Source organism: Bufo gargarizans, chromosome 4, assembly GCF_014858855.1.
Source record: "Bufo gargarizans isolate SCDJY-AF-19 chromosome 4, ASM1485885v1, whole genome shotgun sequence".
Classification (NCBI taxonomy): Eukaryota; Metazoa; Chordata; class Amphibia; order Anura; family Bufonidae; genus Bufo; species Bufo gargarizans.
The window spans coordinates 323,727,160-323,971,535 of NC_058083.1; the positions used below are offsets into that span (position 1 = coordinate 323,727,160).

General features: G+C 42.7%; 2 protein-coding genes across 5 annotated transcripts; one reads left to right on the forward strand and one right to left on the reverse strand.

The window, feature by feature from the left end:
* The first annotated feature begins 10,229 nt into the window (after positions 1-10,229).
* LOC122936251 (vacuolar protein 8-like) lies at positions 10,230-75,432 on the forward strand. The gene is made up of 14 exons (XM_044292367.1): positions 10,230-10,651; positions 24,901-25,020; positions 26,801-26,920; positions 28,920-29,039; positions 29,118-29,240; positions 30,860-30,942; positions 40,431-40,556; positions 41,554-41,599; positions 41,888-42,021; positions 42,681-42,809; positions 45,224-45,338; positions 54,172-54,306; positions 55,977-56,102; positions 73,803-75,432. Exons 1-14 carry the CDS (start codon positions 10,426-10,428, stop codon positions 73,937-73,939), a joined length of 1,740 nt encoding a protein of 579 aa, XP_044148302.1. The 5' UTR covers positions 10,230-10,425; the 3' UTR covers positions 73,940-75,432.
* A 301-nt stretch (positions 75,433-75,733) lies between these two features.
* Positions 75,734-220,793, reverse strand: MAP7 (microtubule associated protein 7). 4 transcript variants are annotated; one of them, XM_044290819.1, is made up of 18 exons: positions 184,069-184,613; positions 130,028-130,111; positions 126,300-126,377; positions 119,832-119,995; positions 118,719-118,836; positions 116,510-116,620; positions 113,162-113,275; positions 110,436-110,569; positions 108,598-108,722; positions 102,721-102,995; positions 101,292-101,451; positions 100,957-101,149; positions 99,545-99,625; positions 88,110-88,160; positions 87,959-88,007; positions 86,778-86,901; positions 86,419-86,615; positions 75,734-77,077 (listed from the first exon to the last, which is right to left on the reverse strand). In XM_044290819.1, the coding sequence occupies exons 1-18, from the start codon at positions 184,247-184,249 to the stop codon at positions 77,067-77,069; spliced, it is 2,250 nt and encodes a 749-aa protein (XP_044146754.1). In that variant the 5' UTR covers positions 184,250-184,613; the 3' UTR covers positions 75,734-77,066. The 4 variants fall into 4 exon arrangements, with proteins under 4 accessions (XP_044146754.1, XP_044146755.1, XP_044146753.1 ...); XM_044290820.1 differs by lacking the exon at positions 184,069-184,613 and adding an exon at positions 220,683-220,793 and having other exon boundaries at positions 75,735-77,077; positions 87,959-88,010; XM_044290818.1 differs by having other exon boundaries at positions 75,735-77,077; positions 87,959-88,010.
* Between the last annotated feature and the right edge of the window lie 23,583 nt (positions 220,794-244,376).

Consider the following 244,376-nt stretch of genomic DNA (forward strand, 5'->3'; position numbering starts at 1 on the left):
CGTTGACACAACATGGCTCAATTTCAAACTGATCCGTCCCCCATTGACTTTCAATGTAAAGTCTGGACGGATCCGTCTGACTAACAATTAGACTTAGACTTTTTTCTGAAATATAATGCAGACGGATCAGTTCTGAACGGATACCATCGTTTGCATTATAGGAGCGGATCCGTCTGTGCAGATACCAGATGGATCCGCTCCGAATGCAAGTGTGAAAGTAGCCTAAATTTTTCAAGCTACTAGAAGTTTCATAAGTTTCTTCTGAGACTGGAGAAAATGGTTGGCACGGCAGAACATTACAATAGCTTTATATGCAGATAGAGTGCTCCAATATATTTGCAATTGCGCTAATCGGCAGTGATTAGAATATTTTTTCGCACTACTTGTAATTTCACATTTTAGCAGGTCTGACTACAGATTACTGATTGGTGCACTAAATATTGTTGTGAACTTGACATTGCTTCCTTCTCATTGGCCCACAAGCAAGAAGCAGGGAGGAATCATGTGTTCAGATGTAAGAAAATGCAGAATATTCGATATAACGAATATATAGCACTATATTCTAAATATTTGCGAATTCTCGAAGTGGTGATATTCGTGATAAAAATTCGCTATTCGAATATTCGTGCTCAACACTAATAGCAATATAAACACCTGTATACTTAACTTATCTGTACATAATCTGTACATAACTATTCCTACTTTCTACACTATCCTTATCTGTATATAACTTGTTTTATTGCACTGCTGCCCTTTGCACCCTGATTAGAAGCAAACTGTATTTCGTTACCCTGTATTTACATGTGTAATGATAATAAAGTTGAATCAAATCAAAGTCACATGTCAGATTTGCAAAAAATGGCCTGGTCCTTAGGTCCCTTTCACGCAGGCGAGTTTTCCACGCGGGTGCAATGCGTGAGGTGAACGCATTGCACCCGCACTAAATTCGAACCCATTCATTTCTATAGGGCTGTGCACATGAGGGGTGATTTTCACGGATCACTTGTGCGTTGCGTGAAAATCGCAGCATGCTCTATATCTGCGTTTTTCACGCAACGCAGGCCCCATAGAAGTGAATGGGGCTGCGTGAAAATCGTAAGCATCCACAAGCAAATGCGGATGCGGTGCGATTTTCACGAATGGTTGCTAGGTGATGATCGGGATGGGGACCCGATCATTATTATTTTCCCTTATAACATGGTTTAGTGACGTCACTAAAGGTCCTTTTCGCCCAGGTCATCAAAGAAGAAGAAAGAAGACGAGCTGGGCAGCGAGAACAAGTGGATGAGGTGAGTTTAATTAATTATATATTTTTTTTAACCCCTCTATCCCTAATTTAGTAAGCATTCTGTATTAAGAATGCAATTATTTTCCCTTATAACCATGTTATAAGGGAAAATAATATAATCTACACAACTCCTAACCCAAACCCGAACTTCTGTGAAGAAGTCTCGGTTCTGGTCTGGGTACCAAACATGCCGATTTTTCTCACGGCCGTGCAAAACGCATTAAAACGCTTTGCACTCGCAATGAAAAATCGTGCATTTTCCCGCGACGCACCCGCATCCTATCTGGCCCTCACACGCGACGCTCCGTGTAAAAGAGACCTTAAGGTGAAAACTAGCAGGGTCCTGAAGGGGTTAATTAAGACCTGGTATTCCTGTTGTGTTATAAGCAGAAGTCAAACATTTGTATATCGCTATGACTAAGAACGCATGTAGCGTTTGAAACACATTTTTATTGGTGTTTAGTAGTGAATTGTGTTACTGTATCTTTTAATCTTTTTTTGCAAATAAAGAGAAGAATCAGTTCACAAGTATGCTGGATTGCCGTTCTTTTTAATTGTTTAGTTTATTAATCAGGCTGCTAGATAGTGACGTCTCAATCAGGGTCGTATTCACAATTAGGCACAGTTAGACACCAAGAAGTTGGGGGGCAGCAGACAGCCTTGAGCCTGAACACTGGGAGCACTAGGTACTTATGTATTCGGCTGGCGTCTACAAGTCCCACTGTATCCCAGGGAACTGGTGGATATCTGTCCTGCCATTCACTCTCATAGGTCTCAGGCCTATGAGACAGTAAATACTGGGATGAGGTGCAGTGATGCCAGCACTACTGACCACCTGCATGCAAGCATCCCAGGCCAGGCAAACCAAATACCACAATGTAGCACAATATACTGCCGGAGCAGAACCAAATACCACAATGTAGCACAATATACTGCCGCAGCAGAACCAAATACCACAATGTAGCACAATATACTGCCGGAGCAGAACCAAATACCACAATGTAGCACAATATACTGCCGCAGCAGAACCAAATACCACAATGTAGCACAATATACTGCCGCAGCAGAACCAAATACCACAATGTAGCACAATATACTGCCGCAGCAGAACCAAATACCACAATGTAGCACAATATACTGCCGCAGCAGAACCAAATACCACAATGTAGCACAATATACTGCCGCAGCAGAACCAGTTACCACAGTGCAACAAGAAGTTCTGCTGGGGCAGTATATTGTGCTGCATTGTGGTATTTGGTTCTGCTGGGGCAGTATATTGTATCGCACTGTGGTATTTGGTTCTGCTGGGGCAGTATATTGTATCGCACTGTGGTATTTAGTTCTGCTAAGGCAGTATATTGTGCTGCAATGTGGTATTTGGCTCTGCTGGGACAGTTGTAACATCCCAGAGTATGTCACTAAACTCTGTCTCCCTGCTACAACATGTCAAGTGTATTTTTATTGTCATCTTGTGTAATCTAACTTTGCATTTTCCTGTTTCATATATCATGCTGTAATTTCCCTGTAGACCAGCAGGTGGCAGCAATAGGTCATTCCTGCCTAGTCTCCCCTGTCTGAGCAGAAGTGGGCTGTTCCCATGTCCTGTCTCATGAGGAGGAGAACGAAGTTAAGTTAGTGTAACAGCCATCCCGGCTAGGGGAAGGCTGTGTTAGTAGGAGCTCCCAGAAACAGGGATCCCAAGACAGGATCGAGCCTCGGCTGAGGCCAAGGATCACTCTTCCCAGCCTGAGTCATCTACCTCAGCTGGTGACAACCAAGCAACACCTCCAGAACTACAGATCTACAGGAAGCATCATTCCCTGCGAGCAGTACTGTGAGTACATATCCAGGAGAAGCCAAATTCCTCCTCAGCTAGTCAGGCCCATTACAAGCAGAAGACAGACAGAGCAGAAGATAGATACCTGCCCGATTCACTAGGCATATGACAAGAAGCAGAACATATATAAATTCCTGCCCCATATTGCCAATACCTGCTGGGACCCAAGACTATTGCTGTAACTCGTATGGATATCTTTTGCTATACAGTAAAGACAAGTTGGATTATATCTCCTGTCTGGATCTCAATCATTCCTTCATTACTCCTATTAACAACACTCAATTTATTGCAAGTGAGCCAGGATCCAGGAGTCCAGCCGTACCAAGGTAGGAGACACCGTTGACACTACATAGAGACATTATCCCCCTCTGGCATTCCTCACCTGGTACGTGAGCTATAACCTGCGCACATTGCAATTGGCGTCACAAACTAAAAATTATTAATTTTGCGCCAGTGTGCATTAGTCCCAATCCGGCTTACTGCACAGTATTTGTGCTGCACTATGGTATTTGGTCCTGCTAGGGCAGTATATTCTGCTGTACTGTGGTATTTGGTTCTGCTGGGGCAGTATAGTGTGCTGCACTGTGGTATCTGTAGGGCAGTATACTGTGCTGCACAGTGGTATTTCGTGTTGCTGGTCTAGTATATTTTGCTGTACTGTGGTATTTGGTTCTGCTGGAGAAGTATTCTGTGCTGCACTGTGGCATTTGGTTATGCTGGGACAGTATATTGTGCTGCACTATGGTATTTTGTGCTGCTAGTCCAGTATATTGTGCTGTACTGTGGTAATTGGTTGTGGTGGGGCAGTATACTATGCTGTACTGTGGTATTTGGTTATGCTGGAGCAGTATATTGTACTGTACTGTGGTAATTGGTTGTGCTGGGGCAGTATATTGTGCTGTACTGTGGTAATTGGTTCTGCTAGGGCAGTATATTGCTCTGAACCAGTGGCGTACCGCCCATATAGACAGACCACGCAGCTGCTATGGGGCCCGTGGCAGGGGGAAGCCCAGAGCGCATGGAAGGCCCCGTCCCTACATCTGTATTATAGTTATATCGGGCATTGAGGCGGCCCACTTGTCTTCCTTCCCGGGCCCTGCTTTCCCTCTGTTCAGGTAGGTTTACAGGCCCCTTTTCCTCCTCCCTCCCCTGAGGGGTTAAAAATAATCACCTCATCCACTTGATCATGCAGCCAGCATCCTCTTCTTTCTTCTTTCTGCAGGACCTGCAAAAGGAACACTGGGAGCACTAGGTCCTGCTGAATAAAGATAGAAAGTCCTTTGGCAGGTCCTGAAAGATGAAGAAAGAAGAAGATGCCGGCTGGATGAGGCGAGTTAATGTTTTTAATTTTTTGACCCCTAAAGCCACATTTTACTAAGCATTCTGTATTAGGAATGCTATTATTTTCCCTTACAACCATATAACCATGGCGCGATAAAAACTGAACACAGGAACTGCAATTGCGTACATACTCGCATGATTTTCCCTCGCTAACGCAACGCATCCGGACACGCTCGTCTGCAAGGGGCCTTTCCCTTACAATTGAGTGATGAATTGGATGGCAGGTGGAACCAACCACAGTGTCAGTGTGATATCCTTGTATGCAGTTTGCACTATTCTTTATTCTGTTTGTTTAAGATAAGTTGTGTATTCATCATCTGCAGGCGTTTGGATTAGCCAGAGCCAGGTGTTTCAGCAGGTGGCAGTATGGGCAAATACTGCTCCTTCACTGTGCAGTGTATTACTGAAATAAAGTGTCTAAGGGCGCCTTCACATGCAGCAGATTTCGTGGGAAAAGATTTTCTGCAACTAAAAATTTAATCCAGGCTTCTGAATAGGGCTTGCAGAAATCCATGTGCTTCCTGCCAAAACAACCCCATTCAAATGAATGGAATTGATTTTAAGTCGGAGAAACGTTCCTGGAACAAAATTTGCCACGTGTGAAGGCACCCTAAGGGCCCCTTCATATGGTGGGGTTTACCATGGAATTTTAGTGCAGACAGCACCTAAATGTCACCGACATTGACAATATAATTGGTTGTAGTTTTAGAGAGAGAATCTATGGAGTATTGTTAAGAGGCAGATGAGAGACACCTGACCCATCATCGGAACCTGGGCTTCCATATAACCTCAGCCTCCATGTCACAACACATTGATGCAATAATTCATGCAAAAAGAGCCCTGAACAAGTATCAAGTACATATACTGTACATACTTTTCAGTAGGCCAACATTTCTATATTAAACATTTTTTTTTTTTAAATTGGTCTTTTATACCATATTTTTTGCTTTAGATGCACCGGACTATAAGACGAACCCCAGGTTTAGACAACAGAAAATTTAAAAAAATATTTTCTAGTTCCTCTTTGTAGGGAATGTGGTTTACTGAAGTGCAGGGGTAAAGGTCACTAAGGCCTCATGCACACGACCATTGTGGGCATCCGTGACCGTTGTGCCGTTTTCCGTTTTTTTTCGCGGACCCATTGACTTTCAATGGGTCTGTGGAAAAATCGGAAAATGCACCGTTTTGCAGTCGCATCCGTGATCCGGGAGCTCCTCCTACTGGTAAGTGGAAGGTCTGTGCTATAAGCAATGCGCCGCACAGACCTGTCACTTACCAGTAGGAGGAGCGCCCGGCCGTCACAGACATCGCAGCTCGAAGGTAAGTATAATGCTTCTAAAAATTGCTAAGTAACCATGGCAACCAGGACTGCAGTAGCATCCTGGTTGCCATGGTTACCGATCGGAGCCCCAGCGATTAAACTGGGACTCCGATCGGTACTCTCCGCTGCCACCAATGATAGGGGGGGAGATTTTAATGGGGGGGAGATTTTAATGAGGGGGAGGGAGGGGGGGAGATTTTAATGAGGGGGAGGGAGGGGGGCCCACTGGCCACCAATAAATCTACAGTACTACAGGGGAGGGAGGGGGGGCCGGCCGCACTGGCCACCAATGTGTTAACTACAGGGGAGGGAGGGGGGGCAGGCCGCACTGGCCACCAATGTGCTAACTACAGGGGAGGGAGGGGGGGCAGGCCGCACTGGCCACCAATGTGTTAACTACAGAGGAGGGAGGGGGGGCCGGTCGCACTGGCCACCAATGTGTTAACTACAGGGGAGGGAGGGGGGCCGCACTGGCCACCAATGAGTTAAATACAGGGGGCAGTCATGTACACAGTTCTTTTAGTATATTCTAACTTGAAGCGTCCCCATCACCATGGGAACGCCTCTGTGTTAGAATATACTGTCGGATCTGAGTTTCACGATCTAACTCAAATCCGATGGTATATTCTAACATAGAGACGTTCCCATGGTGATGGGGACGCTTCAAGTTAAAATATACCATCGGATTGGAGAAAACTCTGATCCGATGGTATAAAAGGGACTCCTGACTTTACATTGAAAGTCAATGGGGGACAGATCCGTTTGCAATTGCACCATATTGTGTCAACGTCAAACGGATCCATGCCCATTGACTTGCATTGTAATTCAGAACGGATCCGTTTGGCTCCGCACGGCCAGGCGGACACCAAAACGACTTTTTTTTCATGTGGATCCTCCAAAAATCAAGGAAGACTCACGGACGAAAAAAAGGTCACGGATCACGGACCTACGGACCCCGTTTTTGCGGACCTTAAAAAAAAACGGTTGTGTGCATGAGGCCTAACTCTATGGTGTAGTGAAGGGGGAAATAGTTTTGGTCAGCTCCTGTTACTCTTAGGCTGGTTTCACACGGGCGTTGCGGGAAAATGTGCGGGTGCGTTGTGGGAACACGCGCGATTTTTCCACGCGAGTGCAAAACATTGTAATGCGTGTTGCACTCGCGTGAGAAAAATCACGCATTTTTGGTACCCAAACCCGAACTTCTTCACAGAAGTTCGGGCTTGGGTTAGGTGTTCTGTAGATTGTATTATTTTCCTTTATAACATGGTTATAAGGGAAAATAATAGCATTCTTAATACAGAATGCATAGCAAAATAGCGCTGGAGGGGTTAAAAAAAAAATGTAACTCACCTTAATCCACTTGATCGCACAGCCCGGCATCTCTTCTGTCTTCTTTTTTGCTGTGCACAAGAATAGGACCTTTGATGATGTCACTGTGCTCATCACATGGTCCAATCACATGGTTCATCACCATGGTGAGGGATCATGTGATGTGACATCACCACAGGTCCTTATCTGGCAGCTCAACATTACAGAAGAAGACAGAGATCCGCAACTACGCGATCAAGTGGACTCAGTGAGTTAATTTTTTTTATTTTTAACCCCTCCAACCCTATTTTACGTAGCATACAACAGAATGCTATTAAGGCATTTTCAAGACTGATTAGGATCCTGATCAGTCTTACTAATGCCATCAGTTGGCATACGATCAGTTGGCGATGGAACTGCTTGCCGGATCACTCTGCCGCAAGTGTGAAAGTAGCCTTAGGCTACTTTCACACTAGCGTTCGATCGGATCCGTTCTGAACGGATCCGATCATATTAATGCAGACGGTGGCTCCGTTCAGAACGGATCCGTCTGCATTATATTGGGAAAAAAAAGCTAAGTGTGAAATTAGCCTGAGCGGATCCGTCCAGACTTTTACATTGAAAGTCAATGGGGGACGGATCCGTTTGAAGATTGAGCCAAATTGTGGCATCTTCAAACGGATCCGTCCCCATTGACTTACATTGTAAGTCTGGACGGATCCGCACGGCCAGGCGGACACCCGAACGCTGCAAGCAGCGTTCAGGTGTCCGCCTGCTGAGCGGAGCGGAGGCTGAACGCCGCCAGACTGATGCAGTCTGAGCGGATCCGCATCCATTCAGACTGCATCAGGGCTGGACGGAAGCGTTCGGGTCCGCTCGTGAGCCCCTTCAAACGGAGCTCACGAGCGGACAGCCGAACGCTAGTGTGAAACTAGCCTTAGTATAGCTGTAGGACCTTACTCCCCATGCACTCTCCTGCTGCTGCTGATCACACAGATAGGTGTCAGCAGGGAGAGAGAGGTGAGTGCAGAGCTCTCTCACTGATCAGGCAAAGCGCTGAATGGGGTCTGGCCATGCTGGATCTCTCTGACTGCCATATATAAGATGCAGACACTTTTTTTATAAGATTTTTTTCTTGCTAAGAAGTGCGTCTTAGGGTACTTTAACACTTGTGGCAGAGGATTCCAGCAGGCAGTTCCGGCGACGGAACTGCCTGCCGGATGCGGCAGTCCGGACGCAAATGGATGCATTTGTGGGACAGATCCGGATGCGGATCCGTCTCACAAATGCATTGCAATACCGTATCCGTATTTCCAGTTGTCATCCGGAAAAACTGATCCGGTATTTTTTTATTTTATCATTTTTAAAGGTCTGCTCATGCGCAGACCGCAAAACCGGATCAGTTTTGCTGGAACACTTGGGGCCGGATCCGGCTTTAATGCATTTCAATGGAAATTAATGCCGGATTCGGCATTCCGGCAAGTGTTAAGGATTTTTGGCCGGAGAGAAAACTGTAGCATGCTGCAGTATTTTCTCCGGCCAAAAAACGTAAGAGGGACTGATGCACACTGAACGGGATGCTCTCCATTCAGAATGCATTAGGATAAAACTGATCAGTTTTTTTCCGGTATAGAGCCCCGAGGACGGAACTCAATACCGGAAAACAAAAACGCTAGTGTGAAAATACCCTTATGAAGCGAACAATATGGTAATATTCTCATTTTCTGAGATACTGACTTTTGGGTTTTCATTAGCTGTAAGCCTTAATCATCAACATTAAAAAAATAAATGTTTGAAATAGATCACTCTGTGTGCAATGAATCTATATAATCTAACGTTTTGAATTAAGTTACTGAAATAAATTAACTTTTCGATGATATTTTATTTTAGTGAGATGCACCTGTTCATGCACTTTTATCAGGAATCAATGATCGAGCACTTGTTTACGATATGCCTTATGTAAATGTGCCGCCGCTCACCTGATATACTAGCACAATGCTAATTTGACGGGCAATTTGTCATTTATGCAGCACCTAAAATTGGAAGCACTATGGCCTGTGTAAACATGGGGATGAATGATCACAGTAACAATTGTTTATGCCCATACAGAGGGGATGACTGCTGCATGAAGAAGCTGGCAGTGATTGGGACCAAACGGTTTGCTCCTGATGATTGCCTTGTGTTTCGGTCTGTGTAAATGGGCCCCAATAGAAGAAGATGCTTTAAAGGGAACCTGTCACCGGGATTATGGGTATAGAGCTGAGGACATGGGTAGCTAGATGGCCACTAGCAGATCTGCAATACCCAGTCCCCATAGCTCTGTGTGCTTTTATTGTGTTAAAAAACTGATTTGATACATATGCAAATTAACCTGAGAGGAGTTCAGTGTGAAGGAGCCCAGCACCGCCCCGCATCCTCAGAATCTCCTCCTTGTTTCCCGACATCAGAAAGCTAGAGCGCCGTAATCTCGTGATGCGCGAGCTAACGCATGCACAGTGTCTTCATAGTGTTCCTTCCCTGTGCTGGCATCAGCCTCAGGGAAGGAACTGCGCATGCACTAGCTTGCGCATCTCGAGATTATGGTGCTCTAGCTTTCTGACGTCGGGGAGCAAGGAGGAGATTCTGAGGAGTGGTGCTGGGCTCCTTCACGCTGGACTCATCTCATGTACAGGACTCATCTCAGGTTAATTTGCATATGTATCAAACTGTTTGTTTTTTATACAATAAAAGCACACAGAGCTATGGGGACTGGGTATTGCGGATGTGCTAGCGGCCATCTAGCAGCCCATGTCCTCAGCTCTATACCCAAAATCCTGGTGACAGGTTCCCTTTAAAGTGACAGTGGCCCCCCTGTGCACTTCTGCTCCCATGTATTGACTAGGTATAATAAATGGAAGAACTTTTAGCTCTATATCTGCTGTAATGCTGTATGTTAGACATATTGATGTTTACAGTCTTAGCATATGTCAGCTCCTTTGTTCATGGTGGAACAGGAATATCCAGTTCTGCTGTGCTGAGCCTGGTGTCCCACAGACCAATTAGAATGGAGAAGCCTACTGGGGGAGTGCCAGAGCATTACATCACTGTGTGATTTTGCAGTTGTCCTGTAGAGGGGTCTGGTGACTTCACTCTTCTTTGTCTGCTGCCTCCATAGAGCTGATCCCTCTGCAGATGCAGCTGGAGATCATGTGAAGTACATGCACAGCAGTGACTGGTGCTGGCCAGCTAATGTAGGCAATGGCTTTCTGAGCAGTGCATTAGCAGCAAGCAGCATAGTGTAGCCACCACAAGGTCATTTCCACTATAGTGGTGTCCAGCATCAGACCAAGGATGGGTCGCCTGTGTGAGAGATGTGCTCAGCTGGTGCAGGATTTTGTGAACTTTGTCAGGAGACTGGCTTCTAGGGTAGTGGAGCACATCAAGGAATGTGTAGCTCTCCTTGGTGAGTGCTGCTGTCTGAATCCCAGGGGCTCCAAAGTGAAGCAGCTGTATGAGCCTGTTCTTCAGAACCATGAGAAGCAAGCTGCCCAGGAGTTCCTCAACCACATGGAGACAGGTAATTGATGACCATTGTGTGGAAGGCATGAGTGCTTCTGAGAAAACTACAGCTATAAGTGCTGTTTGTTTAGTGGTCCCAGTCTAACTGCATTATTGACATGTTGGAGGATATACATCCTGGAGACCATAGGGGGATGGGCTTGCCATGTTTCCCCCTCTGTTTCTACACGTGCACTTCCCTTTGCTCAGAGACATCATTGCTTAAAATAGTACCCGACAGTATAGTGGAGGTGACTAAATATCCTACATGGGGGGAGGGCACTGACGAAAATATACGGAAAACCTGTCCTTGTCTTGTGTGTGTGACAGTTTGAGTCTCCTGACTAAATAGTGCTGCATATCTCAAGCAAGATCCTGACAGTTACATTGTTGCTAAGGAGCCGTCAATATTTGTCTTTTAGCGTCACTATGCACTTATTTGATGTTGTTGTCATGGGGACATTTGTCTGTAAATAGATAAAATATAACTATATTGAGGCTATTTTGGAAACATGAAAATATTTTACAGAGGCTTTTGGATGTGCCTAATTACATATGAAGCTGGGGGTCAATTAAAGATGGCTGGCTCCTCATTTACATGACAAGGATTGGAGGCTGTCACAGCCATTTTACCAGCATTTACATGCATGTTTTCTATTGGAAACGCTTTGTCTTTTTATTTGTACGGATTAGTTACATGCTGGTAGATTTTTATTTTTTGGGGTGAGAAATTGGTTACAAACCTGGTTAGAGCAGACCCCATGACGTAACCACCACTAATCCTCTATGCTCAAAGTCATTGAAACCGTGAGGTCACGGATGCAGTGCAAGCACAGGCTGCCCATGGCATGAATATATGAGACAGATGACTTTTACATAACCTTCTTTTCTATGATGTTGTCATAGACGGTATATCTTATATTCAGGGGCGTAGCTATAGTGGGGGCAGAGGTAGCAGCCCAGGAGCCTGAGGGGCCCCAAAGACCCTTGTACCACATGAGAAGACATCTGTTTTATAGAAGGTGCATGCTGGTCAAGTTACACCTCTGGCTGGAGGGAAGGTGTTAGGTCAAGAATTTGGCATGGTGGGGGTGCAGTTAAAATTTTTGCCTCAGGCAGCAGGAAGGCTATATGCTTCCCTGCCCCTGGCTACAAAGCAATGATGGAAGGGGGCCCAAGCTGAACTCTTGCACCAGGGCCCATAAAGCTTTAGCTACGCCCTTGCTTATATTCTTTATACAATTTGGAATATTATTGATGTCGGCATATTGAGGTTTGATGACAATGCTCTGACTTACAGGAGCACTGTAAAAACTGACATGAATATATGCTATTTGGGGAACCTAGGTATCTGTAGAACATGGCACAGTTATTCAGCTGTTAGGCCTGTCACCTCCATTTCTAGGTGCGTGTTGTATTCCTCTTTATATGTACATTGTAGTAAATTCAGATCTGGCTATGCTTTTGTTACAGACTTCACATTACTGCTTGCTCACCCAGCAGTGTCGGTTTATTTGGAATCGTTCAGAATGCCTTGAAGTAGTTTTTTTTTTTGTAGACAAAACATATAATCATGTATTAAAAAGTCCTGCAACTGTCCAATAAATTGTGTATTCGTTCCATCCTGGATCAAGAGGATCTGCGACTATTTCACCTGCACCTCTCAGTGTCCCCTATTGGTAGGTGAGAAGAGTAACTCTTGGGCCAGTGCTCCTTTGACATGTTTGTGAATGTTGCAAAGTCTTTGAGATGCTGAGCCCTTCACCCATAAGAAATAGGGGTGCATCCACAGTGGGCATTTATCTCCTATTCACTGGATTGCTGATAAATGTCTGACTAATGGAACTTCCAGTGACAACTAGAAAGGGGGACCTGAGTCCCCAGTCCCGCAGTGGTCGAGCATGCATCCAGCAGCATTCAGTGTTAATCAGGCCAGCAGGATTGGTAAGGCTCCAAGCCCTATTCTGAAGCACAATACCTTTAACAAAGTTGTCTATGATTATAATTCATTTATATATTTAGTTTGACTGTAGTGTAAAGCCTGGAATCTATTAAAATAGAACCCCAGGCGTTACGCTGCAGTGAAACAGCACAAACCTTTGCAGGTTAACTACTTTGAGTGGATCAGCGAATAAACACATTTATATGTTTAAAGTGATTTTCTGAAATGGTGATATTGATGAACTATCCACAAGGTAGGTCTGTGGGGGTCCGACACCTGGGACACCCACCAATCAGCTGCCTGAAGAGACAGTGGTGTTCCGGTGAGCATTGAGACCTCCTCACAGCTTACCAAGCACAGTGTCATCTATTGTGTAGCAGCCATGCTTGGTATTGTAGCTCAGCCCCATTCACTTGAATAGGCCACACATCGGAGCACCAGTGAATGGGGGCTACGGAAACAGCGCTGGGCCAATCAACTGTTTTTGTAAGCCCGGCCATCTTGGGCCAGTGCAAAGTCCCTTTATCTCTCTGGCCTATTATTTTTATTTTTTTACTCACTTACAGAACGCTGACATATTCCACAGCATTTTACAGACATTATCGGAAGCACGCAAATAATTCATGTGCTTTCAACATCCGTATGTCCGTTCTGCAAAAAGATAGACCATGTCCTATACCTAACTGCAGACCCATTGACTTAATAAATGCGGATGATTGCATCCTAATTTTGGAGATCTGTGATTTGTGGACCAGAAAATAGACACTACCGTGTGTATGAGACTGAATTACACAGACGAGCAAAAGGGTAACAATGCTTTGAACTTTTGACTTTCATGCAGATTCTTGTGATGTAACTGCATTGTTACTGTTTTGCTCCTAAAATTCTAAAAAAAAAAATATATATTTTATTAGTATTTTGTAAATCCACCTTTGGCTTTCAACACATGCTCTCAGTCAGATTCAAGCATGTCTCAACCAAAATCTGTTCCCAGGTCTCTTCTACACGTTGCCAATGTTGGTGCATACCGGTCAGCTTAACTTGGGTACGAATACAGCTTTTTCTTCGACTCTACCCACAAGTGTTCGATTGATTTGAGGTCTGGGGACTGTGGGGGTTAATCCAGCACCTCTACTTCATTAAACCATTTTTTTGCCAATCTCGACGTATGCTTTGGGTTATTGTCCTGCTCGAACACTATGTCGTCCTTTTCATACCCATAGTACTCGAGTGTACGAGGTAACTCATCTTGTAGGATACTCACATGTAGCTCAGCATTGAGACCACCATCGATCCTGGTCAAGTATCCAACTCCTTTGGCTGTGAAACAACCCCATATCATCAGGCTTCCTCCACCGAACTTAACAGTTCCTTCAATTTCCTGATCCATTAGCCCCCTTTTCCCTTGTTTCTTCTAGACCATTTGCATACATCAGAGACCAGTTTATTGACTTTCGTCTCATCTCCCCAAATCACTTATTTCCAATCTTCTGCTGTCCACTGTTCCTACTTTTTTTTGCAAACTCGAGCCAACGCTTCTTATAAAGATATTGAAGTCGAGGCTTCTTCACCTTTTTTCAGGCCACCATTCCAGACTTGTGTAATGCATGCCTCATGGTGCTTGCATTGATGTCTGTGTTCTGACTATTACAACGCATATGAGACACCTCCACTGCCGTGTTTGTCAGGCCAGAACTGATAGACCTTGTGATGAGCCGACTTGTTGACTACAATATTTTGCCTTGACATCTACCTAGTGGCTTTGCAATGGATGGACAGACTTCATTTCATATTCTTCCAACTGTCATGGCACTCTCATGAGGCAGTTTGGCAATTTTTTGGCCGAGATACCACTATCAATGAGCTGGATGATGCTCTCTTTTCTTGGGAAATCTTCATGGCTGCAACACGATTCGAACCAGTGACCAGTGCTTGGGAATTAACCTAATAACACACTGAACTGTTAGAGAATGTGAGAACACATTGTAATGTGTAGTATACAAAAGGAAAAAGATTGTTCCATCACCAGGAGCAAAACAGTAACGATGCAGTTATAGAATCTGCATAACTAATCATATGCTAAGTAGTAGTCCAATGTATGTATGAGATAGCCAAGATGATTGTCTGTAAAATGATGGTAGTCTCACGTTCAAGCTGTAGTGGATGGTGAGATGTGGAGACTGAAAGTCAAAAGTTCAAAACATTGTTACCCTTTAGCTCGTCAGTGTATATTATACAGGTCCTTCTCAAAAGATTAGCATATTGTGATAAAGTTCATTATTTTCTGTAATGTACTGATAAACATTAGACTTTCATATATTTTAGATTCATTACACACCAACTGAAGTAGTTCAAGCCTTTTATTGTTTTAATATTGATGATTTTGGCATACAGCTAATGAAAACCCAAAATTGCTATCTCAAAAAATTAGCATATCATGAAAAGGTTCTCTAAACGAGCTATTAACCTAATCATCTGAATCAACTAATTAACTCTAAACACCTGCAAAAGATTCCTGAGGCTTTTAAAAACTCCCAGCCTGGTTCATTACTTAAAACGGCAATCATGGGTAAGACTGCCGACCTGACTGCTGTCCAGAAGGCCATCATTGACACCCTCAAGCAAGAGGGTAAGACACAGAAAGAAATTTCTGAACGAATAGGCGGTTCCCAGAGTGCTGTATCAAGGCACCTCAGTGGGAAGTCTGTGGGGAAAAAAAAGTGTGGCAGAAAACGCTGCACAACGAGAAGAGGTGCCCGGACCCTGAGGAAGATTGTGGAGAAGGACCGATTCCAGACCTTGGGGGAGCTGCGGAAGCAGTGGACTGAGTCTGGAGTAGAAACATCCAGAGCCACCGTGTACAGGCGTGTGCAGGAAATGGGTTACAGGTGCCGCATTCCCCAGGTCAAGCCACTTTTGAACCAGAAACAGCGGCAGAAGCGCCTGACCTGGGCTACAGAGAAGCAGCACTGGACTGTTGCTCAGTGGTCCAAAGTACTTTTTTCGGATGAAAGCAAATTTTGCATGTCATTCGGAAATCAAGGTGCCAGAGTCTGGAGGAAGACTGGGGAGAGGGAAATGCCAAAATGCCTGAAGTCCAGTGTCAAGTACCCACAGTCAGTGATGGTCTGGGGTGCCATGTCAGCTGCTGGTGTTGGTCCACTGTGTTTTATCAAGGGCAGGGTCAATGCAGCTAGCTATCAGGAGATTTTGGAGCACTTCATGCTTCTATCTGCTGAAAAGCTTTATAGAGATGAAGATTTCATTTTTCAGCACGACCTGGCACCTGCTCACAGTGCCAAAACCACTGGTAAATGGTTTACTGACCATGGTATTACTGTGCTCAGTTGGGCTGCCAACTCTCCTGACCTGAACCCCATAGAGAATCTGTGGGATATTGGGAAGAGAAAGTTGAGAGACGCAAGACCCAACACTCTGGATGAGCTTAAGGCCGCTATCGAAGCATCCTGGGCCTCCATAACACCTCAGCAGTGCCACAGGCTGATTGTCTCCATGCCACGCCGCATTGAAGCAGTCATTTCTGCAAAAGGATTCCCGACCAAGTATTGAGTGCATAACTGAACATAATTATTTGAAGGTTGACTTTTTTTTGTATTAAAAACACTTTTCTTTTATTGGTCGGATGAAATATGCTAATTTTTTTAGATAGGAATTTGGGGTTTTCATGAGCTGTATGCCAAAATCATCAATATTAAAACAATAAAAGGCTTGAACTACTTCAGTTGTGTGTAATGAATCTAAAATATATGAAAGTCTAATGTTTATCAGTACATTACAGAAAATAATGAACTTTATCACAATATGCTAATTTTTTGAGAAGGACCTGTATATGGCAAGACTTCCTCTTCTGTACAGTTCACTCTTCAGCAGCCTTATTACAGGTAGCATTACAGTGAGGGCATTTTCACATCAGCACTATTATTTCAATTGTTTTGCTCCTTTATAGAAGCAGAACAATGAAAATAATGGAAGTGCTGGGTTTGACGCATAACTGACAGGAACTGAACCGAACAGATCCCCTTGACTTTAATGGAGTATGTTTGGTTTTGGCTCAGGAGAACATTTTACTTGTTGTTAGTAGAGAAAAATGTCCTGCATGCATAATATTTTTCTCTTCTATTTTTGACTAACTCTGGAGCCACCAACGGAGATGTGAAGATGCCCTTACAGCTATACTATATGGACAAAAATATTGATACACCTAGACATATAATTTAAAAGAGCTTTTTTGGTGTCCCATGTTACATCCATTGGCATTATTATGGGCTTGCCACCATCTTTCCCCTCCTTAAAAACAGCTTCCACTATACTGGAAAGGCTTTCTCCAAGATTTTGGAGTGTGTCTGTGGGAAGTTTTTCCTTCTCATCCAGAAGAGTATTTTATTTTATTTGTAGAGAGTGACGTTGGATAAGAAGGCTTGGCTTGCAGTCTCCGTTCTAGTTAATCCTAAAGGTCGATGGCAAGGTTATGTGTGGGCAAGTCAAGTTCTTCCATACCAAACTCACCCAACCATGTCTCTGTGGATCTTGCGTTGAGCAGTGGGGCAAAGTGGGACTCAAAAGGGCCTTTCTCAAACTACCCACTAGGGCTGAAATGATTACTCGATTGAATAGAGTAATTCGACGTAAGCGTGCACTATGACCTGACGCTGTGTGACGTCAGGACAGTGCAGCTTGCAGAGAAGATGATGAGGAGCTGTGGAGCGGTGCCCCTACAGAAAATATAAGTGCTGGCTCTGGGGACATGGCTAGGAGGGGGAGATGGTGGCACTGGGGGGCAAGCTGGTGGTACTGGGGGCAGCTGTTGGCACTGGGGGACAGCTGATGGCACTGGTGAGGAAGCTGATGGCTCTAAGGGGACAGCAGATGGCACTGAGGGGACAGCTGAAGGCATTAGGGGGCAGTTGATGGTGCTGGGAGGAAGCTGATGGCACTGAGGGGGCAGCTGATGGCACTGGGAATCAGCTGATGGCACTGAGGGGGCAGCTGATGGCACTGGGGGGCAGCTGATGGCACTAGGAGGAGACTGATGGCACTGACGAGGCAGCTGATGGCATGGGAGGGGGCTGATGAGTTTTATAAAGAAAAATGTTCTTTTAATTTGTTTTCTGTTATTAGAGTACTCGATTAATCATTGGATTAATCAATAGAATACTCGATTACAAAAATAGTCGATAGTTGCAGCCCTACTACCCAAAAAGTTGGAAGGATGCAATTATCCAAAATGTTTTTGTATGCTTAATCATTAAGCTTTCTCTTCACTGGAACAAAGGGGCCTTGATCAACCACTGAAAAATAACCTCATGCAATTATCCCTCCTCCGCCAAACCTTATAGTTGGCACAATGCATTCTGCTTGGTGATGGAACCCAATGTCATGAAGCTCCCAGGAGAGATTTTGTGCTGATGGTAATGCCAGACAAGGTTTGGAACTTAGCAGAGTGTTGGTGACTTTTATACACTCTGTGATCTTGCTTTCTAACTTTCTGTGGTCTGCCACTTTATGGCTGTGTTGCTAAACATTTCCACTTTGTAATAATGCCACTCAGTGGATTGTGTGTAACATATTAGGGCTAGTGGTTAGTGCATAAACTGCACAGTTTTAGTTTAGTTTTTTAATGTAGATTGAAAATGTTAAAAACACAAACCTTCTGATAAAGCCAAACATTTGTAAGGCAGCACTAGAGTTGTCCTATAGTTTTATGACTTGTTAACCAGCCATTCTTAATTCAAATTGCTGGTGGTCTGACTGGTTAAATCCCAGTTGCCAACCAAACCCTCCTATTAAACATCATTTAGGCAGAAAAAACAGAAAAGCGCCCATAGGGTGAATATGTAAACACACTTGAGAAAGGATGTAACGATAAAAAGAGTCTCGCCTTCTGAGGTTGTGCTAAATTAGGCACAGCACTAATGAAAGCTTATTGTTGTTAATACATCAGCTGCTGTGTCCTGGTGCCCTGTATACAATTGCCAACCATCTCTGGACAGGAATTTCGGGTGATGAAAGCTCATGACACAAAAGTCGCAGGCTGTATCAATTCTCGACCTTGTAGGCGCAGGAATGGTGAATGTAATACTCAAGGGATTATAAATTACTGTGTAATCCGTTAATTAGTAAAATTCTCTAAAAAAAAAAAAAAAAGCATTTCTGGGCTCTAGGGCCCCTTCCTCAGGTTACAGAAGAAACAAGTACATGCTTGTTTCTTCTTTGACTTGAGAAAGAAAAAAATATTTTACTCATTAAACTGATTATGACTTATAATTCCTTGTGTCACAAGCTTTCTTCACCCCATCATTTGTCAGCATATTAAAGGCAGTCTTTCACCTAAAATCACCATTATAGAACACTAACATCAGGATCTCCATTACATTCCCTATATTAGAATGCTACCTTCCATATTGCTGTCCATTGCCGACTTTCTCAGAAAAACACTTTTATTCAATATGTTAATTTGCTTCTGAAGGTGCCCAGGGGCGGCGTTCATGCCACCAGTGCCCAGGGCCCTCGGTGATTTTTTATACGAAACCCCTCTGGCCCGCCCTAGGTTCTTCTGATTACATCCTCCTCTTAGTGAGAAATCCAGCGCCATCACCGTTCAACAGATTCCCCGCGCCTGCACATTTCATTCCCCATTATGCGCAGGTGCAGTGAATCTGTTGAATCCTGCGCTGGATTTCTCACTAAGGATGTAATCAGAAGAACCTAGGGCGGGCCAGAGGGATGAAAAGGGAGGGGTTTCGTATGAAAAGCGCAGAGGGCCCTGGGCACCAGCCGCATGAACGCCGCCCCCGGGCACCTTCAGAAGCTAATTAACATATTGAATAAAAGTGTTTTTCTGAGAAAATCGTCAATGGACAGCAATATGGAAGGTAGCATTCTAATATGGGGAATGTAATGGAGATCCTGAGGTTAATGTTCTATAATAGTGATTTTAGGTGAAAGACTCCCTTTAAACCAGCCATATTGCCTGGTAGGATAGATCATGCTGATTAAAGTAATACCTTAGTTATCTTTGTATGAGATATCTGCATTTTTTAATTTATATGCAAAGAGCTCTTTCAACCACCAAGATGTCGGTCACAAGCCTTGGAGCACCACTATTGTAACTCCCTTCTCTGTGCACTCTCTCCTCCCCTATGATTGACGAGGTTAGATATCTTGTCTAGCCCTGTATTCTCACGCCATGGCTCAGTAGCCTGCACACCCGATCTGCTGCTGGTCTCCAAAAAAAATTGTGGGTCAAATTATGGTGTTGCAAAGATGTTTTTTTTCAAAGGTTTTTAGCTATTTAAAAGTAATGACAAATTTATATAGTTTTGTTTTTAAACATAATTTTACTGATATGCAGAATAAGGTCCTCCTGACAATTGCAGGGTTTTTTCGATTTCACCCCACAAACAAAAAATGGTTTTCCTGTTTTGCCATACATTATATGATAAATTAAATGGTACATTGTTTTTCCTTTTTTGCAATACATGATATGGTAAAAATACAACTTAGCCCACAAACAAACAAGCCCCCATATGGCTATGTGAACGGAAACGTAACAAAAAAGGGAGGAAAAAAACTGAAACAAGAAAATGTTCTACATCCTTAAATGGGTCCTCCAATCTCAACCATTGATACACCAGGACTACTCTAACAGCCAATATTGATAGCTATCAAAAAGTACCTATGTAAGGTACTTATTTGTCTCCAGCTTAGATATAATTTTCTTAAATTTTTGTGGACACGTTCTGTTCCTACATAGAATCCTGTAATGTTAGACACGTACCCTGTATATAGAAGGCGCAGCCATTGGGTCAGCGCAGGAAATTCTGTGGATTTGCAGGCCATAATTACTGTTTTACAGGCACATAAAAAACAATGAATCGGAAAGATAATCTGTCACAAGTACCTTTTTATTATGCTATCAGTAATTCCAAGAAGACTCTCCTGCTATTTCAGGTGCAATCAAAATTCTCATGTAGTAACTGAAGTACCCCTGACCAGATATGTTTTAGATGCCAGGCTGATGTGACATCCTGCTCAAAGCAAGTACCTATCAGAAGAGGAGGGTCCTATACGATCCAGCCCAGCTGGGGTGTATAAAATTTCATTTTCAGTAGAAAGTCTAAGCCCTCACTACTGACAAAAAAAGGAGATCTTTAACTCCTTCTAATCTTTATGAGACAGATCATGGAGATCTGATGCTCATTTTCAAGTGTGGTCCTTTAAGTTGCATATATCTGGGTGGGTAGCTTAGCCAAGTCTGTAGCTTGGAAGAGAAATGGAGAGCATGCCAAATTGAGCCCTAGGGCATGTTGGAGCATTTCTTCAAAATCAGGAAATACATGGGTCAGAAGCTTTACACCCTTTCCTCCCCAGAACATCACCCCAGGAAGATCACAGAAGCCCACTGTTCTCATCTGCCTTGATAACCTCCGTGTTCCTATCTTTATAGAATTTAGAGGGTCTGCATATGTAGTGTACCCTTTCACGCCCTTGTGATAATTTGGCATTAGCGGTTTGTGCTGTTCTGTGTCAGGGTAGTAGAGATAACTGATCTCTGTATATATATATCACCCTTGTTCAGGCCATTAAGGACATTTCTGATGGAAGTATTCTGGCGTTTACAGAGGACCTTTAATCTTGCCTGACATTTCTGTTATATTACTTAATTATATGCATCTCCTATTTAATAATAATTCTGGAGCATATATTCTTATTACTCTGCTATTCCTTTATTATCTCTGATAAAATGTCTAAATTAATTGCCTAGCAGTTTGCAAAGATGGGTACAGATGGGTGTTACCATTTGGAGGGGGGGGGGGTGTCCCTGTGCGGCCTGACACTGTGCTTCCAGTGTTAGACTGTGCAGGGACCACCACCCCCCCCCCCCCCCCCCCCCCCAATTGGTAACACCTATATGGACCTTTATTGCAAACTGCTAGCAATTCATTCATAACTTCTAGCAGGAATAATAAGGGAGTGGCACAACTTATAATCATAGGAATAGTTCCAGAATTGTTATTACATTGAAATAACGAGTAGTAGTAGTCCTCTTTTGAGTAGTATTTAAATCCATTTTTTATTACAGAGATATGATAAAGATATATAAACAACTTTGATGGGGTTTTTATTATTTATGTGACTATCCAAAAAAAAAAAAAAAACTCTTTAAATGTTGTCTGTCTTCTCACTGGCCACTAGAGTAGTCACCATAAGCTGGTAATTCATGTTCTTTAAAGCTCATCACAGCATCCCTGTATATAAAGGCAAAGGATATGAAATACATATCTCATTATCATTTGAGGGTGGGCAACATAACAACTGCTCCATTATACTGCTGGAAGTCTAGATAATGTAGGATCGCAGTACTACACTGACAGATAAGGCTCCTTATGCAGCTCCTCTGACTAGTGATGTTACATCCTAAATCGCTTAGTTCATAACATAGGATTAATACTGTACAGAGATTTGTCTCCGTACAGTATTAGAATGTATGGGCTCCGATTAGCCAAAGTTAGTTATTCGTGAAGTTGCATGTGATTTTGTTGATTCATTTCAGTTACCGATTTTTAAAGTGGAAAACCACTTTAAAGTTTAAAACCGAACTCTGGTTCGGTTCCGAGGTACCGAATAGTCTTCTAAATCTATCAATGTAAGACCTCTTGCACACGACCATATGGCTTCTTCAGTATTTTGCGATCCTCAAAAAACGGATCCGCAAAAAATACGGATGACGTCCATGTGCATCCCGTTTTTTGCGGAATGGAACAGCTGGCACCTGATAGAACAGTACTATCCCTGTCCATTATACGGACAATAATAGAACATGTTCCATCTTTGAACGGAACGGAAATACTGAAACGGAAGGCATACAGAGTACCTTCAGTTTTTTTTGCGACTCTATTGAAATGAATGGTTCCATATATAGAACACAAAAAACTGAAGAAAAAAAAACTGAAAAAAAAAAAACTTTGTGTGCAAGAGGCCTAAAGGGAGGGGCCTTAAATGGGTTTTCCAGGATTTTAGTATTGATGACTTATTCTCAGGACCTGCAGAGGTCTGACACCCGGCACCCCCGCTGATCAGCTGGTTGAAGAGAAGGACAGCTTGTAATTACACCTGGTCACCACTGCAATGTCAATGGCAAGCAGGTAAACAATGAAGGGAAGGCTGCTCTCGCATGGAGCATGGCCTTCTCTTCAACCAGCTGGCTCCCCCGCCGATCAGATATTGAGGACTTATCCTAAGGATAGGTCATCAATATTTAAATCCTTGAAAACCCCTTTAATGTACATACCCTGCTTCACTGACTGTACAGGTATGGCTAAGTGCACATCTGCAGTGAAGGTTTCCGGCAGCAGTCTCCATTGCAGATTCTGGCAAAAATAAAAAGGAACAAAATACTGCTGCATGCAGTGGTATGTCGTCTGGCAAAATGTCGGTATTCATGTTGGAACTCAATAGGTCCCGTTACAGTGAATGGATGCCGGCAGTGTCCGTCACATCTGACAATTCCAGTATTCTATTCCTGTGCTAGAACAGAATTGTAGCCCAGATGTGAACCTAGCCTAAGAAGTATGTGCCTCCAATATGGCCGCTCTAGGGAAGGGTATATAAAGGAAAAATAGCTACAAAGTAAAGAAGACCAAACACAATATTTATTGTCTATATATTTTAAGAGGACCTGTCGTTTCACTTTGTTTTTATAGTGTACGGACAGAAATAGTAAATATTTTTAAATTAGTTTAATCATGAACCCATTTAAATTGACTTAAAGGATAACTGTCACATTTAGACCCTAATTTCAATTTTCATATATATAGTTACTAATAACATGATATTCCAGAATCAGTTACTATTAGGGTCCATTCACACGTCCGTTTTTTCTTTCCTGATCTGTTCCGTTTTTTCAGGAACAGATCAGGACCAGATCTGGACCCATTCATTTTCAATGGGTCCTGGAAAAAATCGGACAGCACAATGTGTGCTGTCCGTTTCCGTTGTTCCGTTCCGCATGTCCGTTTAAATATAAAACATGTCCTATTCTTGTCCTGAAAAATCGGATCCTGGTACAATACAAAGTCAATGGATCCGCAAAAAACGGATGACATTCGGATGTCATTCCGTATATCATCCGTTTTTTGCGGATTCCGTTCCTGGAAACACATAACAAATTTTTTTTTATTTTTTTTTTTCAATTTTTTTTCAAAGAAATCCAAACAACTTTATTTGATTATTGAACTTTATACATGTTTCCGTTTTTTGTGGATCCGCAAAAAACGGATGACATACGGAAACATTTTCAGGAACAACGGATCCGCAAAAAACGGACCGTTTTTCAGGATGAAAAAAAACAGGACGTGTGAATGGACCCTTAGACTGACTTACCCCATATTTAATAAGATTCAGCCCTTAGCAACCAGTCTGCATAAAACTGCAATTTCACTATTCAGTTAAGATGGCCGCCACTGCCCTCACCCTGAGGCTAATCCCGCCTGCCCTCACTAGCCAGTAACAATAGCCCCCCAAAAGTGTCAGTAACCAGAGCCCTCCCCTTAAAGGGTTAATCTCCTGCAGCACAAAGGTCCTCTTACCACATGTTGCTTTCATTTATACACTGAGCAGATGGCAGATCTCCCTTCCCTGCTCTGCGCTGCTTTGACTCTGCTTTCTCCAGCTCTGCTGAGTGAGGGAGCGTCTGTCAAGCGCAGGGACAGGGAGAAGTGCACACAGCCCGGGCTCTGTTATCAGCTGCTGGGGAGGACCTGGCTTTAATCACTTACTTACAGTCCCTGGCTGTCTGTAATCTGACCTGCACGCTGCGTGCTCCGTATATCACCAGATAGACGGAACATGCCTAGCAACCTGATTTTAAGCACAGGTAAAAGTAGGCAGTACAGGGAACAAAACAGTGGAATTAAGGGGTAATTGAATACACAGTGAAAAGTTGAAATAGGGCCACCAAGGAGATATTAATCACCACAATCCAATACAAAAATATATATATATATGACAGTTATACTTTAAAGATTGCCACATGAACTAAAACACAAGTGTGAAATAATGTCGTCCACTCTCACCTCCATAAAGAACACAGAGACTTTGCTGAATCCAAAAAGGTTGTGAGGTGTGTTGTCTCCAGTTACTCCCAATAGGACCCAGTAAAAAGATGGAGCAGCGGCTTTTTTCTCATTAGCTGAGACCTGGGTGATGAAATATTTATAGTGCTTCTTTATGAAAGTTCTTTTACTGTGATTGCTAAGTGGTTTTTGAGACAATGCTTACATTTTTGCATTTATTTTATATTGAAGGACTTAATGAATCACCAATTGGAAAAGAGACCCTGGATGCATTGATGATCTTGGCATTTTCCGAAAATGCAGACCTCCAACATTCGGCTGCGTTGTATTACTTGCATATGAGCCAGCACAGTGAGTATTCAAGAACAGTTTATATTTCTTCAGTGTTCGATATGTTTCATATATCATCAAATACGTTATATTATGTTTTAAAGTGATATTATTTTCTCTGGGGAAATCCGATAAGTCCCCACTTTTGTTGTGTGATTAGGAGGTGATGGAAAAGTAGCATGTCAATAGGATCAACTCTGTTAAACCAGTCTGTCTGGTAGGGTTGATCCTGCTGATTAAACCAATACCTGCCTTGTGAATATCGGTTGCAGCGTTCTTGAAAAAAAAAAAAGGCTGTTATTCCTTATGCAAATTTTTATAAAGAATATTTTATTTATTTTTTCTTGGAAACACCACAACCCATTCTCCCAAGACAGGTATCGTTTTAATCAGCATGATCAACCCTACCCTAGGGTTGACCCTGGGGACCAGTGCTCTTTAAATACCTTTGCAGTATCTCCTATGTACAAGTTTAGGGTACACATTTCATTAAGTGCTATTATACAAGCTCTGTATGTAGTAAGAGAAAGTGCCCCCTCCTAAATTAAAGGGAATCTGTCACCTGGATTTTGTGTATAGAGCTGAGGACATGGGCTGCTAGATGACCACTAGCACATAGGTAATACCCAGTCCCTATAGCTCTGTGTGCTTTTATTGTGTAAAAAAACCGATTTGATACATATGCAAATTATCCTGAGATGAGTCCTGTATGTGAGATGAGTTAGGGACAGGACTCATCTCAGGTTAATTTGCATATGTATCAAATCGGTTTTTGACACAATAAAAGCACACAGAGCTATGAGGACTGGGTACTGTGGATGTGCTAGCGGCCATCTAGCAACCCATGTCCTCAGCTCTATACCCAAAATCCTAGTGACAGGTTCCCTTTAAATAAAAAGTGAAACTCAGGGAAACAATCTGTTACAAAGCAGGACGTTCTGTTTAGCATTGGCCCTCACAAGCATAATGCTTGACGGTGTCTCTGAGCTTTCTTCTACAATGGTAGTTACATATGGTTTGGCGTTTTTTGTAACCGTGCTTTTGGAGTAGGAACACGTGTGATGCCCGCACGTTTTTGCAGGTTTACCCATAAAACTGCACAGCCTTTAATGATAATGAACAATTGATTATTAGCGACTCAGTAGAAAATGGCGGCATGTTCACGCGATTTCTGAATGCGTGTTGACTACTTGCCAACCATCTTTTAGTGCTTGTTTCACTAAGGGCTCATGCACACGTCTGTTGGATGTTTTGCAGTCCATAAATTGCAGATCCACAAAACCCAGATACCAGTTGTGTGCATTCCGTATTTTGTGGAACGGAACAGCTCACTCCTAATAGAACAGTCCTATCCCTGTCCATAATGCAGACAATAATAGGACGTTCTATTTTGTTGCGGTAAGGACATACAGAAACGTAAGTCATTTCCGTTTTTTGCGGCTCCCTTTAAGCGAATAGTTCCACATACGGGCTGCCAAAAAAAACCATAAGGGACACGGAAAAAAAAATATGTTAGTGTGCCTGAGCCCTAAAATATGGGGTAAGTATTCCTGGTGCCTCCCTCTGATTTTATCCAAGAGCAGCAGGAAGAAAGAAATGAAGGGATTCCTCGTACTGCAGTAACTAGCATTGGCTTCAGCGAGAGGAACCTGCAATATTAGACAGAGATATAAAAATAAGGGAAACATTTTTAAGTTGCTTAAAAATGATGACTGTGATGTCGATTTCAGAAATTGTAGCTGACGCACTGGAAAATTGTTGTTTTCAAACATAATTTTTTTTCCAACAATTATATCCATAGTGAATACACAGCTGCCACCAGAGTTCCTGGAGCCGTACCAGCCATTGCTTCAGTCCAGTGATTTGGAGATTCAGCAGATGTCTTCTTTATCTCTTGTAAACTTTCTGCTTGAAGGAAATTGTAAGTCTTGAATGAAGTACGCACACTATATGAAAGTGCCAAAAATGCATAAAATGCATTCTTCATTACAATTAAATTAAAGAGATATTCATATATGAAAAATGTATGGCATATCTACAGGATAGGCGAGGTCCACATGTTAGTTATCATTGTCTTATGCTCACATGTGTACATATTTAGTTCTTTTTTTTACATAAATATATTTAGAATGACGTTACGTTAACATGGTCCAAAAACAACACAAAATTGGACCCAATTTACTTAATAGGGCATAGTTGTGGACATTTCCATGAGCAAACAATAGTGTCCACCTGACGCCCCTTCTAGAAATAGACAATCAGGGAACAAAGAGTAGCCCTAGCCCAGTGTAGCTGTTTTCAGTGAGAGTTTGGTGGAAGCATGGTATGTATTGCTAGATGAAAGTTTAGACCCATAGAGTAAATCACATATACAACACGGAACTTATAAAAATTGGGCGGAAAGAGAAAAATAGAGGGGGAGGAAAGGAAAATATGACTGCAGAGACCTTGCCTGGAAACTGTTCTGACATAGGCCAGAAATATAGCCAAGTCACAGTCTAAGGCCCCATGCACACGGGAGTTGTTTTGGTCCGCATGCTGGGAGTTGTAGTTTTGCAACAGCTGGAGAGCCTCAGGTTGGCCATCCCTGATATAGTGCATAAAAGTCATAGAAGTAAAGGGAAGTCTTAATGCTTCGGTTCACCAAGACATTTTGGACAATTGTATGCATCCAACTTTATGGGAGAAGTTTGGAGAAGGCTTTTCTGTTCCAGCATACCTTTGCCCCAGTCCACACAGCAGGATCTATAAAGGCATGGTTGGTTTGGTGTGTAAGAAGTTGACTAGTCCTCACAGAGCCCTGACCTCAATACCATTAGACACTTTTGGGATGAACTAGAATGGAGATTGTGAACCAGGCTCTCTCCTGAAACAGTGATGTGTCATGTTGGAAGTTTTCATCTGTTAATGGCTGAAACTAGATGTACTATACAGTATGTGACATGGTCAGCCAATTGCAACCTTTTGCTCTTCACTTTGAGCAAGCGCATTAGACTTTTTTGATTTACCAGTTTAGTCTGGCATGTTAATGGTCGGATAGTTTATATGAACCATCTGACACACAACTGATCAGTTCAGCTGCATTCTGGCTGATCCTACTTTGAAAGGAGTTCTTGGGAATGATGTAAAATGGCCTCCAGCAACTTGTCCCAGAATGTAAGCAGGACTGGTTCCCTCCACTTGCAGAGCTGCCTAGGGGGGTGGGGGGTGAGGGGACGGGGCCTTACTACACATTGGTGAGTGTTCCTGTCAGGCTCCTCAGCCATGGTGGCATATCATAGGCAGGATCACCTCATTACCATCCATTGTAGAGCAGTGTAGTGTGTACTGAGGAACCCACTCCCTTATCCACCTAGGCAGCTCTGCAACTGGAGACAACCAGTCCTGCTCACATTCTAGGACAGGTTGCTGGTGGACATTTTAAGTAATTCCCATAGGACCCTTTTAAGCTTCATTTATATATCATCAGCAAATAAATATCTTATGTCTATGGCTAGCTTAACAGCCAAAAGAACCCAGGATGAAGGAATCAGATTTGTCTTACAGTGACTTATCGAGCGCCCCTATCTTTACATTATCGATTGTGTGTACCCATGGCGTCTAGTACTGTGGTGTGGCAGATTTCCAGTAAGCTGGGACACAGGACATTACAGTATTCGTGAGATGCTTGACAAGTGATACCTGATATGTCTGTTAGGAAGGTGCAGAAGGTATATAGCTGAAAAACTGGTCAACTCTATATGGAGGGCCCTACAGTGCAATGCACTCCATTTAAGAAACTAGTCAAATGGGGGCAGTCCCAGAATAGAAGACATATGGTACCCTCAGCTAAAATACTTGGATTTAATATTGTTCTTTTCGCACATTTAATATATTTAGTTTCAAAACTACAGATGACGAGCTGTAATCTCTGTTTTCAGTGAATAAGGAGCTCGTTGTCCAGGTGGGATTACTTGAGCCGATATTAGAGCTGCTGGAGTCTGGCGATTCGGCAGTACAGTGTAATTCCTGTGCATGCATCATGACTTTGGCTATATCAGGTGAGGATTGAAATCATTGCTATGTTATTTTAGGTATTCTTTTTTCTTTTTAACTAATGAATATTCTCTACTTTCCAGAATCCAATCGTGAGGCCATTGGTATTGCTGGAGGAATTCTACCTCTGCTCACACTAGCAAAATCCTATGATCCCAGGGTTCAGCAAAACGCTGTTGGAGCTATTCTGAACTTGACTAGATCAGGTTATTGTACAATTATTTATGTACTTTACATTTATATAAATCCCTTTTTCTGACAACCCAATGTAGAAGAACCATTATTACCAAACTTACAAGATGCCTTCAGCAGCCACGCTAGGTAAAGCTGAAGATTGTCATGCATCATGGCTATAAGGACTTTCCATAAAGGGAACCTGTCACATTGAACATGGTGCTTTAGCTGCAGGCAGCATGTTATAGAGCAGGAGGAGCTGAGCAGATTGATGTATAGTTTTGTGTGAAAAGATTCAGTATAAGTTGTAATATTCATTTAAACTCCTGCTCATTCTGGGCTTTGAAGTCCAGGAGGCGGTCCTATCAGTGACTGACAGCTTTCCCTCTATGACTGTGTATATAGAGATAGCTGTCAATCACTGATAAGACCGCCTCCTTGACTTCATAGCCCAGAATGAGCATAAATGTAAATGAATGAAACACAGGTTATACTAAATGTTTTCCCACAATACTATATATCAATCTGCTTGGCTTCTTCTGCTCTATAACATGCTGTCTGAAGCTTACATTGCATTTTCATGGTGACAGGTGCTTTTAAGGGGTTGCCTCACTTCAGCACATGGCATCTATCATGTAGAAAAAGTTAATGCAAGGCACTTACTAATGTATTGTCTCCTTTCCTTGCTGGCTTCATTTTTCCATCACATTCTACACTGCTTGTTTCCATGGTTACGACCACCCTGCAATTCCAGCAGTGCTGGCCGTACTTGCACAGTATAGGAAAAAGCGTCGGCCTTTGTGCACTCACGTGTTATCGGCCACCGGAGTGGCTGCTGCCTTTTCCTATAGTTGTACAAGCGATTAACTTTATCTACATGATGAATGCCATTTGCTGAAGTGAGACAACCCCTTTAAGGCTCATTCACATGAGTTTGTATATCATCTCAATACTTCTGTTGCTGATGAATTCTTTGCCTAATGAAGTCTTCTATTGTGTCATACTAATGTGCTGCAATAGTAAACTATCTGGGGCATCAGATATTATGGGTCATCCATTATTTACCCCTATGTTTGGTTTACTGTAAGCCAGTGAAATTTTTTGTTAAAGTTAAAAATGAAGACACTATGCAGCTAATCGTATTTCTTCTACTTAAAGAGTTATTTACTTTGTCATTACATTTTTACATTCTTGGATGAAAATATACAGAGTAAATGAGATTTATTTTTGTCTTTTATGAAGACAAACCCTTTTTGAATGGAAGATGGGTTATGTTCTGCTGTTATCATTGGTTATCCACAGGCTTTGAGTGTGCTTTCTCTACGCCCTGGTGATCGGTTGTGGTCTGTGGGGGTAGTCGCTTTTGGAAAGTCATTTCCCCTCAATGACTGCCCGTGTAATTCATGGCTTGGCTGGGACCTCTGGAGCAGAAGCCAGTCTTCGAGAGTGTCTCTGTTCTGGCATATAGTGTAGAGGCGGTTCCAAACGTTGACGTCCCACTATGACCACCACATAGCCTAGGTTATATGGACCGGCTTGTCCCGATGAGACAGCACTTAGTAGATAGCAGCAATATAAAATATTTAGCAGATGTAAATGATAATGTTTTTGTTCAACCTCTTAATTACAAATGTATGTTGTATGATTCTAGAGAGGATCAAAAGTATCCTGTGCCGAGAGGGAGCCCTGCCAGTTCTCACCTTGCTTCTGCAGTCAGCAGACTCAGAAATCCAGGTATAAAACAGTAATATATTGTGATGAAGAAACATGTATATAAATCTAGCTCTAGGGTTAAAATTCTACAACCCTCCAGGTTCTTATTATTTTTACAAGACATTTTGTATGTAAAATTTCTATGAATAATTGGTTATCTAGCTAAACTAATTTGTCTGTAAAATTGCCTCAATTGGCATAAATTACATTCAGGTCATCAGGAAGCTTGTTTATTGGTGATCGCATCGTTCATGCAAAACCTTATAACTTTTCATGAGGGCACATTACCCTGTCTACCCAGGGGATGTGCTTTCAACAATATACAACGAGAATGAAGGACAAACAATCGTAATAATGATTGTTTGTTCCCCGGGTATTTTGCATCAGACTGCATGAAAGGCCCTTTAAATGAGCGCCATTCGACTTGTATATTGTTCATTGCAGCTAGTTATTGGCCCAGCATTGGCCTGCTTAAGCGGACCCTTTACACTGGCCATTGGAACCCTTGTTAGCGATAATCTGGCGGTGTAAAGGTGCCGGGAATTACTCAATGAATGATCCTTTGTGCGGTCACCTAAATCATTGTTTGCCAGCAGCAGATCGTGCCATCTAAACAGCCAATGCTGCCTGCAAACAATGATTCTGTATGACGAGCGATGGCATTAGTGATCGCTCCTCCCCACACTGTGGAGGATATCGCTACATGTAATAGCAGCGGTCTCCTCCGCTGACAAGTAGGCGATTGCTGGGAAGGAACACTTCTCTTCCTACAATTCTCTGCTAAATCTTTCATTGTAAATGGACCTTAAAGGGGTTCTGCACACCTGGGACCCCCGCCGATCAGCTGTTTGAGAAGGCAGCGGCGCTCCAGCAGCACTGCGGCTTTCTCACTGTTTACCGCAGGCCCAGTGACATCACAACCAGTATCACTGACCTGGGTGCGGCTAAGCTTTGTTACCTTGAATGGAGCTTAGCCCCGCCCAGGCCAGTTGATACAAGTCGTGACGTCACTCGGCCTGTGGTAAACAGTGAGAAGGCCACGGCACTGCTGGAGCGCCGCTGCCTTCTCAAACAGCTGATCGGCGGGGGTCCCGGGTGTCGGACCCCCGCCGATCAGATGCTGATGATCTATCCAGAGGATAGATCATCAGTTTAAACAAAGTGCAGAACCCCTTTAAGTCTCTCTTGGTAAGTTTCATCTGAATTCAGAATACAACTACTTTAAATCTCAAAATAGTATTCATGTGAAGGTGCACATACAACTTCAATAGTTGTCGCCAAAAGCTTGTTTGGCCAACAGCTGCCTCGCTTGAGCCCCCCCCATACGCCCTCGGCTGAGCCTATGTTTGGTTTTAGTGGGGATAAAGGAGAAAGCCACTGCCAACACCTCTGTCAGCAGCAGCTTCTCTCCTGGCAGAATCAAAGGATCAGACGTTGAAATTCAGTCCAGTGAGTTCGTCCCACAAGTCAAATGTGTATGGAGGCCCTAAGCTCCTGTGTCCCATGATCCAGAATTTGTTATTTTTTCATGCCATAGATTTCTCTTACAACACCATTTACGGTTTACATATAGATACAATCTACCAGAAAAATGAAGAAGCATTCCAAAGATGTTGCTTCACTTTTGAACTGTCCTTGAGATACTGCAATATTGTGACCCATTCTCAGCTACAGTTTCAGTCACGTTGTTCAGAACTTCAGAATTCCTAACATGCCCTGATTATTTGGGAGAAGGATCATGCTGGTTTCTGAAACGACACATCTTTACCGCTCTGTACAGTCATTCAGTATACGAAAAAGGAACGCCCCCAGAATTCTCTGCAGCAGAAAGTGTTGCTTTATAGAAGCTTAGCTAAAAGCCATTGTCAGATACTTGTGCATTCCAGTAGAAGTCTTTGGGGGTCATTTATTAATACCGGCATTTTAGACACCGGTCTTTATAACCCCTATATCTGGTGGTGGGTCCGCCGAAGTTATGAAGAGGTCCGGCCTGTACATAACTTAAGCGTATCCAGCGCCAGTTCTAAATGTAAGACAGCTTCCTTGATGACTTATATTTAGACCATTTTCTACGCCAGGCATAGAAAATGATGGATGAGATGGGCCTGCCGGTCCTTCTCCGTCCGCGCTACACCCACTTTTTTTTTTAGACCTGGCGCGAGCGGATAAAAGTCGCAGATTGTGGCACAAATGACCTTTGCACCGCAATCTGCACCAGAAAAACACCTAATATAGGCATATTTCTGGATAATAAATGACCCCTTTCTGCAGTCTCGGAATAAAACATATGCATTAACTGAGAATCCATACTGGATGAGTAAATCAATGTAATAGTCACGTACTCAGCTTTTTATGTGGATTCAATTTGATATAAAATGGTATTCATGTGCTGTATATATATATATAAAAAAAAAATCAAATCCAGTCCTTTGCAACTGTGGAACACAAGTCATAGAGATATCAATTTCAGTAAAGAAATCATTTACACTCTGGTCTGTCAAGGTGCTGAATGTCAGATGGCGTATTTCTAGATTAATTACTACTAAAGTGTTTATTTAAATTCTAAGACGACAGCCATTCATTTAGAAAATCCTGAGATTATATCAGTAAGCTGCACCTGTAGCCTCCTAATGTTTAACCCCGACTTAGATTATACATGGACCCCAGCCCCGGAGATAAGTCACTTCATGTATGTAGGCCAGTATCTAGGCACATTGCTATCAGCATCGCCCTTTATGTTGACGAGAAGCTCCTATTGATCAATAGTTTGCTGTTTGCTTGATAAATGAAATCCTTCATCAAATATGGAGTGGATGGACTTTATCCTGTTATATATAGCAACTAGTGTCCGGCATATACATCTGTGCTGTAGATAAAAAAAAAAAAATTATAAAGCAAATCTTGCAGATCACATAATTGTAAACTTTCTTATATTACGAAACTGAAAACAAATTGGTAGCTGCATAAGGCCAAAAAGAACAAGCCAATGCTCCTTGGTGATATCCCTTGTTGCCCCCAGGGGCGTAACTTCCATAGCGGCAGATCATGCAACTGCTATGGGGCCAAGGGCAAGAGGGGGCCCAGTCTTAGTTGGGATTATCTCCTCTTCTACTGAAGGTGAAAACTTGGTCAGGACTCTACTCTCTAAAAGAGCAACTTTTAGTAAATGAGGCAGAGGAAAAATGACCCAAGGGTCATTGAAAATGGTTTAGGCGGAAACCCTTCTGTCCTGTGTGGGAAGCCTGGTTTGATGCTTGCTATGGGGCCCTTACTTCTCTATGTACACCATTGGCTGCCCCGATAGTCCTATGGTCTCTCACTGGCCTCTTTACATAGTTGTACTAATGTCATACAGGGGAATTTAATAGGTCAGAGTGGGCTTTTTTTAGTTATGTTATCACAATATGCAGATGCCATTTTTTTGACAGTCATTTTTCCCAGAATGAAAGCTTATCACATACTCACAAGAGAAGGGATAAATGTTTGATTGTTGAGATCCCACCCCTTGGACTCCCACCAATCACAAGAACAGGTGGCTTGTGTTCCCCCGTTTGAATGGTCAAGCATACATGTTGCTGCATAATTCAAAGTCTTTGGAACTGATAAAGAAACTTGAACGCTGTTCAGATAGCGACTCATTTCCTAACTCAGGTTCTGACTGTAGACCAGTGGTCACATAAAGTAAAAATATAGGGCTATGCCCAGCCATACCAATCCTTCTGCTTGCTTTGCTTTGATGGGGAGGGATGGAGACTTTTTGATGTTAGCGCATTTCCTAAGAAACACTTCAACTCTATTTTTATTTTTTTTAAGAACAGAGGGAACATTTATCAAATCTGGTACTCCTGTTTTGTGGCGTAAAAATGTCATAAGTAATATTTTGTGCAAAATTTTTAGACTTTTGGTGAGCTGCACCTTCCTATGCTGGAAGGTACTGAAATGCCCACAGTAATATTTGTCCGGCTGAATCCCAGCATTTTTGGCAGGGAGCTGCCAAATCTCTGCCAGGCCCCATTATATACATTGGGACCCAGGGGCATTTCTGTACCCCCTGGCAATGCCGAATTCAGAGAGCTCCGGCAGGCTGTTCTCTGTCGGAACCCTTGGCAGCCGTGTGAAAAAAGCCTTAGCATAGCAATTCCAGTCTTAAAACCCACTTCACATACACCTACGATGATAAATTCCACCAGAATGTATAGGTGGAGAACCTCATTTTCTTTTTCTTTTTTTCACACCCATATTTGTAATTAATGTTAAACACGAACAAGTGCTGAACATGACTTGTCTATAAATGATTTGCATTGCAACTAAAATCCTGGTTGCTCTTTGTACTTTGCATGTTGTGAAAGAATTAAGGTGTGACCACAACAAACGGAGGATTACCAAACCTCTAAAGATTGCAATTTAAGGTGTATTTGTGAAGGATCTATAAGGCTTTTTAGGTGCACCTCACCTGTGATTATCAGTGTTCATCTTTCTTTCATCCATGTGTTTTCCAGCTGGGTGGAAATAGAACATCCTGTTGCCGATAAGATTATCAGAACACTAAGGGCCAGACACACACACGAACGAGTTGAATGTGAGGAACTATCAGCGTGTGTCAGTGAGATTTCCCATTCTGACCTCGCTCCTCTGACAGGATCGCACAGCATTATACTGATTTATAATTATGTGAAATCTATTGTCTCACACTGACAGCATTATGTCAGTGTGGTTCAGTAGATTGCAGGTCTCATAGGGACACACAGCCTTATAAATTATTATAGTGCTGTGTGACCCTGTCAGAGGAGTGGAGGCCAGAACGGGATCTCTCACTGCCACACGCTGAGAGTTCCTCACATTCTACTCGCTTGTGTGTGTCTGGCCTAACAGAAGCTGGTATCAGGGCTCAATGGTATGGCATTAGGTAGTGATTACATTGCATTCACGACCTGAGGGATCCACAGGACCATTGCTGTATTGCCTAAGAGAGGCACAATGATGTAGTTCTCTTATACTGAGCTATATTTTGTATAAGTGAATTATTTTTATACTATGTCTATAACCTCTGCAGGATGATGGCAGAATATGAGAAATTTTTATTGACGCTAATAAAACATTCTTTGAAAGAGGACTACAAGTCTGTGTATGCAACATCGGCAATTAAAAGGGGTTGGCCACTTTCTGGCTACCTGTGACCAATGTGTAGGTAAAGTGACTATATAGCACTAACTAGTATAACCTTTGTTCGTATGCTGTGGTGTTTGCTGTATTTCATAAATAATGTCCCCTTGTTGGGCAAATCTGTGCTGTACACATAGAGGTCCTGTCCATAAGATGGCTGCTGATGACCAGACACATCACTCAGTCTCCTCCATTCAAACACACTGACCCTGCTCTAAACTCCCAACACTGCAGGTGCAGAACCTGCTCTAAACTCCCAACACTGCAGGTGCAGAACCTGCTCTAAACTCCCAACACTGCAGGTGCAGAACCTGCTCTAAACTCCCAACACTGCAGGTGCAGAACCTGCTCTAAACTCCCAACACTGGAATATTTAAAAGGTGAATGATTTGCCTGGTCACATGACCCTCCATCAGCAGCCATTTTATGGACAGGACCTCTGTGCGGACAGCACAAAGGAACTTGCCATCAAAGGGGCATGGCTTCTGAAATATAGAAAATTGTGCAGAATTATTATTTATTAGGTGCTATATACTCATCTTACATATAAGATTGGTTAACAGTAGCCAAAAAGTGGCCAACCCCTTTAATCTGTTTAAAGTTGCAGTACATGGCTAGCATGTTTAAGCACCTAAAACGTGATAGCATGTTTGCTTATCTTCTCTTGTTATTATATATAGTGCATTCAGCAGCAACCTCTGTATTGAAGGGCTCATTCAGATGAGCAGGGTTCACATCCAGGTACTGTCTGTGTCTAGAACGGACAGCACCCAGAGTAAACCCTGATCCATTAAAGTCAGTGTAGGAGAGTTATCAAAACTGGTGTAAAGGAAAACTGGCTTGGTTGCTCATAGCAACCAATCAGATTCTACCTTTCATTTTCCAAAGGAGCTCTGAAAAAAGAAAGGTGGAATCTGATTGATTGCTATGGGCAACTAAGCCAGTTTTCCTTTACACCAGTTTTGATAAGTATCCCCTAATGAGTCAATTCACATTTTCCTCACAAACCATTGCTGTGTGCCAAGAAAATAGCAGCATGCACCAGCCAAGACTCAAATGAACAGGTCAGCGGGAAAAACAGACAGCACATGGACGCCTTCCATGCAGTCTATTTAAAGGGGTTGTCGGAGTTCAGAGCTGTACCCTGACATACCCATAATTTCACCCAGGCAGCCCCCCTGATGTTAGCATACTCCGATGCTCTCCCTGCGCAGGATAGAGCAGGGCAAGGACTCTTATTTACAATAACACACTGCCGGGTGGAGGCTTCCGCCCAGCAGTGTGTTTGGGGACGTCACCGGCTCTGATGGGCGGGCTTTAGCGCTGCCCTAGCCATTTTACAGGCTAGGGCAGCGCTAAAGCCCACCCATCAGTGCCGGTGATGTCACCGGGCTCACTACTGGGTTGAAGCCTCCGCCTGGCAGCAATAAGGAGAGCCCGATTTGTCACCGGAACTCCAGAAAATGCCTTTTCCCCGCACGATTTAGTGCAGGGCAAAGGAGAGCATCGGAGCTTGAACTGCTCCGTTGCTCAAGCCAGGGGGGCAGCCTGGGTGATAATGGGGATATGTCTGGGTTCAGCTCTGAACCCGTACAACCCCTTTAAAGACTTGTCTGTGTTTCCCAGCTGGAACACAGACATGTTTAATGTCGCTTGTCTTAAAGGGCCCTAAAATAAATTTAGCCAAATCCTCTACTCAAATCTTTCTTCCAGTGAAAATAGGACAATGACAGTGACAATATCTCTCATATTGTGGAGACCACATGCCTGCATGTGAACATTGTTAATAGGAACATGGCTATGCAGATTAAGTAATACACATAAGGTATTGAGAATCTGTGCAATGATAATTAGGTAAGCACAGCTCCACAATAATTCTTTTGAAAGCTCTCCCTGAACAAGCTTACTGATCTGCCTCCAAACCATAGAGAAACAGCTGGGAAACAGGATGCAGTCATACCTCCTTTTCATGGCTCACAAATGACCTCAACTGCTCTACCAAAGTTTAGAAGGTCCTAACGGCTAGGTGGACCTTTGGGATATGTTAACAGGCTGTACCATAAAACTAGTAATGTCAAATTAAGTGCAAAATAATGGTCCGGAAGAAGAGATGAATAGTGTTTTTTATGTAATTAAGGAGGGGCTACACTGTGTGGCAGTAGGCCCCAAGTGAGGTTATAGTATGGCACTGATTATCTGTGCTCTAAACCCACCATATGGATGCTGTATGGCACTCTACTACTTGGACAGCATGTTGACTATTTATCCAAGAAGTTCATAGCATCATGGAAGTATATTTTATGTGTGTGTTAATGGTTATGTGTGTGTTATAGTTATGGTTGTTGCTGCCATGAAACCAAAGTCTGAAAATGCTTGGCCCTTTTTTCTTTAAAAAAATTTAAGGAGCATGCCATACTTGAGCATAGACAACTATGCGACTGCCACTTATATATGGCTTTAATTCTCCCCCCCCCCCCCCCCCCATTCTTTACAAATGTCTACATACACCTTTGTCCAAAACCATATACTGCCTGCTATAATCTTGCTAGGATCACTACCTATCCCCTTCTAGTTCTTCAAACTGTGTGCTCTAACATATAGGTTCATTGGACCTGCTCCTCAGGCTATATAATTAACTGTATCCACCAGAAATTCAGTGATATATTACCAGGCAGGTTATACATACTGGTCTGTTCAGAGTTTCCCTGTCAATAAACTTTAGGGCTGCCTATTATGCCATTTTATTGTCTTGGAATGTGATCAGCAGCAATCCAGTGGTGGCACTGGGCCAAGTGCAACTTCAGTTCCTTCTGCAAGAAATAAGCCTCTGCACAAATCAGGCGACTGTAGGAAAGGTTATTTAGGGCTTTCGGCAATGATTTACTACTTTTGTGGCCCGGGCAAAACCTATCAAGCTCCAAAATGTAGGAAACTCGAACAATGCTCCATAGGACTTGGTCGATGCAGGCACAATTGATGGACAAAAAAAATGTTCATCAGTTCTTCTGCAACTGGGGATTTTTAGATCTGGACTAATTCAACACTTGAGGTTATGACCTCTGCAACCCCATTAGTTAAAGTACTGTCTTGAGAATGATCTAGATGCGACAGGATTTCCAGCATTGGCACCTCTGTTCTTCTAGAATGTTTACTCGCTTGAGAAGGAACCATATCTATCATTAAAGGGAGTCTTTTACCTAAACTGACCATTATAGAACACTAACACCATGATCTGCATTATAGTCCCCATATTGGAATGCTACTTACCGTATAGCTGTCCGTCGCTTGTTTTCGCTAGGTCGCTTGTCCGCCCTAGGTTCTTTAGAAATCCAGCTCCAGCGCCGTTCACAAGATTCGCCACGCCTGCGCACTTCCTTCCCCATTATGGGCAGAGGCACAAGGCCGGCTAGATGTACGGGCCGGCACATGCGCATTAAAGGCTCTTGTGCCTCTGCCAATAATGGGGAATGAAGTGCGCAGGCGTGGCGAATCTTGTGAACGGCGCTGGATTTCTGAAAAACCTAAGGCGGGCCAGAGGGGTGAAAGGGGAGGGGTTTTTATATGAAAATAGACAAGGGGCCTGGGCACTGGCAGCTTGAACACCGCCCTCTGGCACCTTCAGAACCTAATTACCATATCGAATAAAAGTGTTTTTTAGCAAAAATAAGTGACGGACAGCTATACGGTAAGTAGCATTCCAATATGGGGACTATAATGCAGATCATGGTGTTAGTGTTCTATAATGGTCAGTATAGGTGAAAGACTCCCTTTAAATACTGGTATTGCTGCGTGTTTTTTTGGGGTGGTGATGTGTGCAGGATGTGAACAATGTTTGCATGGTAAGTCATCAACTATTGTTTCTTATAAAAGGGCATGTGTAAAACCAAGGTGTGACTGAGAAATAATTAGGTCTCTGGTATGCTTGTTTCACCAGGTTTTGTGTGTTTTGTCTGCTGTAGGTAGCACAACTGTCTGCTACATAAATTCATGACACATCAGAAGATCTTATGGACTGGATTCCCGTCATTACTAATTAAATGCTTGACTGTCAATAAATCCTAATTATTTCCCTTGATATACAAAAGCCGGTTGATGTGTACATCTGTATGTTGATGGAACAGTGACTATGATTGATAGCTAAAGCAGCGTACACAACTTGGCCGTGTATATGTGCTTTTGCACAGATAGCTTGCACACAGGATACTGCAGGTGACATGTAACCATAGCTCAAGGGCTTACTATGAGACACTTGTTGGCTTACATTTAAATGACTATGGAGCTTCAGATGTTCTTGATGTTTGTCTTTGTGTTAGACTCATGTTAAGCCGGTCACTTGCTTTTTGCAGTACTACAGCTGTGCTTCTTTGGGTAACATTGCTGCTAATCCAGAGCACCATAAAGCCATGCTTGCCATCGGGGACAAGTTCTTGCTTCGAATGCTGGTCTCTCTAATGTCTTCCTCGGTGCAGAAGGTAAAGTCCCTCACATAAGCAAATGTATCGCTGGATATGGTGTGCATGTAACTGTTCCAAGGGGTAGATTTCACTAGTAGCTAAATCCAGAACAAGGAAAGCTGCATTTACACGAGCCAATAAGGGTCCAGAAAATCAGTATGAGGACGAGGGATCCCGACAGAATCGTCCCATGTAAATCCACCTTAATATTATATACAGCTTTAGGGTATGTTAAATGTGTTCTCATGATAAGGCCTAGACAAAACTCTTCCAGATCTTTGAGCTAGCTAAAAGTGGCCATGCACCTTAGATAGTTGACGCTTGTTTAACCGACAGCTATTCTTGCCAACCACTCCCCTAATCCACTGCTACCATCATATAAATGCAAGTTTGGCTTAGATCTCTAAGGAAAAGGGAATAAGCCCCTACTAGACACCTGTAGCAGCAGGTGATTTTTCATGAGAAAAAAAGAATCAGGCATGTTGAAATTAAACATGCTTAGTCTTTTTTCCCGCTGACATCTGTCATCGGGGGAGAGGCAAGACACCTCCATATACCTTAGATGGATGTATGTCTAATGTGCATATGGACACCATGTTGTATTCACTGTGTATGGTGTAATGTGATCACATACAGTAGAATGATACAGCCAGTTAAAATTGTAGTCCAAAACCTTTAGAGGCTATGGACAACTTCGGAGGCAGTTTTTTATTATTATTGCAATGTTCTCATTTTGGGCCAATTTTTTTTACAATTGGGCTTTATGAAAACATTTCAGCAAATCTGCAAATACATATAACAGACAGCTCTACAGGAAAATGGCTGAAAGTTTTTAATAAAGACTAATTGAATAAATGATTTTTAGCCCAAAATCTGGAGAATGCAATAAAAAAAAAATGCCACCAAATGTGCTTATAGCCTTTAACCTACTCCCTCTGGTAGTAGAATGTTTGGTGTAAACCGGTTTGTCTCTTATTTTCTTCCTACTCAAATTGTACGTTTTATTTTTTATCAGGTCTCCAGTCAGGCATGTCTTTGTTTGAATAACCTGGCTTCAAGTGGTAAGGGATTTTATGTATTTTGTTTTATGAGCAAGAAGTTGTTTTATGCTCCACCTTGCAAAATTTGCAGTTCCATTTGCAAGTTGTTGGTTGTCTTTTTTTTGTATTTCTTTGTATTTTGTCTTCTTTTTGTGGTTAATGTACTATATATAAACCTGCTGTTTTGCTGCTGGCTTTATGTTTTCCACTATATTTCTTACAAAATAGTTTTGATCTATATGCTGTTGTAGTGATTATTATTTTATATTTTTTTAATCATTACTTCTGGAATCTTGTTGAACTTCAAAGCTGAAGTTCGGGCTCACCTTCTCAGTATGGACATCATGCCTTTAGTCCTTTCCCTGCTGAATTCTAGCAATAAAGATGTCCGACAAGCTTCCATTACTCTTCTGTGCACCATGTCTCATCCTCCAGGAAATATGGTAACTATATATGTGCTGTATATGGTGTTTTGTTATGTCTGTACTGTATTGCTTTTAGGTTTTCCTATAACACAAACATTCAGTTCCTAATTAAGGTAATATCCAAAATATAGTAAATGACATAGAATTAAAACTTCACTAGAAGAAAAAGGGCTCAGGAAGCTGCCATGTGGGGGCAAATGAAGTCCGTATGTGTCTTATGAGCGGTTGGTATTTCATGTGCCACAATATAGTGCCCTAGTAAGGCATTAGTATTCTCCCCAAGAAGCGTTGCAGATACACATAACTTTTTTTTCTCATGGATTTATATGAAATTCCTCTGTGTCTCCGGTTTGGGGCCATACTGATTTTCTGCAGTCTACAGACTTACAGATTCTCACAACACAAATGTATTCCTTTTTACTGCTTTCACTGAGGGTTTAACATATACGGTATACCTGAGAAAATGAAATTCTCTAATTTAGTCACCAGAAGTCAGAATAGCATGGAGAAGATAACAAGCTGAGGTGGAGCTCTAGGTTTTTGCCTAGTGAAGACTGATGCTGTTGTTATCTTAACCTTCCTGCATGTCTCGGATGTACTGTATCTTAGCCTTTAGCCTTTGCCTTGTATCTTAGACTGTGCTTCTAACCATCCCCTGTTTTATCTGTTGTGCTCAGGATGCATTGTTGTGTGAAGAAATGCTTCAACATTTAGCTATGCTGATGCAGATGGAGAGAGCGAACCCTGTGGTTGTTATACACGCATCCTGCACAATCCAGAACCTAAGCCAACCAGAGAACATTGAGGTATGCATCAGAAATGCAATTTTTATCACCTATTGGAGGCACTATTCTATGAAAGACCACAAGGTAGTGGGGTAAGTCAAGGACATTGGAGGAGATTTATCAAAGCTGATGTAAAGTAGAACTAGCTTAGTTGCCCATAGCAACCAATTTTTTATATTGTATCATTTTCAATTGTTATATACACTGCCTGTCCAAAAAAAAAGCCGCCACCTGGATTTAACTAAGTAAATAGTTATGAGCCTCCTATTGGATAATTACTGCATGGGCGATTATCTTTCAGCTGGCAATAAGTTTTTTAACCCCAACTGGTGCAATAAGCTGCTTCTTATTTCTTAAACAACGATGTCGAAAGACACCTCTCGTGGTCGTGGAAAGATGTTAGTCTGTTTGAGAAGGGTCAAATCATTGGCATGCATCAAGCAGAGAAAACATCTAAGGAGATTGCAGAAACTACTAAAATTGGGTTAAGAACTGTCCAACACATTATTAATAACTGGAAGGATAGTGGGGATCCACTGGATGAAATGTGTCGGGAAATAAATCCTGAATGATCGTGATCGGCGATCACTTAAACATTTGGTGAAATCAAATCGAAGAAAAACAGTAGTAGAACTCAGGGCTATGTTAAATAGTAAAAGTAAGAGAATTTCCACACACACAATGCGCAGGGAACTCAAGGGATTGGGACTGAACAGCTGTGTAGCCATAAGAACACCACTAATCAGTTAGGCAAACCAGAAAAAAAGGCTTTAATTTGCTAGGTAGCATAAAGATTGGACTCTGGAGCAATGGAAGAAGGTCATGTGGTCTGATGAGTCCAGATTTACCCTGTTCCAGAGTGATGGGTGCATCAGGGTAAGAAGAAAGGCAGATGAAGTGATGCACCCATCATGCCTAGTGCCTACTGTACAAGCCTGTGGGGGCAGTGCTATGATCTGGGGTTGCTGCAGTTGGTCAGGTCTAGGTTCAGCAACAGTATGTGCTCCAAGAATGAGGTCAGCTGACTACCTGAACATACTGAATGACCAGGTTATTACATCTATGGATTTGTTCTTCCCTGATGACACGGGCATATTCCAAGATGACAATGCCAGGATTCATCGGACTAAAATTGTGAGAGAGTGGTTCAGGGACCATGAGACATCATTTTCACACATGGATTGGCCACCACAGAGTCCAGACCTTAACCCCATTGAGAATCTTTTTTTTTTGACAGGCAATGTAGTATGCAACTGTTTATTATAATTGATATTTTGGGTGGAATTTGCTTCTGGCAGTGTAGGGATTTAAACTGACCATACACATCAGATCTGTGTCAGACAAACATACCAATTTCATCTGATCCTCTTGATTGTCGCCCAATGGCTGATGTCAGAGGAGATAAGGAGCGGGCATGTTGGATTTCGACACCTGAACCTTTTGTTCTTGAAGGCAAACTTTCTCCCTATACACACACATACCAAGCATGCATATGTTTGGAAGGAATGGGAGATATAGCTGTGGCCAAACAGGTCTCTTGTGTGTATGGCCAGCGTTATTTACCTTCAGCACCTGTGAGTGACCAGTTTCCTTTTCCACAACTTGGTCAGTCCGCTCCGCTCAGTTACGTATTTTAAGTTTCTGAATTTCAGCATGTTCTACCATTTAGATTTACAAAACATATATTCACTACTGCACCATAGAAATTGATTGCAGTTCACAAGCTAGTGAAACTTGAGGGAGATTAAGCAAATTTTACCCAAATATTACTCTTTTTTGGGGGGGGGGGGGGGTTTACTTTTCAAGCAAGATAAAGCGATCCAGCACACTATCTTGTGGCACAACACTGCATGTCTGACCAACTCATTTCAAACCCTCTGGTTCTTAATAATGTCCCCTGGCCATGATTAACCCCTTAGTGACCACCAATACACCTTTTTACTATACAGTATACAGTAATCGTACAGACCCAGAGAATAAAGTTATCATGTTATTTATGCTGAAAGATGAATACCGTAAAAACTCAGCGGCAGTTTTGTTGTTCCCCCCTTCCCCGCAGAAAGTAATAAAAGTTAATCAGTAAGTTATAGGCACACTAAAATGCTGCCTTTAAAAACGACAACTTGTCCCGCAAAAAAAAGCCCTCATACGGCCACATTGATGAAAAACTAAATAAGTTATAGTTCTTGGAAAGTGATGATGAAAAAAAAAAATTGCTTGGTCACAAAGGGGTAAAGAACCACAGGGTTTGAAACGCGTAGAAAAGACATGTGGTATTGTGCTACATGGTGTCAAAGCCTGTTGATTTTATCAAGAAGCTTAGGAGTGCTGGATCACTCCAGATTTTCTATGCACCTAGCAGGTGTTGATGCTGTCATCCATTTTAAGAACGGAACCTTTTTTTTTTTTTTTTTTTTTGCTATTTTGTCTGCCAGGTTATTGTAAGGAGCCAGTGCTTTGAAGAATTACTGCTTTCACTTCTTGATCCGAACAATGAAGAGGAATCACTGCAGTATGTTGCATCCTGCCTTGCAGAGCTAGCTACCAGTGGTAGGTTTTTACAATTTCTGTTGCACAATAAAAGTCATACCTAATGTTGCAGGATGAGAATGATAGTGTGTGTAATATATACAGTCGTGGCCAAAAGTTTTGAGAATTACATAAATATTGGAAATTGGAAAAGTTGCTGCTTAAGTTTTTATAATGGCAATTTGCATATACTCCAGAATGTTATGAAGAGTGATCAGATGAATTGCATAGTCCTTCTTTGCCATGAAAATTAACTTAATCCAAAAAAAAACTTTCCACTGCATTTCATTGCTGTCATTAAAGGACCTGCTGAGATAATTTCAGTAATCGTCTTGTTAACTCAGGTGAGAATGTTGACGAGCACAAGGCTAGAGATCATTATGTCAGGCTGATTGGATTAAAATGACAGACTTGACCTGTTAAAAGGAGAGTGATGCTTGAAATCATTGTTCTTCCATTGTTAACCATGGTGACCTGCAAAGAAACACATGCAGCCATCATTGCGTTGCATAAAAATGGCTTCAAAGGCAAGGATATTGTGGCTACTAAGATTGCACCTCAATCAACAATTTATAGGATCATTAAGAACTTCAAGGAAAGAGGTTCAATTCTTGTTAAGAAGGCTTCAGGGCATCCAAGAAAGTCCAGCAAGCGCCAGGATCGTCTCCTAAAGAGGATTCAGCTGCGGGACCGGAGTGCCACCAGTGCAGAGCTTGCTCAGGAATGGCAGCAGGCAGGTGTGAGCGCATCTGCACGCACAGTGAGGCGAAGACTTTTGGAAGATGGCCTGGTGTCAAGAAGGGCAGCAAAGAAGCCACTTCTCTCCAAAAAAAACATCAGGGACAGATTGATCTTCTGCAGAAAATATGGTGAATGGACTGCTGAGGACTGGGGCAAAGTCATATTCTCCGATTAAGCCTCTTTCCGATTGTTTGGGGCATCAGGAAAAAGGCTTGTCCGGAGCGCTACCATCAGTCCTGTGTCATGCCAACAGTAAAGCATCCTGAGACCATTCATGTGTGGGGTTGCTTCTCATCCAAGGGAGTGGGCTCACTCACAATTTTGCCCAAAAACACAGCCATGAATAAAGAATAGTACCAAAACACCCTCCAACAGCAACTTCTTCCAGCAACAGTTTGGTGAAGAACAATGCATTTTCCAGCACGATGGAGCACCGTGCCATAAGGCAAAAGTGATAACTAAGTGGCTCGGGGACCAAAACTTTGACATTTTGGGTCCATGGCCTGGAAACTCCCCAGATCTTAATCCCATTGAGAACTTGTGGTCAATCCTCAAGAGGAGGGTGGACAAACAAAAACCCACTAATTCTGACAAACTCCAAGAAGTGATTATGAAAGAATGGGTTGCTATCAGTCAGGAATTGTCCCAGAAGTGGATTGAGAGCATGCCCAGTCGAATTTCAGAGGTCCTGAAAAAGAAGGGCCCACACTGCAAATACTGACTCTTCGCATAAATGTCATGTAATTGTCGATAAAAGCCTTTGAAACGTATGAAGTGCGTGTAATTATATTTCACTACATCACAGAAACAACTGAAACAAAAGATCTAAAAGTAGTTTAGCAGCAAACTTTGTGAAAACTAATATTTGTGTCATTCTCAAAACTTTTTGCCACGACTGTGGCATGTTCAAGGCCCCATTCACATGAGCGAGTTTTCCATGCAGTGCAATGAATCTCCAGTTGGATAGGGAGGAAGGAGGGAACTGTGGGGCTGTGATCTCATTCGATGCTGCCAAAGCTTTTGATAGCGTCAAGTGGGATTATCTTTGGGCAGTTTTGTCCAAAATGGGATTTTCATAAACTGGGTACAACTGCTCTATAACCAACCTACAGCTAGAATTAGAGTAAATGGAGGGATTTCTCCAGCGCTGGAACTAGAAAGGGGGACAAGGCAGGGCTGCCCACTGTCGCCTCTCTTATTTGCTATAGTGATAGAACCGTTGGCTTGCCTCCTTAGAGCCAGGGCCGTCTTTGCCGCAGGGCAAAAGGGGCAGCTGCCCCGGGCCAGCTGCTCCTGGGGGCCCAAGGGAGCTCCGTTTCCCGATTCACTATGCAGTCTTCTTCAGAACAACTTACAAGCAAGCACTCACCTTACACAGGCAGACCTGCCACTGCCGCGCCAGGAGGAGGAGGTAGGTAGAGGCTAGAGCTGCACGCATATTGACTTTATTTATATTAGAAATTTAGACCGGTCAGGTCACCGAATTATTAATTAACCCTTACCCCATTCATAAATTAGTGGGGGATTATTATAGAGACGGCCCCAGCCCCAGGAGACTTACGGGGTTGGGTTCTCTCTGTCTGCTGCTGAACTGTGGCCTGGGGCCACCCGGCCACATTTGCTAATCTTTTCTCAGGGCAGGGGGGCCCTCATGCTGTGGTGTGGACTGCACATTTTCACTAAGGAATATAGTTTAACCATTTATGTGCAAAAGAGAAAATAAGAAGTCAGCTCCAATCAGATATCTCTGCACATAGACCAAGAGTCTTGGTCTATGTGCAGATATCTGATTGGAGCTGACTTCTTATTTTCTCTTTTGCACATAAATGGTTAAACTATATTCCTTAGTAAAAATGACCCCTCCACACCACACCATGAGGGCCCCCCTGAGCAAAGGGTGACACCAGCCATAGCAACGCCACTGCCTCTATCTGTAAGTCGCTGGAGTGCACGGCAAGCTTGCTTTTCTGAAGGAAGTGGAACTGTGAACTGTCTGAACTCTGAATGGCTGTACAGTCAGTAGTGGCATGTGACACATGTGGCAATAATAATGTGTCTGCTGGCCTGCAGCCTGGTAAAGACCTGTGTCATGTCATGTGTGATGTGCATCCCAATTATGCCATACATACGTGTGCAGATACTGGTCCTGTACTCCTGTGAGGCTGCAAGGCAGTGGTGTGGCCCACTCCTGAGACTGCATGTGCTTAGGCCTCATGCACACGGCCGTTGTTTGGGTCCACATCCGAGCCGCCTTTTTTGCTGCTCGGATGCAGACCCATTCACTGTGTGTTGTGGTGGAGGGAGTGATTGCATGCTAGGGTGTGTGAAGGCGAGATCCGTGAGGCCCAAGTAAATTCTTGCCCAGGGTCCAATCAATATTAAAGACGGCCCTGCTTAGAGCCACATCGATTTTCCGGGGCCTTAAAAGTATATAGCTATATGCAGAGGATATGCTGCTATATGTAGGTGACCTGATCTCTTCCGAAGACCCTATTATCTCACTTATCTCTGAATTTGGCAGGCAGTCTGGACGGCTTATCGACCAGAATAAGTCTGTGATACTCCCATTGTCCCCGGTCCCGGAAAATTTCTGTCTTGATCATACTAAACCCAGGGTAGTATCCTCATTTAAGTATCCCCATAGATACATACCAGATAATTTACTGCCTCTAAGTTTAAAACTAAGGCTGCCCTGTGGCATAAACTGCCCATATCCCTAGTGGGTAGGGGTAACCTAATTAAAATGGTGCTGATGCCGCAACTCTTATATGTGCTCCATAATGCTCCACTATGGATCCCTACACATTATTTTTACAAACTACAGCAAATATTTTGGTTCCTGTTGGGAAAAGATAAGAGAAGTAGAATTAAATATGAAACTCTACAGAGGGCCAAGGATGCGGGTGGTTTGGCGCTGCCTTACCCCTTATTATACTTCCTTTTAGCTCAGCTGCAACACTTATAAGGATGGAATACGGCGGGGGGGGAGTGGGGTGAGGAGGTAGGCTAGTTGCATAGGCGTCTGGTTGTTATTCGCCACTAGCAGTCCTGGAGGGGGATGTAGACCCTAGGTTTAAATCTGCTCCAATTCTGAGGCTTATGAGGAGGGTGTAGACTAAGGCTAGAGAGATCTTGGGTATCTCAGGACTGTTGAATATTTCTCCCATCTGGAATAATCCTCTTTTACCTGAATTATCCCAATTTACAGAGTACTCCCAATGGCGAATGAATGGAATTTGGAATATTGGCCAGTTATACTCCCAATTATACTATAAGCAGTTTCAGAAGCTGTGCTCTTAGTTTGGACTCCCCTCCACACATTTCTATAAATACCTGCAGCTGAGGCACGCATTGGATGCGCAATCCAGGCTTTCCTCACTACAGTACACGACTAATCAGACGCTTGATGCCGTGGTGGCAACAGGATCAGTAAAGGAGGCTAAATTCAAAAGTCTATTTTTCATTGCATGAGGACTACTTGAAAAAATTCCAGACTCAGATTAAAGCAAAATGGGAAAAGGATGTGGGAACAATTGCTGACACCCAGTGGGAAGAAGTGCTCGCATTAACCCAAAATGTATCCCTTTGTGAAGCAGCTAGGCTATCGCAGCTGTTTATGCTATATAGAGTATATAAAACCCTGGTATTTCTCTATAAAATTGGATATAGAACTGATTCCTGCTGTCCGAAGTGTGGGGAGGCAGGGGCTGACTTATTTCACATGTTGTGGAGCTGTGATAACCTGAAAGTATACTGGCATGACGTTGTACAACTAATAAATAAAACACACAGTGCAAACTTTTCCCCTGATCCTAAAATGTGTCTGCTTGGTATCTTTGATGCGGACAGCTTACAGCCACCTACAGTGGATATAAAATGTCTACACACCCCTGTTAAAATGTCAGGGTTCTGTGCTGTAAAAACATGAGACTAAGATAAATGATTTCAGAACTTTTTCCACCTTTAATGTGACCTATAAACTGTACAACTCAATTGAAAAACAAACTGAAATCTTTTAGGTGGAGGTAAGAAAAAAAAAAACAACTAAAATAATGTGGTTGCATAAGTGTTCACACCCTGTTATAACTGGGGATGTAGCTGTGTTCAGAATTAAGCAATCACATTTAAAATCATGTTAAATAGGAGTCACCTGCCATCTTTTAAAGTAAAGTTCAGCTGCTCTAGTTGGTCTTTCCTGAAATTTTCTTAGTCGCATCCTACAGCAAAAGCCATGGTCCACAGAGAGCTTCCAAAGCATCAGAGGGATATCATTGTTAAAAGGTATCAGTCAGGAGAAGGGTACAAAATTTCCAAGGCATTAGATATACCATGGAACACAGTGAAGACAGTCATCATCAAGTGGCGCAACAGTGACATTACCAAGAACTGGACGTTCCTCCAAAATTGATGAAACAACAAGATGAAAACTGGTCTGGGAGGCTACCAGGAGGCCTACAGCAACATTAAAGGAGCTGCAGGAATATCTGGCAAGTACTGGCTGTGTGGTACATGTGGCAACAATCTCCCGTATTCTTCATATATATGGGCTATGGGGTAGAGTGGCAAGACGAAAGCCTTTTCTTGCAAAGAAAAACATCCAAGCCAGGCTACATTTTGCCAAAAACACATCTGAAGTCTCCCAAAAGCATGTGGGAAAAGGTGTTATGGTCTGATGAAACCAAGGTTGAACTTTTTGGCCATAATTCCAAAAGATATGTTTGGCGCAAAAACAACACTGCACATCACCAAAAGAACACCATACCCACAGTGAAGCATGGTGGTGGCAGCATCATGCTTTGGGGCTGTTTTTCTTCAGCTGGAACTGGGGCCTTAGTTAAGCTAGAGGGAATTATGGACAGTTCCAAATACCAGTCAATATTGGCACAAAACATTCAGGCTTCTGCTAGAAAGCTGAACATGAAGAGGAACTTCATCTTTCAGCATGACAACAACCCAAAGCATACATCCAAATCAACAAAGGAATGGCTTCACCAGAAGAAGATTAAGGCTAGGTCTACACGATGACATTTGTTGCGCAACATTTTGTTGCACCAATGTCACGTGACAATTTTTATAATGGCAGTCTATGGTGTCGCACTGCAACATGCAACTGCTACGACTGCGACGCGACAGTCGCAGAAATCCATTTGAGATGGATTTTTCAGCGACTGTCGCGTTGCAGTCGCAGCATGTCGCATGTTGCAGTGCGACACCATAGACTGCCATTATAAAAATTGTTGCGCGACATTGGTGCAACAAAATGTTGTGCAACAAATGTTGTGTAGACCTAGCCTAAAGTTTTGGAATGGCCCAGCCAGAGCCCAGACCTGAATCCGATTGCAAATCTGTGGGGTGATCTGAAGAGGGCTGTGCACAGGAGATGCCCTCGCAATCTGACAGATTTGGAGTGTTTTTACAAAAAGGAGTGGGCAAATCATCTTGCAAAGTCAAAATGTGCCATGCTGATAGACTCATACCCAAAAAGACTGAGTGCTGTAATAAAATCAAAAGGTGCTTCAACAAAGTATTAGTTTAAGGGTGTGCACACTTATGCAACTATATAATTTTATGTTTATATTTTTCTTCCCTCTACCTAAAAGATTTCAGTTTGTTTTTCAATTGAGTTGTACAGTTTATAGGTCACATTAAAGGTGGAAAAAGTTCTGAAATGATTTATCTTTGTCTCATTTTTTTTACATCACAGAAACCTGACATTTTAACGGGTGTGTAGACTTTTTATATCCACTGTATTATTATAGGTATTAATAGAATGCTATACCAAGCACGTAAAACACCTGCAGCAAAGTGGATTCAGCTGCTTCCTCCAGTTATAGCAGAGTTTATTGCTAGGTTAAATGTAGGGATTCTATTGGAAAGGGGGGTATATCTCAAACAAAATTGCCTTTTTTAGAGTATTTGGGGTCTCTGGATAGACAGATCCGGAGTAAGTGGTCCTTGGCTGGCTCTTAAAAGAGGCATAGTACGCATTATGGGATAACATTGCTCAATGTGTTAGGTGAGTGGAGGCTATTGATGGAATGCTGCCGCTGCCCCTGGGGGGTGCCACCGCCCGTGTTTTCTCATTAACTGACAAAGAAATGTATGCTATTCTAGCCTGCTGCTATTTATGTACGGGTTATATTGGCTAAAGACTGGTATGTTTTCTGTCTCAGGGGGAGGGATTTGTTGTTGTTGTGGGATTGCACTCACGGTTTATTCTTTGACTAATTATGATTGAATTGTCTACTTGTATCTTGTGATCTGAAGTGCACTTGTTTTGTACATGTTTTATAAAAACGAAAATCTTTTAATCAATAAAAATTATCTGATAAAAAAAATAATAATAATAATAATGTGCAGTGATAGCTCTTACAAGGGTGCTGCCACACCTGTTGTGATTGATTCTATGCCTTTACATATCTTTCACACAAGTTCTTGGATATATATAGTGTACTGGTCACAATAAGACTTTTCACTGTTGTGCATGTACCTTTGAGCCGGATTAGGATTATTCTGGATGGGCTGTGGCCACAGTTTTTAATAGATACCGGTATATTTTTTGTTTTCTTTTAGCGTTCAATTCAGGCTTGGTTATATTTCAGTACATACTAGGAACGTATACCTCTAATAACTTAATTGTCGTGTGTGCCCCATGTTATAGTTCCCTTTAAAAAAAGTTTTCATTTATAAATATAAATATATATATATATATATATATATATATATATATATATATAAAAATATAAAAATTCAAATAAAAAAATAAAAAAACATTAATAAACAAAATACACATCATGGGCATTGCTGCATGAAAAACACCCGTACTATTAAAATATAAAAATATTTATCCATACAGAAAACAGCAAATCATAAAAATAGTCAAAATGATCACCTTTTTTGGTCTCCTTCTCCCACAAAAAAATTAAGTAAAAAGTGATCAAAAAGTCGTAGACACCCCAAAATGGTATCAATGAAACGTACAGATTTCCCCACAAAAAATTTGTTCTCTGAAACATGGGCATGATGACCATTTGGTCGTGTGAATGAACCTTAAGGGGAGTGAGGCGTTTTTAACAATGGAATTGTCTGTATTGAGCACCAGGGGCATCACTGGAGTGGAGCTTAAACCTCAAAAGCCCACCTCCTCCTGGTGCTTCAGTGCCTCAGTTGGATAAAAATAAAAGTACAAATTTCTCCAAACGCCTGCCCCTACAAATACAAGTATCGTTAACCTCTGCAGGATCAACCCTACCAGGCCATATGCCTGGTTTGATCCTGGTGACAGAGCTGCTTTAAAGACTATTACAATGGGGATACAGTCATAGTGGAGAATTGTTCTGTAGGGAGAAGGTACATAAGAAAAGCCTTGGTTTAATGGTTTATGAATGTACCAATAAGATTTGACAATTTCATTTGTGTCCGTTCTGCCATATTACATTAGCCTGTATGAAAAACATGTCCTATGCTTAAAGGGGTTTTCCCATCTCAGACAATGGGGGCATATTGCTAGGGACCCGCACCTACAATGAGAACGGAGGGCGCACTGCGCATGCGCAGCCACCCTCCATTAATTTCTATGGGGCCGCCTAACATAGCCGAGCGCTGGCTCGGCTATTGCAGTTTACCCCATAGAAATGAATGGGAGAGCATGGGCTGCGCATGCGCGGTGCGCTCCCATTCACTTCTATGGGAGCAGCGCTTGGTGGTGGACAGACCCCGGGGTCCTCCAGCCACAGCGCTCCCCACTTCGTTCTAGTTGTAGGTCCCACCGGTGGGACCCGCACCTATCAGACAATGGGGGCATATCATAGCAATATGCCCTCATTGTATGCAATGGGAATACCCCTTTAATGTTAAAGCCTGCATCTTATAAGCTGTGTCCATGCTGTAACATGTAGATTAAGCAGAAATACATTAAATATTTAGAGGGCCACAATGGTGGAGTCCTGATACCTTGGGTCCCAAGAAGTTCCTCTACATTGCACTTGAGAATAAGAAATGTGAATCATTCATGATGGAGATCCTGGGGTCCCAGATGCTAGAACACACTGGCTGTGTAGAATAGGACTATACAAGTATTATACAACTAGTCGGTGGACTCTTTATTTTCCAGACTTCACACGGGAGCAGCTGATTAAGAGGAAGAATGAAGCACTCATCAGGTGCCTGGTGAGGTTGGCAGCGTTCTTGGAACACAAAGAACTCTCCTTTCAAGCGGCCACAGTTATCAAACAGCTGTCACATGGCGGTAATGTACCTAGAACTGTATCCAACATAAAACAATGTTATCCTTCCCATGAATATGTCACCTTCCAGGGAGCAGAAAACCTAGAAAGCAGCTGCATGCAAGTTATTGCTAGTGGAAAGGCAAGGTGACTGATTTGTGCACAGTGGCCCAGATTTACTGTCGTCTGACCAAAACAGTGTTAGTGCATCTAGGGTTTCTATACATTTTGCAACTGTTAGCAAGCTTACAGGAAAGCAGGTGGAGCGTCACATTAAAGGGTGGAGTCTAAGATGTCCCATTTTGCGCCAAAAGTCCAGCGCAATTCTGGCATAAAAATCTGTCTTAACGTAAGCCAACCAGTAGTTTTATAGAGTCTGTGAAAAGTGCCTGTCCCTGCATCACATTTATCATCCAGCCTGAGCTCCTGTGATAACTGTGGTGCCGGTTTAGACAGTCGGTATATAAGCTCACGCCATCCTTGTAAATCTGGGTCAGTGTGTATACTAGCCAAGTACATAACTGTATGCTCCCAGTGTCCTTACAAGGCATGTGACCACTAGGGATCTAACAGACATAAGAAACACCATACTTCATTTTAAATTCATTTAGATTACCTAAACATTTATTTTCCCCTCCCCCCATGTTCTTAAAGTGCTACTCCTAATAAAGCTAAACATTACAAGAAGAGCGGAGCACGGTCACATGTCCGTATAGGCGGATTATCCATGCATGCTTTACATATCCAATCCATGCATCAGTGCAAATTGGTTTTGAAGGGTAGTGCAAAGCATTAGATACATCTTGTGTTGCCTACTGTCCACTATCCAGAAACATTAAAATTAGAAAGTTCCAGTTCCCTCTGATTAAACCCATGTTCAACCCAACCAATGATACTAAGGAAAGCATTGGGCCCTTTAAATAAATGTGAAAAGCTCGTACTTTCTACTTCCAAGAGCACTGCACTGGCAGAAACCAGCAGTCTGTTCATCCAGTTCACTGAAAATATGGAATGAATGTTCACCTAAACACAACATACAGTTTTCTGAATATAAGTGGCCATATTGAATGTGTTAATATCCCTGTATTAAAGGGGTTGTCCCATGAAAAATATTCTACAGTTTTCAAACCAGCACCTGGATCTGAATACTTGTAATAAAAAATTTACAGAGACAGAGTTATTCAATGAAATCTGTCTGTATAGCGCCACCTGCTTTTTTTTTTTTTTTTCTTATTTCTTTGTCCCGCTGACTGACAAGGCCGCACATGCTCAGTCTCATCCTTCTACTGCCTCCTGAGCTGTGATAGGGAGGACACACCTCCTGAGCTGTAATAGGGAGAAGGACACGCCTTCTGAGCTGTGATAGGAAGAAGGACACGCCCCCTGAGCTGTCAGCTAGATATAAATCTAGCAGAGCAATGAACGGGGAGATCTTTGGATACATGTGAGGTACAGGGCTGGTTCTAGCTTTGTAGTGTCATGTAGTATATGATGTCTGATTATTATTATTTTTTTACATTAATCATGGGATAACCCCTTTAAGTAATTCCTCCCTTTACTAGACGACCAAACCCCTTTGGTAGGTAGGGTATAGACCTCTACTCTTAGTACCTTTTAATGAGAGAGGGTTAGCAGCAAATAACAAATACAGTATTTAAAAGTATAATAATCTCATTTGATTTTTTTACTATAGGAAAAATTGCAGCAGATTTAAAACCAGTAATGAAAGAAGTCCAAGCCTACCTCATGAGTTTCCTCAGTCACTCAGAGCTGAGATTTCAGCAGATGGGAATCGCCACCCTATGCTCTTTAAGTGAAGGTATGCTTGGTTTTGCTTCGTCTTTCTCTGTGCTGTCTAGTTGAATGCAGTCTCTTGAGTATAAGCAATGCTACCGTACGCTCTTCATAGTTATTACAGAGAAAAGGTCCAGGAAAAATGCCTGCCCACCTCTCTAATCACTACTTACCTTCAGAAATCGTTACATAAATGCCTGTCAGTGATAGTACCAGCACTTATAAACTCAGACAAAAGTAAGAAATGCAGCTAATAAATTGCTTATCAATTTCTTTAAAGAAGACCTGTCTGCTGTTTTAGTAACAACTTGAATTCTCCACATAATCTTTTTATATAACTAAGTTGTGCCATTCCTCTATTATCCCTACTAGAAGTTTATGAATGAATTGCCAGCAATCTGCAATAAAGGTCCAGATGCATAGTGTCAGACTGGGCAGGGACATCCCCCAACTGGTAACACCCAGATGGGCCTGTATTGCAGATTTCTGCCATTTTGTTCATTCATTAACTTCTAGTAAGAAGTTAATACGTATTCTGCTGTCTGCAAATTGCGGATCTGTAAAATACCGATGACGTCCGTGTTTTTGGAAGATCCATTGACTTCAATGCTTTCAGCATCTGTATGTCAGTTCCAAAATGCAGACCACAGACTTATTAAAGTTAATGGATCTGCAAAAAAATAAATACATATGCAACATGTGAATGCACCCTAAGAATAGTAAAAGAGCTACAGTTGTGTTCAAAATAATAGCAGTCAGACATCACTAACCTGATCAATCACTGTTTTTGGTAGAAATGATATTTCTACATGGCAAATAATTTACCAGCAGGTGTAGTGGAGTAATAGAAACCCAACAGTCATGACATGCATGCTGCTGATTCACTGTAATTCAATCACTTATTGAAAGGGGCATGTTCAAAATAATAGCAGTGTGGAGTTCAATTAGTGAGGTCATTCATTCTTTGAAAAACAGGTGCCAATTATTGCCCTTATTTAAGGAAGGAAGGCAGCAAATGTTGTACATGCTGGTTACAGTGCATTTCTCTCTGAAATTCTGAGGAAAATGGGTCGTTCCAGACATTGTTCAGAAGAACAGCGTACCTTGATTAAAAAGTTGATTGGAGAGGGGAACACATATAAAGAAGTGCAGAAAATGATTGCAAATGCTTTAAGGCTACTTTCACACTAGCGTTCGGGCGGATCCGTTCTGAACGGATCCGCTCATAATAATGCAGACGGAGGCTCCGTTCAGAACGGATCCGTCTGCATTATTTTTAGCATAGAACAGCTAAGTGTGAAAATAGCCTAGTACGGATCCGTCCAGACTTTCAATGTAAAGTCAATGGGGGACGGATCCGCTTGAAGATTGAGCCACATTGTGGCATCTTCAAACGGATCCGTCCCCATTGACTTACATTGAAAGTCTGGACGGATCCGCACGGATCCGCACGCCTCCGAACGGCCAGGCGGACACCCGAACGCTGCAAGCAGCGTTCAGCTGTCCGCCTGTCCGTGCGGAGGCGAGCGGAGCGGAGGCTGAACGCCGCCAGACTGATGCAGTCTGAGCGGATCCGCCTCCATTCAGACTGCATCAGGGCTGGACGGCTGCGTTCGGGTCCGCTCGTGAGCTCCTTCAAACGGAGCTCACGAGCGGACCAGCGAACGCTAGTGTGAAAGCAGCCTAAAATGGCAACCAAAACCTAAAAGACATGGAAGAAAACGAAAAACTACCATTTAAATGGATAGAAGAATAGCCAAAATGGCAAGGACTCAGCCAACAATTAGCTCCAGGAAGATCAAAGAAGGTCTAAAGTTAGGGTCCATTCACACGTCCGTATTTTTCCTTTCCAGATATAAGTTTTGTTTTTTGCGGATCCGTATTTCCGCAAATACCTTCTGTTTTTTTTTTTTACAAATGTGCATCTGAATCCCTCCCGTGTTTCCACCAAAAAACGGTAGGAGGAATATATGGTGCTAGGGTATAAAAAAAAAAAAAATAAGATGTTAAAAGCCTCTTGCACGTGGTCCGCAATGCAAGGGTACCGATCCACGATCCGCATCCGATTGTCCATTCTGCCAAAAAATAATTACTTTAGGGACTCGCAAGAGAATGAGGACCCTTGACGTGGGCTAGCGGGCTGAGGTATTTTGTAAAATCCAAATGTTTATAATAGTTTGGTGTAAATACCTTCTAATACCTCATTTCTAATTACATCTTAAAAAAATATATCATTTTAATGTTAATTAAAATTGGTGTCTGGGTTCACAGTTAAACACAAACTAGTTCCATAAAAAAATAAAATAATAATGGGATATATCTGGGTTCAGCTTTGAACAAGAAAACCACCAGACGTAATCAGGCCCGCAATCCACAAAGAATAAACTTCTTTGCAGACAAGGTAAGTATATAACTTTAGCATAACCAGCCGTTTTGCGACAGTTCCGTGCATTGGGGAACGCAATTTGAGTTCCCCAATGCACGGTGAACAGCCATGCGGCAACCGGGACGGATCGAGACCCATTCAACTTGAATGGGTACATGATCCGTCTGCACCATTAAAGGGGTTGTCTGGGTTTAGAGCTGAACCCAGGCATACCCATAATTTCACCCAGGCAGCCCCCCTGATGTTAGCATCAGAGCATCTCATGCTCTAATGCGCTCTCTTGCCCTGCGCTAGATCGCTCAGGGCAAGGGCTCTTTTGTTTACAATAACACACTGCCGGGGGGAAGCTTCCACCCAGCAGTGTGTTCGGTGATGTCATCGACTCCGATGGGTGGGCTTTAGCGCTGCCCTAGCCGTTAGGGCCCTAACAGGCTAGGGCAGTGCTAAAGCCCGCCCATCAGTGCCAGTGACACCACCGGGCTTCCTGGCAGCCCCATGGAGAGCCCGATTTGTCACTAGAACTCCGGAAAATGCCTTTGCCCTTCGTGATTTAGCGCAGGGCAATGGAGAGCATCGGAGCATGAACTGCTCCGATGCTCAAGTCAGGGGGGGCTGCCTGGAGTTATGTCCGGGTTCAGCTCTGAACCCGGACAAACCCTTTAAAAAATAGAACTAGTTTGAAATTTTTTGCGGTGCGGAGGCACTAACAGAAACACTACGGAAGCACTTGTTCCTCTCTCTACTGTGGAGGAGCTGCAGAAGATTGGTGCAATGTAAATGCACCTGTCTCCTCCTCTAGTGATCAGCAGATTTTTGGGAAGAAATGCTACCATTCCTTCCCAAAAATCTGCTAATCACTAGAGGAGGAGACAGGTGCATTTACATTGCACCAATCTTCTCCAGCTAATATATATATTACTCAGAGACATTTATATAGAAACATATAGCAGTTTACTTAAAAAAACAAAAAACAAAAAAAACAATTTACAAATCATAATTCCCTGGTAAATGGGCCAGGGGAGCTGGGTCTTTGACCAACGGTTTGACTGGGACCACAATATTCACTCAAATACCGTTGGACAATGGGTGGCTTGTGAGAAGCAAAACATAGCAGTACATAACATAGTAACATAGTATAAGGCCGAAAAAAGACATTTGTCCATCCAGTTCGGCCTGTCATCCTGCAAGTTGATCCAGAGGAAGGCAAAAAAAAAAAACCTGTGAGGTAGAAGCCAATGTTCCTCACTTTAGGGGAATAAAAAATTCCTTCCTGACTCCAATCAGGCAATCAGAATAACTCCCTGGATCAACGACCCCTCTCTAGTAGCTATGGCCTGTAATATTATTACGCTCCAGAAATACATCCAGGCCCCTCTTGAATTCCTTTATTGTACTCACCATCACCACCTCCTCAGGCAGAGAGTTCCATAGTCTCACTGCTCTTACCGTAAAGAATCCTCTTCTATGTTTGTGTACAAACCTTCTTTCCTCCAGACGCAGAGGATGTCCCCTCGTCACAGTCACCGTCCTGGGAATGAATAGATGATGGGATAGATCTCTGTACTGACCCCTGATATATTTATACATAGTAATTAGATCTCCCCTCAGTCGTCTTTTTTCTAAAGTGAATAACCCTAATTTTGATAATCTTTCAGGGTACTGTAGTTGCCCCATTCCAGTTATTACTTTAGTTGCCCTCCTCTGGACCCTTTCCAGCTCTGCTATGTCTGCCTTGTTCACTGGAGCCCAGAACTGTACACAGTACTCCATGTGTGGTCTGACTAATGATTTGTAAAGTGGTAGGACTATGTTCACATCACGGGCATCTATGCCCCTTTTGATGCAACCCATTATCTTATTGGCCTTGGCAGCAGCTGCCTGACACTGGTTTTTGCAGCTTAGTTTGCGGTTTATTAAAATTCCTAGATCCTTTTCCTTGTCAGTGTTACCGAGTGTTTTACCATTTAGTATGTACGGGTTACTTGCATTATTCCTTCCCATGTGCATAACTTTACATTTGTCAGTGTTAAACCTCATCTGCCACTTATCTGCCCAAGCCTCCAATCTATCCAGATCGCTCTGTAGTAGTATACTGTCCTCTTCAGTGTTAATTACTTTACACAGTTTAGTGTCATCTGCGAAAATTGATACATTACTATGCAAACCTTCTACAAGATCATTAATAAATATATTGAAGAGAATAGGGCCCAATACTGACCCCTGAGGTACTCCACTAGTGACAGTGACCCAATCTGAGTATGTACCGTTAATAACCACCCTCTGTTTTCTATCATTGAGACAGTTATTTACCCACTTACAGACGTTTTCTCCCTGTCCGAGCATTCTCATTTTATATACTAACCTTTTATGTGGTACAGTGTCAAACGCTTTGGAGAAGTCCAGATACACGACATCCATTGATTCGCCGCTGTCAAGTCTAGAACTTACCTCCTCATAGAAACTGATTAAATTAGTTTGACATGACCGATCCCTCACGAAGCCATGCTGATATGGCGTTATTTGCTTATTTCCGTTAAGATGCTCTAACATAGCATCCCTCAGAAAACCTTCAAACAGTTTACCCACAACAGATGTTAAACTTACCGGCCTATAGTTTCCAGGCTCTGTTTTTGGACCCTTTTTGAATATTGGCACCACATTTGCTATGCGCCAATCCTGTGGGACATTCCCTGTCAGTATAGAATCTGCAAATATCAGAAATAAGGGTCTGGCTATGACATTACTTAATTCCCTTAGGATACGGGGGTGTATGCCATCCGGTCCTGGCGATTTGTCTATTTTAATCTTTTTAAGTCGCTGTTGTACTTCTTCCTGGGTCAGACAGGACACTTTTAATGGGGAATTTATTTCAACATTCAGCATTTCATCTGACCTTTTTTTCTCCAATGTATTCACTGAGGAAAATAAACTAACAGCTTTGGTTTCTCCTCGTCGCTCTCTGCGACTCCCCCCTCATTACTCTTTAAAGGGTCGACACCTTCAGAGTTATACTTTTTAACATTTATATAATTGAAAAACATTTTAGGGTTAGTTTTACTCTCTTTGGCAATTAATCTCTCGGTCTCTAGTTTGGCTGCTTTTATTTGTTTTTTGCATGTTCTATTTTTTTCCTTATAGTTTTTCAGTGCTTCCGTGCTACCCTCCTGTTTTAGTGTTTTATATGCTTTCTTTTTGTCATTTATTGCTTTCTTTACAGTTCTGTTTATCCACATTGGTTTCTTTTTGTTCCTTAACCTTTTATTCCCATACGGTATGTACCTCTCACAATGAGATTTTAGGATGCTTTTAAAGATATCCCATTTTGTGGCTGTATTTTTATTTGTGAGGACTTTATCCCATTTAGTTAGGCCTATGGCCACTCTTAGTTGGCTAAATTTAGCTTTTTTGAAGTTTGGTATTTTTGTTCCTCCCTGTAGAAACGCTCTTTTAAATGATAATTGGAAGGTTATTACTTTATGGTCACTAGCCGGAGGAAGATATGGCACCCAATTTAACATCAGATCTCTTGCTCTATCTATACTATGCACAACCTTTTGAGGCTCTTCAGGCCCAGCAAATAAATCAATCAGTGTTGCCACATTTGAAATGCATTGTGTTTTTCGTTCCACAGGCACGCGGTTTAAGTAAGGAGGCAAGCTTTTTAAAGCAGTTTCCTCCCATACTTAAAGCATGAATTTGATTTCGATTTAAATATTTGAGCACACCATTGTGCACATCTATGTGTGCTCAAAAATCTAGATCGGAATCTGACGGCAACTGACGGTGCCTCCTTCGTGTGCCTGAAGAACATCTCTCTGGTTCAACAGAAACAGGGGCGCGCTCAGCAGATATTTCTGGTTGTTCCTCCTCTATTGTCTGCAATCCTATATCCTCCTGGGTCTGATCTGAAGGATCTTGAGGTTGCCTCAGAAACTTGTTCCAATATAGGAACTTGTGGATTTTGCTGTATTTCTGGTGGTCTTGATTCAGAATCGCCACTTTCTGAGAGATTGTCCACTGTGCTGTAAATATAAATAAAAATATTAAATTTTTATACCATTTTAAATGTATGGTGGGCAAATTTGCAATTACATCATATCTGTATTTTTATTTAATTTTGTATTTACTATATTTAAACATTTAAAATCAAATTAATAGACTCAGAACCACTTGGTTCTTGAAGATCCAGTGGGTCTGATGGTTCTACAGCAGGAGAGTGGAGGGCTGTAGTGGGGAATGCTGCCACCGCCAGACATCCTGAACAGGGAGGTGGGTGGTGGGGGCTATATATATATATATATATATATATATATATTTTTTTTTTTACAGATTACAAGGTTCTGTTTACCACTGTCACAAACTTGACTTAAGGTCTCTTTCACATGACCAGATGCTGTGCGGGTAATCCGCTGCGTGAAAGAGTGCCAGGCCCTGTTCCGGACATGATTGATAATGTTTTTTGCCTCTCTGTGACCTTTTTACTACAAATCACAGTGACAACTTTATCTCACTGTGATTTTGTAGTAAAAATATCACAGAGAGGCAAAGAGCATTATCAATCATGTTAATGCTCCGTGTCTCTGCTGTCCAGAGCGGGGCTTGGCACTCTTTCACGCAGCGGATTTCATGCACGGCATCCGCTCGTGTGAAAGAGCCCTAAGGGGTTTAATATAAATAAAATTTACTTAGGATCGCAAATCCATGATAGGCTTCAAAAATTTAAGCTGAGATGTGTACAATTATGTTTTTTTCACAAGAGATCCATCACCACTCCGTTGTCTTTGGTTGAGCTCTCTTCTAAACTGGTCCCGACATGAATACCATGGCTTTTTAATGGCTTTTAATGAAGAAAAAAAATTATAGAATTACTACATATAAGTTTTTTTTATATACAAACATACATTTACATATAATAGCCATTTCACAGGAGCGTGTCCCTAGTGGGAATAACACTCCGTGCGAGAGAGGGATAGTGCATTCAGGAATGATAATGTAAGGTAAAAAGTACATACAGATGCAGCTGCACTGAGCTCCGTTGCTATGCAACAGGTAGCAAAATGCATTGCAGGAGGGGGTAAATTCAAAGTATGCAATGCAAGAAGTACATACAGATGCACTGAGCAGTGAATGCTATCATTTGCAAAGAGGGGTTGATTTAAGTTAGGAATTAAGTTAGAGAATTGAGAGATCCGCTCACCTCTGTTCCCTCAGGGTAGGTGCACCAACCAAAATTTGAGACACCCCTTAAAATTGGATTTAAATGTGGAAAAAATATGGATGGGCACTCATATATGGAAATATAGGACACGATTTATTCATAAAACTTATAATAAAATCACAATAAGATCACAATATAAAAAATGGCAATAATAAAAGACAATGAAGTAAAACACAATTGAAGAAATTGATGGATATACCGTTTTGGGCAGAGGCTGATAACTCAAAAAATCCTCACTCTAAATTCCCCAGCATGGATCTGTTGGATCCTAAAGGTAGGATTTGGTTTGGGGGGGAGGATAAATAACGTAGTCAGCCTTTGCTTACTTTGGTAATACTGCTCCTACAAATTTCATAGATATATGATTATCACACATCAATCTTTAAAAGCACACCATTTATGGTGGTATACTCGGTCCTATACTTGAATAAAAGGCGCACAAGTGTGCTTAAATGCCGAGTGTCCTGTATCAATGCAACATATAGCCGAGGGTAGCGCTCCACATATGTAATACTTCCTCTGCGCTTGACACTCTTTACAAAATGTATCCATTCTCTCTTATATCTGCAGTATACTGTTGCAATTCAGAGTTTAACTCTGATAAATTGCAACAGTATACTGCAGATATAAGAGAGACTGGATACATTTTGTAAAGAGTGTCAAGCGCAGAGGAAGTATATTGTGATCTTATTGTGATTTTATTATAAGTTTTAGGAATAAATAGTGTCCTATATTTCCATATATGAGTGCCCATCCATATCTTTTCCACATAGGAATTAAGTTAGCATATACTGTGTGCTGTGCGCATTGGGCTACCCGCTGTACTGCTATCCTGTACTCATTTGATCATATTAGTACAGGACAGTAGTACTGCGGATGGTCCAACATGCTACAGGACATATAGGCCCGCTTCCAGTCCATATTTCTTGGGAGGCATACATGAGGATTTGTGGGTAAAAATATAATGTAAATGTCATTACTCACTGATGTTTTCTCTCTTCTTTGAGTCCCCTGATGTCCATGCAGTAGGGCACAGCTCCTTCCCAATCTCTTTCCATGACCAATACTTCTGGATTGCTCTTTTTGGGTCTAGTGGGCGGAGACAGTTTGTCATACGACCCCCAAACACTGAATTCAAGCCACAGTACATTGTGAAGACAGTGAAGCATGGTGATGCAAGTATCATGATATGGGGATATTCTCATACTACGGTGTTGGGCCTATTTATCGCATACCAGGGATCATGGATCAGTTTGAATACATCAGAATACTTGAAGAGGTCATGCTGCCTTATGCTGAAGAGGAAATGCCCTTGAAATGGGTGCTCCAACAATGACCCCAAACACACCAGTAAACGTACAGCATCTTGGTTCCAGACCAACAAGATTGACGTTATAGAGTTGTCAGCCCAATCCCCGGATCTTAATCCAATAGAAAACTTGTGGGGTGACATAAAAAAATGCAGTTTGAGGCAAAACCAAGAAATAGAGAAGAACTGTGGAATGTAGTCCAATCATCCTGGGCTGGAATACCTGTCCACAGGTGTCAGAAGTTGGTTGACTCCATGCAACACAGATGTACAGCAGTTCTCAGAAACAGTGGTTATACAACTAATTATTAGTTAAGTGATTTAAAGGAAAACTAAATCTTCAAACATTTTTCAGTTTATATAGTGAATGTTTGAGTTTGTAAAGAAGAATACAAACACTGCTATTTTTTTGAACAGTCTAATATTCACTTTTTCTTAAAATTTTTTTTAGAGGAACAACACAAATTTGATATATTTTTATTCATATTTTGATTTGGAATAGAATGTGTAGTGTTCCCAATGCATTTGTGTGTATGGAAATAGAAGCTATTAGAAGGATTTTGAGCTTTATTCACTTTTTTAAACACACTGCTATAATTTTGAACACAACTGTATATGAAGAGATGCTCCAGGATTGTTATTACATGGAGAAAGCTAGTAGTTACTAAAACAAATGTCAGGAGAGGTGACAGGTCCTCTTTAAATATGTTGTCTTGTGACATATGACATATTGCGGTTATACAGGGAATATCTTGGAGGGGGAGTGGGCTAAAAAACTATAAAAAGACTCAGTGTGTATGACACTGACGAATGAATGACTGGCATTTAGTGCTGCAGAATGATAACTCCTAATTGCTGGGTGGTTGGTCGGATTTACAGCAAAAAATGCTATGTAAAAATTGCATTCTTTTATGCTGTAAAGCCTCATTCACACGTCTGTGTTCGTGCTCAAATCATTGAGAAGGTGGTCAGTGATCAGGGGCGGATTAAGTGCATGATAGGCCCGGGGCTGTCTACCCAACTTGGGCCCCTCCCTCCATTTTAGTTTAAAATTTAGGGGTTTTTTTTCTGTATGAAGAGACTGCGGAGCTTCGTGAGCGCCACAGTCTCTTCCTTTTTGTTGCTAAATTTAAAATACATACGATTATAATAAAAAAGACTTAAGGGAGAAGATGAGACGCAGGTCACAGTAGTCAGCCAGCTCTACATATAGGAGAATACAGCACCACATACCTCTTACTTCCAGTGACATCTCCTGTCATTTAGATCTTCTCTTTCCTCTTCTCCTCAGTTTGACTCAGACTGCAATGACAAATTCTTTCAGCCACATATCGTCTCTACAGAGTTTGTTACACAGACATTAGATTTCTCATAATCGGGGTCATTTATCAAACTGGTGTAAAGTAGAACTGGCGTAGGTGCCCATAGCTACCAATCAGATTCCACCTTTCATTTTCCAAAGGAGCTGTCAAAAATTAAAGGTGGAATCTGTTGCTATGGGCTACTAAGCCAGTTCTACTTTACACCAGTTTGATAAATTATCCCAAAGATCCCTATGGTGTCTATAGCAGTTATAATGTCCCCTAAAGTGCCCCCCGTAACGCCCTATATTTTGCTCCAGGTAATAATGCCTGTATAGTGTCCCCAAAAAATGTCCCCTAATATAAACGCCACCACACTGCCCCATACAGTAATTTCCCCCACACTGTCCCTATATAGTAATTTCCCCCAACCTACCCCCATATAGCAATTTCCTCAGTTACCATGGCAGCCAGGACGCTACTAAAGCCCTGGCTGCCATGGTAAGCTCCCTGCTGCCGTGTGCACAAAGCACATGGCAGCAGGGAGAGTGTGAAGTCCTATTCACCCTAATAGAGCTCTATCAGGGTGAATAGGACAAGGGATGAAAAGATCCCAGGTTCTAGCCCCTAAGGGGGAAATAGTTATTAAATAAAAAGTAAAAAAAAAAATGTTAAAAAAACCCACCAAAATATTAAGTATAAATCACCCCCAAATTTTTTCGCGTGGTATCGATTATCGCAATACTTTTTTATGGTATCGAAATAACCCTAGTCATCACACACACCTACGCCAGGATTATACTACCACATAGGCCTCAGGCCTATTAGTCCTGAAGCCTATGGCAGGGATCGGTGGCGGGGCAGGGAACTATGTGCTCCCATGCCACGCCGCAGTATGTGGGCATCCGGGTCGGCGTTGGGCCCCCCCAGCGATACCGGGCCCAGGGCTGCCGAACTCCCCAATTTTAATCCGCCACTGTCAGTGATGCATCTGTGAAGCTGTCTATGAAGGATCCGTGTTGGGTCCGCGTGCCATCTGTTTCACTGATACTGCACAGCTGAAAAATTATTTTCCAAGCATCTCTTCCGAATGATCCGTAAAACACAGATGGCATCCATGGTTTTCATGGACCCATAGATTATAATGGGCGTGAAGGATCACGGACAAAATAGAGCATGCATCCGTGCTAAAAACACGGACCCACAGATCGTGCTAAAACACAGATGTGTGAATACACACATTAAAATGAATGGGGACGTGTGCTGTCCATGGAGAACACATACAGCACACGTCCGTGAAACACGGATGTGTGAATGAGGCTTAATTGCCATAGTTTTGCTAATTGTCTGTGAAGTTCTTACAAGTGAAGTAAAACCAAGGGTATTGCCAGTTCACACAGTTAGTTTTCCAAGGTTTTTCTCAGTTTTCTGGTACGGTTTGTCAATATGAATGCCATGGATCCACCCACAGTTTAGCCCCATTGAATGGCACTAAAGCACAAGCATACACCTAGCATATTTCCAGCGGTGTCTGTTTAGACGCCACTCCAAAGAAAGGACAGGTCCAGAATCCACACCAAAAGCTGCATTTGCCCACTTTCACATTTTTCATTATCCATTATCCATTTTTGTCTGTTACACTCCTGGTTGTAGCTTAGGAATACTGATGAAAAAAACTGAACAAGTACTGACTGTGAAAACTGGATTTTTGTACTTACCGTAAAATCTGTTTCTCTTCCGTTCATTATGCAGCGGACCAGACCACAGGGGCAATCTGTGAGCTATGGTGGGCCGATGGGGGTAGTAGTAGTTTTACTCACTGTTAGCAGAGCCTCCCTGGGCTGGCGTGCAGTGTATGGAAGGACAGCACCTGTTTCTTCGGGGCACTCTGTCCAGGGATCACCAGTCAGATGGTAGTTGAGGTGCCCTTGATGGTATAGGTGTTTAGGGACTGGGAGCCCGGTTGTTCGTGACGCCAGCACAGTTAGGTGCAAGGGCTGGTGGTGGAAGAGATGAAGAGTCGGTTGTAGTAAAACAGTTGAACTTTTACTTAAATCACTTGTCTCCAGGTAGTCAGTACAGTTCATTTAAATGGCATAATGATATGACTCAGATATTGGTTTAGCTGTAATCCTTGTAACAGGCTGGACAGTTGTCAGTTAAGGAGTTTTCTTAAGACTTTTACTTTAACAGGCAAGAAAAAGGCTCTTTCTTATATAAGTCCATTCTCTAGCACTCTGGTACAGAATATAATAAACTTCTTACTGGTCAGTAGTAATCCACAGGGCGGCTCCCTAACGGCAGGCATCAGTCTTCTACTCCATTCTTTGGAATGTATGCTCACTGAAGAATTACGGTCCACTATATCCATAGAGGCATGCGGTCAAGGATAATTTTGCACACTAATCATCCGTCTGTGTCCAGGTACTTTTAGGTTCCTCATGGTCACTGTTGCTTGTGAAGTCCATTGGCTAATTTAGCTCCAACCTCCACTAGACTTTCTCTATATCCAGACGTAGACTCACTAGTCTGTGCTGCTGTAATACTGTTCTCTATACTCCCTTAGCCTGGCCAGAGCCAAGGGGCTAAACTAGCAGCTACATTGTGGACTAGGCCTGTTCTGCTCCTCCATTAACTTCCTACCTTCTCTGTTCTCCTCTCAACAACCAACTTTATTAGCAAACCCCAGAATATATATATGTGATGCCAGCACCACCAAGGGGTGACTAGTTGTAATGACACTGTTATCTACAACAGCCTGTTATAAGGAATTTACAGGAATATACACAAAAACATTAGATAGGAATATACAAGTTTGAAGTGCCCACGACCATCACCGAGTGGGACACTCCAATTGCGGGACACAGGCTTGACCATGGGTATAGCTGTTGCCTCTAGGAGAACACTAAGCGCACAAAGTGTAAGCTCCTCCCCTTCAGCTATAACCTTCCTACAGGGACTAAGCTAAATCAGTTTGTGCAAAAGCAGTAGAACTAACAAAAAATAAAAAATATGTACTGTACCAACCCAGAACCACACAGGCCTGAAAAGGCCCCTAAACAAAAGAATGGGTGGGAGCTGTGTCCCCCAATGAACGGAAGAGAAACAGATTTTACGTTAAGTACAAAAATCTAGTTTTCTCATCCGTATCCTTGGGGGACACAGGCTTGACCATGGGACGTTACAGAGCAGTCCCCAAGGGTGGGCATTACAAGCAACCCTCCCGTCAATCAGAGAACCGCCGTCTGCAAAACTCTACTTCCTAGAGAAGCATCAGCAGACGCAAAGGTGTGCACTTTATAAAACTTGGACAAAGTATGCAAAGACGACCAGGTAGCCGCCTTGCACACCTGAAGGGCCGAAGCCCTGTGATGCACCGCCTAAGAGGCCCCCACTGCCCAAGCCGAACGAGCAGTCACCCGGAAGGGTGGGGCCCGGTCATTAATGTGGTACGCTTCCACAATGGGCAAACAAATTTATCGGGAAATGGAAGTCTTCAACGCTGCCAGCCCTTGTCCCGCCCCCTCTGGAATCACGAACAGGGAATCCGTCCGCCAGAAAGATGACGTCTGGGACAGATAGACTTGAACGGCTCGTACCAAATCCAGGGTATGGAGCGACTGGTCCCAAGGATGAGACGGCCCCGGACAAAATGAAGGGAGAATCATTTAATTTAGATGGAATGCAGACACCACCTTCGGCAGGAAGGACTGCACCGGGCGAAGGACCACCTTATCCTGATGGAGGATCTGGAAGGGCGAACAACATGAAAGAGCTGCGAGTTCAGACACCCTACGGATGGCTAAAACTCATTTAGCTTAGTCCCTGCAGGAAGGGTATAGCTGAAGGGGAGGAGCTTACACTTTGTGTGATTAGGGTCCGCCTCCTAGCGACAATAGCTATACCCATGGTCAAGCCTGTGTCCCCCAATGATACGGATGAGAAAGTGACCTTTTACTGGGTCACCAACTGACTGCTTGTGTAGTTGTTCAGGGGAAGGTACCTATATTGTGATTTCTTGTGAGTGTATATTTACCATTTCATAAATCAATACAGTATAAAATGATGGCAATAGCTAAAAAACAGCCTTGTTCCCCCACTAAGGGGATTCATAACACTTACCTGGCAGTACAGCCTATCCTCAGCCTCCACTGCTGTCCACATAGGTGCTGGCTCCTCCACACCACTGAGAACCACTCCTCTAATGGCTCAGTGCCTAAGCTGCGGTCCGCAATACACGGGCACTAGCCGTATGCACTCTGTTTGCAGATGTAGACCCATTGACTTGATCTTGCAAGACAACACTCTAAGGATACTATGGCCAAGTGGCCAGAATTTGGTAATGTACACAGTTTGAATTTGGTGAACTAGTGACAGACCTCTTTAATATGTGCCTACAGGTAAAACCCTGTGTAGTCTAATTCTGCGGTCATACTCCCTCCTGTACCCGACTTATCGCTAACATATGAATATAAATTTCCCGCAGATGTATGTTACATGATGCACCACAAATTTCATGTCCTGCATTAATTTAAATCTGCAAGCAAGTCTTACTTATGCTTGAGATTTGATCCACTTTGCTGCTACTGTTATACACTCCAGATCTGCTGAATGCAAATCCACAGTGACTGTACCTGTCCAGCATGGACGTACCCCAAGGTTGGACAAGTAAGCAGTTTTTGAAGCCAAAACCAGATGTGGCTCATAAAAACAGAGAAAGTACAGATACTCTTAATTTCTGGTTTTGGCTTAAAAAGTGCATAAAAAACAGTGAACAAAATCTGCAGGTCCGCTAGGAATTTAAACATCTCTCTCCCAAGATAAAATACAAAGAAAATACTATAAGGGCAGACTAGACGGACTACATTGTCTTTTTCTGCCATCATTTACTCATTCATTCTAAGAACGGCTTCACGCATTTATAATTTTTATTTTTTTTTTTCAGAAAACCACCGCATTTTCTTTGCAGTAAAAAAAATACTATGGCCAGATATTAGTTCTAGATCAGTAGAGAATAAAAATGCACTAAAAAGGTTTTTAGATTTAGGGCTTTTTGATGCTTTTGTTCCATTTTTGTGTTTAAACACTGCATGTAGGTATGGCATTTATTGTTTGTTTTCAGACTTAGAAAAAGAATGTAAGTTTAAAATGGGTGACCAAAAAAAAAAAAAAAACACCATGGGGAAAAAAATAAACTGTGAAGTAAGTAAGTAAGTAAGTGAGTGAACAGCAGGGATACATTTTCATTGTATACTCACTACTCCTTTTTTTGGCGTAACAAAGTCACACAGGCTCGTTATGCAACTTTTTAAAAGCCCATACGCCTTTTTTCATCATCCTTGCACTGAGGAGTGGTGGGGAGGGTCCATCAGCCCCAGTGAATTCAGTAACATTTACACCAAAAAAATGATGACTGAAATCTACTCCAGTCCTGACTGGGGGAGATTACAATCTAGGTGCATGGACTGGCAGAGGATGTACCTAATTTATGACGTGGTACGTACCCGGTTATAAATTAGGTGTATTCTCTGGCAGCGCTGGAAGGTATCAGTGACCTGCGCAGAATGATCTTTGATAAATGATCCCCATTGTAGCAATGTAATGGCTGCAAAGGTGGACAATCAAAAACAACCTAAGGTTCATCGTTGTAAAAGTGAAGGTCTAATAAAACCTGCTCATCAGTCATATAGCAACTGAATTCGGTCTACTTTTCATACCCTCAACACAATAAACCCATTGGAGGTCACTTACTGTACTCCAGTTTTCTGGCACAGAAAAGTCGCAAATTTAGTTGCAAATGCAACTTTTTGACAAAATTTTTGACTTTTGAGCTTTTGACAACATCCTCTGCATTTTTCCCCAAAAAGTGGTCAGGAGGAGGTGGGTCTTCGTGGGAACTCTGCGGCCTGACTCATTTAACAACATGTGCGCCAGAAAAATGGTGCACATTATGACAGAAATCTACTTCAGCTCCTGGCTGTAGTGGATGTCAATTCTGGTGCACATACAGATGCAACAAATTAAAAGGGTTGCCTTCTCTTCATCATTTACCTGCTCGCTGTCGCCACCAAAGTGGTGAGCAGATGTAATCTGGAGAAGGGGGTTGCCGGGAGTCGTATTGATGACCTATCTTGAGGATAGGTCATGAATATAAAGCAGAAACCCTTTAATTAAATGGCATGCCTTTCTTCAGCTGGGTGTGAAGTCCTTCGTAAATGACCCCCATTGAGACACATTTATAAAACAAAAAGTGCAGCACTGTGAATTGGAAAAATAGCGTATTTTGCTACAATGTGTGTAATACATTCCGGAGTGTGTCATGATAACATGCAGTTGTTGTACCAAATTATCCCCATAAAATGGTAAAAAGAAGAGAGGTGCGTCTACAGTATGTTGTGAGCAAAATCTTGATAAATTTGGTACAATATGTTTTACAGAGAGTTACATTGTTTCCCCTTTTAAAGGGATTCTGTCACCAGGTTTCACCCCCTCCAGATAAAAATATGGTTATGTTCAGGGAGCTTTAACCATTCCTAATGTGGTCTTACAAATGTAATCTGTAGGCTAATTTTGCTAAAAATACGCTATTACTAACCTGTCATTCATAAAAATAAGGTGCCCAAGGGGATGTAAATGGCTCCAAGCTGCCGCCCGCACCTGCTGCCATTCGTGCCCAGCGCCGCCTCATAATCTTCTGTGACGCCTCCTGCTCTCCCTCCCTCCCCCCTCCTCCTGCTGTGACGTCTCCTACTCTCCCTCCCTCCCCCCTCCTCCTGCTGAAAGATTGCTGTGACGTCTCTTGCTCTCCCTCCCTCCCCCTCCTCCTGCTGTGACGTCTCCTGCTCTCCCTCCCCTCCTCCTGCTGTGACGCCTCCTGCTGTAACATCGCAATGTTACAGCAGGAGGAGGGGGGAGGGAGGGAGAGCAGGAGACGTCACAGCAATCTTACAGCAGGAGGAGGGGGGAGGGAGAGAGAGCAGGAGACGTCACAGCAGGAGGAGGGGGGAGGGAGAGAGAGCAGGAGACGTCACAGCAGGAGGAGGGGGGAGGGAGGGAGAGCAGGAGGTGTCACAGCAGGAGGAGGGAGGAGGGAGGAGGGAGGGAGAGCAGGAGGCGTCACAGAAGATTATGAGGCGGCACTGGGCACGAACGGCAGAAGGTGCGGGCGGCAGCTTGGAGCCATTTACATCCCCTTGGGCACCTTATTTTTATGAATGACAGGTTAGTAATAGCGTATTTTTAGCAAAATTAGCCTACAGATTACATTTATAAGACCACATTAGGAATGGTTAAAGCTCCCTGAACATAACCATATTTTTATCTGGAGGGGGTGAAACCTGGTGACAGAATCCCTTTAAATATTTGCCTTAGGCGTCAAATAATCAGAAAATAAAGCTGGTTACACATAAGTAACCAAGGTCAATCATTTTTTTTCCCCATAAACGGCACTGGGGAAAAAATAAGATGGTACCTGATCTACCTGTAGATAACTGTTTTCATCTTCTTTCCAGATCCTGAATTTTCTGTGGCCATTAGTCAGAGTCGACTAAAAGAACAGCTTGAGCAAGTCCGTCAGCAGACAGAGGAGACTCGGGCACTACTCAAACTGGCCATTAGTCAAACAGACAGCTTAAACCTGAAGGAGTAATTGGTGACCACTCCCTATAACATGTTTACATAGTTCTGGCTTGTGGTGCGGGCAGCAGTGAGCCCCACTGACTGTTCCTTGTAGTGTTTTATTTTTCCTAATAGGGAAGATATTTTGTGATGTGGACCTTGAGTGTTGGTGCATCCTCCTAACAATAAGCATTGGTATCTGCAGAAAACAAGCCCTCCACTTTCACAGCACATTCCTTCAGGAGGATACTTAAATCCACTTTAAAAAGGTACAACTGCACTCAGAATGAATGCGTTGTCCAAGATTAGATACCAGGGTCAGCTTCTCTCTTGTCCATAGGTTGAGTCTGAGTCTATGGTATTGTACTGTCAAGTGAATGGATCTTAGACTCTCTTCACATCACGTTTATGGCCTCCATTTAATAAATATGCTAGGACTTATACATTTAACTAATGCCTCTGAGTGGCATTACATAACCCATAGGGTCTTGCTGTTTTTATTTTTTTTTAAAGCATTCATCATATTTTTTCTTCTTATCACTGGATACCACTGTACCATATAAACACATAGTCTACAATGCTATTCCATACTGGAACCACGTGGACACATTTATTGTGTATGTTGGGAAATTTCCCATACACTAAGTTTACAAACATGATAAGAACATAGCCTTAGCTAATACCATAAACAGTCACTGGACAAGAGCAGGAATGTTTCTTGGAGATAAACAGCCCTTTCAAATTCTAGGTAACCCCTTTAATATTTTCCGCTTGAATATTGGGGACTATCTAGGAAATGATTAACTATTGAAACAAACTGGCTAAAGGGGGCATTTTCTGAGTGGGTTTCCACCACAAGGATACGGCTACCGCACCACACAAAAGGGTATGGCACCATTTCATAAAGTGTATTTCAATACTGTTATAAAGCGACATGCTGCGATAATTCCCAAAAAACACAGACTGGTGTCCATTGTTTGCGACTGCCACATTGCAGCATATCGATACCATTGAAACACATTATAATAAATGTTGTGTGCCGTGTAGCCGTAACCCTTAAGGGGTTGTCCAGGATATTGATCGTGATGGCCTCACACTCCCACCTTGTAGTTCCGATGCTGTCCTTTGTGTAGTGGATGGAGCTGGTAACTGCAGCGCTGCTACCATTCACTTTTCACTTCTCTGGAAGCAATGTTGCACTTACTACCTCCATCCACTACACAATGGACGCAGCTGTGTAGCTCCAGCACCGGAAGGTAATAGCCGATTGGTGGGAGCGTGAGGTGTCAGACCTCTTCTGGTGTCCTGTTCTAGACAACTCCTTTACCAACATCTTCCAAACACATTACATTCTACCTTTTTATTTATTGCACACTTTATTGTACTTCTCTTTTAGAATAGATTTTATATGTTGTACCTTTGTGTTTTATACCTGTTTAATTACTTTGCATTTATTCCTAATGTACTGTAACATTAAATATTGATATGGTCATACTGTGAACCTGTGAAAATTTTAATGAGTGATTAAATATTAAACTGGAAAGCGGTCTCTTTTCCTTACTCTAGTGCAGAGATCAGCACTCTAGCTGTTCTGAAAACTACAACTCCCAGAATCCTCCTTTCACTTCTATGTGAGTTACAAGCACAGCTAAGTACGTATGCATGCTTGGAGTTGTAGTTTCACAGCAGCTGGAGTGCGGAAGGTTTCTGATCGCTGTTCTAGCAATTACTTTATTCTCATTGTGAAACCCAAAATATGATGTGGTACGGACCACAGAGAAATGAAAACACATGGAAAATCCATTAACTAATTACTTCAAACAGATTTATTAATTAATGACATGCTATATAGCGTAAAACAAATAAAAACGACATGATTTAGGCATTAAATATAATGTCTATGTACATGAAGAAAAGGACAAACAAAAGCCAAACCAAATTCAGTGTATGACGTTGTGTATAAAAAGTGGGCCCAATCATCTTTACATCATTACATCATTGTGACATTACCCCAATTTCAGGTTTCCAATAGTGTACAGACCCTATAGCTAAAACTGTGTTCTAGCTCATGATACCCATCTCTGGTGGTCAGGTTTCAGGGTCTGAGAACTCAGACCCCTGATCTCTCTGTGACCACCAGAAATAGGGACCTCTGGGCTAGAATTTTAGAATAGTTTACCGGGTCATATGTGAATAATTGCCGTGAGTTTTTCCTTTTGTTTAAAAAGTGCACATTTATAGACCTTTAGCAAACAGACAAAACAGCAACAATCATATGAAAATGTGTTTGAAGAATGTGACACCATAACCAACAAATAAAAATAAAGATAAATTATCAATAGTTCTATATTCTCTCTTGCTCTGAAACGAGCAAAGTTATACTAATTACTTCTTTCTTTCAACCCATAAATGTATAGAATCTTCCATGTGTATAAGAATTTAGTAAGGCAAAGAAACATCTATAGTCAAGCGGACATTACAATATAGATACTTTTTTCTTTTAAACTTTAGTTATTGTACAACAAATATTCAAGTATGATAAAATTAGGTATAATTTACTTTCTGGACAGTGGGTCAATAAACTATAAAAACAGATAAAATCATAGTAACTACTAAATTTGTAATTATTAATCAGATTAAGATCCTGTCAATTACTTTCAAAGAAACCAACCTATGAGATGATTACTTTACATGTTCGAGAACCTGATACAGTAGCCTATACATTAAAGCCCCTTTAAATGGAGTTCTCAGCAATAATATTTAAACCAAATGGTTTAAATGACACCGCTCCCTAGCCCTACACGTAGAGCTATGAGGGTATTTTCAAGTATTAAACATATACAGCGTAAAAGATTATCAGGTTAAACAATTACATTTAAAACCGGACAGTCCCAAAATAGTCCCACAATCCACCTCGATGCTTCCATGCTTTTCTTCCTTTCAGGTAGGTAAAAACTTCATCATACAATATGCGTGCAAAAAGCAGCATTTTAAGGAAAACGCTGTTTAATGCAGCCAGTCTGTTAGCTGGTAATAGTAAAAGGTGTCCTTCAGAGAAAAAAAAATCCCAAAAATTCGAAAGAAAAAAAAATCCTTTTAAATTTTCAAATGAATCCCTGGGGCTTTAAGGGTGATTTCTAAACCTCAGTTCTGGGTGTTCAGATGACCTCTGGGGATAACAACAGAACATTACTTTACGTGTGAAGAAATCACATTAAGAAATGCTTCAGAGTAGACTCGCTATTTTCAGTGTCAAGCTACTTGTGATCCACTCAGGACTAAGCAAGATCATTTTTCCCTCTTTCTACTGGCTCCAGTGAAAGTTTTTGTAGCACTACAGAATTGCATCTGTCAGCAGGGTCATCTCTATCAAAACAGCTTTAATGCCTGGTCGGGCTGACCCAATTGATTAAAACCTTGCCCAGAGGACGAGTTCTAGCCACTTGTGTCCATAGCTCCTCTGCTCTGCCCTCCACTTGACTGACAGGGTCAGATGTCTGATTCGTCATCTCCCCTGGCCCTGCAATCCCATGCATGTGCTGTTCACTTCAACTTGATAAAAACCTAAACATTCAGGGGCACCTTTAAGGCTGATTCACATGACTGTGTTCAGTCCGGGAACGCGAACTGACTGCATCATAGTAATTTATGATAGTCATTATGTGATCATGTAGGAACTGACTCATCAGTTCAGTCCGGGAGATATGGCCAACATATGGACCATGTTTCCCGGACCAAGCACGGTGGTGTGAATCAGCCATTAGAGACTTATTTTGTCTTCTAGATATCTATATCTATCTATCTCTATATATCTATATCTATATATATATATATCTATGTCTATATATCTCTATCTATACATATATATATATATATATATATATACATATATACACACACACACAGTGGCAAGAAAAAGTATGTGAACCCTTTGGAATTATATGGATTTCTGCACCAATTGGTCATAAAATGTGATCTAATCTTAATCCAAGTCACAACAATAGTCAATCACAGGTAATTTGGAAGAAGGTCTCAGATTCAAGTAGGGTCCATGTTAAAATCGCTTCTTTATTTGGACATCATACAGACATGACAGACTGCCACACAGTACAACAGATTGGCGTTGACGCGTTTCGGGTACTGAGACCCTTAGTCGTAACGTTGTTGCACAGTGAGATACCCCAATATAAAGGGAAAAGATAGCCATTCCCCCCTACAATCCATGGGAGGCAGCATTGATCCCATTGGTCGTCTCACTGTGCATCACACCTTAGTTGCCACCCATTCATTACCAAGTTGATGCATTGCAGACTGTGCTGGGACTTAACAAAAGTTAACCCTTGAGGACTCTGGTCCAAATTCTGTGAACATTCACTAAAAAAAAAAAAAAAAAAAAAAAAAAAAGGGGGGGGGAGGGGAAACAGGTGAAAGTCCCCAAAAAAACGCACAGTATGAACACACCAACTTGTGTAACATATAAAAACATATATTGTACAAAACCAAAACAGCCTTCACATTAATAACAGTATTATTGACAGTATTATTTCTGCTTAGGACATTGTTACCACGCTTGGTAATCTTGTTATGCAGGAGAAAACCACTAATAATGATAATGGCACCAAGAACTGGGGACCAAATGGACAGACACAAGAAAAGGAATGGGGGGGGAAGGGGAGACAGTGAGAAAGAATAGACACGCAGGAATGATGCACATAAATGCACATGTTTATATATAAATGAACATATTTGTTATTGGTATATGTACATCAATTCCTTTTTCAGGTTAAGGCCATATGGAACTCTAGTGTTCAGCCTGAAGATCCAAAACGCCTCCCGTAGGAGGAGTTTCTTGCGGTGGTCACCACCTCTCTTGGGGGCAAATACCCTCTCTATCGCAAAGGCTTTAAAGCCCCTTACTTGACGATCATGTATTTGTATAAAATGTCTAGCTACATTCGAAATATTAAGTGCATTAGGGTTGCTTATATAATTTAAATGTTCCAGAAGGCGATTCCTGAATCTTCGGATCGTACTTCCAACATACATTAGGTCGCAATCCTTGCACTGTATAATGTATACCACTCCTGCAGTGTTGCAATTAATATAGCTTTGTATTGGAAAGCTGCAGGAGTGGTCAGATCTGTCAAAGGACTTAGAGGGGGTGGCATAGATGCAAGTCTTGCAGGGATTGCCCCCGCATTTGGAAAAGCCCTTGTATCTAAGCCAACTAGGCTTCATGCTGGCTCCCATCCTATTGGCCGTGAAGAGGGATGGGGACAGCGAGCAGGACAATGTAGTGGCTTTTCTGGAAACAATTTTGAGACCTGATTTCAGGGCATTATATAATATTTCGTCATCATACAGAATAGGCAGACATCCCTTAATGATGGAGCTGATTTTATTGAACTCCTTGCTATATGCCAGCGATAACGTTGGTACATTGTCCTGGTCACTGTTCCCATACCTCTCCATCCTCCTGGATGGGGTATCCCGTTTGCCTCCTGCTGCTATTTTGCCAAAAAGCATTTCCCCTCTATTTTTTCTCCGTGCAATAGCTCTGCCCCTCTCTAGCATCCAGGTAGGGTAATTTCTGGCTTTTAATCTGACATCTACCTTATTAAATTCCTCGTCCAGAAGTGCAGGGAGACTGCAGTTCCTGGCTGCTCGTATGTATTCCCCAACGGGGATCGCCCTGATGGTGTGTAAGGGATGATGGCTCCTAGCATTCAGGATGGAATTTCCGGCCACCTCTTTTCTATATGTTCGGGTGTGCACCACTTCACCTGGGCAACCTCGGAGCGTCAGGTCTAAGAAATTGATAGTGGTCTCACCAAAGGCACATGTGAAACGTAGGTTATAGTTATTCGCATTAAGATACATCTGGAGGTCTGGGACGGCAGATACACCGCCCGCCCAAATCATGAGCAGGTCATCGATGTATCTGCCGTACCAGACCAATCCAACCCCAAAAGGGTTGTCCACATTATATATGAATTTTTCTTCCCAGTATGCCATGGTTAAATTCGCCAGCGAGGGCGAAAATTTCGCCCCCATTGACACTCCGCGTGTCTGTAAGTAATGCACACCGTCGAACATAAAATAATTGTGAATGAGCAAGAAGGCTGTGACCTCACACACATAATCAATGTAGTTGGGGCCACATCCCGTATACCTATGGAGATGGTATTCCATGGTCATCAGGGCGACCCCGTGGGGGATGGAGGGGTACAGAGCTATAACATCCGCCGTGATCCATATATAGTTGGCTACTATATATGGATCGACGGTGTGCATTACTTACAGACACGCGGAGTGTCAATGGGGGCGAAATTTTCGCCCTCGCTGGCGAATTTAACCATGGCATACTGGGAAGAAAAATTCATATATAATGTGGACAACCCTTTTGGGGTTGGATTGGTCTGGTACGGCAGATACATCGATGACCTGCTCATGATTTTTCGCCCTCGCTGGCGAATTTAACCATGGCATACTGGGAAGAAAAATTCATATATAATGTGGACAACCCTTTTGGGGTTGGATTGGTCTGGTACGGCAGATACATCGATGACCTGCTCATGATTTGGGCGGGCGGTGTATCTGCCGTCCCAGACCTCCAGATGTATCTTAATGCGAATAACTATAACCTACGTTTCACATGTGCCTTTGGTGAGACCACTATCAATTTCTTAGACCTGACGCTCCGAGGTTGCCCAGGTGAAGTGGTGCACACCCGAACATATAGAAAAGAGGTGGCCGGAAATTCCATCCTGAATGCTAGGAGCCATCATCCCTTACACACCATCAGGGCGATCCCCGTTGGGGAATACATACGAGCAGCCAGGAACTGCAGTCTCCCTGCACTTCTGGACGAGGAATTTAATAAGGTAGATGTCAGATTAAAAGCCAGAAATTACCCTACCTGGATGCTAGAGAGGGGCAGAGCTATTGCACGGAGAAAAAATAGAGGGGAAATGCTTTTTGGCAAAATAGCAGCAGGAGGCAAACGGGATACCCCATCCAGGAGGATGGAGAGGTATGGGAACAGTGACCAGGACAATGTACCAACGTTATCGCTGGCATATAGCAAGGAGTTCAATAAAATCAGCTCCATCATTAAGGGATGTCTGCCTATTCTGTATGATGACGAAATATTATATAATGCCCTGAAATCAGGTCTCAAAATTGTTTCCAGAAAAGCCACTACATTGTCCTGCTCGCTGTCCCCATCCCTCTTCACGGCCAATAGGATGGGAGCCAGCATGAAGCCTAGTTGGCTTAGATACAAGGGCTTTTCCAAATGCGGGGGCAATCCCTGCAAGACTTGCATCTATGCCACCCCCTCTAAGTCCTTTGACAGATCTGACCACTCCTGCAGCTTTCCAATACAAAGCTATATTAATTGCAACACTGCAGGAGTGGTATACATTATACAGTGCAAGGATTGCAACCTAATGTATGTTGGAAGTACGATCCGAAGATTCAGGAATCGCCTTCTGGAACATTTAAATTATATAAGCAACCCTAATGCACTTAATATTTCGAATGTAGCTAGACATTTTATACAAATACATGATCGTCAAGTAAGGGGCTTTAAAGCCTTTGCGATAGAGAGGGTATTTGCCCCCAAGAGAGGTGGTGACCACCGCAAGAAACTCCTCCTACGGGAGGCGTTTTGGATCTTCAGGCTGAACACTAGAGTTCCATATGGCCTTAACCTGAAAAAGGAATTGATGTACATATACCAATAACAAATATGTTCATTTATATATAAACATGTGCATTTATGTGCATCATTCCTGCGTGTCTATTCTTTCTCACTGTCTCCCCTTCCCCCCCCATTCCTTTTCTTGTGTCTGTCCATTTGGTCCCCAGTTCTTGGTGCCATTATCATTATTAGTGGTTTTCTCCTGCATAACAAGATTACCAAGCGTGGTAACAATGTCCTAAGCAGAAATAATACTGTCAATAATACTGTTATTAATGTGAAGGCTGTTTTGGTTTTGTACAATATATGTTTTTATATGTTACACAAGTTGGTGTGTTCATACTGTGCGTTTTTTTGGGGACTTTCACCTGTTTCCCCTCCCCCCCCTTTTTTTTTTTTTTTTTTTTAGTGAATGTTCACAGAATTTGGACCAGAGTCCTCAAGGGTTAACTTTTGTTAAGTCCCAGCACAGTCTGCAATGCATCAACTTGGTAATGAATGGGTGGCAACTAAGGTGTGATGCACAGTGAGACGACCAATGGGATCAATGCTGCCTCCCATGGATTGTAGGGGGGAATGGCTATCTTTTCCCTTTATATTGGGGTATCTCACTGTGCAACAACGTTACGACTAAGGGTCTCAGTACCCGAAACGCGTCAACGCCAATCTGTTGTACTGTGTGGCAGTCTGTCATGTCTGTATGATGTCCAAATAAAGAAGCGATTTTAACATGGACCCTACTTGAATCTGAGACCTTCTTCCAAATTACCTGCAGCCTGCGACGGGGTCACTCCCCTAGGGTTTCAGAATCGGGATCATACTAACTGGGAGGTGAGCTGGATTTAAGTTTTTCTCTCAATAGTCAATCACAGTCTGCTTAAACTAATAACACACAAAGAATTAAATGTTACCATGTTTTTATTGAACACACCATGTAAACATTCATAATGCAGGTGGAAAAAGTATGTGAACCCCTAGAATAATGACATCTCCAAGAGCTAATTGGAGTAAGGTGTCAGCCAACTGGAGTCCAATCAATGAGATGAGATTGGAGGTGTTGGTTAAAGCTCCCTGCCCTATAAAAAACACACACACCAGTTTTGGGTTTGCTTTTCACAAGAAGCATTGCCTGATGTGAATGATGCCTCGCACAAAAGAGCTTTCAGAAGACCTACAATTAAGAATTGTTGACTTGCATAAAGCTGGAAAGGGTTATAAAAGTATTTCCAAAAGCCTTGCTGTTCATCAGTCCACGGTAAGACAAATTGTCTATAAATGGAGAAAGTTCAGCACTGCTGCTACTCTCCCTAGGAGTGGCCGTCCTGTAAAGATGACTGCAAGAGCACAGAGCAGACTGCTCAATGAGGTGAAGAAGAATCCTAGAGTGTCAGCTAAAGACTTACAAAAGTCTCTGGCATATGCTAACATCCCTGTCAACGAATCTACGATACGTAAAACATTAAACAAGAATTGATTTCATGGGATGATACCACAGAGGAAGCCACTGCTGTCCAAAAAAAACGTTGCTGCACGTTTACAGTTTGCACAAGAGCACCTACATGTTCCACAGCAGTACTGGCAAAATATTCTGTGGACAGATGAAACTGAAGTTGAGTTGTTTGGAAGAAACACACAACACGATGTGTGGAGAAAAAGAGGCACAGCACACCAACATCAAAACCTGATCCCAACTGTGAAGTATGTTGGTGGGGGCATCATGGTTTGGGGCTGCTTTGCTGCGTCAGGGCCTGGACGGATTGCTATCGTCAAAGGAAAAATCTATTCCCAAGTTTATCAATACATTTTGCAGGAGAACTTAAGGCCATCTGTCCACCAGCTGAAGCTCAACAGAAGATGGGTGTTGCAACAGGACAACGACCCAAAGCATAGAAGTAAATCAACAACAGAATGGCTTAAACAGAAGAAAATACGCCTTCTGGAGTGACCCAGTCAGAGTCCTGACCTCAACCCGATTGAGATGCTGTGGCATGACCTCAAGAAAGCGATTCACACCAGACATCCCAAGAATATTGCTGAACTGAAACAGTTCTGTAAAGAGGAATGGTCAAGAATTATTCCTGACCATTGTGCACGTCTGATCTGCAACTACAGGAAATGTTTGGTTGAAGTTATTGCTGCCAAAGGAGGTTCAACCAGTTATTAAATCCAAGGGTTCACATACTTTTTCCACCTGCACTGTGAATGTTTACATGGTGTGTTCAATAAAAACATGGTAACATTTAATTATTTGTGTGTTATTAGTTTAAGCACACTGTGATTGTCTATTGTTGTGACTTAAATAAAGATCAGATCACATTTTATGACCAATTTGTGCAGAAATCCATATAATTCCAAAGGGTTCACATACTTTTTCTTGCAACTGTGTGTATATATATATATATATATATATATATATATATATATATATATATATATGTGTCTATCTATCTCTATATAAATATCTCTATATCTATCTATATATATATATATATATATATATATATATATATATATATCTATATATATATATATATCTACAGTAGAGACCAAAGGTTTGGACACACCTTCTCATTCAAAGAGTTTTATTTATTTTCAGTGTGAAACAACTGAAAATATGTCATATTCTAGGTTCTTCAAAGTAGCCACCTTTTTCTTTGATTACTGCTTTGCACACTCTTGGCATTCTCTTGATGAGCTTCAAGAGGTAGTCACCTGAAATGGTTTTCACTTCACAAGTGTGCCCTGTCAGGTTTAATAAGTGGGATTTCTTGCCTTATAAATGGGGTTGGGACCATCAGTTACGTTGTGGAGAAGTCAGGTGGATACACAGCTGATAGTCCTACTGAATAGACTGTTAGAATTTGTATTATGGCAAGAAAAAAGCAGCTAAGTAAAGAAAAACGAGTGGCCATCATTACTTTAAGAAATGAAGGTCAGTCAGTCCGAAAAATTGGGAAAACTTTGAAAGTGTCCCCAAGTGCAGTCACAAAAACCATCAAGCACTACAAAGAAACTGGCTCACATGCGGACCGCCCCAGGAAAGGAAGACCAAGAGTCACCTCTGCTGCGGAGGATAAGTTCATCCGAGTCACCAGCCTCAGAAATCGCAGGTTAACAGCAGCTCAGAGTAGAGACCAGGTCAATGCCACACAGAGTTCTAGCAGCAGACACATCTCTAGAACAACTGTTAAGAGGAGACTTTGTGAATCAGGCCTTCATGGTAGAATATCTGCTAGGAAACCACTGCTAAGGACAGGCAACAAGCAGAAGAGACTTGTTTGGGCTAAAGAACACAAGGAATGGACATTAGACCAGTGGAAATCTGTGCTTTGGCCGAGTCCAAATTTGAGATCTTTGGCTCCAACCACCGTGTCTTTGTGCAATGCAGAAAAGGTGAATGGATGGACTCTACATGCCTGGTTCCCACCGTGAAGCATGGAGGAGGAGGTGTGATGCTGTGGGGGTGCTTTGCTGGTGACACTGTTGGGGATTTATTCAAAATTGAAGGCATACTGAACCAGCATGGCTACCACAGCATCTTGCAGCGGCATGCTATTCCATCCGGTTTGCGTTTAGTTGGACCATCATTTATTTTTCAACAGGATAATGACCCCAAACACACCTCCAAGCTGTGTAAGGGCTATTTGACCATGAAGGAGAGTGATGGGGTGCTACGCCAGATGGCCTGGCCTCCACAGTCACCGGACCTGAACCCAATCGAGATGGTTTGGGGTGAGCTGGACCGCAGAGTGAAGGCAAAAGGGCCAACAAGTGCTAAGCATCTCTGGGAACTCCTTCAAGACTGTTGGAAGACCATTTCAGGTGACTACCTCTTGAAGCTCATCAAGAGAATGCCAAGAGTGTGCAAAGCAGTAACCAAAGCAAACGGTGGCTACTTTGAAGAACCTAGAATATGACATATTTTCAGTTGTTTCACACTTTTTTGTTATGTATATAATTCCACATGTGTTAATTCATAGTTTTGATGCCTTCAGTGTGAATCTACAATTTTCATAGTCATGAAAATAAAGAAAACCCTTTGAATGAGAAGGTGTGTCCAAACTTTTGGTCTGTACTGTGTGTGTGTATATATATATATATATATATATATATATATATATATATATATATATATATATAAAACACTGCCTGAAGGGACACTAAAAGCAAAATAATCAACTTTATTGAAAAATCAACATAAAAGTGAATTGACACCCATTCTAGGCTTATTCAACTGCTCGTCTCCTCAAAGCAACAGTAGCCCATAGAGCTATATTTCCTTATAAATGTCTCTGCAGGGGAACAACCACGGAGTGGATTCCCAAATGGAGGTGAATATACCCCCACAGAAAGCTCCTTGGCATCCGTTGTGTCTGCAAGCCATCTCCCCTTTTACACTGAAATACCATATGCGTTTGATTGAGCCAAACGTGCATATTAATGTGTGAATCAGGGTTCATAACTACTGGCCAAATTAACGTTTCTACCTATGACCAGTTTAGAAAAAGTGATGTTTTAGCCAAAGACCTTAATATCTAAAGGTGTCCATTGTGACTTTATCTTGCACTTATATGTTACAAATATCCTAAACTCACAGTTTCTCATTATCTTCACTAATGAGCCATGGTAACTGCCCAGCATTTCCATCTATGACTATGTATAATGGGATTCTCCCAGCACGGATACATGTTTGAGGTACTACTTTTATCACGTTTAGTTCCAGATTACTGGTCAGTTAGTGCTGTAAAGACTACACTACAAAATAGGGAAGGCTCTTTATTTGGCGTTTACCATCATTATTTTACCTGCTCTTTGTGGTGTTTGCACATTATCAACTTCAAAAGCGATAAGTGGATTCAGAGGTGGAAGGTCCTCGATGCTGCTCCCTTCATTGTTTAGAGAATCAAGTTTCATTGGTTTCGATCCAACTGGTAAATTTATGATCTCTTCAAAATTGTTGTTTGTTGTTCGTAAACCATTTTCATTTGGTTGTTTCTCTGTGCTTAAAGCCATAAAAGGACACATTAAGTCAACTAAAGGAAAAATTGCCGCAAACTATAGAAGCACATTCCAATAGCTATAGAGTTACAGTATATATTAACCTTACCAAAATGTCACACAATCATCAGCAAAGTAAAAATCATTCATGAACATTTTCATTTACCTGTCTTGGGAAAAAGTAACAATCCTTGGCGATGTGGCCACCGATTTTCCATTTCGAATGGTTTCTGCATCGCCCGGGAGAAATACCGATGTCTGCTCCTCTTTTAAGGGGGTGGGTGTAATGGCTAGGGAGAGAAGGCACACATTACTAGAACATTAAGTATATACATTATATATGAATTGTACATTTTTACTATACTTTTTGGAACTTTCACTAAACTTTTTCAGTACTTTTAATTTTATAGAGATGTTCATAAAAATAAAGGTCCTTTTACACAGGCCGATAATCAGGCTGATTATTGGGGATGTTTGTGTAAACTGTCCTTCCTGATACCTGGCCTGTGTAAAAGGTATTGGCGATTAAGCAGGCAAGCTTATCGTGTCTTTCAGCTGGCACCTAAAATCATTATTTCTGTGCAGCACATTGTGCTGTCTAAACAGCGATCTGCTGCCCAGGAACAATGATTTGCTGTGGGACAAGCCCTCATCTCTGCTGATGATCAGGGAATTATCTGGAATGTCTGGTTTGTTCCTGATAATTGCCTGACACATCGGTTCATGTAATAGGACCCTAAGGCTAGGGTTACATGGAAACTTTGAGTGATCACTGTAGTACATAAGTCTGCATACAACTCAATATATTGCTTTGCACTGCAGCTGAAGCTTGTTAAATCAAACAGTAGCACTTCTAAATTTCTTGGGGTATGACCGGACAGTGAGGCTGGCCACATGCAGCCAAATTACATCCACTTGCTGCAGCCAGTAACAATTACCACAAATCAAAAGGTCACTGGCTGCATGCAACCAACTATACACCATCATTTTGAACCCTTAGGCTACCTGCACATGGGTCTTGCAGAAATTCTGCAAGAATCTCTGTGCAGATTTCTGTGTATCTGCACTGAAAATCACATGACTTACTTGTGATTTTTGATGCAGATTTGATGAGGTTTTGCCCCAAATCCTTAGCCTTGCATTGAACAGGGTGATAACCACACAAAAAATGGACAGGCTGTAGGTTATAAAACCCGCACGGCAGGTCAATTTTTGCATGGAACGAAAAAGCAAAGGGTACATGAGATTTGTCCAATCATACACTTTTCTGTAATATAGAACATGTGCAGGTCGCCTTAGTGTAGCTCAGGGCTAAATAAGAAAATGTCTCCTTAAACTACTACATACCTGTGTTTTCAACCGTTTTAGGAACCTCTCCATTTTTCTGAACATTGGGCTGCTGAAAAGAAATTACATTTTCAACTTCAAACTTCCTGAACAGTTTTAGAGACTGATTTGAGACATAGGGTTTGTCTTAATTAACAGTTTATATGAATACCTTATCCCCCGCTTCACTGCGTCTTGTCCTCTTCATGATCTCTTCCAGCCTCTGCATAGAAGAGAATTCTGTATTAGTGTGTCTTTTAGATCTTCATAACCCAACTGTTATCATGAGGCGACAGCCAATGGATTTTCTCTCATTTAAGTTGGCCATAGATGAAATGTTGATTATTAATGTGTTAATGATAAAGCACCATTGTAATGCTCGGCCATTAGACAATAAAATACAGGTGCAGGCTGCACATGAACAATATCTGCAAGGAACAATTTACCTCCTCTGTATAAAAAAATGTCAGTCTAAATCTTCTTTTAAAGAGAACTTCTCTTGACATGTCTATTTTAGTAACTACACTTCATGTGTCATTCCTCCAAGAAGTTAATGAATGAATTGCCAGCAGTCTGCAATAAAGATCCACCTGCGCTTTACTAGTTGGGAGCATCTGCCTGCATAGTCTGACACTAGCAGCACTGACTGGTTAATGTCAGACTGTGCAGGGACACCCCCCCCCCCCCCCCAACTGGCAACACCCAGTTGTACCGTTATTGCAACAATATAGTTACATGAAAAAATGCTTCAAAATTGTTAATAGATGGGGAAACGTCATCTTAGGCTACTTTCACACCAGCGGTTTTTGCTAGATTCGTCATGAACATTGAAAGCTAATTGGGATGGATCCGTTCTCTCTGACACAATAGAAAACGGATCTCTCCCCCATTCGCTTTCAATGTTGGTCATGACTATTTTAAAGATAATACAACTGGATCCATTTATAACTGAGGCAATCGGTTGTATTATCAGAACGGAAGCATTTTTGGTGATCCCCATTGACTTACATTGTGTGTCAGGACTGATCTGTCTTGCTCTGCACCACATTGCGGACAGGAAAACACTGCTTGCAGCGTTATTCTGTCCACGATGGGGACGCAACCAAACAGAACGGAATGCATTCTGGTGCATTTCGTTCCCTTCAGTTCAGTTTTGTGGGGACAAAATGGAAGCGTTTCCCCCCTGCTATTGAGATCCTATGAGGGATCTCTACAGCAGAAAGGGAAAGCGCAAATGTGAAAGTAGCCTTAAAATAAGATGTTGTCAGTTTCATGATGCTGATGACGTATCCTCAAGATAGGTCATTAACGCCTTAAGGACCCCACCAGGCCATTTTTTTTTTTAATCTGACCAGTGTCACTTTGTGTGGTGATAACTTTAAAACGCTTTGACTTATCCAGGCCATACTGAGATTGTTTTTTTTGTCACATATTGTACTTCATGACACTGGTAAAATAAAGTCAAAAAAATAATTTTTTTTGCACAAAAAAATACCTAATTTACCAAAAATTTGGAAAAATTTGCAAATTTCAAAGTTTCAGTTTCTCTACTTATGTAATACATCGTAATACCCCCAAAAATTGTGATGACTTTACATTCCCCATATGTCTACTTCATGTTTGAATTATTTTGGGAATGATATTTTATTTTTTGGGGATGTTACAAGGCTTAGAAGTTTAGAAGCAAAACCCAATTTTTAGGGACCAGTTCAGGTCTGAAGTCACTTTGTGATGCTTACATAATAGAAACCACCCAAAAGTGACCCCATCCTAGAAACTACACCCCTCAAGGTATTCAAAACTGATTTTGCAAACATCATTAACCCTTTAGATGTTCCACAAGAATTGATAGCAAATGGAGATAAAATTTCAGAATTACAATTTTTTGCCAAATTTTCAATTTTTAATCCATTTTTTCTACTAACAAAGCAAGGTTTAACAGCCAAACAAAACTCTATATTTATTTCCCTGACTCTGCGGTTTACAGAAACACCCCATATGTGGTCGTACACCACTGTAAGGCCCCACGTCAGGGTGTAGAGGGAAAGGAGCGCTGTGTGGTTTTTGGAAGTCAGATTTTGCTGGACTGTTTTTTTTACACCATGTCCCATTTGAAGCCCCCCTGATGCACCCCTATAGTAGAAACTCCCTAAAAGTGACCCCATCTAAGAAACTACACCCCTCAAGGTATTCAAAACTGATTTTACAAGCTTTATTAACCCTTTAGGTGTTCCATAAGATTTAATGGAAAATGAAGATATAATTTCAGAATTTCACTTATTTGGAAGATTTTCCATTTTAATAATTTCTTTCCAGTAACAAAGCAAGGGTTAACAGCCAAGCAAAACTCAATATTTATTGCCCTGATTCTGTAGTTTGCAGAAACGCCCCATATGTGGTCGTAAACGACTGTACAGGCACACGACAGGGCGTAGAGGGAAAGGAGCGCCGTGTGGTTTTTGGAAGGCAGATTTCGCTGGACTGGTTTATTTACATAATTTCCCATTTGAAGCCCCCTGATGCACCCCTAGAGTAGAAACTCCAAAAAAGTGACACCATTTTGGAAACTATGGGATAAGGTGACAGTTTTTTTTGGTACTATTTTAGGGTACATATGATTTTTGGTTGCTCGATATTATACTTTTTGTGAAGCAAAGTAACAAAAAATAGAAATTCGGAAATTTTATCTCCATTTGCCACTTAAAGGGTTAACAAAGTTTGTACAATCAGTTTTGAATACCTTGAGGGGTGTAGTTTCTTAAATGGGGTAACTTTTTTGAGTTTCTACTCTAGGGGTGCATCAGGGGGTCTTCAAATGGGACATGGTGTCAAAAAACAAGTCCAGCAAAAACTGCCTTCCAAAATCCATATGGCATTCCTTTCCTTCTGCGCCCTGCCGTGTGGCCATACAGCAGTTTCTGACCACATATGGGGTGTTTCTGTAAACTTAAAAATCAGGGCAATAAATATTGAGTTTTGTTTGGCTGTTAACCCTTGCTTTGTTACAGGGAAAAATTGATTAAAATGGAAAATTTGCCCAAAAATACCTGTTTTGGCACCGTTTTTATTATTTACAACGTTCATCTGACAGATTAGATCATATGCTATTTTTATAGAGCAGGTTGTTACGGATGCAGGGATACCCAATATGTTTACTTTTTCAAATGTATTTAAGTTTTACACAATAATATCCTTTTTGAAACAAAAAAAAAAATCATTTTCGTGTCTCCATAGTCAGAGAGCCATAGTTTTTTTTTTTTTGGGGCGATTGTCTTAGTTAGGGTCTCATTTTTTGCAGGATGAGATGACTGTTTTAATGGTATGCTTTTGGGGTGCGTATACCTTTTTGATCGCTTGCTATTACACTTTTTTTGATGTAAGGTGACAAAATTATGGCTTTTTTAACACCATTTTTATTTTTTATGTTTACGTTCATCCGAGGGGTTAGATCATGTGATATTTTTATAGAGCAGGTTCTTACGGACACGGAAATACCTAATATGTATACTGTAGGAGAGTCCCCGAATAATAATGGACGGACGATACGTGCCACCAGAGGTCCTGGCCTCGGTGGAGTAAGAACCGGATCATTGCGGTTACAGCGGCGAATGCTGCTGGCGCAGCGTGTCCGGGCCGGTTCTTACTGGGAACAGGTAAAGAGTGGGGGGGTGCCTGTTCCCCACGGCCAGCCCAGGTTTTTGGTGGAGCTGGGCCTTTAAGAACCCAGCCTGCTGATGATGGGGGGGGGGGGGGGGGGGGTCTTGCTGTGCTGGAGATTTCCACAGACAGAGTGAGTGCTGATGAAGGAGAGTCTGGGCGCAGCACACATTGAAGGATAGCCCTGGGACCTGTGGTGCTACAAGCCAAAGGGGCTCTGGCCTGAGGGAGACAAAGGCAGATAGCCTAGAAGCCTGCAGAACTGCTGTGGTCTGTCCAAAAGAAGGTGACTCAAACCTGCTGTTTATTTTCTATGGAAGGACTTTTGTTCTATGCACTATGTGGATATGCACCTGTGTGGTCTGCACATTGCCTGTTATGCCGTTGGTGTGAATAAAGTCACAGTGTATCACAAAGACTGTCTATGATTGCCTCAATACTGCCGCCGCTACCGTAGCCTACCACGAGCACATCCCCACAATTGGTGGCTTGGAGCGGGCATTCCTGCAGTGAGGCAGGCCTGAGGCAAAAGTTGTGTTGGACTGCATGTCATATATCAGGCCTGCAAGTTTTATGGTTCCTGACAAGATGGAGGAGGCCATTAAGCACCTGATTCAGAGTAATGTACAGCAGCAACAGGCATTGCAGGCTCAGAGGGAAAGTAATGAGCTACAGCAAAAAAGACATGAGGAGGCTATGTGTGCACAGCAGCAAACAAACACTCTCCTAATGCAGCAGCTGGTAGCCATGCAAGAGTCGGTGCGAACATCCCTGCAAGGAGTTTTAACTGCGACAACCCCGACTGTGTCTACCGCCAGGGACAAAGTCCGATCCGCCCTGAGGAAAATGGGTCCGGGAGATGATATAGAGGCATTCCTGATGGTATTCGAAAGAACCGCGGAGCAAGAGAGGCTGCCGTTGGAGCAGTGGGCCGAGGTGGTGGCGCCTTTTCTGGTGGGGGACGCACAAAAGGCCTATATTGACCTCAGCTGCGATGAGGCCAAGGACTATGAGAGGCTAAAAGCTGAGGTGTTGGCCAGGTTGGGGGTAAACACCTATGTGCGAGCGCACAGGGTGTATCAGTGGGTGTTTGCCGAGTCCCGACCCGCCCGGTCACAAGCCTATGACTTACTTCACCTAGTAAAAAAATGGCTTCAGCCTGAGATATTGAGCCCTTCTCAGATGGTTGAAAGGGTCGTGGTCGACAGGTTCGTGCGTACCCTCCCGAGAGCCATACAGCGCTGGGTGGGACAAGGCGATCCAGGCAACCTGGAACAACTGGTTAGCCTGGTGGAGAGGTATATGGCCACTCAGGATTTGGGGCGGGACTCAGCGGTACTACCGAAGTCACGTCAGCCCCCGCTGCCGACCTGGGATCCTGAAAAAGGGATCCCACCACATAAGGAGGGGAGTGGATCTCCAGTCCGTGGGAGGAATACCCTGGGGAGGAGGGAGGCTGCGAGGATCAGATGTTGGCATTGTCAGGACTGGGGACATGTGGCATCCAACTGCCCTAGGGCATCCGAACCCATGGACTGCGGGTTCGCTCGCCGGTCCTCTTTTTATGCCCAACCGGTGTATATAGCTGACCCCCTGCTGGCGGCGGACAACCCTCCGGTGTGTGATGTCGTTGTTAATGGACACTCCGTGCAGGCCCTGCTGGACTCTGGGAGCCTGGTAACTCTGGTCCATGAGTCGCTGGTAACGGAAAAACTCCCAGAAAGGCGAACCCTTACCATTGTCTGTATACATGGGGATCGCAGGGAGTATCCCACCACTAAGGTTACCCTGGCAGTGTGTGGAAAGGAGGTACCACATGTCGTCGGGGTGGGGAGACGGCTCCCTTATGCCGCAATATTGGGGAGGGACTTTCCCCTGTTCTGGACTTTGTGGAGGAACGGGTTGCCTACCTATGGGGAAGGAAAATGTCCAGGTCCCGAGCCCGAGGACCCCGAGGCAGGGACCCCAGCTGTAGGGGTCACCGTAGAGGAGGTAGAGTGTAACCCTGACCGGTTTCCCCTAGAAGTATTGGCGGGTGAGACAGTAGAAAGTTCGTCCATCCTGGATCTGGAGGTACCCCGAGAAACCTTCGGGACCGCACAGCTCCAGGATTCAACGTTATTGCGGGCTAGAGAAGGTGTGTCGGTGGTTAATGGTGTTGCCCAGCGTCCCGGTGCCGATACCGTATTTCCTCACCTGGCCTATAACCAGGACCTGTTATATAGGGTAGACAAGGTGAGGCAGGAGGTGGTGGAACAACTGGTGGTGCCCCAGCCTTACCGGCGAATGGTCTTGGATTTAGCGCATGCGCATGTGTTGGGTGGTCATCTGGGGGTTAAGAAAACGCTGGAGCGAATTCTACAACGGTTCTATTGGCCTGGGATATATGAGGAAGTCCGGAGGTTCTGTCAGTCCTGTCCAGTGTGTCAGCTGACTAGCCCCCAACCTCACTATCGCAGTCCACTGGTACCTATGCCCATTATAGAGGTGCCCTTCGAAAGGATCGCCATGGATCTGGTAGGCCCCATTATTAAGTCAGCCCGAGGTCACCAACACATCCTGGTAGTGTTAGACTATGCCACTCGCTATCCGGAGGCGGTCCCATTGCGCCATACGTCGGCCAAGGTAATAGCTAAAGAGCTCATGAGTATGTTTGCCCGGGTGGGGATACCAAAGGAGATTCTGACGGACCAGGGGACACCCTTTATGTCCAAAATAACAAAGGAATTGTGTAAGCTATTAAATATTAAACACCTGCACACGTCCGTCTACCATCCCCAAACCGATGGGTTAGTAGAACGGTTTAATAAGACCCTGAAGTCCATGCTAAAAAGAGTCGTGGCTAAGGACGGGAGGGATTGGGACTTACTGTTGCCCTATGTTTTGTTTGCGGTACGGGAGGTGCCCCAGGCGTCCACGGGGTTCTCGCCCTTTGAGTTGTTATATGGGCGACATCCCCGTGGGCTACTGGATATCGCTAAGGAAGCATGGGAGCAACAGCCTACGCCTCATAAAAGTGTGATAGAGCACATAGGAAAAATGCAGGACCGAATAGGGGTCGTGTTGCCGATCGTCCGTGAGCACATGGAAGCGGCACAACTGGCCCAGAGTCGGGTATATAACGAACCGCCCGGGTAAGGACATTTCACCCGGGGGACCGAGTTCTTGTACTCGTGCCCACGGTCGAGAGTAAATTCTTGGCCCGGTGGCAAGGACCCTATGAAGTTAAGGAGAAGGTGGGCCCAGTTGATTACAGGATATACCAGCCAGGGAGGCGGAAGCCCGAACAGGTATATCATGTGAATCTACTAAAACCTTGGAGAGACAGAGAGAATTTGTTTGCAGACAGCCCGCCCTCTGTCGGGACGTCAGGGAGTGACCCGGGGTCACCAGGTGTTCCGGAGAACGCCGCTGGGGTGACGATAGGGGATGGACTGTCGACCAAACAAGCACAAGAGGTGAAAGAATTTGTTAGTCGGAATAGGGACGTATTCTCTGACCTTCCTGGACGTACCACCTTGATCGAGCATGACATTGTCACCGAGCCCCGGGTGAAAGTCCGCCTAAGACCATACCGAGTACCGGAGGCTCGGCGACAGGCCATTTCGCAGGAGGTAAGATCGATGCTACGTCTAGGGGTCATAGAAGAGTCAAAGAGCGAGTGGGCTAGCCCGATTGTCCTTATTCCCAAACCGGATGGTTTATTACGGTTCTGTAATGATTTTAGGAAATTGAATGAGGTATCAAAATTTGACGCCTATCCCATGCCTCGGGTAGATGAGTTGATAGAGCGGCTGGGAAAAGCCCGGTATTTTTCGATCCTAGATCTCACGAAGGGCTACTGGCAGGTACCTCTGACGGAGGCGGCAAAGGAGAAGACAGCCTTTGTCACCCCGGAGGGGCTTTTTCAGTATAGGGTGTTGCCTTTTGGGTTGCATGGCGCTCCGGCTACGTTCCAGCGTCTGATGGATGTCGTCCTCAAGCCCCATCACCAGTATACCTCCGCGTATCTGGATGATATAGTCGTGTTTAGCCCAGACTGGGAGGGTCATTTGTCAAAACTTCAGGCAGTGATAGAGTCTCTAAGGAAGGCGGGGTTAACTGCCAACCCAAAAAAATGCTCGGTGGGACTAGAGGAAGCTCGCTATTTGGGGTATGTGATTGGACGCGGAGTCATTAGGCCCCAAGTAAATAAAATTGAAGCAATCCGGAATTGGCCCAGGCCTCGTACGTCCAAGCAAGTACGGTCATTTTTGGGCCTGATTGGGTACTACATGAGGTTCATTCCCCATTTTGCCACCTTGGCAGCCCCGTTAACCGGCCTCTTGAAGGGTAGAAAGTCGGTGATGGTTCGCTGGGGGGAGAAGGAGGAGGAGGCGTTCTCCCGTTTGAAGTCGGCCCTATGTGAGTCCCCAGTTCTGGTGACGCCCGACTTCAAGCGGGAGTTTGTAGTTCAAACAGATGCCTCGGGAGTAGGACTAGGGGCTGTGCTTTCCCAGGAGCTCAACGGGGAAGAGCACCCCGTGGTTTTTCTAAGCCGCAAGCTTACCCCAGCAGAAACCCGGTATAGCATTGTGGAGAGAGAGTGCCTCGCCATCAAGTGGGCACTCGAGTCTCTCAGATATTACCTTCTGGGGAGAAGGTTCCGTCTGGTGACCGACCACTCCCCTCTCCAGTGGATGAGTCGGGCTAAGGAGGGGAGCGCTCGGGTTACCAGGTGGTTCTTGTCCCTCCAGAACTTTAAGTTCACTGTTGAGCACAGGGCCGGCCGCTTACAGGGGAACGCAGATGCCCTGTCCCGGGTACACTGCTGTGCATGTGTTCACCCCCTCAGGCTCGAACAGTATGTTCAAGCCCTCAGGGGTGAACAAAGGGGGGGGATATGTAGGAGAGTCCCCGGAATAATAATGGACGGACGATACGTGCCACCAGAGGTCCTGGCCTCGGTGGAGTAAGAACCGGATCATTGCGGTTACAGCGGCGAATGCTGCTGGCGCAGCGTGTCCGGGCCGGTTCTTACTGGGAACAGGTAAAGAGTGGGGGGGTGCCTGTTCCCCACGGCCAGCCCATGTTTTTGGTGGAGCTGGGCCTTTAAGAACCCAGCCTGCTGATGATGGGGGGGGGGGGGGGGGTGTGTCTTGCTGTGCTGGAGATTTCCACAGACAGAGTGAGTGCTGATGAAGGAGAGTCTGGGCGCAGCACACATTGAAGGATAGCCCTGGGACCTGTGGTGCTACAAGCCAAAGGGGCTCTGGCCTGAGGGAGACAAAGGCAGATAGCCTAGAAGCCTGCAGAACTGCTGTGGTCTGTCCAAAACAAGGTGACTCAAACCTGCTGTTTATTTTCTATGGAAGGACTTTTGTTCTATGCACTATGTGGATATGCACCTGTGTGGTCTGCACATTGCCTGTTATGCCGTTGGTGTGAATAAAGTCACAGTGTATCACAAAGACTGTCTATGATTGCCTCAATACTGCCGCCGCTACCGTAGCCTACCACGAGCACATCCCCACAATACCTTTTTTTATTTATTAAGGTTTTACACAATAATGTCATTTTTGAAACAAAAAAAAATTGTTTTAGTGTCTCCATAGTCGGAGAGTCATAGTTTTTTCAGTTTTTAGGCAATTTTCTCAGGTTGGGTACCATTTTTGCGGGATGAGATGATTGGCACTATTTTGGGGAGCATACGACTTTTTGATTGCTTGCTATTACATTTTTTGTAATGTAAGGTGACAAAAAAAAATCGCTTTTTTGACACCGTTTTTATTTTTACGGTGTTTACCTCAGGGTTTAGGTCATGTGGTATATTTTTTTTTTTAAATATAATCTTTATTAACTTTTATCAATTTTCATATCACAAGCAAAAGCAAGGTACAGAATCATGAAGAATGGACAAAGTTAGGCAGAAAGATACAATAAAGTTATCTCATGTCGCAAGATTCTTCATATAAATCAAGTTCGCCTCTAGCATAGCCTGATATATAATGACCTCACAATCAAACATGTGGTATTTTTATAGAGCAGGGTCTATCAGACGCGGCGATTCCTAATGTCTACTTTCTTTTATTTTTTTTACGTTTAACATAAAAAAAATCCTTTTTGAAACAAAAAAGAAAATCATGTTTCAGTCAGAGCCATAGTTTATTTTTTATTTTTTGGGCCATTGTCTCATGTAGGGGCTCATTTTTTGTGGGATGAGGCGACTGTTTGAATGGTACTATTTTGGCGTACATATGACTTTTTTGATCACTTTTACTACCTTTTTTGGGAAGTAAGGTGGGCAAAATTTCAATTTCATCATTTTTTTTATTTAATTTTTAATGGCGTTCACCATGCGGGGAATGTAACATGACCGTTTTATAGATCAGGTCGTTGGGGCGTGGTGATATATAACATGTGTAGGGAATAAAAAAAAATTGAATCAGGGATAAACTTTTTTAACATTTTTTTTTTTACTCAGACCCACTTGGTTCTGGGTCACGGACCGCAGGGATCAGAAACTTGCATTGACCTGCGGTTTGTAGCGATCCGCAATGCAGGAAGGGGGGTCACAGGACCCCCCTAGGCATTGTCACAGGGTGCCTGCTGAACGATTTTAGCAGGCACCCCATTCTGATCACTGCCGGCCGTGCGGCAGTGATCAGAACTACACAGGACGTACAGGTATGCCCTGTGTCCTTAAGTACCGGGACATCAGGGCGTACCTGTACGCCCTGTGTCCTTAAGGGGTTAAAGGGGTTGTCCGGGTTCAGAGCTGAACCAGGACATACCTCCATTTTCACCCAGGCTGCCCCCCTGACTTGAGTATCAGAGCAGTTTATGCTCCAATGCTCTCCCTTGCCCTGCGCTAAATCGCGCAGGGTAAAGGCATTTTTAGGAGTTCCAGTGAAGTACTGGGGCTCTCCATGGGGCTGCCAGGAAGCCCGGTGACATCACCGGCACTGGTGGGTGGGCTTTAGCGCTGCCCTAGCCAGTAAAACGGCTAGGGCAGCACTAAAGCCCACCCATCAGAGCCAGTGACGTCACTGAACACACTTCCGGGCGGAAGTTTCCACCCGGCAGTGTGTTATGATAAACAAAAGAGCCAGTGCCCTGCGCGATCTAGCACAGGGCAAGGGAGCGCATCGGAGCATGAGATGCTCCGATGCTAGCCTCAGGGAGGCTGCCTGGGTGAAAATAAAAGTATGTCCGGGTTCAGCTCTTAACCCGGACAACCCCTTTAATGTTAGGCCTGTGGAAGTCGGACTCCCGGAATCCCCACCAATCAGCTTAAGGGGCCACAGCATTCATGCGAGGACTGCATCCTCTTCAATGTTTATCTGCACGGCGTGTTAGTTGAACCTGTAGTTATTACAGCTTTCTATCCCCATTGAAAAGGATGCAAGGCTTTCACAAGTGCCACAACCACTTCAAACAGCTGCTTGGTGAGGGTGCTGGGGGTTGGCCCCCCACCAATCTAATATTATTGACCTATCCCGAGGATAGTTCATCAGTTTATCATGAATTGGACAGCCACTTTAAAGATGGTATATATAAAATGGGGGGATTACTAAACGAAATGCACCAGCATTCTGACTTAATTTGTGGCTAAAAACTAACTTGCATGCCTAGACAATTTTTGTGCCTTATTCAATATGGAGACATGGCTTAGTGGAAAAGGGGTGTGACATTTTTCGATGCACCAACACGCCTCAAAGATTTGACACTAAATTAACTATCTAGCTTGAGCCACTGTGATATGTTTGCCATTTCTTTAGCATGCTTGTCTAAACATTAGGATTTGTAAATGTGCCTCACTGTGTACTAATTCAGTTCTTTCTTCCTATGGCAAGCCAGTTTACAATTACTGGAAAATCCCTCTAAGAAATACAGAACTGGAATAACAATTTAACAAAATGTAACATGAGAGTTGGTAGCTGTGACGGATGTAGTAAAGTAAACGGTTACCTTTTTCCTCTCTGAACGCTCCTGCTCCTCTTTTTGGAAATGTTTTTCCCGCTCTGACCTAATACGGTCATCATCTTCTTTCTAGATAGTATATGATAAAAACTATTCTTATTTCCAAGTTTTCAGGCACATAATCAAATCACTGTGCCAATGCTATGACAGATGAGGCCACTATCCTAAAAAAATGTGAACCCAGCTTAAAGTCACAAAATATTTATTTATTTTTAAAGGTCTTTCAATGCTATAACTTTATTTTAATATCTACACAGTCAAATCAGATTATTATGACCACTTCTTACTTCCAAAAGACAGCAGCTCGAAGTTCATGAAGTAAGTCACTTGTCAAGAGCTGGCTTGGTGGGTATATAAGGTGTGTGATAGGCTTTCTGCACACATATCCCTAATTGTTGTCATGGATAAAAGGGGCGATTTATCAGAGTTGCAAAAAGGGATGATTATTGGCTTTCAGGCCAAGGGTGGCGGTATTTCCAAAACTGTGCAGTTTGCGTGCTGCTGTGGTACGATTGTGAATAAATTACATTGAAACTGCAGAGCACCACATGCCATTGATGTGAGAGTTGAATGTCGGTTACGAAGGTGCATGAGAGTGGACTGACAAGCTACAGTGGAGCAGATCACCACCAAAATGAACCAGGGGGCTACCAGACGTGTCTCTAAAACAGTTCAGTGAACTTTACTGCATATGGGGCTATGAAGCAGATGGATGGTCACTGCATCTCTGCTAATGAAGTTACGTTTGCAGAAAAGGCTTACATTTTTGTGGCAGTATCAGAATTGGACCTCTGCTGATTGGCAAATAGTTGCCTTATCAGATGAGTCACATTTTCTACATCATCAAAAGGATAGACGTTGGCATGTCAGGCAAGAAACATCAGATAACAAACACCCTGCAACCATTGCTGCAAGAACACAAGCAGGTGGAGGTGTTAGTCTGGTAAATGTTTTCATGGCATTCTCTGGGCATGAACAAGACTTCCAAGTATTACCCTGGCCCCCTAATTTCCCTGACTTGAACTCAATTGAGCATCTGTGGGACCACCTTGATCGTGGTGTTCGCTCTATGGATCCTCCCTCATGCACCCTCCAGCAGATGTGGGATGCACTGTAGTCAGCATGGCTCCAGATACATGTGACAACCTACCAAGACCTTGTTGAGTTTCTCCCAGCCAGTCTAGCTGCTGTCTGTGCCACACATGGTGGTTTCTCTGGATATTAGCTGGTGGTCATAATAATGTGACTCAACTGTGTATACAGATATATGCCACCAAGTAACAGAACACTGGCATATACTTGAGATAAACATGTTCTTCCTAACCAGCAAACAGGTAAAGACAGTGCTGTAGATGTCAGGTGAACCTATGACAATGTCCCTCAACTGCCTGGGAACATACTTGTTTCTGAAGACGTTCTGCTTCCTCGCGCTCCCTCTGCTCCTTTTCCTCTGCTTGCTGTTTCTGCAACCTTTCCTTCTCCTGGCGCTCCTTTTCCTCCTTCTCTTTTCGTTCTGCCTCCTGCTGTTTTGCCTCCTCCTCTCGACGAGATCTTTCCATGGCTTGTCTTTGAGCGATCTCCTCTTTTTTTCTCCTGCAATGTCGTCATTATTTATATTATGCCAGTATATTACATACAGTACATTTCCACATTCTACCAAATCCAGGACTATAGAGTATAAAAAGCTGCCACGAACTTTGTTCCCATCACCCTAAAATGTGTCTTGATATTTTACCGTTCTTCCTCCTCTCGTTCTCTCTTCTCTTCCTCTTCCCGCTCTCTTTGTTCTCGAGCGAGCCTCCTCTTTTCAGCAAGAATTCTAGTGGCTTCCCCTGGGTCAGTTGTTCTGGCAAATGGCTTGCTTGTCACAGTAGGTGATGCTAGAACAGGTGGCCCTTTCATAGGATTAAAAAAAAAAGAAAATAAATATAAACACAAAGAGACTGACTAGTGCGCCCATCCTATAACTCAACAAGCTTTGCTATCATTAGGCATTCATATTTGGTTTGTTCTCTTGTCTTGCTTTAGTATAGTATGTTTGGTTGGAGTTTGTGCAGATTGTATAAAAGCCCTGTCTTTATCAAGTCTGAAGGGTAAAACAATCTGACAAGTGGGAAACCGCAGCCAATATCAGACGAAGCTCAAGTGGGAGATTCTATAGTTGCATAAAGAGATGGCAATGGAGTCCATAACAGCCCATGGTTGCACTCATCTTATCTGGGCATTTGGCCCATTATGGCATCAATCTATTAGCTTTAAATCCAGAGTTTGACTGCAAAGGCAACCTGTAACCACCCATGAAAAAAAATGATAATTTCCCTGGCAAAATGTGCTTGGCCACCAGTTATCACCTCTTGGATACATGTTTGACTTTGCTGAACATAAATGTTCCCTTCTGAGGAGGAGTTGGAAGAGAAACTGGTTGGATCTTTGGATTCAACCAAAAATGATGTGTAGAATGATCTGCAGAAACAAATCTACTGCCTATAGGTTCATGCCCAGCAACAAGTTCAATAAGGTTTCTGCGTATAGAACTGTACATAACAATTGCTTTGTAAAGGTAGACTGACAAAGTATGTAAAATGGTTGTCCTCATAAATTTCAACAATCCGTAGAGGTCCCTATGCTGATCACCTTTACATTTCCAGTGTATAATATAATATTTGTGTCAGTCACATCTAATACAGTATAACTGACCCAATCAAGAGATAAAGATAAGCCACTCTTACAACAACCTCTAAGATGGTAGACTGACAGCACTCATCCCACCAACTGTATGCCAATATGGATATGAATAGGAGGATGGAAGAGTCATAGCAAAGATTAAAAAATAGGCCCCTTCTATCTGCGTTATAACAATACCATATTTTGAACCACAAAGAGGCCCTAGTTTCATATTCATGAATCTATTTTACACTACACTTCCCAAAACTGCAGTACCTGTGGAGGTCACATCCATGTGTGACTTCTCATCAACTATTGAAATGAGGACAGCGCCAACCTGATAAGGCCCACTCTCTTTAGGGACCCCATAGCAGCCACGCCACATGGGCTGCCTCTATAGAGAATGTGTAATTCAAACACCAAAGTATCTAAAAAACAAAACTTCATACTGTACGTTTTTATTCAGTTACATAGACTGAGCCAAGCAAACATCTGCGTACCTTGCATAGCTTCAGTAGTGACGGGACTTGGAGTATGAGGCTTTTCCTCACCAGAGCCTTCTGCATTTGCTGCTGGTGGATCTTTTACCTCTATACGCTCCATTTCAGTGGAATTAGGTGGTACTTCTTCCTGTTTCTTTTTGGAATCTTCCTTGCTGTCTTTTTTGACTGGTCGAACATTTCCTGGTGATAGTGGACGTTGAGGGGTAGTGGTCAACTTGATGGAACTATTAACAGGAGCTACTACTGGCCTAGGTGAGGATTTATGTAAAGGCCTGAAAACCACATAAATGCTTGGGTTAACAATAAAATCAATAACCCCATGTACTTTTAGAAGACTCATAAAAAAAGGTCTGACTTTACAGGCAATAAATTATCAATTTGCATTTTCTCTTCACAACAGACATGTAATAAGTGTAAAATAAAAAAATGGGGCAGAGTTTTACTTAGAGGTTGTGCAGCTAATGCATATTGATGAACTATGCTTAGGATAGGTCATCAATATCTGATCGGTGGGTGTCCGGCTCCCAACACTCCCATTGATTAGCAGTTTGAAGATGAGGCGGTGCTCGGAATTACAAGTGCTTGTTCTATTCACAAGAATGGAACAAGCACTTGCAATGACACTGCCCCGCCACTGCAAGCGAGACGTACAAGAGCCGCTTACTCTTCAAACAGCTGACTGGTGGGGGGGTCGGACCGATCAGATATTGATGATCTATCCTGAGGACAGTATGTATTGGCTGCACACCTCCTTTAAAGGGGTTGTCTCACAAATAATATTCTACAGTTTTCAAACGAGCACCTGATACAACTACTTTTGTAATTACATGTATAATATATTATAGATACTGAGGTATTCACTGAAATCTATCTGTATTTGATCATTTCTTTGTCCTGCTCACTGACATGAAAGCCTATGTTCAGTTCTATCCTTCAACTGCCACTAGCTGCAGCATATATAGGGAACACAATCTAAAAAAGGACATGCCCCCTAAGCTGCCAACTTGAAATAAATCTAGCACAGGGATCAGCAACCTTCAGCACTCCAGTTGCTTTGAAACTACAACTCCCAGCATGCACACTTGTTCAGCTGCACTTGTAACTCCTATAGAAGTGAAAGGAGGATTCTGGGAGTTGTCGTTTCAGAACAGCTGGAGTGCCGAAGGTTGCTGATCCCTGATGTAGCAGAACAATTGTAGCAATGAATAGGGAGATGTCTGGATCCATGTGAGGTACAGGGCTGGTTCTAGCTTTGTTAGAAAGGGGTTGTCCTGTACTAGACTATGTATGATTTTAATATTTTACATTAACCATGGGATAATGCCTTTAACATATATATGTGCTGTACAATGTATATATGTATATTAAAGAGTATTTGTCGGCTCCTGGCACGTCTGCTTCTGTAAATTCTAGCAACAATTCTGAAGCATCTTTTCTAGTTAAAGGGGATGACCAAGTTATTTTTTTGTCCTTTGTATGTATCTAACTAATCAAATGTAAAGGCTTTACCATGCACTTACTGCATCTGTAGCTCCTTTCTCAGAGGTCACATGATCTGTGATGTCAGCCTCTCTCCCTGCTCTGATTATGTTTCATGCACAAGCCTGAGAGAGCAGACATGTGTCTGTACACGAGACGTCACTGTGCTGGCCACGCCCCCCTGCACTGCTGTCTACTCTCTCCCTGAATTCTTCAGGGAAAACTTTAACCACTTCAGCAGCTCAGGGCTGAAGGCTTTACTTAATAGCTGCAGGCAGTAAGGAGACAAATGCTCGGCACAGGAGCCAAAAATAATCAAAAATTCGCAATATTCAAAATTTCAATTTTTCTGCTTTTAAAACAGAAAGTAATACCTCAAACTATTTATTACTTAACATTCCCCATATGTCTACTTTATGTTGGCATAATTTTGGAAATGTCATTTTATTTTTTTAGGACGTTAGAAGGCTTAGAATTTTAGAAGCAATTCTTAAAATTTTTAAGAAAAATTTCCAAAACCTACTTTTTAAGGACCAGTTCAGGTCTGAAGTCACTTTGTGAGGCTTACATAGTGAAACCCCCCATAAATGACCTCATTGTAGAAACTACAGCCCTCAAGCTACTCAAAACTGATTTTTCTAACTTTGTTAACCCTTTAGGTGTTCTACGGAATTAAAGGAAAATACAGATGAAATTATACTTTTTTTCTTTAACACATCGAGTGTTACAACATTCATCTGACAGGGTAGATCATGAGCTATTTATATAGAGCAGGTTGCTACAGACGCAGTGATATCAAATATGTCTACTTTGTTTGTTTGTTGCAGTTTTACATAATAAAGCATTTTTTTTTAGCAAAGTATGTTTTTGTCTCTCCATTTTCTGAAATCTATATTTTTTTAATTTTTCTGCCAATCGTCTTGCGCAGGAGCTCTTTTTTTGCAGGAATAGTTGACATTTTTATTGATTTTTTGATCATTCATTATTACACTTTATAGGGCAAGGTGACAAAAAAATTGGTAATTTTGGCACAGTTTTTATTTATTCATTTTTCTAGCATTCACCTGAGGAGTTAGGTCATCTGTCATTTTTGAAGAGCAGATCGTTTAAGTATTACACAATATTAGCATTTGTGAAACCAAAACAATGATGTTTTAGTGTATTCATATAGTCTGAGAGCCATAGCTTTTTTTTTTTTTGACCGATTGTCTTAGGTAGGGTCTCCTTTTTTGCGGGATAAGTTGACTGTTTAAATGGTACTATTTTGGGGGGGGCATACGCCTTTTTGATCGCTTGGTGTTGCAATTTTTCTGATGTAAGGTGACAAAAAAATTGCTGTTTTGGCACCGTTTTTATATTTTTTTTTTTTTACTGTGTTCACCTGAGAGGTCAGGTCATGTGGTATTTTTATAGAGCAGGTTGTTACAGACACAGCAATAACTAATATGTCTACTTTTTTATTTTATTTATTTCATTTTAGCACAATAATAGCACTTGAAGCAAAAAAAATAATCATATTTTAGTGTCTCCATTGTCTGAGAGCGATAGCTTTTTTATTTTTTGACAGATTGTCTTGGTTAGGGTCTAATTTTTTTGCGGGATAAGGCGATGGTTTGATTGGTAATTTTTTTTGGGGGGGAGCATATGCCTTTTTGATCGCTTGGTGTTGCAATTTTTGTGATGTAAGGTGACAAAAATTGCTTTTTTTGACAGTTTTTTATTTTATTTTCTGGTGTTTATTGGACGGGGTGGATCATGTGATATATTTATAGAACTGGTCGTTACGGTCGTTTCAATTTTTTATCATAAAATCAGGGGAAAAGGGGCAATTCTTTTTTCACTTAAACTTTTTTTTATTAAAAACTGTTTTTTACTTTATTTCTGACAAACTTTTGGGGGTCTTATCCCCTCTGCAATGCATTACAATACATCTGTATTGTAATGCATTGCTGTTTAGTGTATTACACAGAGTAATACACTAATAAGTTGCCCAGGAGACGAAGTCTGAGGTTGGATCTCCTGAGCACCCGTAGAAGGCAGGTCACGATGCCTTGCAAGGCATTGGGCAGCCTCTGCACGGCATCGGGGTGCCTTCTCACCCATCGGGGCCCCGCCACAGCAGCACAGGGACCCAATGGGCTCCCTCACCCGCAGCAAACCCCTTCTATGTCAGAGTCAGCGCTGGCCGTGGCATAGAAGGGGTTAATGCGCCGGCATCTGTGTTTTTACCAATGCTTGCGCATACAACAGGAGTCTGGCTGATCCCGCCCAATCAACACGCTGTAACAGTACTGCGCTGGGCAGCAAGTCACGTCCCGCTGCGCAGTACTATTGCGGGAAGGGGTTAACAGAGCAGGTGGAGGGCCAGAGATTGTTGTTATTGCAGAACAGAACCAGGGAAATGAGGAAATAGAATTTCTTTTTTGCCTAAAACTTGCTTAGCTTAGTTATATATTGCTGCCCATCAGATTTACAGTGCTATATATTTTTTTTTACAACTAGGACATCTCCTTTAAGCCTAAAGCTTCAAGCACATGGCCATGTCTGTATTCCAGTCCTCAAAATAACTGATCTGCAAAACAGATACCTTCAATGTACATTCCATATTTTTCTCTTCCCATCAATGGAAAAGGCTATTTTCATCTTCAATATGGACAAGATTAGGACCAGCTCTATAACCTGTGCAATGGCCACATGGATCAGCAAAACATACGGATGTGTGCATGGCCCCACAGAAATAAATGGCTCAGGGAGCTAAACACAAAAATGTGGGGCGCACACAAATAAAAAAATATGATAGTGTGCAAGTGGGCCACTTTTTTTTAACACACATAAAAAACGGAAGACACACAGAGAGCAAAAAACAAACACTCAAAACAAAAAGACGCGTCACGGATGAAAGCCCTTTTTTTGAAGTCAGAATAGTTAATAAGGCCTAATTCTGCATTGTGTCATTCCTTTCAGAAATTTATGAATAAATGAACAGCTGGGTGTTACTATTCACCTTGTCAAAGTGGCAAATGCTGTCAGCACTGACTGAACCATGTCAGGTCTGTAGGCAAATGCTCCCAGATTTAAAAGCTTCCAGACGGAATAACAGAGCAACATTGCAATGTAGAGTTTCCTGATGCTCCAGAATGGTTGTTTTTATATTGACTATATATTATGCATTGTGCTCATGAGATTTTAAAAGAAAAACACATTTTAAACAAATAGTTGCGCTGTGAAACTGGACCAAGCAACATGGTGCATAGGACTGCGGAGAGTGAATGTGACACATCAGTATACTTCTAACACCCCAGAGTTGTGTTACGAAACTCTTTTACCCCGCTACAATCTGTTGTATTTGTCTTGTCATCTTGTGTAATTTCACATAATATTCTCTCAAATGTGCATTGAAAGCCTTGTTAAATATATATTGCTGTAATTTCTATGTACACCAGCAGGTGGCAGCAATGTGTTAGCAAGGCCTTAGTTGCAGTTTAGTGCTCCTAGGCTGGAATAGTACATTCCAGTTCAGCTCCCCCCTCTATGAGCAAAGTGGGCTGCGCCCATATCCTGCATCATGGTGAGGGAAGGAAGTTAGAGTCAGTGTGCCAGCCACCCCTGCTAGCGGAAGGCTGTGCGTGTAGGAGCTCCCAGATATAGGGATCCAAAGCCACAGCTTTGCAGCCTCAGCTGGAAGAAGCAAGCAGACCACTCCACTTCCAGGAAGAAGCATACCCTGTGAATCTAACTGAGTCAAAATCCAGAGACCCCAGGAGAAGCTATACCCTACTCAGCTAGTCAGTCCCCACACACAGCAGAAGATAAACAGTGCAGAAGCCAAATTCCTGCCACAGTATAGAGCTACAAAGCAGATGTCCTTTCCTGCAAGCTCCAGGTTGTTAGAGCAGAAGATAAATTCCTGCCAACCATTGCCAATACCTGCTGGGACCAAAGACTAAAGCTGTATCTTGCTTGGATGAAAGTTACTATCAGTAAAGCCAAGTTTGAACTTCACCCCAAGGTCTGGATCTCAATTTCTGCTGCAAATCCCTCTATTACTCCTACTAGCACCACACTAATTTTATTGCAAGTGAGCCAGGAGTCCAGCTGTACCCAGGTAGGAGTCATCATTGACACTATTACCACTACCATACAGAGACATTACACCACTCTCACATTCCTAACCTGGGGCGTGAGTTATAATATCCTTAAAAGGGCCCTGTGACAGTACCCTGCGCACGCTGCAATTGGCTTCACGAACAAAACTATAGACTATTATACCCATATTCTGACCCACTGCATAATTTAGCGTCCGTGTAACTTTACCCACGGTCCGGCTCATTGCATACTTACCTGCAGAGTCAGCAACAATACAGTCTGTCACAATACCAACTGTATCACACTTACCAACCAGAGGTAGGCGCTGATGATTTTGGTTTAGGTACACTAGGAGACATTGCCCTCTTTATAGTAGATGTAGGCGTTAACGATACATTCTCCCTATCTGTCTCACGTTTTTCTTTTTTCTCTACCTAATAAAAGAAAATTAAAATGTTAGCACCTTCAGCTCCTTTTCCATCACACACAGGAGATCCACTCTTCTATGTGTCGTTATCTATGTATACACACACAGGGAATGCTATCAATCACTGATAACACCTCCCTCGAGTACAACTGAAAGAGCAGCTATATAAATGTATACATTATACGTTTTACTGAATCTTTCTCCCCAAAACTGAAGATCAATCTGCTCAGATTCTCCTTCTCCTAACATGCCACCTAGGGCCAGTTTCAGACAAATATGCTCTGTATGGCAATCATGCTCCGCGTGTAAGAGTGATCCATGGTACGGACACAGCATGATTTATAATGCTGTGTGTCTCTGCCTGACTTGTATATACTGAATTATTCTGACATAAAATGACAATTCTGGCATTGCTTTTTTCTTTTTTCTCTTTTTTTTTCCCAGTGTTCACCATGCTGGTTAAATAATGGATGACTGCATTCGTGGGGTGGCGATCGAAGGGCAGAAGGAGCTTCCTCCCTTTGTCTACACTCTCAGATGCTGATCTCTATTGACCGCATCGTCTGAGGAATTTAACTAGGATTGGAGTCGTCTCTCTGAGTGAGAGCCGGGTGTCAGCTGTATGATACACCTGGTACCCACAAATGATGGTGCGGGTCCAGCTGCTCCTAATACAGCACAGTGTTAACTACCAGCGCTCTGTGATGTCACTAAGTTGGAAGTAGTTAAAAGGCTTCTTAAAGCCGAAATACACAGGCCACTGCCAAATGAAATCTTATTTTTTTTTTATTATTAAGACCACTTGTATTGTCATATTCTTTACCATTGACAGTTTTGGCACTGTTAAATAAAAAAGGTTTAGAAAGGTGGTGGACTAGAGCAACATCATATAACTAATTTATACAAAAAAGATGTTTCAAGCTCAGAATGCTGGAAAACAATGAGGAGGATGCACCAGAACTGTCTCTTCATTTGCACCAAAATCTTCAGCGTTTTTCTCCATATTTATTATGTTTCAAACACTTTGTTCCTCGCTTGACAAGGGGTCATGGAAAGGGATACACCAGTGTGCAGCAAAAATCGCACCTAAATTTCAGAACACGGTATTGTCACATAGTGTGCCAACCAATAGATGGTGTTTACTCAGGAAAGTTTAAACTAATTTATCATCCAGCCACTTTGAGAAAGTTTACACTTTCTAAATATTAGACCTGATTAGTAAATCTGCTCCAAAGGCCTACATGACCTAATCCGGGCTAATTTGTAGATGGAAAAAAATAGACAGACAGTCTGTCCCAATAAACAAAAATTCTGTCTCAAAACCAAAATTGTGCCCCAATGTGCCAAAATTCTCTCTCTAGCCAAAAATCTGTAATCAAAAACTTTAGACCACCTCTAAATTGGTCTAATCTGCTCCACTTTTACATGCCACAATCGTGAATTTCAGCTTCATAAATGTATCTAAAAACGTGGACAAAAGCTGGTCATGTCCACTTTCTAGTTTAAAACGAGAAGGTAAATAATGTGTGTCTAAAATGGGTGCACCAGAATTTTGGTGCAAGCAATGGCAAGAAACTGGAGCACTTATAGTAAATATGGGCCAATATGGTTAAAAGCGTTTTAGGTTCAGTGACTAATAACTAAACTCTCATGTACCATGTTTAAATAAAGTACTGAGCTCTACCAGTTTTGAATACTCTGCATAATATAGTATACTTACACTGCTGGTTCCTCCAAAGTGTGTGGTCCTTCGCCTTGCTATTGCCTCTGGTGTGCTGAAAAAATGTCTCGCCTTCTCTGAACTTTTGCTGATTGGGGTCTTGGAAAGCTGGGGACTTATGGGGCTGCAAGATGCTGAACGAGGACAAATGGGGATAACTAGGGCATTTTTTTAAAGAAAAAATGTAGTTGGAGGTGCGAATAGGAAAATGCCAGAAGCAATGGAAGAAAAAAAAAAGAAGAGAAGAAAAGTAGCCCATTAATACCAGCAAGGGATAAGTCCACACCAAAACCATCGCTGTAGGCTCTAAATAGAGTGCTGCAGTTTTTGAGAAATCTACATCCAACAGAACCAAAGCCATACTTGATCTGTGTGTTTCCTTGGATCACTCCCCTGAACATCAGCAAATTCTGGGGAGTGAAAAAGTACTAGTATTATGTTAGCCAGTGATGGTTTTGGAGTTGTCTAAAGCAGAAATCCTATAATCCCATATTGATTTTGGAATAACAAGAGACACAATTTTAGAATTTCATGCATAAAGAAAAACTTCTACAGGCCCATGCACCATAAAGCAAATAAGCCACAAAGGCAGAATAATTCAGAAGAGATATCTACAAGCAAAGCTTGGGCAAGAAGAAAGGGTTAGAAAATAAGAAGACAATAGTTATATATACTATTAGATAAACTAATTGTTTCAAATATGTTTATATAGGAGTCAAATGTGTACAGGTAAAGTAATATTTATAATGGACGGGCATAAGAGGTAATAATACGCCACAGTCTTATTATATTACAAGTAGATATAGCAATATACAAGAGCCAGTCAACACTTGTAGCAGAGAAACCAGGGAAGAAGTTCTCCCGTGTAAAGTTAAAAGCTAAACTTGTTATTTGATACATGGTTAAAGAGACACTGGGTGAATATCCAAATATACCAAAAATAAGTGTTTTCAGCTATTACAATCCTTATTCATTGGGTTGTGAATAAGGACTGTAATAGGCACAAACACAAAAGCATTATTTTTAATATGGATGCACACCTCAATATCCTTTACCCATGTATCATACAAAAGGTTAGTTTTAACTAATTCGTAGTTAAAGGGGTTGTCTCACCTCAATAATCACCCTTTAATCACTCACTTGGGGACCTAGGAAGGCTTCTCTAATGTAGATCAATTATCATTATGCCTTTGTCTCCCTGATTGTTTCTAGGGGTTACAGCCACTGCTGCAATGTTCTGAGTGGCGGCCGCGTAGGCGCACACATATACCATCCTCTGGCTGTGTTACATAGGAGCAAGCACACCCGACCTCAGCCACCTTGTCTGATCTTCCATACAAGCTGGCAGGATCCATAGCACAGCTACAGGGCATTCGCTACAGCACTGTAGCTGTGCCAATAGTAGATACAGACATGGACATGATTACTGTGGGAGAGGGAAATACATTGATATGCCATGAGGTTTTGGGATGGCATCGATACTTTTTTCACATAAGGGTACTTTCACACTAGCGTTTTTCTTTTGCAGCATTGAGTTCAGTCACAGGGGCTCAATACCAGAAAAAAACTGATCAGTTTTATCCTCATGCATTCTGAATGGAGAGCATTCCGTTCAGGATGCATCAGTTCAGTCCATCTTATTTTTTTGGGCCAGAGAAAATACCACAGCATGCTGCAGTTTTCTCTCCGGCCAAAAATCCTGAACACTTGCCAGAATGCTGGATCAGGCATTAATTTCCATTTAAATGCATTAATGCCGGTCTCGGCCCCAAGTGCTCCGGCTTGCGCAGACCTTGAAAGATGCAAAAAATAAATAAAAATACCGGATCCGTTTTTCCAGATGACACCGGAGAGACGAATCTGGTATTTCAATGCTGATAAATGCCATCCATTTTCGTCCGGATTGCCGGAACTGCCTGCCGGAATCCTCTGCCTCAAGTGTGAAAGTACCCTTACACAGAGCAGATCGTGAAAAACAACTTACCATTGGAAGTCACAATCTGCTCTGCAAAACCTGAGGCTGCTAATGATTCTACTACACTAGCAGCCTCGGGAGCCAGCACGCTGTTCCCTGTCCTGCCGGCTGAGCTTTCAGTCTCATATTTCAGCTCCGTCCCCAGCAAGCAGGGAAAAGAGACTCAGAGAAGTCAAATGAAACTCCTTTCTGACAGATGGATCCAATAAGATTTTACGTGTCCATAGAGTATGGTATTACACTAAATAGAGTTGTCTGCAGCATTATTCTTCACTGTAAAATTCTAGGAAACCCATTAAAGGTCAGAGGGGCCAGTCAAGATTTGTTTGGATCTACTGGAAAATTAAACCATCAACAGTGGTTATGGCTCGGATATAGAAACAGACACTAGTATGAAGCATTTTCTTTTGGTTCTAAGCCCTAGATCTCATTCATGTGAGTCTTGGAGGCAGGATTATGAGGTGTTCACAATGGATAAACCTTTTAGCTGTTCCTGCAAAAATGTAAATTGAAAGCTATGGGAAGGAGCTTAAGGGAAGGAATTCCATACAGTTGGGCAGGCAAAGGGACAGCCAATCAAGTAACCAGATATTAAAAGCTTGAATCCTTACAAACCATTCCCAATCATTAGACATGCAAGAGTTGTTACATAAGTAGACATGTCAACCTCCTAAATAATGGGGAACGCACAACCACAAACTAGATGCATACTTACAGCGCACTTACAGTCCTGATGGGTTTAACAAATTACCTGCATCTCCCGACAGAGCAGCTGTGCTTTTACTTCTAGCCAAGTAAGAGTGTGTAGGCGTTAGTAGTCGGGACACTACAGTGGACTCCCATGGACTAAGTAGCGGTCGTCGGCCTAGTTGTAATAACACAATATTAGACACATATAGTTCCAGCAACTTGTCTGGGTAGAAGGCATATTGAGTGTTACTTGTGACCTATATCAGATGTCTCATTAGGAAAAGTTAGTTAATAACGTCAGCAGAACATTTAGGTAACATAATTGGTGTGATATTTAAAATTAATGCATTTTCTAATAATAAGCCCTCAGGACAATGTAGCCTAGTTACAGTGTCCTCACACTCCCTAACATACTTTATAGTCAAGTTCCTTTCTTTTATTTATTACTGTACTTGTGGATCTACTAGACCACAAAAATATCATTTTCAGCCACTTCTTATGATGTTATATGCCCTATGCTGTATTCATGCAATACCTGCAGGAGTCTAGGATGCTGTTCACAAATGACTCCTTCAGGTTCCCCCGGCATACAATTTGGAAATTGACTAAAGTGTCAAAAGTAAAGAAATAATTTACTCTTATCCATTGCCAACATCATTCCAGACTCCTGCAAGTCAGATATTGGTCTTGGCAACACATGCACCTACATTTTAACCCATTAGCTTCATAAACAATTTTTAGTTTTTACATTTTAGTTTTTTTCTACCTTCCATGATCCATTTTGAGGGACTTTTTTTAAAGGCTTGTTTGTAGCAGGACAAGTTTTAATTTTTAATGGCGTCATTTCATTTACTATATCATGTAAAAAACCTTTGTGGTCTGAAACTGAAAAAGAAACAACTCTACTACTGGTTTTTGAGTTTGCTTTTATGGAGCTCTCCGTGTGCTAAAACTAACATACTTTTATTGTGTGGGTCAGAACCTTTACAATGATACCAAATTTATATGGTTTTACTTATGCTTTACGGGAAAAAAAATTATCGCTTTGTGTCACAATATTTCTAGCTACAGATCTGTGTGAGCGCTCATTTTCTGCTGGGGGAGCTGTTGTTTTTATTGGTAACATTCTGGGAAACATGCAGATTTTTGAATTTTTTTGTCAGGGAGCAAGACTATCAATAAATGACAAACACCATGCAGGATAAAAAACATTTATTTCAATAGTTTGATGCGGGGGTGATCAGATGACAGAGGGAGCCCCCTCCCTCAGACTAACCACTCAGATGCAGTAGTCACTATTGACTGTGGCATCTGAGGAGTTAAATGACCGTGAACAGAATTATCTACAATCCCGGTCACTGCAGGTGGTGTCAGCTACATAAACCGGCAGCTGCCGCAAATGGAGTAGACTCAGCTCATAAGCCCACTAGCCTTCCACCATTATGCTGTAAATGTACAGCAAATGCCACAAGGGTGTTGAAGGAGATTCATGCTGCCTGATTCACTTTCAACATTAAATCCCACAGACTCCTTCATTACAGGCAGCTAGGTTTTAAAAATGAACTGAAAATGAAGAGATGAGTCATGTCGCCTGGGTCTGGCAGATGGATAAATCGCTTCCTCTTCATGTATAGGTAGAGACTAGACGATCAAGAAAGGCGAAGAGAACGTGGCAGTGAGATACTCGGGAGGCTATCCTCTCTGTTCCATAGTTTTTAAAACTATGTGTTCTCTGCAATGGCATAATATTGTTTTCAGGATAAAACATAGCTGTCTGTAATGAGTTAACTAGTCAGGATCGGTGCTGCCCGTGGATCAGGTAGCATGAATCACCGATGTGTAGGAGTGGGGAGCTCGTTCAGTGACAGTCGGTCACATTAGGAAGGCAGAGCTTTTTTTTTTTTTTTTTTACCTGCCTCCATCAGTTTATACACAGCACTCTTGGCGCTGCTTCCTGCTCCAGTCCTAGTGATCATGATCTCTGGGGGGTCCAGGTGACTGCACAAGCTGCTGAGTCTTAGCACTCCCAGATTAGCTCTGCAGTGAGGCTCAACAACTTTGAAGCTGCAATATGTCTGATTAAAGAAGATTAAATTCCCAATTTTTGAACTGGTTAACAATGTGAGTGGGGAGTACACAACAATGGTGTTTTTTCATATATTTTTTTAAAGGCTATGTACACCTTTTGGGAAAATTATTTTTTATTACTACATTGTACTCATCATGAGTTAAAATCAATTTTTCAATTGTTCTTTATTAAAATATGGAGTCCTTTTCTCTGTACAGAGCTTAGATGCTCTACTAGGCAGGATCTGAATTTTCTCTCTGCTCCATCAGGCAGTGAGCTGATGGACTCCTTATAACTGCTCTCTGACCTCGAAGGTGTACAAAGCCTTTAAGAACTAAGTAAAGGGGTTGGTCCATGTAAAATACGTTGACATTCTGCACTTATAACCACCATAACCAAAAATATGTAGGATCACTTTATAAGATAGGATCCTTGGCAGTTTTGATCGAGAAATTTCTGCAACTGTTCCTTCCATTTTAATGAGGTCGTGTCTGCTGCATGTGCATAGATTTCTGCAAACCCCATTCAGATAAATATTACAGTTGCAGGAATTTCTGCATTAAATTCCCCATATGCGCGCATATGCTGCCAAAAAAACTACTCAGAAAATGTTACTCCACCCTAGCAAAGAGAGTATTCTATTTGTATCATTTATACAGGCTGATAAAATGCAGTAATAGTAGTAGTATTCAATGTACTGTAAATCCCACAAACAAGCCAGCAAAACTAAAGAGGACAGGCAGACACACTGATCTCAGAAATATGTATGGTAGCATCCATAGATATTAGCACAATAAGCAAACTGTCATAAACATGCATGCCAGATTAGGGAATGTACATGTAATGACAAATTTGCTTCCACAAATGAGAACACAAAATAATATTTAGTTGGCAGATGAAAGCAAGGTACAAAATGACAATGACGATTCACATCACACAACAAGTCATATATTCACAGAAGCTGTATATCAGAATCTGAATTTGTTTTTAGGAATTTCTGTTGTGTCCTCTACACTGTGCGACCATGCCGGGGTGTGGGGCCTGATTGCATCACTGACCCCGATTAAAAGTGGGCGTCATCAGGTATCTAGGATTTGTACTACTGTGGAAGTTAAGTCATTTGGGACACTGCTAGCAATGAAATTTAGGTACGGTATGGCATCCATGTATTGTTTGGCCATTATAAGGTAAGGGGTGGTATCAAGCACACAAGACACCTTCCAACAAAAAGGCTGGCCCCGTGTGTTAGTATTTATACATCAATACATATTGAACTCAGTCATTTTACAGGGTATTAAGAACACACATCAATATGTCTTTATATTCGTTGTAACACTGTACCTCTGTCTGGAGTATTAAGTAATGTCGCAGATGATGTGGAGAGTCGCTTGTTAATAACTGGATCAACATGTTTCGAAAGGTTCATTGTTGATACTGACCTCCTGTCAGGATCTAAAACAAATGGAGATATTGCTAATTGGCAGCACACCCATACAAAGTATTAGTATCCGTACACTGGCAGGTGAACCCAAGACATGGTTGCTGCCTTTCAGCATGTAGAGCTCCAGTCACACCAGGATCTGCAGGGAGGACTAGAAAAATATGGGCACTCCTGCTCCAACAACATGGCATTGAAACACACCACAGAAAACACACGGCACACCTAGGCTAGGAACAATAATGTGATGCCTACTCAGTGCTATAACTATACTGGTGCCATGTGGGGTTATTACATCAAAAAGTACAGCCTATGGATAGCCGGCAGCATTGCACCATCATTTTCTCTCCTGTCAACTTGCAGATTGGGGCATATTTGCCAATATACGTGGAAACATCCGTTCTGACAGAATAGCTATGCACATGTACAACAGGCTACTGGGAAAAGAAATTGAGCTGAGTTTTATAAAAAAACGCTGTAGACCAAGTGTCATCACAAAACAAAACAAGTCAATTGTTGGGCTAATTATTGGGAACGAATGTTAGTACGAACGCTTGTTCCTAATAATCTGCCGGTGTAAAAGTGCTGTCAATCCTTCGATGAACGAGAGAAAGACTGGTTCATCGGGTAACTTGTTGTGTATGCAGCACATTATAACTCATGCTGTGTGAACATCTATCTGGTGCCCCGAAAACAATGAATTTGTATAAGGACGAACAACTTTAGTAGGCATCACTTGTCTCCATACAGTACAGGGGATTGCTGCATGTAATTGCAGCTCTCACCTCAACTGATGAGCAGGCAGTTATCGGGAAGGAACCATTACTTCCCAGTAATTGCCTGCTCAGTTGGCACATGTAATTATGTCTTTAAAGGTTCCTACTATAAAAGCTTAGGTGTGTCTTATAAAGCGAAAAATACAGTAACTTCTAACTGTCATGAAATACAATCAAGGACATAGTACAATCTAAACTGCTCTGTAATATGTCAGTGCTGGGACTTTGCACAGAAGGTACTTTCGGCAACCAGTGCAATATGCAGAATCCTTTCATACTCTTGCTCTTATACTGGATAAGACAAATACACAGACAACACACAAGATACTGAACACTAATACAAAGGAGAGGAGAAAACAAATAGTTGCAACATGTCATATAAGGATTCAATGCACAGTGCTGCCATGTTGTCTAATTAGAAGTTTGCCAGTGGATGCTACAGTTTTTTATGAATCTGCTGACAATATAGGTTTTATGGTGGATGCTAGGCAGTCTCCTCCTAATGAAAGCAGGGACTGGACAGGTTGAAGCGGTTAATAATGGCTACGGTTAGATACTGATAAGCAGCAAAGAACAAAAAACTATGAGTTTTGGTCCTCTCAGCAGACATTTAACCAGATTTAGACAGACATGTAGACCTGCTACCATTCTTTCTGAAAACAGCTAAAATGTCTACACATTAACACCACATTATGGGTAAGAAGACTCTGGGGTTGTTAGCTAACACGTTCTACGTCACTCAGGTTAGATCACAAAGGCAGAGACTAAAGGAACAATCACATAACACAGTGGTTTAAGTACCACCTCTTCTGACACGACCCTTGGCTTGAAAATGGTATGCCAGGTCAGATAAATCGACATTGAATGACGAGTCAAAAAAGTAACCTAAGGAACAGAACATGCAAAAGTGATGTAAAAAAAAGAAACAAAAAAAGAAAGGATGCAAAAAAGATGGATTAAGAACTTCATGAATTTACAGTACCAAACATGTATTTTCACATACTTTTTTTTAACTTCGTAAAGTCTACCATGAAGAAAGGAACCCTAACAGGCTGGTGAAGAAGACTAAGATGGACGTCAAACCAACAGAAGTCCTGGATTTTGTAAAGATGAAGTGCACATCTACATGGCAAGTAGCTCACTGAAATTTGGCACTCCTGACAACATTTTGATGTGATCCCTGAATAATCATCTCTGTCCTGTGACTAAATAATTCTATATCCATAAGATTGAACGTGCTGGAGAGTATAACGGATACCAAACTACCAAGTTTGCTGTGCCCTGTCTCAAAGCAGCACATAATTACATGAAAAGATCTTTCACCATTTTGTTTTACCTGAACTGCCTATACTTGTATTGCTCTGTAGAGCACCACCCCAAGACCATCTGTTATTTTTCCGCTTTGGTTTCTTACTTCTTTCCATTGCACGTTTTACCACTGCCTCATGTCGCTCCTTTAAAAGGAAAACAAAGGAGAGCATTAAAGGGGAATTTCAGTTAAATAGAGGATAACTATTAGATTGGTGGTTATCGTACTGCTATGACCCCCACTGATCATGAGAACTGGGAGGCCCCGTAACCCACAGAGCGGCCAGTTGGGCATGCACGTGGCTTCTCCATTCATTTATATGGGAGTTCCTAAGATAACCAACCACTGAACTCGGCCATCTCCAAAACTCATAGAAATAAATGGAGAGGCCGTGTGCAGGCCTGACCAACTCTGTTCATTTTGGAGGCTCCAAGGGGTATGGTACCCCTGTTAATGGGATCGTTTGGGGGCCCAGCGGTAGGACCCCCACCAATCTAATAGTCCTGTGGATATGGGATAACTTTATATAACTGAATATCCCATTGAAGGGGTTATGCAGGTTTAGAAAAACAGGTCTGCTTTTCTTTCAGCAAAAACGCAAGAGCACCTGTCCATTGGAAGTGTCTGGTTCTGCAGGTCTCCTCCATTACTGTAATATCAGACATAATTCATTTTTCTTATCTTGTATAGCCTATTTAAAAAGGTGTACAGAGAAGAAAAAAAATAACTGACAGCAAGTGTGAGAAGGGCTTAAAAACATAAAATACGCTCATCTCCGCTGCTCCCTCGCTGCTGTCATTACAATGCCCAAAGTCTCCACTTCCAACAATTCCATCTTGATGGAAAATCCTGCAAGATGGCCTTTCAGCCAATCACTGTCTAAGGGGGATGTTTAGCTGAGCCTGAAGTTTACAGCAGTGGGCACCCAGGCAGCATCAGCATGGCAGTGGTGGGAGATGAGAGAGTATATGTTTTTATACCCCTCTTACCCTGCCGCCAACTATTTGTGCTTAGCTGGAACACCCATTTAATGTTTCATCAAATACTGATCTTGTATTTTAATATTATTTCTCTGCACAAACATGACAAATATTGCACCCCTTGAAGAAGTCAACCTGAATGGGAAGCAAGGTGACCTACTTTTTCTTCTTCCAGTTTCTGCCTCCGCTTCTCATCCACGGCAGATCGCCTCCTTTCCTCTTTGACCCTCTGTTCTTCTAGTTTCTTCTTGCGTTCTTCCAAGTGTTTCTCATAATGCTGCCTTGCTCTCATTTCTTTCTCTAACCACAGAGATTCTCTTGCAGCTGACAATGAAAGAGAACATGAAAAGAGGAGGATGTTCGTCTACGTTACATTTGCTTGTAACACATTATGTAACATTACAAATGTTCCTCGCTAAAACTGGTGTCATTATGTATGGTTCACCTGACTGATACTGAATAAGCTGCTTATTGAAACTGACAGAAATGCCTCCTCACAACAAAATGCTCCAAGGACTTCAGCTCTGTTTATTGCTGGGCAATGGCTAAAAGGGATGATGTAGATGTTGTTGGTTGGAACATAGCCATAGGCCTACAAGATCCTTTCTGCCATCTCTAGGCCATACTATGACATCAGTAGTGTAAGTTACAGCATGTTTTCAGAGCTGTACTCAGTTTCACACTGGACATCAGCTCAGTAGGTCAAATATTACAATCTTAGCATTTTCTTTACTACTGTTGGAGAAGAATACATGTGAAGCAGTACCAATATACAGTGATCCCTCAGGATACAATGGCCTCAGGATACAAATTTCAACATACAATGGTCTTTTCTGATCCATCATATGTTGAAACTAGACTCAGCACTCAATGCCTCAGACTCAGATCCAACCAATCCAGGCCCCTTCTCTGGTTAAATAGCGGTATTAGTTACTACTGTAGTTAGCAGCTATTCCTGACTGTTATATGTAAGAACTTGTTTTATCGGTCTTAGTTATCTGCTTATTTTTCTTAAATCTTCATTTTCTCTGATCTTGGATGATATTTTGGGGCTGTGGAACCACTCAACTTACAATGATTTCAACATACAATGGTCATCCTGGAACCAATTAATGTGTTATCTTGAGGGACCACTGTATAATATTTCCCATGACTGAAATGGTATTCTATGTGAAAAAACATGGAAGATACACTAAATGCTCAAGCTAGCACATATCTTTTTCTGATGTATGTCAACTGCAAAAAACAAGTCATTGGTATAAACAATGTCATATAACCATTTGAGTGGACAGACAGAGAAAATAATTAGCTAAAAAGAACTGCAAGACCAACTTGTCCCAGTTAACAGTACTTAGTTTATATCTCTCTGGCTACCAAGCATACTCTCTAAAATATTTTTTCAAGGGGCATAACTGATGACTAGGAAGCTGACACCTTTACTTAACACTTTTGTCTAGTGATGTTACTCCAGTTTTTTAGGTCATGTCACCAATATTAATCCAAATCTGCTAGCTACACCCCCATTAGATGACGGCTGTAAAATGACAATAATCCAAACATCAAACTATAAATCACACGGAGGAAGACATCATGATTTATCTCCTTGTTTTCTCTACATGGAGTACACTACAGAGAGATGCTATGCCTAGAGAGATGCAATGCCTAGACACATTAAACCATGGCTGTCAAGGTCACTTGGAGTCATATTCTCCCTGGAGCTTAACAGGCAGAGCTTAGTGCCTCAGAAGATTCTGAGGAATCCTTGAGCTGCTGCTCACATTTACCTCACATGCTACCCATGAGCTGTGTTCATGAATGCGTGTCCGTGCCAATAAAGACTGGTTTATTAAGAATAAGTAGATTTTTTAAACCAATGAATTTTACTGGGACATTATTTTATAAAAAAAAAGGTAGCAGGCACACTCGTATTTGGGATTGGATAAAATAGCTTTATTCTAAATATTTGTATAAAATCTTGTATGTATGGTTACAAGTATGACGTTGAGAAAATAATAAATAGGCGAGACCTCCGGACACCAGAATTGTGTACCGGATGAGGTAAAAAGGAAGAATGTGATGTATGATATAGTAGCTGGTACCAGACTTTAGTGAAAAAAAAACTTGTGGCTTAAGTCCGTGTACATTATTTTGTGTTTTTACCGACAAAAGCTCAAATAAACTTATGTACACAGTAAAGATGAGTGAACCTTTCACAATTTGGTTCAATTCATTAGTATGCATAATGTGTGTGCAGAGTACTGTAGGCCATGCAGTGCCCCTCTAGGTTTCTGGGAAATTTACTCCAATTAGCTTTATTCAGTCCATCTGATGCTATCAGATGTAAGATGTGATAATTTTCATATATTTTCAGTGGAATGTTGCCTAGCCTACAATAGTCAATAAGTACCGTATTTTTCACCCCATAAGAAACCCCCCCCCCCCCCCAAAGTGGGGAGAAAATGCCACTGCGTCTTATGGGGCGAATATTAATGAAGTGCTTCCATTATAGAAGCGCTTCATTAGTACCGGAGGACCGGGAAGCGGTGAAGGCTCTGTACTCACCACTGTCTAGTCCTCGGCTTTGCTATCGGCTGTGCAGGGCTGTGCACAGCGTGAGGGCGCTCTGTGACCTCACAGTGTGCGCCGCGATACACAGCCGACAGCAAGATGAAGAGGATCGTGTTGGTGAGGAGCGTCGGCGTCCAGGAGCAGAAGAGGTAAGCGAGTTTTTCAATTTTATTTGCGCTAGGGGCTGATGGCTGACTATATGGGGGCTGATAGATGGCTGACATACGGGGGCTGATTAACATTGGGGGTCTGATTGCTGGTCTGACCTGAGGCGTAATGGAAAATATTTTTTTCTTATTGTTATCCTCTAAAACCTAGGTGCATCTTATGGGGCGAAAAATATGGGTATATAAACTGGGTCTATATAATAGAAATAGTACCCACCCAGAGGTCCCTCGGGACTATTTAAGTAGAAAAGCTGATTCTTCAGACAGCTTTACGAAAGTTTTTGGGAAAGATTCACTCTTCCTTAGTACACAGAAATACATATAAACTTGCAAGTAAAATGCAATGCAATGTGTCAAAAGTCCACAAGGAGGACTTGGGGAAACAAAACACTAGAAAAACTAGAACAACAACAACAACAACAACAACAACAAAAAGTCACCCCGTGGATCTGTTCAAGATAATTCCCAGGAAGGTATGAAAAAAATGCTCAGAAAGTGTAAAAAAAATAAAATAATAATCATTACTTATTCTCAATGGTTCCCTATCACTGGGGTTTCAACACTGCTTTATCCTAGCTGCTCTGCACTTTCTGGTCTTGCCTCGACACAATGTGGTCTTAGCAGCATGTCTTTTCTTATGTGTTGAGATGGGACCAGGAAATGGAGACCTTTACAAAAATTACTTTAGTACTCTGCCCTAGAGGACACTTTACAGTTTATTAGCATACAGTTGCAAGAAAAAGTATGTGAACCCTTTGGAATGATATGGGTTTCTGCACAAATTGGTCATAAAAAGTGATCTGATCTTCATCTCACAACAATAGACCATCACAGTCTGCTTAAACTAATAACACACAAAGAATACATTTTTACCATGTTTTTATTGAACACACCATGTAAACATTAACAGTGCAGGTGGAAAAAGTATGTGAACCCCTAGACTAATGACATCTCCAAGAGCTAATTGGAGTGAGGTGTCAACCAGCTGGAGTCCAATCAATGAGATGAGATTGGAGGTGTTGGTTACAGCTGCCCTGTCCTATAAAAAACACACACCAGTTCTGGGTTTGCTTTTCACAAGAAGCATTGCCTGATGTGAATGATGCCTCACACAAAAGAGCTCTCAGAAGACCTACGATTAAGAATTGTTGACTTGCATAAAGCTGGAAAGGGTTATAAAAGTATCTCCAAAAGCCTTGCTGTTCATCAGTCCACAATAAGACAAATTGTCTATAAATGGAGAAAGTTCAGCACTGCTGCTACTCTCCCTAGGAGTGGCCGTCCTGTAAAGATGACTGCAAGAGCACAGCCAGACTGCTCAATGAGGTGAACAAAAATCCTAGAGTGTCAGCAAAAGACTTACAGAAGTCTCTGGCATATGCTAACATCCCTGTTAGCGAATCTAAGATAGGTAAAACACTAAACAAGAATGGATTTCATGAGAGGATACCACAGAGGAAGCCACTGTTGTCCAAAAGTTTGCACAAGAGCACCTGGATGTTCCACATCAGTAAAGTCAAAATATTCTGTTGCCAGATGAAACCAAAGTTGAGTTGTTTGGAAGAAACACACAACACTATATGTGGAGAAAAAGAGGCACAGCACACCAACATCAAAACCTCATCCCAACTGTGAAGTATGGTGGTGGGGGCATCATGGTTTGGAGCTGCTTTGCTGTGTCAGGGCCTGGGCGGATTGCTATCATCGAAGGAAAAATCAATTCCCAAGTTTATCAAGACATTTTGCAGGAGAACTTAAGGCCATCTGTCCATCAGCTGAAGCTCAACAGAAGATGGGTGTTGCAACAGGACAACGACCCAAAACATAGAAGTAAATCAACAACAGAATGGCTTAAACAGAAGAAAATACGCCTTCTGGAGTGGCCCAGTCAGAGTCCTGACCTCAACCCGATTGAGATGCTGTGGCATGACCTCAAGAAAGCAATTCACACCAGACATCCCAAGAATATTGATGAACTGAAACAGTTCTGTAAAAGAGGAATGGTCAAGAATTACTCCTGACCATTGTGCACGTCTGATCTGCAACTACAGGAAACGTTTGGTTTAAGTTATTGCTGCCAAAGGAGGTTCAACCAGTTATTAAATCCAAGGGTTCACATACTTTTTCCACCTGCACTGTGCATGTTTACATGGTGTGTTCAATAAAAACATGGTAACATTTAATTATTTGTGTGTTATTAGTTTAAGCAGACTGTGATTGTCTATTGATATGACTTAGATGAAGATCAGATCACATTTTATGACCAATTTGTGCAGAAATCCATATCATTCCAAAGGGTTCACATACTTTATCTTGCAACTGGTGATGATAGCCTTATCACAGCAAACGTGGATATTTGAAATGCCTTCCCCAATACCTATTTAGCATTGTTAAAACCTTATTAGAGATGCCCCTTAATATTAATAAAAAGAAAAGTCTGTGGCAATCCATAATCTGAGACTACCAATTGCTGGATAAAAGCTACTATGATGTGTTACTGGAACACAGTATATGGACAAAAGTGTTGAGACACCTACACATTACATATACAGGAGCTTTTATGACATCCCATTCTAAATGCATAGACATTAATATGGATTTGGTCCTCCTTCGCAGCAAAACAGCTTCCACTCTTCTGGGAAGGCTTTCTACAAGATTTTGGAATGTGTCTGTGGGAATTTCCTTTGCCCATTCATCCAAAAGAGCAAATGTGGGATCAGACACTGATGATAGATGAGAGGGCCTGGCTTGCAATCTCCATTCTAGTTCATCGTAAAGGTGTCCCATCGGGTTGGGGTCAGGGCTGTGTGTGGACCAGACAAGCTCTTCCACACCTAACTTATCCAACCATGGCTATACAGACCTTTTTTTGTGCACTGGAACACACTCTGGAACAAGAAGGGGTCTTTTCAAAACTGTTCCCACAAAGATGAATCATACAGTTGTCCAAAATGTCTTGGTATGCTGAAGCATTAAGATGTTTCTTCACTGGAACTAAAGGGCATAAGCTTCATACTAGCAGCAAGAAACTCCGGCAGGTGAACAGCCTGTTAGATCCGTGCTACCGCTAGTGCACGCGTGCCCCCGGACTACCGCTCCAGCCCCATTGACTTTAACAGGGGAGGGCCGGAGTTCCGGTGGCAGCATGGCAACATGCCGAGAGGCAGCCGGAATAATAGTACAGTACAACATGTCAGAATTTTGTTCAGGCCGCCTCTTGGAATGTTTGCCGAGCTGCCGCCGGAACACCAGCCCGCCCCCACTATAGTCAATGGGGCAGGAGCGGTAATCCGGGGGCACGCGTGCACTAACGGCAGCAAGGATCTGACAGGCTGTTCACCCGCCATAACAGCCTGCCGGAGTTCCTTGCCGCTAGTGTGAAAGTACCCTAACACTTGAAAAACAATCCCATAGTGTTATCCCCCCTCCACCAAACTTTACAGTTGGCACAATGCATTCAGGCAGGTAACAGTCTCCTGGCATTCACCAAATGCAGTACCACACTCATCAATCAGACAGAAGTGACAGACTATAAATTAACTCTGTGTATAACGTACCCTACTTTCTGCAATATGATAAAACTTCAATCTGCAGTACAGACATAGAAAAGTGAACACATTTGCACTTTAAAGTGTCCAAACAGTTACGTATGTAAAGATGTTGTAGGTAAGCAATATGTACATATGAATGCTGCACTATATTCTATATAATGTATTCTAATGAGCTACGTTGATCGATTTCATGGAGCAAGGTTGGATGCAATGTGAATTTCTTAAAACTTACTAATGTGTGCAACACCTAATAATTCCCTTATAAACCTTCAGTCCCATCGGTGCTTTGGAAATATCTACACTATTTGTTTTACACTATGAAAATTCATTAAAGATTCATACCCATCAGCTTCTCCCGTTCCTCTCGACGCTCTCTGGCCAGTCGTAGTCTTTCATCCACTTTCAGAGCGAGTTGTGGTTCTGAAAAAAGCACAAAATGCCAAATGTTTTGTAGTAAAAAGGCAGTCAAAATGCTGTGCGGCCCCACTGGCGATAACTACACTGATCTCAGGCTCTGCACCTGATGTATGCGATATCCACCCTCGGATGGAAAAATAAATGAGTACATTTCATGCCTGACCAGAAGTAAAAGCACCAGCTTCCACCGGATTATAACCAATCCCAAACGTACACATAAGCTTGCCTGATTTTCTACTACAGGTAGTTAAGAAATGCTCTATAATCCAATAATCCAGCCTATTTGATAATTGAATACCTACGAGATTCTGATGGTGCCGGGAGGAAATCAATTTTATCTAAATCTATGCAAATGATTATTAGATACACAATTTCCTGCAGCGCTATTTGAGTTCCATGTTGTGAACATGGTGCGAACATAACGTCAAACTGATTGAGAGTTCAAGAACGGACCATGTCAATACTGAAGCAGGCAGGATTTATTTAAGGTGCACCTGTCATTAGACAAGTGCAATTTGAACCATTCACTTCAATGGGGCGGCAAAAGATGCGGACAGCACTCCGTGTGCTGTCCGCATCCGTTGCTCCGTTCCGCGGCCCCGCAAAAAAAAATATAACATGTCCTATTCTTGTCCGCAAAACGGACAAGAATTGGCAGTTATATCAATGGCTTTCCGTGCCGTTCCGCAAATTGCGGAACACACACGGACGCCATCCTTGTTTTGCGGATCCGCAATTTGCGGACCGCAAAACCCACAACGGTTGTGTGCATGCAGCCTAATGGGGTTTTTAAAAGAATTTTCTGAGACTTATAACTAATGACCTCATCCTATGGATAGGTCATCAGTATCTAATCAATGGGGGTCAGACACCGGGAACCCCTGCTGATCAGCTGTTTGAGAAGGCAGTGGTGATCACAGTAGCTAGCCTTCTCCCAGCTTTTCCTAGGCCAGTGATAAGTTCATCGGTCACATGTTGTGCGCGATACCAAGCACAGTTGCTATCAAATGTACAAAGCTGTGCTGGGTAGGCTGCAAGAAGGCCGCGCCGCTCACAGGAGAGCCAATGCCTTCTCAAACAGCTGATCGGCAGAGGTCCCCGGTGTCGGACCCCCACCCATCAGATACTGATGACCTTTCCTGAAGATAGGTCATCAGTTATGAAGTCTTGTAAAAACGTTTTAACTGTTAAGTGGGTTTGGGTATGAAATTATGTGACTTTGGTGGCACAAAGAATGCAAATAAATACATTAAAACCAAGCATTCCCTACAAGGTCTCAGAATTCGAAATATGTAACCTTTGTGACTTACACAATGTGTACTGTAGTGTACATATAATGGTTAACAACTAGTTTTAAAGAAGACTTGTCGCTATGAGGCAATATATTATAGAGCAGGAGAAGCTGAGGAGAACTATATAATTTGTGGGAAAAGATTCTGCAAAACGTGTAATTTACTTCTAATTTCATTGTTCATGGGGGAGATGTTAAAAAGTAACTGACAACTATCTCCTTATATATACTTACACAGAGAGGTCCATCAATCACTGATAACACCTCCGTCATGTACTGACAGCTATCTTTGTATACACACTTACACACAGAATGCTATCAATCACTGATAACACCTCCCCTGTGTTCAACTATCAGTGACTGACAACTATCTACAGCCAGGTCCATAAATATTGGGACATCAACACAATTGTAAAATTTTTTGCTCTATACACCACCACAATGGATTTGAAATGAAATATCTTTAATTTGAGGGTATTTACATTTAAATCAGGTGAACGGTGTAGGAATTACAACAGTTTGCATTTGTGCCTCCCACTTGTTAAGGAACCAAAAGTAATGGGACAATTGGCTTCTCAGCTGTTCCATGGCCAGGTGTGTTATTCCCTCATTATCCCAATTACAAGGAGCAGATAAAAGGTCCAGAGTTCATTTCAAGTGTGCTATTTGCATTTGGAATCTGTTGCTGTCAACTCTCAAGATGAGATGTAAAGAGCTGTCACTATCAGTGAAGCAAACCATCATTAGGCTGGAAAAGAAAAAAATAAATAAATAAATAAATCTGAGGGATAGCAAAAACATTAGGCGTGACCAAAACAACTGTTTGGAACAGTTTTAAAAAGAAGGAACGCACTGGTGAGCTCAGCAACACCAAAAGACCCGGAAGACCACGGAAAACAACTGTGGTGGATGACCGAAGAATAATTCCCCTGGTGAATAAAACACCCGTAGCAACAGTAAGTCCAGTAGCCTTGATTTATTCTTTATAGAGATACCCTTAACAACAGTTGGCCAGATCAAGAACACTCTCCAGGAGGTAGGTGTATGTGTGTCAAAGTCAACAATCAAGAGAAGACTTCACCAGAGTGAATACAGAGGGTTCACCACAAGATGTAAACCATTGGTGAGCCTCAAAAACAGGAAGGCAAGATTAGAGTTTGTCAAACAACATCTAAAAAAGCCTTCACAGTTCTGGAACAACATCCTATGGACAGAGGAGACCAAGATCAACTTGTACCAGAGTGATGGGAAGAGAAGAGTATGGAGAAGGAAAGGAACTGCTCATGATCCTAAGCATACCACCTCATCAGTGAAGCATGGTGCTGGTAGTGTCATGGCGTGGTCATGTATGGCTGCCAATGAAACTGGTTCTCTGGTATTTATTGAGGATGTGACTGCTGAAAAAAGCAGCAGGATGAATTCTGAATTGTTTCGGGCAATATTATCTGCTCATATTCAGCCAAATGCTTCAGAACTCATTGGACGGCGCTTCACAGTGCAGATGGACATTGACCCAAAGCATACTGAAAAAGCAACCAAAGAGTTTAAGGGAAAGAAGTGGAATATTATGCAATGGCCAAGTCAATCACCTGACCTGAATCCGATTGAGCATGCATTTCACTTGCTGAAGACAAAACTGAAGGGAAAATACCCCAAGAACAAGCAGGAACTGAAGACCGTTGCAGTAGAGGCCTGGTAGAGCATCACCAGGGATAAAACCCAGCATCTGGTGATGTCTATGTGTTCCAGACTTCAGGCTGTAATTGACTGCAAAGGATTTGCAACCAAGTATTAAAAAGTGAAAGTTTGATTTATGTTTATTATTCTGTCCCATTACTTTTGGTCCCTTAACAAGTGGGAGGCCCATATGCAAACGGTTGTAATTCCTACACCGTTCACCTGATTTGGATGTAAATACCCTCAAATTAAAGCTGACAGTCTGCAGTTAAAGCACATCTTGTTTGTTTAATTTCAAATCCATTGTGGTGGTGTATAGAGCCAAAAATTTTAGAATTGTGTCTATGTCCCAATATTTATGGACCTGATTGTATGTATACACACTTACACAGAGAATGCTATCGATCACCAAAAACACCCCCACCCCCTGTGTACAAGTGAAGTCAGAAAGAGCAGAGCTATAAATTACATGTTTTACTGAATCTTTTCCCACAAACCTATATATCAATCTGCTCACCTCCTCTAAAATGCTGCCTGCAAATGGCATTACATTTTGTGGTTATGGGTCCTAAGAAAACCCATCTGCAGACAAAGTATTGTTATAGAACAATCTGAAAAGACAAATGCAACAGAAAAGTCCACAGAACAATCTATAAAAATATAATGAAACATGAATGCAACTCACCAGATTTTGAGAGAGCATTGTCTTTTCTAGACTGGCTCAATGACGTTTTCTTCTCTTGGATTTTACCATGAGAACCATCAGGAGCTGAAAAACACAGTGGATCCATTAAACATAGTATACAAAATATTTGAATTTAACCCAAAAGCTCTAAAGGATTGTTAAAGATTATTTAACAAAGGTCTAGAATGGTCCCTTGCCACTACAATGCTACCTGAAGCTTGCTGTACTAAGTGGGCTGCTGAATAAGTGGAGTTTAAAGAACCGGAGTTCTGGTGCGGAGTGTGATTTTGTGGGAGTGATTGCAGGTGTCTGAGTGAGGTTTAAGGCGGAGGGCTTTGAGAGTTAAGTACTTGCATTTTGGTACTGCCATTTAAACCCATATTTTTTCCCTGCTTGGTTAAGGACCACTGAACTCATCCTGAGCTTGCTCTACCTGGGCTTGCTGTACTAAGTGGGCTGCTGAATAAGTGGAGTTTAAAGAACCAGAGTTTAAGACAAGGAGCAAGAAACTAAGGTTTGATAGATTTTCCTTGGGTGTTGTTGGCTTAAATCTAGCTAGTCCTCCAACTGTAGCAGACAGGGTCTAGATCTTAACTCATATTTACGGTTTTCCTTCTTTACTGTTCATCCCAATTTAAACATGTGCTCCATGGACAATGCTACTAAGTGTGTGTCCTGTGCAATGTAGTGCCTTGAAGAGCCATTCGGGGGTGAATACATTTGTTCTAGATGCAATCATGCCCAGATCTTGGATCTAAATAAGCAGCTTGAAAACACTTAGGGGCATTTCAGACCTGGAGAGAGGCTTAGACCTCACTGTGCAGGCACTGACTGGGGTCAGTGAAATGGAGGTGGTAGGAGGAGGGCAAGTTCAGGACTATCAGGTCAGCAGTTGGGTTAATGTAGCAAGAAGGGGTAGAGAGAAAAGTGCCAGGGAGGCTAGTCCTGGTCTGGAAGACCCTAGTAAATCTGCCTGTTTGGCTGATATTGGGGATGTAAGCCCAGGGCCAGCAACACTGCAGCAGGGCATTTCTCCTATCAACTCAGGAGGATGACCGCTGCAGGAAGGATGGGAAAAGGAATGCAGCAAAGGTTATACAGATGCTGGTGGTAGGGGACTATTATTAGGAGGACAGACAGGGTCACCTGTCGCCGAGACCGTGAATGCCAAACAGTGTGTTGTCTGCCAGGTGTGGCATATTGCGGATCTGATTGATATATTGCTGGGTGGGGTTGGGGAAGACCCGGCAGTCATGGTACACATTGGCACCAATGACAAAGTCAAGGGGAGATGGAAGGTCCTTAAAAATGATTTTCAGGAACTAGGAGAGAAGCTCAAGTCCAGGACCTCCAAGGTAGTGTTTTCAGAAATACTACCAGTGCCACGAGCGTCACCAGAGAAACTACGGGAGCTTAGGGAGTTAAATAAGTGGCTCAGAAGCTGGTGCAGGAAGGAAGGGTTTGGGTTCATGGATAACTGGGCTGACTTCTCGGTCGGTTACAGGCTCTACAGTAGGGATAGGCTGCACCTTAATGGGGAGGGTGCAGCTGCTCTGGGGGTAAAAATGGTTGGATGGCTGGAGGAGCTTTTAAACTAGGATCTGGGGGAGGGTGGGGGGTCATGCTAATAAGGAGGTAGATAGTGTAGATAAGAGAGTGGGATATAGAAGGGGACAGTGGGGTTTTAGTAGGGGCTGGGGTTAGCGAGGAAAGTAAGGAGAAGACTGGGCATAACAATACACTTATGAAAAATAGAACTGCTGGTAACAAGAACCTGTTACATACAAACATCAACCAAGGTAACCCAAAAAATCCTGGATATTCACTTTACAGGTAATAGTAATTTAAAATGTATTTTCACAAATGCCAGAAGTCTAGCTAGCAAAATGGGGGAGCTGGAGGCTACGGTACTAGAAGAACACATAGATGTAGTTGGTGTGGCTCAGACATGGTTGGATTCTTCACATGACTGGGCTGTAAATATTAAGGGTTTTACACCATTTAGGAAAGATAGGGTCAATAGAAAAGGTGGTGGTGTGTGCCTGTATGATCTCAAGACAGGTGTGAAAGAGGCAGTTGTGGGTGAGGATGGTGAGGATGTGGAAACCTTATGGGTGGAAGTACAAAGGGATAAAACCACAGAAAAATAATACTTGGTGTAATCTATAGATCCCCTAACATCACAGAGGAGATAGAAACGCAACTGTATAACCAAATAGAGCGGGCTGCACAGGCTGGTACAGTGGTCATAATGGGATATTTTAACTTCCCAGACATTGATTGGGGTCATGGTGCAGCACGCCAGACCTGCAGGGTATAGCGACAGTGAGGTCACGGTATGGGCAATCGAGGGTTACTCACTTTTCTGAGGAGAACCCTGGGCAGGCATGCGACAGTGAAGGAGAGGTAGACACAAGTTCCTCTGGGGCACACTCTGTAGATAGGGACCAGGCCTGATGGTATGTGAGGTGCCCTGGATGTTATAGGTGTTTTGAGTGCCTTAGGTAAGGTCCCTTTAAGGATCGTGACGCCAGTGCCTGTAACGGTGGCACACCGGTTTGCAGGAGGATTAAATGAGTACGCAGTTGGTGAATCAAACGTTGCTTTACTTGGAAACAGTCCAACTTTGTACATGCAGTTACAGCAGATAATGCAGTCCTTTACAGTCCCAAATACACAGCAGGTTTACTTCACAAAATGGCAGGTATAATCTCGCAAGATACTTGGAGGGTATACAGTTAATGCTTGGCAGTACAATGCTGCTCTATCCCCTCAGCTATTCTAGCTGGCTGGATTCCAAGGCCCGGATGCCTAATTGCTGGCTTGAATCCTTGGCATATATAATCCTTCCTCCAGTATTGGCACTTGCTCTATATTAAACACTTCTGCCCATCAGGTTACTTAGCTGTACTTGTGGTATTGTCCTTGCTGTGAGGGAAGCTGCAGGTTGCTCCCAGGAGGTCCACTCCTACTACTGGGGTATCTCAACTGAGCTATCCTTAGCCTCAGGAGCTTCAGGCTGACCAGTTGACCCCTGGAATACACTGCCTCTCCCCTGTCTGGGCTGTCCTATATATAACTAGGGCTCTCTAGCTCCCTCTAACACCTGGGAGGCTAAACTGCACCCTGACAGGCCTGATACCCAGTTAACACAGGGAAATGCATACACATGACATTCAATACAATAAGACACATTAACCCCTTTTGTGTAGTGCCCACCTTTACCTAGTGGGACACTACAATGGTTCTGCCTCAACCACAAAGGGAAGAAAATTCCTCAACTTGATGCAGGACCACTTTATGGGCCAGTTTGTAGAAGCTCCCACTAGGGGTGATGCTCTGCTGGATCTGGTAATTTCTAATGATGCAGAGCTTGTTGGAAATGTTATTGTTCGAGAAACGCTAGGTAATAGTGACCACAATATAATTATATTCCCCCTAAATTATAAGAAGCAAACTTTGTCAGGCAGAGCAAAGACATTAAATTTCAAAAAGGCTAATTTCCCTGGGTTTAGGGCAGCATTTCAGGCCATAGACTAAGAGCAGCTACTGTCACATAATACTGACGATAAATGGGAGAGCTTTAAATCCACATTGAGTAATTGCACAAAAAAATGTATTCCTTTAACCCCCCCATGAATTACAGCTACTGTAAAAAGGGCAATAAAAGACAAAAAAAAAGGGGCATTCAAAAAAATACTAATCTGAGGGGTCAGCTGTAGCGTTTGAAGATTACAAATGGCTTAATAAAATCTGTAAAAAGATAAAATTAGCAAAAATACAAAACGAACAGCAGGTAGCAAGAGAGCAAAACAAATCCCAACAAATTTTTAAAATATATAAATACAAAAAAAAAACACGAGGTCTGAGCAGGTAGGTCCACTAAATAATGGTAAAGGGGGCATAGTCACTTAAGATAAGGAAAAGGCAGAGTTTCTAAATGTTTTTTTATTTTATTTTTTTGCTTTGTATATTAAAAAGAAGAGAAAGGAGCTGATATCTGAGGTGCTGGGGCTGATAGTACATCCAGTAATGAACTCAATTGGATGTAGATATGGTCCAAGAGAAGTTAAATAAGGTAAATGTGAACAAGGCTCCGGATCCAGATGGATTATACCTAGGAGTACTTCAAGAGCTCAGCTCAGTCATTGCTGTGCCCCTGTTTATAATTTTTAAAGATTCTCTTGGTACTGGTGCAATGCTAAGTGATTGGCGCAAGGCAAACGTGGTGTCCATATTCAAAAAAGGATCTAGGTCCTCCACAGGTAATTATAGACCAGCTAGTTTAATTTCTGTTGTGGGAAAAATGTTTGAAGAACTCTTAGGCCCCTTTCACACGGGCGAGTATTCTGCGCGGATGCGATGCGCGAGTTGAATGCATTGCACCCGCACTGAATCCCGACCCATTCATTTCTATGGGGCTGTTCACATGAGCGGTGATTTTCACGCATCACGCAGCATGCTCTATATTCTGCGTTTTTCACGTAACGCAGGCCCCATAGAAATGAATGGGGTAGCGTGAAAATCGCAAGCATCCACAAGCAAGTGCAGGTGCGGTGCGATTTTCACGCACGGTTGCTAGGAGACGATCGGGATGGAGACCCGATCATTATTATTTTCCCTTATAACATGGTTATAAGGGAAAATAATAGCATTCTGAATACAGAATGCATAGTAAAATAGCGCTGGAGGGGTTAAAATAAAAAATAATTTAACTCGCCTTAATCCACTTAATCGCGCAGCCGGCATCTCCTTCTGTCTTCATCTTAGCTGTGTGCAGTAACAGGACCTGTGGTGGCGTCACTCCGGTCATCACATGATCTTTTACCATGGTGATGGATCATGTGATGGACCATGTGATGACCGGAGTGACATCACCACAGCTAAGATGAAGGCAGGAGATGTGTTAAATTTTTTGTAATTTTTTTTTAACCCCTCCAGCGCTATTTTACTATGCATTCTGTATTCAGAATGCTATTATTTTCCCTTATAACTATGTTATAAGGGAAAATAATACAATCTACAGAACACCGCTCCCAAGCCCGAACGTCTGTGAAGAAGTTCGGGTTTGGGTACCAAACATGAGCGATTTTTCTCACGCGAGTGCAAAACGCATTACAATGTTTTGCACTCGCGCGGAAAAAATTGCTCGTGTACCCGCAACGCCCGTGTGAAAGAGGCCTAAAGGGACTATATACAGGAGTATGTGACTGTTATTAATATCATAAGTGGAAACCAACATGGGTTTACACCAAGGACAGAAGTTGTCTGACTAACCCGATTTGTTTTTATGAGGAGGTGAGTAGTAGCCTGAACAGATGGGCGGCTGTGGATGTAGTGTTTCTGGATTTTGCAAAGGCTTTTGATACTGTCCCTCAGACGTTTAATGGGTAACGTAAGATCTATAGGCTTGGAAAGTATAGTTTGTAATTGGATTAAAAACTGGCTGAAGGACCGTGTCCAGAGGGTTGTGGTCAATGATTCCTATTCAGAATGGTCCCAGGTTATAAGTGGTGTACCCCAAGGTTCAGTGCTGGGTCCCCTATTATTTAATTTATTTATTAATGATAATGAGGATGAGATTAATAGCACCATTTTAATTTTTGCAGATGATACTAAGCTATGTAGAACTGTACAGTCTATGGAAAATGTCCATATACTACAAGCTGACTTTAACACTCTGATTGGGCATCAACTTGGCAAATTAGGTTCACTGTGGACAAATGTAAAATTATGCATCTTGGTAGTAATAATCTCTGTGCTTTATATGTCCTAGGGGATGTAACACTGGATGAGTCACTTGTAGAGAAGGATTTGGGTGTCCTTGTGGATGGTAGATTAAATTGCAGCATACAATGTCAATCAGCTGCTTCCAAGGCCACCAGCATATTGTAATGCACTAAACGAGGCATGGACTCGTGGGGCAGGGATGTAATACTACCACTTTACAAAGCGTTGGTGCGGCCTCATCTGGAATATGCAGTTCAGTTCTGGGCAACAGTCCATAGAAAGAACGCACTACATCTGGAAAAAGTACAGAGGAGAGAGACTAAACTGATAAGGGGCATGGAGGGTCTTAGTTATTAAGAAAGATTAAAATAATTTAATTTATTTAGTCTTGAGAAGAGACGTCTAAGGTAGGATATGATTAACCTATCCAAATATATAAATGGGCCATACAAAAAATACGGTGAAAAACTGTTCCATGTAAAATGCCCTCAAAAGACAAGGGGGCACTGCCTCCGACTGGAGAGGAAAAAGTTCAGTCTCCAGAAGCGTCAAAGCTTCTTTACTGTAAGAACTGTGAATCTGTGGAATAGACTTCCTCAGGACGTGGTCTTAACAGGAACAATGGACAGTTTTTACATATCTGACATGTAAAATCTGAGCGCCGTGGTTCTCTCTAATACATCAGTTGTGTGTCCTATACGAACTGAGGGTGGAAGATCCCCTAACATTGGCTGGCCACAGCTATACTAAAAGCTTGGCCTCATACCACATTTGCCATCATTAAGAATTCTTCTACTCTGCAGATCAGACAGTGAGCCTTAGAGTTGGTGTAATCATGTATGACAAGACTGTCCATTATTCTTTAGAAAAGGTGCAGTCTAGTACTACATTTTAGCTGCATGGAAAATGTGGAAGAATGGGATCTATGCTGTGAGCACAAGAACTAGCCTACCAGCGAGTAAATGTAGGCTATATTTGCTCAAATGGGGTTGAAGGGCATCTGTCAGCAGATTTCTACTTATGAAACTGGCTGACCTGTTACATGTGCACTTGGCAGCTGAATACATCTGTGTTGGTTCCAGGTTCATATGTGCCTGAATTGCTCAGAAAAATGATGTTTTAATACATGTAAATGAGCCTCTAGGAGCAATGGGGGCGTTGCTGTTACACCTAGAAGCTCCACTAGGGGCATGCTGTTCTAGCACATGTGACCACTGAGGCACAGGTCCCGAGAATTGGGTTGGTCAGCCCCTACATGGAGGAATTGAGACTCCTTGATTACAGAGCCTGCAATCTGTTCTCCTCCGTATGGTTTCACAGACAGCATTTCGTAGCTCATCCCAGTTACATGGATATAATAACATACGCATGGAGGCATTGACAGCCCTTAATTACAGAGCCTACAATCTGTTCTCAGACAGAATTTCGTAGCTCATTCCAGTTACATGGAAATAAAAATGCAAGAAACCTTTTATTTAACTATACTTCCCTTTCTCCCTTCTTTTTACCCATTCTTCTCCTTTTCACTTTCTTGTTGCTGCTTCTGCCTTTCTTCCAGACCATACAGCTATACAGGGGCGTAGCTATAGGGGGTGCAGAGGTAGCAGTCACTACCGGGCCCAGGAGCCTGAGGGGGCCCAAAGACCCTTGTGCTGTATAAGAATCTTCAATCAAGTTATATCTCTGGCTGGAGGGAAGGGGTTAGGTCAAGAATTTGGCATGGGGGGGGGGGGGGTTAAATTTTTGCCTCAGGCTGCAGGAGGGCTATGTGCTTCCCAGCCCCTGGCCACAAAGCACTGAGGAAAGGGGGGCCCAAGCTGAACCCTTGCACCAGGGCCCATGAGCCTTTAGCTATGCCCCTGCGGCTATACATCCCTATATTCAACTTTGAAGGTCCTTTTTTATTGTAAATTCCTCAAAGGTAACATATGAACATAGAATTGGTCCTTTCATATGCTGTTTCAGACAAGTACTCACAAAACCTTAAAGGGAACCTGTCACCATGAAAATGCAATGTAACTAGCTACTGGCAGCATATTATAGAACAGGAGGAGCTGAGCAGATTGATATATAGTTTTATGGGAAAATATTCAGTATAATTTACATTTTATTCATGTATATTCCTGCTCATTCTGGGCTTTGAAGTCATGGAGGTGGTCCTATCAGTGACTGACAGCCTTCCCTCTATGACTGTGTATACACAGATAGCTGTCAATCACTGATAGGACCGCCTCCTGGACTTCAAAGTCCAGAATTAGCAGGAATTTAAATGAATAAAATACAGGTTATACTGAATCTTATCCCACCATCGTAGATCAGGTGTTTGAATAGGCCATAGCACTCCTTTGCCTAAGGCCTAAGACACCCGCCAATCAGATACTGATAACCTGTACTGCCGGAAAAGCCATTAATGTGCTTATTACTGTCAATAAGAAGATTGTGCATACGATACAGTATTAACGTAAGAAGCATAACAATGTGTCCACAGATGAAATCTACTACACTATATAAATCCTGCTAAAATAGTTTGATTCATTAACTGAACTACTAAAAAGACTTAAAACAAGAAGAGTGTGAACGCTTCACCGAACAGTGCTGGATGTGAGATCTGAACCTTCACTAACTTGTGTTGGCTTTGTAGACTATTAATAAAAATGTGCTGTTAGCAACCTAGAGCTGTGGGTAAGCGGGAAGCTCATTATTTCATTTTCTCCAAGACATCTATGTAGACGTTTCTCAGCTTAAAATTCTGAAGGTTTAGCAATGATGAATTAAAGGGCATCTGTCAGCAGATTTGCACCTATGAAACTGGCTGACCTGTTGCATATGCACTTGGCAACTGAAGGCATCTGTGTTGGCCCCATGTTCATATGTGCCCGCATTGCTGAGAAAAATTGTGTTTTAATATATGCAAATGAGATTCATATGAACACGAGACCAACACAGACAGGCTTGGACTGGCCCACCGGGGAGCCGGTGAAATCCTCGGTGGGCCCCTTGCCTGTCTGCCTACACTAGACAGCGGCAACCCCAGCTGCCTGCTGACAAGCACTGTTGTAATAAACAGCGTAGCATTTACCATAGGCACAGTGTGTATGCAAGCAGCCAGATGATCATGCCTGTCATTCAGCCGCTTGTCCTCTTGTATAGCTGCTACAGTGCTGTGGAGCAATCTTACTCAACTGTGGGCCCTGCCTCCTGACCTCTGCTCTCACTACGAGCAACCATCAACCAGCTGTCACTGCACGTAGAGAGAGCTCTCCTGCCGCCCCCGTTCCAGAGCTGAGCAGAGCGCGGGAGTGTGGGAGAATGTGATGACAGGGCAGGAAAAGAGAAGCAGAAGGCTCTTTTTAAAATAAAGCTATAAAAGTGTGCTCAGCCAGGCCAGTCCCCAAGTCCCTAAAATAATGGAAGAAAAGGTATTTACTGATTTTACAAAAAATGCTCATATTTTTACTGTTCCCCTCTCTGAAAATTACAACTCCCAGCATGCCCTATCAGATGCAGACCTTCAGTACCTGCTGAGAGCTGCAATTTTCCTCACTGAAAAATGCCATACGCCTAGGCCTATTCACACCATGTATACCAGGCATGCTCAACCTGCGGTCCTCCAGCTGTTGTAAAACTACAACTCCCACAATGCCCTGCTGTAGGCTGATAGCTGTAGGCTGTTCAGGCATGCTGGGAGTTGTAGTTTTGCAACAGCTGGAGGTAAGCACGTTGAGCATGCCTGATGTATACCATTATAGAAGCTGCTGGCTGTGGCTTCTGCTGCTATATACGCTGCATTGACTGGAGCTAAGCCATGAAAGGACACTGCGTGAAAAATGGACAGGTCTCTTCTTGGGACAGTTGTGGGTTTTAACCCCTTCAGGACAGGGCCATTTTCCATGTTTTCATTAGTTTTTTTACTCCCAGCCCTCCCAGAGCCATAACTTTTTTATTTTCCATTCACATAGTTGTATGAAGGCTTGTTTTTTGCGGTACAACTTGCGGTACAAGTTTATAATTTTTAACGACACCATTTACAGTTGCATACAATGTAGTGGGAATTTTTTTTTTAAATGGCGCACAATTATAAAAAATAAAATGTTCCATTACAGTTTTGAGTTTTGTTTTTACATTATTTTCTATGTGGTAAAACTGACTTGTTACTTTCATTCTCTGGGTCAGTATGATTACATCTATACCACATATGCTTAGATATAATACTGAAAATATAAAAAAAATGTAAAAAATAAATATTTCTTTCTTTGCATCGTCACGTTAACCTTTTTGTTTTTATGTCTATGGAGCTGTGTTTATGTCTATGGAGCTGTGGCTCATTTTTATTGATACCATGTTGGAGTGTGTAGGACTGTTTGCTCACTTTTTATTCAATTTATTTAATTTTTTTTTACACTTTTTAATAAGTGTAAAAAACTTGAACAAGAAATTATTAGATTGCTTCTAATATAGACTCCAATTCATTAGCATTGGAGTCTATCAGAGTTCCAGGCAGGGTTTTCATAGGAACATAGCTTACTGCATCCTCGGATCAGTCAGAAGGACTGAGCACTATCTGGGTACCCTGATCCCCACTAAGTTTTTGAGCTCCCAGATGTTGTAGTCACATTTGACCATGGCATCTGTGTTGTTAAATGTGTGTGACTGACGTTATTGTCAATTGCATACATTAGCCCTCAGTGTCTGCTGTTTAAAAACAGCAAGCACTTAGTGGTTATAGCGCCTGCTGCGCTTGCGAGTGGGCGCCATCTTTAAATATCCGACTCACTATGTATATTTAAATAGGTTTTCTGAGACATTAGAACTGATGACCTATCCGGTGGATTGATCATCAGTATCTGATCGGCGGGGGTCTGACACCCAGGACCTCTGCCGAACAGCTGTTTGAGAAAGGCACCGCCGCTCCTGTGAGCCCTTCACTGTGCTTTTCCTAAGCCAGTGACAACATATTCATTGATCAAGTGGCCTAGGAGCAGCTCGGCCCCATAGACGTAAAGGGAGCTGTGCTGCGATACCATGCACAGCCGCTATACAATGTACGGCACTGTGCTTGGTGAGCTGTGAGGAGGCCGTGGCGCTACTGCGATCACTGAAACTGCTGATCAGCGGGGGTCCCGGGTGTCATATCCCCACTAATCAGATACTGATGACCTATCCACAGGATAGGTCATCAGTAGTAAAATGTTGGAAAAACCTTTTAAGTTTGAGTGATAAAGACCCTATAGGGCTAGATACTTGGTAGTGTATGGCATATTCACTTCAATAAACGTATCCTTTTGAATATGCCAGCAAACATTTCCTTCACTTTGGATATTGTTTAGGCTGGCTGGGGGACTGGGTGGTTCATCTAGGACGGACATGGAATGTCCACGTGTGACTGCTGTCCAAACTACTGACCGTAAATAACAGACACAGTTATAAACTAAATGAGTTGCTTAATGGGAAACTATTTGATATAGAGCAGTGCACAATACTGTTCTGTATAGCACACTGTATTGTGTGCTAAATTTCATACAGTTGTGTGCGTGAGACTGAAAAATGAACAAGTAATATCTCCAGCTCTAGGGTGGGCCCCCAAAATCAATTCCTCTGGTGGGCCCTAGGCACCCCAGTCCGACACTGAACACAGATGCCTTCAACTGCCAAGAGTACATACAACAGGTCAGCCAGTTTCATAGGTACAAATCTGCTGAGACATACCCTTTAACAATACACAGAGTCATAAAAGCTATGTAAAAACAAATATCACTGATTACCCATGAGCTCATTCACATCACTGCTATTATTTACATTCTTCTGTTCCATTATAGGAGCAGAGAAGCAGAAATAACAGAAGTGCCAGATTTGGCACATAATTGACAGGAACGAAGCCTAACAGATCACATCTGGGATACATTTGGTTTCTGTTCGGGAGAACATCTTTTAGTGGAGAAAAAAGTCCTGCATATAGAACTTTTCTCTCATTTTTGGGACAAACTCTGCGACGGAGATCCCGAATAAACCTCCCATGCAGATGTGAACATGCCCTAAAGAAAATAACACTGATACCTTGTGACAATGGCATCTGCCAGGGCATGGGCTACAAGAGCCATCAAGTGAACAGTTAGTTCCTAAAGTTGATGTGTCGGGACAAGGAGAAATGGTCAAGCATGACAATCTGAGCAACTGTGTCAACGGCGAGATGGTGATGGCTAGAAAACTGTGTCATAGGATTAAAAAACAATTGCAGGTCTTGTCGGGTATTCATGGTATTCAGTGGTTAATACCTACCAAAAGTGGTTAAGGAAAGGTCAACTGGTGACAGGCTAATATCCATAACTACCTCCTGATCACTGCCTAAAGGTCTACAATGGGACATGTGGGTATCAGAACTGGGCAATGGAGCAATGGGAAAAGGTGGCCTGGTCCGATAAATCACATTTTCTTTTACATCATGTAGACAGCTGTACATGTGTGCATTATTTACACAGGAAAGAGAAGGCACCAGAAATAGACGGAGACAGTGTGATGCTCATAACAACGTTCTGGAGAGAAATTTTGGGTCCTGGCATTTATGGGGATGCTACTTGGACATGTACCATCCACTTAAACATCTCTGCGCACCAAGTACACCCCTTCATAACAACTGTATTTCTTAAAGGCAGTGGCCTTATAGCAGGACAATGTGCCCTGCTACACTGCAAGAATTGTTCGGAAATGGTCTGCGGTTGGAACATAACAAAGTTCATTGTCTTGAACCTGTGTTCAGAGGAAAATGCATTGTACTCAGAGTAACAGCAGTGCTGTTTGTAGGCACTGCCAGGTACAATTAATAAAACAGACTATAAAATAAGCAAACTAGATCAGTAACAAAATTTTATGTAAGCAGCATGGACTACTCCTCATTCCAGTAGGACAACAATCTTAGCTTTCCTTGAGACCATTTCTCCACACTAGGGGGCAGCACATGATAGCTTTATTTTAGGTTTCCACAGGCGTCCTCTCACCAGACATCAGAATATTCATGTGACAAAGGCTCTCAACAGACCAATAACAATTGAGTACATTTCCTGTTACCACACTAGTCGCTGACATACCATATAACCTGGCCTCTACAGACGTTTTATACTAGCAAGTTTATATTCATCTATAGCCTGAGAAAAATGATCAGCCCAAGCAGCTTTAGATCAGGTAGCGGGATTACTCTCTGCTGTCTTGAGTCCTCTTATGAATGGACCTTAAAATATTGTAAGAACCTGTGCCCACTGGACGATTCCAAGGTATGCCAGTGCATGAAGACACCAGTGTTGTCAAAGAAATGGTCAAGTGCAGAGGATATGGTTCCTCTTGTTAAATATTAAACCACTTCTAAGTTGTTTGTACTTATGGACACAGGAAAACTATTAAATCTTCTGCGTTTGTCTTCCTATAGTTGATGTTTTTGCCATGTGATACCTGGGATTTGGGATATACATGAATGACACCCTAAAAAAACATGCTTTAAAATCCTAATCACTATTACATTTAAGTTTTTCACTCCCTGCCATAACTTTTTTACTTTTCCATTCATATAGCCGTATGGGGCTTGTTTTTTGCAGGACAAGTTGTACTTTCTAATATTTAATATGCTGAAAATGAAATGAAAATTCCAAATGGAAAGGAATTGAAAGAAAAAAAATGCAATTCTACCAATAGAGTGGTGCTGTGCATTGGGCACATTATGCAAGTCTTGATCTTCTGTGCACCGGACTAAGACGTGTCTAATTTATTAAGAGGCATGCCTCTTAATAAATTAGGAATTTCTCTGGTCTCCGTGCACCAGAAACTCACACCTATGTCAACTAGGGACTTGCATAGACTTGAGCTATGACTTACACCAGTTTCTAGAGTAAATTATAGTAAATCTGGCTGCCGCAGAAGCTCTACCATCCCACTTCGCCCCACCGTTTGCCACTGTGGAAAATTGTTAATCAGCTCAAAAGTTGCAAGTTATGGTACATTATGGCGTGTAGATTAATTTCTAGGTTTATGGTACCTTTAAGATGAAAGGCCGGTGCTAAAAAACATCGGGCAATGATCAGTAAAAAAAATACTTTACATGATTATCATAGTTAACATTTCTCTAACATAGCTGGGATTCTGTGAACTGTGTAACAAAGTCTGAATAAGTCACATTGGTTTAGAAAACAGAAAAGCCAAAGACACTGGAACTTTAATAAAGTTACAAATTTATTATTTTCTTTGTTAAAACATGCTTGTTTGCAACATTTTGGTCACAGGCGGCCATTTCAAGCCATTATTTCACTTAAATATATTTCAATGAGATTTCTGCACCTGTTCACAGGTATTTTGTCCTGCTCCTCGTGAACAAACGGCTCCAGCTGTCTTAGGTTTGAAGGGTACCTTCCACAGCCTACATGGCTTAGCATCTTCCACAAATGTTCAATAGGACTTAGATCGGGGCTCATAGAAGGCCACTTCAGAATAGCACAATGCTTTGTTCTTGGCCATTCTTGGATGTTTTAGCTGTGTGTTGGAGGACCCATGACCTGCGACTGAAACCAACCTTTCTGACACTGGACAACACATGTCACTTCAGAAAGCCTTGCTAGTCTTGAAATTTCATTGTACCCTAAACAGATTCAAGACACCCTGTGCCAGATGCTGAAAAGCAGCCCCAAAACATAACCAAGCCTTCTCCATGTTTCACAGTAGGTACAATTGGGGTCATTTATCAAACTGGTGTAAAGTAGAACTGTCTTAGTTGCCCATAGCAACCAGATTCCACATTTCATTTTCCAAAGGAGATGTCAAAAATGAAAGGTGGAATCTGATTGGTTCCTGGGGGCAACTAAGCCAGTTCTACTTTACACCAGTTTGATAAATGACCCCAAATGTTCTTTGCTTTGCATTCTTCTTTTTTGCATCTTTGTACATACATCTAAATGTGACTTACTAAAAAGCTCTAAATTGTGTCTCATGTATCTAAAGGAGATTCTCCCTGAAGCTATGTGGCATGTCAATATGCATTTGGACAAATTCTAGTCTGGATTTTTTATGATTTGCTTTCAACAGTGGTTTTCTCCTTGGTCATCTTCCATGACATCCACTATGGCTAAGACAGTGACAGATTTACTTCTTATTTCTTTAGAAGTTGTTCTAGGCTCTTTGGTTATCACAGTTCAAAAGCAGTTTCTGATTTTCATTAGCCAATTTTCAGTAAATTTGTATTATTACTTTTGTCAGTTTCATGTTATTTCAGTGACCATTGTGGGACGAAGGCTACCACTACGAACAATTTTGTCCACGTGTGTATATTCCCTATTGTGGGTTGAAGGGTCCAACAAATGTATCTAAGTGTGTATATTCAGATTTCCATGGCTAGATTGTTATTTCCACAATTACAAGTGAGAGGTATATCTACAATAGGGCACTTCACTAGAATAGCAGGATACGTGCAAAGCACATGGCGGTGGATGCCCTCTACCACTCAAACCATGGTTCCATGCTGCACAGCTGCCTGAATGTGCACAAATGAACATACTGGTATCTGTGCAGCATGGCACCACGATCCATGCACATCCATGAACATACCATCTTCAATTTACATAGACTTGAACGTATATTTTTCAATTTACTAAATGGGTATGGCACGTGGGCGGCAGTCCAAGTTTAGCATGTGGGACCTGGTGCACAGGGACACTACCTGCAATCATTGTGAGTTGAAATGGGTTAGGATCAATGCTCAGTCTAAAGTGTCTGCTACAGAAGAAGTACACCAGGAGGGCAGCGCTCACCCAGTAAGGATATAAACATTAGCAACATCATATTCTAGTAAGACTTTTCACTATGGACAAGATTAGATGAAATATAACCAGATTACCCCTTTAAGTCAAATACTATGATACTAGAGTACAGGAAAAATAAAAATAAAACAGGCTACTTTCACACTTGCGGCATCAGGGTCTGGCTGGCTGTTGCGGCGGGGAAAAGCCTGCCGGATCTGTGCTAACACTAGCCCACTTTGCCACCGGAAGTCCGCTCTGGCCCCATTCACTATAATAGGGGCGGTCCAGAGGTCCGGCTGCAGCACGGCAAACAAGCAGAGGCGGCTGGACAAAAACCGCAGCGTTTTTGGTATACAAGGTTTTTACACTTTGCTATTCTTCGGATAGGTCATCAGTAACTGATCGGCGTGTGTCTGACACCTGGGACCCCTGCCTATCAGCTGTTTGAGAAGTCATTGGCGCTTCTGTGAGTGCAGCGGCCTTCTCTCAGCTCACCAAGCACAAGTAAGGATAGGCCATGAGTATCCAAATCTCAGAAAACCCCTCTAAAGTAAAAACCTACTCAAATTGCAATTTTTCTTCATGTTTGTATCTTCTATCCATTGTTATTTAAAAAAAAAAAAGAATAAAGAAAAAAGTGTATTGAGAGTAACAATCCTACTATAAAAAGGCAAGTCAATGGCTCACTACTTTACTGATTGGCTGCAGTTGTCACATGGTGTCACTACTTCAGGGAATCAGCAGCAGGTTGGAGCAGTTATACATGGTGCTAACTGTAACTGTTGAGGCACAGCTTTTCACCCTGCCTCTTATCTCCCTGCATGGGTTATTCTAATAAATTTGCTGTTTAACATGTAAAGTGCATTAAGTGGAACAGCTTTATAAAAACAGAAACACAGTTTTGATACATGAGATACATGGTAACAGTAGGTACATTATATATCTCCAGTATCCGCTCCTTGTATTAATATTTATATAAGCTATGGTGACAGTGAATAAATTATATATCCAGTGTCAGCTCCCAGTATTAGATAGCTATATAAGCTATGGTAACAGTGAGTACATCTCCAGTATCTCCTTTGAGCAGTTTAATGAAAGGAAAGCTGAACTCTGACTGGTAGCTATGGGAATCACAAAATCACTTAGAGACAGACTGCAATGTAATGCAAGTGAATACACACAGCGAATGAGCTGTCGCTAGAACAATAATTCCACCGTTATTCCTATTCAGTTAGCCAACGGATGTCATGTAACTCTGTTAACCAAATGCAAGAGGTCTAAAAGAGGTCACCGGCGCTGGACTTTCTAAAAGTATAACTGTTGTTTATCTTTAATATTTGGTAGTGCAGGGAAACGGATGCTAAACATTTTTGAAGGGGCGTAGAGGGATCCAGTGGACATCACACCCTGTGTGCAGTAGGACCATTTATTGCAAGGTGTATTGGTACCGCCGAGTACCCTAGGATAGATTTTATTAGGTAAGTGGGACTGGGACTGCTGGAAAGCCTAGCTACACCTCTGCATTTTTGTAATATACTTTATTAAGGAAAGATTTCTTTGTACTAGAAAACAGAATGCATGGGGATAAAACTGATCAGTTCTTTTCCGGAATTGAGCCGCTAGGACGGAACTCAATACCGGAAAAGAAAAACGTTAGTGTGAAAGTACCCTTAGCAACTATCAGAACATTGCTATGAATATTCTTTACACCCTGTTTTAGTACAAAGGAACATCTTTAACTAATCTTTCACTAATAAATTATATTACAAAAATATTTAACATCTCTTTACCTGAAGAATCTTAAAATGAAAATGAAACCACACCAGACAAGAGCCTTTGGAGGGTGGAATGAATGCATTGCAGATGAAAATATTACTTCTATAAACAATGTAATGTCTAAAACGGCAGGAAAAAAAAATCTAATGCTAAATGTTGTAAAGACAATTATGTCAAGGTGGCAACAATGCACTGCAGATGAAAGAAATGCTGAGCTTGTTCCACAACAAATGGAAACTCAGTCTTAGCGCATGCATTGGGAGTGGAGGGTAAATCATTGGATACAATCAGTGTAACAGATATGGGAAGAGCAAACATAAAACATAAAACCATAAAAAAATATACATAAAAACTCCAAAGCAAAATGTGGAAAGAGGTCCATATCTCATGCCCCATGAGGAATATCATCCTGTAAACGCGTCCGTATTTTGTATTTTACGGTAATCTATATACTGTAGCATGTGGATGTGTGATCCAGTCATTCTCTACAGTCTGGTCTATATAAAGTAGCTTTATGATGTGTTTATATTGTGTTCTATTACTTGCATTTTAATAGGCAACAGTGCTGGAGGCATCACATGTGCCTTTGCAGTAAAATGCACAGGGCTATTAGGCCTTTCTTATAATGTGACTTTATGAACATGTTCTAAGAACCATTTCTGATACAAAAGAAACAAAAAAGGAAATATGCCTACAATATCATAACCTATAAATGAATTAGTTTGAAATAACAAAAGATGTGTTTTTTTATACACAAATTATTATAGTCAGGGGTTCGAGAGCAGCATTAAGATACATTCACTTAATGGACTCTAATGCCTCTAGTAATCTCTTGAATCTGCGCAAAAAAATGTAGGTGCACTTACAGGAAGCAGAAAACAAATCCAAGACATGTCAATTTGCAGTGCAAGCCTTTCATTTCAGTCACCATTCTATAGCACTGCATACTGAGAAAAATATGCATATTTTTATAAGACACTATTTTACTAAATAGTAGAGGTTGTAAAACTGTAAGCACGTTAACTAGGTTGGCCTAGCTACAATAGTTCAATATATTATTCTGCATATCTTTTATTATTACGTTCTATTGTCCCAGTGTCAACGTAAACTCCCCATTAAATGTGGCCCGTCTTCCACAGGAAGAAGTGCAAAGGCGTCTTAAAAAGATTAAAATAGACAAGTCACTGGGTCCAGATGGCATACAACCCTGTTATGCTAAGAGAATTTAAAGGGATTGTTCACCAATCCTGGGCATAGGTCACCCATATAAAACTGAGCCTGGAAACAATGGTCCGGTAAGTTTAACATCTGTCGTGGGTAAAGTGTTTGAAGGTTTTCTAAGGCCCCTTCCACACGGGCGAATTTTCCACGCGGGTGCAATGCATGAGGTGAACGCATTGCACCTGCACTGAATCCGGACCCATTCATTTCTATGGGGCTGTGCACATGAGCGGTGATTTTCACGCATCACTTATGCGTTGCGTGAAAATCGCAGCATGCTCTATATTGTGCGTTTATCCCGCAATGCAGGCCCCATAGAAGTGAATGGGGCTGCGTTAAAATCGCAAGCATCCACAAGCAAGTGCGGATGCGGTGCGATTTTCACTCACGGTTGCTAGGAGATGATCGGGATGGGGACCCGATCATTATTATTTTCCCTTATAACATGGTTATAAGGGAAAATATTAGCATTCTTAATACAGAATGCAAAGTACAATAGCGCTGGAGGGGTTAAAAAAATAAAAAATAATTTAACTTCTCGTCTGTCTTCTTCTTTGCTGTGGTGACATCACTCCGGTCATCACATGGTCCATCACATGATCCATCACCATTTGATGCAACCCATTATCTTATTGGCCTTGGCAGCAGCTGCTGCCAAGGCCAATAAGATAATGGGTTGCATCAAAAGGGGCATAGATGCCTGTGATGAGAACATAGTCCTACCACTTTACAAATCACTAGTCAGACCACACAGAGTACTGTGCACAGTTCTGGCACAGTAAGGCAAACATAGCAGAGCTAGAAAGGGTTCAGAGGAGGGCAACTAAAGTAATAACTGGAATGGGGGGACTACAGTACCCAGAAAGATTATCAACATTAGGGTGATTAAGTTTAAAAAAAGACAACTGAGGGGAGATCTAATAACTATGTATAAATATATCAGGGGTCAGTACAGAGATCTCTCTGATCATCTATTTATCCCCAGGACTGTAACTGTGATGAGGGGACATTCTCTGCATCTAGAGGAAAGAAGGTTTGTACACAAAGAGGATTCTTTACAGTAAGAGCAGTGATACTATGGAACTCTCTGCCTGAGGAGGTGGTGATGGTGAATTCACTAAAAGAGTTCAAGAGGGGCCTGGATGTATTTCTGGAATGTAATATTACAGGCTATAGCTACTAGAGTGGGGTCATTGATCCAGGGAGTTATTCTCATTGGAATTGGGGAGGAATTAGGAAAATTGGCTTCGACGTCATGAAGTTTTTTTTTTGCCTTCCTCTGGATCAACTTGCAGGATAAGAGGCTTAACTGGGTGGATAGGTGTCTGTTTTAAGCCCTACAAACTTTGTTACTATGCATGTATTATAAGACACAGCTAGAGAACACTTGCCCAAATACAGTCAGAAAACCTGGTATAAATATCTGGCCATTACTTAAAAGGGGGTATTCCAGTTTGAAGCATTTGTCATCTACCCAGTGGATAGGTGATGAATGCTAGACAAATGGAGGACCAAGCTCAACTGCAACCCCAAACGACTATCATAACCACCGTGGTCCCCCATTCCCCCCAGGACCCAAGACTAAACTCAGGAGAAATTTTAATGCAGCAGTTGCCTGCAAACATCCTGCCTCTGCGTTTAAAGTCTATGGCACTGGCAGAAATAGCGGAGTACAGCACAGGACTATCATGTGGTTATTCAGTATAAAGTCTAAGGGAATTACTTTGAAATTCAGTATACACTGGACTTACCTAAACCTACTGATTGTTGGAGGTTATGGAAAGATCTGAAAATTAGCTACTTCTGCTAAGTCTTCTTGCACATTGTCTTGCAGTTCTTTGTCAGACAATCAAGTTTCTTGACCCGAGATTTGTAATTATTTGTAGGTCACAGGCCACACTGAATAGTAAAACTACAAAGGAACATTAAGGATATGACTGAATGATATCACTCTTGCCCTACTGTTAGCTGCCAGTGATATGGTTTATGAGCTACCTGGTGCCACTAGAGCACAACAGTATCTGTGTATGCCAACATCTTGAGAGTCAAATGTAGAGGGCCTGAGAACTTCTAGACTACCAACTATCATAACCTTTTTAATGAAACTATAAGGCCCTTTTCACACGGGTGAGTTTTCCGCGAGGGTGCAATTCATGAGTTGAACGCATTGCACCCACACTGAATCCGGGCCCGTTCATTTCTATGGGGCTGTGCACATGAGTGGTGATTTTCACGCATCACTATTTTGTGTGTTTTTCACGCAACGCGGGCCCCATAGAAATGAATGGGGCTGCGTGAAAATCGCAAGCATCCGCAAACAAGTGCGGATGTGGTGCAATTTTCACGCACGGTTGCTAGGAGACTATCGGGATGGGGACCCGATCTTTATTATTTTCCCTTATAACAATGCGCAGCCGGCATCTCTTCTGTCTTGTTCTGTGAGGAATAGGTCCTTTGATGACGTCACTACGCTCATCACATGGTCCGTCACATGATCCATCACCATGGTAAAATATCATGTGACGGACCATGTGATGAGCGTAGTGACGTCATCAAAGGTCCTATTCCTCAAAGAAGAAGACAGAAGAGATGCCGGCTGCGAAAAACAAGTGGATTAAGGGGAATTCAATTATAATTATTATTTTTTTAACCCTTCCAGCCCTATTGTACTATGCATTCTGTATTCAGAATGCTATTATTTTCCCTTATAACCATGTTACAATCTACACAACCTTGAACCCAAACCTGAACTTCTTTGAAGAAGTTTGGGTCTGGGTACCACATTCAATTTTTTTTCACGCGCGTGCAAAACGCATTGCACCCACGTGATAAAAACTAAACAACGGAACACAATCGCAGTCAAAACTGACTGCAACTGGGTACCTCCTCACGCAGGTTTGCCGCAACGCATCCGGACCTTATCCAGACATGCTCGTGTGAAAGAGGCCTAAGGATACAGGAGGCAGATTGGCCATAGACTCTACAGGGAAATTTACCAGTGGGACGATGCCCAGGGGGCCAATTGAGCCCTCCTCACTGACGCCAGCCAGGTAATGATCTGTCGATCCCAGTGTTATTTACCGCCGGGGTGTCAAGTAGTCATGTACCTGGCCATCAGCTATAGTGGCCCTCCTGACTCCAGCTGTATTGCCATCCTGAGGCAACGGGAGTAGAAGGTTAGAACGCGACAGCTGGAGCTGGCCACCACAGAGGTCCAGCTTCTGAGGAGATATTTGGCTCCACTGGGGCAGTATATTGTGCTGCAATATGGTAATGCTGGCCTCGCCTACGTGTATTAGCTCTGCTTGCTGTAAATTTGGACCCACCTGCAACATGGGGTCACTTTTAGATTTTTTGACAGGGCCACTTTAATTTCCCAGTCTGCCCCTGCATGGATATGATTTGAAGAGGAAGTGTGGCCCCTCCACTGAATTTTACTTACTCTGCAGCTCTGCACACAGATTATATGAAAGGACATCACTCCATAAGAACTAACTCACTGGAGATCTGTCCCTGACTAATTCTAGATCTATAGTTACAGAGCTGTACTTGCATTGCTAAGACAGCAGTGTCAGATTTTTCATGTATTACTTAAACTTGTCTAAGTCTACTTTCACACTGCCGTTATGACTTTCCGTTTGTGAGATCAGTTCAGCACTCTCGCAAGCGGTCCAAAACGGATCAGTTTTGCCCTAATGCGCTGAATAGAAAAGGACCCGCTCAGAATGTTTCCATCCGTTTCCATTCCGCTTTGGAGGCGGACACTGCTTGCAGTGTTTTGGTGTCTGTCCGACGAAACTGAGCCAAACTGATCCAATCTGACACACAATGTAAGTCAATGAGGACGGATCTATTTTCTATGACAATAGAAAACTGATCCGTCCTCCATTGACTTTCAATGGTGTTCAAGACGGATCCGTCTTGGCTATGTTAAAGATAATACAACCAGATCCGTTCTGAACGGATGCAGGCGGTTGAATCATCTGAACGGCTCTGTCTGTGCAGATCCATGACGGATCCGCACCAAACGCGAGTGTGAAAGTAGACTAACATTATCATCCTCATTTCTCCCCATACATACAGTAAATTAGCACTGCTGTTTTCATCAAACTGGCTGGTGGGTCAGAAACCATTCAAACAAACTTGAAAAAAAAAAGGCCGTTCAAAAGGACAAAACTGTTTTAATGGCCTATTTTTACGAGTGTTTTATGAAGCGCAGTCATTAAAAACGGCATCTTTAGATTGTATGGGGACATTGGTCGGTAAAAACAGCCAAAATTGGGACATGTGAATAGCGGCTGTCAAAATAAATAAAATAAAAAAGGTCATGTAAATAGATCCATTGTCTTCAATAGTTCTGAAAATGGCTGTGTGACGGCTGTTATTCACCATTGTGTGAATGTACTCCAGTAAAGGACTCCTACTCCAAATTCTGCCTTTATAATATGATGTGGTGGAAGTCAGGGATCGCAATAACGCCTGTACAAGCGTCAGACGCCTGCAGGCCATTTTACTCCCTGGAAAAAGTCAAAGGAATACCGATACGCCTTAGGCTTTTCCCTGCCATTCATCAGCGCAGCAATGCTGCTGCTGCCTGAGACAACCAATCACAAACCTCCTTACAGAAAGGAGCTTTGTTATTGGTGAGTGTGAGCCGGCTGCCAGAGCTTATGGTACACCGCTCTAAAGTGAGGAAGGAGGCGCGTGGTCGTCACTGGCGGGGTAAGTGGCCTTGCTGTGTAGTGAAATGTAGTGAGGGTCCCAGATCTGAGCGCCTTGTTTTTCCTTGTCCAGCCTCATATGCTGTATGCGCCTGATCCTTATGAACACATATGTGAGCTATAGCGGTGATCGTCCGCGGTGTGCGCCCTGTTAGAGACCAGCCCTGCTAGTAGTAACTGTTCAGTAACTCCACAGCTCGCACAGGTTACCCATAAGTGACGGCCGGCACCATGGCGAGTGTTGTGTCACGTGTAAACGTTTCAGTTTCCTGCGCTTATCTGTAGTACAGCTCCTATAGTGCAGGCAGCGTGAGGAGTACAGCTGTTACCCATAGCAACCGGAGACTGCCTGTTCTGTAATTAGAGGAAGCAGCCACAGTCTGTTCATAAGTCATCACCCGGTCAGCCACATTACCCCCAGAACAGTGCCAGCCATATTAGGCCCTGACCCAGCGCCAGTCATATTAACCTCAGAATAGTGCCAGCCACAGCAATGACCTCTCCACCACTGCTACCAGTAAAGTCAGGGCGTATCAAGTAACCATGGGGCAGCACATTACCATCCACAGCAATGACCTCTCTACCACTGCTACCAGTAAAGTCAGGGCGTATCAAGTAACCATGGGACAGCACATTACCATCCACAGCAATGACCTCTCCACCACTGCTACCAGTAAAGTCAGGGCGTATCAAGTAACCATGGGGCAGCACATTACCGTGTCAAAAGTATGCACTTTTGAACTAAGTTTTCCCAGTTATAGTCTATGATCACTTTGAGCCATACTTTCTATACGTTTTTTTCTGCTTACAAACATATCTGCTTGATGCACAGCAAAAATGAGATGTGATTAAAGCAAAGGTTTAATGCATACAGTGATGTCACAGAACAGGGCACAAGTGATGTAATAATAATGGCAGGGTTATGTGCACAGTGATGTCATAGTGCAGGGATAGTACACTCAGTGATGTAATAATGCAGGGTAATGTACACAGTCATGTGGCGCTGTGGAGGTGGCAGTGGTCTTATGTTTAGTATATGATGTCGGCTAAATTTAAAATTGCCTAAATGTTCTATTTATGCATGGAAGACAGTTCTAGAGTACTAGTAATGGTTTCCCTGCATAAATAGCAACCCCTTAATGTTATATAGGCCTTTGTATTAACTATTTGGATTATTGCAACTTCCGTACTCCTCATCAGCTAAAAATACTTTTTAAAAATGGTAAGAGGAGTATTTTCACTCTTCCAGAAAAAATGTAGCGCGACCTCTAGTAGAAGTATATGAGATAGGCAGGGTATCACTCTAAGGCAGTGATGGCTAACCTTCGGCACTCCAGCTGTAGAGAAACTACGAGTCCCAGGATGCTCCATTTATTTCTACATCTTGGGAGTCGTAGTTTTACCACAGCTGGAGTGACGGAGATTAGCCATCACAGCCCTAAGGCATCACATGAGAAAACCATTGATGAGCTTATATCACCACCATATATGAAAAATCTGTACCCTCCAATCAAATACATCCTCCATCTACACAAATTTCGCATCGTCACACTTACTATCTTTATATGAGATTAGGAGAAAAAGCTGGTACTGCAGTTGAGACCCGTTCATTTGGAAGTGAATGAGCTGCACTACCAGACACAGCCAAATGACAAGAAAGCTGCTGTTTCTGGAAATAAAGCAGACTGATTAATGTGGTTGAAAGACAGAGAAAAAGATGCTCTTAATACTGGGACGCCTCCTTTACCCCTTATTTATATAGAAAATCTGTTTACAGGAGTACTTCTTGCCTTATACAAATCTGAAGTGATGAGTATGACCCACCCAAATACATAGGACAACTACACATACTCTTGTCATAAGTCTCTTATGCGCTCAAGGATGGTTGAATGAGGGAGCAAAGGCAACCCCACCAGTTCTTCCATTGTCACACAGGCCTAAGCAGATACCATTTGTAGTAGCCGATACAGAATATAAGAGCATAGACCTTCTCCAGTGCCTGTTAAAGCACCTTATAGATCTGCACTGGTGCAAGAATCAATCTATACCTAGCCAGCAGAGAAAATAGCTTGTGAAGATGAAGTCACCATCACGCTAGACAACCACATTTATCTCACTCCCGTGAGTGCATATCACCCTAGAGAATTTCAGCTGCCATATGATAACAGACTCAGCCATGTGGAGCTACTGTAGATGAATGCAGAACATTTGTAGGTACAAGGTAACAAAAACTATAAAAGCACAACGGATGCGATTCCTTTAGGAAGAAAATTTACAAATGGCAGTACGGAAAATTATAACAAAACCAGTGTCACGGTAGGGTGTGGAGGGAACTCCCCACTGAACACTGAAGGTAAATGGGAATAGAAATTAGGCCAGGAAACCCGGAAAATGGAGCAAGTAACCTCCTAAAGCATCCCTAATCCTCGCTCTGACTCCTATCCATATGAGCGGATGCAGATGGTAGGAGGGCTCATACACAGGAACCTCGGAGGCCTACTAACCCTAAAAGATCCCTGGAATAGTGACAGGACTGAGACGACCTGTTCTTCCAAGACATGGATGAACAGGAGTCTCCCAACGGCCTAGTAACAAAAGGGGAAGACAAAACAAACTGTCATGTTCCAGAGCGGGTTCACCTAACCTTTAGAACATTCCACAACAAAAGAAATCCCCATAACATGCACATATAAAGAGAAGACAGTGATAAGCAAAACTGGATAGGCAGGTAAGAACCCAGAACAACTAGCACTTAACTGCTGCAGAAACTGGAAGGAAAATCAACACAACAGTAACTGCCCGGACCCCTATGCGGACAGGATGCATGGTGGCCCCAGGCAGAGCTGCTCACTGACTTGTTGTTCCCCATCCGGGGAATCCTGGAACCCTCTCACCGAGGTCACAGACAGGGGAATGCCTAGCATCCATGCAGGACCGTACTGTTGTGCCTTTTCATAGGTGTATAAAAATTTTATCAAACTATCCTAATTATAGTGGATTTGAGATATAATAGGCCATGTGTGTTATATTCACCATTGTGTATGTATTTTAAAGTAAGCCGAAAGAGGTTCATGGAGAGGATACATTTCATGTATGAACCGGATTCCAAAAAAGTTGGGACACTAAACAAATTGTGAATAAAAACTGAATGCAATGATGTGGAGATGGCAAATGTCAATATTTTATTTGTAATAGAATGTAGATGACAGATCAAACGTTTAATCCGAGTAAATGTATCATTTTAAAGGAAAAATACGTTGATTCAAATTTTCACGGTGTCAACAAATCCCCAAAAAGTTGGGACAAGTAGCAATAAGAGGCTGGAAAAAGTAAATTTGAGCATAACGAAGAGCTGGAAGACCAATTAACACTAATTAGGTCAACTGGCAACATGATTGGGTATAAAAAGAGCTTCTCAGAGTGGCAGTGTCTCTCAGAAGCCAAGATGGGTAGAGGATCACCAATTCACACAATGTTGCGCAGAAAGATAGTGGAGCAATATCAGAAAGGTGTTACCCAGCGAACAATTGCAAAGACTTTGCATCTATCATCATCAACTGTGCATAACATCATCCGAAGATTCAGAGAATCTGGAACAATCTCTCTGCGTAAGGGTCAAGGCCGTAAAACCATACTGGATGCCCGTGATCTCCGGGCCCTTAAACGACACTGCACCACAAACAGGAATGCTACTGTAAAGGCAATCACAGAATGGGCTTAGGAATACTTCCAGAAACCATTGTCAGTGAACACAATCCACCGTGCCATCCGCCGTTGCCAGCTGAAACTCTACAGTGCAAAGAAGAAGCCATTTCTAAGCAAGATCCACAAGCTCAGGCGTTTTCACTGGGCCCGGGATCATTTGAAATGGAGTGTGGCAAAATAGAAGACTGTTCTGTGGTCAGACGAGTCACGATTCAAAGTTCTTTTTGGAAATCTGGGACGCCATGTCATCCGGACCAAAGAGGACAAAGACAACCCAAGTTGTTATCAACGCTCAGTTCAGAAGCCTGCATCTCTGATGGTATGGGGTTGTATGAGTGCGTGTGGCATGGGCAGCTTGCATGTCTGGAAAGGCACCATCAATGCAGAAAAATATATTCAGGTTATAGAACAACATATGCTCCCATCCAGACGTCCCATCCAGACGATTGAACAGTTAGAGGCCTGTATTAGGAATGCTCTCCCATTCTTGTCTATTTCTAAACTTGAGAAACTGGTCTCCTCGGTCCCCAGACGTCTGTTGAGTGTTGTAAGAAGAAGGTGAGATGCCACACAGTGGTGAAAATGGCCTTGTCCCAACTTTTTGGACATTTGTTGACACCATGAAATTCTGATTCAACATATTTTCCCCTTAAAATGGTACATTTTCTCAGTTTAAACTTTTGTTATGTGATTTATGTTCTATTCTGAATAAAATATTAGAAGTTGGCACCTCCACATCATTGCATTCAGTTTTTATTCACGATTTGTATAGTGTCCAAACTTTTTTGGAATCCGGTTTGTAGTTTTTTCTCTGTAGATGTGCCAGTCTGAGAAGAGTCATTCTCGTCTCCTTATAAATTTATGACTGAGATAAGGATATTTTCTAGACGCATCTGAGGCTAATTTCCCCTATGGTTTAATGTCTATTGATGAAGCTGAAAATCTGTGATATATGTATAATGAACATTACGTTTTTAGTATAAGATAATCAATAGGACATATGTATTGTTTTATATTGTTGAATATTATGAAGGACGTCAATGCATCTATTATCTTATATATTTCTCACTAGGAACAAATACACTCCTAAAGCACGATGAGAAGAATTCAAAGTGTAGTCTGTGCTAATGAGTCCTCATTCAGTGAATATGGTGTTATTTTAACTAACAATCAATCACCCGTTGAAGGGACAGAGGAGACACATATGTCTGAGTACAAGGTCCATTATATTCTTATCGGTACATAAATTTAAGAGTATGGGAAAAGTCTAAATGGTACCACAAAGTCTAAGCCTTAATTGTTTTTTGTGTCAAAATTAATCCCTTAGCTCTGATTTAGGATTCCATATACTATGTGTATAGAATGTAAGAGAAATCAGACCTGGACAGTTAACCTTTAATAGTGATGATGCTAGTAGCATATGCAATAGTGCCACCTAGGTATGAATAGGTAACATTGCACCAACAGTTGAAATGCATTCTGGCTGATACAATGACATCACAGTCATTATCATATGTACACACCTAGCAGACAATGATTGGAAAACTCCACGTTATGAAGGCGTGTCTAACTGATAAGTTTGTGATCATAAACCATACACACATGAAGGGAAAGAACAACAGGGAGCAACACAGAGAAACACGGAAAGAAAAGAGACCCCAGGAGAAAAATCCCAGACCTTACAGCTGACTTCCCTTAGACTCTGCATATCAACTGCACTCTCGTGTAATGTATAATTTTATTATATGTAGTATTGGTTGAAATAATTAGCTTGATATTTAGGAAAATCCCTGCTTCATTGCGGATGTGTAATGTAAAATGTACTACATCAGAGAATCTCTGATTGGAATATTCATTCCATAGTCATATCAGGCTTAATAAATTTATCATTTGTGTAGCAATACTACCCGATATCAGAGATTGGTTATAGTTTGAGCAGAGCAAGGGTTTGTATCTATCCTAATCATTGTTGAGTTTACTGCATATTATCATCTGATAAATTGATCATATATGTCGTTGAGACGGTTGTATTACATTCTTATGTTTAAGAAGGGATATGGAACGCTGGTAATTCTGTTAGAGCCATCTAGTGGTGAATGTTGGGTACTGCATATCACTGTGTGTTATTGCATATTATTGAGTTTCACATTCATTAAGCTTGATTAGAGAAGTAATTGATAAAACATCATCACTTATTTCTAGGGGTATGTTTGAATGTGGTGTAAAAGCTGCAGAGTTGTGTGCTGCAAATCCAAGGTGGATGAGATTTTAAGAAATTTCATCCACATTCTGCAGGGAAAAAAATCTGCAGAGTAAACTGACCTGTGGTGTAGATTTTATGCTGCAGATTTCCTCTGCAAATTTCAATGCATAGTGTAAAATTCATGTCAAATCTGCAGCTGAAATTCCACTTTGTGTGACTGTACCCTTACACTGCAGTCATGGCCCAAAGTTTTGAGAATGACACAAATATTAGTTTTTACAAAGTTTGCTGCTAAATTGCTTTTAGATCTTTGTTTCAGTTGTTTCTGTGATGTAGTGAAATATAATTACACGCACTTCATACGTTTCAAAGGCTTTTATCGACAATTAAATGACATTTATGCAAAGAGTCAGTATTTGCAGTGTTGGCCCTTCTTTTTCAGGACCTCTGCAATTTGACTGTGCATGCTCTCAATCAACTTCTGGGCCAATTCCTGACTGATAGCAACCCATTCTTTCATAATCACTTCTTGGAGTTTGTCAGAATTAGTGAGTTTTTGTTTGTCCACCCGCCTCTTGAGGATTGACCACAAGTTCTCAATGGGATTAAGATCTGGGGATTTTCCAGGCCATGGACCCAAAATGTCAACGTTTTGGTCCCCGAGCCACTAAGTTATCACTTTTGCCATATGGCACGGTGCTCCATCGTGCTGGAAAATGCATTGTTCTTCACCAAACTGTTGTTGGATTGTTGGAAGAAGTTGCTGTTGGAGGGTGTTTTGGTACCATTCTTTATTCATGGCTGTGTTTTGGGGCAAGATTGTGAGTGAGCCCACTCCCTTGGATGAGAAGCAACCCCACACATGAATGGTCTCAGGATGCTTTACTGTTGGCATGACACAGGACTGATGGTAGCGCTCACCTTTTCTTCTCCGGACAAGCCTTTTTTCAGATGCCCCAAACAATCGGAAAGAGGCTTAATCGGAGAATATGACTTTGCCCCAGTCCTCAGCAGTCCATTCACCATATTTTCTGCAGAAGATCAATCTGTCCCTGGTGGGTTTTTTTGGAGAGAAGTGGCTTCTTTGCTGCCCTTCTTGACACCAGGCCATCTTCCAAAAGTCTTCGCCTCACTGTGCGTGCAGATGCGCTCACACCTGCCTGCTGCCATTCCTGAGCAAGCTCTGCACTGGTGGCACTCTGATCCCGCAGCTGACACCTCTTTAGGAGACGATCCTGGCGCTTGCTGGACTTTCTTGGTCGCCCTGAAGCCTTCTTAACAAGAATTGAACTCCTTTCCTTGAAGTTCTTGATGATCCTATAAATTGTTGATTGAGGTGCAATCTTAGTAGCCACAATATCCTTGCCCGTGAAGCCATTTTTATGCAACTTAATGATGGCTGCACGCGTTTCTTTGCAGGTCTCCATGGTTAACAATGGAAGAACAATGATTTCAAGCATCACCCTCCTTTAAACAGGTCAAGTCTGCCATTTTAACCCAATTAGCCTGACATAATGATCTCCAGCCTTGTGCTCGTCAACATTCTCACCTGAGTTAACAAGACGATTACTGAAATGATCTCAGCAGGTCCTTTAATGACAGCAATGAAATGCAGTGGGAAGGTTTTTTTGGGATTAAGTAAATTTTAATGGCAAAGAAGGACTAAGGAATTCATCTGATCACTCTTCATAACATTCTGGAGTATATGTAAATTGCTATTATAAAAACTTAAGTAGCAACTTTTCCAATTTCCAATATTTATGTAATTCTCAAAAAACTTTTGGCCACGACTGTAGTTTACTGAAATCGTCCAATACAAAGCTGAATTTGTATACTTTCAGGGTTTGACTGTAAACAAGAACGTTTCCAATCACATTTAGTTTGCAGATTAGACCGTCAAAAGTTTTGATTGCATAAAACAAGCAAACCATCATAGCTTTCAGCTACAGAAGTCAGAAATAGATAACTTGATTAACATGCTTAATATGTATACATATATGGGAAAACACATAAAAAATTTACAAGTAGTGAAATATTTTCCAATAATAAACCAATACGTACTAAGATTTGTGACTTGTAGACAGGATTTGGCATATTTTACATGTGCCCCCATATGCTGCTGAAAAGTCATTAGTAGCATAAAGAACAGCGGTGAAGAGCTGCCAGAACATAAGACCTCCACACTTCCCCTCATCAATGAGCAGGCTGCACACAGATCAAAGTCTATGTGCACCACCAGTGGCTGGTACGGCTATCTGAACGTGCTGGCACACAGATCCTTCACTCTCATGGATGTGAATGGACGCCTGGCAGATGGCCTGCTTTACTGCTTGTTTGCACAATACTGTTTTCTCCTTCCAGGAGGCCAAGGAATAGAGCATGATCAGTACCAATGGATTCCTCTGGTTGTGACATGTGCGAGCCAAAGAAACCATAGAAATAGAAATAAAATGTAAGCACAAATTCAACCAGCACTGCCTCTAAAGAATAATATGGATCAGTGTTATATATAAGACTGTAGTAAAAAGGTGGAGGTGTTTTGACATGGACTTGCCAGCCAAAGATAATCATAGAACACTGTGTGCACAATTATTAGGCTATATAAGCATTTTGACCAGATCATCATTTGTATGCATATTTTCCAACTCCAAGCTGTATAACCTTGAATGCATGTTGAATTGAAGCATATCAGGTGTTGTGTAATGAAGAAGGGTGTGTCCTAGGGAGATCAAGACCCTATATCAAGGTGTGCACAATTATTATTATGCCCAAAAATTGATTTAACTCTGAAAAGTCAAAAATTATTACGTCTTTCAGAGGGATGCAGCACTCTTGAAATTGCTAAGATATTGGGGGGCGATCACAGAACCACCAAACATTTTGTTGCTAATAGTCAACAGGGTTGCAAGAAACGTGAGTGTTGAGAAAAAAAAATGCAAATTAACTGCCAAAGATTTGAGAAGAATCAAATGTGAAGCAACCAAGGAAGCTATAATCCTCCAGAACTATGACCTCCCTGGAGTGCCCAGAAGTACAAGGTATTCAGATACATGGCCAAGAGAAGAAAGCCTGAAACCCGACCACCATTGTAGAAGAGACATAAGTTAAAACGTCAAGACTGGGCCAAGAAATATCAGATTTTTCAAAGGTTTTATGGACTCATGAGATGGGTCACTTGACATTCCAGAAGGATGCACTCGTGGATGGATCAGTAATGGGCACAGCTATACGTCCAACTCAGATGCCAGCAAGGTGCAGGTGGGGTACTGGTATGAGCTGATGTTATTGAAGATGAGCTAGTTGGACCTTTATTATGTTGAAGGTGGACTCAAAAATCAACTCGCAAACCTACTGCCAGTTTTTAGAAGAAAGTATCTTCAAGCAGTGGTACAGGAAAATGTCTGCTTCTGATTTTTATGCAGGACAATGCTCCATCTCATGCACTGAAGTACTCCACTGCCTGACTAGCCAGTAAGGCCTCAAAGATGAAAAAATAATTGACATGACCCCCTTTCTCACCTGACCAAAACCCTATTGAGAAATTGTGGGCCCTTCTTAAAAGGAAGATTTAGAGCACATGCACACGACCACCAGCTATTTTTCAGTCCACAAATTGCGGATCTGCAAAACACTGATATCGGCCGTGTGCATTCAGCATTTTAGGGAACAGAACGCCTGCCACACTAATAAAACAGTCCTATCCATAATGTGGACAATAATAGGGCATGGCATGCAGACAAAATCCATTTTTTGGGGGGGCCCAATTGAAGTGACTAGTAAAAAATAAAAAAAATCAATGGACAAAAAATTTAAGTTTGTGTGCATGAGTCCTAACAGTGAAGGAAAACGGTCCACCTGTCTGAACAGTGTCAGAAAGGCTGTGGTTGCTACGGCACAAAAAGATTTAGAAACTGACAAACTCCATGGATGGAAGACCTATGACTAGTACAAGGTTCAGGCTGGGTTCACACCTGAGCGTTCCTACGCGCTGTAAACTGCTCAACAAGCAAAAACCAATGCTTCCCTATCGGCATGGTTCTCACAGCGTTTTACAGCGCGTACGATCGCGCTGTAAAATGCCCGACACCCCAAGAAGTACAGAAGCTTCTTTGGGGTGCATTGTTCCCGCACATAGACCTAGCGGGAACGTGCAACAATGGGTATTTGCTTGTTTCACTCACACGTACGTAAACGCCCGATAAGCACGCTTGTAAACAGCGCTTATCGGGTACGCTTATGTGTGAACCCGGCCTCAGGTTCTCTAAGAATTCAGTTATGGATTCTGCTACCACGGGCCATAACTTAGATGGTCCGTGGAAACGGAATCCATAATGGAATTCTTAGAGAACTCAAACCCGAACCGTGTACGCTGAACTTGAAACACATAGTTCGCTCATCCCTGACTGTTATTGAAAAGAGAGGCGGCTATGTTGGTCAGAGAATTTTTTGGGAGATGTCAGAAGTGTTTATTCGAAAATTTTTAGTTGTTTATTAGTTTATTATTCTCACTTCAACACAAGAAAATAAACAAGCAAGATTGAAAATTTCCCTTTTTCATTTAGTTACATAATAATTCTGCACACAAATAGTTGGTCAATAATTCTGCTCAGATATTATCCTAAGAAAGTCAAAACCTCACTTTTACTTTCTTAGTAAACATTCAGGTTTGAGATTTATAAACATTTGGGATTGACTGACAGCACTTTAGTAGTTCAATAATAAAAAGAATCTGCAAAAATACAACTTGCCTAATAATTTTGCACACATTGTGGTAGTAACACCAATGCCACCATATCTAGGATATGCCCCCATTGTCTTATAGGTGCGGGCCCACTGCTGGGACCCACATCTATATCGGGAACGGAGCCCCGCAAGGTGGTGGCTGGAGCACTCCAGTCCGGCTACCACCAAGCGTGCTCCCCATATTAGTAAATGGGAGCGCACCGTGCATGACCAGCCGCCACTCCCATTCAGTTCTATGGGCCAGGCGGAAATAGCCGAGCTAGCATTTTCGGCCGCCCCATAGAAAATTAATGGAGGGCAGCTGCGCATGCACAGTGCGCTTTCAAACACTTTCGGGGCTCCGTTTTTTATATAGGTGCGGTTCATAGCAGTGGGACTCGCACCTATAAGACAATGGGGGCATATCCTAGCGATATGCCCCCATTGTCTGTGATGGGAATACCCATTTAAGACCCATTAGACTGGGTGATTATATGGAAAATTAATGGGAACAAGCGTTCAAAGGAATGCTCAATTGCGATAAATGGCCCTTAGGGCTGTTTCACACGAGCGGATGCCGTGCGTGGCATCCGCTCCGTGAAAGAGTGCCAAGACCCGATGCGGACAGCAGAAGCACAGAGCAGTAACATGATTGATAATGCTCCGTGCCTCTCTGTGACCTCTTTACTACGAAATCACAGTGATAACTTTATCTCACTGTGATTTCGTAGTAAAGAGATCACAGAGAGGCACGGAGCATTATCAATCATGTTACTGCTCCGTGCCTCTGCTGTCCGCATCGGGTCTTGGCACTCTTTCACGGAGCGGATGCCACGCACGGCATCCGCTCGTGTGAAACAGCCCTTATAAGGCTACAACCACACGTTAATCTTGTAATGACCATGCAGTGTGGTCGTAGCCCTATTGTGCCACTGATGAGTCGATAAACATGCAAAGGCTTGTGTCTCGGCTGATTTGCATCTTTTATCAGAATAAAAGATGCACAATTAATCGGCAGCACGTTTCTGTGTATAATTGGGCATATGCTGCCGATAATCATTAGTACTGAACAAGGGAGGAATGACTGCAGTAGCAATCACTCCTCTTATATACACTTTGCATCGACCTGTATAATAGCCGGATGAAAATGAGCACCCATCAATGTATTTACCAAAGTCCTGCCCCAACATAAGTGGATAGTTAGCTGCTGCTCAGACTGGGCTCCCAAATCTGACAGACTGCTAGGCTGTCCCATGAAAGAACAGCATGCAGGAATGAACCAGAACCGACGCTGCCGGATGCAAACAGAATGTCCTCCGGGGCCATTAAAGTATAGGGGGGTCCAGCAGACATTCCATTTGCATCTGGCTGACAAGCAGTGAACCCGGCAGACACAAACTGCTGCATGCTGTGGTTTGTGTCCGAATGATCTTCCACTTGCCTGTCGCAACAGGCTACCGGAACACTGCTACCACAGATGTGGAGGTGGCCTTAGGCTTCAACAATTCTTAAAGGAGTTATGCGAGTTATCCTCAGGACATATAACTTGTTATAACCAGATATGATAGTTACCCCCTATCCTGTGGATAGGGGGTAACTTGCTATAACCGGAATACCTCTTTAAGCCTAATAATAGGCGTCACTTCTTAATCTGTACAGATCACTTTTCATCAGTCATCTCATAATCACATGTAGATATATAGATAAACTCATTATCCACCACCACTTGCTTGTAAAATAACATCTGCACAGGTCACACAGAGCATGCCTAGAAAACGCTCTCATAATCATGTTCGAGAAACAGAATTAAAATATGTACACTCACAGATTAGAAAAAAAAACTGTATGTGTCACTATCAGGTTTTAACTGGCAGAAAAAAAAAATTATAGGCCACATCCCTTTAAAAAATAATAATAATCCAATTGGAGTGGGTTCTCATTTCAGTTGTAGCCAAAATAGCTTCTATATAAATAACTGAATAATACATGGACTTCCATGTATGTCCAGTTTACAGACCACCATCCCCAATTTCTTTCTTGGCATAAAACACAACCCAAGAAGGAAATTGTTGGTCTTGTCTTTCTGCAGAGTCTGTGTTCATGAGCTACAGATCCCCCAAAGATGCTCCTTTGCCACTGCTGTTGCATCTCAGATCTTCTTATCTTTCTGAATTTCTAGGAACTACTAACACCAAGCAACCCTTAAACGTCAGCGCATATGGCCTACTCTATCAGCATCATCATGTAGGTCAGGGTGGTGTGGTATTGGGTTTGATAGTGTGTGGCTCTGGAATTAGCAGAATGAGGGGGCAGACATCACAGGTGGTTAATACACAATGTTGGCAATCAAATATTTGGCCACCTGGACTAAAGATATGTTACAAAGACAAATCTATATAATCTGGAGTGCTAAACTGCCTTAAAGGGGTTCTGCCACAAAACATATTATACATTTTTCAAAACAGCACCTGGATCCAAATCATTTTTTTATTGCATGTAATTAAAATTTTGCATAACCACTGAGTTATTCAATAAAATGTAGCACAATCTGCAGACAGAATGTCATAGAGCAGAAAAAAACGAGTAGATTGATTTATAGTTTTGTAGGAAAATATTCAGTATAACTTGCCATTTATACATTTATATCTCTGCTTTTTCTGACTTCAGTTATACACGGACCCTGTCTTTTCAATGATTGATGCCCTGTGTAAGTGTGTATGCAGAAATTACTGTCAGTCATGGATATTTCTACATGGGGGAGGTCTTCAATGATTGATGTCATTCTCTGTGTCACAGTGTGCATACAGAGATAGCTGTCAGTCACTGATAGTTGTAAACAGGGGAGGTGTTATAGATTGATAGCCTTCTCTGTGTAAGTGTGTATACAGAGATAGCTGTCAGTCACTAGTAACTGCCCAATGGGGTGGTTTTAAGTTAAGAAAAAGTAGAGATATAAATGTATAAATTACATGTTTTACTGAATATATTCCCAACAATCTATATTTAAATCTGCTTGGCTCCTCCTACTCTATAAGGCTACTTTCACATCTGTGTTTCCCTTTCCGCTATTGAGATCCGGCAGAGGATCTCAAAATTGGAGGAATATGCTTCAGTTTTGTCCCCATTTATTGTCAATGGAGATAAAACAGAACAAACCAGAACGGAGTGCACCAGAATGCATTCCATTCTGTTGCGTTCCCATGCCGCATGCAAGCAGCATTTTTGTGTACGGCATGGGAAACTGAACATGCTAGATCCGGAATCAAAAACCATGCAAGTCAATGGTATGTGATGCCGGATCCGGCTTGTGCATTTTCAATATAATGCAACCGTTCTGAACAGATGCAGCCGGATGCGTTTTCCTTTTTCGGTTTTGAGATACGGCAAAGGATCTAAAAACCGGAAAGGAAAACGCAGATGTGAAAGTAAACTAACATGCTGCCTGCAGATTGCACTGCATGTTGTGGTGACAGGTCCTCTTCAAAATATACACGTAGGCAAAGTGGATTTCAAGCTTGCCCGAGATTGACCGAGAGGCCTCTAGGGATTACTAGATTTCTAGGCAACCAACTAACCATAACCTTTGTATTAATTTGAATCCAGCCCTGTTAAATCAATGTGCCTTCAAATAGGTAGCAATGTACAGCTTGAAGTGTAGGCTAAAGCAACAACTCAAGTGTAGTAGAATTTGTGTAGAAAAAAAGATACTGGAGGAATTATGTACAGATATGGATACTTTGTCCAGAGGTAAACCGTTATTTAACCCCTTAGTGACCACTAATACGCCTTTTACTGACGTAAACATAGGGGGTTTTAGCTAAACGGCTTGCTTTAATCAATCATTACATGTACCCAAAATGGTGCATTAAAAACTAGAACGTGTCCTACAAAAAATAAGACCTCATACAAGTACATTGATGAAAAAACTAAAATCTTATAGCTCTTGGAATGCGATTTAAAAAAAATGTTTAAAAAAAAACTGACAACGTTGGGAAATAGCCTGCAATAAAGAACAGAACTTGCCTTGCAGATCCAGCACCGCTGCTCCGGATCTCCTGATCAGGCCCTCTTTACCCTGCTGCAATGATGACATCACGTCCACAATACCTGACTGTTACAGCCAATCACTGAGGAAAGTGATTGCAGTGGTCACATTCTGTCGACATGATGTCATCGCTGGGTATACGCCTGGCTGGGAGAACTGGAGACGCAGCACTGGATCTGCTAGCCAAGTACTGCTCTATGCTTTTCCCAGCATTGACCGGCTTCTTAATCCACCAGCGGCCATGTTCTATGCTGGTGTTCTAACTGCACTTGTCACAGTGGTGATGCTTGCCAGAGCAGGTTCTTAGCACTGACGAGTTTCTATTAATATATTAATTTACTGCTCATATATATGTTTCCAGCACATCTGTAAACGTTATCTGTGGACAACCCCTTAAAATAGTCTTTTACTGAGGCCTAGAAGATTGTGCTCACACCACTAATCCTCCAAGAATTAGGTTGCACCCAAGGTGGCTGACTGCTGTTGCCTGAACTTTGTGTCTTTAAAGGTCTAAGATGGTCTGGCATACCCCACCTAGGCAATATTTGCCTCTTGTCCATAACAACGTTCCTGGTGCCTCTGGAGATCTTTGCAACCACTTCACCCCTACGTATTCCTGGAACCACCCCTGACCACTAACGGCTGCGTGCATATAGTGTGCACAGAGACAACACCCGTGTTAAACAGAGAGCGGTCCTGAGTAACTGTTGAACTTAGAGCAAGCCAGTACACAGCCACTGTCTCACTGACCTCACATGGTGGTTCCAACAGGCCTCTCTCACTCAGCCCACGGGCGAGCTGCTCAGTGGATAGTTAGGCCTTTACTTCCACTAAGTCTCCCAGTAGGTCTGTCTCTTGTGCACCCACCCGTCAAAGTGGACAAACCCCAACCACACCTAGAGATGCTGCAGCAGAATGTTTCTACCCTCGCTACGTTCATGGTTGGGGCTACGGATCACCAGCTCCTACTGTACATGGCAGGGGTGCCCAGACTCTGTGGGTACACCGACATCAAACAGTTCAATATAGTATTAAACAGTGTAGCAACTGATAATAGTGTTTTATAATGCAAAACGGGGGACAGGGTATGCCCTTACAGTTCACCCCCCACCAAGATGTCCAATTACACTGACATATCCTGTAAATCACGTCTGGCTATAATCAATTCCCTGCTGTCTACTTAAAATACAACAAGTTGACATATCAAACAACATAGTAAACCACAGGAAATTCATCTTACCTATCTTTTCCATGATAGAGGTCATTTTGTATCCCCAATAATGGTGTCCATAACCACAAGGCCACATTTCATGAAGGGTATGCTGCATAGAACTACATTACAGAGCAAAGTAATCCAATGCCTGAGTGGTCACTCCTGCCGGAGGAACAGGTCAAGGTTGGGTACAGCAATTTTGGAGACCGAGGCATCAGCGTGTTCTCACTCCATTCTTTTTGACTAAAATGGAGCCTGCACTTCCAAAGCATCAGGGGATTAGATGTGAGGGGAGGGCACAGGGGCTCCTCTGATCACCTTCTCTGAAACGCTGCGTCAGTGTGTTGAGCTGCTTATCTTATGCTAAGCCCAAAGCAAACTGGTCACTGTTATTGGCAGCTGACTCCCAGTATGGCCTAATTCCTCAAGAGAACATATAGATAAGTCATAGCTCGACGAGACCGAGCCCCAAGTCTACAGACATGTCAGCTTAAGTTCTTTTGCGTTATACACATTCACAATGGCTCCAACATGGAGTGGAGTGCAGAAGTGCCACATAATAAAGATAAGTATACAGCACAACATAAATCAAGCTTATTCTACTTTATTCTACTTATTCTACTAGGGATATTAAAATAAGCCACATGGTAAAGCTAGTTTCAAACCCATCGCAACAATTCTCCGAAAGGCTGAGAATTGGCCGAACAGAAAGCGCTGCATGCTGCGGTTTGTGTCCGGCCGATTCCCGGCATTCTCAGCAGGAATTGGCGGCCGGATCACAATGTCGCAGATGTGAAACTAGCATGTGGCATCCGCTATTACCATGAATATGTACATAGAGAAAAGTGTAAAAATAAAATGTTCACAAGGAAAAACATTAACTGAGGAACAGTAAAGAATAACAGTAACACTAAAGTATGTAGAAGAAACCTGTCAGTCTTTTTTTAATACATCTTCAAAGGAAAAGCCTATGAATAGGTTGTACCATGCATCTGAATACATTTGTGGTACACAGACTTACCAATCTGACAAGGGAGATTTTCCATTTAGGGAATAATTATGATGAACAAGATTTTCTCAAACATTTTTTCAGATATAACAACTTAAATGAGTTATCCCATGGCCAATATCTTTCTAACAAAACTAGAATCAGCCCTGTACCTCACATGAATCCAGATATATCCCCATTCATTTCTCCAGTTGCTCTGATAGACTTATATCAAGCTGGCAGCTCAAAGGGAATGTCCTTTCTGCTGCATCTCAACAAGGACAGTTTCCTTTCTGCTGCAGCTCTCTCCCTAACCCAGCTCATGGTGCAGATGAAGGATGAAACTGAGCATGTGCGACCCTCTCAGTGAGCTGGACAAATAAATAAGGGTAACAAAAACAAAACAGCAGGTGGCTCTATACAGACACATTTTATTGAATAACTCACGTTTAATGACATGCAATTACAAAAGTATTCAGATCCAGGTGCTGGTTTCAAAACTGTAGAATATTTTTTGTGGGACAACCATTTCAAGTTTACCCCTTATCCTATGGACAGGAGATAACTAGTAGATTAGTGGGGATCCAACCACTGGAACCCCTAGCGATCACAATATATGAGTGGTCCAGTACCCTGCAGGGCCACACAAAAAAGTAATAGAGCAGCAGGTTGGACATGTGCCCTACAGCTACATTCATCTCTATAGGATTGCAGGACATAAGAGTACAGGTGCGTCACTATTTCCAGCAGGTCCCCTAGAAATAAATAGAGCGGCAGTGCACGTCTGACCTGCTGCTCTGTTCATTTCAGAGGACCCTGTGGGATACAAGGCCCCCGTTCTCATGATCCACGGTCATCCATGCAGTAGGACCCCACTCATCTAACTGTAATCCCCTATCCCATGGATAGGGAATAACTTGAAATAACTAAAATAGCCCTTTAGGCTAGTTTCACACTAGCACTTGTATAGTTGGCAGGCTGCTCAGTCAGGGAACAGCCTGACGTCTCTCTGCACTCCGGCATTGGGGCAGTAATAAATACACAGGCTGGTAACGAACAGCAAACTTCATCAAGGAACAGTTATTTTGTAGTTAGAACATGTACAGCACACATGCTTGACAGTTTCACCTCCTAAGGCCGAATGCACACGGCCGTGTTCTGCAGCCGAGAGTGGTCCGTGGTATGCCGGCCTGGATTCCTGTTCAGAGCAGGAGCGCACGGCGTCATTGGTTGCTATGACGCCGTGCGCTTCATGCCGCTGCTGCTGTACAGTACTACACTCGTATATTGTATTACTGTAGTGCAGCGGCGGCATGAAGCGCACGGCGTCATAGCAACCAATGACGCCGTGCGCTCCTGCTCTGAACAGGAATCCAGGCCGGCATACCACGGACCGTAGGTAACAAACACAGGGCACTGTCAGTTTTCCAACTATAGCCAGGATTCGCGGTACAGTAATATAACTCACAGTCTCTTAGCATTAAAGTACTTATGCCTTTGGCTGGCATCCTCAGGACAGTGATGCAGTTAAATACTGTGGCAGTACTGTGGTATTTGGCTCTGCTGGGGCAGTATTTTGTACTGCACTAATGTACTACTGGCCCCTGCCTACTTCTCTTGCCCCACCTTCCGTCATTCTGGATCAGTCTATGACAGGGATCAGCAACCTTCGGCACTCCGGCTGCTGTGAAACTACAACTCACATTATGCACACTTACTTTGCTGTTCTTATAACTCCCATAGAAGTGAAAAGAAGATTCTGGGAGTTGTAGTTTCAGAACAGCTGGAGTGCCGGAGGTTGCTGATCCCTGGTCTAATAAATGGGGCCACTTTTAGTTTTTTTTCCCAGGGTCACTTTAAGTTCCCAGGCTGCCCTTGTATGTACTTGACTTACAGGGTACCACTGATACATACAGTGCTACTATATTCCGCAGCGCTTTACAGACATTAGCATCAAGCTCTCTCCAATGGGGCTCACAGTCTAAGGTCCCTATCAGTATGTCTTTGCAGTGTGGGAGGACATACAAGCTCCATGCAGATGGTGATCTTGGTTGTATTCAAACCCAGGACCCCAGCACTGCAAGGGACCAGCGCTAACCACTGAGCCACCGGTCTGCCCACTAAAGTCTAAAATGTAGTAGCACAATATGCTATGATCAAAAGAGATACCTAAAGTGATGAGAAACAAAGTTCTTGAAGGGAGTGCGACAGGTTTTCAAAACCACTTCCCCTGGCGAGAGCCATTATCTCCAAATGGAGAAAACTTGGAATAACGGTGGCTGGTCAGCCAAAATTCCTCTAAGAGTGCATGGATGATCAGCCTAGGAAGTCATATTAAGGCTCACTTTACATACATCACATTCGCTCAGCCAGTTGTTTTAGTCAGGGAGCCAGACACAACGGATATATGTACTGCACTTCAGTGCACAGATCTAACGCCTATACACTGATGGGGCCCAACAGGAAAGCCTAGCATGTAGCGTTTTTCTGCCTGGCACTATTTAACATCTGTTGTCATCAGTGAGGCGCCAGATGAATATGAAGCAGTGTTGATGGGTCATACATCCACAGTTGTCCTGACCAATGCCATGCAAGCCAGCATCACCACCAAAGCCAGTAATTGTCTGCAGCGGTCATGTGGGTGTATGGCACCTCACCGCTGCAGCAAAATCAAACAAGTCCAGAGGGGACCACCACAGCAACTGTGGATTTGTCAAGCAAGTAATGGGTCTTCAGTCCCTTAGCCTAATTTTTTCCAATCCCCCCAAAAATCTTAAATGCCCCCCAAACCTTTTGAGATAATGTTATGCTGAGGAGTCGAAAAGTGGACTTTTCAAATCCCCCCAACAAAATACGAATAAGCAATGGTCTGCAGAATTACATTCTCCCAGCTCCCTCTCACCAGCATTTCCACCATTCTATTATTGAACTGGGTAGCCCTGATGAACAGTCTGATAGGAGCCTCCAAAAAAGAGGATGAAATTGTGGAACATCATAATGTGAATGAGACAATGCATTGTAGCTACAATATCATTACTAAGCAATGCTACATCTGTAACGGCAGGCCAAAGAGCCTTCTGGAATAACACGTCAGCAGCCATTTAGTTGGAAATGCCTACTAGGTCTTTGTAAAATGTTACTGGAGTATGATCTAATGATTTAACTACACAATATTCACTGCAGAGCTGATGAAGGACAAAGATCTGGCTGTGACATTCAGAGACATCCCGCTTCGTGCTGGAAAAACACTGGCTTGGTTAGGGGGGGTCTGTGACTATGGGGACTCAGAAACATATGCCGGGTGCTCAAGAACTGAATAAATCTGTAATAAGAAGTGCAAAAACCATTAATGGAGGAGAATGCATTCTAGACTGTACGGACATGGAATCCAGATGAAAAGGGGAATCTTTCATACCTATGGTTTTCTAATAGAAAATCATTGACTAATAAGCTGCTAGTCATTTCAAGCCACTAAAAATTTTACTTTTTGGCCGAGTAATAATCAAAAGAAAACATACAAGAATAGACTATGACTCGTGTAACGTGTACTCGAGTGTTATTCACAATTCTGACACTAGGATCACCAAAGAAAACAAACCTATAGCTTCCAAAAAGAGATTATCCGGTCTGGATCATCAAACATCCTGCCAACGGACAGGATTATGTGGCTGAGGAAATCGGAGCTACAATGAAAGCCGTCCTCTAGTCAAATATGTAAAATGGCTATATAAACAGAAGATGGAAGAGTGTCACATCAATCATAGAATGACTTCCATCACTCTTCATAGACTCCTATGGAGGCCTACAGTCTCCTCCCACCACATGGCAGACACAGGGCCCCTGTTCTCCCAACCAGTGGGGTCCTACTGGTCAGAACTGTGCCATACATTTCACTCCCTGGAATACCTCTAACTGCTATTTCTGGATGAATAAATGAAGCCTAACATCCCTTACTTCAATCAAAGCTAATTTTCACAAGTTATATCCTGAAATTCTGTAGGCTTCAGAGCTGGCACCTCTTATCTGGTGATTTGCATTCTGGGAAGTGTAGTCTGCTAGGCTGTTCGGCGTGTCTATCAATAAACTAGTCATTGATATCAGCTAGAGATGAGCGAATTGAGTAGCCACATCAAGCAGAGTTCTGCATCTGCGATGGGGTGTCCCTGAAGCTGAGGACGACAGGGCCGGACATCTTGGCCGGCCCCGACAATCTTTCGCCTGAGGCCGCTGCTCCAAGTAGCTGTGCAAGCGCAAAGATTCTGCTTCTACTTCTACTACTACTGGAGCAGCTACTTCATGTGCGCTGCTACATTTCCAGGTAGCAGTGCACGAACAGTCCACAGCTCCAACAAAGGAAGCAAAGTCTCTGCACTTGCACGGTTACTCAGAGCAGTGGTGCTGGGCCAGATGTCCAGCCCTGTTAATCAAGTGGCAACAAGAGCGTCCTCTGCTTTGGGGACACTTCCTGCAGCAGGTGAAGAAGTCTGCTTGATGAGACAAACACATTTATATCAACCAAGCTGTGCGGTTCAGGGCTAAAAAAGAATTAAGCACTAGTACAAGATACATAATGGCATGTAGTTACAGCATTATTTAAAGTTTTTTATATAGTTTCCTATTTAGCATCATATACAAAGGAAAGAACATATTGTACATTTACCACTGTAAGTGAGCCTATTACTACCACTGATACAAACACACTGGTTATGAAGATGCTCAAACTGGAGCAGGTCTATCATTTCTATTTCTCACATGTAACATGTTCAGCTGTCCAGCCTTCATGGCAATCGGATAAGTTTTGCAAATATTACAAACACGCAACTTGCATACCTTGCATCTTCTCCATAGGCGTGTTACCTGGGTGTCACATGGAATGCAAAATACCTTTTCCAGAAGTACAACCAGAGGAGACCCTGAAAAACCTCCCATTTAGGTGCAATGACAACATAGATTATCGAGTGGCTTACATAAGAGCGTATTTCATGGATCCTTAAATGGGTTGCCCACTTTTATTTTTTATATTTTATTTTTTTCGCCACCCACCGAGCGCAACCTGTGACCAGCCACTCGATTCTGACTCTCTGACTCTGTGGGCTCTGGGCTGTCTTCACTGCACTTACAGTCCCTGCATGTAAACTTTCATATTCGTAATAGTATAGTCAAAACTAGAGATGCCTCAAAAACTTTCAATGTGATTGAAAAATAGAATACTCCTCAGTAATTACACCAAACAAGCAAATGCAAAAATACACAAAACAAATATACATACATTTACAGCTAAATCCTATACAAGACAAAGAAGCAAATGTTTTGGTTTGCATTATAAAGATAATAGATAGTGTTGAGCGAACTTGTGTTTTAAAGGGAACCTGTCACCGGGATTTTGTGTATAGAGCTGAGGACATGGGTTGCGAGATGACCACTAGCACATCCGCAATACCCAGTCCCCATAGCTCTGTGTGCTTTTATTGTGTAAAAAAAACGACTTGATACATATGCAAATTACCTTGAGATGTGTCCTGTACATGAGTGAGTCAGGGACAGTACTCATCTCAGGTTAATTTGCATATGTATCAAATCAGTTTTTTTACACAATAAAAGCACACAGAGCTATAGGGACTGGGTATTGCGGATGTGGTAGCGGCCATCTAGCAACCCATGTCCTCAGCTCTATACACAAAATCCCGATGACAGGTTCCCTTTAAGCTCGGCGTCCAGAGTTCGGGTTATCGAAGAATCCAGTTATGGATTCTATTACCATGGACTATAACCCGAACTTTGGACACCGAACTTAAAAACACAAGTTTGCCCAACACTACTAATAGACACTCATGAGTCAAAAGCCACAAAACAAGCTATAGTAAAGTCTTACAAACCATCTGAACGCCTAAAACGCCTATTACTTCAATAAAGAAACACAATACAGGAAAAGTATGGTATAAATACTAAATTAGATGACATCGAAGAGGGAATTATTGAATGAAGATGTGTTATACACAAACTCCCTAAATTTATCAAATGGAATCCATGTTTACCATTGGGGGTTAACACAGTAATAGGCTACCAATAACGGCACTACCATTTTACTCAATTATATGCAGGTCCTCTACTTGTGTGTAGTAAGCCACAAGCAAAGCTTAAACGGGCCCTCATTTTGGTGCTTTGTTCTGTTATGCAGGTTAGAAGTCTTAAGTTTTTGGTTCTCTTTATCCGCCTCATAACCATTGGGCCAATTCCTTACCCTTCTTCTAGAGAGAGCAATACTGTACAAAACGTTGCCACCCAGTAGAAAAGAGGAAGGGACCAATCCCAGATGGCCCCCCTTTCTTTCTGCACGAGCACATAGCAACTGTATGGGCAGCATTTATGGTATGTATACCCTGGGCAACAAGCTTGCCAAACGTTGAAGGGCACGGTTCCAAATATATATAAGGAAGGACGTATGTATGTATGTTCCGTTGTTACCTGGAAAGAAATCTTGTGGGGTCTCAGCTCTCTAGGACGTACCATACCTGAGATCTTCCCCCAAAAATAACCTGCATTAGCCAATACAAGCCTGAAAGTCTTTCACTCATATCCCAACTGCCATACACATGGTCACAGGTCCCTTATCAGTCAATAGAAGCTCGCAGGCTCTTAGTCTCCACATACACACAGTTTTACTCCAGGTTTCCATTACAACCCAGCTATTTTTCTTCACTGCTGTAGGTCAGCTTTAGACTAGGGCTACATGACGACATGTGCAGCATGACATATAGGGCACAACTACACTGCTATAGGTGTTGTGCGACACTGATGTTGCACCAATGTTGCACAACAATTTTTATGATAGTCTATGGCAGGGATGGCCAACCTGCGGCTCTCCAGATGTTGCAAAACTACAACTCCCAGCATGCAAAGACTGCCTACAGCTGTCAGCCTACAGCAGGGCATTGTGGGAATTGTAGTTTTACAACAGCTGGAGAGCCACAGGTTGGCCAGCCCTGGTCTATGGTGTCGTACTGCAACATGTGACATGCTGCGACTGTCGCAAAATAATCCCTCTTAATTGATTTTTTGCAACTGTTGTGTTGCAGTATGTCACATGTTGCAGTGCGACACCATAGACTATCATTATAAAAATTGTTGAGACAAAATGTCGCACGACACATGTCGTCGTGTAGCCCTAGCATTAAAGGGGCAGGGCGCTGTGGAGGTCACTGTTAAAAGAGCAACTGCTGTGGAGGTCACTGTTAAGGCGGCAGAGTACTGTGGAGGTCACTGTTAAGGTGGCGGGCCCCTGAGGAGGTCACTGTCAAGGGAGTGGGGTGCTGCGAAACTCACTGTTAAAGGGACGGGCTGGTGTGAAGGTCAAAGTTAAGGGGATGGGCTGCTGTGGAGGTCCCATTTTAAAGTGGCGGGGCACTGTGGGGGGTCAGTGTTAAGGGGCGGGGTGCTGTAGAGGTCAATGTTATGGGGGATACTGTCCTTATCTTTTATCACCAATAAACAAACATTAAATTAAATAAATGAAATATACCCGAGCGAAACTAGGTCCTTCTACTCGTTTACTAAAAACAGTGACCATATCTTCTCAGCTACAGAGTACTGTACCCATACACTACAGCAGTATCTGAATTTGAAGGGGAATTCTGATGTAAAAAAATAAACATACTCAATATAAAACGTTGAGAAATTTTCTGATATCGCTTGTATAAATAAAATGTGGCAAATATCCAATGTGTCAACATATCCCAAAGTAAAAGGTTTGAGAGAAAAAAAAGGTCATGTTGGAACAACCAGTGCAGTTCCTCATGTACTAGAACAGGTTACAAATATATTGTTTTAGTAGTTGTATTTTAACTATTAAACTACTAAAAGAAAACTAAGAAGAAACTATCTGCAATGGTTGCGCGTCAGCGTGACAGATTCCTGCCACTCCTAGAACATGTAATGACAAGAAGTTGCAGACGTTCATATACCCCTCATCCCTTCCTTGTTCAGAGGCTGAAAGGCGGGGCCAATCCAAGGGGTGTGGTTTATCATTCATGGTTTTCTACTGCAGTGGAGGAAGGATTATTCCGTGTACATGTCCAGATATGGACCTAAATTGGGGTAAAGATTGCGCTTCCACCACCTTAAACAAAACACCTTAAACAAAATCTCCCACAAAAATGTATTCCTCTGTCCCATCAGAAAGGTACACAATGTAAACTGTAATCGAGGTAATCATATGGCTGACTGAATTTGTGAGTTATAACCTCCTTTCTGATCCTCAGCTGTGTCATGTGACTGACTCTTCTACTGACACAGCATCTTCTGTGTGGAGAGGAAGTCAGTTGTCTATTTATCTCTGAGAGCCTCAATGTCAAGCTCATAGGTGTGGACAGAGAAAAAGACTTCCTATCCACACACAAGATGCTGTATCAGTAGAAGAGTCAGTATCAGTCACATGACACAGCTGAGGATCAGAATAAAAGTGTATAACTAACAACTACAGCCAAAGGTAAGGCGATCACTTCAATACAGTGCATCTTTCTAAGTCCAAGTTCACACTCCAGTTATTTGGTCAGTTATTGCCATCAGTTATTGTGAGCTAAAACCAGCAGTCAAGCCTATTCAGAGATCAGGTGGAATGATTTGATTTGCACCTATCCTGTGTTTTTGACCCGCACCTGGTTTTGGCTCACAATAAGGCCTCGTGAACACTAACTTATAATCTTTGCCGTATATGGAACCATTCATTTCAATGGGTCCGCAAAAAAAAAAACAAAAAAAAAAAAAAACACGGAAGTTACTCAGTGTGCATTCCGTTTCCATATGTCTGTATTTCCATTCTGCAAAAAAATAGAACACGTCCTATTATTGTCTGCATTACGGACAAGGATAGGACTGTTCTATTAGGGGCCAGCTGTTCCGTTCAACAAAATACAGAATGCACGCGGATGTCATCCGTATTTTTCGTGGATCTGTCTTTTGCGGACTGCAAAATACATATGGTCGTATGCATGAGGCCTAACTGAGGGAAATAGCTGACCAAAACACTGAAGTGTGAACTCAGCCTAAGGCTACATGCACATGACCATATGCCATCTGCCAACGGACACGGAAACAAAATACATTTGTGTGCATGTAGCCTAACTAACATTTTTTTGTGAGGGTTCTTCTTTATACATTGTACAACGTACAGTAAATGTAACCTTAGAATCTTTTCTGCAGCACTGTCATCAAAGGAGTAGCTTGTAACTTAGTACCGGTAGTTCGTTGTAGCTTAGTTAGTTTAGATAAAGGTACTGCTTATAATCAGACATGTTTCAGGCTAGTACAAATCCCATTAACCCTTAAAGAAGGGATCGTTACAATTCCAAACTGCGTCCAATTTGGAGATTTAGATGTCCAAGCAGACATGGCCTTTGCAGCCTTGTAGTGTTCTGCTTTATTGTCCTGCTAGAAGCCAACTGACCAGGACCTTTCTTATAACCTCCCAATCAGATGTAGCATTTCAATGTGTATTTCCTCCGCAATGACCCCTATGGTATTTATTAATTTCAATAAGCACTGAGCAGTTTCCCATTGGCAAAAGTAGCAATAGAACAGATGGAAAGAGTAAGCCTGGGAATTAGTACGGAGCTAAAACCATACTGCTATTTGTAGTCTATGCAGCCCTAGACCTACATTATGAATATATTAGCCATGTTTGCATTACTTCTTCCTCCGATTCCTCTACGGGAAAAATACCCAATAAAACCAGATGACAAAAAAAATGCAAGATGAAAGTGACTCATTCTAGCAATCCCTTATTGTTCCTTTTCTATAGATGGTCACATGCTTACTACAATGGTCAATGTGAAATTACCATATAGTAGCAAAAAATCTAAACAAAACAAAAAGCAGGTTTTAATTGCCTGGTTGTATCAGATATAATTACAGTTGCCTAAAGAGGAACTAAATTTCTTCTACTTCATGCAAAATCCTTTCCCTGTTTTTTGCATATCTGCTTCAGTATCTATGGCTACTACAATGGTTACACAGCAATGCTGTAAAGTCTCAAGTGACGGTGACACGAAGTATTACTGTGGCTATAGGGGGGTCATCTACTATCAGAAATACACCTATATTAGGCGTATTTTTGGCACAGACTGCAGCGCAAAGCTTATTTGTGCCGCAATCTGACTTTTACCGGCTCACGCCAGCTCTAAAGAAGTGGGCGTAGCATGGGTGGGGAATGGGACAGGTCAGTAGACCCGTCTCGTGCATCATTTTCTACGCCTGTTTTAGGCATGGGAAATGGTCTAAATTTAAGCCTGCTATGAATCTGTATTATATTTAGACCAGCGGTGGATATGCTGAAGTTATGTAGGCCGGCGCCTCTACATAACTTCAGCGGATCCACCGCCCACTAAAGGGCTTATTAAGACCAGCGTTTTAGACGGCTAATATTGTTTGGAGAACAAGTAGCTGCAGTAACCATAGGAATCATCATCCACTCACCACAACAATAGGAATTATCCATAAATCAATACATCTGCATTTTCACATAATTAAACCAGCAATTTGATAGAGAGAAATGTTAACAGTAACACAAATAACACACTAAATCTTATCTCTCACTCTCCTCAGCCAAAACGTGGGAGGGCTTTTTGCTATTTATGGTATCCGGCTAATCAGGGGCGTTGCCAGGGTCTGAAGACTTCCGGGGCATAAACCCACGCCCCCACCTCATGAAGCCACGCCCTCATCACCACCGGGTGGGGGGGCCTTTACAGTAGTTATTAACCCCTTTTAGCAGTCCCCCTTTAGTGAATAGGGGACTGCTGAAAGGAGTTAATAACTACATTGAAGGTCCTAGCCATCTGGGCAACCCCACAGATCATCCTATCCTATGGTCAGCCTAATTAAAAATTAAGAAAACCCTGCAACTATAAACTAATCACAGAAGTTTGAACACATCAACCCCCCTTGCACTTGTTCCGCTACTTGCAGGCTGCGCGGGTATGAGTTCAGGACTCCGCAATTCTGTTCTGCGGCGCATCATCCCGCAAAACGCATGACCTCCCATGGCGGGTCTCGCAGGATCATGCGCTGCAGAACAGAATTGCGGACCGAAGTGACTGAAGTTTTGAACTCATGCCCGCGCAGCCTGCAAGTAGCGGAACAAGTGCAAGGGGGGTTGGGGGATGACTGTGGGATTGCCCAGAAGGCTAGGAATAAGACTAATAAAAAAAATCCCACCAGCATAAACATTCGGGGCACTGGACAAAACATCCCCGAATGTTTTGACCTAACAACGCCCCTGGCGCTAATAGCCTCGCTCTCGTTATTGCTGGTGGATTTGCGGTAGTTTCATCATACCGTTAAGCCTTCGATCTGGTTGAGAATACACTTAAGTATCATGCAGTCATCCTGGTGCATAAAAGATTTCCATGGGTGGCCAAAGGTTGTAATTAACATGATGTTTCATATGTTTTTAATGTTAAAATTGGGGATGAGCGAATAACAGCTTCACAAATTAATTTGTACTGTAACAAAACATTTCCTGAGCTACCACTTGGAACCGAACCCGAGTTCGGGAAATGTTTTTTCCAGTATAAATTCATTTATGAAGTTATTACCCGAAGTCTTGCGAGACTTTGCAAAGCAATAACTTCGGCTCATGTACAGTATTAGAACTAAGTTTTATGCGAATCGACTTCGGATGTTTCATCTGAAGTCGATTCGCTCATCCCTAGTTAAAATGTCTCCAAAACTTTTATTTTATATATGGAAAGAACTTGGAAGTGTCTTCTACTTGCTACTTCAATAACAAAAATGGTCATATAAAAACCTTATGATTATATGCTCCACCGATGTCAGACATGGGAGAAGAAACTTAGTTAAAGCACAATTATGATAATTATTATCCGTCTGTTACGGTATATTTTCCTGGAAATAAGTGGTGGCAGTGGTATTAGGCAGGCATTTATCCCACAACCCCTATGTTGAAATAAAAAATCATGGACATTCAAGACAATGGTGATCCTACCTGAGCCCAGCCTGACATACTCAGTGACTGCACCGTATGGTGCCAAGGGCCACATCATTGTCATAGCCCCTTTTATGGACCCCTCAGTAATCTAACAGATTATACAATTGCTCAGGGTATCACTTTGGAAAGAAAGCTCAAGACCTTTACTTTCAGGGGGTTATAGGTCTGGAACATTTTGGAAGGTGGAAGAACATCCCATCTTCAAGCAGCTTGATTTTTCAGGTAATAACAGATGATAATGAAATGTAAAACTGCTTCTCTATCCGATTTCTATATCTTGTATTTGGCCATTTAAATTTTTTCTATAAAAATACTAATTGACTCTGAAGGTGAAGACTGCTATCAAGGAGATTGGGACAGAGTAACAGCTAGGACCAGCCCACAATGGGGCAGGTGAATCCATCGGTGGGCCTCTAGTCCTCACCCCCTGCACAAGTGGCACATGGCACAGTATACTGACTGCACTACAGACATATAGTAGTGTACATAACCTCCACCAGGCTATGCATCCATATAAAAAAAACTGGCTACATTATTTAACAAACTACCCAGTTTATTAGATGACTACTAGGCACAGAGGCAGGCCTGAAAGTATCCTCTTTCACCAGGGACCTGCCTTCTTGACGTCACAGCAAGGACTCCCATCATCAATCTTGCAGCTTGTTGCTGCTGCCTGCGGCTGAGTAAGCATGTGTTTCTGGCTCAAGTAGTTAAGGGGGCCCTAGTCCAAGACAAGAGCCAGTCAGCGGAATACTGACAGGGCCTGAGACACAGGCTAACGCCTCCTGCACAAACACCCACCGTGGGGCAGCCGTAGCAGATCGTGGACCCATTCAATTGAATGGGTCTGCGATGCGGCCGTTCCGCAAAAAGATAGGACATGTTCTATCTTTTTGCAGAACGGAAGTACGGGACGAAACCCCACGGAAGCACTCTGTAGTGCTCCCATAGGGTTCCGTGCCTCCGTTCCGCACCATTCCACATCTCCGGATTTGCGGACCCATTGAAGTGAATGGGGCTGCATCCGTGATGCGGAATGCACACGGTACGGTGCTTGTGTATTTCGGATCCGCCAAAATTTAGCTTCGCTTGTGTTGGCAAAAATCCTTGGAGCGGCCCCGACCACATACAATGTCTACTTTTCAATATTCCATCAGGGTTTGGCACATTTCCGAATACAACCTGGATTCTGGTCCGAAGACAGAACAGAACTATGGCGGTTGCAGTGAAGCAGTATAATGTCCATTTCAGTCATATTATACCAGCATATTCTGTATTATTCCAGGCACTCTAATACCCTGTGGAACAGGCTTGCAGAGAAATGCCCTTTTAATCTATTTATAGAGTCCGCCCTGCACAGTTTATTAGTTGGCAGCGCTAATCACTATGGGACAGGTTAATAATGGATAATCTTAATGTAAAGATGTCAGCGACACCCTTGACACTCCTCAGCTGTTGTGGAGGAGGTGGAGTGGAAACATTCGGCTTGCACGACTCAGGACCTTTCACACCCACACCATACCACCACTACACTGCCAGGAGAGTTTGCTGCGGCACACTACCCTATCACAAGGCGTACCAGCTTAGATCTCTGCATAAGGGAGGGCCCTGTTACTTGTAAAGACCTACAGCTCTCCGCATACTGGGTCCTAAGCAGGCCCTGCAGAGAAATGTGCAGCTACACTGAAATGTCACTGCGCTGAGCACATCTGTCACAGACTGGGGTCCTTCACCATACAGCATGTATTAACCACAGTCTATAGGGGACGAGCAGAAGGTCATGGAGTAGACGTAGCATCCGTGTAAAGATGCACCCATCAAGGACCATCATATAACAGTAACATATCCTCAGCATTCATTTCTAGAGGACCTACCAGCTAGGTACATGGAAGCGGTGGCAACATCTGCATTGACCCTGCAAGCACAAACACAATGCTTACCTTTTGCCTTCTTGCTGTTGCCATTTTTTTGCTGCTCATCTTCTTCATTAATAGTGAAGAGTACAGGAGCTGTAGGCCTGGTGCCACTTTTCTTCACCCAATCCTGCCGAGTGGTTGTAGCAGATCCTGGCATATTGCCTGCCGCAGGTTTTTTTTTCTCGGATTTTAGAAATATCAGCATGTATTCCCCTGTCCTGCCGCAGTTCCACAAGAAGAGTAAATGGAGCAGCCAGCTCCTCTATAGGCTAGTCAGTGGCCCCACCATGGGCCAATATCCACTAGAATAGAGAAGCCAGTGAGAAGGTCCTTTCCTGGTGTCACCTCACAAGCCTGGTCTCCTTCCTGGAATCCGGCCAGACTTAATGCACCTTCCCCTAAGCCTTGTGCCGGCTCCAGCACACTAAAATATTCAGTACACAGCACAGGAGGAGAAAATCTGATCCGCCGCCGCTCACAGTTACCCTGACAACTGTGACATCGCCTAATCAAAGGAGAGCTGCGTAATGCTGCCTCTTCAGCTGGAGCCTGCCGGAATGCCTGCACCTCCTGAGCTTCCCACCAGCATGACTGAGCTGTCAATGGGCTGTGCCTTCTCTCCCATGTGAGGCGGTAGGAGATGCTTGCATAATAAGGCTAAACACACAGCAACCTGCAATGCTAATAGTACACTATCAGGATGCAGAATTACAGCAAGATGCATGTCTACACTAAGCGGTACAGATGACTGCTAGTCATAAACGGAAGGGGTAAAACATACTGTGGCACCAATGTACAGAGGAAATGATAGCATGCATGGATATTTACTTACATGGAGTGCTGTTCTGTTACAATAAGGTACTTATAGTACACTAGCTGAAGGACCGGCTTCGCTCGGGTAGATTTCATCTATTTCATTTAATGTTTGTGTGGGTGTCAGTAAAAGATATCAACACTATCCACTATAACAGTGACATCTACAGCACCCCGCCCCTTAACACTGACCCCCCCTCCCCCCTCAGTGCCCTGTCCCTTAAAATTGGACCTCTACAGCAGCCCACCCACTTACTTTTGACCTTTATAGCAGCCTTTCCCTTTAACAGTGACTTTCACAGCATACCTCCTCCTTCACAGTGACCTACACAGGGCCCCCCCCCCCCCTTTAACAGTGGCCTTTTCCGGATCTATCCGAGTATGAGCTGCAGGGAGAAAGTCACCCTCCCTCCCACCCCTGCAACTGACAGAAGTTCATTTGTAGCTTCATTTATTCAATTCCTGTTGGCTCAGGAGTGGAGGGGCGTGGCCTAATGAGATCAGGGCGTGGCTTAGCGGGACCTAGAAGTTTATTTTTACCTTCATTTTTTCAATCTCAGTCAGCTAAGAAGTTGTAGGGGGCGTGGCCTAACCAGATCGGGTGGACACATTGTGGCAGGGGGCGGGGTTTTAAGTCTTTTGAGGGTTGACACATTGTGGCAGGGGGTGTGTCTGTGCTCCTTCCTGCAAGAGTGATGCCCCTCTGGGCACCTTACTGGCTCATTTGCATACGAAATAAACTGGATTTTCAGAGGATAAAAACATCTATTGCTGGAACAAAGGCACATCGGGAAATAAGGTACTAAGGGCTATTAGGCTATGGCTTTACTTCAATAGCGATTATCCTGGTGCCAGATTTCCTTTAAAGCTCTCCTACAGCAGTGAAGATAAATGTCTGGGATGTAATGGAAACCTTGAGTAAAACTGTGTATGTAGAGGCTGAAGGACCTGCAAGCTTCTATTGGCTGATAATGGTCATGTGACCAAACTTCTATTGGCTAATGCATTTTTTGGGGAATATCTCAGGAACGGTATGTCCTAGAGAGCTGAGACCTGGTCTAAAATCTTCCTGGACACCTGATGTACCAAATTTCGCGATTGTAAATGCAACAGTGCAGATTCCTTTAGCGGACATAAACACACACACACACACACACACACACACACACACACTCAGCTTTATATATTAGATAAATAAATAAAAAAATCAGCAGTTAAAAGGGTTGCGCCGCTAATATAAATGTATCCCGCCCAACAGATATCACTGTTATATTGCTTTCCCCAAATACCACCATTTATCAAATCTGCCTTATTCAAAAATTATTAGCCTACGATTGGACCCTGTGGCAAATCAGTTTTGATTTTCAGTTGCTATTGGTTACGTCCTGTAGCGGAGCTTTCAAATGTCGGACGTAGGAAGCCTCATTGGTAAGAACAAGTGGTGAGGTTGGTGTCAGATTATCTGCTTATGTTAGGACACATCTCGCTGCTCTAAGGCATGATGGGACAGTAGTCATATGATAAACCGGGAAGTAGGATTCAAGTATGGGCGATAAGAGAAAACTGTAAATGAGCTAAATTTGAAAACAAAACAAAAAAAAAAAAAACTATCCAAGCAGGAATGGGAATTAGAGTACTTGAGGAAAATACACTTCAGATTGAAAAGTAGTTTATGGCACAACCACTTTGACGATGTATTCCCATCTGAGACAATGGGTGCATATTGCTAGGATATACCCCCATTGTCTGGTGGGTGGGACCCACACCAAGAACGGAGTAGGGAAGGTGATTGCTGGAGGACCCCAGGTTTCCCCGGATTCAGAAATCACTAAGCACTCTCCCTGCAGTAGTGAATGGCAGCGTACCCACGCTTGCATGGCCACCGCTCCTATTCATTTCTATAGGGCAGACGGAAATAGCTTTTTTTTTCTTTTTTGGGGCAATTCTGGGGTCGTGGTAACTTGTGAGTCACACGGAGACCCCAATCAGTTGAATAGCTGCACTGCTACAAAGAGATCTTTGGTCATGCGGCAGGTGTCACGGCCAGGATCCTCACATAGCCCCTGCCTAGTGGGGGGGGGCCTACTCCACAGGCATTAATACAGTCCCCTTTTCTAGTTAAATAAGCTCCAACCATTCTGGGAAGGCTTTCTGCAAGATTCGGATTTCCCTTTTTAACCTTCTTTGAAAATATGTGGCCTATGCCCCCTCCACCAAGCCTTAGGCTCCATTCACACGTCCGCAAAATGGGTCCGCATCCTTTCCGCAATTTTGCGGAAAGGGTGCGGACCCATTCATTCTCTATGGGGATGGAATGTGCTGTCCGCATCCACATTTGCGGATCCGCACTTCCGCATCCGTGCTTCCGTTTCCGCAAAAAAATAGAACATGTCCTATTCTTGTCCGCAATTGCGGACAAGAACAGGCATATTCTTTTATGTCGGCAATGTGCGGTCCGCAAAATGCGGAAAGCACATTGCCGCTTTCCGTGTTTTGCGGATCCGTGTCTCCGTGTATCCGCAAAACACATTGCGGACGTGTGAATACAGCCTTACAGTTGGCACTATGCAGTCAGGCAGGTAACATTCTCTTGGCATTCACTAAACCCAGACTCGTATATCAGACTGTCATATAGAGGGGTGTGATTCACCATTCCACAGAACACGTGTCCACTGCTCCAGCGTCCAGTGGTGGCATGCTTTACACCACTCCATCCAACGCTTGGCGATGTAAAGCATGCATGCAGTGGATGGTAATGCCAGAGGATGTATGGGGTCTGCAGAGTGTTGGTGACTTCAGCACTCTGTGATCCTGCTCTGTAACATCACGTGGTCCCCACTTCATGGCTGAATTACTGTACTGTGGTTCCTAAACGCTTCCACTTTGAAATAATGGTGGATTATCTAGGACGGAAAAATGTTTAGGAACTGACTTGGTCTCCTATTACAGGACCACACTGATAGGCAGGCTGCATGGCTAGTGACTGGATTTTATACACCTGTGGCAATGGGACTGAATGTAACACCTGAATTCAATGATTAAGACACGTGTCCCAGTACTTTTATCCATATAGCGTATATTGTATTGACTATAACAACTTTCAGCCACAATTGTGAGGTTAAACTTTGTCCTAATGATATCTGTTCTGTTGGGTTGCACCCAAAGTAATATTTCCACCCTTGCAATTCATACAATTTATTGAGCAACATCACGTGAAAGAAAAGCAACAGTTATCATTACGTTGTCCTCCCAGTCTGACTAATCTGATGTGCTCATCACAGAACACTATATTGGAAACACCCTGGCTACCTAAGGCTGCGTTCACATATGCGTTGGCAACTCCAGTAGCCTGTTCCTGCAGAGGAGCAGACTGGTGGCGTTCACTGTATCCAGCATAGCCAGATACGTCTGCGCACCATTGGCTAATATGGGATCCGACTGCTTTGCGGTATAAAAGCCCTGCCAATGTTATGCAATCTATAGGACTACCTTACTGCTCAGCAGCTTGCTAGCCTTATGGATTCTGGTAGCATACAGAAGAATACATGGCACCCCTGTAGTGACAGGGTGAACATAAGACCAGGCAACCATAACACCTTAGCACCTTTCAATTGGTATCATTACTTCAGCTTCTTCAAATAAGTTTACAGACAACGTACAGCAGACATCCTTGTTCCCAGGAAAGACTACATTTACACAAGGTGGGGTGCCATTTTCTGGCTTCAAGCTGTCTCTATGACATATAAAGATATTTGATTAGTGACAGTGTATGGTGCTGGGTTATACACAATCATCCAACCAAATGGTTAGTTTATAATCTCTCATATATACAGTATCTAGGAAGTGAAGTTTGCTAAAAAGTTTCTTTATTACAGCTATTCTTTTACATGGGACATGTCACATACAGACCTTATGAAGTAGCATCGGTCCAGGTCTCAAAAAACAACCCTCCAGTTCAAGAAAAAACTCGGACTCGCAGCGTGAGTATACAGCAGCTCCCGTCCTGACCTCCCAGCACTGCCGCGGTCACATAGCATTATATGGATTTATGATGCTGTGTAACCCTTAGAGGTCTGGAATTGGAATGCATTGATAACAGTGACAAAATGCTGTTAGTGTTATCCAATATATTCCAGAACTGTAAGGGTTACATAGCATCATAAATCAATACAATGCTATGTGACCACGGCAGTACTGGGCGGTCAGGACAGGAGCTGCTGTAAATTCACGCTGCGAGTCTGATGGGTGAGAAAGAAAGTGGCCTTAGTATGGATGGTTGCTTTAAAATGGAAGTCCAATGTACTCTAAGATTATTGATAATAAGTAGTCTTTAGTACATGTTTGGTATTTTGGAAAAATGATAAGTGATGTCAACTTGTCTACCTGTCTTGGCTATTAAAATGAAAATAAAAAGATAATTAAAAAAATAAATAAATGGAAGTCCAGTTGTCTGTCTATGTATAGAAGTGCAGGGCTCAAGTCTATGGGAGCTATGGAAACAGTCATAGCGGTTGGTTTGAGGAGCAGTATTTTTCTGTAAATTCTACCAATAATTTCCTAGTACATATGCTCTTAGCTCATGATCTATGCTCTCAAATGGCAGCAGAATGTACAAAATCTAGCAAGACTCTGAACATGCTCATTCAGGTGTTAACCAGCAGTCTGTGTGTAAAGATGTATTGCACATTCTAATACATAAAATGTAAAAGACACACCCTCAACGGGTAACACCCAGCTGGACCTTTATTGCAGACTGCTGACTATTTTTTAAAGGGCTAGTTGGAATAATAGAGGGGCAGTACAACACAGAGTTATATGAAAAAGTTCTACAGGTGTTATTACATGTGGAATCAAAGTAGTTACTAAAACCGACATGTCGGGAGAGGTGACAGGTCCTCTATAAAAGTTGTATTTTATATGACAAATGACATACACTGGATCATACAATGAAACAACATGTATGCTGTTCCCTGTAGTACCTGGCTAGAGGGAGGGGACACTCTGGAGACTGCTGTCCCCTCGGGGATGCTGATGGCTCAGGCACAGCACTGCTAGACCAGTAATGATGCCATTTATATCTGTACCACTGAGATATATTGATCCACTGCATAAACAGCAACGCTCCTGCTCTGCTCCAAGGGGGGAATTTATTATCCCCCCACGCCATTTTTGGGTGTAAAAAATGTCTCAAACGGTTTGTGACTTTTTAAAAAGTCTTTGCGCAAAACTTTTGGTCGCAAGTGCCCTCTGCACTTTGCTAAAAGGGGGTGTGCTGAGGGAAGGGTGGGGGCTGCTGGATTGCTATGTAATATTGGATCACCATTAATGCAATCTAAGCTCAATAATGGAACCCCAAATAATTCAGTAGTCCCTGTGCTCAGGTCACAGGGCCAGCACCATTACTAACAAGATATTAGCCATCCTTCTGTGCACACGGGCACAGCACTAGGCATCGTGGAGGAGATTGAGTCTGATAGACTGGCATTTTATTTTCCGCCTGAGACCTGTGGGGGATAGTGCCCTATACCATCGGGGAGATTTGGTTGTTTTGTGGGAGGCGCGTATCCATTTTAAAGCCATCCTTATACCTCTCTGTGAGGTCTGCCCATATATCTTTGTGTGAGGCCACCTAGTACTACAGGGAGCAATAAGAATATCCTTCCTGAGACGACTTGGCTTGTGGCCTCTTTACCCAATATGCACTATACAAGTTATATTGGAGGATCATATCCTTGTGGGATATCTGATCAGTCCTAACAATTCTGTTTCATCTGTATGCCAGGGTATTAAATGAGGCAAAGACCTCTAGGGTTTCATGTACACCATCTACTACTACTGTATCTAGTACATGGGGTCAGTTTTACTGTGTTCTGTGTGAATGGTAAAATTACATTTGACGCTCTCCCCATCGGTCTCCTTATGAGCCATTTATGTCTTGTGGTACCATTATATATGTATTATTATGTTGTGTATATATGCGATAGCCCATCCAGAATTGTGTAATCCTGGTGTTCATTAGATTCTGGATGCCCCATCTTCCCTACAGTTTTGTGTGGTGGGTTGTCACCCCACATTGATACCTTGGGGTCCAGCCCATAGGACAGTTCTCATCTTTTTATCCTTGAATTTTTTTAATTAGGTCCTTGTCTATTATTCAGATGAATAAAAATAATAGATTTTATGACTCTGATCTACACAGTAAAGTTTTCTTGGGATCAGTTGTTCCCAATAAGAAGATAGATCGTCTCATCCTGAATTCTGGGGGTGTATCTGGAAGCCATCTGGATGCCACTAAAGTCTCAGAGTAAGGCCTCATGCACACGACCGTTGTTGTGTTCCGTTCCGCAAAATGGGGTTCCGTTGTTCCGTGACTCGTTTCCGTTTGAAGGAAAGTAAAAAAAAAAGTCTAAGTCAAATTTGCCATGCAAATGATAGGAAAAAAACGGACATGGACGACAATCTTGTGTGCCTCCGCGTTTTTTCACGGACCCATTGACTTGAATGGGTCCGCGAACCGTTTTCCATGAAAAAAATAGGACAGGTTCTATTTTTTTGACGGACTGGAACCACGGACGCGGATGACAAACTGTTCATTAGCCGAGTTTTCAACTGACCCATTGAAAGTCAATGGGTCCGCAGAAAATCACGAAAAACGGAACAACGGACACGGAATGAAACAACGGTCATGTGCATGAGGCCTAAAGGCTCATGCACACAAACTTAATTTTTTGTTCATTTTTCACAGGTTGAATGCAGACCCATTCACTTCAATGGGGCTGCAAAAGATGTGGACAACACCCTGTGTTCTGCAAAAATATAGAACATGTCCTATTAGTGTCTGTTTTATGGACGAGGATAGGACTGTTCTATTATGGGCGGAATGTTCCATTTTGCAAAATGTGGAAGGCACACGGTTGGCATCCGTGTTTTGCGGATCAGCAATTTGCAGGCCACAAAATAGGCTACGATCGTGTGCATGAGCCCTAAGCGGGAGGTCAGTGTGGACATTATATGATATATACATCATGAGTGTTCAAAATGTCAACTAGTCATTCATCTCATGGCTGCCTAAAATCAACAGTGTAAGGCTACTTTCACATTAGCGTTCGGGGCTCCGCTTGTGAGTTCCGTTTAAAGGCTCTCACAAGCGGCCCCGAATGGATCCGTACTGCCCTAATGCATTCTGAGTGGATGCGGATCCGCTCAGAATGCATCAGTCTGGCAGCGTTTGTCCTCCCCTCCGCTCAGCAGGCGGACACCTGAATGCTGCTTGCAGCGTTCGGAAGCAAACAATGTAAGTCAATGTAAGTCAATGGGGACGGATCCGTCCGCTCCGCAAATTGGGGATCCGTTGTTCCATTGTCCGTTGCCGTTTTTGTTTCCGTTGTGTTTCCATGTGTCTTCAGTTTTTTTGGCGGACCACAAAAAAGGAAGGTAAAAAAAAGGGTAATTTTAATATCCCCACCCAGGATACTGGCATATATGTTGTTTACCAGGCAACTGATTCTACAAAAGCGGATGCGGATGACAGACGGTTGTGCATCCACATTTTTGGCGGTCCCATTGACTTGAATGGGTCCGCTAACCATTTTTCGCGGACAAGAATAGGACAGGTTATATTTTTTGACGGACTGGAACCAAGGATGTGGATAACAAATGGTGGACTATCCGCATCCTCAACGGCTCCATAGAAATGAATGGGTCTGCATCAAAAACACTAAAAGCGGCGGAACAGATGCGGAAACAATGGCCGTGTGCATGAGGCCTTATTCACACTGTCAGTGATTTCCATCAGTGATTGTGAGCCAAAACCAAGTGTGAGTCAGAAACACAAAAAGCTGCAGATCCTTCCCTTATACCCTATGCCTGTGTGGGCACCACTCCCGATTTTAGCTCACAATCACTGATGGAAATGACTGACCAAATCACTGGCTGTGTGAATAAGGCCTTAGTGTCCAGGACTGATTGTGGATCTACTGGCCCAAACACACAGCACCATAGAGATCTAAAAAGGTGTCTGTAATATGCTCATAACATGCTTGTGTGAAACTGGTCTATGGCCACCTTTACTCTGAAATCTAAGGGTAATGGTTCTTGGTGTAATAGTTCCTTGGTATAAAATTTACAGATTGGGGACCAGCAGATTGCCGATGGAAGCCAGGGACCCAGAGTACTGCAATGGAGTGGGAGGCAGCTGGTAAGACTCTGTAATGTGCCAATTCGTTATTATTCCTGTTACAAATTAATTACTACCATTTTAATCTGAAGGTCCAGATGGGTGTTACTGGTTGTAGGTGTGTCCTTGCACAGTCTGACACTACCCAATCAGTGCTGTCTGTGTCAGAATGTGCGGGGACACACCCTCAACTAGTAACACCCTTCTGGATCTTCAACTTTTAATGCACAGATAAAGATAAAATTTTGCGTACAAAACATGCTTTCCGTGTTCCTGTGTATTCGTGTAGCACCATCGGCCACTGCAGGTGCTAAGCTGTTAACAAACCTTACCGTTTCACCTCACACCCTTCCTCCTATTTACATTACTCAGAAGTCTCTGTTTGCTCCAAGCTCACCTCGCTCTCGGTGCTCTATGTGTAATTACCATCATGGCGGTTACGGGAGACGGAATTAGCTAGCAGATGCAAACAACCACCTTTCTTTTCTTTAACAGTTACTGTCAAACTCAGTTTGAAGAGATAATGGGAACAAATCAGAAGTTAGGACATGCAATGAAGTGTGGAAAAGACTTTGTTAAATGCAATCACATTAGCTGGTTGCAAAAAAATATAAGAAAATGATAGAAAGGTTTGACGAGGCATACTGTCTTATCAGGTTACAGGTTTGCATCCCACCCATGCGGAAGTGCTGAAGATGCCATGAAGACCTACACTTACATCCTTCTTTTGCCAACACCTCCACACTGGTGTGAACAGAGTCCTATGTCTGAATGACATATATTCGGGAGGTCTGGGGATTTTAAAGTGAAGCTCTGCCTCTGCAGCCCAGAATAGACATACAAGAAGAAATTTCACCGTATGGACCTAAACTATTATGTATGGGGAATTTCACAAAGATCAAAAGCAGAAGACATAGACAAAGGGAAATTAGATTGATAAAAGCAAATGTCTATATATCGTGGATCAGTTATATATGGAGAGCTTGTCCTACTCTGCACAAAAACACATGCCAAACGGATGCTATCCATGCGTCATCCGTTTTTGCAGATCAGTTGTTGTGAAACGTCACAGAATGCCAATAACAATTATGACAACTTTCTGCATCCCTTTTTTTTTTGTGGACCACAAAAACAGAAGCAAAAACAGACCGATGTGGAATAACTATAGATATACACAACAGACAGAAAAATGGAATCACAGATCCCCTAAGTGCAGACAGCAAAAAACACACACGCTCATGTGCATGAGGTGGAAGGGTGTATTCACACAACTGGATGTATTTTGTGGTCCACAAAATGCAGATCCACAAAAAATACGCATGACAACCATGTTGCATCCGTTTTTTGTTTTTTTTTGCAGATCCATTGTAACAATGCCTATCCTTGTCCACAAAACATACAAGAATAGGACGTGTTCTACCTTTTTTGCGGAATTACAGAACAGACATGGATGGGAACAGAACACGGAGTGTTGTCTGCAAAAAATGAGGATCAGATGTGGACCAAAACATGGTCGTGTGAGATGGGGTCCTTAGAGCACTTTCATCAGTGACATCAGTGATTGTGAGCCAAAACCAGGTGCGGCTCTAAACACAGAACAGGAGCAGATCTTTCCTTTATACCTTATCTCCGTGGAGGCTCCAATCCTGGTTTTGGCTCACAATCAGTGATGGAAATCACTGACCAAAACACCGACAAAGCACTGTCTGTATGAAAGCAGCCTAAGGCCTCACTCACAAGACCATATCTGATGTTGAGTCCACAAAAAACCGCTAAGAATATGGAAGGCTTGTGCATGCGTTCCATTTTAGGCATCAGTTATGACCCACAAAAAGGAATAGGACCAGTCCACAAATCACAAGTTTTTATCAAACCTATGAAAAATCTAATATGGAAAGATGGGCGAGCACTCATACATTCGGCATCCAATTGAGGTGTACAGGAAATTTATTCAAATAATAAAGTATAAAATACACATATATGCATAAAATGATTAAAAGAGTAAAAATGAAAATAGGCTGGGTGTCCTGCTACCGATGAGACGTCGCATGTCAGGCCGTTTTTCCAGTGCTGCGACGTCTCCTTGCTTTCGAGATACCCATCCGTGCTCTTCTCTCAATTTCCTTATTTGTATATTTTTATATTTTCCTATATCATGATAACATGTGCAATATAGCATTTAGGTCGCAGCGTTGTCTGTGTATGAATTTCACATGTATAGATATCTATTAGCATGAGGAATTCAAATCTGTGTTCCTGACTATAAGCAACCGTAGATGCAAATTTTACTACATACAGTAGTGTATGGCATTAAGAGGAAGGTTCAGTCAAAAAAAACGCATATATAAAAAGAAAACGCAGAAAAACTGCAACAAGTATTATTAAAACGCATTACATCACAATTCCTCTTTAAATTGAGGAAAATCTGGAGTAGCAGGTGTCTGTAATTTGTATCCAATTAGAGACAACATAAAAATGGAGGCTAAGCGGGCAACACTTGACCACTGAGGAAGTGTAACATCCCGAAACGCGTCTGGTGCAACAGGTGGACGTACCCGCGACAAAGTCCTCCTAAAAACTGTATGGCCATACAGAAAGAATTCTGAAGAATAAGGAACAAACACATATTTTCTTCGATCCCAGGACTCGAATATATAATCGCGGTGGAAGAGCGCGTGAGCTCCCGCGAGATTTGTGTTACTCCCGTGAGATCCAAATTGTCTTGCTTCGAGGAGTGCGACGGGAGACGCCGGCAATAATCCGTACCTTTTGCCCCTCGCCAAGTGATCGGAAGATATCCGAATCATACATCGGAAATGATCTAAGCCAAATACCTTTAAAGATTGTTCCTCTACATCGGCAAAATAGGAGTCTAAGAAAGGGAAAGACTCTACAAAAACATTGTTTTTGTCTATATGCGATCCATCGGAAAACACACAAGTGCGCTTTTTCTGTGACTTTGTAACAGGTGCAACGTGTGCACCCAAAAAGTGACATTCACTAGCGACCCCATTAGTGATTATCCTGATACAGGGGAAATACCTGTTGATACGGCCACAGACTAAATTGTTTAAAGCGGTTTGTTAATAGCAAGTGTGAAATAGCGGCAGATCGAATACAAGGTGCTTAAATATAGCCATCTGCATAGCTCAAATTCTGTCTGCATTTTATTTTCATTTTTAATCAATTTATGCATATATGTGTATTTTATACTTTATTATTTGAATACATTTCCTGTACACCTCGCCCATCTTTCCATATATACAATTTTTTACCATTTAGAGGGGTGGGTGTTCCCTTTTTTGGGCTTGCAGCACCACACCAGAGCTAATCAGGAGTGAGACAATCGTTCTATTGAAACTATGAAAAATCTAACCAGAGACACGCGACTCTAAATTTTGCGCCTTCTCTTCAAGCATTATATTTGAGGATGGAAGTCCCAGCACCTTTAGACAGCATCATTTGTCTGTGGATTTAGCCTCGTGTACATTCACTCTATACATGACATGCTGAAAAGTATAAAACAGAGGCACCATTCACTGTGGTCACGTGTCCCAAGTAGAAGACACCAATGAGAACAATGTGCACAACTTGTGAGTCATAGTTTTTCTTACAGGGAACATGCCATGTATTTAAGATTCATAATTACATTTAGTCGAGGTGTACATAAATAATACAAAAATTAGCAAAAGCAAGCACAGGCGTATGTCTTGTCTGAAGGTTAGGAGGTATATGTAGTATGGCGTTCTCAGGGGTGCACCCAGCCTTCCTGCTCCCTGAGGCGGAAACTGAAACAGCGTCCCTCCCATGCCAATTTCTTAACCTAACCCCTTTGCCACAATGAAAGCGCTCATTGCCCATGGCCCTTTCGCTGCCCCTCTCTTGCCCCTACCTGGTGCTGCCTGAGGCGATCGCTTCCCCTGGCCTCATTGGTGGTGCACCCCTGAGTGTTCTATATTTTACATGGAGAATTGTTCTAACCATACCAAGTTTGTGCACCTTCCCCCATGGGCAGACCTGTGACGGGAAGCATACTTATCAGTATGCAGTGCTCGCCAGCGAACACATGCGATCTACCATCTTAACGGACAAGTCCGGCGAGGCACAGGTAAGTCCCTTACGCGTGCCTGTGCGCGAGCCAGTCTGAAATGAAATGCGGTCCACGGGAGCAGGCAGTTCCGAGAACGGCCCCCGGAGGCTGTTCTCGGAACTGCCTGCTCCCGGAGACCACAATTCATTTCAGACCGGTGTTCTGCAAAATCTCTATACCTTGCGAAAAGTCTATACCGGAAGTGACGCGGGCTCACAGAAATCAGCTGAAGGAGGAAGTGTGCGGCGCTGCGCAAGCGCACACCCACTGGCTTAGCAAAGAATTATTGCAGCTCTGCGATAGAAGTACTTCATACACCGCGCGTGTGCACGTAGGGGTATAGAGATTTTGGAGCGCAAAATGTTTCATCAGATCTCACTACCCCTGAGTGCGCAGGCGCCCACAAATCATCAGTTGCAGTTCATCCTTAGCGCAGAGCTGAGTGCTGGATACCGAGCTCACCACATAGTAGAGCTGAACTGCAACTGATGATTTGTGGGCGCCTGTGCACTTAGGGGTAGGGAGATCTGATGAAACATTTTGCGCTGCAAAATCTCTAAACCCCTTAGTGCGCACGTGCAGTGCACAAAGTACTTCTATCGCGGCGCTGCAATAATTATTTGCTTGCGCAGCGCACACCCTCCTCCAGCTGATTCAAACAGTGAGTCCATAAACTACAGCAGGTAACAGACCTATGATTAAGTGTGGCTTCATAAATAAAAGCATTAAACCTGGACACCTAATACATTCAGAAACTGGAGACGACATGCTTTGTTCTGACAGTGAATAGCACAACAAAAGCACCAAATATCATAGAGAGCCAAAACTGCGTCACCCTGTACGGACCGTAAACGTGGATTACTGTGGGTCAGGTTTTATTCTATCACTTTGAGGTGTGGTGCCTGGATGTAACCATTTACCTTCTCCAGGGAACTAGTTTAGTTCCTGAGGAACCACTGAAAAAGAGGACGTCAGGTCTGGATATTACAGATGAAAGTAGCCCCCTAGCTGGCGAATGGAGGAAAATACCATTGTGCTGGAAAAAAACTGCACAAACAAATCAGTCTGGTCCATTTAGGAAATCTATAGATCCCGTCTCTCTTAGGCCTCATGCAGATGTCTGTGGAACACGGTCCGTGAAATACCGGACTGGCATTGCAGGAGCATTGGTTGCTATGACGCCGTGCGCTCCTGCAATGCCAGTCTGGTATCTTACGGACCGTGTTCCACAGACGTCTGCATGAGGCTTTATGGTCTTAGGCCTCATGCACACAATCGTTGTTTTGGTCTCCATCCGAGCCGCAGTATTTGCGGCTTAGATGGGGACCCATTCACTTCAACGGGGCAGCACTCCGTGTGCTTTCCGCATCCGTTGCTTTGTTCCGTGGTCCGCAAAAAAAAAAAAAAAAAACATAACCTGTCCTTTTCTTGTCCGTTTTGCAGACAAGAATAGGCAGTTATATTAATGGCTGTCCGCGCCGTTCTGCAAATTGTGGAACGCACACGAACACCATTCGTGTTTTGCGGATCGCAAAACACACAACGGTTGTGGGCATGAGGCCTTATTCACATAGTCAGTGATTTCCATCTATGAAAATCAGGTGCGGGTAAAAACCACAGAACAGAATTAAGATATACATATCTATCTTATCTTTGTGTATCCTCCACTAAGGCCCCTTTCACACGAGCAGGTGCAACGCATGACATGAAGCCATAGAACCCGCCCTGAATCCTGACCCATTCATTTCAATGGGTCTGTGTACATGAGTGTTTTTTTTTTACGCATCAGTTCTGCGTTGCGGGAAAAAACACGTAGTCCTGGCCCCATAGAAGTGAATGGGGCTCCAGTGAAAAACGCATTGCATCCACAATAAAGTGCGGATGCGATGCGTTTTTCACTGATGGTTGCTAGGAGATGTTGTTTGTAAACCTTTAGTTTTTTACCACGCGCATGAAAAACACATCAAAACGTATTGCACCCACGCGGAAAAAACTGAACAACTGAACGCAATCACAGACAAAACAGACTGAATATGCTTGCAAAATGGTGCGAGTTTCACTAAACGCAGCCTGAACGCATCCGGACCTAATCCGTCACGCTCGTGTGAAAGAGGCCTAGTGGTTTTAGCTTGCAATCACTGACCAAACACTGACTGTGTGAATCAGGCCCTTGGCTGTGCCGTAATACTTCCATGAATTAAGAAGTAGGGATGAATGAAAGGTGTCTGGGTCGCTTCTCCTGCTTCACAATGAGATCACAACATCAGCACTAAGTGCAGGAAGACAGCAAGGAAGCTACTGAGCTTGTTAGTCTACCACTGAATGGAGGAGAAGGTGGATCAGAAGGATCAACAGCAGAGGGTGCCATCTGAGAGGAAAAAGTCATGTACACAAAAAAAAACTATTTTTATTGCAATAATATTTAATTCAAAATACCCATTGGTTGCACAGCGAGACCTTTTGTGGGATAATCCTGGCATGGGATGCACCACAATTATTATGTGGTGCATGCCTCTTAATATTTGTGGAGAATCTGCAAGCCCTGGCACACAGGAGTTTACAAAAGTGGACCAGTATCAATAAATATCAAAGGCATAAGGAGTAATCACACGATCCTATGACAAGTTATGCAAGGTGGCTCCAAACTGCTGTGACAGCAAAACGCGAGTTCATCGGCCATATACAATCTGTCGTGATTCTTCTCTATTCATAAGCCGGTGGGTCTGAATCAGTAAGGTTATTACATTGCAGAGTTTATCATCCTTGCATTTAAGCGATTAGAAAAATATTTTTATAACTCCTTCATTTCATACTGCAATGCGCTAAAAATGTATTTGCTACAGAAAAAGTATTCCCAAGCTCCTATACGTTGATCTCCAATAACATTAAAGGGAACCTGTCATGTGGATATTTGATTATAATCTAACTAATTATATACAATCATTAACTACTAAAAAGTGCCTTTTTTTTTTTTTTTTTTTTTTTTTTAGCTGCCATTAGTGTTTAATATATATGCTACACCAAAATAAAGTGTTAACAATGTAAAATGCTTGTTTTTTTTTTTTTTTTTTAACTTTTTTTTTTTATTTATTTAATTTTCACATAAAGAACAGATCCATAAAAATGGAGAAAACACATTACTCTAACACTAAACATGGTAATTACAGTTCTTTTTCCTTTTCTTTTCCCTTCCCCTCCCTCCTCCCCCCCCCCCCCCTCCTCGTGGGGACGCGAAAAAAAAATAAAAAATAAAATAAAATTTAAACACCTCCAACACTAAAGTAGCCAATTTTTCCATACCTGGTCGAGATTTAATGACCTTTTTTTGTGATTCTTCATCACTCGTTCTTCTTTAATTAAATTATCTATCATTTTTCTCCACTGTCCCACCGTCGGTAAGTCTACTTTTATCCATTTCCTTAATATAAGTAGTCTGGCCTGGAATACTACTTTATTCAAAACCAGTCGTATTTTTTTATTTAGCTTCAAATGTTCAGTTGCCCCTAGGATACAAATTATTGGATCCCTGGGCAGCCGAACCTTCAAAAGCAAAAACACGGTTTCCATTATTTCTGTCCAATATCTATGGAGCTTGGGACATCTCCAAAAGCAATGTATTAAGTCAGCTCTCTCCTCCCAGCATTTTGGACACTTATCTGTTGCTTTCACTCCCATTCTTTTCAGCATCCATGGAGATCGGTGTAGTCTGTGCACTATAAAGAATTGTGAGATTTTATGTGAGCCCCTGTCCGAGATTGTCGCATAATTTTTAAGAGCATCTCTCCAATTTTCTTCTGTGAGGGAGTCTAGATCCTTCTCCCATTTTCCTACAGCAAGCATTGTAATCGTTTTTCTCTTACCTTCCATCAGAAGCCTATATCTCCTTGCGGTTGTTCCTCCTCCTTCCCCTACTGTAGTAAACTTATCCAACCTGTCTGATTTTTCCCTCCTGTACCTGTCCTCCTGTACCACTGTCCGCAATGCATTCCTGAGTTGAAGATATTTATAGGTATCAGTATGGGGGATCCCAAATTCCAGCACCATTGTATTAAAGTCCTTCAGCTTATCTTCCTCAAAGATCTGATCTAAATATCTCATTCCTTTTTTTCCCCAGTCTATATAGTAGGGCTGCAACGATTAATCGATGTAATCGATTATATTCGATAACTGGATTCGTTGTCGACGAATCCAGTTATCGAATAATCGCCGATTCGTTGCTATTCGGGCGGGCGGGCGGTCGCTGCATCTTTATTTTACCTTTTTACAATGACGCTCCCGCTCCTGTAACAGCCAGGCAGAGCGGACGGCGGCGTAACGTCACTCACTCACGTGACACGCCTGCTCCGCCTCCTTCATTCATGAAGTGGGCGGAGCAGGCGCGTCACGTGATTGAGTGACGTTACGCCGCCGTCCGCTCTGCCTGGCTGTTACAGGAGCGGGAGCGTCATTGTAAAAAGGTAAAATAAAGATGCAAGCATCGGGGCCGGGGCTGTTAGGGGGAGGGGGGATCTGTCTATGGCACTGCTATGGGGGGGTCTGTGTATAGCACTGCTATGGGGAGGGGGGAGGATCTGTCTATGGCACTGCTATGGGGAGGGGGGTCTGTGCACTGTTATGAGGAAAGGGATCTGTGCACTGTTATGCCCATAACAGTGCACATATCCCCCTCTCCATAACTACGCCGTCCACAGATCCCCCATAATAGTGTCGTCCACAGATCCCCCATAATAGTGTCGTCCACAGATCCCCCATAATAGTGTCGTCCACAGATCCCCCATAATAGTGTCGTCCACAGATCCCCCATAATAGTGTCGTCCACAGATCCCCCATAATAGTGTCGTCCACAGATCCCCCATAATAGTGTCGTCCACAGATCCCCCATAATAGTGTCGTCCACAGATCCCCCATAATAGTGTCGTCCACAGATCCCCCATAATAGTGTCGTCCACAGATCCCCCATAATAGTGTCGTCCACAATTTGTTTTAATATGGCCTTTGAACATAATTTTTCAAGTAAGATCATATAAACCTCTCTGTTTGGTAATTTTGTTGTTTTTTCCGATTAATCGATTAATCGTAGAAATTAATCGGCAAATAATCGTTAGCTGCAGCCCTACTATATAGTCCCTTATTGTTTCTAATTCTTTTAAATAAAGATTTTTCCATATCGGTGTGTATTTCAAAAACCCTTTAATCTCCAATATCTTTTTAATTTCCCCCCATACGTGTTCTATTAAATTGAATATCCTATTCTCTGAATTTTTTTTCCCCAAAAAACCGGACTCCAACACCTCTAAGTGATTACCTCCCTCTTTCCACCCCCATCTGTTTAATTCTTGCCTACCCACTTGACTATCTAAACTACCCTTTATATTCCCATATTGAGTTATTAGAAAGTACAGAAACAAATTGGGGACCGCTAATCCTCCCTCCTGCACTGGAAGCTGAAGGACTTCCTTCTTTATCCGAGGGATCGCACCCTTCCAAATAAAGTCCCCCATTAGTCTATCAAATAGTTTAAAGGTAGTCTGCGGTACTCTCACTGGAGCGTTTTGAAGCACATAAAGTATCTTTGGGAGAAGAACCATTTTTATTAGATTTACCCTACCTTGGATTGACATTGGCAGTCTTTTCCATATATGTATTTTAGTTCTTAGTTCTTTTACTAAGGGAAGGACATTTAGTTTTTCATATTCTTCTATATTTCCGGAGATTTGTATGCCGAGATATTTAAAATTTTCATGTTTTTTGAGAACATGCACCCGTGTATCTCCCTGTAATTGTCTATCTCCTAATAATAACATATGTGATTTCCCCCAATTTATCTTTAGACCAGAAAAGAACCCAAACTTATCTATTATCTCTATCACTCTATTAAACTGATCCCCAGTGTTTTGCAAAAAAAGTAATATATCGTCCGCATACATTAACAATTTTTCTTCTCCGCCCGCGTATTGAAAACTTTTGATCTCCTTATCATTTCTTATTATGGTTGCCAGGGGTTCAATTGCAATGGCAAATAGCAGTGGGGAGAGAGGGCATCCCTGCCTAGTGCCCCGAAATAGGGCAAAAGGCAGGGACAAGCTCCCATCCACCACCACTCTAGCCCTAGGATTTAGATATATTAACTGAATCCACCCTATAAATCCTTCCCCTATACCAATTCTCCTCAATACTGCCCATAAATACTCCCATTCAATACAATCAAATGCCTTTTGGGCATCCAGTGAGAGTATCGCTTTCTCCCCTGCATCCAATCTGTTGGCTTCAATATTGAGGAATAGCCTTCTTATATTGGAGTATATTGTTCTACCCGGTATAAATCCTGTCTGATCTTTATTTATTATTACTTTAATGACCCTTGAAAGCCTGTCAGCTAGGACTTTTGCAAGAATTTTAACATCCGTGTTCAACAGGGATATTGGCCTGTATGAACCGGGATCTGTTGGTTCTTTTCCCTTTTTTGGGATTAGTGTAATAATTGCTTCCTTCATAGAGTTCGGTAGGTCGCCCAATTTTTGAGCTTCATCCAATGTTAACTTTAATTCTTGTACCAAAACCTGGGAAAAGGTTTTGTATATTTCAAAGGGGAGCCCGTCCCCACCCGGTGCTTTCTCGGATTTAACCTTCCCCAGAGCTAGATTTATTTCTGCCACCGTTATTTCTTTTTCCAAATATTCTTTTTGGGATTTAGATATCCTACTAAAGGCAATCTCATCCAAGTATAAATCTAGCTCTTGTTTTGAGTATTGTACCCTGGACTTATATAGCTCTAGGAAGTACTCCCAAAACACTTTTTTAATACCTTCGGGTGTGGTGATTAGTTTGCCCGTTTTATCTTTAATTGCACCTATCCATGATTTCCCTTTTTGATTTCTCACTATGTTTGCTAATATTTTACCGACCTTTTCACCCTCCGAGGCTAGTTGGATGCCTTGAAAGAGCAATTCTTTCCTGCTTTTCTCTAATTGATATATCTTCATCTTTTCCTGTTCTTCCTCCCAGGCTCTCTTATTTAGTGCAGTAGGATTTCTCATACTTGCCATTCCTGCCTCTTGCAGTTTTTTCTCCAATTCCTTCCCATTCTCTCTAGTTATTTTTTTCCAGTAATTTACCCTTGTAAACAAAACTCCCCTCAAAAAAGCCTTGAAAGTGTCCCAAACCACAAGTCTACCGGCAGAACCGTTATTTTCCATAAAAAAAGTTTTTAATTCCTCAGTTATACTCTCTGTGTCTGAAATCAATGGCAGCCAATGAGAGTTGAATTTAAACACCGACAGAGTATTATCTTTGTTCAAATCCAGCTCAACTACCATTGCATTATGGTCTGACAGGGCCATAGGTATATATTTTGTCGTGATCCTATTTTGGGACATTAAATTTTTATTTCCAAAGGTCATATCTATTCTCGACCAAGTTTGGTGTGTTTTTGAATAACAAGAATATCTAATTTCATCCGGGTGCTGAACCCTCCAAACATCTACCCAATTGAATTCATGAGCTACCTTACATAAGTCTACATTTTGTACTCCTCCCCCTCTGTTAGATGTCCTATCCCTGAGTGGATCCATAACCGCATTATAATCGCCTACCGCAATCAATATACATTCCTGTTTATTTAACATAAATCTATACAATTGATACAGAACATCTGATTTATATGGTGGTGGAATATATATATTTGCAATTACAGTTTTAATCCCTTCTAAATAACAATATAAAAAGAGATATCTGCCATAGTCGTCGGCCTCACGTGCCAAAAATTCAAACTTAATCTTATTGTGTACCAAAATTGAGACCCCTCTGGAGTAGGTGGTATATACAGAATGATATCCCGCCACTACCCATCCCCTCTCTAGCCATCTTACTGATTCCTTATCCAAATGTGTCTCCTGGAGGCAGATGATGGCAGGCAGAAACCTCTTCATCCACTCAAGGATAGCATATCTTTTAACCCTCTCACGGAGCCCCCTCACATTCAGCGAAAGGATCCTAACCATCTAACAGAAGGGGAGGAGGAAAAAAGAAGAAAAAAAAAAAAAAAAAAAAAAATTTCTCCACCCCCCCATATGTACCCTCCCATCAATATAGTCCCCCCTTCTGCTGGTCGGCAGTCCGGGCGACTCCATAACTTAGCGTGACTCCTATCGCTCCCCCCCCCCCCCCACCCCACCAGCCTCAAAGACCCTCTCCATCCGCCCATTCACTGACTTCCTCCGGAGTCTGAAAAAAAGAAGTCTTGCCTTTATATTCCACCCTTAATTTCGCCGGAAAGAGTAAGCTATACTTTATGCCTGCCTCCCTTAATCTTTTTTTGACCGATATATATTCTCTTCTTTGCGCATTAGTGCTAAATGAGTAATCTGAAAAAAAAAAAAAAGTGCCTTAGATGTATTCACTTACTGGTGTGACAGATGGTTACCTCATAATATACACACAAAGATGCCGCATGCCACATGCTAATGAGCTGATTGGAGCCCAGCGTGAGGTCATCGAGTCCAGCGTATATTTAATTCAGAGCTATAGCCACTCCTCTGCCCACCTGCTGCTGGTTCATATGGAAACAAACTGTCACTCAGCAGCAGGTGGGCGGGGAGAGCCAGGAGCTCATGAATATTCAGGACTCATCATTATCAGCTGGAACTTTTCAATACAAGATGTTGGCAGATTGACTGGGTCAATTAAAGAAAGTGACCCAGCATTTTGCTAAAAGAATCAGTCACTTATTTATGTTGCCCTTAGTTAGGACACCATAAAACTGGTGACACGTTCCCTTTAAGGGTACGTCTACACGGCCATTTTTCCCTGTGACAGCTGTCACGTGACCAAAGATCGCAGTTTAGCAGGGCTGCCATAGAAATAAATGGGGTTGCGTCAAACGTGGGACTCGCACCTCGGCTCTATTCATTCGTATAGTAGCCTCTCTACACTGCAGTCTTTGGCATAATCACAGTGTAGACGTACCCTAAAACAACTGACAGGTGACGTGAATTACATTGACATCATCACAATGGCAGCCTTCAAGAGGGGTAATGTATTAGCAGCAAGTGATCCGTCAGTTGTTGCAGTTGATGAATTGGAAGGAGGCTCACTGATGCATGTGGGGTGTAAAGGCTAGCCCCAATCCCTCATAACTGCTACTGTAGTACGAATTACTGAAAACATTCATTCTGGCTATGATGGAAAGTCGTCAGAACTCAGAGCATCACAGCCTGCTGCTTGTGTCCATACTGACTCCAACAAATGGGCCAGCAAGCATCAATTCTGGACTATGGAGCAATGGAAGAAGGTGTTCTGGTCAGATGAACGACATTTCTGTTTACATCATGTGTGATGATTACCTGGGGAAGATAAAGCACCAAGATCCACTGAGTGAAGACGGCATGCTGGAGGAGGCAGTGTGATGAGAAACCTTGGGTCCTGGCATTCATGGGTTACTTTGATTCAAACCACCTACAAAAATATTACTGCAGACCAACTACTGTCAGCAGGATAACGTGCCCTGCCAATTTGGAACAACTGTTGAAGAATGTTGTAAAGGAGTTTTCCAGGCTCCTGATTACCTTTTCTCAGGATAGGTCATAAAAATCCAATTGGTGGAGGTCCAACACCCTGCACCCCTTCAATTCGCTGTTCCCTGCTGCCCTTTGGTGCAAGAACTAGCACTTAGTACTGAGCCAGAAGGACAGGTCCATTCCAAAAGTAGTGGACATTTCAGGTTACTGCAGCTCTTCTCCCATTCACTTCAAAGAGAGCGGATTCATGGAGGTCCCAACTCACAGCTTACAGGACTGGTCACATCTCCTGACATACAGTACCCGTTTTAATAAGTACATGTGTTTCCTCTACAATAACAATTCTGGAACATCTTTTCTTATGTCGAGCTGTTCCTCTATTATTCCATCTAGATGATCATGAATAAAGGTACAACTGTGTGTTAACAGTTAGGCCCCTTTCACACGGGCGAGTATTCAGCGCGGATGCGATGCGTGAGATGAACGCATTGCACCCGCACTGAATCCCGACCCATTCATTTCTATGGGGCTGTTCACATGAGCGGTGATTTTCACGCATCACTTATGCGTTGCGTGAAAATCGCAGCATGCTCTATTTTGTGCGTTTTTCACGTTATTAACGCAGGCCCCATAGAAATGAATGGGGTTGCGTGAAAATCGCAAGCATCCACAAGCAAGTGCGGATGCAGTGCGATTTTCACGCACAGTGGCTATGAGACGATCGGGATGGAGACCCGATCATTATTATTTTCCCTTATAACATGGTTATAAGGGAAAATAATAGCATTCTGGATACTCCCTCCAGCGCTATTTTACTATGCATTCTGTATTCAGAATGCTATTATTTTCCCTCATAACCATGTTATAAGGGAAAATAATACAATCTACAGAACACCGATCCCAAGCCCGAACTTCTGTGATTTTGCACTCTCGCGGAAAAAAAATTGCACATGTTCCCGCAATGCCCGTGTGAAAGAGGCCTTAGGGATGTGTCCCTTCACAGTCTAAGACTAGCAGCACTAATCAGACAGTTAGACTGTGTAAGTGCACGTCAAGAAAAGATGCTTCAGAATTGTCATTTCTTGTGGAATACAAACATTTTTAGATGAGTAATGACTGACGGCAGATCTTATTAAAAGAATCTGATGCTAATGTCTTGGTGCCATTTACTAAAGAACACCTTCAGAGGTTATGTGGAGTCCAAGGAGGTAACTACCATAGTGGCAGACCGTGTTACTGCTATGGGGTCCAGGGTAAGAGGGGGCCCAGTGCTAGTTGGGATTATCTACTCTTCTACTGGAGGTGAAAACTTGGTCAGGACTCTACTCTCTAACAGGAACAACTTTTAGGAAATGAGGCAGAAGAAAAATGGCCCAAGGGTCATTGAAAATGGTTTAGGTGGAAACCCTTCTGTCCTGTGTGGGGGACCTGGTTTGATCCTTGCTATGGGGCCCTTACTTCTCTATGTAGACCACCGGTAGAGTCCATGCCTCAACAGGCCCAAGCTGATTTAGTGGCATGAGGGGTCTTACTAATGGGAAACTGTGAAGCTGTACATGGTATCTGAGCTACTGACAGCAGGCTATAGAGAAGAGGAGCTGATCTATAGTTTTGGAGGAGGTCAGTAGAACTTACATTTCATTCATGTAATTTCCTGCTCCTTCTGGGCTTTGAAGTCATGGAGGCGGTCCTATCAGTGACTGACAGCTTTCCCTCTATGACCGTGTATACATAGATAGCGGTCAGTCAGCTCCTCCAGCTCTATAACATGCTGCCTGCAGACTGCACTGGATTTTCACGGTGGCAGGTCCTCTTCAATGTCATGGTTGAGCGGAGTATAGACCTCAGTAGCATACAGGTACAACTAGATGATACAAAATGAAATAATCAAGTTCAACTACCAAGAAACAGGAATGAGAAATATTCCTACTGAAGTGAACATTTTTGTTTGTGAAGACGTAATAACAATAGCCAACATCATGGCACTAGATTCCTTTGGCAGTTATACTTTTAACCTAATCCCTAATTATTAACAAGATTATAAAATGTCTCAAGCAGATGAGAATATTTCCAAAACTTCGGGATCATTCAGCCAATATGAACTAAACATAAACCCCTGCCATAAGTGTGCAGGAAGAGGCGGGAGGAGACCTCATCAGTTATATGGCCGTCTACTTCCCTATTTATGAGTCACTCATTTAATTACAGTAGTAAACAGGTCTTCAAGGGATCTGAAAACTGTGCTGTCCATAAAGGGTAGACTGTTTGCCTGACGTGTCCTATAAGGAGCAGACATGAATCCAGGAACAATTCTATATCAGACACTTTCAGTTTTCACTTTATGGACCAGAATAAGACGTTCTACTTTTCTGAGGGCAGACATACAAGCTTATAGATGCTCACAGAACACTGTGTGCTGTCCGCATCGTTTGCACCCCCGATTGAAATGAATGGGTCTGCATCCGATCCCCAAAAAATGCAAGTTGTGTAAATGCCACCTAATTGGAAGAGTGTAAATATGCAAATGCTAAATTTTTCCCTCACCTTAAAAAAAAAAAAAAGTGCACCAATGAATGCCGTATGTACTGTAACTACTATCATGAAAAGCAACATTTTTTGTTTATTTCATTTATTTACCAGTATTTCAGTGTGCAACCACTGCATAGGCCATAAAACAGCTTCAGACTGGAGCAGCTCTCAGTGCCTTACTCCCAGCGGGAAGTAACAGCTTGATCCCCAGCACAACTCAGCAGCAGAACTAAAAATAAAGCCTCATGCTGTGTCTCTGCATCCGTGGACAATCTTTTGGGTTCATTACCACCTCAATGCAAAACCTCAGCCATTGCATACATTTCTAAACCTGGCTATATAAACATACACAATCACATTTGGTGTAGCTTGCATGTTTATTTCAATGGCGAGACATGAATAAGCAGTAAGCGACTTATCTTCCGTGGAAACAAAGAATCGGAGATGTTGAAATCCAAAAGCCCAATCTCTTTGGAATTGGTTAGACATCTGTGTGTATAAATGCAGCCTAAAAGCCCCTAACGCTGTCCAATAATAGTTCCTATAGGTTAAAGGGTTTAAGCAACCAAACTTACAGACGGGGGTGTGAACATTTAAAAAAAAAAAAAACGTATGAAACTAGTTCTGTTCTCGTTCCCGCCAGACCAGAAGCGATGACATTTTCTTTGGCCTTAGTAGTAACATCTGCAAAAACAGGATGTGACCACTGAGCCAATCCGGTGACGTGACGTTCTTGCACATGTAACCACCTCAAAAGGGGCAAGGTTTTTTTCCATTTTTTTTTTCTACATTCTCCCCTTTCTGCTGCCTGTAATACATTTTTAATTTTGAGTGGACAACCGCTTTAATTTCCAAGCCATGGTAATGACTATTAGTCAATGTAAACATAGATAAAGATCAAGAATAAAACTGTAGTTTACCGTTAATCCTGATTGATCCTACAAAATTATAGTGATTGGTGTCGATAAACGTTACAGGTAGCAACATTTACAAAGGGCATTGCTGCCTGGCAGGCAGCAATGGGCAGGACTGTTGGTAGACAAGGATTACAGCCACCATAATACTCTATGGTGGTTGAGATCACCCTCCTTATGGTTTTTAATGTATCACATGGATCCCATATATGGCACCAATTGCCTGCTGTGGGCTAGCACTGTAACACCAAGCACCTCTGACTACACAGATATTTCATCTCACAGTTACATATCCAATCAGAGCCAACATATGGTGTATTAGGGTGGTATCACGCGTAGCCACAAAAAGCTGTGTGTGACACCACCCTTACCAACTTGTCAGCCCCATATTCCCCTCTAGAAGAATGCTACACATGTGGCCAAAGAAAAAGGTAAGGGTCCATTCACACGTCCGCAAAATGGGTCCGCAACCGTTCCGCTCAGTTTCAATGGGGCCGGAATGTGCCGCACTTCCGCATCCGTTTCTGCAACAAAAAAAAGAACATGTCCTATTCTTGTCTGAAATTGCGGACAAGATTAGGCATTTTCTATTATAGTGCCGCCGATGTGCATTCTGCAATTTGCGGACCGCACATTGCCAGTGTCCGTGTTTTGCGGATCCGCAGAACACTCACGGACGTGTGACTGGACCCTTAGGCCTCTTTAACACGGGCGTCAGTTTTTTTGCCCGGATAAGAGGCGGGTGCGTTGCGGGAAAATGCGCAATTTTTCTGTGCGAGTGCAAAACATAGTCATGCGTTGCACTCGCGTGAGAAAAATCGCGCATGTTTGGTACCCAAACCCGAACTTCTTCACAGAAGTTCGGGCTTGGGATTGATGTTCTGAAGATTGTATTATTTTCCCTTATAACATGGTTATAACGGAAAATAATAGCATTCTGAATACAGAATGCATAGTAAAACAGCGCTGGAGGGGTTAAAAAAAAAACTAAAAAAAATGTAACTCACCTTAGTCCACTTGATCGCGAAGCCCGGCATCTCCTTGTGTCTCCTTTGCTGAACAGGACCTGGGGTGAGCGGTAAAGGACCTTTGATGACGTCACTCCGGTCATCACATGGTACGTCACATGATCTTTTACCATGGTGATTCACCATGGTAAAAGACCATGTGATGACCGCAGTGACGTCATCAAAGGTCCTTTACCTGTATTTAATGCAGCAGCTCACCCCAGGTCCTGTTCAGCAGAGGAGACACAAGGAGATGCCGGGCTTCGCGATCAAGTGGACTAAGGCGAGTTAATTATTATTATTTTTTTAACCCCTCCAGCGCTGTTTTACTATGCATTCTGTATTCAGAATGCTATTATTTTCCCTTATAACCATGTTATAAGGGAAAATAATAATGATCGGGTCTCCATCCCGATCGTCTCCTAGCAACCGTGCATGAAAATCGCACCGCATCCGTACTTGCTTGCGGATGCTATGCGATTTTCACACTTCCCATTCACTTCTATGTGGCCTGCGTCGTGTGAAAAATCGGACAATATAGAGCATGCTGCGATTTTCACTCAACGCACAAGTGATGCGTGAAAATCACCGCTCATGTGCACAGCCCCATAGAAATGAATGGGTCAGGATTCAGTGCGGGTGCAATACGTTCACCGCACGCATCGCACCAGCACGGAAAACTCGCCCGTGTGAAAGGGGCCTTAGACTATCCATTGTTCCGTTTCGGTTCTGTTTTTCCGTATGGCATAAACAGTAATTGCATAGAAAAAATTGGGCTGGCATAACATTTTCAATAGATGGTTCCGCAAAAAACGGAACGGATACGGAAGACATACGAATGCATTTTCGTATGCATTTAGTTTTTTTGCGGACCCATTGACTTTATGGGAGCCACGGAATGCGATTTGCGGCCAAATATAGGACATGTTCTATCTCTGCACGGAACGGAGATACGGAAACGGAATGCATATGGAGTACATTCCATTTTTTTTTGCGGACCCATTGAAATAAATGGTTCCGTATACGGAACGCAAAAAACGGCCCGCAAAACAGAAAAAAAACACAGTAGTGTGAAAGAGGCCTAAGGCTACATGCACACAACCGTATGGGTTTTGCGGTCCGCAAATTGCGCATTCGCAAAAAAAAAACGGACGACGTTCCGTATGGCACCCTTTTTTTTTTTGCGGATCCATTGTAATAATGCCTATCCTTGTCCGCATACTAGAAAAAAATAGGACATGCACCATTTTTTTTTGCGGGGCAACACAACGGACATACTGATGTGCTGTCCGTGTTTTTTGCAGACCCATTGAAATGAATGGGTTCGCATCCTATCTGCAAAAAAAAAAAAAAACTGAACGGATACGGAAACAAACAATGTTCGTGTGCATGTAGCCTACGGCTACTTTCACACTTGCGTTCGGAGCAGATCCGTCTGGTGTCTGCACAGAAGGATCCGCTCATATAAAGCAGACGACGGGATCCGTTCAGAACGGATCCGTCTGCATTATATTTCTGAAAAAATTCTAAGTGTGAAAGGTAGACGGATCCGTCCAGACTTTACATTGAAAGTCAATGGGGGACGGATCAGTTTGAAATTTGAGCCATATTGTGTCAACTTCAAACGCATCCGTCCCCATTGACTTACATTGTAAGTCTGGACAGATCCAATTGCCTCTGCACGGCCATGCGGACACCCGAACGCTGCAAGCAGCGTTCAGGTGTCCGCCTGCTGAGCGGAGCGGAGGCCAAACGCTGCCAGACTGAGGCATTCTGAGCGGATCCGCATCCATTCAGACTGCATCAGGGCTGGACGGATGTGTTCGGGGACGCTTGTGAAAGCCTTCAAACGGAACTCGCAAGCGGAACCCCGAACGCAAGTGTGAAAGTAGCCTAATAATGTGCTCTGAATTTGGGGTTTCTGTAACCCCTACCAAAAAGAATACCAGGTCCAGATATCAGGGAATCTGTCAACAGTTTTGACCATGCTAAACTGCTTAAAGCTAGGTAGTAGCAGGAAGAATAGTAGAATAAGAAGTTTATTCTGCCAGGTTCTGCTCCTGCAAGTGCACAGGCGGTGGTGCCTTACTGACCTCTCTCTGCAGTCAGCTGCTTTACCACCAATGCCTTCTGCTCCCCCTCTGAGTGACACCTGTAATGGTCTCCGGGATGCAAAAACTGTCACTCATAGCAGCTAACTCAACAAGAAAGCAGAGGGCAATTCACAATGAAGCTCTGCACCTGGGCAGAACCAGGCAGAATAAACATTCATATTCACATTACTCTTGATAATAAAAGTTATGTTTGTACTGCTCTCCCTGGTCAGACTGCTGACAGACTCCCATTTAGCTGACCATACATATAAAATACGTCTCAATACGCATTCTTTTAGAAATTATTTGGGAGCACTGCCTGCTACAATTGTATTGTTAGCCGCTATAGCTGAACACACAAGTGATTGGCCTGAACCGTCAGTTTAGTCTGGCATGTTGATGGCGGATCGTGCATTAATGCCTGGAGATCTGTGTCACTGATGTAGAGAAATTAAGGAATTATTGCTACTTTTAGTACAGTGACATGGTGACATGTATTGCTACTTCTTGTCGATGAAAAGTCAAGCGACATTTTTTGTAATGATAGTCAATGCGATAATTCGACATGCTGCGACAATTCAAAAAAATCCATCCAAGCTGTTGCAGCATGTTGAAATTCCTACACCAGTGACTAACATTACAAAAAATGCAGTGCGACTTTTCAGCGCCACGTCGCCATATGGCCCTAGCACTAGGGTGCCTGATCACGTTGTGGTTGAGACGTGGCAGCCACATGCAGATTACCGCTAAATGCCACTGGCGAGGCACATATACCATAAACCATGTGCTTCACCTGTTCCTGCAGTAAAACTAGGGCAATCAGCAGCAGTCCAGACGCTGTTCTAGCAGCTCCGCAGCCGTGTATACGGGCACCACAACCAAGTGCAAGATCTCAGCAGACAAATCCACTTGACTGGAAACCAATCTGAAAATTCTTCTAGTAATAATTACTAATGAGGTAACATTTTCTGAACAATTGTTTTGCGACATTCTGTTTTGAAAAATGGATGGAAATGTGAGTATGGTTAGCCTGTCAAGCTGATCTAAGACACATTTATCAACTGCGATTTAAAAGTGGCAAAAATTTTAATCTTAAGCCAGTAAAGAAGAGGTTAATAAAGTAGAGTAACATTTCAAGACAGAAGGGTTAGACTTAAGTCTCATTCACACGTCCGTGTTCAAATCCATGAAAATCTCCGTGAAGATGTCTGTGAAAAATCCGTGTGTAGATGACCGTGTTTCACGGACACTGCAGCTGAGTTTTTTTCAAAGCATCTCTTCCTAATAATACGTGAAGCATGGATGAAAAACTGATGGCACCCGTGGTTTTCACAAACACAAACTATAATGGGCGTGATGAACCGAGGAACATGGACAAAACATGCTAAAAAAAAAAAAACAGTTAAGGCCTTCTGCACGTAAATGTGTGCGCCCTGTGTCTGTGCATGAACACCGATCAATCTGACCATTGCACCATCACTAATGTGGGAGTGTCTAATTTTTTGTATTTATATGTGAGCTTGTGCATTTGTAACATATGCTTGACAAAGGCTACACTTAGACGAAACGTTGCTACCTTTGTACACTGTGCTTTGGGGTTTTGTACAATAAAGAAAATTCCGTTCCGCAAAAAGATAGGACATGTTCTATCTTTTTGCGTAACGGAAACAAGTGTAAAAGAATTAAGAAGAATAAAAACTACTCTAGTCTAATTTATGATGAGGCCTGCGCTCGTCATAAATGAGGCGCTTCTCCTGGCAGCGCAGGTGCTACGCGTTATCTAAAAAGCTGGTCTTTGATAAATGACCCCCATTGTGCGATATTTGATAAATGTGGTGCAAATTACAAAGCAGACTCCTGCAGAACTGACTTCCCTCATGAGAAATCTCCCCCTATGGCTCGTATCTGTCACTTAGCAGAATTATCGTCACATTTTCTGACACTGCTGATCATCCGAATAATGAGATCTCAGCACAATTGTCCTGCCGGACTTACATTCATGTTCGTCGCCGGCAGACAAAGCACTCATAGTAAATATCACGGAAATTCCTATTGTACAGGCCAGAGCAGAATTAGGAGGGGCTAGTGTTCAACCTCCACGTTGTGGGGACACACCCAGGTCCGCCCTGTCTTTGAAAGATGGCACACACACCCCCCCCCCCCTACAGACACATGACAGAAACAAACACTTGGCTGGAACCACGCCTGAATGCTGAAATCTCCGATTACAACCAGCACCGAGCTCGTGCTGCTCACAGTAACCGGAATACTCATCTCCATGACACATTGTAAGGCTTCTCATGGACTCCAGTAGAAGCAGGAAATAGGCATCTGTGTTGGTCCCATGTTCATATCTGCCCTCATTGCTGAGAACCACGAGGTTTTAATATATGCAAATTAACCTCTAGGAGCAATGGGGGCGTTGCCCTTACACCTACTGGCTCCGCTCTCTCTGCAACTGCCACTCTGCATTTTGATTGACAGCATGCGTGACAACGTTTTCACTGCCTGGCCCTGTCAATCAAAGCAGAGAGGGTGCAGCGGTTGCAGAGAGAGCAGAGCCTCTAGGTGTAATGGCAACGTCCCCATTGCTCCTAGAGGCTCATTTGCATATATTAAAACTTGCTATTAGAGCCTAATTTGCATATATTAAAACATGTGCTAGTTTCCCTGTCCGTCTCCATAATAAATAAATGGAGGCCACTGATGGACAAGACCCTCCATCAGCGGCCAAGTTGCCAGCACAGCACCAGCACGCAGGTCAGGACAGCGGCTTGTAAACATGAATTATTCTTAGTAAACTATCCGACATCAGTTTAGTAATGATTAATTCTAGCCGTTGCCAGCACATGTACATTTAGTAATATCAACTGGCCAACCCCTTTAAAGAGGACCTTTAACTAGTTTAAAAACTAAAAACTAACTATATCAGTGGGCAGAGCGGCGCCCAGGGGTCCCCCTGCACTTACTAGTATGTGTGGGCGCCACTCCGTTCGCCCGGTATAGGCTCCAGTGTCTGCAGCTCCCTCTGTTGTACTGGGCAGAGTTTTTGTACTGGGGCCTGCGTTGCGTGGAAAACGCACAATATAGAACATGCTGCGATTTTCACACAACACACAAGTGATGCGTGAAAATCACTGCTCGAGTGGTACAGCCCCATAGAAATGAATGGGTCCAGATTCAGTGCGGGTGCAATGCGTTCACATCACGCATTGCACCCGCGCGGAATACTCGCCCGTGTGAAAGGGGCCTAAGAGGAGCAACCATCTACCCTGTATGGGGTCTAGCAATCACTACCCCAAGAGAATAATTGGGGGTCATTTACAAAGACCAGCTTTTTATGCCTTTGTGTCCCCTCTGCACTACCGGAGGATTCGCGGCTTACCTCCGTCAGTCTGTGTGACGAGTAAAAACTACTACAGCTCCTGACCGAAGTAGCTTTGACTCTTTTACACCTGTTTTCAGGAAAAAAATGATAGCAGGGGTCATATACTATGACCGGCTTATTAGACCAGTCATAAATTCCCCTCTACTCTGCCATAAGCGTTAGGCTAATTTATGACGAGGCGTATGCCTGATCACAAATTTGGAGCATCTATGGCAGTCTGTGTACCTGGCAAGAAAACTATTCCTGGCTGGAGTAGTTTTTTTGCCTAAATTGACACCTGAGGCTCTATTCAGACATCCGTAGAATGAGCCCGCATCCGATCCGCAATTATGCGGAACGGGTGGGGACCCATTCATTCTCTATGGGGCCGGAAGAGATGCGGACAGCACACAGTGTGCTGTCCGCATCCGCAGTTCCGGAGCGCGGCCCCGATCTTCCGATCCGCAGCTCTGGAAAAAAATAGAACATGTCTTATTCTTGTCCGCAATTGCAGACAAGAATAGGCATTTCTATGTGGGTGCTGGACTGGTGTATTGCGGATCCGCAATGCACTACGGATGTTTGAATGGAGCCTAAATGTTAGTAAATTTGCCCGGCATGGCTCTCAACATGTCCCCACCCAACCGTCAAACATGGCGTAAAACTGACTAAGACTAAATATTGTCACATGGACGGTTAAAAAACAGTGGACAGTGTAAAAACAGCCGAGCAACAAAATATTCTTTTAAAGTCGCAAGAAGGGGTTTTGCTATTTTTTTTTTTTTTTTTTTTTTTTTAACACCCAAAAAATTTCATATGACCCCCAATATTTCCTTATTAATGACAAAAAAGGTTACTTACATTTACAATACATACGATATGCTAATAGGAACCAAAATAAGTTTGAAAAGGGCGGCATACGGCTGGTGACTGAACTGTACATGTAACTAAGCAAGATGTGACTTTTTTGAACAACTGATAGCTGATCAATCAATTGTACTTTTCACTGATAGCTAGGGATGAGCGAACTTCTTTTTCTAAATTCGGCATACAAGGTTTGGGTTCAGGTTCTCTAAGAATTCCGTTATGGATTCCGCTACCGCGGACCATAACTTATGATTCATGGTAGCAGAATCCATAACGGAATTCTTAGATAACCCGAACACAAACCTTGTACGCCGAATTTAAAAAAAGAAGTTCGCTCATCCCTACTGATGGCACCACACAAGCATAGATAGCTAAACGGTTTAGGCCACTTTCACACTTGTGGCAGAGTAATCCGGCAAGCAGTTCCGTCGCTGACACTGCCTGCCGGATCTGGCAATCTGCATGCAAACCGACAGCATTTGTAGATTGATCCGAATGCGGATCAGTCTCACAAATGCATTGCAAGAACAGATCCGTCTCTCCACATGTCATCCGGAGAAACGGATCAGTTATACATCCATGCTGCACTGGTGTACTGCAGACCAGCTCCCATTCACTTGTTAGTAATAATCTCTGTGCTTCGTATGTCCTATGGGATGTAACACTGGGAGATTCACTTATAGAGAAGGATTTGGGTGTCCTTGTAGATGGTAGATTAAATGACAGCATACAATGTCAATCAGCTGCTTCTAAGGCCACCAGGATATTGTCATGCATGGACTCGCGGGGCAGGGATGTAATATTACCCCTTTACAAAGCGTTGGTGCGGCCTCATCTGGAATATGCAGTTCAGTTCTGGACACCAGTCCATAGAACGGATGCCCTGGAGCTGGAGAAAGTACAGAGGAGAGAGACTAAACTGATAAGGGGCATGGAGGGTCTAAGGTTGGGATCCCACTAGCGTTATGGCATTCCGTTATAGGTTCTGTTTATAACGGAATATAACACGGAAGCCTTTAAGAGGCTTTCCATTTTGATTCGTCATAATAGAAGTCTAAGGATTAAAACGGTACGTCTCTTAAAGGCTGCCGTTTTGCATTCCGTCCGGGAATTCCATTATATTTAGTTACAAACGGAACCTTTTCATATGTACAGCGCTATGGTATGAATGGCGCTTTAATAATAAATAACCTATAATGGAATGCCGTAACTCAAGTGCAAAGCCACCCTTAGTTACGAGGAAAGACTAAAATAATTACATTTATTTAGTCTTGAGAAGAGATGTCCAAGGGGGGATATGATTAACCTCCACAAATATATAAATGGGCCATACAAAAAATATGGTGAAAAACTGTTCCAGGTAAAATGCCCTCAAAAGACAAGGGGGCACTGCCTCCGACTGGAGAAGAAAAAGTTCAGTCTCCAGAAGCGTCAAAGCTTCTTTACTGTAAGAACTGTGAATCTGTGGAATAGACTTCCTCAGGACATGGTCACAGCAGGAACAGTGGACAGTTTTAAAAAAGGGTTTAGGGTACTGTCACACTTGCTACAGAGGATTCCAGCAGGCCGTTCCGTCGCCGGAACTGCCTGCCGGATCCGTCAAAACGTGTGTAAACCGATGGAATTTGTCAGACGGATCAGGATCCTGATCTGTCTGACAAATGCATTGAAATGTCTCTCCAGTGTCATCCAGAAAAACAGATCCAGCATTTATTTTTTTCAATTTTTTTTGCGGTCTGAGCATGCGCTGACCGCAAAAATTGATCCGTATTGCCAGAACACTCGGGGCCAGATCCAGCATTAATGCATGTCAATGGGAAAAAATGCTGCATCCGGCATTCCGGCAAGTGTTACGGAATTTTGGAGAGAAATAAAACAGCAGCATGCTGCGGTATTATCTCAGTCCTGCAAAGGCAAAAAGACTAAACTGAAGACATCCTGAACGGATTGCTCTCCATTCAGAATGCATGGGGATATGCCTGATCAGTTCTTTTCCGGTATAGAGCCCCTGTGACGGAACTCAAAGCCGGAAAAGAAAAACGCTAGTGTGAAAGTACTCTTAGATGAATTCTTATAAGTATATGACACTAAAGGGGTATTCTGGTTATAACAAGCTATCAGATTGGTGGGGCCTTACTGCTGGGACCCCTACCAATCACGAGAACGGGGGCCCTGTACCTTGTAAAGCCCCCCTGAAATGGACAGAAAGGCTATTCAGAAATGCGCGCCACATTCATTTCTATCCGAGCTAGCTGAGCTGTGGAAAGGGGTCTCACTCCCCATCCCTTGGTTGAACGTGACGGACTTTAATGTCTTTTTTTTTTTTTTTTTTACTGTATTTGTTAACTATGTAATGTCTTGCGCAGTTAACCAAAGACTACAGATATACCTGGCCTAAGACTCAGATGTCTCACATGCTGGATCCGCTTTCAGTGCTGGAAAATCATTCATTATGTTCAAAGTGAAGATGAAACGCGAGCAGCAGAGAAGCAGGCAAGTGCCTGATCCGTGCCAATGTGACTGCTGATGGCGAGCAATAACCGGAGGGACATATTCCCAGATCAGGTATACATCCACTCTCACATCTATGTGCGCACATGTCGTAGTCTTCTACGCTCACATGGAAGGTAGGTATGTGTGGAAAAAGACGCATACATTAATAAAATGACAATTCCATGCTCATAAGTCATTCGAGGTCGCAGGTACCCACAATTCTGCACACACCCTAGTTGAGTGGCACCCAGTAACCAGCTGGCAGTGCCACAGACCAACACAACTCTCTGTGTGCACTCTCCATACCCAGGGAGCACACTGCACTCAGCGTTATCCAAGCACACAGAGAGTTAATGGAAATCCAATATCCCATTAGGGCACTGCAGCTATGTACCCCGGAGAAGGACAATCTAATCGTCAGCCATGACATGCCATCCTCTGCTGTGGAAAGTCAGCTAAGGGCAGCATTGGGAGCCCATTCCGCGGTGCCACCTGCTGCACTGGCAGGGCTACCCAATGTGGTACTGTATCAGGTAATTCCCATCTCATGTATACAAATACTGGGATTCTCCCACCTTATCCTTCTACGGTCTCTGGAATATTTTCTGTGCCACTCAGTTTGCTGTGACTGGTTTAAACATTTGTGCTCCACACCTCTCTGACAGTCCTGGAAGTACACGGTGACCGGGCAGCCCACAGTGTGACATGATGGTTACATGTATCACATGAGCTCAGGTGACGGTCACCGGTGCATGTGTCTGTAGGTTCCCTCACCTGCTGCTTGTGGCTTCATCTGGACGGTTTCAGTGTGGGACTCTGGGCAAACCTTAGGATCTTCTCGCATTTGCTGTTCCTCCGCCATGTCTAGGCTGACGTCATCCAGGAGAAGCGGCCCCGCCCCTCCTGGGGCTCCTAAACCACCGCCGGAGCTGGACAGGTGAGTTCCACGTAGGTGAATTCCTGCGGTGAGACGCCACCTGCAGGCTATGAGCGGGTATTGCACGAGGTGAGAATGGTGGGAGGAGCCAGTACTGGCTGTTTATGGAGACGTGACGGGTAAGGTGATGGCTGGTACAGGTGGTACCCTCCCAGCATGTCACCCTGCAGAATTATAAAAGAGCTAACCTTCTATCAAAGATAGTCACAGATTCATCTGGCATCCCCTTTATAGTGCTGAATATAGAAAGCAGAGCAGTGACACTGAGAGAGGGGTGGGTGATTTCCCCCATTACCGCTAAATTGGTGGTGGCACCGGTGCTCTTAAAAGTGCCAGGCACATGTCCTTTTAGGTTTTATTTAAAGGGCTGTTCTTTAATTACACATAACTTTTACCTGTAGAAGAAAGTTTGTAAGTTTTGTGATATACAAGTTGCATGGACGCTCAGGAAGCCGGTCACGTCCCCTTCTGAAAATCTATGCCGCAGCCAGTGTCACATGCTTTACCAGATGTTCGGCTGTGGACGGGACCAGAACCTTTCCTATCCAGGGGTGGATTGGCCATAGACCTTACAGGTAAATTTCCCAGTGGGCCGATGCCCCAGGGGGCCACCCAAGTCCTCCTCTCTGCCGCTGACCGGGTACATAATTAGCTCTCAACAGTAATTAACACTGTGAGAATCAGGTACTCATGTACCCAGCCAGTGACCGCACATGCCCTCCTGAATTCATCTGATGTGGCCACACCTCACCTCCTAACCCCCCTGCTCCATAGACAACTGGAGGAGGAGGACAGAAGATGGGAGCTATTGATGGCCACCACACAGGGGCGGATTGGCCATAGACCTTCCAAGGAGATTTCCCAGTGGGCTGGTGCCCAGGTGGCCGCCAGAGCCCTTCTCACGATGTATGTTGAGCTGCTATATTGTAATGGACTGTGCTATTTGACTCTGTTGGGGGTGGTATAATGTGCTGCAAGAGTATTGCTGGCCCTGCCTTCCATCAATTTGGGCACAACTACAAAACGGGACCACTTTTAATTCCCAATCTGTCCCTTGAGGGGCACCGTATTGTGCTGCACTGTGGTATATGGTTTTGATAGCACAGTATTTTGCACTATGGTATTGACCCTCGCTTACTTGTTTGCCGCGCCTTCTGTTAATTTGGATCTGCCTACAAAATGAGGCCACTTTTATATTGTTTTCAGGGCCACTTTATAAGTTCCCAGTCCACCCCTGTTTTTATCCCAGAGTTTGTGCATGTGCCAGGGAAAGGGATAGTTCCATCCCCATCCACAGTGAAAGTGACATCCCATTGATAGCCCAGGCAGTGACATTGGCGGAAGCTGGAGTTTCCAAGCGGCCGATCCATGCGACTTCAGGAGAGTAAAGCTACGTGGACATCTGTGGCAGGGGTCCACATGGAACGCTGCTTTGCCTGGCTATATGCCTGTACTCACACCGGAAACCCGACGAACACCATTATAATGAACAAAATTCGTTGGGCACAGCCAGTTTTTGTTCTATGCCGGATTTTGCGGTTCAGGCGTTTTTTACCCATGCTGGAACAGGATACCGGATTCTAGGCACATGTGTGCACCTAGTATTACGGACTTTCCTCTACAGGGGTTGTGTGTGATTAAGATGGGGGTTTGGTGTAGAGTTTGCACTACAAGATATCCACCTAAATCTTTGCTAGCATAAATGCCCCTCTGACCATCAGTATGCCCAATGGCAAACTTTACCACCATGAAAACTAAGCAAACGCTTGGGGCCCCCTGCTGGCCACACGCAGTTGGCTGACAAAAAAAGACTAAAGGGGTGGACATACAGTCAGTTCAGCTGCACAGGGGCCCAGGGAGAGGAGGGCCCTTACCACCTGTAGAACAGTAGCAGAAGCACCCCAGCTTCACTGCTAAGAGTGGGGCTTACCGGACTGACTGGGCGGAGCCAGGCGGAATTGGGTGGAGCTTGGTGGTGTGAAAATGGCAGAGATTAGTGGTGAAATGCGATGGAGCGTAACTGTGTGGATCACCCAGAAATGACATATCCACCTCTGAGAATACCCATGAAGGGATGAAAACATCCTGTATGACAAAGTTGAGAAGCAAATAAAGTATATTCTGCAAAGCAATAAATTGTGACTGTGTTACAGTGCCGTCAGGCACAAACACCCCTACCGCCCCCATCTCCCCCCAGACAAGGGAAGCAGTCAAAGAGATTGCTACCTAAACGACATCCTAAGGAACAGTAGTGACCCTAAACGTATTCCTATGTAACAGTGGTCTAAAAATTGGAGGCATTGTAACTATTTAGTTGACACAGGTACACTGTGCAGTGACAACTCTCAGGTACTGCAGCTCATCTCTCATTTACTTGAGCTGCAGTACCGAGAGTGGCCACTAAACTGTGTACAGAGCTGTGGTGTTTCGGCTCCATATGCTGTTTACTTTCTGGAACTGCGGCTGCGGTCAGGTGACAGCAGATTGGTGGGGGTACTGGGTGATATTGATGACCTGTCAAATGAATAGTTAATCAATATTTTAGTCCTATAGAAAACTCTTTTAAGGCCCTCATACATACAGATTAGGTTATTATTGGCCGAACCCATCAATTTTGACTGGGCTGGCCAACAGATGTGTAAGGAAACACCCTCCTCCCCCCACAGATGATGTTAAAGGAAAGAAGGATCGGCAAGTTAAATTTCAACACCCACTCCTTTCGTTCTGGGAGGGGGAAGTAGTGCCTGGCAGCGGATTTCTCATTTTTTGCCATTTAAACCACATGCATGCATAATGAGCCTTATTGAGGATGCAAATGTATGGGAGAGTTTGGTGGAATAATTATCAAAGGTGTACGGACACCTTTAGGGGAAGGTTCTGGCTATTTTGTGATGATCTGTTAGGATCTATTCACACTGGCTTCATGTTTATATTCTATTAAAGGGGTTGTCCGAGTTATTTTTTTTGTTCTTTGTATGTTTCCAACTAATCAAATGTAACAGCTTTACTATGCACTTACTGCATCTGCAGTTGCTCCTTTCTCAGATGTCACATGACCTGTGATGTCAGCCTCTCTCCCTGCTCTGATGATGTTTCTGCACAAGCCTGAGAGAGCAGATGTGTGTCTGTACACGAGACATCACTGTGCTGGACTTTTTGAGTCTTCACTCTCCCACTGCACACCATTGTTTAGAACCCAAACTTCTGTGTTGCGGGTGTAGATGGGCAGCAGCCATAACATTTCCCATAGTGCTGTATGCTGTAAGAATGTAAACGCCTACTACACCCTTCCCTGGTCCAAAAACTGCTCACTAGACCCTCCATCATCCCTTTACCACCTATTTTCACTTATAAGACATGAAGGACACCATGTTGGGAACCAGGTTTGCCCATGATTACCTATTAAATAGGGTGCTTTCATTGTATAAGTGAAAGTTTCTAACTGATGGATAGCATGCTTCTGGTAAGTTTGGGCCCCGATGTATTTAATATGAGGCAGAATCAGAGCCAGCTGGAAACATAGGGGAAAGACGGTCGGGAGTGTGCTGCTCCTGTGAAATGAAGCACAAACACACTTGTATTGTCTACATTGTTCCCGTCTCGCATCTTTGATTTATATAGAGAACAAAGGCTTGTTGGCAGCGATCTTCTATGTTTACTCTGATTTGCTGACAAAGAATCCATGTTTATTGAATGCTGCCTTATATATAAGGATGCTGTTCATGAGAATATGATGGACGATTTAACAATATCTGTATTGTAGAAGCATAATTCCTTTAAAATTAAGTATTTGGAAAGTATTGATATCACCTACCTTCACGGGGGAAAAATTGCATCCTTCAATTTCATGTGGTCCTCCACCGAGTCCAGTTTGAACCATACAGTGGTCCTTCAAGATACATTATTTTGACTTTACAATAATCTCTCATGGGCCATCGTAATTTGAAACTAGACTCTGCTTGCAATGCCTTGGACTCAGATCCTACCAAACAACATGGTTTTCTCCGGTAAAACACCTGTATTGGCGGTCTAGCAGCTCTTCTCCACAGTACAGTGTGGTACTACATGTCCTGTACTGCCTTCTGTCTGCACCTCCATTTTATATTTCTGGCACTCCGTGGGGGACATTTGGTAAAGCTCTTATACCACAATAATTTGACACTTTTCAAGCTTCTCAACACTTTTCTGAAGGGACGAGAAAGGGGCGGGCTCAGCAGGAGGGGTGGGGCTTTTCACAGCCTGATGGATTTACTATAACTATATAATCAGCCCCTAACTGACGTAGACTTTAGTTTCTGGCACACTGCCAGAGATGCAAGTAATTTATTATCCATTTCACTACCAGCACTGTACATGTAAACATGGCGCCTGTTCGTGGTCATTACAGCCTTTAGATGCTCTGAAGAGACCCATCCTTTTAGAGCTGCAATTCCTATGTTGGCCATCAGGTGGCAGGCCAACATAAGAAATCAGCAATTCACATATTTCTATGCTGCTATTTGCAGTATGCTAATATTGAATAAAAAAAAAAAAGTTGTGAACTTGGTAGCCTCCTAGACTGGCTACAAAAACATAAAAAAAAAAGGAAAAAAATTTTTTTCTCGCTTCTTCCAATTTTTTTTTATAAAATGTGATCAAAATATCACACACACTGCAAAATGGTATCAATAAAAACTACAGATCGTCCTGCAAAAAAATGAGCCCCCACACAGCTCAGTAGACATAACTCTAAAAAGTTGTGTCAGAATATGATGATGTAAAATTTTTTTTTTCTTCAAAGTTTTAATTTATTTTTACAGTATTTAGACATATAAAACCTATGCATATATGGTATCATTTTAATTGTACTGATGCAGAGAATGAAGGGCACAGGTCATTTTTGCCGCAAAGGTAACCCTGTAGGGAAAAAAAACAAAAAACATGTAAAACAGTGGAGGAATTGCATTTTTTTTCTAATTCCACCCCATTTGGAATTTATTCCCCAGCTTCCCAATACAATGCCATATTAAAGGGTGGCATTAGAAAGTACAACTTGTCCTGCAAAAAACAATCCCTTATATGGATATGTAAACGGAAAAATAAAAAAGTTATGGCTCTAGGAAGACGGTGAAGAAAAATGGAAATGCAAAAATGAAAAAATTATATACAAAATATACAACTATATACAAAAAAAACTGCATCAGTCTGAAAGACACATAGAAAACGCATAAGAATCGCAATGCGTTTTTCCAGAATTTATACTGCATATGATATGACCTATTAAACGCATACTTACATTCATCATAAAAAAGTTTATTTGGAATTATATAATGAGTTATTAACATTTCTGACCACTACTTTTGATCATTATGGAAAGATTCCAGCGAGTGTTTTACATACAACCAGAGTGTATCTAATTAAATGTGAATCCGGGTAACAAAGGGTTTAAAAGGAAAAAATTAAGAAAAGATCACTATAGCCACTGAAGAAGGGGTATTAGTACTCCGAAATGTGTTTGGCAAAATTTACGAAGATATACCATTGAAATAGCATCCACCAAACGGCGTAACCATATTATATTATTATAAAGTGCACTAAATCAGAGGAAAAGATCATCTTTGATAAAGAACTAACCAAGCCGGCGAGCATCGCTGACTGGTGTCACGTGAGATGCCGAGACACAGAGCGGAGAGCGAGGCTGACTGGTGGCAACTAATCAATACTGACCATTATTGGATACACTCTTTATCTAATATGGCCATGATTGTATTATTCTAAACAGTACGGCATTGTTAGAACGCAAGAAGAAAAACTATATAATATTTCCATTGAACCATAGTGTCAGGTTATACAGATAATTGCTGCTAGTTACCTACAGTATACGGACTTCTACTGTGTTCTATATACTAAAGTCACAAAAAATGTAGCCATCTGAAGCTTCCCCTTGCTCTGTGCTGCATAGCGCAGGGCAAAGTATTTCTCTTTACCTCTGGTGATATGGCGGGTTTTTTATGGGTATGCTGGGTGTAGGCTTCCGCCTTCTGCCTAACAGGCTATGGCAGTGGTATAGACCGCCCATTAGTGCCCGTGATGTCAATGGTGGACAATGTAAACAAAACAGCCCTTGCAATGAAATGCTCCGAAGCTCCACTCCTTCATGCTGAATGAGTGAACAAGGGTTTATGTCCGGGTGCAGCTCTGAACCTGAACAACCCATTTAGGAGACATCTGCCTCTTTAACAAATGAGGTGCCTCTCACTGCGGCACACAGTGATCAAGACTGCTGTATGGGAACACTAGTCCTTGTAAATGACCCTCTGTATGTACAGGAGTAAGGACAAGCTCCTGTCCTCATCAGAGAAAGTGATTGACAGCTTCTAGTATCTATTGCTGACTGTTATAACTTGAGGGGCCACTTGTATATTTAGTAGAGTAGCATACATTAATCCACATTTCCTTGTCCTCCTGTGAATTTAATAACTGGTATCACCTGCATCTATCTGTTGCAATTGTAGTCTTCTATTAGAGGACAGTATCCACCTTATACCAAGCTGTACTGCAAATTTCAAGTGAAGAATATTATTGTATACTCGCTACCATGAAGAGTTATGTTTGAAAACTACAATTTAATCACTCAATCTAAAGTATTGTGTATATCGAGGTGATATCCCCTACAAGACCCTTATTGTGGACTGTACGGGGTAATGGCACCATTATATCATTGGGTATTGAAGTAATAGGAGAGACTTTTGTTTATACCTATACTCTATTCCAGTGATGGCGAACCTTTTACAGACCGAGTGCCCAAAGTGCAACATAAACCCACTTATTTATCGCAAAGTGCCAACACAGCAATTTACCTTGAATACTACAGTCCAATATAGAATATCTTCCATGTACTTTATCATTTATTTACAATATCCTGCCTACATTCAGTGCGCTGCCTGTGCTGTTCTTAGTGCGCCCTGCGCTGATGAGTGACAGGAAAGTCTAAGGCATATTAGTACACCATAGACTTTTTTCAGGGTGTGGGTGCCAACAAAGAGGGCTCTGAGTGCCGCCTCTGGCACCCGTGCCATAGGTTCGCCATCACTGCTCTATTCTATTGTTATTTTATTGCCCTAAAGGCATTATAGTATAATATTTTTATGACTTAGTATTATTGGGTGTCATTCATTAAACTTTTTTTGTTATTATTCCTCACATGTATATTTATTTAGTTAGCTCTATCCAGTGGCAGCTGCAGGTACTCAGGGTCTGACCGATGAATTATATGGCTGTGTAAAAAGAAGGGGATACGGGGCACTAAGGCCTCTTTCACTGTGTTTTGCACACACGTGATAAAAAACTGAATGTGGTACCCAGACCCGAACTTCTTCACTGAAGTTCAGGTTTGGGTTCAGGGTTGGGTAGATGTAATTATTTTCCCTTATAACATAGTTATAAGGAAAAATAATAGCATTCTTAATACAGAATGCTTACTAAAATAGGGCTGGAGGGGTTAAAAAAAGAAGAAAAAAATAATTTACTCACCTTAATCCACTTGTTCGCGCAGCCCGGCTTCTCTTCTGTCTTCTTATTTACTGATGGATCATGTGATGGACCATGTGATGAGCGCAGTGACATCACCACAGGCCCTTTTCCTCACAGATCAGCAAAGAAGAAGACAGAAGAGAAGCCGGGCTGCGCGAACAAGTGGATTAAGGTGAGTTAAATTTTTAATTTTATTTTTTTAACCCCTCCAGCCCTATTTTACTAAGCATTCTGTATTAAGAATGCTATTATTTTCCCTTATAACCATGTTATAAGGGGAAATAATAATGATCGGGTCCCCATCCCGATTGTCTCCTAGCAACCATGCATGAAAATCGCACCGCATCTGCACTTGCTTGCGGATGCTTGCAATTATAACGCAGCCCCATTCACTTCTATGGGGTCTGCCTTGCGTGAAAAACGCACAAAATAGAGCATGCTGCGATTTTCACGCAACGCACAAGTGATGCGTGAAAATCACCGCTCGTGTGCACAGCCCCATAGAAATGAATGGGTCCGGATTCAGTGCGGGTGCAATGAGTTCACCTCACGCATTGCACCCGCGCGGAAATCTTGCCCGTGTGAAAGAGGCCTAAGGCTACTTTCACACTAGCATTTACATTTTCTGGTATTGAGATCCGGCAGAGGATCTCAGTACCAGAGAAAAACACTTCCGTTTTGTCCCCATTCATTGTTAATGGGCACAAAACTGATCTTAACAGAACGGAATAGAACTGAATGCTCAAAAAAGCATTTCTTTCTGTTTGGTTGCGTTCCCATACCGGAAAGAAAACCGCAGCAAGCTGCAGCTTTCTTTCTGTCATGCAAGTCAATGGGGATGGATCCTTTTACTCGTACACAATTAAAAAAAACTGATCCGTCCCCCATTGACTTTCAATGTCGTTCATGACAGATCCGTCTTGGCAATGTTAAAGATAATACAACCGGATCCGATGCAGCTGGTTGTATTATCGTGATGGAAGCAATTTTTGCTGATCCCTGCTGGAAGTGTAAAAGTAGCCTAAATTACAAAATCTGGAGCTCTTATAATAAGGGTCCATTCACACGTCAGTATTTTTACTTTTCCAGATAAACGTTCCTGTTTTTTGCGGATCCGTTTTTCAGTACAACCTTCAGTTTTTTTACTAAAGTGCTTCCGAATCCGTTCCGTGTTTCCGGTTTTTAATTTTTTTATTTCATAACAAAAAAGAGGAGGAGGAAAAGATGTTGCTAGGGTACCAAAAAAAAAAAAAAGGGATGAAAACTGTGGACATCTTCTAGAACAGGGGCCATTTTATTGTGCTCTTGGTGTAGTAGGAGCTGTGTAAGAAATCTCTGCCTTGCTAGCTTAGTTTTCTACAGTTATCTCACCGTTCGTCATGTCTGAAGACTTGAATAATGTACTCCTTCACTGGCTTATTTCTCGGCGATTCGGACGGCAATCAGCTATGTTGGACGAAGAGCCGGGGACAAAGAGGAGACGACACTGGGTACATCCGATTATTGATCAGAGACTTCAGAAAGGTCAATTCCACACATTATTTAATGACCTGCGACAGGACCCCTATAAGTTCAAATCTTACTGCCGTATGTCCATGGAGGCTTCTGGTCTCTCTCCACCCTGACCTCAGTTTCCAGGACACAAGTATGCGGCGCTGTATATCTCCAGAGCAAAGGTTGATAGTCACCTTGAGGTAAGTGTATTTTTCATATTAAAAATAATATTTCTAATATCTAATATAATAATAATTTTTACAAATGATTGTTAGCTAACTAATTTTTTTCTTTTTTTTTTCTTTCAGATTCCTTGCTACTGGGAACTCATTTGCTTCTCTGCACTTTGAGTTTCTACTAGGAATCTCTACAATCTCTGGGATTGTCTGTCATACCTGTAAAGTTATATGGCAGCGTCTCAGAGAAGCGGTGATGCCCACCCCCAAGGCGGAAGATTGGCTACGGATCGCCGAGGGATTTTACCAATCAGCGCAGTTTCCTAACTGCATTGGGGCACTGGACGGTAAGCATAACCGTGTGAAGAAGCCGTCTCACTCAGGGTCCCGGTACTTCAATTACAAGCAATATTTTTCTGTAGTGCTGATGGCCCTTGCAGACAGTAACTACAGGTTTGTAATTGTGGATATCGGGGCCTATGGGAGCACTGCAGACGCCCGCATCTTTAGTTCTTCCAGAATGGGTGAACGGCTTCAGACAAACCAGCTTGCCCTGCCAGAGCCCAGTAGACTACCCGGATCTGCAGGTCCGCCGGCTCCATTTGTGATCGTGGCAGACGAAGGATTCGCATTGTCACCCCACATGATGCGGCCCTTCCCTAGACGCGATCTAGATGACAGGAAGCGCATCTTCAACTATCGATTGACTCGTGCCCGTCGGTATGTGGAGTAAGCTTTTGGAATACTGTCCACAAAGTGGAGAGTATTCTTGTCATCTATACAGATGAATCCGGAGAATGCCACCCTGGTGATACAGGCTTGTGTACTACAACACAACTTCACCCGGATCCATGATGCCTCCACAGATGCAGAATTGGGCCTAAATATGACTTCTCCTGTCAGTTTAGACCTGAGCCGGCCTGGACGACCTGGAACAGCTGGACTAGCTGTTCGGGAACTCTATGCCGACTACTTCTGCAGCCCTGAGGGGGCATTATCGTGGCAGGTGGATGCCATCCGTGGAAGACGTTGATTTCAGCTGGAATCTGGTTTAAATTTATCATAAATTTTAAAAATATTAGTTTAGTTAGATCCCCTGTTAGTTTAGATTAGGGACTCGCAAGAGATTGAGGACCCTTGACGTGGGCTTGCGGGCTGAGGTATTTTGTAAAAACCCAATTTTTGGTTAAAATACCTTCTAATACCTCATTTTAAATTACGTCTCATTTAATAAATTTCAAGTTGTTCAGGTTCAGAGCTGAACTCTAATATGTCCCATATGTAATAATTTATAAATGGAATATGTCTGGGTTCATATCTGAATTTGAACAACACATGATGTAATCAGACCCACAATCCACAAAGAATGAACTTCGAAGCATACTAGTTAAAGGGAGTCTGTCACCAGATTGTGACCTTATAGACCGCTTACATAGCGCTCTAGCATAGCAGTCTATGATTCTAATGGTACCTTTGATGTGTGCTTCTGAAGTTCCCCCAAGGCAAAAACGGACTTTTATTCAAGGGATCGCAAGTGCCCAGGGCGGGGTTCACCTTGTTGGAGCCCAGGCTGTTCTGCCTCTTTTCGCCATATCCCCGCCCCAGCCTCTTCCTCTGCCCGCCCCGCTTTTCCTTTGCATCCTCTTTCTCTGCAGCCGGTTCCCGCGCCTGCGCTATCCATTGCTTGACCGGGGCATGCGCACGGCGATGCCCATTGTTGGCACGGCATCGCAGTAGCTACTACGCATGCGCCGGCCAACGGCGAGAAACAGCGGCGAGGAGGCGGACCAGATACACCCACAATGGGCATCGCAGTGCGCATGCCCCGGCCAAGCAATGGATAGCGCAGGCGCGGGATTCGGCTGCAGAGAAGGAGGACGCAAAGGAAGAGCGGGGCGGGCAGAGGAAGAGGCTGGGGCGGGGATATGGCGAAAAGAGGCAGAACAGCCTGGGCTCCAACAAGGTGAACCCCGCCCTGGGCACTTGCGATCCCTTGAATAAAAGTCCGTTTTTGCCTTGGGGGAACTTCAGAAGCACACATCAAAGGTACCATTAGAATCATAGACTGCTATGCTAGAGCGCTATGTAAGCGGTCTATAAGGTCACAATCTGGTGACAGACTCCCTTTAAGTATAGAACATCAGCATTTAAAGGGGACAGCACATGTTTTTTTGGGGGTTTGTAGTAAGCTACATTCTGTACATGCATGTACTGTTTAAACAAGAAATTTCACCAAGATTTTTTTTATTTTTTTTATTAATTTATGTTATTGACCTACACTAATAGTAGTTCATTAACCACCTCCCGACCGCCGTACGCGTATATGCGTCCGGGAGGTGGTTGCTTTATTCCTCCTGGACGCATATACGCGTCTTCTCGCGAGACGCGAGATTTCCTGTGAACGCGCGCGCACAGGCGCGCGCGCTCACAGGAACAGAAGGTAAGCGAGTGGATCTCCAGCCTGCCAGCGGCGATCGCTCGCTGGCAGGCTGGAGATCCGAATTTTTTAACCCCTAACAGGTATATTAGACGCTGTTTTCATAACAGCGTCTAATATACCTCCTACCTGGTCCTCTGGTGGTCCCTTTTGTTAGGATCGACCACCAGAGGACTCAGGTAGGTCAGTACAGTCCCACCAAACACCACACTACACTACACTACACCCCCCCCGTCACTTATTAACCCCTTATAAACCCCTGATCACCCCATATAAACTCCCTGATCACCCCCCTGTCATTGATCACCGCCCTGTCATTGATCACCCCCCTGTCAGGCTCCGTTCAGACGTCCGCATGATTTTTACGGATCCGATCCATGTATCCATGGATCCGTAAAAATCATGCGGACGTCTGAATGGAGCCTTACAGGGGGGTGATCAATGACAGGCGGGTGATCACCCATATACACTCCCTGATCACCCCCTGTCATTGATCACCGCCCTGTCAGGCTCCATTCAGACGTCCGCATGATTTTTACGGATCCGATCCATGTATCCATGGATCCGTAAAAATCATGCGGACGTCTGAATGGAGCCTTACAGGGGGGTGATCAATGACAGGCGGGTGATCACCCTGATTACCCTGATCACCCCCTGTCATTGATAACCCCCCTGTAAGGCTCCATTCAGACGTCCGCATGCGTTTTGTGGATCCGATCCATGTATCCATGGATCCGTAAAAAATCATGCGGATGTCTGAATGGAGCCTTACAGGGGGGGTGATCAGTGACAGGGGGGTGATCACCCTGATTACCCTGATCACCCCCTGTCATTGATAACCCCCCTGTAAGGCTCCATTCAGACGTCCGCATGCGTTCTGTGGATCCGATCCATGTATCCATGGATCCGTAAAAATCATGCGGACGTCTGAATGGAGCCTTACAGGGGGGGTGATCAATGACAGGGGGGTGATCAATGACAGGGGGGTGATCAGGGAGTCTATATGGGTGATCACCCCCCTGTCATTGATCACTCCCCCCCTGGTAAGGCTCCATTCAGCCATTTTTTTTGGCACAAGTTAGCGGACATTTTTTGTTTGTTTTTGTTTTTTCTTACAAAGTCTCATATTCCACTAACTTGTGTCAAAAAATAAAATCTCACATGAACTCACCATACCCCTCACGGAATCCAAATGCGTAAACATTTTTAGACATTTATATTCCAGACTTCTCACGCTTTAGGGCCCCTAAAAAGCCAGGGCAGTATAAATACCCCACATGTGACCCCATTTCGGAAAGAAGACACCCCAAGGTATTCCGTGAGGGGCATATTGAGTCCATGAAAGATTGAAATTTTTGTCCTAAGTTAGCGGAAAGTGAGACTTTGTGAGAAAAAAACAAAAAAAATCAATATCCGCTAACTTATGCAAAAAAAAAAAAAAATTCTAGGTACTCGCCATGCCCCTCATTGAATACCTCGGGGTGTCTTCTTTCCAAAGTGGGGTCACATGTGGGGTATTTATACTGCCCTGGCTTTTTAGGGGCCCGAAAGTGTGAGAAGAAGTCTGGGATCCAAATGTCTAAAAATGCCCTCCTAAAAGGAATTTGGGCCCCTTTGCGCATCTAGGCTGCAAAAAAGTGTCACACATGTGGTATCACCGTACTCAGGAGAAGTTGGGGAATGTGTTTTGGGGTGTCATTTTACATATACCCATGCTGGGTGAGAAAAATATCTTGGTCAAATGCCAACTTTGTATAAAAAAATGGGTTGTCTTTTGCCAAGATATTTCTCTCACCCAGCATGGGTATATGTAAAATGACCCCCCAAAACACATTGCCCAACTTCTCCTGAGTACGGCGATACCAGATGTGTGACACTTTTTTGCAGCCAAGGTGGGCAAAGAGGCACCTTTCGGATTTCGCAGGCCATTTTTTACACATTTTGATTTCAAGGTACTTCTTACACATTTGGGCCCCTAAATTGCCAGGGCAGTATAACTACGCCACAAGTGACCCCATTTTGGAAAGAAGACACCCCAAGGTATTCCGTGGGGGGCACGGCGAGTTCCTAGAATTTTTTATTTTTTGTCACAATTTAGCGGAAAATGATGATTTTTCTTTTTTTTTCTTTTTTCCTTACAAAGTCTCATATTCCACTAACTTGCGACAAAAAATAAAAAATTCTAGGAACTCGCCATGCCCCTCACGGAATACCTTGGGGTGTCTTCTTTCCAAAATGGGGTCACTTGTGGGGTAGTTATACTGCCCTGGCAATTTAGGGGCCCAAATGTGTGAGAAGAACTTTGCAATCAAAATGTGTAAAAAATGCCCTGCAAAATCCGAAAGGTGCACTTTGGAATATGTGCCCCTTTGCCCACCTTGGTAGCAAAAAAGTGTGACACATCTGGTATCGCCGTACTCAGGAGAAGTTGGGGAATGTGTTTTGGGGTGTCATTTTACATATACCCATGCTGGGTGAGAAAAATATCTTGGTCAAATGCCAACTTTGTATAAAAAAATTGGAAAAGTTGTCTTTTGCCAAGATATTTCTCTCACCCAGCATGGGTATATGTAAAATGACAGCCCAAAACACATTCCCCAACTTCTCCTGAGTACGGCGATACCAGATGTGTGACACTTTTTTGATGCCAATGTGGGCAAAGGGGCACATATTCCAAAGTGCACCTTTCGGATTTCACCGGTCATTTTTTACAGATTTTGATTGCAAAGTACTTCTCACACATTTGGGCCCCTAAATTGCCAGGGCAGTATAACTACGCCACAAGTGACCCCATTTTGGAAAGAAGACACCCCAAGGTATTCCGTGAGGGGCATGGCGAGTTCCTAGAATTTTTTATTTTTTGTCGCAAGTTAGTGGAATATGAGACTTTGTAAGGAAAAAAGAGAAAAAAAAAAAAATCATCATTTTCCGCTAACTTGTGACAAAAAATAAAAAATTCTAGGAACTCGCAGTGCCCCTCACGGAATACCTTAGGGTGTCTTCTTTCCAAAATGGGGTCACTTGTGGCGTAGTTATACTGCCCTGGCAATTTAGGGGCCCAAATGTGTGAGAAGAACTTTGCAATCAAAATGTGTAAAAAATGCCCTGCAAAATCCGAAAGGTGCATTTTGGAATGTGTGCCCCTTTGCCCACCTTGGCAGCAAAAAAGTGTGACCCATCTGGTATCGCCGTACTCAGGAGAAGTTGGGGAATGTGTTTTGGGGTGTCATTTTACATATACCCATGCTGGGTGAGAAAAATATCTTGGTCAAATGCCAACTTTGTATAAAAAAATGGGAAAAGTTGTCTTTTGCCAAGATATTTCTCTCACCCAGCATGGGTATATGTAAAATGACACCCCAAAACACATTCCCCAACTTCTCCTGAGTACGGCGATACCACATGTGTGACACTTTTTTGCTGCCAAGGTGGGCAAAGGGGCGCATATTCCAAAGTGCACCTTTTGGATTTCACCGGTCATTTCTTACACATTTTGATTGCAAAGTTCTTCTCACACATTTGGGCCCCTAAATTGCCAGGGCAGTATAACTACCCCACAAGTGACCCCATTTTGGAAAGAAGACACCCCAAGGTATTCTGTGAGGGGCATGGTGAGTTCCTAGAATTTTTTATTTTTTGTCGCAAGTTAGTGGAATATGAGACTTTGTAAGAAAAAAAATAAAAAATAAAAATCATCATCATTTTCCGCTAACTTGTGACAAAAAATAAAAAGTTCTATGAACTCACTATGCCCATCAGCGAATACCTTAGGGTGTCTACTTTCCGAAATAGGGTCATTTGTGGGGTTTTTCTACTGTTTGGGCATTGTAGAACCTCAGGAAACATGACAGGTGCTCAGAAAATCAGAGCCGTTTCAAAAAGCGGAAATTCACATTTTTGTACCATAGTTTGTAAATGCTATAACTTTTACCCAAACCATTTTTTTTTTTGCCCAAACATTTTTTTTTTATCAAAGACATGTAGAACTATAAATTTAGCGAAAAATTTATATATGGATGTCGTTTTTTTTGCAAAATTTCACAGCTGAAAGTGAAAAATGTCATTTTTTTGCAAAAAAATCGTTACATTTTGATTAATAACAAAAAAAGTAAAAATGTCAGCAGCAATAAAATACCACCAAATGAAAGCTCCATTAGTGAGAAGAAAAGGAGGTAAAATTCATTTGGGTGGTAAGTTGCATGACCGAGCGATAAACGGTGAAAGTAGTGTAGTGCCGAAGTGTAAAAAGTGGCCTGGTCATGAAGGGGGTTTCACCTAGCGGGGCTGAAGTGGTTAATATAAAAAAAATTTATTTATTTTTTAAACTGCATGTTCCGTGCAGAATCTATACAACTCTTCTGCTACTTTTCTGCTCCAGCCCCATTCATTGTATAATGTAATTGTGCACAAGTGAATGGGGCCAGTACAGAAATATAACTCCATATTGATCTACATAATTGTATTGTAAAGACTGATCCCATGCAGGAACACGGGTCCCGCACACTCCATTGTGTTTTTTTTTCTGTAGCTTAAAAAAAAGATGTTCAATTTCATTGAAATTTTTTTATTTATTAACAGTTAACATTTTAACTATATATTATTTGAATGTAATAAAATAAACATGAAATATATTTTTTTTTATAATCAATTAATTTAAATGTCAAATAATTCCCTGGTAAAGGGGCCCGGGGTGTTTATTACTGGAGGTTGCGGCCTATTTAGCCTGTAAACAGGCGTTTCAACATTTAGTTGCTGATCTCGCAGCAGCTCCATGCGATGGACAATCTCAAAAGGCTCACTGTGCCGATATAAATCAATTAATAGGTACAGTGAGGAGAGACACCGTGTTTGCCGTTCCTCAGGCACACGAGAAAGACTTGAGGCCAGACTTCTTATGGTCTGTTCTTCTAAACTAGTAGAAAAACAATATGGGTCAGCACTTCACCTTTGTATTGCACGCTGCACGGGAGAGGAGCAACCTCCAATATATCAGAAATGATGAAATCCCAGCTGCTGTGTCTTTGTGAATAAGCCTCTTTTTATTTTCTCAAAATAGAATGTCCTACAACCATGGTTGTAAGGACATTCTATTTTGAGAAAATAAAAAGAGGCTTATTCACAAAGACACAGCAGCTGGGATTTCATCATTTCTGTTCTTCTAAACTGGCTGACCGATTCTGATTCAGAAATTGGAGAACCCGAGAATCAATCAAGTTCCTAACTTCTAAATCAGAATGGGCCGCGTGTCTGCGCCTTCGTCTGCTTGAGGAAGGGCGAACAGGTGGCTCTTGCACAGGAGCAGTATCCACATTTGCCTCAATTTCAGGCGAAGAAGTAATAATTGGTTCTGAAGGAATTTCTGAATTTTCTTCTCTTGTTTCTTCGCGTGGTGCCTGGGAGGCCTCTTGTGAAATATTCCCTGATTCTTCTGGATTTTGCGTCGAATCTGTAGACAGATTATCCACAGTTCTATAAAGTAAAAAAATATATAAAAATACGTAGGAACAAGTCCTGTCTGAAGCGCTATGTCAGTCTAGGTCGTCGGTCATGCATGACCAGTGCAAAACTGGGTACACACACACACGGACACAGCGCTATCACACAGAAATTTTATTACATGGGATATATAATGAAACTAAAAAAATCTTACCTCCTTAATTCCATAATCGGTTTTAAAAATTCCAGCTGGCGAGTATACAAATAAACCATCGCCACTACATGCTTTCAAGTTTTGTTTGCGGCGGTATTGGTCCCGGCATGAATTCCAGCGTTTTTTTAAATCCTTTACTGTTTTTAAAAAAACAAACAAAATAAATTATTAATAATTTAAAACGAAACTAGCATAATCCTTGCAGCTAACACAATCAATTAAAAGCCAATTTTGGACACATGCATCCATGAGCCATCAGAATAAATAAAATCCATATGACCCTATCTGCGCCTACACTACATATGTCCATCCTGTGGCTATCCTGATGGTAAGAACCTACTACTCCCATCATTGCCGCATACCCCACAGCTATCAGCCTACCAAAGGCCATGCTGGGAGTAGTAGATTTCCATCTGCTGAATAGCTGCATGTTGGTCTGCATTAACCAATCCTATCACACACATCATTCTATATAAATCCTGAAAAGTGACTATATTAGCCTTTAATTTTGTTGGAAAAAAAAAAGATGCATGCAATATGAAGGAGTTAATGGCTTTGCAAATAGTTTAAACCACGGTTGCTATGCAACCTCAGGTTGCATTGCACAAAAGAAAAAACCAAAGTTTGCAAAGCTAAAAAGACTAGGCCTTGTACAATAAATTCTAAACCATGGATGCACAACCTGTGTTACTCCAGCTTTTGCAAAACTACTACTCCCATCATTGCCGCATACCCCACAGCTATCAGCCTACCGAAGGCCATGCTGGGAGTAGTAGTATTAACAACAACTAGAGGTCCGCAGGTTGAACATCGCTGAACTACAAATCGCAGTGATTGTCCATGTCCAGAAGCAGCATAGAAAATGTCCTAATGAGCACCCAAATATCACTGACACTCAAAAGTACACTTTCTATGCTCTTCCAGGACAGATAGGACACAAAAAACGGACCGAATATCGATTCTGTACACAAAAAAATTACACAATACAAATATACTCACTAATTTTGTCACGCTTGGCAATATTAGCCGACTCCCAGGCTGCAGACATCAATTCAGAGCCTATCTCCTCCCAGCAGCGGTCCTTTAATGCCCGGTCCTGATACTGGCCCGTGCGGGAATCCCACAAGGATGGCCGCTCCTGGATCATTATTATCAGACGCTCGACCTCATATGCCATTTTTGCAATTACCAAGAGCAGACACTCTGCACAGCAGACAGGATACAGCTTTCCCTGGTGCTGAAAGCACATGGCACAGGGGGCTGGCCTATTTTTTTTTTATTTCCTGTCAACGGATCCAAAAATCTGGATGACATGAAGATGCTTTTAGCATGTCATCCGATTTTTTGACGGATCCATTGACTAGAATAGGATGACGGAACGCAAAAACGGACAAATAGTAGGACAGGGTATATTTTTTTTCCAGGATCCGAATAACGGAACCCACGGAACGGAACGGAATCACGGAATCGGAGAGCACCATGAGTGCTCTCCGATTATTTGCGGATTCCATTGAAAATGAATGGATCCGCATAACGTTCCGTTTTTAATCGGAACGGATGCGGAACACCAAAACGGACGTGTGAATGGACCCTAACTAACAGCACAAAGTGATAGGCCTACTTACAATAGATTAAATGGTGCAAGCACATTGGGGGGGATTTATCACACCTTGCACTCCAGAATTCTGGCTTAAAAAAATAAATAAATCACAAAATAGGGGCTTTGCAACTTTTTGGGGTCCAAACAACTCACCCCAGATTTGAAAAGTTGGTGTGAATATCTAATGTTGCTAGTTCATGTGAGGAGAGCAAGGGCATATGGGAAGTGAGGGAAATACAGGACGGCCTCAAGGATATGGCAAAGATCACCACAGGAAGGGCAGCAGAGGCCATCTTAGGAAGTTGCTGACATACAGGCACAGAGAAATATGGTTGCTAAGGGCTGAATACAGACATCATAAAGGTAAAATTAGCTGAAAAATGCACCTTCGCGAATATCTTCTCTTTAGCATCACGTTAGGAATTTCATTTTTGGTAGTGAAATGGCACTTTAAGGTGCTGACAATTAGAGCACTTTTTGTGTCAGCGAAGAGGCCAGATTCAATATGTGGATACATTTTACACAAAAACGTAGAACAAAATGTTCACTCTTTTTACCATGCCGATTGCACTGAGAGCTTGAAAATTCCATGTAAGCAGACTGCTGCTCACTTAGAGCTTCCTTTCACTTCAGTATGATGAGGGAAGAATGTAGCAGTTGCCATCTCATTAATTGCTATACGTCCCAAACTGTGTTATCTCTTAAAATTAGCATTGTTCCACCATATCCAATGCCATTGGAGGCTTGAAAGGCCTTATGGATCAAAAACTAGTCTGCACTGCCATCTGCTGTTTGCCTGTAAATGATTTCAAAGACATCAAAGTGTAGCTCCAGTTAGGCACACGCAATATGTGTGCAGCATTTCAGAACTCGGTCAGTCCATATTACTTTACGTCTATGCTGTTGACCGAGAATAAAGTTCTGAGCATCTGACAGCACTTTTTCTGCCTCCTTGGTTTCCATATTCCGTACCGATCTTCCACGTCAAGACCTTTCTTCTTTGTCATAAGCTGCACAGCAAGATCCTATTATATAAAAAAAAAAAAAATGGGAAATTGCTTTTTTTCCCTTTTTTGTTTCTTTTCAGCACAGAGATAACGCAGATGCATATTGCCCACAAAATGGTTTGAAAATCTAGTTTTCATATTGGAATATTCTAAGTGCTGATGCGTCTTCAAATGGGGAACACAGGGCCCTGTTTAACTGAACGTCGTGGGCGCCAGCAGACCCCCTTCAATTAGACACATCTCCAGTCCTGTGGATGGGTGTAAATTGTTTTCATGGGACGACCCCTGTAAGTAATTATGCTGTTGTTGCTTGGTCATGATGAATTTACATATTTAGTTCACCTAAGCCTATTGGAGTTATAGCCAGATATCTTTTGATGTTATGACCTCATAGGATGATGATGACATCATGATAGAAGTGTTACTAGGCAGTGATGTCAGACTTACAGTAGAGGGTACATAAGGGGCTCATAAGCTGTCCAAGTCTTTGTGGGTTAATGAAGGAGAGAGAGAGATAGGATGTCAGGTTTGTCCTATCAGTTAATATAATGTGTGCACTACAGAGTATTGACAGTGGAAGTTTTACAGGTTAATATTTGTCTACTGGTTTCTAATATTGAAGATTTGCATTATCACATAGATTTTTTATTTATGTGCGGCATGCTATGGGAAGTACTGGGGCCTCTGCAGCTTCTGCTTGCTGAGGCCATAGATATTTTAATATTAATATATTTTTCATGTGCGATGAATGTCATAACAGGAAAAAAAAAGAAAATTGCTTAATTGCTTTTTTTGGTCACCTCAACTTAAAAAGAAAACATAAAAAGTGGTCAAAAGTCTTTGCAAATATTTTTAATAATAATATACCGCATTTTTCGCCCCATAAGAGGCACCTGCCCATAAGACGCACCTAGGTTTTAGAGGAAGAAAATAAAAAAATATATTTTTTCATCAGTCCTCAGTTTATACCCCCAATGTTACGCAGACCCCCACTGTTTTTAAGACACCCCAATCAGACCTCAATGTTAATAAGTCCCCCATGTGAATCAAACCTCAGATCAGAGAAAACCAATAAATAAAACTTACATCTCCTGCTATGGACACCACTGCTGTTCTTGAGATCCAGTGGTCTTCCTGGTCTTTCTGCACGCCGATGTCCTCAAGCTGTGCGGCTGAGGAAGACCAAGAAGCAGTAAGTACAGAGCCTGCATGAGGAGCAATGCATTCAGCGCTCCCTGGTCCTCCTGTACTAAGGAGTGCTTCCATAATAGAAGCACTCATTAGTGTTCTCCCCATAAGACATATTATCACCTCCCCCTCCCCTCCCCACTTTGGGGGAAAAGAAAATTGCATCTTATAGGACCAAAAATTACAGTAAGCTTTTTTTTTACATGATAAAAACGATATCCGCAGAATAAGGCTGTCATGTCATTTTTCTGGCTCACAGTGATAGTTATAAAAACAAAACCAAAAAGCCATGGGGGAGTTACATTTTTTTTTTTACAATTTCACTCCACAAAGATTTTTCCTGACAATATTTGCAGATTGTGTGTCAATTTTTTATACACTTGTCCATAGCTCCTATTCAGGACAATATAACCCATACATGATCCATCACTTATTGGCCATCCTTTTACAGTAAAAAAATATCTAAATGTAAGGTAGAATGGACTGTTCTTCTTAAAAGGGTTGTCTCTATCCAGCAAACAACATTTATCCTGTAGAGAAAGTTAATACAAGACCCTTACTAATGTATTTCTATTATCCATATTGCATCCTTTGCTGGCTGGATTAAATTTTCCATCACATTATACACTGCTCGTTTCCATGGTTACAACCACCCTGCAATCCATCAGCAGTGATCGTGCTTGCACAATATAGGAAAAAGTGCCAGTCTATGCGCACTCCTATGGTCCCGGCCACCAGAGAGGCCAGCGCTTTTTCCTATAGTGTTCAAGCATGGCCACCACTGCTGGATTACAGAGTGGTCATAACCATGGAAACGAGAAGTGTATGATGTGATGGAAAAAGCCAAGGAGGCAATATGGACAATCACAATACATTAGTAAGTGGCTTGTAGTAACTTTCTCTACATGATACATGCCACTTGCTGAAATAAGACAACCCCTTTAACCCTCTAAAGATTTTTTTTTCATATCAATATTGCAGACCATATACCTTGTAAGTTCCTTCATCGTTGACCTAAAATAAATTGTATATGTTTACCCCTTAAAGGGATTATCCACTCCTTTACAAATGATTGCCTACCCTCAAGGATAGGCCATCACCATCAGTGGTGATCTAACACCCTCGCTGTTCTGCAGTAGCGCCAGCAGCAAAACTACACAGCAATGTCCATTGTGCAGTGGACAGAGCTGTTTATAACAGCTCTGCTCCCACTAAAGTGCATGGAAGCAGTGCTGCAGTAACCAGTTCAATCCGCCTTGCAGTTCCAGTGCTGGAGCTATTGCAGAACAGCTGATTTTTAGGAGTGCGGGGTGTCAGACTCCTACTGATCTAATAGCGATGGCCTATCCTACTGATCTAATAGCGATGCCGCACCTGAGGGATTAATTGTGTGCATCACAGACCCCTGATCGGGTGCTGCAAGGCAGCAGGGGCCAGACCCCCCCTCCTTCCCCAGTATTAAAATCATTGGTGGCCAGTGCACCCCCCCCAGTATTAAAAGCATTGGTGGCCAGTGTGCCCCCCCCCAGTATTTAAAGCATTGGTGGCAGTAGCCACAGGCTAACAACCCCCCTCCCCCCATCATTAGTGGCAGCGGAGCGGCATTTCCGATCGGAGTCCCAGTTTAATCGCTGGGGCTCCGATCGGTTACCATGGCAGCCAGGACGCTACTGCAGTCCTAGCTGCCATGGTTACTTAGCTTATACTTATCTGCGCTGTCAACGGCCGGCCGGCGCTCCTCCTACTGGTAAGTGACAGGTCTGTACGATGGGACGCTTCAAGTTAAAATATACCATCGGATTGGAGAAAACTCCGATCCGATGGTATATTAATAGGGACTCCTGACTATACATTGAAAGTCAATGGGGGGCGGATCTGTTTGCAATTGCACCATATTGTGTCAACGTCAAACGGATCCGTCCCCATTGACTTGCATTGTAAGTCAGGACGGATCAGTTTGGCTCCGCAAGCAGCGTTTTGGTGTCCGCCTCCAGAGCGGAATGGACGCGGAACGGAGCCAAACTGATGCATTCTGAACGGATCCTTATCCATTCAGAATGCATTGGGGATGAACGGATCCGTTTGGGGCCGCTTGTGAGAGCCTTCAAACGGATCTCCCAAGCGGAACCCCAAACGCAAGTGTGAAAGTAGCCTTAATCGGAATTATTATTTTTTGCATTTTAACATTTAGCTTTTCTTTATATTTTCAACTATTTTTACTTTTTTTTAGTATCTCCAAGGGACTTGAATCATAGTCGTTAATTGCTTCTGGGCCTGCAGGGACCCACAGGAGCACTGGAATGGAGTGCGTTTTAAAAGAGGAGTTACTTAAAAAAAAGAAAACAACAAAAAAAAGAAAACACACTTTCATGCCACTGGTCTTTCAATTATATTGGACAACCCATTTAAAGTATAGGTTATTACACTCAAGGGGACACCATACATACAGATTTGAACTTAGTAGTGG

Bases quoted from the DNA above. Each gene is read 5' to 3' on its own strand.
- LOC122936251 (XM_044292367.1), top strand. From the start codon at position 10,426: ATGGGTCGCCTGTGTGAGAGATGTGCTCAGCTGGTGCAGGATTTTGTG. The intron at 40,557-41,553 runs GTAAAGTCCCTC...ATTTTTTATCAG, and splicing joins TGTCTTCCTCGGTGCAGAAG to GTCTCCAGTCAGGCATGTCT. The intron at 54,307-55,976 runs GTAATGTACCTA...TTTTTACTATAG, and splicing joins CAAACAGCTGTCACATGGCG to GAAAAATTGCAGCAGATTTA.
- MAP7 (XM_044290818.1), bottom strand. From the start codon at position 184,249: ATGCTGATATTTCTAAAATCCGAGAAAAAAAAACCTGCGGCAGGCAAT. The intron at 99,626-100,956 runs GTATGTTCCCAG...TATACTATCTAG, and splicing joins CAGAACGTCTTCAGAAACAA to AAAGAAGATGATGACCGTAT. The intron at 86,616-86,777 runs GTAAATGAAAAT...TATGGCTTTAAG, and splicing joins GTTACTTTTTCCCAAGACAG to CACAGAGAAACAACCAAATG.